The sequence below is a fragment of the Pagrus major genome, chromosome 6 (genome assembly GCF_040436345.1).
Source record: "Pagrus major chromosome 6, Pma_NU_1.0".
Classification (NCBI taxonomy): domain Eukaryota; kingdom Metazoa; phylum Chordata; class Actinopteri; order Spariformes; family Sparidae; genus Pagrus; species Pagrus major.
The window spans coordinates 32,545,400-32,833,757 of record NC_133220.1 but is presented as its reverse complement, the minus strand read 5'-3'; the positions used below and the strand labels follow the sequence as shown (position 1 = coordinate 32,833,757).

General features: G+C 41.2%; 6 protein-coding genes and 21 non-coding genes across 27 annotated transcripts; 4 read left to right on the top strand and 23 right to left on the bottom strand.

Moving 5' to 3' along the window:
• Nucleotides 1-22,792: 22,792 nt before the first annotated feature.
• On the top strand, nucleotides 22,793-39,840 carry nucks1a (nuclear casein kinase and cyclin-dependent kinase substrate 1a). Its single transcript, XM_073468457.1, has 8 exons — nucleotides 22,793-23,084; nucleotides 31,423-31,472; nucleotides 31,612-31,702; nucleotides 34,065-34,111; nucleotides 34,201-34,350; nucleotides 36,065-36,214; nucleotides 36,919-37,071; nucleotides 38,218-39,840. Exons 1-8 carry the CDS (start codon nucleotides 23,068-23,070, stop codon nucleotides 38,466-38,468), a joined length of 909 nt encoding a protein of 302 aa, XP_073324558.1. The 5' UTR covers nucleotides 22,793-23,067; the 3' UTR covers nucleotides 38,469-39,840.
• Nucleotides 39,841-55,465: 15,625 nt separating this feature from the next.
• Nucleotides 55,466-63,594, top strand: LOC140998836 (Krueppel-like factor 15). The gene is made up of 3 exons (XM_073469228.1): nucleotides 55,466-55,751; nucleotides 58,236-59,396; nucleotides 61,244-63,594. The coding sequence occupies exons 2-3, from the start codon at nucleotides 58,303-58,305 to the stop codon at nucleotides 61,410-61,412; spliced, it is 1,263 nt and encodes a 420-aa protein (XP_073325329.1). The 5' UTR covers nucleotides 55,466-55,751; nucleotides 58,236-58,302; the 3' UTR covers nucleotides 61,413-63,594.
• A 7,202-nt stretch (nucleotides 63,595-70,796) lies between these two features.
• elk4 (ETS transcription factor ELK4) lies at nucleotides 70,797-95,321 on the top strand. Its single transcript, XM_073468428.1, has 6 exons — nucleotides 70,797-70,950; nucleotides 79,039-79,253; nucleotides 83,104-83,874; nucleotides 87,824-88,063; nucleotides 91,502-91,621; nucleotides 91,707-95,321. Exons 2-6 carry the CDS (start codon nucleotides 79,047-79,049, stop codon nucleotides 91,803-91,805), a joined length of 1,437 nt encoding a protein of 478 aa, XP_073324529.1. The 5' UTR covers nucleotides 70,797-70,950; nucleotides 79,039-79,046; the 3' UTR covers nucleotides 91,806-95,321.
• Nucleotides 95,307-124,002, bottom strand: mfsd4aa (major facilitator superfamily domain containing 4Aa). Its single transcript, XM_073468427.1, has 10 exons — nucleotides 123,725-124,002; nucleotides 120,841-121,039; nucleotides 120,394-120,645; nucleotides 117,935-118,064; nucleotides 117,741-117,856; nucleotides 117,466-117,639; nucleotides 98,826-98,973; nucleotides 97,855-97,925; nucleotides 97,232-97,352; nucleotides 95,307-95,832 (listed from the first exon to the last, which is right to left on the bottom strand). The coding sequence occupies exons 1-10, from the start codon at nucleotides 123,955-123,957 to the stop codon at nucleotides 95,780-95,782; spliced, it is 1,497 nt and encodes a 498-aa protein (XP_073324528.1). The 5' UTR covers nucleotides 123,958-124,002; the 3' UTR covers nucleotides 95,307-95,779.
• trnaf-gaa (transfer RNA phenylalanine (anticodon GAA)) lies at nucleotides 101,221-101,293 on the bottom strand. Its single transcript has one exon. It is a non-coding gene; the product is annotated as a tRNA-Phe (tRNA).
• trnaf-gaa (transfer RNA phenylalanine (anticodon GAA)) lies at nucleotides 101,853-101,925 on the bottom strand. The gene has a single exon. It is a non-coding gene; the product is annotated as a tRNA-Phe (tRNA).
• trnaf-gaa (transfer RNA phenylalanine (anticodon GAA)) lies at nucleotides 102,485-102,557 on the bottom strand. Its single transcript has one exon. It is a non-coding gene; the product is annotated as a tRNA-Phe (tRNA).
• Nucleotides 103,117-103,189, bottom strand: trnaf-gaa (transfer RNA phenylalanine (anticodon GAA)). The gene has a single exon. It is a non-coding gene; the product is annotated as a tRNA-Phe (tRNA).
• Nucleotides 103,749-103,821, bottom strand: trnaf-gaa (transfer RNA phenylalanine (anticodon GAA)). The gene has a single exon. It is a non-coding gene; the product is annotated as a tRNA-Phe (tRNA).
• On the bottom strand, nucleotides 104,370-104,442 carry trnaf-gaa (transfer RNA phenylalanine (anticodon GAA)). Its single transcript has one exon. It is a non-coding gene; the product is annotated as a tRNA-Phe (tRNA).
• On the bottom strand, nucleotides 105,002-105,074 carry trnaf-gaa (transfer RNA phenylalanine (anticodon GAA)). Its single transcript has one exon. It is a non-coding gene; the product is annotated as a tRNA-Phe (tRNA).
• Nucleotides 105,634-105,706, bottom strand: trnaf-gaa (transfer RNA phenylalanine (anticodon GAA)). The gene has a single exon. It is a non-coding gene; the product is annotated as a tRNA-Phe (tRNA).
• trnaf-gaa (transfer RNA phenylalanine (anticodon GAA)) lies at nucleotides 106,266-106,338 on the bottom strand. Its single transcript has one exon. It is a non-coding gene; the product is annotated as a tRNA-Phe (tRNA).
• Nucleotides 106,887-106,959, bottom strand: trnaf-gaa (transfer RNA phenylalanine (anticodon GAA)). The gene has a single exon. It is a non-coding gene; the product is annotated as a tRNA-Phe (tRNA).
• trnaf-gaa (transfer RNA phenylalanine (anticodon GAA)) lies at nucleotides 107,519-107,591 on the bottom strand. The gene has a single exon. It is a non-coding gene; the product is annotated as a tRNA-Phe (tRNA).
• On the bottom strand, nucleotides 108,140-108,212 carry trnaf-gaa (transfer RNA phenylalanine (anticodon GAA)). Its single transcript has one exon. It is a non-coding gene; the product is annotated as a tRNA-Phe (tRNA).
• Nucleotides 108,772-108,844, bottom strand: trnaf-gaa (transfer RNA phenylalanine (anticodon GAA)). The gene has a single exon. It is a non-coding gene; the product is annotated as a tRNA-Phe (tRNA).
• On the bottom strand, nucleotides 109,393-109,465 carry trnaf-gaa (transfer RNA phenylalanine (anticodon GAA)). Its single transcript has one exon. It is a non-coding gene; the product is annotated as a tRNA-Phe (tRNA).
• Nucleotides 110,014-110,086, bottom strand: trnaf-gaa (transfer RNA phenylalanine (anticodon GAA)). The gene has a single exon. It is a non-coding gene; the product is annotated as a tRNA-Phe (tRNA).
• trnaf-gaa (transfer RNA phenylalanine (anticodon GAA)) lies at nucleotides 110,646-110,718 on the bottom strand. The gene has a single exon. It is a non-coding gene; the product is annotated as a tRNA-Phe (tRNA).
• On the bottom strand, nucleotides 111,704-111,776 carry trnaf-gaa (transfer RNA phenylalanine (anticodon GAA)). Its single transcript has one exon. It is a non-coding gene; the product is annotated as a tRNA-Phe (tRNA).
• On the bottom strand, nucleotides 112,325-112,397 carry trnaf-gaa (transfer RNA phenylalanine (anticodon GAA)). Its single transcript has one exon. It is a non-coding gene; the product is annotated as a tRNA-Phe (tRNA).
• Nucleotides 112,946-113,018, bottom strand: trnaf-gaa (transfer RNA phenylalanine (anticodon GAA)). Its single transcript has one exon. It is a non-coding gene; the product is annotated as a tRNA-Phe (tRNA).
• Nucleotides 113,578-113,650, bottom strand: trnaf-gaa (transfer RNA phenylalanine (anticodon GAA)). Its single transcript has one exon. It is a non-coding gene; the product is annotated as a tRNA-Phe (tRNA).
• On the bottom strand, nucleotides 114,636-114,708 carry trnaf-gaa (transfer RNA phenylalanine (anticodon GAA)). The gene has a single exon. It is a non-coding gene; the product is annotated as a tRNA-Phe (tRNA).
• Nucleotides 124,003-131,435: 7,433 nt separating the features above from the next.
• Nucleotides 131,436-182,525, bottom strand: cdk18 (cyclin dependent kinase 18). Its single transcript, XM_073468252.1, has 16 exons — nucleotides 182,343-182,525; nucleotides 159,020-159,155; nucleotides 148,977-149,113; nucleotides 145,063-145,194; nucleotides 144,466-144,522; nucleotides 143,145-143,259; nucleotides 142,090-142,184; nucleotides 141,915-141,977; nucleotides 139,692-139,815; nucleotides 139,097-139,217; nucleotides 136,569-136,666; nucleotides 136,137-136,242; nucleotides 134,276-134,318; nucleotides 134,079-134,169; nucleotides 132,701-132,778; nucleotides 131,436-132,058 (listed from the first exon to the last, which is right to left on the bottom strand). The coding sequence occupies exons 2-16, from the start codon at nucleotides 159,135-159,137 to the stop codon at nucleotides 132,024-132,026; spliced, it is 1,413 nt and encodes a 470-aa protein (XP_073324353.1). The 5' UTR covers nucleotides 159,138-159,155; nucleotides 182,343-182,525; the 3' UTR covers nucleotides 131,436-132,023.
• Nucleotides 182,526-279,121: 96,596 nt separating this feature from the next.
• On the top strand, nucleotides 279,122-286,723 carry LOC140998825 (uncharacterized). The gene is made up of 2 exons (XM_073469215.1): nucleotides 279,122-279,337; nucleotides 286,200-286,723. The coding sequence occupies exon 2, from the start codon at nucleotides 286,231-286,233 to the stop codon at nucleotides 286,363-286,365; it is 135 nt and encodes a 44-aa protein (XP_073325316.1). The 5' UTR covers nucleotides 279,122-279,337; nucleotides 286,200-286,230; the 3' UTR covers nucleotides 286,366-286,723.
• Nucleotides 286,724-288,358: the final 1,635 nt, after the last annotated feature.

Genomic DNA, 288,358 nt, shown 5'->3' with positions numbered 1-288,358 from the left:
AAGTACTGTAGATGGGGACTTGTTTTAAAATAACAACTGGAGAAAAAAAGCACAGAGAAAATGGCTTTATACAGATTTGAAAAGACATTATTTTACCTTTTTAAAGCTGAAATCTTCACTGTAGCTCCTAAATGCAAAGCATTAGCGTGCCACATGTCATTGGTGTAAATTATGTCTTATCCCTTCAGCCTCATTGAACCTGTCTCAAGTATTGTCTTTCTTGTGAAACAAGTAAGAAAAAGCCACATTGCTGCACTAGCATTATCAAAAAATAAACTTAATCTTAGAACAATTGTAACAAATTGATTCACATTGATAACAGGCTGGAATATTTTTGCTGCAGGAGTCAGCATGGAGACAGGCACATCATGAAATATGTGGATGATCCTGTCATTGTGAGTTTACCCCAGGAGAGGGAGTGGAGCCCTGTAGTAAATGTCGTTGTTACATGGGGACACTACTTGAAGCTGAATGTCACTCAAACAGAGAATATTAAATCCTTCCACAGGGAACAGCACCAGAGGACAAAAAGTGGTGGTTGTGCAAAGTTACCTGAGAACAATACAATACAATACAAATACAGAAAAAACAACTGTCTGTACACTGTATGGTTTTTACTATTTTACAAATCTTTTCCAGTTTGTTTTAACCTCAGGTCTCACAGTATAGTGTGATCATCTAGTAGTCAGCAACAGAAACCAATTGAAGGAGTTGATAAAGGTAACCAGCAGGTTTAACAGTGAGCAGCAGTCCTCAATCTCACGCATTTTTAATAGAAGAGTTTGACAAGAGGAAAATATAACCACCACTGATGCTTGCCACTATTTAAACAAAGAGTTGGCACTGCTTCCTTCAGGATGGAGATGTACATAGGCTCCAGAATCAGGAGCTATGTGTACAAACATTTATATTCGATATGTGCAATAAAATTACTTAATTTACACTAACTAACTAATTTGCAGGTAACTAATTTGTACCCTTAAGTAACCAAACTTATCTTATTGTGTTATTCTTTTATTGATCAGTTTTGTCTGTTGTAATTTGTACTTATTGTTTCCTTTTATTGGTGTGTTACTCTTTTTAATCTGTGTTTATTTTTTTATTGTATTATTATTTGAATGAGTATGGTGTGTTTTGCCTGCTGCCTCTCTTGACTGAAGACTAAACAGAACTGGGCTATTTCATATTTTGAAAAACTAAGGACTTATATATAGACATGAATGACTTGATAATGGGGAAGCACTTTTCAATGAACAAATGCATCATATTTTAGAAGGTGATCATATTTTTTATTCAAAAATCTCATCTGATAGGGAACAATAATTTAAAATCTCAACATAAATGGGAAGAATACTGGGGTCCCTTGTTGCAACACTTGGATCTATTTTGAGCTTAACCCCGTGTCCTTGATGATCTTTGCTTGGTTACTCGTATCCTTCCTCCTGTGTGTGTGTGTGTGTCTGTCTGTCTGCCTGCCTTTCTGTGCGTCTGTGTGCACGTGTGAGTACATGTGAGTGTATGTTTAAGTTGGGCTTTGGTTATTGATCCATGTGTGGTTTATATGTGAGTTTCAAAATATGTCAAAAAATAATACTAAAAAAAACTAAAAAGTAACTTCTGGTAAATCTCTCAAACAAAAGTAGTGTAGTAATAAGCACAATAATTCCCTCTTAAATGTACTGCCGTACTTCATATAAAGTTCTTGGCTCAAAAGACTCGTGGCTCTGCTCTGCAGCTGTTTGGACACAAACAAAAAATTTAATTCACTTTAAACTTTAGTAGATTTGATCTTTTACTGCTTCATCCATGCATTTTGCACAGAGCTACATGAATATTCCACTGCCTGTGACTATATTTAATCATGACATGTCTGTGCCTAAAATGGTGTTACACAAGCATATGATTAACCGTTCATAATGTAGCATGAGGTGATTTACTGGGTCACATATGTGAGACTGGGTGTCAGAGGCTGTAATATATCATATTATTTGTTCATCATTGTCATATATTTGTAACTCGTTTCTCATTCCTGTCTGAATACATGCAGCTGGGTTGCAGCAGCAGCTCAAACCTCAGCGCTTCTTATAGAAGCCTATTTCGGCGGGGGTTTGTATGTATGTCACAGAGCCACCCTGTCCTCTCTTTCACCCCGAAAAACAGAAATACTCCCTCTTCATCCTGCTCTAACTCCCTCTACCCCCCTATCTCCCTCCGCCTCCACCCGGCTTTGATCCGCCCCTGCAGCCGCGCTGGAAAGATGACAGAGCGAGGAAAGAGTGAGTGGAGAGAGGAGAGAAAGAGATGACAGCCCCTCAACAAGTGTGGAGCATCAGGAAAGAGAGCGGGTGGAAAAGAGGAGAGTGCTATTCTGATGAGGAGCTTCTCACCATGGGAGGAGGAGGAGGAGGAGGAGGAGGAGGAGGAGGGCAGGGGAGGGGAGGAGGAGATATATGCAGCATCAAGAGGCGCTGGAGCTGGGTAAAACATGCACATGCTCGCTGCTCTCTTTTTACACACATGCACTGGGTTAACCGCCTCTGTTTACCCTCAATCTGGATCGTCGACAGTCTCTGTTGCCATCTGGCCTGGTTGACACAGATGCCGACTTGTAACACATCCAGTAATAATCAGTCATAAAAAAGTTGGTGCTCAGAGGTTGTCTGTCAGCAGCTGTAGCCCTGACAATCACGCACGCCGATAGATCATAGATAGATAAGCAATCGACAGTCTAAAAGGTTGGCAGTTTTTTTCCCATGAAAAGACTAAATCCAACTCTGAAGAGAATATATTCTACTGACAGGTGTTGTGTGTGTGTGTGTATCAAAGCCTGATGTATCCTCTTTCTCTGTGCCAAAGAGCTCCATTTTTGTCCAAAAACTATTAAAAACACATCAATGAGCCACGCTGTTGGAGTGGGTGTTCCTTTATTACCATGAACACACACACAGTGGTTTATTTCAAGTCAATAACACATACTCTGTACAAAGACAGGCTTTCCACTGAGATGTGATCAAAAAGTAGGGTTTTCGATGTGTAATGTGTACAGTATTCCTTGATTTCCAGTTCGTGGGGATAGTTTCGTTGTGGTAAATGCAGAATAAGGAGTGAATTGCTGGTTTCTTGTTTAAGTTGATAAATGATATACCTCCTAGAAGGCAGAGTGAGGGGGGCAGCCCAGCAAAAGTAGACAGTGATTTCTTTTCATAAAGTGTTTTTGGGTTTGCAGTGCTAGTCTGAAACATCCAGCATGTCCAGTGAGATGAACTCACTGTGGATTATCTTATAATGTATAAGCTCCATATTGATTTCGCAGATGTGGTTACAGCATTGGGAGAGATGAATAAAGGGCCATCCACACCAAGAACGATAGCTATAACAGTAAGTATACTGTAAAGATATTGTTTTGAAAATCATTCTAACTCAAGCAGAGTCCTCGCCACAACTATAACCACAACACAGTGAATAAAGATATCATCAGGATCCCTGACAGAGTGATCTGATGAAAGATAGAAACATTGACAGACAATCAAAATCCATCTGAATTTACACAAAATCACTGAGCTTGATTTTAGGAGGCATTTTTCTACAAAATAATGTTGTAAGAGTGCTTATGATATAGCACTCTAATTAGCAGTAGCCTTCCTCTTTTATGTGAGCTAATTATGGCATTTAGGAAACGTGTTGATGGTCTACACTTATACATTAGTCTTGGTTAGTTAAACAACTTATTCTCTCTAGATTGTCTTTACTGATGTCCTCTTTGATGATTGCCAGGATAATTAATGTTGACTCACACAAAACTTTGAATAAAAATATGTCTACAAAAGATGACAACTCTTGTTACTCAGTGCTGGATTCTCCTCTCATTGTTGACTAATTTAATCAAACCATTTCCCTCTGGGGGTTTTTGTTTGTTTCTCTGTGTAACATACGGCCGTCATCAGTAAGCAGTTTCTGAACCGTGCATGGCACCACTGACTACAGAACTTCATTGGTGTGGATGCCCACGTCGTTATTATCATAGTTATCATTATAGTGATCGTTCTTGGTGTGGACGGCTCTTTAGCCTTGTTCCCGTTTTATTGAGGGTAAGGATATTGTTTTGTCTGATGGGATAAAGGTCTATATATTCTGGAAATTATTTTGTTTGAGGAAGGAGAATTTAAGATGATGGCCTTTGTGGTTTCTCCCAAAGCTCTTCCTCTGGAACAGTTGGTAGAATGCGACTGAGGTGTTATAATGGAAGATATGTTTAAACTGTGTGTTGCCCATTTTGATCCGTGAGTGAGAGTTATGTGTCTTTTGTCTTAATAGGAAAGTCTGAGTTGGGAGACCAAATGGTAGTGTCGTTTGATGGTGCAAGTGATTTTATAGAACTTCCACTGAGATGTCAGAGTCGTTGCTGTTGTTGATACTGTGAAGTGGTGTTTAATGGACTGGCTACGAAATGATAGTTTGAAATATGAATCTCTCGACAAATTGTTTTTGCCATGTCCTTCCATGCGTTGTCTGATTTGGTTGTGATGGATCCACTTAAGTCTTTATATTAAATGATGTGCTGAGAATTAATGGAGGAAGTGTGTGGCTTCAAAGCCCCCCTTGGTTTTTATATGGGTTCCCAATTTGAGCCTATAGCCAAAATGATTTTAGGGGGTACTGTCATTTCAAGGGGCTGCTTATTGATGGGTAATAGAGTTTGTCGTCTGGCAAAATCTCTCCCATGTGTACTAACTCCACACGCCATTTAGGTTTTTTCTCATGCTGTTGTACTAGTTCTTTGTGTTTGTAGTGTTCGTATTTAGACAGTAGATCTGGACAATATGGTTAAATGTGACATTGTGGATGGTATGTTGAGGTGGTTTTGAGTCATCTGAGTGTTTTCAAGAATGTCAGAAGAGACTAAAGGGCACTCGGAGGTCAAAAATAGTCGTTTTCATTAACTTGTTTTCAATCATGACAGAGCTTAACTTGGTTATGAGATTTTTGTACAGAATGTCACAGTGTTTTATTTTTTGCCTTGTGAGTGACTATTTGTTCCTGACTGAATTCCAGGCTGTCACGTAACGCCTGGAGTTCTCTTTGCAGTACTTTGATCAGAGAAATTCTGGCAGTGAGTCCGGAAAATTAGTTTTCAAAGGATATGAGGATGTTACACCCATCAATGCAGTTCTCCAGGTTGTCCACATTGCTTGGTTGAGTTGGCCAAATTCAATTAAAATTGCTTTTGCCGATGTGTTTTGCTCTAGCAAAAGGAGGTTGCCATCTTGGATATTGTACCCTTCTTATGAGAGTTAGCCAGTTAGTTCACAGTTAATTCAAAAGACGTATTTGTACCATAAAATCCTTCCACATATCTGTCTGGGAGGAGGTTAAATGAAGGTAAAAGATGCAACACAATTACTACGCTATGATAGCGTCCTCAATTTTGGGATCTGCTGCTCTGTCCCCGCAAAGATTAGCGCTCTCAGCATGGTTTGCTGTTGGTCAGTGCTGTAGGTCAAAGTTCACCAAAGTAGACCTCAACACAAAGGGTCCCATGGACATAGGCCCAATCCAAATACACCCCTTACCCCTAACATTTAGCCCTACCCCTCTGTTTTGCACGTTCAAGCCTCGGTGTCAGGTGTCTCCAAGGGTTATCAGAACTCTCTGGTGTTTTAGTTAATTACGGTCATTTTCTCATATTCTCTCGTGAATGACAGTGACAATGACCACGTAAGTCTCTCTCTCTCTGGGGTGTGCACTGTCATACCATTTCATATTCAAATTAAATAACATTGTTGTGTTCTATTTTACACAACTGTTGCAAAATGTGGGCTGCTGTGTATGTGTGTGAAAGACATGGGCATGGACCAAGTAATGATGGGAATTCACTAGTAACCGCAATATCCCAGACTCCCTTACAAATCACATGATTTTAAGAGTTGTTGCATCATGAGGAGAAACTTTACAAATTTTATGAAACAGCTAAGCCAAAGTTTAAATGATTCGTGCATTCTTGTAAAATTGGCACTAAATACAATACATTAAGATGTTTCTTTACTTGTAAAAATTGTCAGTTTGTCATAGGGCTGTCAAAATTGCTCCGAAATGACGTTTGAATATTCCCTCTAATAAAAACACATAGGTTCGAACCATTCGAATATCTAGATTTGCGCATTATGTTAATAACAGGAGGACAAACTAATACAATGAGACATAACTATTTGTATAGGTATATTTATTCTAGTTTTAACATGTCTTTGAAAACATACCTACACATTACAAAAGAAGTAAATGAACTAATGGCCTATACCATAAAACTTTTAAGACCGTAGACCTCTCTCTCGCTCGCCCCCCTCTCTCTCTATGCGCAAACTCCCCTCATGTTGCTAGTGGTGGAATGGTAAGCTAACTGTAGCTTACACAGCTTGCATACAACTTTATCTCAAGGCTCCGCATTTTTGCCGTCTACTGACCAAAATCCGAAGTATTTCCAAACGGGGCTTTTTAGGTTGCTTGGAGTCCAAACCGCTCTCTCTGCTGCCGAGTTGGGCTCTGAACTTTCTGCCGATTTGTTTTTCTCTCTGCCATCTGCATCTGCCACGGTTTTTGTCGCGTCTCACTTTCAGCAGTGAGTGACGCTGTGCAAGTGACCTGTCCCTGACCCGTCATGCAGTGCACCCACTCGCAAAACAGCCGCTGATGTGTTTTTTTCCCACAGTCGAATATTAATTTTCACAATCGAATCCACCGTTTTTTTTTTAATTTCGAATATATATTCGAATTTCAAATATTCGTTGACAGCCCTAGTTTGTCACAGCATCGCTGTAAAAGCCTGTTTTTGTTGTTTAAAGTGCATCCTGTCTTTTTCTGTGTCCAAAGTATGTCGTACCTTCCAGCAGCTGTTTGAACATACACTTTCAACTGATTTCGCCATTTACACCAAATTTATTAAAGAATATAACCTATTGATGGTAAACGTGCATTTTTCAAATCCAGCAAACAGTAACTGATATTGTTTACTTCTTTGGAGAACAAAGTGGAAAAAGTTACTACCTTAAAAAACACTCAATTTTGAGACTTGTGTTAGGAGAAACTGTATAAACTTTGAGAAACGCTGTATACAACAAATTCTTAAGTATTAAGGCATTCTTGCTCATTCAGCAAACATTATACGCGAAGATATTTCTTTCTTTGTGTATAATATTTGCCTATAGGCCCAGAGCCGGGAAGTGAGGTCCGGTCACTTGAGACACATTTATTGCCAGGTGTGATTTGACGGGCTCTCTCTCTCCCTCTCTCTCAGATCACACCTGTTCGGTTATTATCCCATTTGTTTATGTCCCCCCTGGCATTAGTTAGGGTTAGGGTTAGTTATTTGAGAGACCCCCACAAAGCTCAGATTATAACTCGAACCCTGCTCATACATGATTACATATGAGGGTCCTGTAGGGTTGTCCCATTTAACAGGGGGAGATTTCAACCATTACACCGAATATTTAACCTTTTTAAATGCTGATGTGATTGAGCTTTATCAAAATGTTCATTTTGGACTTTTCAAGAAATATGTTGACCAATAGCAGCTTTTTCCTTTAACTGCCACGTTTTTGTGCTACAGCTCATACATACAGCTCATACTCCCTTGCCAGTGTTCTCTATCCACAGCCCCAAGTCCTCCACACCCCCCAAGGAGTATAATCCCTGTATGTAAAATTGAATCTGCTCCAAGTTAAACTAATGCAGAACTGAGTGTATATTGGCCCCAAAAGTGCAATATGGACACGAATCTCATCACAATTTTGAATAAGATATATGGGTGCTAACTTTTTCGTTTGGTTAAAAATACATTTTTCATGAATTCCATAATGATTTAAAAAAGACTTCAAGCTATGTTTTATGATTTTTGCATTAGCATTTTTGCTTCAGTTCTTACTTTTGTCATTGTTCAGTTTTAACTATTGCAAAAAAAATAAAACTCAATCTTATATTGTATATTAATCCTTTTATTCTGAATGAGATATCCACCACCTAATGATACATTCAGTGACTCAAAAACTCATTATGCAAAGTTGCCCATAGGGAATCCTAATGCAGTATAATCTCATTACTATACATCAGAGCACAGAAAAGTAAACACAGATTTTATATGGGGTAATTATTTTGAAGGGCAAGTATATAGTTATACTTGTAGAGGCTGAACAGACTTTGTAACTTTTGGATATATTATACTAATGTTAACTAAAATTAAACAAGAAATATTGTTAAAATGTGTCTGTATGTGTGTTCCTATGCCATAATGTGTTAACAATGTGGATTCATTCACAATACATTTAAATTTATGTATTTTCTTTGTTTAGACAAAACTTTTATACTTACATATTTGAGATAGGTAACTTATATCTAAAAGGCAAGATTGATGTAGTTTATTTGCTGTCCTGTGAGAAACACACGTAGTGTTTTCATATTGGTGTGCCTGTACAGACTGATAGGCCTCGTGAATAAAGGATGAGGCAACATGCTGGAACCCTATTAACAGATAACAACAGTTGGAAACAGATACAGTACCAGGGTCCGATGGGTCTCTGCCAGCATGGGAAGTATTTTCTGGCACACAGTCAACATGACAAAAGACTATGGAAATAAGAATCATCGTATTCAACCATGCATTTCTTAGGGGATGGAAATATCTGATAACAGCTCTGACATTGCCCGAAGCCAAAATGTTGTCCGTGTGACTTGAATACTGTATTGCTCTATAATTACAAATCACATGTAATCTTAATAATACTGTGGGACCCACAGATGAAGTCGTTCATTGTGGATTTCAAAATGGACTCTGAACTGAACTCAGTTCCCCAGAATTACCTATTTTTCACACCTTGGTGCAAAGACTGCCAAGAGAACCAGCTTTGAGCTACTATTGGTCAGGGTGACAGACCCCCCACTGACCAAGTAGTCAAAACTCCAGCTCCCTCCTTTGTTCTGTCTTCTCCATCGCTTCCCCCACAGGGCTGCCTGCTCTCTTTGCTCTCCAGAGCTCTTCTCCAGCTCTACTCCCACTGGACCTTGCCCCCAGCTCTTCTCCTGAGAGCTGCCAGCTGCAGTTCCAGCAGGCCCAAATAACTTCTCCCCACAGCCGCAATGTAAGGTCCTGCTTGTACTCTAACTCAGTTAGCACCAGCAGCTGTGACGCTTGTGTGTAACTCCACAATCCGAGGAACACAAAGCAAGTTAGCACCGAGCTGCTGACTTAGCAAGGAACAACAGGAGCTACCAGTTTCCTCCATCCACCCTCTTTCATGGTACATTGTACAGCAGGAACAGCACTGTTCAACATTGGGATTACAACGTTCTCCAGCTTGGCTTGTCAGCGAAGGAACCACCAGCACCTTTTCTTCAAGGGCTGGTAATGTTGAACTGGGCCTAGATAGCACACAGCATAGCATAGCATGGCTAAGCAGAGGACTGTTTAACTCTGGTTGATGTAATGCATATGTGTTCAATCCATGTGCTTGTTCATTGTTCGGGTGTTATTGTGATCTCTGTGTAGTCAGGTTAATGGTAGTTTGCTTTGCTACACACAGCTAATTTGACGTTAGTTGAATTATGCTTCACACACACTCAGGGTCTTTGCATGCAACCAACCATCTTCTATAACGTGGCATCACATCACATGACACACACACACACACACACACACACACACACACACACACACACACACACACACACACACATTCCTTCACCCTGGACCATATCACACCTACATGCGATATCAGTGAGCACATGGTGTGAGCACCACCATTGTTTCTTAGTTTCTCTCCTATCAAAGAAACAAGTGGTGATCCACCATCTTGGACCTGAGGTCAACCCTCATCTGCCATCTTGTAGTCCCCTTTGATCAGCCATTTTGTTTGTAGACTGTCTATGTCCATGCCATGTTAATGGCACTTTGAACCCTAGCCACCATTTTGCTTTTGTTCTTCCAGACACACACCCACACCTGTATATAGTACATGTTAGTTAGATTGTGTGTTTTCATTTTGGGTTAAATCAAATATTTTTAAACCTTCATGCTGTCTATTTAATATTGTACAAGAGTGAATGTTGCCAACCTCTACTCTGTCAGGGACCATTACTAGCTGTTATGGTAATTTTGGTTGTAGTTATTAAGTTAATTATTAATCAGAGTTGCAAACTGACAGTTTAGTACTTTTTATGAGACTGAATCATTGCATTGGCTATTACTTCCTTCCTTTAAGGGTGGTGCTCCCGAGGCAATCTGATGTAAATTGGACCTTATTATTTATCATAATTAATAATTATCCCTGTTTCATTATTATTGATAGCCAGATTTAACCCCAATTCCCTATTAATGTTGCGTGAAAGCACTACAATACCCAGTTATCATCCTGACACGAATCAGAAACAAATCATCGTGCTTCTCTTCACATCTTAACTACATGCATGTCGTACAAGGACTGTCTCCATGTAATTTGACTGGATTACATTTAGTTCACTAAAATCATCTGTCACACACATTTAAATTGGATTTCTCTTTACCGTACAAAATAATAATTGCTTCATGTCACTTCTTCTCAAAATATTAAAGTCTTTCAAAATTGACAATCAGACAAAGGGACACACTAACTGTCTTCTGACTTCTTTTTGCTTTATATGGTCAAACTTCCATGTATTGCAGCACTTCATTGCTTTTTTTAAGGTTCAAGCAGAAATGTCTTAGAATTTACTGACTTTCATTATTGATTGCATCATCAGGGTTGGATCTCATGCTTGACAAAGCATATCCAGTGGTGTGACATTATGTTATGTTACTGACGTAACTTAGTCAACCAAGTCTGTTGGTTTCACACGGGACACAAACAGTAGCCTCCTGGGTGAAGTCTGGGTGTGTTTGACCCATCCATCCAACCCAACCTCCATATACAGACTTTGTTGCTCTTTATAATGCGTCACCTGACTTTCTATTTTGCTCTTGTCGCAATTAGGCTGAGGTCACCACTCAACAAGGTAAATATGGGTCGTAAAAAGCTGCTTGCACAGACCACCAAAACGGCTGTTTTTTTAATGAAAATAGGCTAGTTTTCACAGGCTGAGCAATAGTAGTGCTCTTCTTTTCATGGCTACTAAATTGATTTTTTATTTGTATTTTCAAGACACGTTAATACTGGAGAGTATGATAGTGACCACTCACTACATGACCACTAACCTCTGATTGACCAAACCTACCATGAACACAAAGGGAAACATTTGACTTTGGTATCCTTAATTTATTTCCTAACTGTGCAAATCAACTGGATATCACAATATTACTTCATAGCTAATAGATTTCCATTTTTTTTTTTTTTTATCCGATTGCATGCAAGCTTTTACCACCATACCCTCTAAACTCTTCTGTGGCACCAGAGGAGCTTTGACAGGTCGGATGAAATAGTCCTTATGATGTCATCAGGGTTATCTTGGCTAAAAACTACAACAACAACAGCAAAACTGCACTATATACTTGCAATAGCCGGATGTGGGCATTTAGACAGGGAAGGTCTGATGAAAACATGATGCCAAGTTGCAGTACAAGAAGTGTAGTCTACATTTAAAACTCTATTTTAATAAAACTGTCTTTTTTGCAACACTTTTAACATCTGTAGACAACAAACAAACGGATGAAATCACACATAGGCAGAGGTTGTGTTTTTTAAAGCTTGTATATATGTTCCATTTATTCAGTCTCAACTCCTGGAATTCAAATTCTGAGGTACTGAGTATTTCTATTTAACTCCACTACATTTATCTGACAGCTATAGTCACTTGTTACGTAATTGACTGACCCCCTGTAGTGTTACTGTGTCCATTCTTCTGTACATTTTGCTGATAAGATTTATGTAGATTTACTTAAGTAAAGTTTTGTAGTGGAGTATTTTCACTGTGTGGTATTTAGGTTAAGGATCTGAATGTCTTTTACACTTCCACTGATACCACTTCATCAAGATTTCCACACTTTACACACCAACTGACCAAATCAGTGACACTGGCCAAAAACTTTTTAACAGCCTTTGTGCATCATTGAAAACTGAACTAATATGTGGTTGCGCTGTTAAACACATCAACATGTACTGGAAACAAGTTGAAGCTTTATCAGGACAGAAACCTTTGCTGAGTTGTTGATGAATTGTTCGGTTCATGTGAAAGGTTTAATGGATTCATAGAGCTGCTACACATCACGTCTGGCCTTGAGTTTGAAAAAACCTCCTGCACCCCTCCTCCTCCTCCTCTTCCTCCTCGCTCTTCTTCACTCCCTGCCAACTGGCATAAAAGGTGCCAGATTAACACACTGGCACACATACATTGGAAATGTTGGTGCTTATGAAGTATCTGCTTGGGTGTGTGTGTGTGTGTGTGTGTGTGTGTGTGTGTGTGTGTGTGTCAGGATAATTGCCTGGATTTATGGGTGGCAGGAGCAGTTTACTGTGTCATTTGGATTTTCAGGGACAAGGGTTCACTTACCGGTGAATGTGACAGACAAAGAGCCCAGAAAGACACACACACATACAAAAACACACACACACACATACGAAAACACACACACACACACACACAAGTTGACTTGGGTGCGTAGGAGTTTCACGGCTTAGTGTTTGCATGTCGCAGTGATAGCTTGTTTATTGAATGTGTAGGATGGAGGAGCGCTACATGTAAGGAGACAGATGCCGGAGCTTGCAGTGTTACACACACACACAAACACACACACACACACACACACACACACACACACACACATGATGCCCAAAATCAGACAAATACTGCAATGAAGCTGATGTGCTCAGCGCTACTGACTGACCTACCAATGAACTCCTGCTACTGAGATTCACACTAAACCGAGGGGAGTCTGATCAAATACTCCAATTCCCTACTGTTACCCCCCCTGCCTTAACACACACACACATGCACAGGCGCAAAAACAGAGTATGGGATGACGTTTGAATACTAATGTTGGACCTATTTACATTTCAAGCTGTACGACTGTCAGCACATCTCTGTTAGGGGAGAGAGTGGGGAATTGTCAAGAACACACAGTTCTCGTTGGCTCTTAGTTGTATTCCAACCTTTAAACCCACAACACAATGTTGGGATACTCTGGTATCAAGGCTGATAATGAAACTTCAGTCAGACGGGGGGAGCCACTGTTTCATCTTTCATTTTGTTTACAAATCCCGTGTTTACAGCGCTTTTCCTCCGAGAAACCAGCACAAGGTTAGATGTGATGTGTCTCTCTTTTCATTCCATTTATGCTGCTTCTGCGTCGCTTCAGACTGACCCACTAAAAGTAGTCAGAAGCTGCCAGATGAATCGGTGCAGCTTTTCAAAGTCTAGACCTATTCAGATATTGTCATTTGCTGTCCTTCGGACTGGAAGAAAGGCTCCAGTGCTGCCGAGGTTTAACTGAAGACGGCACGAATGAAATCAAATCGGAAGGCAAATATTAGTGAATAGACGGCTGGCAGGAATCCATCCCAGCTCACAGGTGCCTATGAGACAACGCACCATGACCAGGCTCTCTATTAAAAGTCTGATCCAGTCAGTTGATGGGCTGGATTAAGTATTAAAGGGTTGGTTCACCCCAATAACCAAAACGTATTTTCTTTTCTTTTTTGTCACAACAATTTATTCAATAATTTGCTTTTTCTCCAAGTACAATGTAACCAGTAGAGGAAAAGATGATAGCATTTTTTTATGGACACAAAGTGAGACTGTAACTCACTTATTTTTTAGATTATTGCACAGGGCTTCTCACTCCAAACAAAACAAAAAAAAAAGTATTTTCATTGCATGTTAATTTTACATCTGTTATTACATAAGTTCAATGTAAAGGGCCACGTGTAATGTAAAGTCTTTATCATGTTGAGTTAATGTGAATGAATTATAAATTATATAGTCTGGTTAAATCAAATTAATGCAGACTTATAAATAAACCTTAAGTGTTAATTCAACCCTTACATATAAAGTTAAGTGTTTATTATTCAAGTATCATAATATATAATAATATATAATATGTGTAATGCATTTGAAACTGGTTATTTTGTCTTCTGTCATAAATCACACATTTAATCATTTATTTTTATACACATTGACTCAACATGATACAATGCATTAAACGTGACCCTTTACATTGAACTTATGTAATAAAATTAGATGAAAAATAACATAATTAAAATACTGAAACAATGTTTTGGTCAAATTATTATGGGTTGTTTTTTAGTGGAAGAGGGCCAGAATGTGCAGCAAAATGCTGGTCACAGTATGGAGAGAACTATTTAGATCCTTTAAAGCTGTAATACTCATCCTCTTATTATTATTGTTATTATTATTATTATTACTATTATTATTATTATTATTATTATTATCATGGGATAAACATTAAATGTGTGTGTGTGTGTGTGTGTGTGTGTGTGTGTGTGTGTGTGTGTGTGTGTGTATCAAACATGGTGTAATAGAAAAATAAAATAGCATTAAATGAAAATATTCAAGTGCTGTGTGAGTATCACACTTGAGTAAATCAAGTATATTTTCACCGGCTCATTTAGAAATGTTTCAGAGGTACTTGTACTTGAATATTTCAAGTTGAAAAAATATCTGGTAATGAATTTTCTTCTGATCGAGTCTGAGTCTGATCTAATTCTCTTATGACTTCAGGACTTTAGGAAAGGGAGGAAGAAGAGGACAGTCTTTCTAAGTTGCTTTTTCATCTGTGAAAAAAGTGGAGAAAATAAGTTTTGCCAGAATTTGTATTTTATTTTATTTATTTATGTATATATTTATGTATTTAATTTTTTATTCATTAATTTTTTGCTAGGATCATTTTCTCTAAATTATTGTTTCTTTGTTTTTTTCATCTATGAAAACAGGTGAAAATGAAGTTTTGGCAGTTTGGCAATTTTTCCCTTGTCAGGATCGTTGTTCAGTGTTCGTTGTTGAAATATTCATTTCAGCCACAAGAGGCTAAAGTGCATCAATCCCCTATGTTCTACAGAGGATTTATGTTTTCTTTCAGGTGAGTATTCATTTCTCCATGTGCTCTAAACACAAGGTACATATATTGTGTTCTAGCAAGTAACATTCTTGTCATGTCTTTCTTTTGGCTTGAATAGAAATATTCAAGCCAAAAATAATATTGATGCACTTCAGCCTCTGGTAGCCCAAATGAATATAACAACACTGTTGCTGTTTGTGTGTTTGTAAAAGACACAAACAAAAATGATCATGACAAAAAATAGAAATAATAATAATAATATTCTTCACATGCAAAAAACAATTTTTTTATCCAAAAATCATCATAAAAAATATTCGATCCTGCCCAAACATTTTTACCACCTGTTTTAACAGACAAAAAGATTTTTTTAAATGTATATATATATAAATCATGATGACGGTACCTTTTTCTTCTCACCTGGCAAAACTTGTTTTATCCCCAGCTTTCAAAACAAAAACAAAAAAGACAAAAAAAAAACAGGAAGAAATCATTCAAGGAGCTTACAAAGACTATCCTAACAAATACTTTTTCACCTGCTCTTAAGTCATAAACACAGGACAGAAAACAGCTTAGATCAGACTATGAAAATAGACCACTAAACTGTTTCTGTCATATACTGCAGCCACCGTATTGTGCAGCTCTGAACTTCTAACCCAGGGAGGGATTTCGTCTTCTGTTTTTATGTGTCTTTGTTTATGTGTCATGTTTCTTAGTTTATCTACAACAAATACTAATGAAAATACATTATAGGTGTATGTCATAAAACAGATAAATAATGTACTATATTACTATCCACACTAACTTAATCTATCTGCCTCTGATGGAGGTGAATAGAATTTTGTTGGTGTAGCTCCATCATTTAGTATCAAAAATGGAAAAAAGAAAAAAAAAGAACGTATGAAACACATGTCACAAATATATACTTCCCATGTGAACTAAAATTGAATACATATTTTTCACAATATTGGTGTTACTAATGCTGCAACCCACAACTATTTTCTTTCTTTTTTTTAAATTAAAAATGGCCAACACAATTTCCTGCAGCCCAAGATGTCTTCACATAGCTTGTTTTGTCAGTCCAAAACTCAAAGATATGTCAGGTCCTGTAAAATGACTGAAACAATTGATGTTCTAAAAGATCTTGGGGTGCAATGATCGCTGGAGCAACGCTACCACACATTTATGTTCCACCTGCACTTTTCCTGTGATGACAAGTCTGCTGGCCATAAAAAAAAGGTCTGCTCTGGATTAACCACAAACCTCACTCAGGTTTCTGAGGATAAGTTTCATTGTAATTACTGTACATCTACTGAGAAATAGGACCTGTGAAAACAGCAACAGCATGCTAGTGCATTATACATGTTTGTTTGTTTTGTTTGTTGTAATTTGAGTGAATTTGTACTTTATGTCATGACAGAGGCAAACTAATGTTTAGTTGGTAGACTATAGGCCAGGCTTTTGGTTTGTTTGTTTGTATGGAGCACTGCTCCACACATGCACTTATATACATAAATCACAGAGTTAAGAATTAAGTTAAGCAGCACAGCCCCGCTCTCCATCTATCTCTCTCACACTCCCTGTATTTCTTGCTCCACTTATCGGCAGCATTGCCTGCAGCTACTCATCTGAGAACAGAGCAGAGAAAATGAGGGAATCAACTCCAAAGTGGAGGAGGATGATGTGTAAGAACAATCATTGTGCCAGGAGGCATGATAAGCCTTTGAATAGGAGGTTCATTTATGGAAGTTCTTAACCCTGTTGCTTTTTTTCTGTTTCTATCTCGGAGCATCAGCGGGTTGTTTGCAGACTGTCAAACAATGAGTTCACCAGCGGAGGGTGTCACAGCCAGGTCAAGAGACATTTTAATCAAACGTTCACACACACGCAGACAGAGGTACTGAGTCAAACACTTGGCCAGCAGGCATCCACCACTAGTGGCTGACTAGAATTAGCAATGTGCTCTGTCCTGGCAAGCAGTAATCCAGTTCCACTCCGGGCTAAATGTGGTCCTGCATTGCCCTCTTCAGGAGGGACAGGAGAACTTGTTAACAGGCATGGCTGGGATACGTCGGTCCTAATCAGTATCATCTGTTGTCTCCGACATAATAGTTCATAACGATCTAGTGAGTGAGTTAACAGTAATCACATTAATAAGTCATTTTCATGTGAGCAGAAAAATTTTATATGAACTTTTTATACGTTTATATATAGGGATGTGATACAGAACCAGGGCAGGGCCGGATTAGCCTAGTGGACCTCAAGCAAAATGGTAGTTTTTACTCCACAACATTTATCTGACAGTAGTAGGTACGTGTTGTCTCACAAATTAAGATTTTACATAAAAATAGATAAGTAAATAAAAAGCCTTGTAAAGATTAAATCAGTGGCTCCTCACTTTTTGAGTGACCGGTTGGGGCTCCTGATTGTGTTACAATTGTCTGTGAGTTGTAAGGATTTTCAGCAAAGAGACATCTCCACTCTAAACTTTTCAGTTTGTTAAAAAAGTTTAAAAACTTTTGATGGTGTGTTTGAGACAGATATTTTGCTGGTGTTTATATGATTGTGGCATGTGACAGAGTTGTTTATTCATGTATTTATTAGACCATAAAAGCTAAAAGAGATTGTGGAACGTAGTAAATTTACCAAACTAGCGCTATCTCCAGGCTGGCCAGTGAGAGCTACAGGGTCTGTTGGTGTAGTCAGGCAGTGTGCGTTCATGTGTGTTGAGGAGCGGCTTTGGATGAAAACCTGAAGGGAGGGGGTTTGATTTTTTGTGGTCGGTGACTTTCATTCTAATAATGGCATAGAGAGTCTACTAACATACTGTCGGTCACAGGGGACATTTTCCTGCAGAACCAGTAACTTTACTTTGAAACTTAAAGTAAAAATTTTGCTGATAATACTTCTGTACTTGTAATGGAGTATTTTTATATTTTTGCGTTGATACTTTTGATCAAAGTAAAGGAACAGTATTTCCTCTACCACATGGTGTTGGGAAACTCTGTCTAGCACGTCTCTCTAAAAACCTTCCATAGGTGTTCAGCTGGTGATCGTGAAAGTCATAATATAAATACACAGACACACACACACACACACACAGACACACACACACACAGGTTTTTCCTTTGAATTGTCTCTTATCCATAGGTTACAGATAAATGGACAGACAACTAGATGCTCATTTTTCATTCAAAAAAGGTTGTGAAAGTCTGGTTTAATCTTAACCTTGTATTTTATTAGCTTTTATGATTTTTCATGTTACATTTGAATCCCGAAATGAAATGGTAATCACAGCTGTCAAATGAATTTACTGGAGTAAAAAGTACAATAGTGGAGTAGAAGTATTAGGTAGCATAAAATAGAAATACTCAAGCAAGTACCTCAAAATTCTAAAAAACAAAAACAAGCTGCTTGATCATCTACTGTATATTAAAAAAGAGGCTTGCATTGCAGGCATTTCTCCTGGCTGCATTGCAGTTTAACATATGAGCCAGAAGGTGGCAGTGCTACATAGGTAAGGAGATGGTGTGGCCTCTGCCAGCTGATCACGCATGGCTGCAGCTCAACATAACATGTTAATCAATGTGGGTTTGAATCTTGGGAAAATTGAGTGAATAAAAAGAATGATCATCTTTGAGTTTGATGCATCGACACCATAGAAGTTGGTGCTTTTCTCTACTGGCTGGACACTGATGGTGCACAAACTGATCAGGAGTTATCCAGACGTGTGAGATAAATGTGTGTCTAAGGTTCAAGCACTTTTCTCTTGCAGAATGCAGAGCTCGGACTGAAGAATGATCCAGAGGCAACTGTGAAGCCACGAAGAGAAAGACGAGAGTCACTTCCCTGGTTGCCATGGCAACATACCTGCTCCTCACTACAGCATCATCCCTGAACACAGACACATAAGTCTGTCTGATGTGAGAGAAACAAGAGCGAGACCAGCAGACAGAGAGAGGCAGAGAGAGACAAGGCATGTATTTCAACAGTTTCTCATCACATTACACACAACTCCCCTAAATACTGAGCAATATCTCACATTCTGATCAGGATTCAGCAGCCTCTTCCTCAAAATTCAACTATACATCATTTTAAACAGTTCAGCACTGACACACACACACACACACACAGAGAGAGAGAGAGAGAGAGCACAGCCTACAATTTGATAGAACATATTTGAACTCACCACATGTGTGGGTGGGCCTGAAATTCAATGAGACTAAAAAACAAAGGTTACTTCCACCCAGAGCCTCCAAAATTCAACAGAAATTTTCAACAGAAGATTGTTGCAGTACAAGTACATTTTTATAACAATTTTAATTGTATAACCCTGGGGTAACTTGTTATTGACCTTTAAATACTCTACTTGTTTGGAGACCCAGACAAGCCAAACAATTTATGGGACAGAAATTGCTTTTTTTTTTTAAAACTGTCTGCACACTGATCATTTGTGTGTGTGGATATGGTTTAATTTAATTTAAGTTTAACACTTTAATAAACTGAACAAACTGAATGAATTTTTCAAAATGGTTGTTTCAGTTTTTTGTTGTTCTAATGAGTGAGCGGGTCCTCTTCCAAGGAGTCCACCATGTTGTACAACCATGTTTCTACAATAGCCCAGAACAGTCAAACCAAATGCTGGCTCTAAAGAGGGCCTTACATGTTTTCTAAATTTTTAGCAGCCAACATAGGGGAGACTAAGGGTGCATAGTTGGTTGAAATCTGCATTCTCTTAAAGCCACATGGCTTTAAACAGGCGATAAATAAGAAATTAATTGGAATGAGCAACAGAAGTATGAGGGATCAATGCGTTGAAAACTATAGTTCATTGCACATTAGTTCATATTTTGTACAACAAACATACAAAGTCAACACAAAGATGTGAACAGATGTGAATTGGCGTGGCACGAATAAATGAAGCAGCGCAAATGATGCAAATAGCAAAACATTTGAAAAGTCATCTTTGAGCTCTTCTCCCACTGGTAAATAACTGGGAATCAGAGCAGAGTCTGATGTGATGGGTTATTCCTCCAGAAGGTCTGGCTCTGCACCCAACTCGTGAATTTGCACAATGTCATTTGCACCACAGCGTTAGCACCACCTGGCTTTCCATTGATTTTCTATAGTCTCTTTCACATATGAATGCAAAAAATATCCAGAGATTCAGATCCACATTTACATGTTCACACATGCAGCACAGAACAGCATTGTCTGTTGTCAGTTGTCATCTTTATTCACACATGTGGTTCACCCGGACATAGGACTAGAGAGGTGGCAGGGTAAAGTCCAGGGTAATAATGCAGACATTTGTGTTCACATATACAGCTCCTCCAGGTAAAAGGGTTTGCATAATCTAGACATGCAAAAAATGTGCTTTGCTTTCTGTGGGAATACGCCTTTACTCTAAATATGAATAGTCTTTGCAGTGACGTAAGTAGAGAAAGGAAGATTTTGGTTAGCAAAATATTTGTGTCATGTTGCCAAGCAAGTTGGTTAAGGTTTTTAAATTAGTTTCAAGCGAACACAGTATCACAAACATTTTTTATTGTCTTTTCCAAAGGAAACAAAGTTTGAGGGTCTGATGGTGGAGGCAGAAGACAGGCCAAGTCCTCTTAATTAAAAGCATTAACATGTATGGTTGCTGTATGGAGCAACTCATCAGGCTCAGCTCACTATTGTCAAACTTAGCTTAAATCAGGTCTCCACATATAATACATCAGTGTGGGTTAGGGTCAGGGTTAGGTGGCTTTGTAGCATACAACTTCTGCATTTGCCAAATTAGCGTTAGCGCATCTCGCCACCTAGATTAAGTCTTAACGCAGCCTATGTAACAAATGAACAAAGACTGAGTGGCTGTTAAGAATGGAAAATCAGGACTGACGTAGCCTTGTAAACTGTGCAAGCCTGCTCCTGCTGGCATGTAATATTTAGCATGTTTAATGCTAACAAAAGCAAGTTGAAAAACCTTGTCATAAGAATTCTGTTAACTTAGTTTCTGACCAAAAACCTGTTGCATTAAAGAAGTCAACATTATATTAGGGTGAGTCTTTAAAGCTAAAAGACTGCAAGCTGTAGTACATTAAATGTCCTTATACACATCAACACTGAATCTGCCCTAGACTTTGCAGCGTAGTGACTACTCTGTATCAGAAAAAAAACCTTTGACACAATATAAATTTCATCTGCTTAATAGCTGTATGTTGGAGTTTTCCACCAGCAGCTTAATGCCTTATAAACACATTCGTGGTGAATATCAGAAGTTTTGAAACTCCAAACACAAATGTAGACTAAACGAATCCACACATGTAAGGCCATTTGTGCGTGAGATTCATCTGTAATTAATGCAGTCAGCAAAAATAACAATTACATATTTTACATGTATTCATGCATATGAAAAAAAAATTAATGATAGAAATTAGTTTGTAATTGTAATTTGTAATTGTGTTTTTCCAGCAGTTTTATTAGATGGGACTCCTGACATCATAAACCCAAATTTGAAGCAGTCTATTTATAAGTAGGACAGGCTATCTGTATCAGTTGGAGAAATTCTTCCTCCTCTTTACACTTTCTCTTATCTTTGTAGCAGTGACTGTGAGGGCTTGTTTTGAAATAAGATTTTCTTTTTTCAATAAGTGGGAAAAAACATCATTTTGTGTAACTACATTTAAAAATGGTATATGGATTCGGGGCTATGTCATGTTTTGAGCAGTTTCTACACCCATGGCTCGGCCTACTGTATATTTCTTTGTTCAGATATATGATTTTAATAGACAGCTGTCGCAGAAGGAACACTTTCGTGAAGAATTTGTTATGTGGATGATGAAGTTTGTAGCCTAGTTATTAATCCTAAATCTCATTCTGCTCTTGGGCTAGTTATAGAAATACTTTCACACACAGTATAGTGAACAAACCTCATAGCAAATTCAGGTTGTCACCATTTTAAAAACCAGGATACTGTAATGTGCCATCTATTAATCCAACAGTAATCAGATTGACTTCTGTTTATCCATTCATACCAACGTGGAGCAACATCGTACCAGCATTAAACACAAGTCAAGAACAGGGACATAAAGTATAGTAGTATAGTATACATGTCAACTTATTTGGACCATCTGAAAACACAGGGGTTATCCTGGGTCAGTGTAGAGCACTGAAAGTTATATAAGGGTATGAGAGTGGCAAATTATTTTTTAAATTCGACATTGTGAAATTTAGTAATAGATTCTTATTATAGTCTGAAGATTTTAAAAAGAAAGACCCAATTCTATGAAATCTATCCCTGAAAGAAACTGTATAAACTATAGGCATTGCAGCTGTAAAGCTATGGATGCTTGCAACCTGCATCTCATGCTGCAGCAGTCTGCCAGGTGAAACAGGAGAAGGTTAGTCTTAGGATCAGCCATTTAACAGTCAATCTGATTCCTAAAATACATTATATTCTATAATAACAATATACATGATGTTTGTGCACGTTGTAACCTATAATTGCAATATTGCTTTATGGTCTTTTGGGACCCACACTGAATTCAATGTTTGCATCCGACCTGAGGGCCTCTTTTTGTTTTCTTAACAGTGCTAATTCAACCGAGCCTGCTTAAGAAGGCGGGGAACTATTTGCTAAAAGTGTTCTGACGAGCAGCTAATGTATCCAGTACAAAGGAAATTCGTCGTTCAAATCAGCCAATGGGAGCAGCAGAGTGACGCGCTGCTCCTCTCAGGGCTCCGCAGGGGCGGTGCTTGTCGTCGAGGACCCACCCCTCAAGGCCGCGAGGTTTGGTTGTACGCAGGCTGCAGTTTCAGTTTGTTTTATTCACCATTTTGAGTAGCTGAAGGTAAAAAAAATTAAGAATATTTGCGTGTGGAGGACAAGTCGCTGCCGTACTTTTATTTTCACGCGCTAGCTCAGACGGTGGAGTCGTGCGTCAACCTCGCTCCCCTCGGTGTTTTGCAGAGCGGGAATCTATATTTCTTTTTTTTCCCCTGTGCTTTTTCTTCTCCCCCCTTTCTTACATCCCTAACCTCTACAGTATTCCTGCAAAATGTCAAGACCAGTGAGGTAGGTGTGCTAAATCCGTCCTCTGCTCTCCGTACGTTAATAACGACACCGTGCTTGGCAGGGTATCGCAGATAACATGCACGTCTCGACCATGCTGTGTTTTATGAGCTGGAGATATGTTTATTTCATGAAAAAATAATGGGAGTGTGTGCGTGTGTTTCCCCTTCGCGTGTGTGCACCCTCTTTTTTCTAACATGGATCCCAGCGGTGTGGACTGTTCGCCATGTCTTGTTGGAGATACGCGCAGCCCGCCGCCGTGTCGTGTCTAGCATGCTTTTAAACGGATCCATGGTGTGCATTGTTGGCTGCTATGTAGGCCAGGCGGAAAATTAGGCGGTGTGATTTAACCAGCTACGCTTTACGGCTCACTTATGCCAGGTCTGATAATATTTTTCCCTCTCTGACTGAGAATGAGAATATGGCTACCCATTCATCCAGGGGAGGCTCTGAAACGCTAATACCCCCCCTCCCTCACCAAAGCTGAAAAAAGGAGGAGGTGGTGTTCGGCCTGGGGATTTGATCTTGTTACCGCGCAGACTAGGCATGTAGTACCTTTTATATCGTGTTTCGTGCTTGGGTCTTTATTTCTGTCGCTACTGAACATAGACATGTGTGTGTTGTTCAACAAAAATGTCGTCGTTGGAAAAAAATAGGGAGAGCGGCTCTACATTCAGCGCTGGCAGTAAATTAACACTGCTGGCTGATGTCAGAGGAAGGCGGAGAATTACAAAAAGTCACCACACCCCCACAATGCAAGATCCCCAATGTGATTAGAACGCATGAGGTGTCTCCGAGCCTTCCTCATACAAACTTAAACGTTCCTCATCTGAACTACAAGTCGTTTTATGCCATCAAAACTAGTAGAGTTGGTCTTCTCATGAAATCTCGTGCTTTTCCAGCATTTGAATGCATTATATAAGGCTTCTAAATGGAAATGTTTTACTTAGCTAACTGCTCTTTCTCGAGGAGAGAATTGAGTTTATATTATTTGGGACCTCTAAGTTTTTAGAGGCTGTATTCAAATTAATGAGGGTGGAATGAGATGTGAATAATATGTACATTTAAAAAACAAAAAAGTAAGAATCCCTATACTTTAAATTAATTCTAAATATTAGGAGGATTAGAAACATACATTAACCCTCCCCTCTGCTATAAAATAATATTTACATAGGCCAATGTTTATGCACAATATATAGTAATAATAAATATCACTGTTACAGTAATTATCATGGCAATGCAGGCCTGCCTAGATAACTGTTCTACACACATACACACAAAGAAACAGATTTTATTTTTTTATTATTACGTGTTATTCAGGTAATGAAATTATTGCCTTATTAATTGTATTAATTAATAGAGCCTAAAATACAAAGCAAAATTGTATTAATTTACTGAATAAGCACCACATCTACACACTCCAATACAGTAGGTGGCGGTATGCAACTTTTCCTCACAGAAGAAGAACAACAAGCATGGCTCGCTGTTGTCGTGCTCATCAAACTGCTTCATCTGGACAGAGCCATGCAGTGTAGGCTAGAGAGTCAAACATGTCGTCTTCTCTTTTTCCAGTTTCAGAGGAAGACATGTTTTTATTTTTTTATATATATATATATATATATATATATATATATATATATATATATATATATATATATATATATATATATATATATATATATATAGTAATAGTAATAGTGATGTCAGTTAGATGTGGTTTGATCTGAGCTATGAAATATCACATCATCTTAGCTCACTTATATCTTAGCCTTTCTTGCCTTCAGGTGTGCACAAACTACAGGTTAGGAACTTTTTAAAATACAAAAATGTAAAACTGTTGGTAAGCTTATCGGTGTCAGCCATGAGATACAGGTAATTACCGGGTGAAAAAAAATCCATGATGTATTCCTATTTTTTGTTATAGGTTACATATGGGTGCAGCTTGCATCATCAGCAAAACGCACAAAAACTGAACATTACACTTCTGGTCACGCACCAACAGTCGTAGAATGATGTTTTGTTTTTGTTTGTTTTTATATGTGTGATATCGATAGGTTTTTTATATAGTGAGTCCCTGGGACCCACAAGTGGTCATTTGAGTGGGTCCTCTGGAAATTCAGTGGAACTGACTAATTGTCGTGTTATAAACTTGTGTTAGATGTTACATGGTATTATTCATGTGTTGAAAATTTATCTAAAAATTAAACAAATGAAAACCCAATTCTGAAAACAAAACACTGGCACATCTAGAGCTTCCCCCTGAAAGTTGATGAGCCAGTCAGTAGGAGGCTGATTTTTATCAGAGTACATTGCAAAAACAGGATAAAACATAGAAGCTTACAAAATGGATCAGGGATAACATCTAGATGGGGAATTATATATAAAGGTATAGGGATGTCCCGATCCGATATTGATATCGGAAATCAGTCCGATATCAGCCAAAAAAGTGAATATCGGATTTTATCGGACTGAATCTAAAAACTCCGATATAAACGCTCCGATATAAGCTGTCCATTTACCGCTCCAGCACTTCTATAATAGGTGACTCTGGTTTGATCACACTCCAACACAGTAGGTGGCGGTAATGCCCCTTAATTAACGTTGGTGCCGGCCGCGGAAGAAGAGCGTCTCTGATCCAGCATGCACAGCCCACGTGATCACAACAACGACAACGTGTGTGCCTGCAGCAAGGTGTAGTGATGTCGGCTGTGTGGAGGTATTTTACCGTAAACTCGGACAAAGACGTTGCAGCTAAATGCAACATTTGTCAGGCGCAAGTGTCCCGTGGAGGGACAGAACCGGGAAGGTTCAATACAAGCAACCTCATCGCACATTTGAAAAAACACCACAAAAAAGAACATGAGGATTTTCGCGAGAGCAGCAAGGCGAAGCAACAAGCCTCTGGCTCGCTTCAGCAACCCACGCTGGCCGAAAGCTTTGCAAGACGTGACAAACTACCACGGGACAGCAAAAAGGCAATGGCCATAACAGAGAAGATAGCCCAGTTTATTGTGCTTGATGACCAGCCCCTGTCGGTGGTGAGTAATGTCGGGTTTAAACGCTTAATGGAGCACCTCGAACCTCGCTACATTATTCCTAGCCGCCACTACATTGTAGACAAAACTATACCCCAGATGCACGAAGAGGTTAAAGTGTATTGCCGCACACGTGGAGAAGGCAAATGCTGTTGTTGTTGTTTTTGTCCCTGCCCACAGTTGTTTCCAACATATGCTGACAGTAAAAAAATAACTGGAGTGAACTTGAATTGTTTGCACTTTAAAATTTAATTTATTCTATTCAATTGTATAATGATGTTGGTAACCAGTGGTTATTTTGCACTTTAAATATAACATTTTGTTTTTATTGGATTTGTTGAGGTAATACTCTTATGTTGAAGGTTAAAATTTATGTAACCAATTGGTTAATAATAAATGGGTCAGTTTTTCCTATACCTACTGTTGCTGACTATTGTTTTCTGTTATATCACTACAACATCAGTAACAGTAACAGTAACATCACTTTATCAAGCCTTTTCTAACATTCCACACAACAAAATAAGGAATAAATATATGTATGATTCGTGCCTATATCGTATCGTATTGATATCGGTATCGGCCAATACTCAAGGCTACAATATCGGTATCGTATCGGAAGTGAAAAAGTCGTATCGGGACATCCCTATAAAGGTAACCATAATTATACTTTTATATTAGCTGCCACATTAGTAAAAAAGAAAATCTAACTGCCAACATGTGATGGTGGTTAGCTGCTTAGAGAAGCTGCAATTTAGAGATGCCAAATCCTAATCTGGCCCAGGCCACCAAGATGTGTAGTGCCAGCCCTGCTAGCACGGTCAGGAGCCCGGCAGGAGAGACACTCAGTGGTGCACTGGGGTTTTATAACTGAACTATGAGCAGGACACACACTTATACTTTCTCTGACTATGTGGAGATTTGATATTTTCACATCACAGGTGACGAAAAAAGGTGTTAAAACGCAAGTCTGTGGCTGCACGTAAAACATAGTGATGAAGCCTGATAAAGAAGTTTAGTGTGGCGCTAAACTGAAAGAAAGACGGATGGTTCAACGTTTCTATTGACCAGCCAAATCCAATTCGACTGATAAAATCCTGAGTCGGGTACAGCCCTATCACATCATCCTGATACACTTGTCTACCTAATTAAGATAAACTTAAACATGGTTTATTTCTATGGTTTCAACACGGCACGTTTCCTGAACGGCAAAGCATCATCCGTCATCATCGCCATGAAAGAATACAGAATCGATCAGAGCTTTGATTATTCTTGACAGTGGCTCAGTTAGTTTATTCACCAATTCCAAGCTTGTAGCTTTGATTGTTGAAATCTGTGTGCCAAGGATCTGTCTTGTTGCCATAGAAAGTATCATATCACAATGATTGAGATACGCACTCCTGGACGTATGGACGGTGAATTCACTGCGACCTTTCGGATTTTAATGCGTCAGAAATGCAGGATGCACACCTGTCAACATCACTACATGCCTAGTCACAATATTACAGGCCGATAGGTGTTCCAAATGCAGTCTCGCGTTTGAAAAATGCTTTCCCACTGTTAAAAAAGCCATGAAGTAGAGTGAGCTGTTGTTGTTATTTTATTTTACCTTTAAAGCTTAACTGATCTTTGCAAAATAAAAGACACAGCTTCTCTTGTATTTACTTACATTGTGCAAACTTGAATTTACTACAGTTTGAGTGAGTTTGTGGTTATTGGATCAGTGGTAATGTGCACAAGAAGAAGAGGGTGACTGTTCTCCACAAACATAAAATAAGCTTTAAAAAGACACATAATCTGCTGCATGAAAGACCCGATTCTTCACAGGTCAGCAGTTCGCCAGTCCACAGAGTTGATTTTAAAGTGGTTCTATTGAACAATTAGTAGCAATTTACATGTCTCAGTCACTTTTGAATTGCTCATACGTGAGCGAATTGTAACATGACGTGAAAAATGAGACCTTTCCCTTCTCTCTCGGTTGCTTGTACAGGCCTGTGGACAATTTGTTTAAGTTGTGTAATGCTGCCCGACTGGATTTCTATGTGAGGGACATAGGTCAATTTTTTAGTGAGAGTCCAAAAGGTATGCATTTATGCACATTCTCGAGTGCCTCGCCTCAGTCTCTCTCTCCACCCTGCTAAGAGAGCAAACAGTAGCTAGCGTAAGTTTATAGTGGACTCCGCTAAGAAACTAGCACCTGGCCTCCAGCACAGCACAGTTCAACAGAACCCCTTTAAGGGCCCTGACAGATTTAGTCGCGGCCTTGGTGAGCATCTGTAGCCCTAGTTGTTACGATGTGACCTGCATCGTTATCACTAGTCGGCCCTCAGAATCAGTAGGAGAAAGCAATTTGATTGGCTGTTCATCTAAGTGAATCAGTGCACTAGAAGAGAAATAAAATAAGAAAGGGAAAGCCCCTTGAACCCGTCGCTGTAGTATCCATGATTTCACCCATTTAGTGTTGTTTGTCATTATTTTTCACCTGCACCTCTTCACCAGTGCCATTTGGAACTTTTTATTAGACATATTCCTGACTAGAAGTGATTATATACATAGGTGAGAGTGGTGTGAAAATGCTGCTTTGTTATTTTAACAGTGTGTATATCCGCAGTCCATCCTCCTCTGGTTTCTCTTTATGAATGACGTATACAGACAACCGCTCCATGCGGTTGCCAGATTACTTTCCCACCTGAAGAGTGCTCTTCTCCGATTGGGCAGCCATTTTTGACATGTGCTATTGTGTTTGGAACAGCTGTTTAAAGTTTTAAAATAGGTCATGTGAGTAGCTGAGAGGATAATGATTATTGCCACATGTGCTGCTTGATACTCCACTCTACACAACCCTTTTCTGTATATAACATTGCACAACTTATTTGGGCAAGCTGAACTAAAATAGAAATATGATGGAAAAACAGGCTCTCCCCTGTTCTGTCAAAATTCGGACTATTCTTCCCTCACCACGAGGAAATAATTATTCCCCCAATTATCCATATGATTTATAAACAATCACACACATTTAATGGCTTTAATTTTAGAAAGACCCTTGCAGATACAAGTCCCAAGACTGCTCATAGGTGTTTTAGATAATACCGTCAAAACTCTTTGTTAATCACTTTAAAGTCATATGAAAAGTTCAGGGTTCACAATAAACTGCTTTTATGATGAATTAAAAAAAAATAGATAGCTGATAGCAAAAAAGGCAAATATCCATTACAAGTTAGCAGAGCCTAAAATCAGTCATCAGTTGAGAGAGCATCTTTTAGAGTAATGTTTGAGAGAACAGGTGAGAGCGAGTCGCCACCCCTGCAACAAGCCACAGTGCACAGAGCAACACGCGCTGCAATATTTGTAATGCAAAATACAAAGCAGACCAGCATTAAGAAACACCTGGTCAAACCTCAAACATATCTAAAAGCTGTAGAGTGAACCGTGTTTGATAGTCTGATAGCCAGGTCCCCTGCAGCAGTCACAGCGGACGTTGGCCCGCCTGTAGCCAGCAATGTGCTCGTTCTTGGAGAGTTGAACCATCCTACATGACAGACAAGGCATTGATATCTTCATCAACATGACGATAAAATTAATTGGCTAGTTGGATATGTTATTGTTGAAGATAACTGGGCTTTTTCACTGTCTTGATTTATTTATTTCATTGTAACTTAATATGCTATAACTGATCAGTACTGATAAATATTAAGGTCGACCGATAAATCGGTGCAGATAGGACCTTTTTACAAACTATTGTTATCAGCTAAACTTCCGATAGTAGCCAATGGCTGCACAGCCTCCACCGACCACGAGGGTGAGTAAGTCACCATTTTGCATGGAGGATACGCTGAGAACGATTATTTTCATTATCAGTCAATTTGTCAGTTATTTTCTCTATTAATCATTTTATCATTTTATCAGTGCTGTCCAAACAACAGTTCAAATCCTGAAGTTTAGAGCACTTCAAATTGTTCTGTTTAAGATCACGTACGACAAAGAAAAGCAGCAAATCCTCACACTTGAGCAGATTGAACCAGAAAATGTTGGGGAATTTTTGTTCGAAAATTATTAAAGCCATTTTTAAATTATCGAAATAGTAGTCAATCGACTTATCTTTGCTGCATTAATGGATTTGAATGGCAACTTAAGTACAGCCTCATGAACACACATTTGGTGTTTTCCCATCTATTTAAAGTATCCGATTGAAAGCAATGGTTGGGAAGAGGGTGGTGCTCATTGAGAAATGAGAATGAATCATAGCCCTAAAAGAAAACTACACAAGGATCGCAGACTTCCTAGAAAGCTGCCATTACACACCATACTATGCAGATTGTTGACTACATCTGTCATATATCAATTCCCCCACATCATGAATGGTATCATCAGATTCTCACACCATTCCTTCCACAGTTTGGTGACTCACTATCATGGAGCTGGTAGGAAAAATAGTATTTTGCTCTCTGACATCCCTGAGATGTGAATGATAATGTGTGGAAAGCTCGGCTGCATGTTACTAGCTGCTGTTGCACATGTCTAAGGCTTTTACTGTGGTGAGGGGTCTGTGTAGTTGTAATCTAAGTACTTGTAAAAGTTTATGACGCTGTTACCCTTCCCCCTCCTACACACAGACTCACACTCAACCACACTACTCCAGCTTGGTATTTAACCTGGTTAGGATCTGCAGATGCGTAGGTTCCAGGCAATGCTTGCAGATGAGCTGTGGTGCCACCAGTTGTTCAGAGTGATCACTGCACCAAATGCCTGTGTGTCAAATGTTTGACTCAGTGCTGTGTGTTTAGACAGAGAGACATTTTTGGTTTCAAAATATATCTTTACTCCATTTGAATTTATTTGACCTTTGTTTTCTTTTAAATGTTTTAATGTGTGTTACGTTGTGTGTAAAATACCTTAAATTATGTTTGGAAGGTGCTGTACACATAAGTAGGGTGAGGGATTGCTTTTCTGTGGTTTTAACTGTAACACACCTTCTAGACTTGTGTGTTACCTGAACTATAGTTGGCTACTGTTACCTGAGGCTTCCCTCAAACACTTTGCCAAATTAGCCCTGGAAACTGTAGAAGGCAGAACAGTGTCCAGTTCAGTGCCCCCAGCTGGAGGCTGATTATGGCATCTCAAAACAACTAATACCATCCACACATTCACACACAGCTGACTTGTTGCTGCCTGTAGAATTGCTGGACACGCCATACAATAGCTGTGTTGCCCTCCAGCACCCATAGCTGTGTCTAATGTCAGCTGTGTAGCGTGATGTAATTTTGTCCTGTGTAAATGTAATCTGACGCAGTGTGTGTACTTCTTCACAGGAACAGGAAAGTGGTGAACTACTCGCAATTCAACGAGTCGGATGATGCAGGTAAGAGAACCCAGAAGATGTTTTTTGTAATATATGTGATAGTAACAGTGGATATCATAATACATCATATTTTGTATAATCATGATATGCATGTACAGTACATAGAGTGAATGACTAAAATCTTGTCCTTTCTCTGCAGATGAGGAGTATGGTGACAGTAAGCCTAAGAAGGTGCGCACAGCCCCTCGTGAGCCCAAGCACAAGCGCTCAAAGAACTCACAGGATGACAGGTGAGCCCTCAGGAGGGACTGGCAAAAGTTCCAGTGCCTTCTACAATATGTTTAGTACTGTGACTTTTTAAATAAATCTATCAATTATATGCTTCTCCTCTTGAATGCGTGACACATTTACATGTTCAATTTAACCAGTTCAACACATTGATACAGAGAGGAGCAGGATATTTGTCCTTAAGAGACACAGCAGCATCTGTTTGAACAGGGTGGAAATTAGGGATGCACCGATACCGCTTTTTTCCTCACACCGACCACAGGTTCTTAGATTTGGGTACTTGCTGATACAGAGTACTGATATGAGTTCTCAAGAATGCCATTGTAGTTCTAATAGTGACTTTGAAACCTGTTTTACAGGTTATCAGATCTTCCTCACTTAACTGTAAAAAAAAAATAGAAAAACTGTAACAAATATGATATACAATGTGATGGTGTTGGTGACATTTCAACAACAGCCTTGTTGATACATGTTAAGGAGAGGAGACAGCCAGGTGTGCTATAGCCATGTGTCAGGCAGAGCAGGGCTGGTGGGTGAGCTGGAAGAGTGTAGAGAGAAAGAAACTCAGGTGGAGGAAACTGTGGGGGAGGCCGGAGAGCTGCATTCGATTTATCACGGATGCAACTTGTGATGTACGACCGCTCCAAAATCTTCTAGGTTTTTCTATGGGTCTGGGTCGGCACGCTTTAGCTGTGTTCCTGCTTGGAGCAGCTGAGCTGTGCTGGCCTCCTCCTTTTTGCTGTCCCCTGTGTGTCTGTGCTGGAGACAAAAAGTCTTTGTGTTTATATAAGATGTCATTTATAGTCAAGTACAATATAGAAAATCATCATCATCATGCCAATTTCAATACAGATTTTCACGCCCTCTTGGTTTAACCAAGGCAACATATTCTTAAGGTCCTGCCAGAAAGCAGTTGTGACCGAGGAGATAGATGGACTGGTACCGCGGAACAATTCTCGTAACGTTAGGTCTCTCGCTGAGTTTAGAGAGCGATAACTATGGTAACAGAATGACAGGACGTGCTTCGTTGTAATCAGAGTATTTAGAGGTAGTCCAATGTCCAAAGTTCAATGTACCATTTGGGATTGTATCCATGATAAGTGCATTTTCTGTCATCCCCGGGTGAGAGGGCAACAAAGTTTGTTTTGAACCTTGCATCATGAAAGCTAACAGCGCTAACAGCTTTCCTAGCCAACAGCTGACAGAGCTAGTAGCCTACAACGAGCAAACATTAAGCACAAAGCAGGGCTGAGAGTTTCTGCCCAGAGAAACGTGAAGTGTTAAAACAGTGAATGGCAGGTAATGAGACAACGCATCAAGTTTACACTAAATAAATGTACTGAAGTACTTTAGCTGAGTACAGTTTGAAGGTTAAAGTACTTTAAGTTTGCAGTTACAGACACTTTGCATCTGTGTACATTTTATCAATCTTAACCAATCTGTAACAAGGTACAAGCAGTGACCAGGCAGTGGAGTACAAAGACTGAGACAACAGAGAATGACACATAATCTTTGCTAAATTCTGCATCCTGTTTACTTTATCTCTAAATTCTTTTTTTTTTTTTTTTTTTTTTTTTACAGTTTACAGATAACTATTCATTTTGTTTTAAACCTATTTATTTGAATCAACCTCAACATTTTAATGGTGATTTTACGATCCCACTAATGACTAACAACTGTAGATGACAAAAGTGAAGAAATCAGAAATCAGTGGTCTGTAACTATGCCTGTGACTGTGACTATGCCTTAAATCTGAATTTTATTTGGTTTAAGTAATTTGAAATGAGAAGTTTTAATGGATGCTTTGAAACAATTTGAAGGAGGCTTACCTTGGCAAAAGCGACATTAGACAGCAACATTCCCTCAGTTTGCAATGTATTTGCTCCATCTCTCAAAAATGTAAGACATTTGTGGCTTAGTGTGAGGGGAAACAGCCCTTTTTATATTGTGTTTGTCCTCTCCATAATAACAAGCACCTGTGTGATGATCATCTCATCAGCGTGTTGGTATGTTATACCTGCCAGATAGAGATAGATATCAGATGAAATAAACAGGCATGTAAACAAATGTATGTGTCAAATCTGAATTTACCATGTAGAGCGCATAGAAACAACATGTTTGTTTATTTAATTTCATGAAAAATGAGAGCGTGTTGCTTACATCTTTGCTCAGGAGCTCGACGGCGCAACTTTTTGGCCAGTTCTCAGTACCCGTTCTTTATTGCTTGTTTGGCAAGTTTGTTTGTTTGGTTTTATTTTTTATGTTGGTAAATGAAATGCAGATTAAAATCTGTTCCTTGTTCTTGCCCCTGGGTACCCTTATTCTAGTTACTAAGACTTTGTTTTGTCCTGATCTTTGTTCCAGTGAGGAGTCTGATGAAAAGCTCTCCAAATCCAAAAATGATTCAGCAGGTAAGTCGGTCTGTTGTCTGATTTAGATGAGAAGGTTGGCTCAGACAGATTGTTCCTCTCCATGACTTCCCTCTGTATTGCTGCTGCAGAAGATTTTGGCAGCGATGAAGACAATGACTTTGGAGAGGAGGAGGATGAAGATGGAGGAAGTGACTATGAAGAAAAAAGAGGGAAAAAGGCAAAGAAAGCCAAGCCTGAGAAGCCCACCAAGAGGGGGCCGAAGAGAAAACGGGCTGCAGGTAACGGTCCGGTTTCTTTCCTCATCACGTTTCAATTGTAGATAAATCTACGTCAAAGCTGTCGTTTTTTAAATAGTGGTACGATATTTATGGAAATTAACATTGATTCACAGTATGTGAGGTGTTGTCTTATGGGCATACAGATGTTTATAGGAATCCCTTAAGACCAAATAGATGAAGAAAACTTCACACTGGGGCTGAACGATTTGACTGAAATATCTTTTTTTGTGTGTAATGTGGTTGGGGCTGAAGACTGCCAGCTTAAAAATGAAGGGAAAAAAAACTGTAGGTGTTAAGTTTACTATTCTACACCTACACTAGTCTGCAGTAGTGCTGTAAAAAGTATTGAACTATCGATGCATACGATACTGAATAGTTGAAATGGTTTGAATACTAATTTTTTGCATCATCGATACTCCAGTTCTAGCTGTGTTTTTTTGCTCTGCTCAACTTGACATAGTTATCGACTATTGATATTTTTTTCAAGGTATTGTATCAAAGTTAAGAAATTCCAGTACTGTGACAACACTACACTGTAGCTCCTCAGCTGTTTTAGGCTAGAGGCTTCAGGCAACATCAGCAACTAGTAGCACAACACACCCAAATCTCCAAACAAACTGTTGGTTGCCAATATGTATTGAGGGGATTTTTTTGACAAGGAATCACAATGTATGGAATATAAAAATATGTCTAGTTCTGCTACATTGTGAATCAGGCAAGACAAATCAGTGCAGCAGTTATTTAAATGACGATATTGTGTGCTTGAAAGTTTAACTTGTTAATAATCATGATTGCAACACTTCACTGTTTTGAATATACACTCTTTCACATTGCGATAACGATTTAGAAATGACAAGCTGCATTCAGTCCTCCTTCACACCTATTCGAGGTGTTTGAGCTGAAAACATCACTTGTATAAGACACAACTAGTTAAGATTTACAGATCATAAACATGAAACAACTTGCCTGTCTTGTTTTGAGCTATTCATTGAGGAAAATTATGAAGACATACTGTACCTAAAAGTTAAAGTCAGTTTTCAGCTGACTTTATTCTGTGCTGCCAGACAATATATTCTAGCTGGGGGATCCAGGATGTTGTGGAAGTCCAGGCCGCTGTGGCCCTATCCTACTATCTAAAATAATGATGAGAGGAACTGATACTTTGATATTCATGTTTTGGCATGTGAATATCTAAAATGACTTCAGCTTTGGTGGTTGACAGGCAGCACTGCTCTCCCAGACAAGTTTATTCCTCCCACACTTCCAGCTGATGGTGACTAACTGAGTCAGTTTGCCTCTAACATTCCCCAACGCTCTGATGCTCTGCTTTGATGGATGACTGTGGGTCAGAAGTGTGATTGATGAGCCCGATTGATCGATCAATCACTGTCATCATTTATGATCAGCCAGCTGATGGTCTTAACAACATCCTCACTAAATATCTGTCTGCCCTTTTTCCTTGAAAGTTTATAGGTTTTAAAGCTGATATAAAAACTAGTAACGGTAACAAAAATCATAAAAAATCTATGACATTAAAACCTACACAATTAACATCCAGCTAGTTATGAATGAAAGTTTTTCTAATACCCTAAAGGTGGGACGAGCGGTTCCAGAGAAAGATAGTTGAGAAGTCTCATTCCCAGGTCTGTTGTCCTTTGTTTTTTTACCTGTCATATTGTGAATCATTGTGTACGTGTGTGTATTCTTTGCGTAGATGACAGTGATGATGACAGGGAAGTGAGTCGAAAGCGTACAGTGCGCCAGGCAGCCTCCAAGGCTGTGTCCAAACAGAGGGAGATCCTGCTGGGCGACGGAGGAAGCGAGGATGAAGAGCACGAAGACCAAGAGGAATCCTATATGGACCGTATGTACAATGGCACTGTAAAACATGTCTTTACCAAATGCTACATACAAACCATCAACAAGCGGATGCCCATCAGACTCGTCTAATCTGTTGTTTGTGTATGAACCATGACAACACTGTTTACTACATGTAGCTGATATTTGCAGATTTCTAAAGAAGATGAACTGAAGGCCTTGAATGCTTGTCACTTTAAAAGACGCTTTAGAGTAGTGGTTCACAATATTCAGTTGAGTTTTTTCTATGTTTCTTGTAAAATACTGCATACTTGACCTCTTTAGGGCTCTGAAAATCCTTCAAAGTAAACAATCTGAGAGAAAAGGTTATTATCATCACAGGTCTTGATTAAATGTTCTGGTGAGCTGTTAGAGGCTCCTAAAGCCACAGCTTTGTGACATTGCTATTTACACTCAATTGGAAATAGAGCTCTGTCTTGCCCAAAATCGGCGCCCTACGACCCTTCAAAAGATAAGTGGTTATGATGGATGGATGGAAAATTGGACTAAAGAATTCATGTTTTTATTTGAAACTGCTCTTCATTCTACGTGGTGCTGGAATTCCAGGCCTCCTGTCTGTAAACTGTGAAGGCTACTTGACACATAATTATAGGTATAACAGCAAGTTATACTCACAGTGCTGAAGTGCTTTAGTCTGCTGGGCAGCATCTGTATTGTAAAGATTCTTATGCGGCCCATTTCTGTGTGCAGCTGACGAGTCCGGCAGCGATGAAGACTTCATGGTGGAGGATGATGATGACAGTGACTATGGTCACTCCAAGAAAAGAGGCAAGAAGGTGATTCGACGGGGACGGCCAGACAAGAAGGAGAAGAAGAGCCCCAAACCTCGACTAAAGGCCACAGGTGAGAGATCCAGTCCTTCTGCAGCTGCAGGTCCAGCCTGTGAAAAATAAGCTTTTGAAAAGGGACAAGGGACAATAGGCCTGTCACGATAACAAATTTTGCTGGACGATAAATTGTCCTAGAAATTATTGCGATAAACGATAATATTGTCGCTTTGAGACCATTTTTCAACTAATATAATGATAATGGCATAATAATGCAAGTACACCCTTTCAAAGATCAATACACCTTTATTTCTAAAGAATATTTAACATTGGAATGTGAAAAAAACATTTTAAATATCCAAAATAAATAAAGATGGAGGCTGTGGCCAAAGCAATTGAGCCATGGCCAGCCACGGTTCCTTATTGCAGCAACAATTTTAGCACCATTGTCTGTAGTGATGCGGAGGCGTGACGGTACACGTGATGATGATGACGTATGTGTTTTTTTTCAAGGTGTTTCCCCGGTGTCCTCCTGTTAATCTAAACATGTACCAGCTGTCTGTTTATAATCATATGGATGCTGTTATAATGTGTTGTAATTGAGATCCTGACACACCATACATCGTGGAAAGTGACAAAGTTACGTTTTTCTATAATTTACATAATTACATAATCGCCGAAATTTCACCCGTCACCGCATCTGAAACGTTCACACAAAGGCGGATGCGGAGAATTGACGCAGTATCCCCGCATGCAAACGGCTGCGTGAATGGGGCTAGTGACTGACAAGAGAGTTCTAGTGAGAGACACGAGGAAAACAAACAAGCATGCAAATGGAAATTATCGAGGCCGGCAAAATTATCGAGCTCATTTTAATTTATCGTATGATTAATTGATTTATTGATTATCGTGACAGGCCTAAGGGACAATATGTTGTTGTCAGAAGCGATCTGGTTTCCATTTGTAGTCCAAGTTATATTGGCTTTGGTTAAATGCAGGTAAACAGTCCATTTAAAGAGTAAAATGGGCAGAATGCATTGACATGCAAACGTAAAAACCCACCGGCTATCATCTGATGATGATGTTTTAAACTGTCTGCATTCATAGGCGGATATCTGTTTTCTGGATATCTGCTGGCTACATTGGAAGCCCCAAAATATTGCCCATTGCCCCCAGAGATTATATCATCATCATCACCAACTGATGTGTCTTTTTCCTTCAGTGACCCCCAGCCCAATGAAAGGAAAAGGGAAGGGGCGCCCCAGCACCAAGGCCCTTGAGAAAAGTTCACCCAAAGAGGAGGAAGAGGAGGACCCCGAGAGTCCCCTGGAGGAAGAGGAGGAGGAGGCTGAAAAGAAAGAGTCCTCCCCTGCCCCCAAGACAACAAAGGAGGCCGCAGGAGGAGATGAGGAGGAGGAAGACGAAGAGGAGGAGGATGGCTCGGAAGAGGAGGCACCCTCTGGAGAAGACTAGAAGATGGTACCTGCTGAAGCCCATCCTCCATGTCTCTCTGTCTCTTCTCAACGTTTTTGTTTTCTTTGTTGCTCTGCGTTTAGAGTTGTTTTGTTTCCTGTTACTTTTTATTTTCCTCCTGGTGGCCTGGCTCAATGGTTTGGACTCTGTGTGCTTTTTCTTGTTTTGCTTCATCCCCCTCCAACCAAGACATTGTGCTCATGTGACCATTTGGTGTATATAAGGAGTTTTTCATTTTGAACACCAGAGTCACAACATTCAGCCTTACACACCCTCCCGTCTTTATCATTTACACTCTGCATTTTAGTCAAAATCCAAACAAGAGCGCAGTGCTAGTGAGCATCCGTCCTCAGTGTGAACAGACTAGTTCACTTGTGTTTCAGTGTTTTTATTTTTATTTCCTCCCCTGGGATTATCAGTGGTCATACATGACTGGTCACAGTTTTTTTTTTTCCGGTTTATTTGACTGATCTGTGACTACAGGGAAAATAGTTCAGAGCCTCTCAGTATCAGTAACTAAAGCGCTGTATTTACAAAGCGACGTTAAGTCAACACGCGCAGGGCTGAAGCCTTCACCCTCTCTTTGGTACTTTGTGCTTTTAAACCAGGAGCATGTTTTAACAGGGCGGCGTTCGTTAAAAACCTTTCAAATTGTTCTCTCAGTTGAAGCAGCTTCTTTTAATTTTATTTTTAAACATTACCCTGCTTGTTTCAGATTACATTAGTGCCCTGAGTTCTTGTTGTGGGGCTGTGTGGAGATAAAATAAAGCGCGTTATTTTGAAAAGTATTCCACTTGTAGCGGCTGCTTCATAGACCAGTTCAAACAGTTAAAGATGTGTTCTGTAGACGGCGGAGTGGTGAGCCACGGCTGAGTGTTTGCTACATGCCGGACCACCACTAACACACATTTCAAGCCAGCATGTGTGTGTGTGTTTATGTACTTGTTTAAATTTGTATGCTTGTGAGAGTACTTCCTGTACTACTTCCTGTAAGAGGGTCTGGCTTTTTTTCTCTCAGCCCATCAGCTGCCTATGTGAAACGGTTTTTGTTGTATGTTGGGCTTTCTAATGATGCACCATGCTACGTGAAGCGACCCCACCCCTTCCAACACACGATCCCCACCTCCCTGCATGGCTACAGCATCTTCTCAACATTCAACCCCTTGTGCCAGGCACCCCTAAATCTTTTTTGTTTTTTATTTTTAAGAAATGCAAGAAGAGATGTTTCGTTTTTTCTTTTGAGAGTTAAAAAAAAATGAATGTCGTTTTTTCTCCTGTTGGTTCATTGTTCTAATTCTCTATTCAGATTTTTTTTGTAATGTTTGTTTTTTAAGAAAAGAAATAAAATGTATCTTGATTTTAAAGAAAAAAAGTTGACCCTATCCAATCTGTTCTGCCTGATGGTTGGACCAGCCATCCCTCCCTGATTTACTCCTGTCCTCTCATTCACTCTCTTCTCTCCCTCTCCCAGTCCCATCAGCTTAATGGTTACTGTGGGTATCCATGTCCATTTGTGTCTCAGCTTTTTGTTCACCCATTAGTGTTTCACAAGCAAATACTTTGTTCAATTGAGAATTCTACATTACTGAGGCTCAGACGAGATCAGCAGCTCAGTTTATATCAGGCATTCATTTGTCTTTTAATGCCTTAATTTTCATTGAGTTCAGTTCAGTAGCGGCTCTGATAACGTTGGAGGCCTGAGAATGTAACCTGTCCTCATGTTTTAGGTCTTTGCTACAAGCGGCAAATTAGGCTGAGAACAAGTCAACAATTTGTATGATCAGCAGACCATCCAAAGCCATAAACGATCTCAAAACTAGTGACTCGGAGATCAGGTGCAGCACTTGTGAGATTGTCCTTTTTTGCGATAAATAGTGTTTTGATGTCAAAGCAAAAAAATAAAAATAAGAGAAAGTTGCTATTGTGATCTTGGGAACCTAAATTCATTATTAGGAGAAATTCTGATTGGTCCCAAGGCTGCAATAGAAATGAGTCCTGGATGTGTACAGGACAGACTCGAACCAAGTCGTCGGTTCAGAAGCACATTCAATAGTTTTACAACTGTCCTTATTAGCAGGTTAGTGTGTTTTTCTACGTTCAGGTCCTGAATTGGCACCCAATCCTTAATGTCATTTTAAGACGATTGGATACGAATAAGAAAATAAATAGGAAAAAAAAGTTTGTTTCTACCAATGTAAAGCTCAGAGAGCTGTTTGCAGTAGGATCAGATTCTGTCTAGATCACAGCGTTGAGGCCTTGAATGAGGGGTCCTCTTCATCATCCCACAGGGGGCACATGGCATAAGGCTGTGAATTTCTCCTCTCTCATCCATTCTACGATTTCTTCTGTTGTACTGTTTTTGATGTTTTTTTTCTATCTACCTTCAGTTGTACTGGCAATGTAAATGTAAGCCAAGTTGTGATTCCTACAGGAGATGAAGTGGAGAAGCTTTTGTCAGTGGTGTGGAAAAGGAACGCTGAACTCTTGAATCTTTTGCATGTTGTGGAAAAAGTGCGAAGAGATGATGATGATGATGCTGGTGATGGCAATATTGTGCTCTTACAAAAAAGTATTAACAACAACGATGTTGATAATGTTTTGGTTTCCCAGCTTCTAATAAAGGCAACCTACTTTTTATACGGATTTAACTACTTGTTTTGTGACGTTGAGCTCTGTGAAATGTGCGGGTGCTGGATTTAGTTTATGATGCACAGCAATACTCAAAGTCTGCCTCTCAGTGGCGCTGTGCTTTTATATGCAGTCATCTGATCTGGTGAGCAGACTCATTTTAGATCAGCTTAATAACAGCACAACTCAGACACTGCAGGACCTGATCACTCAGAGGGTTACATCCAAACTAATACTCCCACAGACCCCTCCTCAAGTCTGGACCCCACTATGCATCTGTTTGTGTCATGTAAAAGGGAAAGAATCATCTCATGTCTTGATCATCTTTGTGAAACTTATTTTACAACTAGTGGACTGACAAATCAGCATTTTGACATGAAGCTTTCATGACAGACTTAAAAAAAAAGAGATTTTAAAAAACACAATAAGATAAAGGAAAAAAAAGAAAATTAAAGCTAAATAGAAAGAGACTAAAGTAAATTAAACCTACATGATTTCAAATATCAAAATCTGTTTACAGGTGTTGGGGAGTAATACTGCCTATGTGGAAGAGTTGCTCAAGAGTCAGTGTCCCTTGGGATTTAAGAACACAAGTGTGAAGATAAAACAATCTGGGGGTTTGGAGCTGAGACACCAAACACCGCAAAGAATACAGCCAACGAGCAACTACTGTACGTACTGGTGTCATTGAGCGGCCATGTTGCATTGTGGGTAATGTAGGTGCCGTGTTTTGAAAAGGAATAAAAAGGTGACATCTCTGGTTCTGCTGTGTTGATTTTGATCATATCAGTCCAACAGTGTTGTGGGAGTGCAATGCTAGACCAGTGGACTGCTTTTTAAAACCTGGCAGCTGCATTACCCACAATGCAACTCACTGAGTGACATCACCAGAGGCCATTTATCAAATAACATGCGGCTTCCTCTGGAGCCACAAAAGGCTTTATACTACTCACATGTCCAGTTGTACATACTCCTCCAAGACCTGTAAACACACTTTAAAGTGTAAAATTGGTGGATTTGAGCTTTCACTGGATTTGCTGAGATGGGTTTAAATGTCTGACGTGGACAGCAGCTGCTGGTGACCACCATATTACTGAGACAGTCAAGATGGATACTGTGATAGAGCTGTAAAATATGCATCAACTTCCTGTCAGCATTCTAAACAATAGAGTCTTTGACGTGTTTTCTTACACACTGTGTCAGTTTTCATATCAAATCTCAATCTTGTCAATATGCCAAGTACCTTTACATACACAAGTCAGATAGTAACTTAGACGTCTTCAAATTATGCAAATTATTACAACTGTGGAAACATGATAACTCGCTTTTACTGTAAACAATGATGCCTCTTCTCTCCAACTAACACACCAGGATAGTAATAATAGTCTGATTGATATTTGTTATCCGGTGGTGCCGTGAAGGCGTGAATGTGTCTGCCCTCTGCACCTCTTTTTCTCCTGCTTCTGTCGGCTGCTCAGCACTTTTTACTGCTGCCGTGTTAACACTTCAGTCTGAGTGTTACACACACAAAGCTAAGTGATATGTTCGGTCACCCTAGGACAGATGAACTGTCCTGAAACCAGCTGGTTGCATCGTCATCACACTTTAAACAACAAAGAGAGGAAATCTGACTGTGTTCACCTTTTGCTGTTCAGTCCCAACACAATCAGTATTGTTTACAATACTGCTCGCTTAGTTACAGTGTTTCTCACAGTAGGTTTTATTTGCAGGACATGATTGTGAGGTTCATGACGCTGCTGAAAACAACATCTTGCATCATGGGTAAAGTGATTTGGTGGAATAATGGGAATCTACCGTACAAGATCTGAAGGAGGAAAGGACATTCTTTAATATGATCTTCAGGCTGTATTTGTACACAACAGCTTTTGTCCAATGAGGGGTTCATGTAGAAAAAAAACTGTTGTGTGAAATTATAGTGTGTGAGATTTAGATTTATAAGATTATAATCTCATGTGTTCAAGATTCAAGATTCATTCGACAAATCTCCCTCGGGGCATGAGTTCAGATCCAGTCACTGCCAGCTGTTCTCATAAAGATTTTTAAAAACATGTTTGATAGTTGTGACTGACACTTGGTTGTTGCCCGAGGGAGAAAAAAAAACTGTACCTGAAGTTATAAAAGCTTTATTCTAAAAAGTTTACCCACCTCCACTTGTACAGTCATACACACCTCTCCAGTCATACACACCTCTCCATCCAGGATCTCACTCTAATTCTGTGTTTTTTTCCTCTTTTTTTTGGCGCAAATGTCATAGACAGTGACGCTGCTGGTTGCTGCCCATGTTTTTTTCAGTACGAGATCAGGTGACAGTTTCTCAGGGATCAACTGCCAGATGTTCAGTTATCTCTGATCAAAACAATGTGTGTAAGACAGTGGAAACAATCTCTGTGTGGTTTGTCCCATCTTTGTTGTTTTTGATACTACTGTAATAGTTGATTCATTTGTTATTCGACATGTAAGCTGACAAACTGCCGTCACCAGCTGTTACTGTTATTGAGTTTTAAAATCTCATTATTGATATTGAGATTTTAATAACTGAATTACATTTTCACCCTTTTCCCCTCAACCTTTAAACAAAACAGAGACTGATGTTTTTATACCAAGTGTATAAAACCCAGAGACAGGATGATGCTAACATTTAAGCTGAGACTATCTATGGGACCTAAGTGTGCATTTGTAATTTATAGTAACCTGCAACATTTCATATGACCTGTTGGGGAAATGCCTAGTCTAGAGCACTGATTGATTCTCAACCAGGGGTCAAGAACACCAAGCTGATTTTTTTGAGGTTGTTGTGACTCGGAAACCACCGAACTAGAGAAACAGAACACAGCTGAATCCAAATGAATTACCTGAATGAAACCGTTAGGCTCTGTGCTGTAATAGGGAGAGAAATAAAATGACACAGCACATAACTTGTAACCATAGAAGCCTGACGTATCATTGTGAGACAGGAGGCCCGCCCACAGGCTGCACACAAAGTCTGATGAGAGACCCGGTCATTTACTCTCCAGCCTCTGATCCCGGTGAGCCAGAACCTCCTCACCCATTGGCAGGGCTGCGTGTCCTGTCATCATGGTTATCCGACTGGGATTGTCTGAAACAGACGCACATGCTGTCACACACCGCTGAGCTTTAGACTGAGTACACTGGATGAGCTGCTGCTGGCATTTCCAGCATTTTTTGTTCTTTGAGGAGACATCAGAGAGCTTTTATGAGGCGAGAGAAGCAACACAGTGGTTTATCACTTAATGCTTAATAGTGCATCTGTGAATGTATGTTTAACAGAGACAGGATGCTCCTGTTTAATGTGTAATTGAAGTAAACATCACAGAGGGTGTCAGATGAAAGATTAGCCACTTAATAAGAGAGTTGTGATAAACTCATTTTCAATAGGAGCTTTTATCTTTAGAACTCTGTGCAGGTTGGTATTGGTTGTATAAGTTTTACCACAAAGAAAAGTGATGAAGCAGTCCTGTTAATGTGCCAGCAGAACATGAACAACTGCTGTTCAGAGTGTGTAATGAATTGAGAGAGAGATCAGGTGACTTGTTGATAAGAAGAGAAACCCAGATCTCAATGCGTCATCTAAAATGCCTACAGGTGACTGTGTGACTCCATGTATAGCTGCCGTTGACAGGTGTTGATATAACAGGGAAGTGCATGTTGATTAAAGGCTGTGCAGGTAAAACAAGTTATAATTGGAATGTGGCCAGAAAAAGTCTAGAGGTTGCTGAGGTTGAGACTTCAGGAACTGGTCCCAGGCAAGACATGTTCTGGTACATGACCCCTCGTCAAACCACAATTAATTGTTTTACGCTTAGATTTTAGTTTAGATTAAACAAAGGAGATACGATGTGTTAAGGCATCCATGTTTAGATAGCATGTTACAGGGCCAGTTCACCCAAAGATCTACCTGTAGTGCTACTTATTTTCATTTATCCATCTAAATTGACTTGGTGTGAGTGGCAGAGTTTTGGAGATATCGGCTGTAGGGATGTCTGCCTCTTCTCATATATAATTGAGCTTGTGCTGCTCAAAGAGACAAAAAAAAGTGCTCCAAAGGATGAACTGTTCATCTCGTGGATGAGATCATGCTTGTGACAGAGCGGGTTGTAAGCGTCCTGTTAGGCTGAGTGTGTACAGTTAGCCAGCTGCACAGAAATCCAAAGCTTAACGGATCTGACACATCTAGTTACGGTTGTTAAGCGATGAGCGGACAGTCACTGTTTGAGGAACAGGTGTAGCAAATTGTCAATTGGTCTTACATGGTTACCTAGGTTGCCACATATTCAGGGAGCCTGCCCATGCATTCCTGGCTCCAGTCTCTGACAACCCTGTAAACTGTGAATAGGTGTAGAGTTTAGATGGACATGTAGTATACAGGAATTCTTTGTTTTGATCTTTGTACCCATGATTGGTTCAGCTAGAGATTCCCGGCGAGGCGGTTTTGGTCGTCAACAGTCATTTATCTGGATTCTGCAGAATGCTACCACCGGCCTGCCACCCGGCTGTGCTGGTGTCCCCACAGGACCCTCAGGCTGGAGCTGTGTGTCTGATAGACTTCTGTGGACAGGTGAGTTACTGTCTGGCCTAAAGACTTGGTTTGCATTTACAAACCAGGTAATGTAATTTATACTCGTTCTTAGCAGCACGGATGACAAAAAAAACCCAAAACAGAACAAGTGAGCTGAAAGAACAGGTACGATCACAGCTGAACAACAGAACTACACTTTCTGTTAATGAGACATTTGTAATCCATTGAACCAGGTGTTGTGTATTTAACAATATGATGCAATCCAGTATTGTTGCACCCAATAAATATACAAGGTACACTTATTTTATTCATGTGTTGGTTGTAATGAAGGGATGAAACCTTCATTTGGTATTCTGATTAGGATTACTATGTATTCTCAAAAGAGGAGAAACACTGCTTTAGAATCATTACATCTCTGAGATATACCAGTTATTCTCATAGACATGTTCACTGGACATTTTTACTGTCTTTAAATGATCTGTGTGTGATTCAGGGGGATCTAATGGCAGGAACGGAATATAATATTCATTATTGTTTAATGTATAATCATCTGAAACCAAGAATCGTGTTTTTCTTACCTTATAATGAGCCTCTTATATCTACAGAGGGAGAAGGTCCTTGTCCACAGACTCCGCCATGTTGCACCGCCATGTTTCTACAGTAGCCCATAACGGACAAACCAAACTCTGGCTCTAGAGAGGGTCTTTAGCGTTTTTAGCAGCCATCATAGGGGAGGGTGCAGTCTGCAACCTCACCACTAGATGCCACTAAATCCTACACAGTGGCCCTTTAATGTAACACTTAATGTTATAATCACAGTTGCTATCAGATAAGCCTCGGTCTGTCCAACCCTGCTGGTGTTCCCCGAGGAGGAGGAGAACAGCAGGCCAGTCTTGGTTAATCCCCTGGTGACCGGCCTGGGAGGATGCCCGGGGTGTTGCTTTTCTCTCCTGACTGGTTCTGTCTCTCGCTCGCTGTCTTTCACTTTTATGAATGCATGCTTTAATGCTAGACTTGTGTGAAGTATACGCCCTTTACTGTTTGTCTTTCCCGTCACTTGTCAGGTGATGAGCCTCAGGGATACTGAGGCTCTTACGTGGAACTTATTTGGCTTTTGGCTTTGTTTGTTTCTGTTTCCTGATTATCAGTCTGATGAGTTAAAAGATTGAAGACTTTTTCTGTGAACATAAGAAAAGCATTTATTTCTGTCAAATATTGACCACAACACTGTTCAAATCTGTGTCAAACGAGCACTTCTCCTTTGCAAAGATTTTCCTCCACCTGACAGGTGTGACATGTCAAGATGCTGATTAAACAGTGTGATTATTGGACAGGTGTGTCTTTGACTTGTCACGATTGGCTCCTGGAAATGTACAGTTTTAGCACACAACACAATGCCACAGATGTCGCGAGTTTTAAAGGAGTGTGCAGTTGGCATGCTGACTGCAGGCATGTCCACCAGAGTTGTTGCGAGTGCCAGCTGAGAGGATAAATACTCTGCGTCCCTCAGGTCTCCGTCTCTCAAATAGACGAGTAAGTTAATCAACAACATACTTCAGCATCATACAAAAGAAACAGTATTATGTTGTAGTTTACTAAGCCATATAATCAAAGAAATATATGAAGTAGGGTTTAATTTATGAAAGTCAAGTAAGACAATGTCCTGAAAACATGATGCATTTCTACCACAAGGAAAGCCCCTAATCAAACTTCAGAACCTTACATTTAGTTTACTGAGAACCGTACAATTTAATCAGATGCTATTTGTTTGAAAAAATGACCTCAGACTCTGTTGAAATTGGTGTATATGTTGCTTTAAGTCCATTCATGCAAGTGTCCCTCAGCAGCATGCTTTACACTCTGCCAGTGCCTTTTTTAAAAAAAGATATTTTATCTGTTTTGACGTAGCGATACTATACAGCACCTACCTGCTCTCACAGGTAATGTGGCTGAAACATCGGAAACATTCATCTTTTTTTCAAATGAGTGATTGTTCATCATTCATGGTAAAACACTGCACAATGTAAAGCTCATTCTAATATGTGAATAAACCTTCCTAAACCTAAACATTTCAAATCCATACAAATGTATCAGTCAGCTATAGCAGGAACATTATCGCACAAAATATATAAAATACTCACATTCCACTGGAGGGGAGATTTACATATATTGATCCATACTGCTGAGAATATGCATCCATGGGCTTGAAAGTTCAGGAGACATCTAACATGACGCTGGAAAAGCCCAGCAGCTCTCTCACTGTTTAGCAAGTCTAAAACAGTTTGTGCTGGGAAACATCTCTGTGCATCTTGCAAATCATCAAACTCAATCTCTCGGCTGCCAAAACAGCTTAAACAGCTATCATCTGTGAACTCTTGCTCTGTAACTGCGGAGCATCTGCAGAACAGCAGACAACAAGATGTCTGCCTGTATGCCCGAAGGTTTCTTTTCAGTATGTGAGAGAGTGTGTCAGTCACCTCTGCCCCACAGCTCTTAAAAACAGAGCGTGGGTGAAAGCGTACTGACACACAGCTGTGAGTATGTAGCTGAAGCTCTAAGTCTATCTGGAATTTAAGGAAGACAGAATAAATCCTGAGAACGTCTGGGCAAACTTCATGGCTATGACCTACACCTGCAACCGGCTGCAACATGGAATCTACTACATGAACAGCATCTTGCATATTATCAGCTTTGTTCACCCTCACTACCATATGCTATGTAACAAATAAGAAAAAAAATCATAAAGGTATTTTTATATACACAATTTGTGATTGCAACATTTTTTTAAAGTGTCAAAGTTTCAAGCAAAAAGCTGGCACATGCTTTTAAAATAGACACTCTAAAACTAGACCGCAACATCACTTTAATTTTTGCTAATAAAGGTAACATCAGCAATTTTTAGCCAAGCTAGAGGCAAAGCTTCAGGGACGGCAATGTTGGTCTGTCAGTCAGTCGTTCGCTCCACTAATTTGGTCCAGACTGAAATATCTGGATGGATTCGGTCTAACATGAAATTTCCAGACGTTCATGGTCATGGTTCATGACTAAATGCAAAACTAATAACATTCCCAGCCTCGGTGAGCATGCCGCTAAGCTGAGAAGGTAAACATGGTAATCATTGTACTTGCTAAACATCGACATGCTAGCATTATTAGCTGTGAAGCATGTCAGCACTCCGGTGTTAGCATGTAGCACAAAGCACAGCTGTGCCTACTACAGCCTCTCAGAGTTGCTAGCATGGCTGTAGCTCTGCAATGTTTAAACAGTGTGAATGAGATCCATGCACTAATACAAGTCATAAGTCAGCTTATATATTTCTTCTAATATTTAAAAAAATGTTAATTGTTCCTAGCAACAACTAGCACGGCCTCCAATCAACTGAAACTTACATCAGCAGTACAGATACATTGCTACACCTCCAACACCTCTTCAATGTCCGACTGGATTAATAAAACACAATTGCAATTCAGTCTGATTACTGAGTTAGTGAAGTGGGCCTATTCACTACTTGCACAATCTAGGCTAGTACGTATATCCGTTTTACCAACTGCATGTGTGTTCACTGTCCGTGTCAACGCTCAAGTAACGTTTCATCCAACTGTAGCATTCAGTGTTTTTTATGTCCTTAAGTATGTTGATTCACCTGTCAGTTAGCTTTGTACATACTGTTCTTCTGAGTTTTTATCACCTCACTAGCGAGGTTAGCCAGTCAGCTAGTCTGGATAGGGTTATACCCCGCCTTTCCGAAACCTCGCTGTTCCGAAAATAGACTTCCATTCTTCGTAATGGCGGGGTTTCCCGTTTTTTCTAAAGACCCTGCTATTCCGAAAAGGCTATTGGGGAAACCCTAACCCTAACCCTAACCCTATTGGGAAGTAATTAAAAGTTGAAAGTCGGAACAGCATCGTTTTTGGGGGAGGGTCGGAACAGCGGTGTTTTGGAGTGGGGGTGTTTCGGAATGGAGGGGTTTCCCAATGGAGGTTTTTTGGAATGGAAGGCTGTCCCCTCTGGATAGCAACTACAACTGAGAAAAGCACCATCAAGTTTATGAGCAATTAGCTACTGCTCGCTTTTGCAAGACAGTCAGTCACTTTAATTTTTGGCAGCTCCTCCGAGTAGCTTACTGAGTGTAAAAAAAGAGCCATAGCGACCTAAGGTTAGCTAAATTGAGTGACAAGCTGATGTCGCTAACGGTTATCTAGGACACTCGCGTAATGATCTAAAACACTATAAACAGAAACAAACGATAGCTGCTAGTAACAGTATGTACAAAGCTAACTTAAAAGCACCATGGATGACAAAGCTCTGTAAGGCTGGAGGTGAAGGTCACGTTACTGTAGATTAGAGTCTGCTCTAAGTAACCTGGAAGTTAACTTAGTTCATTCACTGTTCACAGTGAACCTGACTTGCAGTTTGTAAAACAAATATACCGTACGTCACACCACAGTGTTCCACTAGAGAGGTTCAATTGTGATTCAATTATTGAGATTAAATGGAACTATTTTCTATTTTATGCATTTATATTTTAACATTTTTTTTTAGCAAATAGCCCTTTAAATGCATATAAATGATCAACTTAAATGTAATTGTGTATCTCCTGCAGGTGCTGCCGGCAATGTGCCTCGGCTCAGTAGTGCAGCTGCACGACAGCCTGCTGGTTTTTCTCTGCACCAGGGTTGTCTAGAGGCACGCTGACCTTCAACGCTGACCACCTCTCCATCACGAACATCAGCAGAGGATGCAGTATAACCTCTGATGCCGAAGTGATTACAGTTACTGCGCTATTGAGAGTCTACACAGGTTCAGGGATCTGTTTGTGCATTGTGTCACATATAAAGAAGTTGTGCTGTGTTGTGATTACAAGTTCAAGGCACATGCTGCGTGTCAAACACAGCATCAGTGAAAGGCGGCACATTCTCAATGCCGGTAATGAGATGTGGATGAATGTGTCGCTTTCATCACAAACATCACAGAGCCGTGTATTGTGGGTAAAATCAAACTGTGCACAAACTATGTTCATGTATAAAATGAGTTTGTTTTTTATATCCAGGCAATGATAGGGAGCGATATCCTGCTGTGTACTGTTGCTAAGAAACCACACTGGAGTCTTGACACTCCTTGTGTGCTGCATTATGCTGCAGTCTTCTCGTCCATATGCTCTGTTTGGCTTTGTTTGGCTTTTATAGAGCATCGCACGTCATGACTGAATGCAGCTAATTACCCAATGAAAATCATCAACATTTAAATAAAGCTATACTGATTATTCATGAGCTAGTTCAATGAGTGAGATTTCAGTTCAGAATGATCTATCCACAGCTTGTCCTACTATTGTTTCGCCTCTGGCACCGATTATGTAAACATCTCAGGGACAATACTGGCTTTATTAAGTGTAAAATCTCAGATTTTCCCATCCAGAGTGAGTCTACAGGCACCTACAATAAGACCAAGGACATTCAGATATTCCACTGATGTCAGTCTTTCTCGATAAAGTGATTTGGAATTGTTGCAAGGGAAAGATATCTGTGATATTTTATTTACAATATTCTGTTCAAACATCTGTTGCTGCTGTACGTCTGCAGTGTGTGTATAAAGCAGACAATTCGAGACAAATGACATTAATCTGCCATTCTAGTTTTCAAAGGGTTAACCTGGATCAGCAGCTGTACAACTTTATCAATCCATAGGAAATTCAGCATGATTAATATTGTGTGACATATATCAACTTACAATGTACATATGATAATATCTGCTATCATGTAGTGAGTCATGAGTAACCGTAGTAACACATACAGTATGGCTTTTAATACACTTTCATATCCCTTTTGTGAATCATAACTATATACTTGTTTATCAAAGAAAGGTTACACACACCCAGCGCTTTAATGAGGTGCTGATAGCTGACAGTAGACTAGAAAGTGAAAACACACTGGCTCCATATGCACTTTTCTTTAATCAGACCAAATGATAAAAGTTAATGCAGTAGATCATTTTAACATGTTCTTGTGTGTGATATTTTTTTTAAAGTTATTTTTAATAAGTTTCTCATTTCCTATTGATCTAAAGATTTATTGTTTGGAGTCTGACTTTGTGTGTCTCTGCTGAACCACCAGATGGCGCCTTTGTACAACAGACTAGCAGCACTTCATCATCAAGTCAAGACTGATGCAGATGAGAATATGTCTGCACTTAATTAAGTTCATCGTGGTGCTGCTCATGTAAATAATAGAGCATGTCCAAAAGAATAAGACGTGTTAGGATATGATGTGCTCATGGCAGTTATATTAATGTCCCCACTGTTCCATGTGGAAATGATTTACCACTGCTGTTTCACAAAAGTGGACTAAATATAAAGATTTTCTGTCTGAATTTGTCTTTTAACCTCTGATCTCAGTCCACTCGGAGATATCCAGTCCCAGCTGTTTTCTTTTGTTCCATTTCTGAACTGGATATAGACCAAAGGGCACCTGTGATGAGTAAATAGTTACACAAGAATATTGCACTTTCACATGATAATTCTCTTGACTACATTTTGAAAATGGTGGACAGACAGTAATCCAGAGAACAAAGAAAAAATGCATCCATCTATTAACCAATCAATCAAATGTTTTATTTTCAACCCACCTAAAAGATTTTCATTCACTTACGTTGACAGTTTTAGTGTCTAATAACATGACCATCCTCTCCATGTCTTTAGACTGCAGTCTTTATTGTGTCCATATAGGCTACTGTATTTTGAGGATATTGTCAGACAGCCTATGATTCTTTTTTTTTTTGCTACTTTTAATGCATTATGATCTTCTATAGTTTTTCATGTGTAATACATGGGGTTCAAACTGTCAGCACAACCACTGATCATCTCAAATGTTCCTGTACTTCTTGCAGGTGTCCTGGATTGTTCCAGCAATAGAGACTCCTGCAGTACTGATGCTTGTCATATTGAAATGTAACACTCCTCACTTCCACTGGACTACATCTCTCTTTTCTAGTCTTTCCCAGACTAGATTACTGCAACTCCCTTCTCTCCGGTATCAATCAGAAATCACTCTCTCGCCTCCAACTGGTCCAGAATTCAGCAGCTAGGCTTCCAACTGGTTTTAACAGACGACATCACATTACCCCAGTCCTAGCTTCCCTTCATTGGCTCCCCGTCCGTTTTATAATTGATTTTAAGATTTTACTGATCACTTTTAAAGCACTCTTGGGTCTGGCTCCGACCTATATAGCAGACATTTTAATTCCTTACGAGCCAACTCACAGCCTTAGATCTTCAGGCGGGGCCCTTCTAACCGTTCCAAAGTCGAGGCTAAAAACTAAAGGTGATCGTGTCTTCGCCATCAGGGCCCCTCAGCTTTGGAACAGCCTGCCTGAGGAGATAAGGCTCGCAGGATCAATAACTTCCTTTAAATCACTTCTTTAAACCCATTTTTATAGACTCGCCTTTATGTGATGTCGTCCTTTTGCTTTTGCTCCTACTGTTTGACTTTATTATATTAATTTATTTGTTTTGTTTATTGTATCTATTTGATTCATTTCATTTCTTTATTTTGCTTATTTTATTCATTTTTTTCATTATTTCTGTTCTTCAGTTATTTGTTTCTAATTCTTTAGCTATAAATGCCATTTATTTCATTTGTCCTTTGCAATTTTACACTAATGTGTTTGTTCTACTTCCTTCTGCTTTGTTTTGTCAAAGCACTTTGTAAACTGTGTTTTTAAAAAGTGCTATATAAATAAAGTTTATTATTTAGTTATAATCCCTGTTTCTAGAAAAAAGTCATCAGGAAAGCCTGTAGGAGATGACTGCATTGCTTGTACCTCGGTGGTCGAGGCCACACAGTCCTATGAGCTTTTACCCTGACATCATTTGTCCCAACAAGAATTACCTTTTCACTCTTTTTCCTATTGACATTGAACTGTTCCATGTCCATGTCAGTGGACCAATGACACAGGAATGAGAGGGAATGTTATTTGGCAAACTCCCCATACCAAATAAATAGAAATAATAAATAAAACAATAAAGAATCTTGTAGAACAACACAGGACCTCGGCAAACGGCCTGTACAATGAAAATAAATGTTTGCCCATCTCCAACTTTTCTCCTCTGTAAATGATTTACTGTAGAAGAAAAGGGATTGTTGTGTGTGTTGCAGAAGCTGTTGGGAAACTAGAGTTATTAGTAATGTAATGTGAAACAGCTGCAGCTGCCTTACCGAGCTAAACTTTAACAGTGAAAGAATCAGCACAGTTTCAGTGAAGTTCACAGCGGACACACGAGCTGGGCCAGTGTTAGATTTCTTTAACTGCAGTGTGATTGATACCAGCACAGTCGAGGCTAAATAGCTAGCTCAAGGCTATGGCTAACAAAGGCACAAATGCGTGGGACCAATCATGTTTGGATGTCAATGTTGCTGTAGAACCAGGAGCAACACTTGTAAAGAGTCTCCAGGTTGTGGAAAAGCAAACCGGTTTGCATGTTGAACTAACTCTGAACCAGCACCAGCACCAGCCCAGAACTAGCTCTTGTGCATGATAGTGGAGAAGAGGTTTAAGTCTCTCAGTTCTCACTGGACTTTATAAATGATCTACATCAAGGCTGGATTAATAACCAGGTAGAGTGAGCGACCAAACGGACCCTCCTCAATCCTCGGCCCAAAGGCCCCAAATTAACTGTGTGGCTTCATGGGTGAATTTATGATTGTTGGCAAAAACTTTACATGAATAAGTTCTTGTGTTTCCAGCTGCATGTAACTCCATTATAGTGTGCTATAAGCCGTTTATTAAATGTTGGTATTCTACTCATTGTAGTTACCAGCACATTTTGCTCCTCCGCAGTTCAATGGCTTATTTCTCATTTTCACATTTTTTAAAATGTAGTTTTACTTGTTCCACTGATATTATGCTTGCATTAATTGCTCTTCATTATTTGTAATATAAAAGAATAAATAAAATAGAACTAATTCCTTTAAAAGTAGTGTTAATAAAATTATTATTACCGTAGTGGCGTGTTGATGCATGATCTAACTGTGATTATATTTTACTGAATGTGTTGGTTTGTTTGTGGGTCACAGAAACTTGAGGGCACCTTGTTATCTGTGTTGGAATTCCTGCTAACAGAAAAACAAGCTGACTCGTGTTTTTCTCTTATAATTGCATTATACTTGAAACTTAAAATGTGACTCTGGCACAAACAGAAATATTGATAATGTTGAATTGGTATGTTTATTTATTTGGTCAACGTAGAGAAATGAAGAATAAACACAAAAAGACACTCTCTGGACTCTCAGTCATGCATCATTCATACTTTCTGTTCATCCTTGGACAATTCTTGAGTGACTCAGTCAATAACTGGGTCAACAGGGCGTCACCGAGGTCTTGCCTTTCAGAGACCACGAGTATACCAGGAATAACTGAACAAAACAACAAGGTCAGATGAGTCATCTGCAGTTTTCCAAACATTTACGTTGGACTTCAGCCCCAAAACGGGAATCATTAAGTCTGATTATGTCTCAGCATAATTGTTTAATAGCAAACATCAGATATCAGGCTGCTCCTCCATTACTCAGAGAGTAGTTTCCTCAGCAGCAGGATGTTGTCAGAAACCCTTTAAGCACATGTCCTCCCTTGTCTTCTGAGAACAGCTGCATGTCTTCAGGATAAGCAGCCCAGTAGCTGTTCTGGTGGAGAAGCTTCATCTCAGGTTGTTGCAGTGATGGGTGTTTCCATTATTTCGTCCACCCCCTGTACACACCACCACAAGGCCACATTGTGTTTTCTTGAGTCGTGCTACAACCATCCCTCCATCAACACATGGCAGTCAGAATTTATCGAGCGGCGGCCAATGAGATCGCTCCTTTTAGGGCGAGCCTCCGCCGCGCTCGGCCAATGGGAGGCGCGGAACAGGACCCGTGCCTCCGAGTTGTGCAGCGATGCAGTCACGTGACGCTGGGAAAAAGGAATGCCAACATGGACCCGTGGCAAGGACGGGATGTGAGTGTGCTACGACAATAACACGACGAAGGAGAGGCGAAAACAGGAAAATAATCGAAGCCATCGACGGCGCTGGCTCTCCACACCGAGCCTCCTCCGACCCACACACGGTAGGTCGAGCCAAATGTCCGGGATTCCTCTGCTCGGATCAACCCGTACAGGCGGAGGAGTATAAATAGAACAATTTTTTGACCCAGCCGAACTTGAGACTCGTGGATTCCTGTACAGACGCAGTTGTATTCAGGTGGATTGCCGTGTTGCGGAGCGCTCCTCCTGCATAAATACAGTCTCAGGGTTTTTTTTTGCGCTTTGACGGGCCGATTGTTGGATCGGGGTTAGTTCGGTTATGGGCGCGTCAGTGCGGGCCGTGTTTACCAGCGCCTCGTTCGTGCCCTGTGTGGAGTGTGAGGCCCTGCTGCAACATGTGCCCGACGGTCTGACAGCGGCAACATCCTGTACAGAAGCAGTGGAGAGTTTGTTAGCTCTGTAAACAGAAGCTACCTGTTTTCACCCTGGGTGCATATTTGAGTTCTAGCTCTGACCCAGCAGGCCCCCTCCCCCCACAGATGTTTAAAATGTAACTTTTAATACACTTGGGATTGTTCATCAAAATAATTTTTCATTATATATATTTTCTCTCTATATATTTTTTCAATTATATACATATAGTTGTGATGCAAACACGTATAGTAGCAGAGGAGTGCTGGAAGTTGTTAAAGATTGTTGTGGCCCACAGTGAAGATGGAGCCCTTTAAAAGAATACATTATAATAGGCGGCTCAGGGGAATATTCCATCAAGGCGACCCTTTATTTGACAGCAGAGATGGGATATCAAATGTCAAAATTAAGTAGTTGGCTGCAACACCAGGTAAAGCTGGGTCAAGGCTGGATTACCAACAGGCAAAATGGGCAACTGCCCTGGGCCCCCAGCTTCTAAGGGCCATAAACGCCTGTGGGATTGATTTTGGTAAACTAATTAATTGCAAATATTTTTAAAGGTGCATGATGTATTTTTTTTTAATCAGAAGAGAAAGATCTTCATTGACTTACTTTTATTTTATGCCCAAACAAGCTGCATAAACAAACTCTTTGTTTTCATGACTGAATAAACAAACTGACGTAAAGGACAATGCAGTTTCATGCTGTTTAACTTTGTTTATATTTGGCGGACCCTGCAACCTTTTTAGCTTCAAACTGTTCTGGGACCTTGTTTTCCTCTGAGAACAGCTTGTTTATTCACTAATGGAAAAAATAAATATTTCTGAGTTTGTATTATTACCTCATTAATGTTGTAAATGTTAAAATTCTGAGTTTGAAAGTCTTCTCTAAAACTACATATTTTTCCTTTAAAGTGTCTAAAGTGCAATAACAACTAAAGGTAGGTAATACATCATTGCATTACATTTTTTTAGTATTGTCGAGAGGCTTTTGAAAAGTATTTCACTGTTGGAGAGGTCTTCTGACCATGAGCTGGTTGGCCAGTTGTAGGGTTGGTGGTTGAATCCCCGGCTCTTCCTGTCCACTGAATTCTGGCTTTCTCATGATGTGCGTGCAATACTTAATCAATACAATCATTTATCGACTTTTGGTAGAATTGTGTCAATATTGAATGGACATACTGTGTTATCATTCGTAGAGTTGTTCCGATGCCGAAACCAGCTCAGAAATGCTTCCTACCAGCCTAAAGTCCTGGAATTGGTATTAGCGAGTACTCAAGTCTGCACTGATCCAGAACCAGGTCATTTATCTGAGCTGAACTGAAACCTAATATATGGATTTTTAACGGATTGGTAATTTACTCAGTTTTAGACATACACAAAGCTCACAAAGTATTATTAACGGGAAGAAAAATTATCATCGGCCCATCTGTAATCATTTGACAAGATTTTGTTGTCCAGATTAAAAAATATAAGCAATATTTAAACACAAAAAATGTTTAAAAGTTTTTTATTTACATTCTTGTTTTACATGTGTGAAGAGCAGGTTATAACAACGGTACTCAATTAATTGCATTAAATCTACAATATGTAAGAATTTTAGTTTAAAACATTAACAAATGAACCATAGTTATCAACAGAATGTGAAGAAGTAACAGTTTTGATGTTATGCCAAAGACGTCTATGTATTGTGGTGCAGAGATATCTGCTGAAGTTAGCTTGCTAAGCAGCTAGCCCTGAGCCTGATAGCCTCATTCTCACAGTGGTCCAAAGCTCCTCTGCTGGCAGTGTAAATGCCAAGACTCCCTCAGTAGCCTGGCTAGCTGCATGGCTAACCAAGCTAACAGTTGCACAGTCTTGGATGTATAACCATAATACAGTAAGCAGCAGTTAGCAGTTACTCTGGTGATATACTGACCCTGTTTGTTGGCAGTATGAATTCAACAGGTGGCCAATTCTTACGTATTGCAGCTGGAAGTCATTTACGTATTGCAGCTGGTGGAATAAATTACTTCTAAAATTCTTTGTCACCAAATGTATCCTGTAGCATCTACCTTTTAAAGTTTATAATCCAGGCGCTGAGGTAAATATATGACTCTTCATGCACGTTCACCTTCCACTGGGTAATAAAATCCAATCTCACTGTTGCCCTTGCAGGTTTTTGTGATCACACCTCTGGATAGTGTTTCCTCAACATCCTCTCCTCTGTGCTTGGCCCGGATCAATGGTGTCTCTCAGCAGCAGAACGCTGAGTTTGGACAATGACCTGTTCAGGGACAGCAGCCTGTTCTCCCTCGACCTGGGAGACGGAGCCCGCAGCGAGGGGGGCAGCTCAGCCTCCTGCGACAGCCCCGAAGCCGAGGAGCTGGGGGCTCTGCACAGCTCCAGCCCTGGAGAGGAGGAAGATGAGGAGGAGGAGGAAGATGAAGACGAGGGGGCACGTCTGCATATTTTTCTTGGAGTAGAAGGAGAAGAGGAGCCTGCGAGTCAGGAGCCGAAGCTGCCAGAATTCCCTTTCCACCCGTCTTCCCCGTTCTCCCCGACCCTGGAGGACATAGAGGAGTTCTTGAGGGAAAAGATGGAACTGGTCAAAGAGGGGCTACTGACCCCCAAAGAGGAGGCCTCCCCTCTGCCTTGCAGTGAATCTCCATCTTCCGCTACCCCCCCAGCAGCTTCCTCAGACACTTGCAGTGACCCAGGGACTAGTGTCTTCCAGTGCACTTCAAGCCCAAGCACCCCTAAGAATGAGCAAATGAGCCCCAGCCCAGCTGACCCTTCCCCTTCTGCCCTACTTAACCCGTCACAATCCACCTTAACCCCGCCAGTGCTCCTGGGCGGTCCGCTGGTGCTTCAGCTCCAGACCTTACCTCTGGCCCAGCCTCAGACCCCAGCAGGCTCTCCTCCTGGGGCCCAGAGTGGCATCTGGCTCACTCATCTGTTCATGGGGCTCCAGGGTGGAGCAGGACAAAATGTTACTCTGCTGGCCCCACAGGTGTCCTCCACCCCCACAACCTTGTTATCACTTAACAGTGGAGATCCTAAGTCACCTGACCAGAAGTACGTGAAGATCGCCCCTCTGCCCATCACTATGAGGACACTAGAGATCACGGGGCTGACTGGGGTTGGGGGCCAGGCCAGTGGTCTGTTGAAGGCCGTGGCCCCCCGGCTGACCAGGGTGCCGCCTACAGAGAGGGTCCATAAGTGCTCACACCCAGGCTGTGGGAAGATGTACACCAAAAGCAGCCATCTGAAAGCTCACTTCCGCCGGCATACTGGAGAGAAACCCTACACGTGCAGCTGGCCTGAGTGTGGCTGGAGGTATGTGAAGTAATGTGTACTGATAATTAAAGAAATGCACTAAGTGTTTGGGAGATTTTCCTACTGGTTTGATGGGGCGTGTTGCTTCAAGTACTAATGAGATAATGAAACTCAGTCAGGAAGTGTAGTTGATGTAACCGTTCCAGTTTGAGTTTGAAGGGTTTGTCGGATGCCAAAACAATTTATCTATGAGGATGTCAATGATTGTAATCTACCTGGAATGTAGATGGTACATATTTGTGCGGCCAAGCTCCTTTCTGGATGATGTCGCAATGAGTTGCACCACAAGTTTCACTGCTAATGAAAGTCATTAGCAGTTTAGTAATAAGTAATAAGAACAGAAACCAAAAGCTTCTCATTATTAAAGCCCCTGTGCTCCATGCTAACATTATAATTAGTGTTAGTATATCTGTAACATTTTCCAAAGTAACTGACTTGTCATAAAAATTAGTTTTAAAAATGGGGCTGCAACCCTCAGTGTTTTCGGTTGACTTTATGATCGATCATTGAAATTATAAAATGTCATAAATAAAATGTCATTTTCTCTCTGTCAGCTTATTGATTTTCACAATATTAACATAAAAAGGAAGATATATTCCAATGTTTTGGAAGATTTTTGTAACGCTAACACACTGATCTGCTAACTTCATCCAATGTACGACGGCTGAGTGGTAATAAAACTTGACAGAAATGAAAACTAGTCCCTAAACATGATTCATACATTTCAAAACAATACTTTTTTTTTAACAAAATATAGCATATTCAAACATTTTTACATGAGCATTCACATGTTCATTTGCCAAAAAGTGATATTAGCTGGTCAGTCTCCTTCTCACCAAGTGTTAACAGGAAGTGATGCTCCTACAGGTTTAATTATGTTGTTTGCTGCATATCATATACTGCTGTATAGTATAAGTATATAAGTATATAACATGCACTAAAAGTCTTGTTCAGGGTGAATATGCATACAGTTCTCCTGAATTACAATCATTCAATATATGTTGCATTTGAAATCTCTCCATCATTCACTTATTCCCAAGTGCCAGCATGAGAAACACCCATTACTTTACAGTATAGTGAGTTCAGGCACATATAGATCATGATCACAGGTGAACTCACTGAATTTACTCATCCATCAAGGCATGCGTTACATTGTGGGACTGTACACTGCTATTTCTATTTCATTGTGGTAAATATAGTTATCAGTGTAGTCATTTGGGCATACTTTTGGACACAGCCGCAGTCTTGGTGAACGTTGGACCAGTAGAGTCATCACTTCTGGGGTAAGAATAGGGCTGCATCTAACAATTACTTTCATTGTTGATTAATCTGTCCATCATTTCCTCAATTAATCAATTAATTGTTTGGTCTATAAAATGTCAGAAAATTGTGGAAAAATGTCCATCATTGTTTGCAGAAGCCTCAAATGTCTTGTTTTGTCCACAACCCAAAGATATTCAGTTTACTGTCATAGAGGAGTAAAAAGAAACCAGAAAATATTCACATTTAAGAAGAGAACTTGAACTTTTTTCCAAACCGATGAATCAATTATCAAAATAGTTGGCGACAAATGTAGTAGTAGACAACTCTTCGACTAATCTTTGCACTTTTAATAAGAAATGATGATATTTGGGGGTCCACAGAAAGTCTATTAGGACGTTTTGAATTATGTAGTATTCCTTCTGTGGGCTTACAACTTCTAGCTATGCCTTTCAACACCATGGACAGATTTGACAGCCTGTGAACTCATCACTTAATAGCTGAATTAGTCAGTGGGCTAATGTAAAAAAGTGTTTGTCTCTCTTTGGTACTTTGTTCCTGACGCCTGCCTGCTCTTGTGTCTCCAGGTTCTCCCGATCAGACGAACTGTCCCGTCACCGCCGCTCTCACTCCGGCATCAAGCCGTACGAGTGCTCACTGTGCGAGAAGAAGTTCGCCCGCAGCGACCACTTATCCAAACACACGAAGGTCCACCGCAGCTCCAGGCCCAGCAGGATTATCAGAGCCACCGTGTGACACCATCAGCTGGCCTAAACCCTGCCCTGCACCCACCCACCCAGCCTGACCTGGCTTTGAACCAGTAGGCTGCGGGACTCCCTCAGGACTTTTGGTGCTTCGGTAGCAGAACTTTCATAAGAATCTCGAGAGCCGCCTGCTGTTGTACCCTCATAGTCTCCTTCCTCCCTCTCCTCCCTGCGGGTTATCTTCCACTGTTCCTTCTGAGCACAGCCACCTCAGGAACAAGTCAGCTGAAAGCTGATTTCCTGGCCTTCACACTCACACAAGACAAAACACATAACAGGAGACAGTGTTACAGAGGCTCTTCTTGCAACCACTGCGTGCACTGCTGTTCCTGTTCCCAAGCTACCAGGTGCTGTTGGAAGCAGGGTGGTAACCAGTAACAAGAGTGTCTTTTGTCATCTCCTTTCTGCTTTTGTGATCGCCCTTCTTCCTCAAAGCCAAAGGGTCCACATGAATTCAGCTTCCCAATGTTTTAGTGAAGATTTAGTCCGTGGAGCGTCACATGTATGCCATGTGTTCTTATCACAAGGCTTCATGGAGGGTGAAATCATGATTTAAGCAGCAGAATCTACTCTCCTAGATTTTCATGGTATTAGAAGTAAATTCTGAGATATTCTTTTAAACTGAACTCGTGGCTCTGCTCGCAAGTTAATCGAGCTGAGGAAAAACTTCCGATGTGTTTCACATCCAACCCTGGCCTTTATTGCATTCGTCCAATCCTAATCCACCCTGTTTTGACCTGTATGCCTTTTTCTCAGCCCCACTATGCCCTAATCTCTATCGATGCCTTTGTCTATATCACAAAACCTCACTTGATCCCACTGTTATCATGTGACTGCTCTTATTTAACTGTGAGTCTAAACTGGGGGTTGCCAAACCAGAAATCCCTGTTCTGGCCCTGCGAGAGCCAGAAAGCGTCATCCTCGCTGCGTGACAGTTGATAAGCTCTTTGTTCTCTGAAATTCTCTCGGAAATCATTTTGCAGCCGACTCATGTGGCCTAGAAAGCAGCTCGGCCTATATGCTATGTTTTGGCTCCATGGTGCAAAAGTGATGTGAAACACTGCTCTCTCCTTTTTTTTACAGTAGCAGATGCTGTAAAACATTTCTCTGTTGGTTATATAGCAGCAAGAAAAGCTAAAAGGTTAAACAGCTGGAAAGGCAGCTAACATCTATTCAATGATCTGTATTAGCATACTCAATATAATATGTACTGAACGTGTACAGCTTGTAGCCTTTATATAAATGTTTTTTATCAAAAGACGATTTTCAATCAGTGCATTAAGCTATTCAGTCGTGGTTCTGGAGAGGTTTGATTGTAAGCGTGATCAATCTGTGGAATGTCAGAGCAATTACGGTCTGGGATTTGGGAGTCCCACTCCACCCATTCACAAACCATTAAGCTGAGTCTGCTGGTCTCAAGTGCACTTGTGTGGTTTGTGGAAAGTAAGAAAAACAGTCATTGTGCTCTTATGGCAGTTCCATAAAATGTATTGGAACCATAAAATGCCAAAAAAACAAACATGTTCTCTGTGGATGGTTAAACTGCACCGAGCAGTGCAGTCACTATTGTCATTTACCCTTTGATCTCAACACTTTGGTGCTTGTTAACCTACCAGTGCTTCTTCACGTGAGAGACTGTATCACGCTTCACATAACTGGATTGTCTCTGTTGAACCAGCAGACACTTGCTACTACAAACCGTAGGGTACTGGCAATCTGAACTGAGCTCGAGCAACAGTGGTGCTTTTAAATGAACTCCAAAGTCGAGCACTCCTGCATGTAGCAATGCACAGTCATTTTACACAGCAATCATGCTCGTCTTTGTCTCTCTGCATCATGGACACATTATGTCCCGCTCTTAACAAACAACCACGCTTAATAATGTAAAAACCCGTTCGAAGCAGACAGACGGGCAGACGTATTTATCTGTCTGAACCAGCGCTGTCTTTGTGTCTGAGCCTCCCCAGGCTGCTTCTATTGACCTACATCCAGACCTGTATCCCCTAATCATCATCATCCAATTCTCTCTCCCTCTTCTCTGTTACTCTCTCAGTCCTGCCTGTGTATCTGGTCAAACACAGACTGTATTTTTTTTTTTTTTTTTTTTGAATACCAGAAATGCTATTTTCCTATTTGCAAAAAATAAAAGCAAATAAAAAAATGAAAACATTGAACCAGTTGCTCTGTTGTTTTCTGAGGGATGCTTTTAAAAACTAACTGTTATGATGACAGAACATGAGTTACAGTTTAGCTGGGTTCAATCAAGTGAGACAAATTTGACAATTTAAGATATTGAGTTAAAAAGTTATTTTGAATCCTCACGACCATTTGACATAATGTTATAATCTTGTATGATTTAGTCCTGTTTAGACGTATGCAAGCAAATGATTGGCCAAAGCTAATTATTCAGGAAAATAATTATATACATTTACTCAAGTACTGTACAGTAGTTAAAGCTGCGCACATCATTATTGTTATGTTAAAGGAACAGTTCAACCAGAAATGAAAATTATATTGCAAAGTCAAGTGAAGTTTTGTACTCCACAAAACATTTCTGGAGCTTTGAGGCAAAACACTGTTGCAGCATTCTCCTAAACAACTGAAGAGACTCGTTTTAAAACATAAAAATCTACCCTGAAAGATCCCAAATATGAAATTGCTCCATACAAATCATCCAGCGTAAATCACACACACTGCTGTTGTGTGTGTGTGAGAGAGCCCTGAGATCCCAAATTGATTTGAAAAGATGTTCTTTACCCCCTTTTTTAAGCTAATCTTCACTGTAGCAGCTAAGCTAACAGCGTATGGAACTACTTTGTCTTTTTTTATGTTTTATATTTGTTGGAGACGAGGTTGTTGAGCTCAGAGAGCCAACAGTGAAGTCGTTGGCCTTGCAACCAAAACAAGTTTAAAGAGTCTGATGGAAACTACAGAGTCGGGTGATAATTCTCTATCACCTCGTCTCTGTGAGCAACCCCTTTCACATTATACCTAGACATTTGATCTTTTGTTAAGTTATAAGTTCACCCAAAAATGAATGCCAATTGAAAGTTTTGAAGTCCACAAAACATTTCTGGAGCTTCGCAGCAAAACAGTGTTGCAGCATTCTCCCAAAGAACTGACATAGATGGGGACAACCCCAAAACAAACTCATCAACTCTGGCGTAATCCAATTCTTTGGAAGCCCAGAGATCCCAAATTGATTTTAAAAGGTGTCACTTACACCATTTTCAAAGCCAAAATCTTCATTGTAGCCACTAAGCTAAAAGCATTTGCATGCACTCCATCTGAAGTGGAGGCACAAGTTCAAGTGTGTCAAAGTCTTTTCATATCAATTCAGTTCTGGAGACTCGGATTAGGCTGGACGAGCTGTACGGAACAATTTTTATGTTTTGTTTTGTTTTGTTTTTTGTTTGTTTTGTTGTTGTTGTTGTCCCCATCTACTTCAGTTGTTTAGGAGAATGCTGCAACACTGTTTTGCTGTTCCAGAATTTCAGTTCCAGAATTTTTTGGTGGACTATGAAACTTTCCGTCTGCGTGGTGAATAGAGATGACAGAGTCTTCATTTTGGGGTGAACTGTTCTTTTAATGCATTTTAATTACTACATCCAGAAATAAATAAATAAATTAATTAATTAATATAGAAATATAGAAATAATAAAGAGAAAATGTTCTATTTTACCCACCAACATGCTTTAATAAAGCAGAAATGGACCTCCAATTTTTGTTCAGCTTTGCTGTCTTGGCAGACAAAGTTACCGGCCTGCTCTCCTTTCAGTGTGTCTATAATCACCTCCTCTCTGCTAATTTACCCAGTGATTGTCTCAGTGAAATGACACCAATCTGAATCTCCTGCAGCTCAGAATCACAGCAGGGATTACAGCACAGAGTGGGTGGCAGGATAACCACATCAAGGCCACTTCAGTGGGTCTGAGGAAAAAAAAAATGCTGCAGGCAGGTTTCAATCCTGTAATCACTTTCCAATACTGATCTGACTGCTGCAGTGTGGTGCAATATCTGTTTGTGCAATACCCGAGCAAGCAGAGAGGAAGCTGCAGCTCTGTCTGCACGCATATCAGGGTGGAATTTCTGGCTGCTGGTGCTTTCCAGTCGTGCTTGGCTAGGAAAGAGCACCCGGAGGAAACTGGGACCAGCTTCAAAGCAAAAATCTCTGTCTCCTCCTTCCCTGCTATGCTCTTTTACTCTGTGGGACGCTGCCGCTACTCTGGGATGATGTAGTCATGAAAACATCTGATTCCTGTCGTGCTGCTTTGATTCATAATCTGTAGCTGAAACAGGCGTCTGAAGAGAAAGTATGCTGGAGCAGGAGGACAGAGGGAGGAAGGAAGCTTCCTTTTAGAAATGGAATGTGCCCACAGGCTGTAATGTAATAAGATGAGCTGACAACAGTTGTGACCAGAGATTATTGTACAATTGAGTACTGTAGTGTCTTTAAAAAGCAACAGTTCTGCCTTTTAAGAGCTAAAGATTTCCTCTTATCACCCCCCTCCAAACGCTGTAGAACAGAGAGGAACATTGTTATTCTGTTTTAATGGGCAGTTTGAGGCTGTTCCTTTGTCAATTACAAAGAAACTTATTTTGAGAATTTATGGGAAATGTTTTTCCTCCCTTTATTCCTTCTTTCCCTCTTCCTTCCTCACTCTGGCACGACCCCCCATCCTCGGAAGAATATGTTAGACATTTCTTTACTTCCCCCCTGAATACAATAAAAACACAATTGTAATTGTCACCAGTCTTCACTTTTCTGCACTGAATTAGAGGTCACTAAATATGTTAATAGATTTGAAACATGGTGCCCTTTCATCAAAACTGAGAATTGCTTGCTAATGCTTGCCAAAACCTCCATGGATCAAAAATAGTCATCATTTACCTTGTTTGCAGTTTGAATATGCCTTTTTGGGCTGCAGTGCCATGAGTGCGCACTGGGCAAAATTGAAGCAAGGCTGAGCGGCGTCATAGTGTCCAGGTCTATAATACTTTCATGTTTATGTTAGCTAGTACCTAGCTGACATTTGCTAGCTAACATTAACCGGTGTTTGCAGTTGCAAATGCAGCAATGTAGTTTTCCTTAGCAGGCACGGTGAGTGTGTGGCTGAGTTATCACACCTCAGGTGTCCCTCAGGGATTGCTCTTGAATCGTAAAGATGTCGGCTCCAAGGTTGACGCGCTTGTCTTTTAGCTCATTGTTTTGTTTTTATAACCCACACCTTCACAGTTTTGGTTCACTGGCACTGCTCTCATCGACCTGGTTTCTAGCAGCAAGCAGCTGTGAAAAAAGTACTGATAAATTCACTGTATTCTGTGTTCCCAGCACCAAATGGCAGACAAACAAAGTTATCTGGTGAACCTAGTGAAGAATATAGCAGCTAAACACTCCATCCATCAACTTCTGAGAATCTGAAATCTTCTCAAGAGCAATTAACAGAGAAGTAGTGCTGTAACTCTGCTATGGAACACTCTGTCACCCTGTAAAACCACATTGCTACATTTGCGACTGCAAACGTCAGCTAACCACTGGCTAACACTAAAAGTGAGCTGTAATTCAGTGCAGTGAAAACGAAGACTGGTGACTGTTATAAGTGTGTTTATTTTATTTAGTGGGAGAAGTACATTTTTTAAAAAATGTCTAACATATCCATTTTTTAAACTACTTCAGCCTCCAATGGCAGACTCAGATTGCCACATGTACTGTACCTGCATCATGTGCCACTGCTGAGGGCTATAGGGACACAAGTGACCAAACAAACATAGCTAAAAGGTGAATATTCATTCATCAGGAGGCCAGAGGCACCACTCCAAATGAAACTTTAATGTTCTGTGTCTGCTGGATGTGTGGATAGGAAATGTTGTTCTAGCATTTGAGCATTAACAGCTATATAAGGTGTCAATGTCATGTTCACATCTTTCCTCAGTTACTAGTTACTGTTATGCCACCTCTTATGTCTAAAACTGTCTGAAAGATGGCACAAAAGCCTTACAACTGCATTCTACAGCCACACTTTAAAGCAACATTATATAGAAATTAGCATTTTGTACAATTTGGCGCCCTCCACAGTTTTTTAATGCAACACCACTGGCGTGAATACAAATCCCAGGTCTCTAAAAATGAATGACATAAAGTAGGTGCTAACTACAAACAAAATCATTACATCATAACAATGTTATGTGTTGAAAACTTGTATCTTGAAGTCAACATGTATGTAACGCTGTGATCCTACCCTCTCACTGATGTCTCAGCCACTCCACCCCCCTATCTCCTGCAGAAACAAGAGATGGGGGCGGAGTGGCTGAGACAGACACCCTACTTCAAGCAACATAATGCTTTAATTAACATGACAGAGACTGAAAGTTTTACACATATAGGTCACAATGGATTCAGTCATCTATGCACAAACCTTGAATTCCCTTTGATTAACAAGACCTTCCTGTATATCTTAAGTCTGCAGCTACAACAGCACTGGATTTCAACAAAAGCAAGATGTAGGAGAAAAAAATTGTTAATAGGGGGAATCCAAATACTGTAGATTTCTCCCACGGCTGTGATGAGTCACTCAGCCAGCAAGTCAATCCAGCACCCCCACTCTATAAATAATCACTCTCTGGTGCTTGAATGCATCACATGAAGGGCTCAATAGTCGCAGTGTTTTTGGCTGAATGTCAGAATCCTAGGACTGATAATATGCTCTGATTGGCTGCCATTAAATGCAGCCAATTGTGTTTTGCAGCAAGGGAGACATGATGGTGTTTATTCAGTGATAATGTAATATAGCATAAGGCAGCTTTTTGTCTCCACTGTGCCCATGACTCTAACTTGTTATTTAAAGGTGTGCTAATATTTTTGTCTTGTTTATCTTGTTTTTTAGCCAATGAACATAAAGTATACTTTAAAACATAACATCTGAATTGTATACATTCATTATTTTTTAATTCAATCCCTGTTATCAGAACATGGCTGACCTGAGATCAGCTATATGTTAACTCTGTGTTTACACCAGATAACAGCAAATTGTGTACAAAAGGTTCAACTAAAAGCTAAGGGGGGCTGATTGATAGTAATGTGACACTGCTGGGATGTGCTGCCACTTGGTGGTTAATTTGAAAACAGACTCACAGTTTCTACTGTTTCTAATGTAGGTTTCTGTGGAGTGACAGTCTGCCTTAATAAAAAATCACTACAATGAGGATTTTAATGTTATATGATTTTCATTTACAAGGACTGCTATGCAAAAGAAATGTTACATTCCAAAAAATGATCATTGGCTTGAACTCTAATTTGTATCAGGTTATTTTATTAATAATGCAAATTTCATTAAACAGTAAATGTGTTTTGCATTGAAATGCATGTTCAAGGACCCAGTCACTCAAAGACATTAACATCTGCCACATACACAGACGCACACTGTAGTCTGAGAAAAGTTTTCAGTCAGCGTTTGAATGTGAACACAGTTGTGACAGATCTTAGGTCAGCAGGCAGTTTGCTCCAGACAGTTGGGCCAAACTAGATGAAAGCAACGTCACCAGATTTGGCTTTTATTCTATAAAAAAAACTATTCAGCGAACGACTAATAGCAGAATGTTTAAGTCGTTTCTGTGTTGGTGGGAGCCAATTTCAATAGTAATATATTTGGCAATGTGTCAGTGAGTGGGTGCTCTGCTGCTACACCTTAATGAGCTGGAGCGTCTCTCGTGTTTGTCTGGGCAAACCAGCAAACAGAGTGTTACAATCGTCTAGTTTAGATGAAAAAAAAACCTTTTTCGCAGAATCAGCTTGTGATATAAATGCTCCATTTTTTTTATTTTCAGTGATAAAAGCCTGTCTGTTAATTACATGACTTTCAAAATTAAGATCAAAGTCCAAAATAACGTGTGAATACTTGCTGTATTACAGAGACATTGACTTATTTTATCGAAGCTAGCAGGTGGAACAAGTTTTAATAGCGAGGTTGTAGATTGAAACCAACTGAACTCCGCTTGTCTCACCCTCCTCTACGGTGGCTGCCAAAAGTGCAAAAAAAGAAAACAAAACACAAAAGGCCCTCAAGAGTTTGTGTTTGGTTTGTCCATTCTGGGTTACTGTAGAAATATGACTCTGCTACAGCGGTTCCTCCTTTAAATCCCACACACTGGACCTTTAAATATGGTACAAAGAAAAATGCCACTAGATGGGGAAATAAAAGACAGGTTATTCCTGGAGGTGGCTCAAATGTTACAACTGAGAACTGAAATTACAGAAACTATTATTCACTTTGCCTGAAGGAGGGGACATTAACGTATACTGTACATCAACAGGTATAACCCTCTGCAGCTATTACTCTCCTTTCCTCCAGATGGTGGCAATTGCAGAGATGTGTGTTCAGACTGCAGAATGGCGACCCATCTTCTGCTCAAATGCATGCTGGGATAGGCTGACAGTCATATGAGAATGAGGAAGATAGAAATGTAGTGTGGGAATACTCTGCACAGGCATTAGGAATGCTTCTCCCACCTCTTTGTTTTCATTCCTGTCATACTTGAATCATCAACAGGTGCCAACTACATTTCCCCACAGTGCCTTTCTCCTTTATTGGCACTAAATCAAATTATTTGAGAGTGCATCCATTCATCTTTGACTACCTCATATAACTGCAAAATATGTTTTGCTAAATCATTTTTAATGATTTTAAAGGCTGTGATCATCTTTTAAAGTCGCTTTGATTTTTTTGTTATTGGACGCACAGATTTTAGCAACACGTTGTAAACCACACGCCTACGGTAGAGAAATAAACAGTAGGTCATGTATGTTAGAGACATCATTCACTACTATTTATATGAGGGGACTTTGTCACTGTGTGTTAAAGCGACAACAAAATAATAAACCTAACCAGACACAGAGAGGAAGTGATCTCAGCGAGAGTTTAATGGCACATTTGCGTGCTGTTGGCGGCCTCGGAATTTTGACTGCCGTAAACAACAAGCTAACAGGTGGTAATTTTCTCTTACAGGAAGAGCTGAGATGTACCATTTAATGTAGAAGACCATGAGCCGCATCAACAAGTGAAACGGTACAGGTTATGTTATTCATGAATAAAACCTTGATTTAAATGTTCTGTTTTCTTTGAGTTGTCATCTTTTCCTAGATGTTGTGATTATAATAAAAAATACTACTAATAAAAATACCTTGGTATCGCAAATCAACGCCACTATTTATTGCATAATTTCTACATTACAGAACAACAGCTACCAACATATACAACCTATTTAGTCTCCAACCAAATCTACTTAGAGGCGCGACAGCTCTTCGTATTGAGGTGTACGAGGAACGTTGAACGCATCATTTTTTCAGTTCAGAGGATATATCGTCAGTACAAGCCAAAGGCAGTTTAATGTATTTTATCTCCAGTTATTTCCTTGACATTCTGTTTGAAACTTGTTTCCGGGACTATGGCACGATAGAAAGCTTTCCAGCAATGTTTTGGGAATATTTCGACGCGGCTCGACGACTCGGAAATTCAGCGGGCTTTACGAGCGAGGTAATGTTAGCAGACAAGCTAACGCGAAGCTAGCTAACAGCTAACTTACAGTTAGCAAACTAACATTAATGCTTTGATTTGTGTGTCTCCTCGACTGTTTGCACTCAAGACCACGGTGGCACTTGAGCTCGACACTGACACTTGTCGGGAAATAACTGGTAGTCTGTGTTGACGATAACGAAACTAAGGTTATTCATCAACAAGTGGTCTTTTATTTTGCACTGTGTGGGTGCCTGTCTGACTATCGGACAGTAGAAACCAGTCACTTCAGTCCGAGCGTTATTAGCGCATGAATAACCCATGTTACATGACTGATTTGACCTGTCTGACGTTATCTCACTGCTCGGTTGATAACATTTGCCGCTAATGTCAGACGTTACATAACGTTCATCGGTAATCTTTTTCCCTGGCAGCAGTTTTGACACTGTCCTATTTTTGCCCCGATATCACCGGTTTTAACATGACAGTTTGGGACAGATTGTGTGTGTGGGGGGTGTGTCTCCAACACAGCAGGTCTGGATGAGTCAGGGCAGATTTACCCGTCCCCATAAGAAGCTTACATACACACACACACACACACACACACACACACACACACACTTGTTGACAGATACTGACAGGCAGAGCCAAAGTCACATTCAGCCTGTAATATGTAGTGGACAAAATGGCAGAAATACCACATGAAAATCCAGCGACACATACCAGTCATTATTAGGATTACTGTCACATAGCAGCTTGTGTCAACTTAGTGCCAATAACTTCTTGCGTAGTTTGTCAAAGCAATAAGAGAAAGCTTCAATAGTTGAGGTGTGAATCACAGGAATATTGTACACCAAACCTGCTCGGGGAGATATCTTAAAAATGAAGACTGATAGAAGTGTGCCCTTCCTGAAACTTTCTCTGTGTCGTTGCATAAACTTGTGTGCAACTCCATGTCCACGTTTGCATCGCAATTTATTAAGAAGGTCCAGTCTTTACATGACCAAGACAAGTAAAGTTGCAGCCCTTCATAGCTGAGCATTGGTGACGTTGGAGGCTTGGCCATAAGTAATATTCAAGTTGCAGTCAGCATCACAGTGCAATTCTGGGGTGCAAGCACCATTGTGCCACACTCTTAACTACATAGGGTCATGACAGCTGACTCCCACAAAAGATGCTCCTAAATGGCCAAAAGGCGGAGTGAACGGTTGTGGAGAAAGATATTTGATTGGTCAAACATCGATGTTATTGTTGTTGTGGCTTGGACTGAGCCATCAACCCAAAGTGTTGATGACCTGGAAATGACACTCAATAATTCATAGGGGTGTTCACAAAAGCCACGATTTGATTTGACTTTCAATTTTAGGGTCATGATAAATTTTTCTTAAAAATCTGCGTGATGGCTATGCTATTGTTAGACTCATATCTGTATTTTTAAAGATCAACAGATCATTGGTTAGATGCCCTAACAACTGTCATTTACATTTTCAAGTTTTTTTCTTTTAAAAGACAGATTCATTTTACAACAGCTTGACTTATCCTGGTTGCTTTTTGCAGATCAGGTAAGTCAAGTTCAAGTAATATTCTCCAAAAAAAAGATTCCAAAGTTCAACAAAAAATACAACCCTTCAGTGATTCAACAATAAACAACAAAAGATGATTCAGTTTGTTAAAATCTGCACTGATTAAGCCATCTCCCCAAGCAAATCAACAAAGGATCTCTGGCAATGTTATCAGTTCAATTCAGTTCCTCCCCCATGGGGAAACCTCCATAAAAATCAGGATCAGTGAAACATCTCGGACACTGTTTGAGCTACCCCCTGGTACCGGTCAGTTGACTGTCTTCATGCACACAGGATAAGTGTCAACACAGACTGAGGGGTTTCTGTGGCTTTTTGAAGTATCAGGGTATTGCTAATGCTGCTTTTAATTTTGATGATTGAAATTGAATGTTAATTTTGATCGATTTACAGTTGGAATGGGGAAACCCCTAATAATCATCTTATCTTTCTTCAGAATCATTCAACCCACCTTCAAGGTTTCTTGGTCTGATGCATCAGCATACCTACCTTAATGGAAGAATGGTGCAAACATGAGATCTATTGTTTATAATTATAAATGTACATGTTGGTGTGGGAGGTGTAATTGTTTAGAGTGCATGCATCTGGTTTACACCAGGTGCAATAGTATGATGCCTTGATCCAGGTTTACCACCCCTGCTAACCAGTTTCTTGCAACAAAACATGTCTGCACTATGTCTCTGTTTTGGTTGTCAGCTGCTTTACTGATCTGCACTCTCCATCTTGGGTATATGTCTTACATTGTGAATGTGAAGTTATTTTGATAGTTCTGCCCAAGCTGAAATGAGTCACGCTATATTAGGTCTGAGGTAGGTTTTAAAGGCTGCGTGACAGTAAAGTGATGTCATTGTCTGAATTCAGACTGTTCTACTTGTATTAATACTTGCCTTGCCACTTAGTTATCATATCGACATTACTGATGATTTTTGATCAGTAATCTGATTTTGTTAATATTTTGTGAACATACCAATAGTCATTCTTACAATATTGTTGAAATTTTAGATCGTATTAGGGCCTATTTTGTCAAAAATACTGTGAGATTTGATTTTTTCACCCAGTCCTAACATTTATGAAGTGCTTTTGATAAGATTTCAATATGGAGGTATATATTGTATATACCTAAAAAATATCATGATATTATTTTAGGGCCATGCCACCCCTAGTCTGAGTTGTTGTGAGCTTTAAAACCAAACTGTTTAGTAAATACACAGAACAGCAGACACAGATAGAGACTAGCTGGTGAACTGAAGCATTTAGCAGCTAAAAAAGGCAGATCATTTCCTCAGGAGTTGGTGGCAACCAAAACAAAAAGGCAAAAATCAGTTATTGTACGTTTGAATATTTTCACAATCCTTTAAATTAAAAAACATAAATAAAACCCCTTACTGTTTATAGTGTTTTAGTATTACTACCAAAAGACAAGTATTGTATTTTCAGCGGACAGAAATAAAATTAGGAGCGCTAGGTTGAAGGCAACACATTTCATTAGTACTGCAAATACAGCTGGTAAATACAGCAGTAGCTGGTAAATGAAATACTAAAAGAGAGATATAGGCTAAGTACTGGCCAGCTAAGTTAACAAGACAGACGAACAGACTGGCAAGTGATTGAAAAAAGTGAAAAAACATTTTTGGATTGATATGAGACTATGGTGCAGCAACTTAGACTATGGCGGGCCGCCAGACTCTCGTTAATTAATAGGAAACACTGACTAACGTTTAATTTACTATAAATGTAACATTTATTTATGATGGCTTTATTAAGCGTTACCCAGCAGAGTGGTTGTTTCCTTACACACAGGAGACAGGTTTCATTAAAGCAGTATATTGTCAAACTCCTTGTTCTTGGTCTCCCCAACCAGCAGATCTAAACACCGCTGAACCTTCATGGGAAGTAGCTTTCCTCTTCTTTCATCTCTCAAACCAATGCAGGCTGTCGGGATGCAGAGAGCACTTAATCTGTGCACAAGACAATGTGTTATCCTACTATCTATGAGTCACTTAATAGTTATGTAGTGTTTGATGTTTCTATAATATCCACCCACACTATATACATTTATACCCTGTCTTAAATTTTGGGCTCCCACTTTTGTCACTCACAGAATGAGTCCTCCCATCTATCTTCTGTTTTTATCTGCAAAAAGCCCTTCCTCTGGTGAAAAGAGGAACCTGTCACTTTTCTCTGGACAGCTTGTAATTATGTGACACTTCAGAAGTGCGCCTACTAGGGGTGGGCGATATATATCGTTTGCGATAATATCGTCATTGTTGTTTTGACGATGTGCAAATTTCCATTATCGAGTATTTAAATTACTTCGCCAAAAATATTGAAACGCACGCGGAAACTCCTCACATCCACTTAATACACGGTGCAGCAACGCTCTCTACAGCATGGCAGGATTCGCCCCACCCCTCGACCTCTTGCCTTCAACCTCTGAACCCCGCGACGTCTCATAACAACAACAACAACAATGGCGGACTACATGCTTGTGTTCGTGTTTCTTGCAACTTACTCGCCTTGTAGTCGAGTGTGAGTCGCTCGCAGCAGCAGTTCGACCTCATTATCGGTCCACACAAACGATTCTGGTTTCCTTGCACTAGCCATTTTCATCTTCTTCTTGTTGTGTTCGGTTTCTCCGTCTACTGTCTGTTTGTTTACAGCGCGCAAGCTTTTTGTGCACGCTCGCTCCGTCTCTTCTTCTCCGTTTTTGGTGAATTTCAAGCGCCACCTATAGGCCTGGAATATGAACTACAGCGTTTTCAGTCGTTTTCAGTGGATCGGTCTGGACGCAAATATTCTTGAAACGATGCCGAGGAAGACGGAGGAAAAAAAGATTGTTTTCGTCCGTGTGGGGCCTCAGTCACACGACAAGTGGGCCTACGAGATAACATGACGTGATCACATGACCTCTTGCTAGCATCCTCCTTGAAACAGTTTAGCAATCACATTTTAAAGGATATCGACCGATTATCGTTATCGCCAAAATCCCCCAAAATATCGAGATATTATTTTTTGCCCATATCGCCCACCCCTAGCTCCTACCTTTAGATGAGCGGCAGAAAGGATTGTAATTAGTCCTGAGGTTTAGGTTGACTTGATTGAGACACTCAAGTGGGACGCACCAGTTACACTTGTCAGTGTCCAGCCTACTCCAGGTGCAGATGGGACTGGGCTGAATGATTTTTAAAGATGAAATCAGGAAAAATTGTTGATTTTAGTCTTTGTGAAATGTTTAGGTTTTCAGATGGGGAATGCACATTTTTCTCAGGTAGTCAGCACTGGTCAATAGAGCTAATGGATTAAGTTGGAGTATTGTATCAGCTAATGTGTAAATCAGATGTTTTATTCCATCTGAGTAGATCTCTTTTCAGAAGGAGGTGCAACAATACTTGCCGTCTGTTTAGGTCATGTACCTAAATGAATCAACTGGTGTCCCACTCTGACAGGAACGGAGGACCATGTCAATCAAGCCTGTTTTATAACACACCCATACAGTAATGAGAGGTGGTCTAATCAGCCAAAGTGAAAAACACCTGTGTGGTGTACCACTGGTGTTTATGGCCTTTGATCTCAGCATAGAAAGTCAAGTTGAAAAACATGCTTCAACAAACTCACTCAAAAATATCAGTGGGGGTTGCACCTTAGTTGAAGATAAAAATTAATTTAATACAGTAAATACATGAGCAAACGTCCACTTTTACAACTCATTTGTTTACCAGCCACAGTGTTCTGCAACCCAAATTTACTAGTAACGTTAGCTGTCAAAGTAATGTAATCACAGCCAGAACTCACCATTAATTAGTTAGTGTTCTAGTGTCCACACAGGCTTTCACACATTCATGTATTCAAATGGACTCAACCTTCCAAAAGTGTGTATTATTTTGAGGCAAAGTAAAGGAAAAAACAGAAAGAGACACTGTAAAAGGCTGTTGTTTGTGGTTCACATTTGATCCAAGTAATAAGAATTATGATAAAATGACTATTAAGATCAAGTTGTTGAAGATGTCCACTGCGTTGGCAGCAGTGGTCTGTGTGACTGTGGGGCAAGAGGGATCTATAAACTAGTAAGGCAGTTAGTCAGCCAATTGGCATGAGCACATACACACACCTTCACACTAATACACTTGACCTCCATGCCAAATTTCAGCCTCCTAGTGTGAAAACTTTGGCTGCCAAAGAGTGGAAAGTTGTTGTTAACCGGCCGACTGACAGAGCGACCTATACAGCTTCTGGTCAAAGCTAAAAAGCTATGCTTGTGTTGGTGGCTCAGTTCCATTGCTTACCAAAGCATTAGTATTTGAAGACTTGGGAATGACACTCAGTCCAGAAAGTAACATATTGTTGCTTAAATTCAATAGTAAAAATTGTAACATATTGGCAGGTCTGCAGTATCTACCCAGTAAAATGAATGGCTGCTGTAGTTGAACATAGTTATGTGCAATAAAAAAGGTCCTTACACAATACAGCATTGAAAAAAAAATCATTATTATTTTCCCTATACTGTCAATACCATTGGCCTTATGTCAGGATTACTGTCCTTGGAGGGTGCATTGTGAATGGTTTTCCTCTGCTCCTGTTGTTAGAATATCATTTATTACCTCCGTGGCCGTGAAAATGAAATGCCCCTCACAGTGAGGGGGCATTTCATTTTCACGGCCATGGTGTTTTGCTGCTCTTTGAAAGCCAGATTTGAACAAGATGTTTGGCCTTGATGAGAGCTAGTCAGTTGCCACTTCACAGTGCCACATTTTATATGGCACATTTATATGGTGTCCTTAAAAGGAAAAAAAAACCGGGGGCGAATGAATAGGTATTCATAATGTTACCTATTCATGTTTTTATTATTTCTGAGCAATTGGTTTAATGTGACATCACTAGATGCATGACATTATTTCAGTATTATCAACAGTGCCACGCTTTACTTTATGAGCAGCCTCAGTCCTTGGAGAGATCAGATAGAAAGCAGTCTTTAATGTCCACTTGAGCTCACCAAGAAATATAGAACGTGGAAGTCTACTTTGCGTTCTTGGCTCCAGAACATCACATTAAGGGAATGGCATGGAAGGTGTTAGACTTCATCCAGCTGTTAATGAAACCACTCTTGAGTATATTCAGCAGGGTGTATGGTGGCATTATCACCCTGGAATGTGAGAACCACATGAGGGAACAGCATTTGCAGCAGACGGTGCACCTGGTCCTACTAAACAGCCTCTTATCCTTGGATGTTAAATAACCTTTTACAGCAATTACACCACATTTCTGCCCATATGTTTGGGTATCCAACAGACTTTGTAGTTTGAGTGGTTTCTTTGGCTTTTTAAAGATACAGGTGAAGATGACTTGGATCAGTACTTTTCCCATTTTCCCATAGCTCCATCTGGGATCAGATTTTATGCTCACAAAGTTAAAATAAAGCACTGTCTTTTAATTTTTTTATATTGGGGTGTTAAGACTGACACATGTACTGCTGACATTAGGGGTGTAATGGTACACACAAGTCACGGTTCGGTACGTACCTCGGTATGGGGGTCACAGTTCGGTTCGGGTTCGGTACAACGGGGAAAAAAAAAAAAAATCACATGTAAAAGACTAGCTTTTTTTCATTTATTTTGAACAGACACAAAATGACGGCAAAATAAAAAAACATCTCCTGTTATAAAAGTAAAAAATAAATAGACTAAAACATAAAACAAATGTATTAGGAGGGTTCTCATGATGCGTTGATGTGTGCACGGGATGGGACACCATCTGTTCCTGTAAATACATAAAGCGGGGCTCCTCTACTATGTTTTTGGCCCTGTCAGTGTTAATGTCAAGAGGTGGCTTAAAAGCAGCGGGGATAAGTTGTTGCACCAAAGACATTTTTTTGCTCGCAACAGTGACAGATATGTCGGGTTGATGCCGTCTTATGTGGGTTAGCATGTTTGAGGTGTTGCCAGCGACATACCGCACCTCCGTGAAACATCACCAGCAGACAGTCTTTGTCCGGTCCTCCACTCGCGTGCCATCACCATTGTATTGTGCTGGGAAGCCAAAGTGCTCCCAAACAGCTGATTTAAATGAAGCTGGTGGCTCCTCCAACTCCACACGTTCACTTTCATCACTTTCCTTCCTTGTCCTTTTTTGTAACTACTTCTTATTCTTCTGTAATGACTTTTTCTGGCAGCTTTTAGGCTCATTACCGCCACCTGAAGTAAAGTGAGGACTCGACTTTTTTTTAAACTCACTCAGACGTATTTGTCGTATGACTGCATGCACCGAACCGTGACGCCCGTACCGTGACGGGTTGGAACGAATACAAATACCGTTACACCCCTAGCTGACATGTGAGACTTGCACTGTGTATATTAATGTAATTAATTGTCAGATTAAAATGAACCCATTGAACTTCGGTAGTGTGCCCAATTGATATTTTCCATAAGTTTTTGGAACCACATATTGTTTTGTTGTAAGCAGCAGTTCTGTGGTTCATGTGCCTGATGATTTTTCAAACTCTCACTTCTATTTCTTGTTGTTGATGTTTTTTCAGTGAGAGACATGGACAACTCTGTCACCCTGTGGCAGTTCCTTCTCCAGCTCCTATTGGATCCCAGCAATGAGCAGCTGATCTGCTGGACCAATGAGGAAGGGGAGTTTAAACTGCTGCAGGCAGAGGAGGTGGCCCGGCTGTGGGGAGCCCGCAAGAACAAACCAAACATGAACTATGACAAACTCAGCAGGGCTCTCAGATACTACTACGACAAGGTAAATGTGTCACGTCACTGCCTTGTGTTTTATGTCTTTGCTCAGTCTTTAAATGTTTAAGTTTTACATATTACAGTAACTGTGCTATCACCACAAGACCCATTTTAGGTCAACCATTAGCCGGCTGTTTGCCTGCGCCCCAAACATTGTGGTTATCCCACATGTCCCAGACTTGTCATTCCCATTGCGAAGCCTGATTTGATGCGCTCCTCAACTATGTCCCCAATACTCCCTAACCCTGACCTGAACCATAAGCATGTGTTGTCCTTCAACTTTGTCAAATGTCTGACCAGTTACAGCCTTTACAGATGTTTTTGAAGTCTGATGTTGGCCTCTGTGGACAGAGTGATGTCAGAATATGGTTGGCCAAAATGTGCCCCTGACTGGTAGATTGGCCACATTGTGGTTGGTAGGCTGCAGCCTTAATTTAAGTCTTATGTTTCTACTTCTTGTTATTTCCTCCATTGATTCCATTTGCCATCCAAAGCCATAGGCAGCCATCATAGACTGGCAGAGAAAGATTTAAATTTTAGGTCTTAGAGCATTTTTTTGATATTGTGACATTTTCATTCAGTCAAACTGAAAATTCTGAGAAATTATGTGGGTATGGTGTTATGCAGTTAGCTCACTATACTCCTTAATTTGTTTGCTGAGAAACATCTTCACAGATGTATTAATGTTGGTGTCTGCAAGATAGTCATCAGAATTGGTGCCAGAGTAAAATTAAAAGGTATTTTCCAAATCAGTGGGGGTGCACACCAGCAAGAGTTACATTGCCATCTTCATGGGATTGCAATGGCAATCAGTACTGATTGGTACTATGCATTTCAGTATAATCGGTAAATTTGTTTGGTAAGAGGTTGATTTACCAACTGGCTCCGCTGGCGGTAGCTGTCTCCTACTGTTGATCTGATTGGTTGAAGTTGGCCAGTGATAGATGGTGATAGACAGATGGTCAGATGGTTCATCCAATCACCTGCCAAGTATTTTTTTGAAGGTGCCTGCCTTTACCAAAAAGTTTCTAAGGGCCACTTCCCTTCTTCTGTGTAACAAACCATCTTGCACGTCTGATTGACTAAAAGAGACAACTCATAAAGAAGTTAAAAAGAATTGAAACCATAATATATTACAGTTTGCCTCAGAGCACACCATTGTGCCAAAGTACCTTACCCCATCGAAGCATAACATGTCCCATCACTACAACCTTCCTGTGCCTTATTGTACCCCATTTTTAGATTTCATAAGCTGTATCATCATTTATTTTGAGTCAGCCAAACCAAAAATTAACTTTTGGCAGCAAACAGCAAATACAAACCAGTGTCTGTACAGTCGGCCAAAGATGGTTAGAGAGAGAAAACCCCACTCTGTACCAATTTGATTTTTAAGCGGTGTCAAGGATTCTGTCTTTTTAGTGTTCATAATATCTGTCAACAATAAATAGTAAACAATCTTGTGTTAGCTGATTGCACAAGTCATAATACATACCAGGCATTGGCGTATTAAGTGAGCTTAAAATTCATACACGAGCCGTTTGCTTTGTAGTTGGATAGCAGTCGAGTACTGACCACGAGCTGATGTGAGCAAATAGTAAATGGTAGTCTGAATCTCTAAGTTATACTTAGAAGATCAAATTAATATCTTAATCACTTTCATCAGGATGATTAGGACAGAGCAGCAGCTTGTCCTGTCAGTCTGTGAAACTGTAACTTTAGCTTACGTTAGCTCAGCAGCAACAGTACAGACTGAGAGCTGTCAACAGGGTCAGGTTAAAATGATATCTAATACCTTCAGATTTAATTGTCAGATGTACTTTACCAGATGTTTGTTATTATTACCCATAGTACATTTCTGTAAACACAAACATAATGCCCCTTTTAAATGAAATTATTACAGTACTGAAGAGTAGGGCTGCACGATGTGGTAAATAGAAAAAATCATATTGCAATTATTTCATTACAATTTTGATATGATTCACAATTAGTGTCAATGATAAATTACATCACAGTTTTCATTTTTGCTAATGATTAAATGATTAAGATCTTGTTGATGTGACATTTGTTCTGGTCTGGTTGTTTTGGTCTGTACCAAACAAACATGCTTTCTTAAATCAGAAAAACAAGATCTGTAGGTCAGGGCATCTCTGCAGTACAACAGTACTTCATTCTAATGCTGTTAGTTACACATTTGACCTTTCAGCAAAATATTGCAGGTGCAGCGATTTTTATGTTACACTTGACCATAGTGCAATTTTGTTAATATTTAGAGTAATTGTTTGGCCATGCTGAAAAGGTCATTTTAATTGTCAATGTAATGAAGTTACTATCACTAAATGGGAGCCACAGTAAATTTGTCTGGTTTTCTAGATCCAGATGGGTTATTAGGTTCTCTGAAGTTGACTTTAAGCAAGATACGGATTCAAATATTTGTGGCACAGTTAACCCTTAGTGAAACAAAGACATTACTTGATCATGCTATATTTTTTTCATATGATTTAATAATATTCTAAAATGTATCTTTTATTTAGAGCTATTGAAGATGAATTAAAGTTTTGTGTGAATAATAATATGTCTAATATCAATACTATCACTTTCATTCTGTTGCACTTAAAGCTGCTGCAAGCATTGTCATTGTTTTAGCTAATTTCCTGTCCTCCTCTTCACGTCACACTGTACAACTCCTTTCTATTTTTGAGGCAGCTCTCTTTGCCTGTTTCTTCTTCATCGGGAGTGCTGGAATTGGTAGCTTTCCCTGTTCCGCCATTGCCAGTGTAGGTACCAGGACAGAAGGATCCTGCTCTCTACACCTTCCTGAGCAGACAGGATCATCTCTTTATGGAGTTCTCTGTCCTGATTTAATAAAGTGAGCAGGGATATCATAAAATGTCTTTTCTCTGTTACTGCATGAGCAGGGAGGGGAGGAGAGACATGGGTTACTGACCAAACACTATAACTATTACTGTTATTGTTAATATAGAGTTATTGAACAGTCATTTTAATAAGAAAATAACACCGCTTTAAGCTTTCACAGTATTGTGAATTAATGGAAGACTCATTTTTAAAATGTGCACATTAGAAGAAGTGAACTCTTTCTCTCTTCCTGCTCTCTTTTCAACCATTAGTGATGATCTAGAATTCCTATTGAAACTGAATGAATAAACTTGGCACAGATGTACAGCTCTAAGGGTGCTAAGTGGCCTGAGCACCCTAATATTTTTGCTCACTCCCCAGTTCCAAAAAGTCAAAATGAATATGACTTTGATGAGAATGTGTAGTATGCATATGAGATCAGATGCTTGTCAGTCATAATTACACCAATTACATGATGGCCAAGTTGCATAACAGCACTTGTTTTGAAGCAGCAGCTGGAGACTCAGAGGAGACTGTTTCCTCCAGTCACCAGCAGCTGCACCAAGCAGTGCACCAGCAAATGGCAAAACACAAGTTAATTGCTCCTCAGAATTGTTTAAAGTCCATTGCTCAGTGACATGCGGAAGAGGGGGAGAGTGCTGTCTGTCTCCCACTCTGCTTGTGGTTTGGCAGGAGCACAGTCTGACCCTGTGGGCGTTCTGGGCAGGGCTGCTATGGTATGTTTGGCTGCAGCGTTAGTGGCTGCTAGTTTGGTACAGACAGGAAGGACAGAGCTGTCCCACGCACAAGGCTTTACTGTGGTCTCACTCTTCTATTTTTTACTGCTCGTGCCTCTTTGGTAGACAAATACAAAATTTTTCTGCTCTCACTGTGTACTTTCTGCCTAGACGATAATGATGTACTATTTTTTTTACCTTTTATTATATCCACCAAGTGTGTAAACTAACACATATTGTGTTCCCATTGGTTTTTGTGTCTTACAGAACATCATAAAGAAGGTGAATGGTCAGAAGTTTGTCTATCGCTTTGTCTCCTATCCTGACATCCTGAAAGGAGATGTTGCTACCCGAACAGAGGGCGGGGATATGGGTGCAGGGGGCATCCTTCCCCTGTCAAAGAGGGGAGACAGCACCCTTCAGGAGGGTGAGTCTGGTGACCGCAGCAAGGTAGGAGGTAGTACAGCAGCTCTGGGCCCTAGCACCAAGCAATCAAACCGCAATGACTACATCCACTCCGGCCTGTACACCTCTTTCACCCTCAACTCGCTGCAAAATGGACGCCAGCTCTTCAAGTCCATCAAAATAGAGAACCCTGCAGAGAAGATGGCTGATAAGAGAGCTCTCTCTACCACAGCCCAGAGCCAGGAGCATTTGACTCAGCCACAGCAGCCAACTGGTTTGCCATCCGTCATCAAGTTTGGAAACACCCCTCCAAAGCCAGCACCACCTCCTCAGGTTGACATGGAGACAACCCTGATCTCCAACCACCTGGATCCTCTACAAGCTCCACCACAGAGGGCCGAAGACATCAGCACACACTCCTTCCTGCCGTCCCAGTCCGTCTACTCATTTGAACACATCCGCCCTTCGGAACCGACGTTCAGCCTACAAGACATGCCCTCTGCAAGCCCGTCCCCAAGCATAGTGCCTGATTCCTCCCAGGAATTGGTGATTGACAGTGACATGGAGTCTCGATCATCTCAACCTGCAGACACTCAAGCATCAGAGCTCCCAGATGCTCAGGCGCAGGAGAAGGCAAGTATACTGTACATACAAACACATCTCACACTGTGCTAGTTATTAAATAATTGAAGAAATAACAGGAAAATACATGTTTCAAGTCTCAGCTTTTAGCTTCTTACTAAAGATGCACCAATTGCAATTTTCTTGGCAGTTTCCGATTTTCTTTTGGGAAATTCTTTTTAAGAATTAGGTCTGGTGCGACGCGTCAATTACGTAAATACGTCAATTTACGTAAGATGCGTCGACGCAGAGGATGTAATCAGTACTACCGCCATGCTCAAGCACTTGAGGCAGAAGCATCCCGGGACAGCTGGATTCACATTGGATCCAGTGGTGCGGCAAAACGCCGCAGGTTAGTGCAGCAGTGTGGGAGTCACTCCATGGTCCGTGTGTGTGACGTGTTGGGACCCCCGCTGATCAGTTTGCTGAAGGACTAAGCTGCTATGTTGTTATGCTACTGGCATGCTGGTCCTACTAGTGATTGTTTGTCCTCATTGACAGATTAAAATAACAGTGAACAACCAGGATGAGGCAGATCATTGCTGTGTTTTAAACTGGGGGACAAGACCGAACCGAAGTGGAAGTGAAACTTAAAGCTACACAGAGAAATGTCTGTTGTGTTCCCTCTGTAGTATTTATCCATGCTAAATAACATGCTTCTACTCTGTTTATGATTTCCAGTCATGCCTCTGCCACGGTAGGCTAAGCATGCTGGTTACTAGTTACTAGTTACTACTACTACTAGTTACTTTTTGTCCCCACCCAAAAATAATATATATTGGGATTACACAGATTACCAGTTAAGACTGGGCTATTTTTTTCTGGGGAATAATATCCTGCAGTGCATAGTTTGTTATATTTCTTTGCTGGTGATTGAAAATGATTGCAAAAAATATTGAAATATGAAATATCTTATAATACATATAATATAAATTTTGGGTAAATTAGTTGTTATATTGATCGAGTATTAAAAAAATTGGTTAGATTAATCCAAAAAATAATCGATAGATAAATCGATTAATCCCAAAAAACATTGATAGATTAATCGCTAAAAAAAAATAATCGTTAGGTGCAGCCCTACTAAGAACTATAATTGACAGCATACACAAACATTTGTATGCTCATAATAAATTGTTAAACACATTCAATTATGAAAAAACTCAGGTTACAGGAACTTCTCTCACTCAAACAAATCTCAAAATAAAGCGCACCGTTACTGGACATCTTTTTTTGTAAAAATAAAAAATCCAACTGAAAATTAATTGCAGAATATCCCACTACAATAGTTACGTCACAATGTTGCTCCCACGCATTGACCTGTGGGTAGACATTAGGCTATCATTATTTATGTAGGAGGTATGTCGGAGGGAGGCAGAGATCATCTGCGAGTGATTTAAAAAAAACTAGTATAAACAAGTATTTTTTTAAACGGACATTTTGTGGCGCATGTCGGATTTTATGAACTTGCAGTGAAGCACGAACTGGACGAGACCCAAGCTTTCAGCAAGCCCAGCTAATTAGCCAAAATCCGAGGCACTGTCAACTTTGCCGTCCAACTCTGGGAGAAGTGTGTGAAGCAGCGTCAATAAATGCCTTATCTTAAAGCTGCCACGTGAAAACAATATTATTACAAAAAATGTGTAAGGCACTGCAGATGGATAAATGTTTTGTTTTTATAATGATTATTTTGTAGACTGCTGTAGTCTGATTATTGGAAGGACTTTCTGAATAAAAGTGAAATTTAAATGATAATAAAGTAGCCATGTGCAGTGATTTAGATAATTGAGGATGCCATACACTGAGATGCATCGAGAATCGCTTTGCAATCAAATCGTTGACAGCTGAATCATAGTCAAATTGAATCGTGAGGCCAGTGAAGATTCACACCTCTAGTGTACACTGGTATCCAGGACTCTTATTGTGAAAGGAGTGAGCAAAATTAAAAGTTGGATGGCAGCATATGTGTAAATGGGACCAGCACTATGGAAGAATTATCCTATCTTTATTCAAGAGCGTAGATTTTCAGTTTGAGAGCATGATTTCATTCCTTTTCAGTGACACAGCTCCTTCTCGTGCTCAGATTTATTCTCCTCATGCTCACATTTTGTGCTGGCACTGAGATGTTTGCTGCTTTCTTTCAAAATGTGTGCTTAAATTCAAAAGTCACATGCTTGTGCTCACACATCTTCTTCTTGCACACAAAAATTTCGCTCGCATTCAAATATGTCCTGTGCTCGCTCAGATCTAAAGTCTGCGCGCTCAAATCTAACGTGCATGCACTCAGAACAAGCACCTCCTCTCCGGTTGAGGAGTCTGCTCAGACTCAAGGCTGTCCCTCCCTGCGCTTAAAATATTGTGTTTCACCAGCCAATAGGGAGACAGCTACAGTGTGGACCAATCAAATGACGGATGCCGCCTTGGGTGCGTTCCTTCGCACTTTTTTTGAGTGCTCCGTAGGGGCGGGCATATGGTCTGTTTGTAACACTGCTTCTCTCAAAATACACCAATTTACCATATTAGCCAGCTATTTGAATCGTCACCTATTTAAGACGCCAGCATATTTATGTATAATTAATCTCAAGTAATCCTAAAAAGAGTTATCATAGTTTAGATTATTTTTAATTTAATATTAGCAGATATATGTTATATAGTAGGCTATAAATACTCACAACAGCGTAGGAATGTTACGATAGTCGAGTGAGCACAAGCATGTGATTTTTGAGTTCAAGCACACATTTTGAAAGAAAGCAGCAAACATCTCAGTGCCAGCAAAAAATGTGAGCGTGAGGAGAATAAATCTGAGCACGAGAAGGAGCTGTGTCACTGAAAAGGAATGAAATCATGCTCTCAAACTGAAAATCTGCGCTCTTGAATAAAGATAGGATAATTCTTCCACACAGCACGGTATCAGATTTTTGACACTTATGTGACACCGATCGTCTGATCACCAGTCATGGCTGATCATGCCTAAAACTGGCCGATTCTCTGGCCAATCAATCAATGCATTTCTACTTATCGCTACAACCTGTGGTGTCCAACATGAACAAATAATGCTCAACCAAACTTAAAACTGTTTTGTGTTTTTATTTTACATGACAAATTATGTTTTTGTCTGTGCTCTTCTCACTGGTTTGAAGTGGGTGGGGCTCATTTTGAATGAATCCCACATACTTCATTGGACCAATCAGAGGTTAGCAACAGATTAAGTTGAATCAAAATCTGATGACCGTTGTTTGCTTACGTCCAGCAGACACGGAGCAACATTATCTTTCATTTAAGTCAAATATATAATCTGTTATTGCTCTGTTTGTGTTCTCCACCAACTACTGAGAGAATGCTGCACTATGTTCACCAGTTAGTCTGTCTGTCTCCTGTTTGTTGCTGAGTGAATAGTGAACAGTGGGTTTTTAGAGCATTTCTTCCTAGAGAAAGAAAATGGCTGCCTGCTGCAACCAAAAAACAAAACTCTGTCAACCAAAAACGTTACAGTTGTGGGCCTGAAAATGTGAGCAATCAGCTGAAAGATGCTTTAAGACTCCTTAGAGATGAGAGGAAACTACAGAGTCGGTGATAATTCTCTGTGAGTTCACCACCACCAGTGATGCATTGCACCTAGAAGTAGTCACATGATTAATTTTATGATAAATCCTCATTGTTATATATATATATATGTATGATTGGTAAAATATGTGTTAATATAGGTGTTATTTTTCCGGTAGTCATGCAGTACAACATCCTAAAAACTACCATCACACATGACATTGCATGTGGTTAATTGATATGTCTGTACAATGATCCAGATTCATATCAAAATCACTGTGGAGTTCCTCAAGCACACACATACCTGTAGTATTGACTCAGATTTTGTAGAGTATAACAAGTGTTCAACAAAAGTAATGAAATCAGAAAATGGTATTAATAAAATACATGTAAAAATCACTGTCTGTCTCTTGTTGACCAGGTGGACAGTGGCATTGGTTGTTCAGGAGATGAGACTTGCTTTGGGGAAGCTGAAACCAGTTCGTCCTCAGTGAGCAGCAGCACCACAATCTGCACTCAGAGCTCAGGAAAGACACGCAAGCCACCGAAAGTCCTGCAGATCAGCCCGCCAACACTGCTGGTCACCGCCTCTGACTTCTCCCCCATGAACCTGTGCAGTCCCTCCCTACCTACTGCCTCTCTCACACCAGCAATGCTACAGGTGAGAGTGTGGATTCATCCTCATTTCGTACTGAAGTCAGTTTTATTGAGGTAAAGACATATTTAAACAAAGCATTTTTTTAACAAATAAACAACAATACAAATCAGAAGTTTCAAACAGACTTTGACTTCTAAATAATAAGTGAATGATATGTCATTTTCGTATATAAACAATAGTAACCACTTAAATATGCCAGCTGTATTCTTTCAGCCTTAGCATCACCTTCACATATTTGGAAGGAGATTAAATAAGGACATTTGTGGAAAAAGGAAGTGTAATTAGCAGTGGGACATCATCACTCATTCCAGTATCATTTTGGGAGCATTTACTCATCACACACGTCGTGAAAATGAGCTGCAAATTTAGCCTGACACTATTAATGTAATGTACTGTTGCATTGACTTGTATTTCTCTTTATTAACTTCCTCCAGGCTAGATAAAACCAAGGAGGTCCCTTGAAACTGATGTGTTTGACATTCAGTGTGCCAAAGATTGATTCATGCCCCATAAATTGTTGCAGAACAAGATGAATATAACTCACATCTATAATGAATTTATAATGAGGTTAATCTCCCACTCTATTCTCGAAACCAATCTAGAAAATTTCCAGGTAGGCATGTCGTTTGATTACAATTTAAACACTTAAAGTAGTTTACCAAATATAGGTTTGTTAAGGTTTTTCATCATAGAACTTTGGTGTTGCCTGTTGAAGTGATACATAAATGTATTTGCATCTTCATTTATTCACACATTTTGTGTCAGATCAGGCTTTTGGGTCCAAATGTCACCAACATACTGTATCTGCATGGGTTGCCATGGTGACAATGTAGGTGTCAGTAACTCCATATGCTGGTGACGGGGAGATCAATCATCTCAATCTCCAAACAATCACACTGTCAAGTCGCGATCAGACAGTCTACTTCAGCATGACTACACAGACTGTGGTTCTCTGTGTTGTCTTCCAAACCCCTCTGCTAGAAGTATCCGGGATTACGCTCAACCCCTTGATGCACTTTTGTCTCTCTGGATTTGAAGTCGCAGTTGTGTTTGTCGCGCTGTGAGTGACACAAAAGGCATTTTGAAATTCAATATGAGTGACCAGAGCGTCCGAACCACTGTCCATACTTCACCATCTGTCTTAGGGGTCAACCAATAACCAATATTTAGAACTGATATACGGTTCTGGTGTCAAAATTTAGAATAACCAGTGATGGCATGGAACTAACTACAATCTACTCAAGTACTGTACGTACAATTTTGAGGTACTTTATATCTGTATCTCCATTTTCTGCGACTTTATACTTTAACTCCACCTCATTTATTTGATAACTTTAATTACTTTGCAGAAAATGATTATATTAAAATTATTCAGTGTTGACAGGCTATCATTTGTGGCGTGTAACCAATCAGATAGTGTTGTGGGCGGGGCATTGAGTGAGACAAATGCTGAATATCGGCCAGGCAAGTAATCAGTCTCTCTCTCTCTCTCTCTCTCTCTCTCTCTCTCTCTCTCTCTCTCTCTCCCTCTCTCTCTCTCTCTCTCTCTCTCTCTCTCTCTCTCTGTGTCTAAATTAGGCACTGCAAACTATAAACCTAGATTCTGTTACAACACTACCTATTTAAATCTAAAATGCTTTCAGAGACATTTTTTAGTTACTGTTTAGCTGCAATAGAGAAAGATTGTGAACCGGAAGTGGCCGCCATGTTGTTCCTGTGATGTGAAAACGAAAACTCTGATCAAACTGTAAAACAAGACAGTGCTAATCAAATATGAACCTTGATCCTGTTCATTGCCTATTTCTCTCCTCAAATTTTTTCAGAAACATACTTTAGTCTTCTGTTTAGATGTAATACAATATTGTTTGCGACCAGCTGGCTGCTTTACTGTTTCCTGTTTCAAAATGGCCTCTGAGCTAAAACCAAGCACGCCTAACTCGCAGTACATCACCCATCAGCGGAAGTGTTTATTTGTCCAGTGCGGCGCAGTGCGTTCTGGTTGTTGTAGGTTTTCTACCCTTTGAGCAGAAAAGAATACCACAACCCTTTTTCTCTGTTTTCTGTGGTCATGTAGCACAGATTTAAAAAATATTTGTTTCTTTCTACTGCATAGACAGCTGAAGGGCCATCTTCCTAGTGGAGTGTTGCCTCTTTAAGTAGAAAAGGTCACAATAGACTGGCATCAGTGTCTAACTGGACAGCACTAAGAATTGCAAAGACATTGCAAAGAGAAGCTCCAGTACATGCTGGAGGTTCTCTTTGCACTGTCAATCCTTGGTGCTGTCCAGCAGGTGGCAGCAGTGCAGCAGTAATCTGTAACCCCTTTCCTGTTTGGCCTTGTTTGTGTTGGTGTTAAATTGCTCTCAGTGATGCTGTTTGCAGACCACATGACTGTGTGTGCCACTGATCAGAATTCAGGAGTCTATTAGATTTTCTTGTAAAGACAGTGCTGTTTTTATTCTGTTCCTCCTCAGCAAATCAGGTCAGGTTTGATCATGAGATCCAGTGTCCAGCTCCCGGTCAGCTCACATATGAATAAGTTCCTCTTGCTGGTTCCTCTCTCTTCTTTCAGTCATTGATTTGGACATTGCCTCGTCATTGTATATGAGGATTCAGTTTAGTTCTTGATGGTCAATACAGATGCATGTGGATTAGTTTGTAAACTGCTCTTGTGTTCAGTATATTCAAATTTGACCACACATTCATTCACTAAATATTGTCAATATTGATTAATAAGTCAATAAACTACGGGGTGTTTTCTTATGTGGTCAGACGTGAGTCAGTGTTGTCATCCATCCCTGGGTTGGAAAGGGACACTTCGGTAAAGAAACACTTCAACGTGTCACCACTTATATTATGCATTTTTAATTCATTTTATTGACATCAATTGAATCGGTCTTATATCTGAAAGTTGTAAATCCTGATAACATTGACCTCCATCTCTGTTATAAAGGAAAATACAAATACAACAACTTAATTCAAGATATTTATTGAAATAAGGCAAAGGAATGAGTAAGGACCAATAAACGTTTATTCATTTTTACAAGAATAAATTACTGAATGACAGCATGACTGAAGGGTTGAATTAGTCAACAGTCAACTATTGCTGGCAGAGCCGAACCCAATATGGAATTTTGAGGCTGATACTAATGTCAGTATTTGAGAATTAAAAAAAATGAATAACAATATACATAACAATAATATATATAATTTTTTAACAATCATATCTGTTATCAGTCAACAGTTGAAGTGGACAAACTACTTACGTAAATGAGACTCTGTTTCTAAATGATGTCAAACATACAGTATCTTTGGCATTTCTCAGTGCTTACTGTCTTACATATTCAGTCCATATGCTGGTACATTACATCTTTAAAAAAGTAAAATCAGCCATTATTGGTCAGGCTCTAATGAATAACTGTTGTTTGTCTTCCTCCTCAGACTCCTACTCTGTTGCTGACTCCCAGCCCTCTGCTATCCAACATCCACTTCTGGAGCACGCTCAGTCCAGTCGCTCCCCTCAGCCCAGCCACACGACGCCAGGGAGCCCACCTCTTTCAGGTCAGTACATTAGAGTACACTGTATTTACTCTATGTGTCTATGATGCTCTAAAGCGTCCTAACACTCCATTCTGCTCTCTTCCAGTTTCCATCTGTCCTCACCCCTCAGTTTCAGATCCCTGTACACAGTATGGACGGGACCAACACACCTGGCCCCATTTCCCCAGACCCACAGAAAACATAGGATTAACCCGTACTGCATCACTGCATTTGGATACAGACAGCTCCCCCACCCCCCTGGCTCCATCTTCACCTCCCACATCCAGGACAATTATGTGGGAGCTCAGTTGTTGCCATTCCTCATCACTCCGGTGCTTTAAAGTCTACTGCCACACAATTCACACTACAATCAGATGTGTGGAGCGAGGGTCTGAGAGATGTTGGCAATCCACATTTGATGGATGAGGGTGACACATTCAGTTTTACTTTGAGCACTTACACCCTGTGGATGCTCTCCTGTACTCATACACACTGATGCCATTGTTGCTTATGCACTTGTGGATTCATTGTGTCTGGCTTTTTGGGATCCTCAGTCACAACAATTCGAGGAGGGAAGAGTTTCCATGGCAACAGTCAGCAATGACAATCTGCTTCATATTTGGACACAGACTAGTGCGATTGCAGTTAACAGAATCTTTCCTTTTTTATAGATTTCCCTTCTTTTCTTGTGAGACATGTTACTGCCAAAAAAACATCTGTTAGTTTAACCTGTCTACTTCTCTGCTGACAAGGATTTTGTTCCTTTTCATGCTGTCCTTAACTTTTACTCTTGTTGAAGAGTAGTGCTTTAACCTGATAACCTGCATGTTTACCTGCAACTCTTTTATCTTTTACCCAGCTGTCAACCTCACCTCACCTGTCTTGAGTGTGCACTGTTAGCTGCTCAAAAATGCTGGCTCACTATAGCCATATCCAACAGGACTTTTACCTTGACTGTCTTATTGTGACATGTGGCCATAATCCGAGCTGAACCTTGAGTCATGCCTCTACTTAACTGTTCTAATGCATATATATAGTAGAATAACCCGGAAAGCCAGTGTGGCCTGGTCTGCTCCAGCTGGTAGGCTTTCAGGTGGAAATGAAATACAGTGAAGCCATAGCCCTCTCTGTGCATCAACTGTGCAAGCAACAGCACATAAATGCTGTATTTGTAAACGCTCTGATGTTGCCTTTTTAAAGGAACTCTTATGTTGTTCAAGGCAGCCAGCATGTTAAGAATGCTTAGTTTTTAGTGTTTCAGATAGAAGTTGTAGAAATATTTCTTTTAATGAACAGTTCCAACAAAAAGTTTCAACATTTTAGGAATTCTAAGTTTTGGGAAATGCACTTATTTGCATTCTTGCCAAGAATCCCATAAGAAGACTGATAGCACTCTCATGTCTGTGAAGTAAATAATATGTAGCTAAAGACAGCAGCTGGTTAACTCAGCTTAGTATGCAGATTAAAAACAATGAGACACAGCTAGCCTGGCTCTGACCAAAGTCAAAAACAAATCAATCTACAAGCACCATCTATTTTGTAGACTACAAAACTTCACCCGACTTCCCAGCAGCATGGTGATGAGTAGATGATGGCTGAATTTTCATTTTTGCATGAACGTTTCCTTTAAGTTAACCGACTGCTGGCCTCAGCTACACATTTAGCACACAGACATGAAGCTGGTATCAATCTTCTATATGACTTTTAGCAAGTTAGCATGTAAATAAGTAAGCGTATTTCCCAAAATGTCAAATTATTTCCTGAAGTTCAATTTAAAAGTTAATTTAAAGTTAGACAAAACTGTTCCTCATGAAGCTAAATCACACCAGGCCTTAACTCTGTGTTGATAGTTCACAGGTCAGCTCTGTTTTCTTTGTTCTCATTGACTGAGCTTTGATTATTCTTGCTTGCAGCGTCATTGCAGCTATTTTATCTCCAACTCTTAGCGGCTAGACTTCTCACAGTCCAGCCTTAACCTTTGCCTAGCCTTTAACCATCTGAAATAATCCAGAGGACTGTAGAAACCCTCTGGAGCACCTTCCTTGCCCTTAAAACTCCTTCTCTAGATGATCAGCCATGAAAGGTTTAACCCTGTTTTGTAAATGACTTAGAAGCCATAAGTCTGAAATACAGACTCAATAGGTAGATCCCACATCTATATGCTATTAAATGTGGAAATTGTACATCACACTTGTTTACATGATACTTGGATAGAACACGCTGAAGTGTTTCTTTACCGAAGTGTCCCTTTATAACCCAGGGATGGATGACAAGCGAATCTCGCTGGGGGGAACTCATGCTCATTTTCGCTCAACTAACAGACATTTGCCCCCGCAGCCTGCAGTCCGTCACATTGATATATGGTGCCTTACCACAGCCAAGCCCAAGTTTATCACCCAAAAGTGGATGGAGTTCTATCATTGAAACGTTAGTGTAAGACTAAAAGTATACGACAGCGTTTGTCTGTTTTTCTGCCATATCTTTGTGTAGACCAAACCAGAGCCCCAGAAGTTTGGAGTAAAACTTCACTGGGATGTTTTGTGTGCGAGTACCCTTCAGTTCATGTGGTCTGCCACAGGATCTGAAATGTGCTGCAGTGTTCTCCGGGATGCATAACTGTACATACAGCCAGCAACATGGGTTAATATGCAGAGCGTGTAAATCTAATCAAGCCATGTTTTACAGTTTGCGGCCATGTCTCTTTCTAACCTGCTTATAAATGTTTGTGATAACAAATTAACTCAAAGTATATAATTATATATATATATATATACATAAATCCTGTTTATTATTTTTTGTGTATTCTCCTTTCATTTTCCTGTAACACCGATTTTAAGATTAATTTCTATTTTTGTAACGGCCAGATGGTTAGATTTTTGGTTCTCTGATTTAATGTTCTCCTTGTGCATGTGTTTCTTTGTTGTTTTTCCTCTTGCGTATTTGGGAGGCGACTGCCCCATGGAGGCATTGGCTATTTTTTGGGAATCAAAGCCTTATGGGGAGAAATCTAAATCTATGTTTTATATGTAAAGTGTTTTGATATAGTGTTGATATTGTACAAGCAGATGTTGTGATGGAACGTTTGCACTTAAACTTTTGGGGTTCCTGTAGTATTGGATTCTGTCGCTTTTCTATGACTCAGATTTCCTCTTTGATGAAATGTTGTTGACGTTTGCTTACTAAGAAATGTATATTTTCCCAAAGGGAGGATAAAATTATGCACTTCGTATTTTATACGATAAATCTAATATTTTACAATATATATCAAATAATTTACAATGATTTGTGATTAGGCACAACCACACAATATTTATTTATTTGAATTTATAACAGAGCCCAATAGAATTGGAAGCTTATATTGCATTTTTGCAGTAACTTTGATAAAAACATAAAAAAGCTGGATAATAACCCCACACCCATTTAAAAAGGGTTAGGCTTTCCTCCGTTAAGTCTTTAGGACTTATCATTTGCATATGTCTTCATTTGTATCTCCTGATGATGTTTTTCCTTCAACTTACCTTAAAATGTAAAATCTCATTTTAAAAAGAAATGACACACAGTTCTTGCTTTGTTCTGTCAAGTTTTCTATTTGTTTGATGCTTTTTCAAATGTTTACAAGCTACTTGTCTTAAGTGGCGTATTGATGTGTGAGAGGTGTAGAGGATGTGTTTATAATGGAAGAGATAGGTGAGACCAATAATTAAAGATCTCTAACTAACAACGTCTGTATTCTGTCATTACATCATGTGTTATTACAGTAATGCCCATGCAACCACCAGAAAACCACAGATGTTTACATAGATTGATATGAGACATTTTACCAGCAGCAACCAAACATGTTGCAGGTGTCGCAGTGTATTCAGTTTCACATAAAAAGGCAATATTTAATCATTGGAATGTCTTTTGAATCTGGCTATAATGTGCTGCGAGAGATGATTGTGCCAAACAGTAAATCAAGTCGTGCACCGGTCATCCTTTGAGCTGCATGTTGATCATCAGGCTTGAGAGTAGACTTCTCTTTATGTCCAGAAAAATGTTCAGTTGGAGGAGGCCAGAAAAAATCTCCAATCCTGACATTGGGGTACAATGCTGTAACCTCAGAAATGGGTCTTGACATTGACCGCAGCAGAGCCACATGGTCATTTGTGTCCTCGGGTCAGCCTGTCAGAAAACCTCAGATCAGGAGCCTCCTGAGTGCGGCTTCTCTTGCATTTCTGTGTTTTTAGATGAATCTGAAAATTAAACAGTATTCATTAGTTTGAGTTACAATGCAGAGATAAACCCAATGTGTTCCAACTAGTCTTCTTCTAACTAATCTCAAATAAATCTCACAAGGCATGGATATATTCAATTAACATTAAGCGTGGTGGGATTGTTTAAAACAGAAATTTGTGCTCTCCTCAACTCTCTGGGTTTTCCTCCATAAGCTCTGCGCTCTGACTGTCTCCTCCAGAGCTCGCCAGCTCCAGCTGCTGTCTGCTGGTTAACGCTAACAGAGTTGCTCATTAATCCAAAACACTGGCCTCTGTCCCTCCTCACCGGTCTTTTAGTCCAATTAACCGCACAGAAAGACATCTGTGTCCGATATCTGAATTAAAATCCTCCAAAAGGCACCAACAACACAAATATGGCAGAAAGTTCACCGGTTGCAATTAGCTGAGGTGAAGCCCAGCAGAGAGCTCGTGGCTACCTGTCACTCAAACCTGACCAAGTTTTTTATTGCCTAAACCTAAACCAGTCTGTGAAAGAAAATGGATAATAATAAGTGAACTTAAATAATAAGTAGTAAGTACAGTATAACAACATGTCCCAGCAGGATATGAACCCTAGCCTCTTGGGTGAAAGTCCTGTGCTTAAAGGTGCTATTTGTAAGAAGTTGATTTTTGAGTCTTAGTCCCAACTTTGGGATGGCGGCCGACCCATCCTACAATCCCAAAGAGTCATTATTTGACGAGTCGGGAGTGAAACTCAAAAATCAACTTGTCTTAAAAATGGAAAGGTTTAAGGCAAGCCTTTTAGCCACAACAACGTACTTGTATAGACATGTGTGTCACTTTTTCATAAATTGAAATTATTGTCCTGGAGTAACATTAATTATGATGTTCTGGGAACAACACCAGGACCACAATATCAGATTAACTTCATGTTTTACTCTGTACTGCCATACACAGGCAGAGAGCAGAGCCTGGTGAGATACTAGGGGTTTGGTGGTCGTACAGAAAAATAAGTTTCTTAATTGCATGCCCTCTCTAGATGATTCTGACACTGAGTCCTTCATGCTTTATATATGTACTGTCCATATATATCAATTGTGGCATGGCAGTTAACTCATGCCTCAACACATCTCACTACACTTGTCACTAATCTCTGTACATCAGTTCTCACAGTTGTATTCAGTCTATAACACGGATATCTTTCTTGTGTTGCTGCTGCTGCTGTCAGCTTCCACCTGCTTAGGTTTCCGCTCTTCTAAGTCGGATTAAGTCACATTGCATATGTTGCCATCTCCTGTTGTTGTGTGACGTAGTGTTTCTCGCAGAACTACTCGTGCAAATTTTGATTCCCAAAGTCCAGAGTGTTATTGGAACTTCATCCACTCTCTCCATATGTGTGTACCTGACGTGTGTTTACCTGTGTGGCAGTTCTTGTGGATGTGCTGGACATAGAGGAACAGCAGGAACAGGCAGAGGCCGATGAATGATGCTATTGTACAGCACAACAGGAAAGAGTAACTGCCCTCACTGTGGATCACCTACAAGAAGAGATGCACGCACACACACACACACACACACACACAGTGGGTTTCTAATCTCATACAAAACTGCAATGTCTCGCAAAGCTGGAAAGCGATGTAGCCTCAGAACAGGTTTATAACGACAGGGTTTTCGGCTCCATTCATTCAGACACAGTGGGCTGCAGCCGTCACACTAATCCTTGTGGACAATAATGCCCCGCTGCAGGCAAGTTCCCAACAATCCTGAAACACTTAAACTGAGGCCGAAGTCAACGTCCACAGCAGGGATTCCATATATTTTTGTTTTATTGTTATTATAAACACCTGTTCCACAATAATGAATAAACTGGATATAGAGTTCAGTGTAGCAAATATCTATGTAACAAAAGCAACTTGCAATATGCAGAAAAAAAACAGAAGAATAACCTAAAAACTCTGAATTTGGTTTGCATTTTATTTGGTTTAAATTGAATCATCATAGCAAAAAAAAAAAAAAAAAGACATTCAAGAAAGAGCTTACAGATCCAACGAGCAGCTGCAGCATCATCTCTCCTGTGCTGGCACTGGTCACCAGGACAGTTGTGGCACAACCTGTAACACAAAAGAGATAAACAGAAACTATCTACAGTTACGGAGGAAAAACTGTAGCTAATATATCAATAAATAAGTACTTTATAAACACCACAATCACAAGACAAACTATTACACAGAGGAACTGATATATAAAGTGCAAATTAATACAGAAATAAAAACATATTATAAATAATTCAGAATGATCAAGTAACCACTGTAACGACTGCATAAAAATATAATCAAATAAATAAAGAATTATTTGACCAATAAATTGTAAGACTGAATTGTATTTTTTTTTAAATGTATTCATTTATTTTATTCAAAATAAATAAGCATAATAAATAAGCATTTGTAATGTATCTTTACTTTTCTATACATCTACATGTGTTGTTTTTCTTTATTTCTACATTTAGTCATATAGGTGTCTGTGTGTTCATGAGGAAGTTGGTTATAACTTCACTGTAAAGCCCGATAACAGGAATAATTCTGCTCAGTTAATGTGCTAGTGGTGTACAAACATAAAATAACTGGTACACGTGCTACTGATGTTAGCTAGCTGACACAGACACTGAAATACATAAATAAATAGAAGTTGAAATGTAGAAATTTAGAATTGAATACGTATAGATTTGTAGAAATTAACATTTACAGTATTTGATTTATTTCAAGAATTAATTTCCAACATGTTTTTATCTATTAATTCAATTATTTATTCATATTTTCCTTTCAGCTTTTATTTATCATCTTATTTATTCATATTTGAGAAAATATTTTTATGTGTGTTTTATAAGCATTTATTTTTAAACATGTTTATTTATTGATGAACAAGTCATTTTAAGTCCTCAATGTATGTGACTTCCAAGATGAGTTGATGTTGAGAAGGTTTGTGTGTGTGTGTGTGTGTGTGTGTTAGTTTACCTTTGTATTCCAGTATGTCCTCTGTAAAGGCCAGCATAGAGGGGAACACACTGCTGATGCACAGTCCCAACACGCAGGTACCAATGAAGAGAAACACACAGCTGGTGTAGAAGATCAGCAACAGACACTGCACCAGTATGACCCCCACCTGACAGACATGTGGACAGACAGTGAGAGTGAGGTGACTTTACAGAAGTCTGTGTCCTGCTGCATCCAACAGACTTTAGACTTGCTGTGCAGAACTTCATATTGCATATAGTCAGTAACAATCAAAACTAAAGAATGAACCAGCGAACGTGACAAACATCTGTTATCCACTGCATAATTCTCAGGCCATCTGGTTCAAACAAAACCAAAGCCAGCCAGATCTCAAAGCAATTACTCATAGCCTTTCACAAAACCTTCCTGTGTTAATTGTATCAACCCAAAAAACGTAGCAAAGGAAGCTGAACTTCTCCACTATCCCTTTGTTATGGCATGGGTGGAAACCTATGTGAAAGCAGGGAAAGCAGGCCAAGTCCACACAGGCACAATGCACTCCGTCTTGACATTGACAGCAGCACTGACACACAAGACAAATGTGCAGCAGAAATGTAAGCTATTTTGGCACACCACCTTTGTCTATAATGGCCACCAGTTGCCAAAAGAAAGCAATGTACCACCTGCTAACAACTGATGTTCTTACCGCTAAAAGTGAGCCTATCAATTGCTGAAACCCAGGATTGAAACAGGAAGTTTTAGATCATTAGTCTAATGCTTGTCTTAGGTGTAAAACGCAGCGTTTAAAAAAAAAGAATCTAGACATAGACTGTATAAAAAAATGCAGCATGAGTGAGCTTCACAGTTTATGTGCAGTTAAGTATTAATTTTTAGTCCAGTCATTAGTTACTGAGCATTAATCCAGGATTTAAATGACTACTACTGACATGGCTCAGTGACACCATTAACAAGAATAGAAAAAACACATCCCACGTCAAGCACTCCCAGCAAACCTACCTGCCTTTACTGTGTGATCCAGAGAAGAATAAATGTGCACTGTGTGAGCACAGGGACAACAAGCACACATTTTACAGATCTTTACTGGCTGCGCTATTTCAACACTATTCTACATATTTACGGTGGCCATCAAGTGCAGAACGCAACAACATCTTAAAAACACAGACAATGCAAAGACTACCAGGGATGGGGCGATAAAAGATGTCAGAATAAGTTGATTGTGGTGAAATGTCATTTTTGGGATTACTGTCTTGCTCGTGATGTACAGTCGTATATTGGTTTCCTGATTCATTTTGAATTAACTAAGCCTGTGCATGGCTCACACATCATATCCACCACAGAAACAAGTTCAGCCGGATGCTTAAATATACTAAAGTAAACTACAGGGAGATGGATACTACTATTTATTTATCCTGTATTTCTGCAGGAGGACCATATTATTTATGGTAGTTATTTAGGATTCTTTGTTTGTTTTTCCAAAAAATCTGTGTCCCATCCGTGATGCAATAAAAATATTTGATTTCTCACAAAATTTAAGGTGCTTTAGGAATACTACCAATATGATTATCGGGATAATATCATGAATCACAATTATGATGAACAGGGTAATGATGAACGACATTCAGAAAACACAAAATTCTTTCATGAACCAAAAGAAGTAGAGCTTGATGTCCTCTGAAAAGACAGTCAGCAGACATAACCTTTTTCTGTATTGTGAACTGTATTTTTTGTAAGGCATTGTTTTTATTTGAAATGTTGTTGTGTGTTGCACCTCATGACCATCACAGTTTTTAAACTTCAACGCATCCATTTATCTATCTCGCTCAACAAGTGTGCAAAGCATATAAAAAATTTAAGGAACAGACACTCCCACTTACCATGCTTGCAATTAATTTTGTAATTTTTTAAATCCAAACATGCATCTGTTGAAAATGGAGGAACACTTTTAAACCAAAAACTCCCAGCAGAACTGCGTGTGTTTATTTCACAATTGAAGAGTACAAAGGTGCACCTTTAGATTTTCATCTAACGTTCTCCCAACTGAGCAGTTTTTCGGCACAAAATGTCAGCATATGAGGACATTTTGCTGGGATTGGACCAGAGACCTTTAGATATTCAGTTTTACACTCACCCAACTGAGCTGTTTTGACACACAGGTCAAGCTGACAGTGGCAATAAAGGAAAGTGAGTTGAATTGAATATGACAATGACTACAAAAGACATGCTGAAACATGTAGGACATTGAATACACAAAGCCCACAGTCTGTTATAGGTCAACAGCTCTAAGCATCCCATGTGACCACATTTTAGAGGAAATGGACAAAATCCCCATTAATCAGACTCCTGTGGCTCAGCAGTTCTACCCAGGCAATGTGTACCTAAAACACGGGCCACCAGCTGCCGAAACCCGGGATCGAACCAGGGACCTTTAGATCTTCAGTCTAACGCTCTCCCAACTGAGCTATTTCGGCACAAAATGGCTGCATATGGGGACATTTTGGTGAAAATCAGAACATGTTCTTATCAATGTCTAAGTAATAATCCAAGAGTACAAATGTCCAATGGCAGAAGTTGCATCCTCAACGTGGATGTGCTACAGGAAACCAGTGTGACCAGGAAGAAATGGACAAAAGCCCCAACAAACAGGACTGTTTGAGTCAGTGGCTGTAACATCAGAGTGGTGTGTTCCCGAAAACAAAGCTCACTAACATCCAAAAGCAGGTATTGAAGCGGGGACCTTTAGATATTCAGTTTTACACTCACCCAACTGAGCTGTTTTGACACACAAGTCAAGCTGACAGTGGCAATAAAGTAAAGTGAGTTGAATTGAATATGACAATGACTACAAAAGACATGCAGACACATGTAGGACATTGAATACACAAAGCCCACATTCTGTTATAGGTCATCAGCTCTAAGCATTCTATGCGACCACATTTGAGGGGAAATGAACAAAATCCCCATTAATCAGACTCCTGTGGCTCAGCAGTTCTACCCAGGCAATGTGTACCTAAAACACGGGCCACCAGCTGCCGAAACCCGGGATCAAACCAGGGACCTTTAGATCTTCAGTCTAACGCTCTCCCAACTGAGCTATTTCGGCACAAAATGGTTACATGTGGGGACATTTTGGTGAAAATCAGAACATTTTCTCATCGATGTCTAAGTAATAATCCAAGAGTACAAATGTCCAATGGCGGGAGTTGCATCCTCAACGTGGATGTGCTACAGGAAACCAGTGTGACCAGGAAGAAATGGACAAAAGCCCCAACAAACAGGACTGTTTGAGTCAGTGGCTGTAACATCAGAGTGGTGTGTTCCCGAAAACAAAGCTCACTGACATCCAAAAGAAGGTATTGAAGCGGGGACCTTTAGATATTCAGTTTTACACTCACCCAACTGAGCTGTTTTGACACACAAGTCAAGCTGACAGTGGCAATAAAGTAAAGTGAGTTGAATTGAATATGACAATGACTACAAAAGACATGCAGACACATGTAGGACATTGAATACACAAAGCCCACAGTCTGTTATAGGTCAACAGCTCTAAGCATTCTATGCGACCACATTTGAGAGGAAATGAACAAAATCCCCATTAATCAGACTCCTGTGGCTCAGCAGTTCTACCCAGGCAATGTGTACCTAAAACAAGGGCCACCAGCTGCCGAAACCCGGGATCGAACCAGGGACCTTTAGATCTTCAGTCTAACGCTCTCCCAACTGAGCTATTTTGGCACAAAATGGCTGCATATGGGGACATTTTGGTGAAAATCAGAACATTTTCTCATCGATGTCTAAGTAATAATCCAAGAGTACAAATGTCCAATGGCGGGAGTTGCATCCTCAACGTGGATGTGCTACAGGAAACCAGTGTGACCAGGAAAAAATGGACAAAAGCCCCAACAAACAGGACTGTTTGAGTCAGTGGCTGTAACATCAAGGTGCTGTGTTCCCGAAAACAAAGCTCACTAACATCCAAAAGCAGGTATTGAAGCGGGGACCTTTGGATATTCAGTTTAACAGTCGGCCAACTGGCTTATTTTGGCACACAAGTCAAGCTGAAGGTGGCAATGAAAGAAATTGAGTTGAATTGAATTTGATTATAACTACAAAAGACATGCAGACACATCTAGGACATTGAATACACAAAGCCCACAGTCTGTTATAGGTCAACAGCTCTAAGCATTCTATGCGACCACATTTGAGGGGAAATGAACAAAATCCCCATTAATCAGACTCCTGTGGCTCAGCAGTTCTACCCAGGCAATGTGTACCTAAAACAAGGGCCACCAGCTGCCGAAACCCGGGATCAAACCAGGGACCTTTAGATCTTCAGTCTAACGCTCTCCCAACTGAGCTATTTCGGCACAAAATGGTTACATGTGGGGACATTTTGGTGAAAATCAGAACATTTTCTCATCGATGTCTAAGTAATAATCCAAGAGTACAAATGTCCAATGGCGGGAGTTGCATCCTCAACGTGGATGTGCTACAGGAAACCAGTGTGACCAGGAAGAAATGGACAAAAGCCCCAACAAACAGGACTGTTTGAGTCAGTGGCTGTAACATCAGAGTGGTGTGTTCCCGAAAACAAAGCTCACTGACATCCAAAAGAAGGTATTGAAGCGGGGACCTTTAGATATTCAGTTTTACACTCACCCAACTGAGCTGTTTTGACACACAAGTCAAGCTGACAGTGGCAATAAAGTAAAGTGAGTTGAATTGAATATGACAATGACTACAAAAGACATGCAGACACATGTAGGACATTGAATACACAAAGCCCACAGTCTGTTATAGGTCAACAGCTCTAAGCATTCTATGCGACCACATTTGAGAGGAAATGAACAAAATCCCCATTAATCAGACTCCTGTGGCTCAGCAGTTCTACCCAGGCAATGTGTACCTAAAACAAGGGCCACCAGCTGCCGAAACCCGGGATCGAACCAGGGACCTTTAGATCTTCAGTCTAACGCTCTCCCAACTGAGCTATTTCGGCACAAAATGGCTGCATATGGGGACATTTTGGTGAAAATCAGAACATTTTCTCATCGATGTCTAAGTAATAATCCAAGAGTACAAATGTCCAATGGCGGGAGTTGCATCCTCAACGTGGATGTGCTACAGGAAACCAGTGTGACCAGGAAAAAATGGACAAAAGCCCCAACAAACAGGACTGTTTGAGTCAGTGGCTGTAACATCAAGGTGCTGTGTTCCCGAAAACAAAGCTCACTAACATCCAAAAGCAGGTATTGAAGCGGGGACCTTTGGATATTCAGTTTAACAGTCGGCCAACTGGCTTATTTTGGCACACAAGTCAAGCTGAAGGTGGCAATGAAAGAAATTGAGTTGAATTGAATATGACAATGACTACAAAAGACATGCAGGACATTGAATACACAAAGCCCACAGTCTGTAATAGGTCAACAGCTCTAAGCATCCTATGTGACCACATTTGGAGGAAATGAACAAAATCCCCATTAATCAGACTCCTGTGGCTCAGCAGTTCTACCCAGGCAATGTGTACCTAAAACACGGGCCACCAGCTGCCGAAACCCGGGATCGAACCAGGGACCTTTAGATCTTCAGTCTAACGCTCTCCCAACTGAGCTATTTCGGCACAAAATGGCTGCATGTGGGGACATTTTGGTGAAAATCAGAACATGTTCTTATCGATGTCTAAGTAATAATCCAAGAGTACAAATGTCCAATGGCGGAAGTTGCATCCTCAACGTGGATGTGCTACAGGAAACCAGTGTGACCAGGAAGAAATGGACAAAAGCCCCAACAAACAGGACTGTTTGAGTCAGTGGCTGTAACATCAGAGTGGTGTGTTCCCGAAAACAAAGCTCACTAACATCCAAAAGCAGGTATTGAAGCGGGGACCTTTGGATATTCAGTTTAACAGTCGGCCAACTGGCTTATTTTGGCACACAAGTCAAGCTGAAGGTGGCAATGAAAGAAATTGAGTTGAATTGAATTTGATTACAACTACAAAAGACATGCAGACACATCTAGGACATTGAATACACAAAGCCCACAGTCTGTTATAGGTCAACAGCTCTAAGCATTCTATGCGACCACATTTGAGGGGAAATGAACAAAATCCCCATTAATCAGACTCCTGTGGCTCAGCAGTTCTACCCAGGCAATGTGTACCTAAAACAAGGGCCACCAGCTGCCGAAACCCGGGATCGAACCAGGGACCTTTAGATCTTCAGTCTAACGCTCTCCCAACTGAGCTATTTCGGCACAAAATGGCTGCATGTGGGGACATTTTGGTGAAAATCAGAACATTTTCTCATCGATGTCTAAGTAATAATCCAAGAGTACAAATGTCCAATGGCGGGAGTTGCATCCTCAACGTGGATGTGCTACAGGAAACCTGTGTGACCAGGAAGAAATGGACAAAAGCCCCAACAAACAGGACTGTTTGAGTCAGTGGCTGTAACATCAGAGTGGTGTGTTCCCGAAAACAAAGCTCACTGACATCCAAAAGAAGGTATTGAAGCGGGGACCTTTAGATATTCAGTTTTACACTCACCCAACTGAGCTGTTTTGACACACAAGTCAAGCTGACAGTGGCAATAAAGTAAAGTGAGTTGAATTGAATATGACAATGACTACAAAAGACATGCAGACACATGTAGGACATTGAATACACAAAGCCCACATTCTGTTATAGGTCATCAGCTCTAAGCATTCTATGCGACCACATTTGAGGGGAAATGAACAAAATCCCCATTAATCAGACTCCTGTGGCTCAGCAGTTCTACCCAGGCAATGTGTACCTAAAACAAGGGCCACCAGCTGCCGAAACCCGGGATCAAACCAGGGACCTTTAGATCTTCAGTCTAACGCTCTCCCAACTGAGCTATTTCGGCACAAAATGGTTACATGTGGGGACATTTTGGTGAAAATCAGAACATTTTCTCATCGATGTCTAAGTAATAATCCAAGAGTACAAATGTCCAATGGCGGGAGTTGCATCCTCAACGTGGATGTGCTACAGGAAACCAGTGTGACCAGGAAGAAATGGACAAAAGCCCCAACAAACAGGACTGTTTGAGTCAGTGGCTGTAACATCAGAGTGGTGTGTTCCCGAAAACAAAGCTCACTGACATCCAAAAGAAGGTATTGAAGCGGGGACCTTTAGATATTCAGTTTTACACTCACCCAACTGAGCTGTTTTGACACACAAGTCAAGCTGACAGTGGCAATAAAGTAAAGTGAGTTGAATTGAATATGACAATGACTACAAAAGACATGCAGACACATGTAGGACATTGAATACACAAAGCCCACAGTCTGTTATAGGTCAACAGCTCTAAGCATTCTATGCGACCACATTTGAGAGGAAATGAACAAAATCCCCATTAATCAGACTCCTGTGGCTCAGCAGTTCTACCCAGGCAATGTGTACCTAAAACAAGGGCCACCAGCTGCCGAAACCCGGGATCGAACCAGGGACCTTTAGATCTTCAGTCTAACGCTCTCCCAACTGAGCTATTTCGGCACAAAATGGCTGCATATGGGGACATTTTGGTGAAAATCAGAACATTTTCTCATCGATGTCTAAGTAATAATCCAAGAGTACAAATGTCCAATGGCGGGAGTTGCATCCTCAACGTGGATGTGCTACAGGAAACCAGTGTGACCAGGAAAAAATGGACAAAAGCCCCAACAAACAGGACTGTTTGAGTCAGTGGCTGTAACATCAAGGTGCTGTGTTCCCGAAAACAAAGCTCACTAACATCCAAAAGCAGGTATTGAAGCGGGGACCTTTGGATATTCAGTTTAACAGTCGGCCAACTGGCTTATTTTGGCACACAAGTCAAGCTGAAGGTGGCAATGAAAGAAATTGAGTTGAATTGAATATGACAATGACTACAAAAGACATGCAGGACATTGAATACACAAAGCCCACAGTCTGTAATAGGTCAACAGCTCTAAGCATCCTATGTGACCACATTTGGAGGAAATGAACAAAATCCCCATTAATCAGACTCCTGTGGCTCAGCAGTTCTACCCAGGCAATGTGTACCTAAAACACGGGCCACCAGCTGCCGAAACCCGGGATCGAACCAGGGACCTTTAGATCTTCAGTCTAACGCTCTCCCAACTGAGCTATTTCGGCACAAAATGGCTGCATGTGGGGACATTTTGGTGAAAATCAGAACATGTTCTTATCGATGTCTAAGTAATAATCCAAGAGTACAAATGTCCAATGGCGGAAGTTGCATCCTCAACGTGGATGTGCTACAGGAAACCAGTGTGACCAGGAAGAAATGGACAAAAGCCCCAACAAACAGGACTGTTTGAGTCAGTGGCTGTAACATCAGAGTGGTGTGTTCCCGAAAACAAAGCTCACTAACATCCAAAAGCAGGTATTGAAGCGGGGACCTTTGGATATTCAGTTTAACAGTCGGCCAACTGGCTTATTTTGGCACACAAGTCAAGCTGAAGGTGGCAATGAAAGAAATTGAGTTGAATTGAATTTGATTACAACTACAAAAGACATGCAGACACATCTAGGACATTGAATACACAAAGCCCACAGTCTGTTATAGGTCAACAGCTCTAAGCATTCTATGCGACCACATTTGAGGGGAAATGAACAAAATCCCCATTAATCAGACTCCTGTGGCTCAGCAGTTCTACCCAGGCAATGTGTACCTAAAACAAGGGCCACCAGCTGCCGAAACCCGGGATCGAACCAGGGACCTTTAGATCTTCAGTCTAACGCTCTCCCAACTGAGCTATTTCGGCACAAAATGGCTGCATGTGGGGACATTTTGGTGAAAATCAGAACATTTTCTCATCGATGTCTAAGTAATAATCCAAGAGTACAAATGTCCAATGGCGGGAGTTGCATCCTCAACGTGGATGTGCTACAGGAAACCTGTGTGACCAGGAAGAAATGGACAAAAGCCCCAACAAACAGGACTGTTTGAGTCAGTGGCTGTAACATCAAGGTGCTGTGTTCCCGAAAACAAAGCTCACTAACATCCAAAAGCAGGTATTGAAGCGGGGACCTTTGGATATTCAGTTTAACAGTCGGCCAACTGGCTTATTTTGGCACACAAGTCAAGCTGAAGGTGGCAATGAAAGAAATTGAGTTGAATTGAATATGACAATGACTACAAAAGACATGCAGGACATTGAATACACAAAGCCCACAGTCTGTAATAGGTCAACAGCTCTAAGCATCCTATGTGACCACATTTGGAGGAAATGAACAAAATCCCCATTAATCAGACTCCTGTGGCTCAGCAGTTCTACCCAGGCAATGTGTACCTAAAACACGGGCCACCAGCTGCCGAAACCCGGGATCGAACCAGGGACCTTTAGATCTTCAGTCTAACACTCTCCCAACTGAGCTATTTCGGCACAAAATGGCTGCATGTGGGGACATTTTGGTGAAAATCAGAACATGTTCTTATCGATGTCTAAGTAATAATCCAAGAGTACAAATGTCCAATGGCGGAAGTTGCATCCTCAACGTGGATGTGCTACAGGAAACCAGTGTGACCAGGAAGAAATGGACAAAAGCCCCAACAAACAGGACTGTTTGAGTCAGTGGCTGTAACATCAGAGTGGTGTGTTCCCGAAAACAAAGCTCACTAACATCCAAAAGCAGGTATTGAAGCGGGGACCTTTGGATATTCAGTTTAACAGTCGGCCAACTGGCTTATTTTGGCACACAAGTCAAGCTGAAGGTGGCAATGAAAGAAATTGAGTTGAATTGAATTTGATTACAACTACAAAAGACATGCAGACACATCTAGGACATTGAATACACAAAGCCCACAGTCTGTTATAGGTCAACAGCTCTAAGCATTCTATGCGACCACATTTGAGGGGAAATGAACAAAATCCCCATTAATCAGACTCCTGTGGCTCAGCAGTTCTACCCAGGCAATGTGTACCTAAAACAAGGGCCACCAGCTGCCGAAACCCGGGATCGAACCAGGGACCTTTAGATCTTCAGTCTAACGCTCTCCCAACTGAGCTATTTCGGCACAAAATGGCTGCATGTGGGGACATTTTGGTGAAAATCAGAACATTTTCTCATCGATGTCTAAGTAATAATCCAAGAGTACAAATGTCCAATGGCGGGAGTTGCATCCTCAACGTGGATGTGCTACAGGAAACCTGTGTGACCAGGAAGAAATGGACAAAAGCCCCAACAAACAGGACTGTTTGAGTCAGTGGCTGTAACATCAAGGTGCTGTGTTCCCGAAAACAAAGCTCACTAACATCCAAAAGCAGGTATTGAAGCGGGGACCTTTGGATATTCAGTTTAACAGTCGGCCAACTGGCTTATTTTGGCACACAAGTCAAGCTGAAGGTGGCAATGAAAGAAATTGAGTTGAATTGAATATGACAATGACTACAAAAGACATGCAGGACATTGAATACACAAAGCCCACAGTCTGTAATAGGTCAACAGCTCTAAGCATCCTATGTGACCACATTTGGAGGAAATGAACAAAATCCCCATTAATCAGACTCCTGTGGCTCAGCAGTTCTACCCAGGCAATGTGTACCTAAAACACGGGCCACCAGCTGCCGAAACCCGGGATCGAACCAGGGACCTTTAGATCTTCAGTCTAACGCTCTCCCAACTGAGCTATTTCGGCACAAAATGGCTGCATGTGGGGACATTTTGGTGAAAATCAGAACATTTTCTCATCGATGTCTAAGTAATAATCCAAGAGTACAAATGTCCAATGGCGGGAGTTGCATCCTCAACGTGGATGTGCTACAGGAAACCAGTGTGACCAGGAAGAAATGGACAAAAGCCCCAACAAACAGGACTGTTTGAGTCAGTGGCTGTAACATCAAGGTGCTGTGTTCCCGAAAACAAAGCTCACTAACATCCAAAAGCAGGTATTGAAGCGGGGACCTTTGGATATTCAGTTTAACAGTCGGCCAACTGGCTTATTTTGGCACACAAGTCAAGCTGAAGGTGGCAATGAAAGAAATTGAGTTGAATTGAATATGACAATGACTACAAAAGACATGCAGGACATTGAATACACAAAGCCCACAGTCTGTAATAGGTCAACAGCTCTAAGCATCCTATGTGACCACATTTGGAGGAAATGAACAAAATCCCCATTAATCAGACTCCTGTGGCTCAGCAGTTCTACCCAGGCAATGTGTACCTAAAACACGGGCCACCAGCTGCCGAAACCCGGGATCGAACCAGGGACCTTTAGATCTTCAGTCTAACGCTCTCCCAACTGAGCTATTTCGGCACAAAATGGCTGCATGTGGGGACATTTTGGTGAAAATCAGAACATGTTCTTATCGATGTCTAAGTAATAATCCAAGAGTACAAATGTCCAATGGCGGAAGTTGCATCCTCAACGTGGATGTGCTACAGGAAACCAGTGTGACCAGGAAGAAATGGACAAAAGCCCCAACAAACAGGACTGTTTGAGTCAGTGGCTGTAACATCAGAGTGGTGTGTTCCCGAAAACAAAGCTCACTAACATCCAAAAGCAGGTATTGAAGCGGGGACCTTTAGATATTCAGTTTAACAGTCGGCCAACTGGCTTATTTTGGCACACAAGTCAAGCTGAAGGTGGCAATGAAAGAAATTGAGTTGAATTGAATTTGATTACAACTACAAAAGACATGCAGACACATCTAGGACATTGAATACACAAAGCCCACAGTCTGTTATAGGTCAACAGCTCTAAGCATTCTATGCGACCACATTTGAGGGGAAATGAACAAAATCCCCATTAATCAGACTCCTGTGGCTCAGCAGTTCTACCCAGGCAATGTGTACCTAAAACAAGGGCCACCAGCTGCCGAAACCCGGGATCGAACCAGGGACCTTTAGATCTTCAGTCTAACGCTCTCCCAACTGAGCTATTTCGGCACAAAATGGCTGCATATGGGGACATTTTGGTGAAAATCAGAACATTTTCTCATCGATGTCTAAGTAATAATCCAAGAGTACAAATGTCCAATGGCGGGAGTTGCATCCTCAACGTGGATGTGCTACAGGAAACCTGTGTGACCAGGAAGAAATGGACAAAAGCCCCAACAAACAGGACTGTTTGAGTCAGTGGCTGTAACATCAGAGTGGTGTGTTCCCGAAAACAAAGCTCACTGACATCCAAAAGAAGGTATTGAAGCGGGGACCTTTAGACCTTCAGTCGTAAGCTCTGCAAAATGAGGTATTTTGGAAGAAACGTTGAGCACACGGTGGCACACAAGATAATTTAATAGAAAATCACCTATGACAATAACTATGAAACACATGCCAACACATGTAGGCCAACCAATATAAAAAGGAACCCAATCAGCCAGTTAAAAGTCAATGACTCTTACCATCATTGAACACGTCCCCGAAGGAAAGTTTGACAGCTGCCAAAGCCCACAGTGAGACCAGAAACCTTAAGATTTCATTACCCAACATGGATGTCTTACAGGAAACCTGTGTGACCAGGATGAAATGAACAAAAGCTCCAACAATAAGGCCCACATGGGTCAGAAGCTCTAAAATCAAGGAAATGGGGCCTCAAAAACAGCTCACCAACTGCTAACACCTGGGATTGGACCAGGGACCTTTAGATATTCAGTTTTACACTTGCCCAACTGGCTTGTTTTGGCACACAAGTCAAGCTGACAGTGGCAATGAAGGAAAGTGAGTTGAATTGAATTTGATTATGACTACAAAAGGGATGCAGACACATGTAGGACATTGAATACACAAAGCCCACAGTCTGTTATAGGTCAACAGCTCTAAGCATTCTATGCGACCACATTTGAGGGGAAATGAACAAAATCCCCATTAATCAGACTCCTGTGGCTCAGCAGTTCTACCCAGGCAATGTGTACCTAAAACAAGGGCCACCAGCTGCCGAAACCCGGGATCGAACCAGGGACCTTTAGATCTTCAGTCTAACGCTCTCCCAACTGAGCTATTTCGGCACAAAATGGCTGCATGTGGGGACATTTTGGTGAAAATCAGAACATTTTCTCATCGATGTCTAAGTAATAATCCAAGAGTACAAATGTCCAATGGCGGGAGTTGCATCCTCAACGTGGATGTGCTACAGGAAACCTGTGTGACCAGGAAGAAATGGACAAAAGCCCCAACAAACAGGACTGTTTGAGTCAGTGGCTGTAACATCAAGGTGCTGTGTTCCCGAAAACAAAGCTCACTAACATCCAAAAGCAGGTATTGAAGCGGGGACCTTTGGATATTCAGTTTAACAGTCGGCCAACTGGCTTATTTTGGCACACAAGTCAAGCTGAAGGTGGCAATGAAAGAAATTGAGTTGAATTGAATATGACAATGACTACAAAAGACATGCAGGACATTGAATACACAAAGCCCACAGTCTGTAATAGGTCAACAGCTCTAAGCATCCTATGTGACCACATTTGGAGGAAATGAACAAAATCCCCATTAATCAGACTCCTGTGGCTCAGCAGTTCTACCCAGGCAATGTGTACCTAAAACACGGGCCACCAGCTGCCGAAACCCGGGATCGAACCAGGGACCTTTAGATCTTCAGTCTAACGCTCTCCCAACTGAGCTATTTCGGCACAAAATGGCTGCATGTGGGGACATTTTGGTGAAAATCAGAACATTTTCTCATCGATGTCTAAGTAATAATCCAAGAGTACAAATGTCCAATGGCGGGAGTTGCATCCTCAACGTGGATGTGCTACAGGAAACCAGTGTGACCAGGAAGAAATGGACAAAAGCCCCAACAAACAGGACTGTTTGAGTCAGTGGCTGTAACATCAAGGTGCTGTGTTCCCGAAAACAAAGCTCACTAACATCCAAAAGCAGGTATTGAAGCGGGGACCTTTGGATATTCAGTTTAACAGTCGGCCAACTGGCTTATTTTGGCACACAAGTCAAGCTGAAGGTGGCAATGAAAGAAATTGAGTTGAATTGAATATGACAATGACTACAAAAGACATGCAGGACATTGAATACACAAAGCCCACAGTCTGTAATAGGTCAACAGCTCTAAGCATCCTATGTGACCACATTTGGAGGAAATGAACAAAATCCCCATTAATCAGACTCCTGTGGCTCAGCAGTTCTACCCAGGCAATGTGTACCTAAAACACGGGCCACCAGCTGCCGAAACCCGGGATCGAACCAGGGACCTTTAGATCTTCAGTCTAACGCTCTCCCAACTGAGCTATTTCGGCACAAAATGGCTGCATGTGGGGACATTTTGGTGAAAATCAGAACATGTTCTTATCGATGTCTAAGTAATAATCCAAGAGTACAAATGTCCAATGGCGGAAGTTGCATCCTCAACGTGGATGTGCTACAGGAAACCAGTGTGACCAGGAAGAAATGGACAAAAGCCCCAACAAACAGGACTGTTTGAGTCAGTGGCTGTAACATCAGAGTGGTGTGTTCCCGAAAACAAAGCTCACTAACATCCAAAAGCAGGTATTGAAGCGGGGACCTTTAGATATTCAGTTTAACAGTCGGCCAACTGGCTTATTTTGGCACACAAGTCAAGCTGAAGGTGGCAATGAAAGAAATTGAGTTGAATTGAATTTGATTACAACTACAAAAGACATGCAGACACATGTAGGACATTGAATACACAAAGCCCACAGTCTGTTATAGGTCAACAGCTCTAAGCATTCTATGCGACCACATTTGAGGGGAAATGAACAAAATCCCCATTAATCAGACTCCTGTGGCTCAGCAGTTCTACCCAGGCAATGTGTACCTAAAACAAGGGCCACCAGCTGCCGAAACCCGGGATCGAACCAGGGACCTTTAGATCTTCAGTCTAACGCTCTCCCAACTGAGCTATTTCGGCACAAAATGGCTGCATATGGGGACATTTTGGTGAAAATCAGAACATTTTCTCATCGATGTCTAAGTAATAATCCAAGAGTACAAATGTCCAATGGCGGGAGTTGCATCCTCAACGTGGATGTGCTACAGGAAACCTGTGTGACCAGGAAGAAATGGACAAAAGCCCCAACAAACAGGACTGTTTGAGTCAGTGGCTGTAACATCAGAGTGGTGTGTTCCCGAAAACAAAGCTCACTGACATCCAAAAGAAGGTATTGAAGCGGGGACCTTTAGACCTTCAGTCGTAAGCTCTGCAAAATGAGGTATTTTGGAAGAAACGTTGAGCACACGGTGGCACACAAGATAATTTAATAGAAAATCACCTATGACAATAACTATGAAACACATGCCAACACATGTAGGCCAACCAATATAAAAAGGAACCCAATCAGCCAGTTAAAAGTCAATGACTCTTACCATCATTGAACACGTCCCCGAAGGAAAGTTTGACAGCTGCCAAAGCCCACAGTGAGACCAGAAACCTTAAGATTTCATTACCCAACATGGATGTCTTACAGGAAACCTGTGTGACCAGGATGAAATGAACAAAAGCTCCAACAATAAGGCCCACATGGGTCAGAAGCTCTAAAATCAAGGAAATGGGGCCTCAAAAACAGCTCACCAACTGCTAACACCTGGGATTGGACCAGGGACCTTTAGATATTCAGTTTTACACTTGCCCAACTGGCTTGTTTTGGCACACAAGTCAAGCTGACAGTGGCAATGAAGGAAAGTGAGTTGAATTGAATTTGATTATGACTACAAAAGGGATGCAGACACATGTAGGACATTGAATACACAAAGCCCACAGTCTGTTATAGGTCAACAGCTCTAAGCATCCTATGCGACCACATTTGAGAGGAAATGGACAAAATCCCCATTAATCAGACTCCTGTGGCTCAGCAGTTCTACCCAGGCAATGTGTACCTAAAACAAGGGCCACCAGCTGCCGAAACCCGGGATCGAACCAGGGACCTTTAGATCTTCAGTCTAACGCTCTCCCAACTGAGCTATTTCGGCACAAAATGGCTACATGTGGGGACATTTTGGTGAAAATCAGAACATTTTCTCATCGATGTCTAAGTAATAATCCAAGAGTACAAATGTCCAATGGCGAAGTTGCATCCTCAACGTGGATGTGCTACAGGAAACCTGTGTGACCAGGAAGAAATGGACAAAAGCCCCAACAAACAGGACTGTTTGAGTCAGTGGCTGTAACATCAGAGTGGTGTGTTCCCAAAAACAAAGCTCACTGACATCCAAAAGCAGGTATTGAAGCAGGGACTTTGACATCTTCAATCTAATGTTGAAGATGTCTGTGCCATTTTGGCACACAGTATTAGCATATGGGGAAGATAATGGACAAAAGCCTCAACAACCACGCCTATATGAGTCAGTGGTTCACCAAATTCTAAAATCCAGGTTTGAACCAGGTATCTTTAGATCTTCAGTCTAAAGCTCTGCAAAATTAGGAATCTGCACCTACTTTGCTGTGTGATTTTTTACAGTTTGTGCGAGTTCAGTTCCTATATCATTCTTGCAAGTTTAATCACTCATTAAAGCTCCAAAAGAACTCTAAACCTGTTTGAGCACACAAAAGAAAAACGTATGAACAATTTCAAAGCAAACTCTCCCACTACAACTGCATGTGTTAATTTCATAATTCAAGAGTACAAAGGTGCAATAGAAGGAGTCAGACGCTCGGCATGGATGTGTAGCCGTAAACAACATTTAGAAAGAAATGGACAAAAGCCCCTGTAGTAAGACTCCTAGAGTCAGTAGCTCTACCCATCCAGGCGATGTGTTCTTAAAAAACAACTTGGAAGTTGATCATAACTAGGTTTGAACCAGGGGACCTTTGGTTGTTTAACAGCGCACTCTCCCAACTGAGCTATTTAACTTAAATGTTCCCCATACAGTGGTAATTACTCTAACATCAGAACAGTGTCAAGAAAAATGAGACAACAAATTAGATCACAAAACACTTTTCCACACACCATTAGGGGGTTGTTTCTCTGTCAACATCAGAATTTATATTGAGAGTGTCAGAAACATTTTTATGAAGGGAAGAGCTTAAACAACACGCTCATGACAAATGTAAACATAGTTACAATAAAGTAAACATACAACGGTGAAACGCTAAAGGTGCTGCAAAAATATTCCAAATCTTGCATGTTTACATAGTATATATTGAAGGAACACATACACTTTGATCAATCAATAACTGTTCCTTAAAATGGCAAACAATCAAGTACAGAAACAAAAATTCTCTAAGTCTAAATCCATAGTGCACACAAAGCCGTAACCCCTAAATGAAGAGAACTGTATTGATCTCTAGGGGTCTAGGTCATACCCTTCAGTGCTGTTCACCCCTCAGACCACTAGAGGGCAAAGCTCTCCAACAGTTGGTGCTCTTATTAAGTTGAAAAGGCACTTAAATGCATTTTTTTATTTTACCACTACATTTATTTGTAAATGTTTCCATTAGCTTATAGAATGTAGTGTTTTGTATTACTATTGCAATCAAAGTATTATTTCTACTAATACAATATAAAAAACAATCAGCCTCCAACCCAGAGGCATGGTCATGGCAGGCTGTCATTAGATGACTGCTGAATATGTTGGGTTTTGGTTCAAAATCCTGTTGCTGCTAACTCCTGGTTACCTATAACAACAAAACTGTCATCCACTCTCAGGTAGTGGTCACACAGAGGATTTAATTAACTACTAGATGCTGAAATACCATTGTTCAAGGTGACAGGATCTGAGATGTCTGATCTGAGGAGATCCTCTTCAGAGACCTTGTTCAGAACAGTGAGGCGTTGACGCTGTCACAGCAGGTGTGTAGTCTGGCTAGTGAGACAATGCTGGCCCCTGTAGACTTTCTCTCACTTAGACATTTTTGCATGTCATAGCATCACTTTTTAATCCAAAGTACATGCCAGTGCATACAAGCACAATGCATGTTGTTCTGCAGGAAGACCTGATTATCTCTCCTGCTATCTTTTCCAAAAGTCAAACCAGTTAACTGTCCAACTATCAAAATAAGTTTGCCTGATGACCGGTCGATTTGTATTTTTTTATTTTTTTTTTGGCCGGGGGGGGGGGGGGGGGGGGAATTAAACATAATAGGGCTATGTTTAATTCTTGGGAAAGTAGGGCCTTATTCATGTTGGGTCATGTTCAGCAAGATAATCTTCACAGATGAACACAACCTTCATGATTTTTGAAGCGTAAATGTGATCGCCAGAAGTAAAAAGCAAATGTTAAAAATATCAGCATTTTCTCCCCTCACATCACCCAGTAACCAGGTTTCTTCAGTGGAATTTGTTCTGTGCAATCCCTTTTGCCTGGTGTTCCTGATATTAAATTACTGCCATAATTACTAAATTACTAGGCCAGTGCATGTAAACACACTCGAGGCAACAATTCTGTGACTGAAATAAGACAGAGGCGGAAAGAAACAGTAGATTGCAGTATTTTGTTTGTCTTCCAGTGGCTAAATCATGCGTTGATCTTTTATGTAGTGTTGTGTTTACTTATTTCTCCTCTGATTGATACCACATTATCCTGTCGCCACCCAGTTCAAATATTTGTTTAAACTATCATATGGCAGCTTGCATGAGCTCAGTTGTCTTCACTGTAAATGATCGCTCAGTGTGACATAAATCAATAAAAGCTCACCCCTGGTGGTCACCTTATGAGCTCTATTTTCACTGCACTACAACAATTATAATCACTTTTGGGTGGATTTGTCCTTTAAGTGTGTTTTCATACCAGACTGATGGAGAGTAGCCTGGGCGCTGTGTATCTGTAGGACAGGTAGATGAAAGCCAGTCTTCCAAATGTGATGGAGGCCCAGAATATACTGTCCAGACAGCCGGCAGTCTTATGACCCATCAGCAGGGGAGGGGACACCGCGTAGGTGTAGACAAAGCCGGCGTAGGAACCCTGCAGGGCAAGAGACAGAGCAGGAGCTTAGCACAGAGCAGGAAGTTAGTGTCAAATGTCTGTGTGTATTTGTGGTATGTGGTATTAGCATGAGGTCTCACTATAATCCCATCAGTGATGAAGAGGATAGCCCCACCCAAAGCATGGAGGATGAAGAAAGTAGCGGGGCGAGCCCAGAGTTTGTCAGGGTTACAGCAGACAAACCAACTCCCATGACCTGGAGAGAGAGTGATGCTGAGATGTCTGTCTTTTCATATAAACCGAGTGATCACAAACACACACATACATGCAGTACCTTGACAACCATCCCCCGTGGAGCTCGTGTTGGACGGAGAGTTTCCATCGAGCAGACGTGGACTGTTGTTGGAGCATGGCAACAGTCTCTCATGGAACATCAATGTGAGCACTGCTGCTGGCACAGGGAGCTGCCAGGTCACACACAAACAGCCTATTGTAACCAAGTTAATAGTCAACACATCCTGTCAGCCGATTCAAATTGGGATCCTGACCTCATAAAATTAGAACCCAGACCGTTATCTCGTCCTCTGCTTGAAACAGATCCAGTTCAAACACAAAAAGGCAGTGGTATTTCTGCTGAGGTGGGAGCTTATCTCTCTATCTGAGAGGCAATATTGAGGCATCAGAAGAAATGCAAATAATTCAGAAAAGAACAAAACTGAAAACAAGGATACAATTCTGAGTGGCTCTGAAAAGCAGTAACACTGTTTATATTATCATTTAATTCCCTTTAGGCCATTTTCATGTGAAATTATACAGCATTGCATGGGATTCCAGCACAGGCGTTAATCTTTCAGACTCCTATCCTGGAAAGAATATGATTTGTCGCCCCCATTATATCACTGTAAACACAACTATGCAATTTCAGTAATAATAACGCGCAGATTCGGCTAGCGAGAGCCAAACTTCTGGCCCACGTCGACCCAGTGACAATATGCACGTGGCATTACGTGAGATAAAGTGCGTGCGGCTCTGCTATATTTTTTTGCGTGTGGCTCTTCAACACTTTGTATGCTGCCAGTTTTAATGCCAACTACCCTATCAGCGTAAACACAAAATAACAAACATGCTAACATCATACAGGCAGTCCGCTTCTATTATGAATAAATTAACATAAGAGAGCGCATCATTAGACGTGTCATGGACCATTGCTAAAGCTAACAAGCCATTACCTGATGCTGAGTTGATGCAAAAGTGTGCAATAGATATGGCTGGCGAAGTTTTAAGTCATGATGGAAAAAGAAGAAAACGGTCCTGGAGCTATTAAAGCAGGTGCACTGTCAGCCAATTGCAACCAGAAGTGTAGAAGTTTATGAAAGCTTTTAAGAGCCAGGACAGAAACAGCAGTGCACTTTTTGAACAGTGCCTCAGGACTGCCAAAACAGAACACAGGCACAACATCGGAAAGATTGCCTCATCCCGTCACTCTCACTTTTCTCACTGATTGGTGAGTGAACTTTCATTTATTTTAGCTCATTTGTATCATACTGTGGTGAAATAATGATCACAACAACAATAATAATTTCATTTTTGCAGTACTTTTCCTTCTTAAAATGTTACACAGCTCAATTAAAAGGGACAAAGGAATGAAATTGGAGAACAGAAACCGTGGATAAGGCTGTACTTCTAATAGGAGCAAACTAGTGAGTAAAAATTGTATACAAAAATAAAATAGCTAATAATATCCCCAGATGTTTTGGCCCTTGACTTGGTATGCTTGATTTAATTTGGCCCTTGGGGGAATCAATCATCATTAGGAAAAATCTGATAAATAATAATAATAAAAAAAAAAAAAACGCCTAAAAAGTTTGGTGACTTTGCGTTACAGCTTTGCTATTTTTCTTTTTTTTAACCTTTGTTTATTCAGGGTTGGTCCACTGAGAGCGATGCTCTCTTTTCCAGGAACGCCCTGATCATAATCACATAGTTACACATACACACCTGGAAGCTGTCCAGTACAACCACAGTCTGATCTGTTGGCCACTGAGCAGCTCCACTGGAGCCATTGGGGTTAAGAGCCTTGCTCAAGGGCACCTCTGTGGTGGTAATAGGGAGGGAGAAGCGTGTCTTTCATGTTTCCCACCCAGATTTCCTGCCAGTCCGAATTTGAACCAGCTTTAAGCTGTTTGTCTCCTCTCTTATAACGTCTCTGATATGTCAGACATTTCATTACTTCTTCCACTCAATACAATAAAACACATTTATAATCGTCACCAGGTCACTCTTTATGTTAGTTAGTAGTTAGCTGACATTTGCTAGTGTAGCACAGTAATATTTATCAGTGTTAGCAATAGCAAATGTAGCTATATAGCGTTTCTTAGCTGGCAGGGTGACTATTACTACTACTTTGGTGTCCCCTTCAGGAACTGCTCTTGAAAAAAGTTAAGGCTTTGAGAGTGTCTGGTCATATCAGAGGATGGAAGACATTAAAGACTGATGATGGAAATCCTGCTTTAGGAATAACTGCGTCAGTCGGTATTAGTCCTAACTGATATGTTCAAACAACAGTAGAAGAGACTTAAGGCTTTATGTCCTGATACTGAATATCTTAAATCTTTACTCGTATTCAAATCCCACAGATACACCTGGTTGCTCATCTAGCCTGTCAGCTGGGAGATACGAGAGTCACTTACCCATTCACTAGATATTTTATAGATAGATCACTCTACCAGCATCCAATGTACACATTTCTGTGTCATCAATTGTATGACACGTGTAATATTGGCATGAACTCACATTGATTAAAGCCATGATCCAGAAAGCGTACGACACCCTGGTGATGACTACACCCTCGGTGTACAGAGGATACTGGGAGATGTTGTGTAACGCTGCACCATGCCCAGCCATGCTGCTGCGGAGGTGCTGCAGGTCCGAGGAGGATGAGTTGGTGGTCCAGTTGGCACCAAGGACACAGTTGTCCTCTGACAGGAAAGGATCAGCTACCAGGGGACTGACCAGTGCTCCCAGGCCTATGAAAAAATGCAAGGCCTAGAGCGAGACATGAACAGAGATTCCCTGAGGGTTATATTGGGGCATACAGTAGCCTAGTGGTCAATAAGCATACCATACATGTACAGCGTCCCTGGTTTGATTCCGGCCAGGCATTGCATGTCATGTCATCAACATCGGACACACACACACACACACACACTGCTGTCATTTCCCCTCCGTCTACTCTCTGACCTGCAGGAAGATGGGGGAGTCCTTCTGGTACAGTTTCACCAGCTGCAAGTTGGCGATGGTGTCGATCACCCCCATGGATTTGCCAGCAATCGCCATGGCAATGGACAACAGTACAAGGTGGTGACATAGCGGTATGATGGCAAACACGAGTGAGATGATGAGAGTGCAGGAGAGCAGGGCTATCAGGGAGGACCGGAGTCTGTAACGGACACAGAATGAGAAGACAACATCATGCCGTTCGTTTAGGTGGTTTATGACTTAATAAAGTCAGTCACATTGAGAGGTGAAAATTATATTTAATTTGAATGATTGCATGTTAAACCACCTGACACTGCAGCTCAGGCCAAATAAAACCGGGGATTTCCAGCTTGTTGTTGCTGCAGTAAAGTCACCTTGATGGTCTGCTGCACCACAAACTTTTATTTACTCTGTAGTTTTATCACAGCCCTCCAGCAGCAGTACACCTGCACATTATCTTCACCTTGTATTCTCCGTTATTCCTGCCAACTTTCCACTCTCCTTTTAACCTTGTCCTAGAAAGCACTGAGTTTGTTAAGAGGAAATTGCACCCTGTGTTGGTGATATATCCATTCAGAACATTAGGGAAAGTAGCCACAATCAGTAGTGACAGTGGCAGAGTGTAAAGCTAGTGGATGAGCTGTACTGAACTCCAACACACTGTAACTTGCACCCATTAAGTACTTACAGTACTAAAAGTTGAGCTGGGAGTTTATGTCATGAATAACATATCAACTCTATTTTGAAATAAACAGTATGAGATATTCCATCAATATCACATGACTCAGAGAGCAGCACTCCAATCAGCCAGCAAAACTCCTGGGAAATGACTGAATGAGCAGAGAGACTATGTGTGCGTGCGCCACAAGATGTTCAGCTACTACAATCTTCAGTTCCAAAAATGTGTGGGCTGTTGGGTGATTTTTATCACTCTGTGTTGGTCTGTCAGTTGGACAGCCCACCACTGCGGTCTAGACTGAAATATCTCAACAACTAGATATTGCCATGACATTTCGTACAGACATTCATTTAACCAGAGGTGAATCCTACTGACTTTGGTGATCTTCTGACTCTTTCCACCACTACCAGAAGGTTAGTTTTTGGTTTTGAATGAAATGTCTCAACAAATATCAGACAGACTGCCATGAAACGTGCAACACACAATCAAGCCCCCCTCGAGATGAGCGCCATCGTCAGGTGAAATGTATCCAATGTTTTGGTTTCTGACCACATTCCCACAAAACTAAATACATTCCCACCTGCCTCATCTGCTGAACTAAGATGTTGAACATGGTAGCTACTGAGGGCTATTCTAGAGGCATTTTTGTTATATTTGTAGAAAATATTTTAATATCCCGACAGCAATAAATCAAATACAAATAAAAGAACAAAAACAGCAGGCTATCTGGCTAGATGGGTGCACAGGCCCTAAAAAAGCTGGTTAAACGTAGCGAACTAGCACATTAACACACATCTCCCACCTAGCGAGAGATACAGGGCAGCTGATGACATTGAAGTCACTGGTGAAGTCAAGCCGTACACGCTCATGTGTTTTGGATGAGTGGCTCTGAAGGGAGGAGGTGGCATTTTTTCATCTGAGTACTTTAAAAACTTAGCTTCCTCTCGCTGGTTTCTACAATACCACCCCCAGCTTAAACATCAGCATGTTAGCATTGTCATTATTAGCCTGGTAGCAGGCACAGATTAGCATTTAGCTCAAAGCACAGGCTCACATTAGCATGGCGATAGACTCTTGCCTTTTATTTTTATTGAAGCCCAGAATAATGTGATGATAAGTCTTATTCTGTCTCACAGAGCTTGTAGATAGATGGATCAATGTTGGTGTGTCTATATGTAACACAGGAGGGATATTTCCACTCCTAAAACACTGTATTATGTGTGAAGGACGTCCCACATGTCTCTCATGACTTCACACACTCACATTCACATTATAACTTCAGCTGACAGTTCACTGTCTGTACAATGTGGGAGTTAAAGCACAGACCTGAATCAACCATCTGTCATTTGAATGTTGTAGATTTGCCAGTCAAATTAGGAACACATTCTTAACTGTCAGAGATAAAAGTCTCGATATGATCACCAAAATACGACTAAATCTTATTATTTATTCAGCCTCAGGGGCAGGGCTGTAGTCGATTTTAGAAATACTGAGGTCTGAGTCCAAGTTACCCAGAGACCCTAAGGAATGTTTGACCTGCTACCAACCAAACTCAACCCAAACTCAAACTCTCTTGAAATGTTATCTCTCTATGAAAACATTTTCTTCACAGCCAGGTGTGTACTCCTGGTGGAGAATACTATCTATTATTTATTTTATTTTATTGCTTGTGGTAGTCAGGTTTTCAAGCTCCCAAAAATAGTTAAGGCCCCAGTCTCTCTGGAGGCTGAAGACAAGTGAGCACCATGCTCTGATATACTTAACAAGTATTAATCGCAATAACTATTTAAATGAGAAATATAAACAATGTTATGACCATATTTATGAATGTAATATCAATTGATACTGCTCTCCAACTTTTTGTTTTGTTGGCTTTATTCCTTATTGTGTGATGTCACACAGACCCTGCTACTGCTGACTTTATTAAAACTCAGTATGAAGAAAAGTATGGAGGTGGCAATGACTGCGAACTGTGCTTGCACATTTGAAGGTTACAAAACAGAAATGACCATAAAGTGTTGTTATTACACCGAATCAGGTCATAATTCATGTTTTATATGTCATGTGAGCTGCGCATGAATCATATGATGAGCAAACACAAGTATTATTATGTCCGGGGTCAGTTAGGGCCCACAGAGGCTGAGCTCCCTGTTAACTCAACAAACTGTGCAGGATAACTACACTCACGTCCTCTTGAAGAGTCCTCCCATGCTGCTGCCCACCAGCAGGAAGAACTGCTGGGAGAAGAAGACCCAGGTGATCTGCTGCAGGGTGGACTGGGTCTGACACCTCAGGTCCAGGATGGTGGGTCCCAGGAAGGCGATGCAGAGACCGAAGCTGAAGAACACGCTCCAGTAGGTCAGAGTCTGCTGCCAGTGGCGCTTGAACAGCGACCAGATCCGCTCGTCCAGCAGCTTCATGTCGGACCTTTGGAGGAGCTGTGCGCGCTGCTGATGGACCGACAGCTAACAGCTCATTTACACTGGACACACTCAGTGTTACCGGACAAAGTGAACAGCTTCAGCGGTCACTCAGCACAGGCACTGTGACAGGAGCTGCTTATCCTACTGACGGACGGCTGATTGGCTGATGTCCTGAGGCACAACCCACTTTCTCACTTGTCTCAGATCAGTTTTTTATTGTGCATGGACACTTGGGTCATGTAGTCAGTGGTGGAAGAAGTACTCACATCAGTAGCAGTATAGCACTGTACAAATACTCTGAAGTACAGATGTGTTATCAGCCTCTGGAGTCAGTCTGAGCGTGTTTAGTTAAAGGAACATAACTTTACTGATGACCAGCTGAGGAAACCAGTGCTGATGTGGGGCTTTCACACAGCATCTCATCTGCAGCAACACTGTAGCAGTGTTGTGAAAAGTATAGCCTACCCAAAATTAAAGATATTGTGTTGAAACAATATTTTGGTAAATGACAGTTAAATTAGTTTGACAAATAAGCATAATAAAATGAAAAGCATGCTACAAAGTATATTCCATTAACAAGCACTGACATGCTCGAAAAGGAGTAGGAAGAAGTATACACTTATTTAATCCCACCCCTTCTCCACAACTCAGTAATTAATCCTAATCAATTTCCTTCCATTCCTGAACCTGTGTACCTTCCTACTCTCCCATCTAACTATAATAAAATAAAATAAATACATTTAAAAGTGCACTGCTTTGGCTCTGAGGCAGCGTGCAAACTGCAAAGTAACGGGTAACTAAAGTTATCAAATAAATGTAGTGGAGTAAAAAGTATGATATTTGCCTCCAAACTGTAGTGGAGTGGAAGTATAAAGTAGCAGAAAATGGAAATACTTAAGTAAAGTACCACCTAAAAATTGTATTACAGTACATAAGTAAATGTAGTTAGTTACATTCTATCTTTTTGGGGGGGTATTTTGGGGGCTGATGCCTATGAGTGAGTACAAAAGGGGGCTATTGGGCTATGGCAGAGGTATGCGCTCTACTGAGTGTCATTCTAGTTTTTGAAAGAAATTAAAGAATTGAAAACTGTGAATTATGAATGTTTTCAATGATTTAACTTACCATACATAGACTTTTATGAAAAAGGAACACAGACGAGTTGGGATATAATCACTTTACATGTGAACAGACTGTATTATGGTTGGATCCTTATACATTTTTCAGCTGTATTTGTGTGTACGGCTATTCAAACAACATCAAGTTGAACTGTTTGAGACCCATATTTTGAGTGATTATCAAAAAGGAGATGTAATTCTTTAAAAGGGGCCTGTGACTTTTTAATTGTATTTTGGGTTTCTGGCATCTTTATATATTGTTAAATTGACAAAATGAGAAGTCAGGCTTACAGCTGAGTTTGTTCAAAACAAAGAATACCATGCATGTGAGATAGTTTAATGATGAAAGACAAAAATGAATTTATAGAAAGTCTGCAAATATTAACCAGAAACTCACTGGACTTAGCTCAGTTGGTAGAGCAGATGTCCCATGTACAGAGGCTTTGTCCTCGCTCCCCCAGGTTTGAGACCTGGCCTGTGGCCCTTTACTGCGTGTGATTTGATTATCATTAACAATGCACAAGCAAATAAGCACTATCAGTCTACTTTAACATTGTAGCTGGTGGAGTTCAATCTGTAACGATGTGTCATATTTTTTTAATAAACTCTAAAGTACTCACCAAAGTAAAGAGGTCTATACAGAGCAGCACCTTACACTACCAGCACAGTAAATTAGAGGAGGAGAAATGAAATCAACATCTATGATAATGGACAAGACATGTCATGGCTACAGTTTCCTGAAAACTATAATGAAATATGAAGTATCAAAACAAACAAAACACATTATCCGCCTATTCTGATATTAAATGATACAGTCAGATGATCATCCGCACTAATGCAGACACACTGTTTGCACTTCAGTATACCAGTGCTTGAATAACAGTCTAAGTGTAAATGTCAATAATAATCTATAATAACTTGTTGAAAGACAAACAGTGTGATGGTAGTGTGGCTGATGATTGTCAGTCAGTGACATTTGTTGTCACTGCAATATGTTATTCCCACTCAGATCATTACCGTAGGCCTTTAAGTAAAGCTTAAGTGAATGCAATTGAAAACTTATAGGAAATTAACAAGATTGCGTTTCTTGCTTTTGCTCTTCTGAAAACAGAATGTAAAAGTTTGGCATATTAAAATTGAAAACTCAGCTCTGTCACCGTCTATAAAAGATTAAGAATCACTGGATCATCATATTATAACTGCTGGTGCTGCTAAACATTTTGTATTGCTGCCTCTGTCACCAGATGTGCATCAGTTTAAGAACTGACACGCAATAGAACAATAGCACCATCTTCTGTTCACATATGTTATGGCAGCTCTTCCTTTGTACTTTATAAACAACACCATACATACACCGTATCAAATTATTATGGTATCTGTAAGTATCCAAAAAAGACATTGAACAGGTGGGTGTGTTTCAGAATTCCAATAGTTTATTTATTCATGAATTAATCAATTATTCAATCAATTGTACGCCTGTTGGCAGTCACAGTACATTCAATTTCTCATTTTATAACAGTGTAGACAAATCACACAAAATATCACATCTCATACAAAATCTAAACTTATCTTTTATAAAACATTTAGACATCATCTGCAGGTTTTTTTTCTTCATTTTGTTTGAAATACAGTTCTCTATATCTTTTAACAGCATAAAACTCACTGAGATAGATGAAAACATCTGTTAAAATACATATATATTATTTCTTTTTCATTACAGTATTTAAAATAGCTTCATTTACCACGACTAAAACACACGGTAATACTTCTGCCACCGAGGGGAGGAGGAGGGGGAGGCTGGAAGTGTAACATCAACAGAGATACATCCCTCTAAAAGTCCCAGCAGGTTCGCCCTGAATTTCTGTCCTCGATGCCTTCACCTTTGTTTGCACGAGCTGGCAGGTGAACAGAGGGCTGGATGGTCGCAACATCAGAAATTCTATCGGCTTCGTTCACTTTTAGAGGTAGAAAAACTTTCATTTAACTTTCACTGGCATTTATCTCAATCATACACAAACTTAAACCCCCTCTGACCTGCACGTAGACAACTCTTTCAAACAGTCTGGAGCTGGAGTGCTTTAGGGCTTCAGTGCCTGGCTAATGGGAACTTGAACACAATGTGCTTTCTAGGGTCGAACCGACAAATCTTGGTTAGTTACTGGTCAGATCTTTACCTCGGTCTTTCCTGAAGAGTCTCAAGGCTTCAGTCATTGGCTTTTACTGGATGACCTGTTCAATTCTGTGGATCCAGTCATCTATAAGTGTTAAATCAAAGGCTACTGCTGTAGACTTGTGTTCACACACTGACAGCCACTAAATTCACATGTGGAGCATTTAAGACAATGGCAGTCATGAGAGTCATTTAGCCCCCAGCATGGTCTGTGCGCCAACCGTGATCTGCTCAGTGGTTGCTGTCACGCTGTCCACAGCAATTAATGAGTGCATACTTGTGAGGGCCGCGCTGCCATTGTTCTCTGACACTGTGGAGGGAGCTGTGAACTTATCCGCAGCAGGACACTGGAAGGCTGCTGTAGTGAGTAGACCGAACTCAATGGTTCTTAAGCCTCACTCAGACCATTCAAGCGTTGCTATTAAAGTTGAAAAAGAATCAGCTTTTTGATAAATGCAACCAGGCGTCATGCTGCTGTGGCCAATTATGTAAGCCGGCTATCAAACCAGCTGGTCAACAGTGTTGTTGTTCAAGCTGTTAACACAGAATGTATAATATTACGCCACGCAACACTATTAATACATATAATAGACATTATTGTGTTTTTTTAAAAGCACTGGTTGACATGTTTAGTGTCAGGGTGTAATAGATATTGCCATTTAGACCAAAAAAAGCAGCCCATCCTCATCAAAAAAGGTCATACCTCATATCTAAACGACCTATTCAGTTGTTTCATTCAAAGACTTTGCAAACTTGCAGATGGGGAAAGCCTCTCTGTAAGATAGCACCCATAGCACCAAGAAACTGGGTCTTAACGATGATTCTCTCACATTTTTGTCCTTCTGCACTGCCACACAACCCTGCCAATCACTTCAACGCCTGATTTGGTCTGAATACAGCTTTAGTTAACTTATATGGTCGCTGTTTATCACCCTTGTACAGCAGCTGTGACGTTTTCTATTTGCTTTTTTGTTTTCTGGTCTTTATTATCTGATTGCGAGTTTTACAAGATGGTAGGAAATTAAGTGTTTGGATTGAGGCTACCAACGACTAATGTGCCAGTCATCACATGTGTGATGTCTCAAATTCGTTGCGCCTAGCTCAAGAAGCATGGTCCTTAGAGTCATGTGTCAAGGTGTGAAAAATGAAATGAAGTAAAAAGTGTCTAATTACATCTAAAGGCTTTCGAAGGTGGGGCAAAAATCTCCCATAACAGAGACGGGAGGGCGTGATATGGTTATTGTACAATTGGAGTTACCCGTGGTCACTTTTGGACTGGCATTCGGACATAGCATACATGCATGAAGTGGGGGTTTGTAGGACCCCATCGATTCTGAAATTGTGCAGTGTGGGGGAAGGGTTTTCAAGTGCACTTTTTCTGAAGTGACTGACCACTTTAGAGTCACACGAGTCAAGATGTGATTCGGTCAAGGATTCACAGTAAGTGCATCCTTCACTACTACTTTCAAACCATCTCTCCACATCTGTTCAGATTTGCAAATCACTGTCCTCAAAGCTTTTAGACTTAAGTAGACTGCAGAGTGTTGGTCCTGTAGGGAGGCGGCCCTCAACGTGACCTTAGCGACTTTTCAAGTTGTGAATGGCAACATCCTGAGAAGAATGCATGACTTATGCAGTGACTGACCAGGTGTGCAAACACGAAAGAGCATGTAAGATTTGACCTTCTCTTCCAAGCTCTCTTTTTTCATTCTTCACACAACTACTTGGGCATTCTTTGTGTCCACAGACAAGTGGAACACTGTGAATGCCTTCAAGGAAAGACTGTCCTTGATTATTCCTTTTTGAGGGATGATCACGTCTCACCCCTCTCTACGACTGCAGGCTCATCGCCCTACTTATGAGAGTGGCTGCTCAGAGCAGCTTTTGCCTTCAGATGTGTCACAACGTATGAACAAGTTTGTTTCAACCATACCTCTGGAAGAATGACGGCAGAAGGTAGCCACTATTGTATTCCACGCAGATTTTAAGTATCTTTTTCTTATTGCACTGTGAGTTTACCAGACAACCTTGATCAAACATTAATGTGGCACCGACACCCTGTCTCAGCAGCGCTGGACAAAGATGGAGAAGATGGAGAGGGAGTCAGGGAGTCAGAGAACGAAGGGCTAAGTCACTTTTTGTGTCTGCGGATCATTTCATCTTCGAGGCCATGAGCATAACCTCTGGGCTCAGTCCCAGTCACAAGAGAACTGTAAAGGACATTAGATAAAGAAGATTTATAAGTTTCACTTCTGCAGACACATATCCTTTCTAAAGTTTTCACTGTATTTACTTGTATACACTTCTTATTATGGTCCTACAGCCAAAAGCTACTCCCTGGCAATAGCTGCAAAAGAGCTGTGCAAAACATAAGGGATAGTGGTGAGTCCTACTGATAATAATTTGCTACTAGAAAGTACTTGTAGATCATACTTTCCCAGTTTACTGGTCTATGGTTAAGAGGTTTTGGTATGATATGGGGGTCACATTTGGGAATCGAGTAAAGTAAGACACAAAGGGAAGGGAGCAGGCTTCAGAGGACACTTCTGGTTTGTGCAAATAGGAGACTAAAATACATATACATACTCATAGTGAGTTATTTACACACACAAAGCAAATGCCTCCTAACACATTGGCTACACAAGATCAAATATAGATTCTTCACAAGCCGAAATATCATGCACAGTTTACTAAGGCAACTTCAAAAACTGGAGTGAGAGTCAGCTGTAACACTGTATGGAACAAAACCCCACACTGAGCTGAAACACAGGGCTGCTGTAGCAAGGCAAGTCTGCCAACATGAATCCATTTTACACTGGAGTTTTTTATTCATGATGGAGTCAGATTGTATGGTAGGGTCATTATTTTTTTCATTTGAGAAGAGGTACTGTAAATGAACAGTGTGTTGCTACTATTTCAGTGTGTGGACTGACTGTCAGGTGGCCTGTCACACCCATAGCTGCCATATGGGGGAGTCCTTTGACAGGGATGGAATCATTTCATCAACTAGCTTATTAGTTAGCTGACCATCATTAGTCACCATAACTGTAACAGAGACTTTTGGGGCATTTTATAAGTTGATTCTGGTATCTAGAGTGTTGGTATATAGATTTGACTACTTGTAGGGCACAATTTTAATAAATAACTGAAATCCTCTGTATTTTCCCTTGAATTTAACTGAGACTGCTTTAATTACCATTAGGACTTTAATGCTTTTAATGCTTTTAAATAAAATGTATAATTTTTGTGGTGAGGGGTGCGTTTCTGGAATTTATGACCTTAGTATTTCTAAAATCCTTTCTATGGCCCTGAAAACACCACAAATCTTGGAATGTCACTGTTGAGCTCAGAGGACATTTTAATGATTCAGAGGAATCACTGGATGCTATACCAAAATCAGAGTGATTCTTGAAAGGGATAGTTCACCACGAAATAAAAAATACATATTTTTCTTCTTACCTGTAGCCCTACTTATCCATCTAGATTGTTTTGGTGCTGAGCTGCTGTGTTTTGGAGATATTTAGAGATGTCTGCCTTCTCTCCAATATAATGGAACTAGATGGTACTCAGTCTGTATTGCTCAGAGCGGCAAAAAAAAAAAAATACATCTAAAAATCTCAACATCTCTATTTTCTTTCTCAACTACACACACCAACCATGAGTAAATGCACACCGAGAGGGAAGCGCGCATCTACTCATGGATGAGAGGCTTGTGCTCATGACAATTTGGGATGTAAACATTAATGGCATCCTCCTCAGCTGAGCTAGCTTAGTCAGCTCAGTTTCATCCATGAGTAGATACAGGCTTCCTTCTGTGTGATGATACGGAAAGAGACTGCTCACAAACAGACCTGTGGATTATCTTGACCCGGGTCATGAATTCAGGGAAGAGACATTGCAGTTGAGGTTTTCAAATGTGTTTTTTGGCGCTTTGAGCACCACGAGCGGAGTGCCATCTAGTTCCATTATACTGGAGTGAAGACCAACATCTCTATGGCTGATATTTCAAAAACTCAGTAACTCTCACTAAAACAATCTAGATAGATAAATGACACTACAGGTAAGAGACGGGGGGAAAAATCATTTTGATTTTGTGGTGAACTATCCCTTTAAGCTATCTCAGTGTGGATAAAAGCCTAAACATAAAAGGCAAACATTTAGCAAAATTTGGAAACAAATTGACCTTATTAAACTTTACTGGAAACTTAGTCCACCTCCATTCACACTACACACTTCTATACATGTGCAGCTGTATGATGGTTCCAGATGTGGAAGCCACCTTGGATGGTCAGAGCGGTGGGTGTGCTCTCAGTGGCAGCTACACAAGCTTGCATACATGTGTACACTACAAAGGAGCAGAGCGGGGAAGTTTTACTTAAAGCCGATATTTTCTTGGGTTGAAGTGTGTGTGTGTGTGTGTGTCAGCAGGATACTCATAAATCTCTGGTGCGTCCAACTAAGTAATGGCAGCATGTTGCTGATTGTGCAAATGTGTGCAAATGTGTGCAAATATGTGCTGTACTGTATGTGTGTGGAGGGAGAGTGTATCTCAGCTCAGTCATTTCACGTGCAGTACAAGTTTATTTCCAGAAACCCTGTGTGTGTCCACGGTCAGCTGCCATGGAAATGAGTGAATGCACATGATTTTGTTTGTACATGCAGGCGTGTGCACGTAGGTAAGCATGCTTGTGAATGTACTGAGCTGTGTTGGCCTTTGTTCTGCTGTCTGAAAAGGCAGCTCCTCTTTTGTGTTTGTCTCCGGTCCTCTGTGACCTCTAGAAGATGCTTTGTCTTCGGTTCTTTCCTCGACCTGAACAGAGACACAGTGAGATCGAGCCGTTGTTTTAAATGGATGATTATTCATTGTTAACAAGCACCAATTAAGAACAGATGGTAGAAAAACAGACGATAGAGAAGCTAACTTCAAGACCAGACTTTTTTATTTTCATTGCAGTTCCTCTGAGACTCTTCTCTGTGGTATTTTTATTTGTGTCAGAGTAAACAAAATCAGCATGCTGGCTTCCCACAGAGCTCTGCTTATTAGCAAAGTACATCTGCAGACACATTTCAGAGGTTGTGGTCAGAAACAAAACGTAGCTGGATTAAATTCTGTTTCATTCAGACAGTAAGGAAACTTACAGTGTTAGAGTAACTATCCCTAGTTAACGACTTCCTTCAAAACTTTTAATTAGTTGGTCTTATTATGTGTACCATAGATCTATGAAGAATATAACGAAGAACAAATGCGAATGCACAGCAGACATACAGGATGTACTGTACTGTTCTCATGCTGTACCCACATTATGTGCAGAACATGCACAGAAGTATTGTAGCGGTCCACCTTTTGAAGAACTGAATGGCTCCCAATAACTAGACTATCTTGACTAGACCGAAGCTTACAGTAAAGTCATACCCCGCTGGGAGATTGTGAGGCAGGACGCTGGAACCTTACCTAAAGGCTGAAACACTGAGCTGCGGTGGCCTGGGTCCTTCTGGAGCTGGATCTCTCGGAGGGAAAACATTGACGCAGCTAAAATAAAAAGGGGCGAGAGAATGACTTAGGGGAGCATAAAAGGTGCAATATGTATTAACTGTCAAATTCATGTTCCAATACCGAAAAAATGCCACAAGTGCTGAAGCTGTACGATACCCGTAATGGAGAATCCTGTAAGGGAAATCCCCAAATGTGAGGACCATTTTGTATACTGTAGCTTAAAATCAATATCTGTTATTATGCACACATCTAACTAACCACACTTTGTAGACACATCTGCCATCTGTACATCACTTTTTGCAGCTCTGCTTTATGTAGGCAGATTTCTTTTTTTAATATTTAATATTAATATTTAAAATTACATAGGGTTAAATGTTTCTATGGCCTCGGCCTAGAGTACACAGCCAGCTTTAGAATTAAGACAATTACATTGTAAATTATACAAGAAAGGCAACCAAATATGTGTGAGACTTTGGCACACATTCAGTGTTGATTGCTTCAGAATCACTGACTCCTGAATGGCACAGATCTGCTTTCAATAATAAGTAAATAGAATGGTTACATGTTAGTCCATCATTATAGCACATTGTTTAAGTTTCACTTTGTGTTACAAAGTTATCCTATACAGCGGTGGTTCTCAAAGTGGGGTCCAGGGACCGCCCCCCAGGGGTCCCAGAGAGGGTTTCAGGTGGTCCCCACCAAAAAGGGGATTATAATAAATATTAAATTTAATCCAGAAGTAACACTATAACAGAATGTATGACTATTTTGGCCGTGGATTTTATTTTTTGTTATATTATTATATTCTATTCATAAAAGTAAGAGAGAAAGATTTAAAAAGGTATACTGTAGCCTGTTCAGCCTGAACTGAGTGAGTGCTGAAGATATGAGCTAGTTGTTGATGTCTGTCATAAAAGGGAAAGTGTACCTTCCGCTGTCTCCTTCAAGATTTAGTGTCAGTATTTAAAGATTGATACTCCTCAGAGAGTTATTGTTTTCAATGGGTGATAACGAAGAGCTAACAGGCTATATGCTGATAGTGGGAGCATTCCAAAATAAAAATGAAATAGGGCAAATAATGATAATAATTTATTTTTTTACCAACAAAGTGTTCTGACAGACCTTTCCTGACTCTTTGTGTGCTAGCAAATGTGCACTTTTTGTTAATTTTTTTGTCAAAATGTGCAAAGTGACAAAAAACCTGATTAAACTATGAGATTTAGAAAGGTCATTGTTGAGATGTCACAGTAGTGCAGCTTACTGTTAAAGAGCTGCAGACCTCAAATACACCCAAGATGCTTTAAAGGTGTGTTCACATTGGACGTGTGTGTCTTACTGTCTGCCACATTGTGTATGTTATCCCCCAGACTCAGGAAGTAGGGGTGTCGTAGAGCGGCTTCAGAGGTGATTCTGCTCCGTGTGTTGTACTGCAATCAGAATGCAAAAACCAGCTGATTAGACGTCTCTGAAATTACAGCTCAGTCGTGCCTCAGAGCTGAACTGAGTGAAGGTCATTGTGCTTTCGTCTCGTACCTGCAGCAGAGCAGACAGCAGGTCGATCCCCTCTGTGTCCAACCTGATGGAGGCAAGGACAAAAAAATACAATCTGTTTGTATTATTACTATTCACAGAAGAATTATATGATGATGACTAAGTAAATACAGAGGGGGTGAATTTTCTTCTTGTGTTTTTTCATTTATTTTTTAATAAATATGCCTTAAGCTCATGGAAACATAAATATATCATGAAAGAGCATGAAATTTATATATACAATGAATATGGTTACAAAATGCCACTTAAATATACAACACAGTTTTAACACTACAGTACTATGCTACTAAACAAAGCAAATGATTAAATAAAATGCCTTGATGAAATTTTTGTGTAATAGTTTAGTTTAAAATACTGATCGAACAGCATTAACGGTAAATAATGATGGTAAAAGTAGAAAAATTTGTGGATGCTAATATACAGAACCTCAATCAGGAAATAAAGAAGGAGAACTGTCTGTCAGGGTGATCATTTATTTGATATCTTGCTCTGACAGTGAACAATTCATCTGGAGTTTCTGAAATATGTTAACTATGACAACAACACTGGCAGGCAGTCAAGGTTACCAAACCATTATGTCAAGTTCAATGTCAAAATACTGTTAATCACAATTTTGTAAACTCTTTATAAGCCTGACTAACTTGAATGCCGTTGAGTATTCTTAGAAGATAAAGCCTCTCTATTGATAATGTAGTTGGTATGTTAAGAGAAGCTGCCCAGAACTGTACCAAAACAACTTTCAACAGTTTCAACAAATTGGCTGTTAAGTACAACAGGCTGTTATAAAATCCCTCTGGGCACAAATAATCATTTCTTAAGTCCCAATTAACATTAATCTCCAAACGTTTGCACCGAGCCTGAGCTTGTGTTTGGGCCAAATACTCAACTTTACTTAAAGACTTTACTTTTCTAAAGAAGGCCAACTAAGGGCCATTTCATTAGTGTACTTACATCAGTGTACAAAAACCTGCTCTTAAAGCAGAAATTCATCCTGGGTTCTATGAAGTATCTGTAGATTCACACAGATAAACTAAGGGATGATTTTTGGAATTGTTAACAGCACATTGGTCTGTCGGTCAACCATTTTGGGCCAGCCTTAAATAACTAGACAACTATTAGATAAATTGTCATTAAATTTGGTACAGAAGGATGAATCCTAAGTTTACTGACATTCTTGGTGGATATGATGTATCCTACTGACTTTGGTGATCTTATTTTGCACTAGCACTACCATGAGTTTCACATTTGATGTTTTAAGTGAAATATCTCGACAAATATTGAAACTATTGACTGCCATGAAATTTATTCATGTGTCCCTCGGGTAGAATTGTAATAACTTCGAATCATCAATCAAAATTTAACTTGTCCCTCAGAATTAGCTTTACTTTGTATTTAGTCTGAATTAGCAATTGTTAGCATGCTAACAAGCTGAACTAAGATGGTGATCATGGTCAAATTAACCCTCCTAAACATCTGCATGTTAGCATTGACATTGTGAGCATGTGAGGGTTGGGATATTCAGTTCAACCTCACAGAGCCTCCAGACACCACTCAGCTGAACAGACAGTGAAATTAGGTGGGGACGGCCTTCCATTCCGAAACACCTCCATTGCGAAACACCCCCACTCCGAAACACTGCTGTTCCGAATCCGACTTTCAAGTTCCAATTACTTCCCAATAGGGTTAGGGTTAGGGTTAGGGTCAGGGGTTCCACAATAGCCTTTTCGGAATAGCGGGGTCTTTAGAAAAAATGGGAAACCCCGCCATTACGAAGAATGGAAGTCTATTTTCGGAACAGCGGGGTTTCGGAAAGGCGGGGTGTAACCAAATTAGGTAGTATTACCTTGGAACATGGTTGATGAGAGCTTGTGGTCTGTACTGAGGAAAGAGGTAAGACCTAAACTCCTCATTACTGCTGATTCCAGGCCAAGTCTCTTCTGTCGGAGTGCCTGGAAGAAAGAGAAACAAAAACACGAATGTTTCAGAATCAGAATCAGAATCAGAATTCCTTTATTGTCCCACAATGGGGAAATTTGTTTGCCACAGCAGCCAAAGGACAGAATATTTACAAAAAAACAATAATAAAAAATTAACAATATAAATTAAGAAGGTAAGAAATAGAATAGACTTGTATATACATATAAACATGATATTGTACAAAATTAACAGCAGTAGTTGTCTGCTGTCACAGGACACCATCACTTATATCACCTGTTCTTATGTCATATATCACTTGATTTAGCCTGCACTAAATAATAATATGCTGCTAACTTACCCATGAGCCTAAAAATTAAATGTAGCTCCTCCTTCACTGTGGCACCGGGAAACATAGGACGACCTGTTGCCATCTCATACAGGATGCAGCCCACGCCCCTGCAGGAGGAGGGAGGAGCAGCAAACAACAAAGAGTCCTCCAACATTATACAACTGTGGGTGAAGCCTTGCTCAACCAACACACACGGATACTTCAAAGAGTGCTAATCATAAGTGCAAACATGTATGGTGTGAGTGGGCACAGTGCAGCCTTTTGTTCCCTCCAGGATGGTGTGTTGGAGAGGCGCCCCGTGGTGTGATGAGAGGATATGTAGCTAGGTGAGCTCATCAAAGACCCCTGTGTTGCTACAGAAGCCACATTTAGTCCTCTATGGTTTAACAGTGCTGCAAGGGGTTTCTCACCTTGACAAACTGCTAATGAGCAAAGAAAGCATGGGAAAAGTCAATTACAGATGAGCTGCCGAGCGTGTATGAATAGTGACTCATATCTCTGCTAATAACCTGGGAGATTTTAATAGATATGCATGATTCATGGAAATCCTGGACGATCCTCAAGCTGTTAGACAGTCATCTCATTTACCAAGGAGCCAACATTGCTCATTATCAGGGCTGATGCGAGTGTTTGGGGGGCCCTGAGTGCCTTGTGTTTTCAGAGTTCATCTTGTGAGATCTGTTCTGATCCAATTTAGAAAGAAAAACGAGACAATCCTGGTGAAAACAGGTATAGTCTATGTGCTGCCTGCAACCCATTTGTTCTCACTTTCCCAGAGTCAGATAAGAGGATTACTTCTAGAGTCATGAGTAGAGTCATGAAGGTCAGAAATGTCAAACAGAGACTAAGACATGGATATGGATGTTTGGTTCTCAACTTTCAAACCAATATGCTTGTTGAAAAACACCAATATGACACAGCATATCCAACAATATAAAAATCTTATATATGACAACAATTAGCCCAGACCCAGGCCTGTCATAGTCCTGAGCAACCGTCTTATGTTACTTCGACATTTCAGTCACTGAGCAGCTCATGAACTGTGTTACAGGAAGAGTGTTGAAAAATAAACTCCTCTTAGCCTCTTATTAGACTAATTAAAGTATACTCGCCAACCAAGCAAGGTCCTTTTTCATTAAAGCCATTATACACCTTGTAGTGTCAAAGATGATGAGTTTCTTCCTCATCCCCGGCTGCTGCTCGACAGTGCGGTCATGTATAAAGCCGTTTTATTCAGTAGTGTATTATGTCTTCCACCAGTCGCAGTGTTGAGTGCTCTGCTGAAGAGCCAGTGAGAAAGAAGGTGTGTGCTGTATTACTTTGTACCTGCCTAGAGTTGTTTTTCCTACCTTCAGAGTTGCTGCAAAAACTTGCCTAATTTCTTTTTTTTCTCTCAAAACAAATACGATGAGGCACTCAGTGTTACAGACATGGCAACGCAGGTCTGTGATACTCACAATACGATCTGATACACAGTACGTTGCCCACGATAATGATAGTATCACGATACGGCGATTCTGCGACAATGCAAGACAATCATCTAACAATACATCACGATGTCTGTCTAACTGAAGAATACAAAATGCCCCAAAAAAGGCAGAGTGCAGGAACTGTGTATGTATTCACTGCATTGTGGTGTCAGTTTCACAGAATGTGACATGAACTGAGATGAAATGATGTATAGTGCACAGAGTCTTACTAACTGCAACTTGTCCATGTCCATGTGTGCCATCATTCCAAAGTAAAACAGCCATAAAGTGGCAAAAAGGCTGAACTGCCAGAAAGGCAGGTAAAATGTTTAAAGAAAGCAAGGACACATCTATGGATCACTGAATTGTTTTCAATTTGTGTAAATTAAGTTCACACATCATGTTTTAATAGAAATATTGATATCTGGTGCCAGTGTACCGATAATCATATTGCAAGTCTAAGCAAATTCGATATATTGCTATACCAATATTTAATCCCCTCGCTATGATAAACAGTATTACAGTCCTGTGGCCTCATTTATGAAACAGACTTTCGATCAGTTTTGGTCTTAAGTTTAACTTCAGCAGAAAACCACCTTTAAGTAGTTATTTATAAAACCTTACTTTGATTTGGAAATGATCTCATCTCTAAGCAAAGTCTATACTTGACTTAAGTGATATTCCTGCTGGTTATTTGGGGGACTTGAGAGCTTTATGAAAAATATGCAGCGTTGACACAGTCCTAAAGAGTGTTGTCCTATCTAGTCCTCTGAAAAACGTGTTTTCCTGGCTTCAGTCTCCTCCACTACCGCTGTGATCTCGTCTTCCAAAAAATTTGATTCACTCTTTGGGTCCTTCTCTTTTTTGGAAACCCTCATTAGAGTCACAAAGCAGGTGCAAGTAAACTAACTGCATGTTATTTACTATTTCCATTAAGGTTTTAAGCCTCTACATAAGATAATGACGGTGGTTGCAATCACACAAAATAGTGTTTGCTCCACCTTGTATAACAGTTGGGACACATTCACTAGAGGACTGATGATCAAATATTCATAATGTAATACTAACCACATGTCGATAGGTGTGGAGTATTCTGTAGAGCCCAGCAGCACGTCAGGGGGCCGATACCACAGAGTTACCACCTCATTGGAGTAGGTCTTAGTGGGGACGGACTTGGCCCTCGCCAGACCTGGAAACACAACATGGTCAGGGTTTACTGATGTCAGACTTCGTGAGGCTGTCACAGCAAGCCTGCTTTTTGTGCACATGTTCAACCTCTTTTCTCTTTGCTACTACCTTTGAAATAAAATTCCCTTGAAGTGACAAGTCTCTTGTGTTTCCACACATGTAGAATGAAACAGTATGAGGCAATAAATCTCAAATAGTGGGAAAGTCCCCAATCAGCTCAGATGCTGTTTTTTGGTAAAACATTCAAGGTTTACTGGTGGGTTTATCTACCCACTGCCAGCACAAAACTGAGAAAACTCGGAGAGAGGGCACAGTTGCTAGGAAACAGGAAGTAAGGTCTCCGAGTGGCAGTAAAATATAATTGGAAAGCGATTGTGGCAGGAACCTTCCTATTCTACCCAAGTGTATGTGCCTTTACGACCACATTTGCATTCGTTGATGTCCGTACATGCAAGTGTTTCTCTGCTTTTCCTACCAAAGTCAGCCAGCTTGAGCTCGCCCTTGTCGTTGATGAGCAGGTTCTGAGGCTTTAGGTCTCTGTGGAGGATTTTCCTCTTGTGACAGTAGGACAGACCACGCAGCAGCTGGAACATGAAGATCTGTAGGAGAGAAATGAAAATGATGAGACATTTTCTAATAATATATGGATTATAAACCTACTGTAGGTAGATTAGTTGGGCATAAACCTCAAACCTATGACTTGTACAACTTAAATTTTATAGTCTACTTTACTTGGTAATTCTGAGGTAATCTTTTTTTCTGACTGTTTAATGCTTAATGGAGACAATCCGGCACACCTCCTTTGTAATGAGGTGGTGGCAGTGCTGAAGGAATATAATTTACGGTGGCATTTTGACGCCAAACACGGAGCCAAGTATGCCAACGTTAGCCACCAAGAAATGAAAGGCAGCCTGCGTTCTCAAAAGTTTGTAAAAGTTACCCAATAAAATAAACAGTGAAAGCCATTTTTATTGTGGCTGAAGAATTTGCCCAATAAAAGTGTTTTTCAGTAGGTGCATTTCCAAGCAGCGGTGTGTCCTGACCAGAAACAGGCTTTTAACATTGACAGCTTGTCAAAAAAATTGAATACAGAGGGAATTATATAATATGATAACAGGCAGATACATTTACATAGTCTTACATTTACAACCGGCCCTGTAAGGGCAGCTATAATGTTTATGTGGCCTGGAATTAAATTGTAAAAAACTCCCCCTGTCCCCTGAAGGCCTGGAGCTGAAACAATGAGATACATTCACATTCTCAAAACAGGGACATCACTAATCCAACACATTTATAGAATGAAAAGATTCATGTATTGCTCAGTCCCATTTTGGGGACATTCTTGTTGCATCTCAGATATGGAGCTAAGCATTCAATTTAGCTAAAAATGTGTGCATGGCTAAAACACAATGTCACTAAAGACGTTCTGCTGTTTTGAAGGTATTTCCAGAATACTCAAAAACTTTTCTAACCATGTGGATGAATAAAAGTCAGTCTGCTACATAATTAAAAAAATATTTTCAACCCACTTCCCGAGCAGCGTATCATTTTCCTAACTCAAACAAAGATAGCAATGTCTGAAATGACATACAGTAGCTCTGAGACCACGAGTCAAAATGCTTCTATTGTGCATTTTGACTTCCTCCACAGTAGATGCCGACTGATAGTGGATTTTTAAAGGCCGATATACTAACGATAGTTGAGCCCATATATTCTAACCCTATTGCCAGAGTAATATGTGGAAGGTATTTCATTGAGTGGAGAATTACTTCATGAAAAAAAAAGGCTACATTGAAAACGTGACATTAATTAAAGTCGGTTGTGCATGTATGGCTGCTGCATATCTAACGTTAACGTAGAGCAGGTATCTGTCTGTGTCAGTTAGTTTACTTTAGATTAAGAGTTTAGATATTTTCAGCAGAAGTGACCCTCAAATGATGATGATTGACTCAGAGTGTCCTCCAACTATCGGAGCCAAGTTCAGCTGATAACAATAGTTTGTCCTATCGGTGCCGATTAATCGGCCAACCTTTACTCCACAATCACCTGACCTTCAACCCATGAACGTACTTTCACTAGTGGTCTCAGACTTTTTGACCCCAGTGTATGTCCTTTTTCCAATTTGTATGACTTGAACCTTTCTTTCCAGTACTGCAAATGTATATACAAAGTAAGAAACGATTTATGATAACATAATATGTTCCTTGTGTTTCACATAAAAAGGAAACATGTCATCTCCACAGAGTTAATACCCGTGCACCTTGAGAAACCGATTAGAAATATTTTTTATCGTGCAGCATTTTTTCATCCTGACGTGTAGAACAGTGTTTTGTATGATATGATGATGCATGAGAGGCACAGACTGGGACCTTTTCATTCTATGATTCTATCAGATTTGTGCTCTGATTCTCCAGGTTATGCCTGTGCTTTGAGAATGTGAATTGATTCCATTGTTCCATTTCCAGGCCTCCATGGCTACCATGCAAAACTAATTCTGCTTAATAATTTGCTTTTTGGCTTGACACAAGCAGCTGAAGGAAAAACTCCCTTAAATGACTGAATAAAGCTGAATTTAATGAAACCCAGCATGCTGAATTATACGTGTTAATCTAATATCTTTGCACAGGTGTCTCTGTTTCTTTCCCTGGTATACAGTCAGTAGTGACAACGCTGAGTCACTTTCATGCTGGAGGCTCACCTTAACATTATGCATGCTCATGAGATTCCCGCAGTTGTCCAAGTACTGTTTGAGGTCGCTGTCCTGGAAGAGACAACAGCCACAGTGTTCACACTTTAATATATCCATACTGCATGTGTGTAATTGAGGTCAACACCTTCCAAACGCCTGCGAGCTGAACGGTCAGTGTACTCACAAGATACTCAAACACCAGCGTGAGGCAGCGTTCAGTGTGGATGATGTCGTGCAGTGTGACGATATTGGCGTGTTTGAGGTTCTTCAGTAGAGACACTGGGTACACAGAGGAAGAAGGACGGATGAATAGAGACAATAGACAAAATGACCTTCTAACACCTTGGAGCTATGCTTTTAGGCTTACAATGGGTTTAAACTTGTGATGTCTGATTAACTGAAATGGACTGCAGACGTGTGCTATGTCCCAGTTACATAATCCAGTACATACTAATCATATACAGCAGATACTAATCATTTTTCATGAGAGATAGTAATTCCTTAGTTACTTTTAATTTTTCATTTCAGTAGTTCCTCCATGTCTTTTGTCCATTGCATTGGGTGACAAAACTATCCATCGACAGCACACATTTTTTTTGCAAACTGACTGTTTTACATATAATTGTATTTCAGCACTTTATCAGTGTACCCTCCATACTTGAAACCTGCTTAGAAGTAGTATGTAGGATGGATCTGGAACTTCATGTAGCAGAGGTTTATGGTAAGCTAATAAAGGTCAGAATGAGGGCAGATTAATACAACTCATATAACTGAATTGTTTTTTCCAAAAGGTCAAATCTTTCACTATGATCGCACACTGTAAATACTACCACATAGTCCATACAGTAAAAATGTATATTATCTGCTTATTTGTTGTGCTAAACAAATTACAGCTATATTATGATTGATAAAACAGAAGCTGTGTAATTTTTGTGTGCCATTTATTTACTGTGTGAACATACAGAGCTACTATGCGGTGTCTTTGAATCGACTAACCGGGGTGGACTTTACCAGACAATTACAAAAAGCTCTGCGTTCAGTTAATACATTAAGGGACACAGCAAAGCCCCCTCAGCAAATGCACTGCAGTCATTTCCCATAATTCCCATCATTATGACATGCCCTAAAAAAACAATTATTATCCACCTGGGGGCAGTAGCCCTTGACTGGAAAATATTTATTTGTGTGTGTGTGTGTGTGTGTGTGTGTGTGTGTGTGTGTGTGTTGATGTGTGTTTACCTTCTCTGATAGCAGTGCAAGGTGCTCCCTCCTCGTGCTCCAGCCGGATCTCCTTCAATGCCACCAGGTTCTCTGTTAGTTTGCTTCGCCCTTTGAACACCGTGGCATACGTCCCCTTCGACCACACACACAAACACACACATAAGACATTCTGAAAACACTTCTGCTGCTGATGACTGCGCTTGTGTCTTTTTTACAGCAACAATAGAATAGTTAAGTGAATTTAATTGAAATCTGTTTACTTCCACTGTCTGTTTACTTTCTCGTCAACATCATCGTTAGCACATAAACAGAAATCAGGATGGATAATTAACTCCAACTGAACTGATTAAGGTTAGAAATTTTAACCGCAGCATCAAAACATTACATCAATGTTGTGTAAGTGTCTGGAGCAGGCGTGCTTATTTACTTTTTTGTGATCTGATTTTATTGGGATTTCTCATGACTATCACTATCACAGCTCCCTGATAATTTTACTTCATAAATCCTGGCTTTTGCAATGCTGGCAATTCTTCCATTCTTATATAGCTGGCTGTAAGCAATGTAATAGCTGTCGATCAGATCAGCTACTGCAGGCTGAAAATGGAGCAAATCCTGTCAGATACTGAGAACGGGAACAGTAGTAAATGGCTACATGTTCAAATCACTTTTTTCTGCTGCATATGATCTAAACCATGCCTTTGTGAACAGCAGGTTATGATAATTGACAACAAAAGCCGCTCTTTTCCATCCCTCACCAACTCTGTTATTTGCTGCTGAGCCTTGTGACTGAGACTAATGCAGACAGCTTCTGTCACTTATCATTCCTTGCTCCTTAAGGCAACAACTGTTCTCAGATAAATGTTGAGGGATTTTGGCAGAGTTCTGCAGTATTAAAGCCCTCTTCATCTTCAGCACGCCCATGCTTTGTGAACCCACAGAGTGGGATGTATTCACACATGTTGGAGCACATGGTGTGAATGCAGATTTAAAACTTGTAGTTGTTATTCTTGTTAAGCTGTGCCAGCCAAGCCCAACTAAGGCAAGCCACATGGGTACACTGTACACTTTGTCTTGTAAACAAGTAAGTGTTGTACCCAGGCTTGACTCACAGTGAACCTGATAAGTATAATGAAGACTCGCAGACAACCTGTCGTCAGCATGGTCCATTTTTTTTGAGAATGTTGCATCAAGCTTCAAGTTATCGCTCACTGGCTGCACTGGGAGTAACAGTAGGAGTAGTAGAAGTTGTAGACTCATCTCTCAACTGTACGCGTCACTTTCCATCAATCTTCTGAAAAATGTTAAAAAGTGAATGTTTGAATAATTGGTATTGACGTACTTCACCCAGTTTGCCGAGCTTCACGTATGTCTCCAGTTTCCCAAAGCCTATGTCAGACTAGAGACAGAAGGAAAAAGACAGATTAATTTAACTTACAGTGTTTACTGTTATCATTTTCTCCTCTGATTATACCTTAGAACAGCCAAAAGACCACATTTGCATGGATTAGTTAAAGGAAGACATGCTCAGTTTCAGGTTCATAAGTTTCATTTGGGTTACTACTAGAATAGGTTGACATGCTTTATTGCTCAAAAAACATCTCAGTTTTCTCATTCTGCCCAGTCCTGCAGCATTGTTTTCCCCCTCTGTCTGAAACGCTCTGGTTTAGCTCCTGTCTCTTTAACAAATCCATGTTTACGTCGTCAACCTGGCAGGATACAAATGCCTTTTAATGGAGAACTGTGGGAAATATTAAAGAAAATAATGCTCATTATAATAATAGACAGCAGAGAAGATACTCCCACATCAAACCTACTTAAGAAAAGAGGATCCTGCACACTACTGGTGCTCAGCATCACAATTCATTCATACTAATGCATCCATCACAGATAGATAGATACATGGACTTGTTGTTGTTATATACAGTAGAGTACTTACCAGTGAAGCACGACGAGACATGCGGCTGAGAGGTTTGCAGAGTGGTGAGTTGTCACTCTCCAGCTGCAGTTTCTTGAGAAACTCTGGAGGCAGACGGATGTCCATGGGCAGAGACATGCGCTTACTGACGTCCTGCAGGGAGTCAAACGACATTAAAGTTACAAAATACACCTCTTCCTTATTTTTTCTGTTGTGGATTGGAACGTTTAGCTTGCCATTTAGACTATAAATCATTCATGCTTCAGCTTGACTGATAATCAAACCTCCATATGGCCACTATGGCATGAGACTCCAACAGCCTCCAGTCTGCTCATTTTGTTAAACTGCTATGTTCTTATATCATGTTGGTTACTAACACTGACCAGTATTATTGATGTTGCTAAACATGATACCACATTATAATGAGCCATTCTTTATGAAAGGTTATTAGTGGCTTAATAATCACTAATGAATAATTTTGGAATAAGAAAAAAATTGCTCTTCAAACATGTCACTTATAAAGCAAAGAAGAAAAGAGGTCAGCCACTGAATACAGTCATCCATCTCAAATGCATCTGACAGAACAGCTACGCTTGTATTTAAATCAATTATGCTGTCTGCATAGGCCACGTAACAGCTCCTGCTATACCTGTGTAATGTTAGTTTCCTTTTTTTCTATGTGTGTTACTACAGAGAATGTGTTTTGGGTTCTGAGCATTACCAAAATGCAGCTGACCTACACTGAAAACTGTGCCTGAATGCATCCTGTGTCGACTGGTGTGGACACACATGCAGCATAGAAGCTGCTCCTGCTCTGCTAATGTGTGCTACGGGGCCTGTGCAGACATTTGTATTAAATGCCAGCTAAAATTACATTGAGTCCTATTCATACAAAATACTACTATTATTGCTAACAGTTTTTTTTAATTATTGAAAGAAAGAAAAAAATATTTCAAAAAACATCAGAAATGTTCATCTCAGCAGTCTGGAGGGGCAGATTACTGTCTGTGTTTGATTGACAGCAGCTGCCAGGCTGTCAGAGTGCTGGTGTTACACCGTAGGGAAGGACACACAACTCTAAAACAAACTTGTGCTGTAGCCCACATGTAATGGGCACCACCACCAAACCAGACCCAAGTGAAATTCAGAGGTGTGTTTACATGCTGTTTAATGAGCAGCTAACTGATATAGTAGTTAATTTATTCCTGGTAAATGTTTGTTCAACAAGCTGACTGTAAGGTGCAGGATGAGACGTTTGCTACCGTATACCATAATATATTCCATTCAACTATTGCAAAACTAGAGGCATCATCGAAACTACAAAATATCAGATTTGACTAGTTTTGTCTCTTGCTGTTTGTGATTTATTTTTTTTCCCAAGGAGAACAAAGGAGACATTCACACAGCGATCTGTATGCTGTAGCAGACAAATAAGCAATTTAATATAAATTGCACTTTAAGGGCACAAAGAACACAAAAGGCTTTGACTGGCAGCTACCTGGATTGGATAATCCAGGGAAGCTGCCAGTCAGACATTACTTACTAGGCCATAATCATTTATGAGTGCTTTATAAATGAATTGTTATGAAAATTGTTGTTCTCCCATGTTTATGAAAAATAAATTTGACTTGTGTATCCCCTTGCATAACTTAAAATAGCTGTCTTTTTAGTAAGTCAGAAAGACATCTCACAAGAAGCTTCTGGAAAAGAGCTGCAGAGCCAGACCAACATCCATTTATTCAAACAAGTTCACTTGCTGTCTTACAAGGAGTTGATGCTAAATGTGAAGTCGTGCTAGCTTGGCATAAAGACGGAAGAAAGGGGGAAGCTAGCTGGAGGAAAAAAAATACTTTTAACATACTCTTATAAAGCCAACATACTTTATCTTCTTAGTTGGAGAAAAAGAAAGGAAACGAGTCAGGATAGCCTGCCATGTGGAGCTGATTGCAACCTGTTAAGCTTAATGTTAACTTAACAGGTGAGTTAGTTAATCTCCTTCAGAAGAAGAAAATGCATGGCTTCCAACAGCTATGTTCTTACATGTTGTATGATATCTACCTGTCCATCAAAGACAGATGAGAAGCCAGCAACTTCAGTATGAGGGGTGTGGGCAGGCACTGGGCACAGCTGTTGATGACTATTAATCAGCTCTGATGTGTAACATTAAGCTAGCTCAATAAATCACAATGTGTCATGTTGTGCTTCTGCACATTGATTACAAAAGATTTATGCCCCCACTGATAGTTAATAAAGTGAGTAAAGCCAGTGATATGTTTTACGATTTAAATTAATATTAAAGAGTCATTGATAAAATCCACTAAAGTCCAAGAGTAATTTGCTCCAGTTACGACATATTAAACTGCAAACATGATGGCTTATGAGAAAGTGAGTGGATCATTAGTGTCAAGACTTTCTCCCTTGATGAGCAATTATTAGGACCTTTACTTTGGTTGAAGGTCGGTGGACCTATAATGAGAACGATTCATCTTCATATATCTGTTCAGCACAGTCCTGAGGTGAGGCTGTGTAGGTGGAGGCTAACCAGGCTGCGCAGGGCCTTCAAATGTTAGAAAGTCATGAATTCAAAATCTGCTGCGATAATAAGTCAAATCTCAACTCGTAAATGTTAATGCCCACAAGTTCTGTAAATCTAGCCAGAAAAACCCAACATTACAAACAAGCCAAAGAGATTATTCACTTCCTGTCAATCATAGAATTGTTCCTTTTAATTGCTTACTGATGGATCAGGGTTGGCCCGATGGACGATTAATGGATGACTAATGAGAACTGTACCATGTGATTTAAAAGCCACCCCACCAGAGAGCCCAATAAAGTAGTGTATTCCATCAGAGTTGATGTAAAGGAGGACTTGTTGGCATTTTTGAAATGTGAAAGAGTCAAGCGAAAAGAGTTTGTTGCTGCTCAGTGCACTAATGCTACGTCTACATGCCATTGGTGGCAGCGGTGTTTCTTTTCTGTTGGCTGCTGTGACTGCTGTTTCTCTCAGTTGTGCTGTTGATATCGATTGTTCTTAGCTCTGTATAGCTAACCGCTAAGTTACGAACATGTGGTGAGGAGACAAACCCTTTTAAACCCAGTATGGGGATGTATGTCGTGATGATGGGAGGCAGTTTTTCTGGGGGAGACTGTGGAGGTTGCCGTCAGAGCGACAGTGGGAAACAGCGGTGACCACAGTGGTGTGCTAATAACCAACTCCTGCATAAAAGCAACTCTGAAGGGACACCCTGCCTCAAATTCAGAGACATATAGCGACATTGTTGAACACTGCATATCCAAGTTGTTAGACATTGCCCAACTATTAATTATTTAACCACACAGCCATTAGTTACATTTTGTTGAATAAAGCTATCCTGATTGCCTCAGCTCCCAGCCCTCTCTCTGTCACACCATTATTTCTATCCTGACAGCACCAAGTCCCTCCTGTGCAGTCACTTCCCTCTGGCATATAGCTTCACCTGACTGTCTGGTACGTGTAATGTGGAGTATAAGAAAGACTCGAAGTGAATCATACTCACTCCTCAGGGACTTTTTCTGAAAAGGTGGAACTGTGAACTCTCATATATTTCCAATAAAAATGTCTGGTGCTCTTGGGATAGTTAAAAGCATCTGAGGTGACTCATTTCACTGAGCTGGCAGAGGTGGAAATGGAGAAATGAGTCAGGAGAACAAACATCTGAGCCCACTGCTGATATCTATGTCAGAGTGACTTTTTAATGCTTTTAATGGCAACCTGAGCCTAGACAGTTTCCTATCATTGCTTTATCAGCAACACTTAAATTACCGTGGGAGGAAAGCATGGCAGCGTGTGACTACAGCCTGACTGGAAACCAAAGTTAACACTTTGCCAGTAACCCCTTATCTGTCTTATTAACCCGCGCCCGCCTACAGCCACTCTTTTAGCCTCTGCTACTTACCTCCATGGAGAAACGTCTGTGCTGGGCCTTGCTGTGATAGTGGAGTTGGGATGGAGACTGAGCACCCGGGGTTGTTGGTTCAGGTGTCACCGGACTGGCATCTTGAGATGGAGGACCCAGCCTGTCTGGAGTCAGGCCTGACAGAGGAGAAACATGATCACTCTACATTTGTAGATGCACAGATCACGACCAGTTTGAAGAAAAGCTTTGATGATCAGTGGCATAGATTCTGACGAAGCTCAACATGTCATTCCAAAACCTGTGTGCAATAGTCATATGATTCATATTGTTTTTATAATCGTCTAACATTCAGTGACACCTTATGCCCCTTTTGGAGAAATCTGATTCCATTTTGTTTCTCCACTCATCTATTTAGATTTTAGTTGCTAGTTGCTTTTTTAATCACAACTTTCTTATCTTTTATCTTTTTAGCAACTCAAATCTATCATTTTATGGAGGTTTGAGTCATTTTCACACTTCAGTTGCTGGTGAATACCTTTGCACAACTATTTCCCCCTGTTTCCAGCCCTGAAGCTAAGCTAACTGGCTGCTGGCTCTGGTTATATTTGCTCCAGACATGATCATGTCATCTCACAAATCCAGCTGCCTCAGTGGATAAGACCAAAACAGAGTGAAATGGAGGATGAATTTTGGGACATGGAAGTCAAATGAATGCTACTGTTGCTCCGAGTCATCTGGATTGTAAATAGACAAGTGTTCCCTAACACATTTATAATATGTCAGATGTGTGTGTGATTAGCTTGTTGTGGATTAATGCTACATCAAAGAATTGTAATATCATGATATCAGAGAGACAATTTACAGTTGAAATATCAACTTGTCATTGTTCTCTGGTGGGCAAACTGTGTAATGGTGTCACTACTTCTTAGTTACCTCAGACTTAAGCAGGATTTATAGTTCTGAGTTAAGGAGCTAAAGGGTAGTAACTCAGTCACAGTCCTTGGAACAGATCCATTTCAAGACTGATTTGCTTTGGCTGCTTGTGTTTCTCCCACAAGTTTCTGATCTTTTGTTTGAAATGAATGGTAGTGAAGACACCATTAACAAAACTGAAGAGAGAATATCAAATATACTGAAACAAGGAAAGGCTTAAATGTCTGCACACAACCTCAAAATGGACTCTCATCATCATGTTTTCCGAGATGAGGCTCACAGAACAAGAGAGGATATCAGAGTCAAGGCAGCTGAATCGAATGTGTCAGACAGTTCCACTGTAAGCACACCAGCATTGTAGCGTGACAGCTATCCAGCTAGTGTGGTGGGAAGAATGGACTTTGATCTGCATACAGCATTGTATGTGATGTGTGTTTGATGGCTGGTCGGTGTATTTGAATGCTACCTGCTGTGCAGTTTCAGCGACAGTTTGATCTCCCATTTCAATGGCGAGTGAAGCTTCCTCACCGGTATGGCAAGTGTGGTGTGTAGACATTTGTCTCCATTTTATAGGCAACCCCCAGGCGTGTGTGTTATATAGCTGTTCCCTCCTGTGGTGAAGCACAAAGCACTTTAACTCCTCGTTTCTATGGGGCCAATGGCTAACAAGGGAAGCAGGTCTTGGTGTTAGGAAGGAAGTCTTGTTTATCTCTTTTAAAGCCTACCCCTTACCTCTCTCTCTCTCTCTCTCTCTCTCTCTCTCTCTCTCTCTCTCTCTCACACACACACACACACTAATTAATAGTAACTGCATAACCTATGGCCTCTCACGTACTACAGGAAATTACCAACAGTATCAATTCAGCACACATGCACCTCATTAAACAAGGTGCTGCTGTGAAATATGTAAGATATATAAGATAAATAAGGCAGACAGTTAAGGCTAAGGGATTGCTCAGATTTTAAAATGGATGAGTTTAACTGGGCATGTTGAACAGCACTATATAGAGGCCTCTAACTGGCCACTTTGTGTCTGATTGATTGACAGTCTACTGTAAATGGGCTGGGGGGATGAAATTGACAACCTGTTTGCTAGTCATTTGAACATCACAGCAACAGTGCTCCTTTGATCTCCCGATGCTAATTATGGTCAGTGAAGGCGATACTGATATCGTGCACGCGCATGCACACACACACACGCAAACACACACACACACACACACACACACACACACACACACACACACACACAGAGTGAAAGAGAGAGAGCTTGATTGCTGTGAGATATGGATGGATGCCTGCTAGACATCTTCTTAGAAAAAGGACAATCCAATATGGTGCACCACATGATGTTTTCATAGCGTTTCCATCTGAAACTATGGTTACAGTGAGAAGGAGAAAGAGGCAGAGAAGAGTCAGGAGAGAAATAACGATGTTAAGTTGGGGCATAAGCTTCACAAGTATTGGCAGAATGAACCCTACGCTATGTCTGAGTACATTTCACACAACATGAGCAACACACATTTAAGCATGAAATCTGCTCAAGCAGCTTAAGGTTAAGTACCTCCCTTAACAACAGATGCTCATTTTCCACTTTAAAACTCAAAATTTGCAAAGTCTAGAAGAGTCACACGATTAAATCATTTTATCCCCATTCATGTTAGCCGGGCGCTAAACCGTAAGTTAGCCGACTAGGTTGGTGAAAGTCTCTAGTACGCACCCTCTATGGGCCCCACAATACAGAAGCTATGTGGAAGACAGGCGAGTCATTTGGCTTCATGCTGCTGCTTTAATAGAAATGAATGGGACTTTGCCTCCATGGCTGTGTCCAGATATAATTAATACAATCCTTGGATCTGAGCAGCCTCCCAATAGTAGCACATGTGCAAGCACGTCTGTCACCTTGTACAGCTAGGTATGGCAACACCACTAGGACAAACCACATGCAGAACAGCAGTTTGTTATGTTTAGATACGGTTATGATTACATTTGCTCATGATTATTTTGTTATATGGTTGTTGGTATGGTAGTAGGCTTCATTCGCTGGGGACCATGAATGTTTGTACCAAATTTCATTGCAACCCATCCAGTAATTGGTGAGATATTTCAGTCTGGACCAAAGTGCTAAACTGACCGTCCAACAGCTGTACTGATATTGCCAACCACTTAGCCACATATTAGCCGCTAGCATGGCTGTTTTTGTGTCCAACTATTTGCAATCAGAAGTGTGGTTCTCAGTCTTGGTTAAAACTGAAAAAGAAAACGTAGATATTTCAAGATACAGTAGGAGTTTTTGATTGACATTCCTGCTGATGGTTTCATGTTTTTTACTCTTATCAACAGTTGATGACACTAATGCACCAAGAAACATAGCAATATGCCAGCAAAGGCAAGAGTGCCAGGGTTACACCCCGCCTTTCCGAAACCCCGCCTTTTCGAAACCCCGCTGTTCCGAAAATAGACTTCCATTCTTCGTAATGGCGTGGTTTCCCATTTGTTCTAAAGACCCCGCTATTCTGAAAAGGCTATTGGGGAACCCCTAACCCTAACCCTATTGGGAAGTAATTGGAACTTGAAAGTCGGATTCGGAACAGCGGTGTGTCGGAGTGGGGGTGTTTCGGAATGGAGGGGTTTCGGAACGTCTAGCTGCTCCCGAGTGCCAGCTAGCAAACAATGTCAAAAGATCAATGTAAACACTTACATGTGCATGGTCACACCTCATGTTAAGTACAAGCGTAACAGAGTGTTGTGTATGTGGTAAAAAGGTTTGTGTATATTAATTATATACTATTATATATACTATTATTTGTGTATATACTTATTTTTCTTTAGGCAGAATGTTTTATATTGTTTATTGACATTCTGGTTTCGACATTTGTTATTTAATTTGATATGTGTTTTTAGTGTGTTGGTATGAATGTGACATGAACCTAAATTAGAAAGCTTCAAGTAGCTGATGTGACAGAGTTTTTAGTAGATGTGTCAGAAATAAACAAGCACTGGCTGAGCGAGACGCTAACTTTGGTCCTCTCTCTATCAATCCACAGACCGTGTTTTATTGGCTACGCAGTGCCTCCTAGCCTGTGTATCCTTTCCTGCTGGTCCAGATTTCCCCTAGATCTTGCGCCGGTAACACTTGCCCAGCACCAAATGTCAGACAAAGTTAGTGAATAGAGAGGCGCCCATTAGCTGACCATAACAGCTTAATAAGGTGATAGCAGGTCAATGTTAGGCTGAAGTTGCACTTATCCATTAATGCAGATTTCCTTTTGTTCACCTACAAGAAAACTTTAACTTAACACAGCTTAACTATCATGTGGTCCAGCAGGTCAGAGGAGGTCAATCTGATGTAAATAGTAGCTCATGGTGCTTTTCCTGTGATAGAAAATGGCAGTGTGCTTTGGACAACAGCTAGTCAACATAATTATGATAAGAAAATCTCACCTGCTTGGTAATACACTGTTTGCGACTCTGCATGTGTGTGCCAGAGGGTTTCATAATTTGAAGTCTCAACCAACTCACCGCCACACAGAACCAATTTAATTCAAGCAACTTGAATAATTTGTTTGTTATTCCTTCCATCAGGATTAATTTCTTGCAGCAGGTTCTCTGCTGAGACAATTGGTTTTCAACTGTGATCAAGAAGAAACTCTCATCAGATCGCTCATGTGTCACGGTGGCTTATGTGATTACTCGCATCTTCACATTGGCACGTTCATATGGGAGCTCAGCAAAACAGCTTTAAATGGACTAATATATGGAAAGTGAACAAGGGGATTCTGTCTAATGTGAAGTATTAGTCATTAGTCAGGCAAAAAAGTCCTGGCAACACCTAAGGACACTGACTCAAACACACACACACACACACCATTGTTTGTATCAATCTATAATCAAATCTATAAAAACTGTCTTGACATGCAGTAATGGAATTGTGTGTGTGTGTGTATGTTCTTGTTGTTACTGGATCTTATGTGTGTATTTGTATGGATATGCAGCCTTAGGGGATGCTAATGAGTTCTGGGTGCTCAGTGATCTGAGACTGATTGACTTTCTTTGTGTTTGTCAGTTTGATCCAGCTGCTCTTGTTTTTAAATGCTAGAAACGATATCAGAGAATCTAATAATCTGATAAGACTGAAGAAGTTAAACTAATGAGCTGTATATTTAATAAGTTTTGTATGCAGTTATGCATATGTACAGTCTCCTCAATGTGTCATGATATCTCAAGGTGCTTGATAATCATAAGATGGTCATGGTATATATATATATATGGTAAATGGTTTTGCATTTCTATAGCGCTTTTCCAGTTTATAGCTCAAAGTGCTTTACAATACTTGCCACATTCACCCATTCATACACTGATGGCGGAGGCTGCCATGCAAGGCGCCAGCTGCTCATCAGGAGCAATTTGGGGTTCAGTATCTTGCTCAAGGACACTTTGACATGAGAGGAGCTGGGATTTGAACCAGTGACCTTCTGATTACCAGACGACCCGCTCTACCTCCTGAGCTACAGCTGCCCCACATATATATACACATATATATGTATATATATATATATTAGTCTCACTGTATTTATCGTCCCATTGCCCAACCCTAGCAATCATCCGATGAGGTATCTTAACACCAGCAAAACTGAGTTCCTTTATGCCACATAACAAACAAACAAACAAACAAAATAATCTATTTTATACCATGGAGTGCAGAGGATGAATCACAATCTGACAATCTGACTAAAGAAGCTGCTCCCTTGTCTGGTGGGATGGAAGCAGATACATCTGTATCTGTTGTCAGATGGCAGCAGGGTGAACAGGCTGTGGCTGGGTGGGTGTTATCTTTTAGTATCTTTAGTCACTGATGCTCTATAGATGGTACCAATGATGTTCTGGATGGTTTTAATCACCCGCTGTAGAGCCTTCCTGTCCTCGACCATGCACAAGCCATGCCAGTTTGTCATGTTTCCAGTCAGGATGCTTTCTATTGCTCTTCTGTAATAGTTTCCACCAAGAATTTGGTTCCAGAATTTAGCTTTCATAAGTTTCCTTAGGTAGTAGAGCCTTTTCTATTCTATTCTATTCCTTTTTTTTTTTTTTTTTTTACCAGGGTGGTGATGTGTTAAGACCAAGATAGACTGTCTGTGATGTTGATTCCCTAAAACTGTTCACCTGCTCCACCTCAGCTCCACTGATGTAAACAGTGGTGTCTCCTTTTTTTCTAAAATCATCAATCAGCTCCTTGGTTTTGCTGATGTTGTGTGTCAACTGTGAAGCAGTAGATTGTTCTCTGTGCACCACTCTGGATCAAGATTGTTGATTTCCTCCCAAATATGAACTCTCATCGTTGTTTTTAATGCAGCCGATGATGGTGGTGGTTGATGCCTGGGAGTAGTCATGGTGTACAGTGTGAACAGGAGGGAGCTGAGCATACAGCCCTGGGGGGCTCTGGTGTTAAGCACTAACATGGAGGTGGTGTGACTTCCAAGCCTGTCCTGGGGTCTGTTTTTGAGTCCAATACCCAGTTGCAGTGTGGTGGAGTACCATACCAAATGATACCAATAATTTGTAGTATTATCTTGCAATATTTTAAGACAGTGGTTTTCAACCTTTTCAAATCTTGCCCCCAGAAAAACAAGCTTGAGTTCATGACCAACTCTCTGCAATCAAGCTAAATAGCACATATCCAAAATGTCAAATCATTCCTTTAACATGCACCACATTAACCTTAATATTCACTGGATCCATTAATGAAACATATGGACAGTTTGTCAAATATCTTCTAGCTACAGAAATGCTCTGGGCATGTGATGATTACATCCTTGCAAAAATGTCAGATGATGTTTTCAGTCTAAACAGCAGCATATGCTGTGGATTACACTGTGGGAGCATGATATAATCCCTCACATAGGAGAGAGGAAAGCAAGATGGAAAAGACATGAATGGCAAAAGATTAAAGAGGACTGTAAACATCAGTCAGCTGCTGGGTTTGGGTCAAACACTCTGTCTCTCTTTGTGTCTCCTTTCTTCTAGGCTCAGTTGTTTATCTCCATTTATCTGTCCTCATCCTCTCTCTCTGTCTGGTTACCTCTTTCCTGACCTTCGGGAGCAGACAGTGATGCAGACAGATGTCCTCTGGGGGGTTAAACTACATATCCAGCTGCCTCTCTCTATCAGGCAGCCGAATAACATCCTCACTTTACTGAGCTCTGTGGAGGGAGAAGCTTCAGTTGTCTGATTATGTTTACTTGACTCAAATGTTATACAAGGAGGTCTGATGAATCCGCGTGACCGCAGTACATTGTGTTTACATTGTACTGTAATGCTTGTGCACTTGACTTGACAGATCATTTTAGTACACCCAGGGTGACCTTGATTCCCACATGATCCACTTCACCCCCTATTTACTTTGCACATTTCAATGGCCTTTTTGCATTAAATGTCAATATGAAGCATCAAATCTAAGCTTTTTTTCCTGTAAAGCAAATGGTCATAAACATCATTGCACGGTGATGACATTGCGTAGGATGAAAGTGTTAACCATCCTGGTAGCTCTGCGATCTCTGTGTATTCACCCAATTCATTGTTATTCCACCTCTTTGTGCTATCTTCACAGTCAAACTCTACATAATAAAGCAGAGACACTTGAAAACCTATTCTGAATGCATTCAGTTCCTTTGCATTATCTACCCCTACTTATCCTAACCATAACCCTCATTTCCCTTTGAAGCCTGCTGATCCTCAGTGGCTCAGCGCCGGTGGTGGTACCAGTCGTAGCCGGAAAAACCCCAGTTAATCTGTGAGGGTCCGCTACAGACACGGAAGGAAGGAAGGCTTTTGCATTTGGCATTAAAACCCAGAACGAGATTGCAGTTTGTGTTCTATTATTAGACATGAGCTGTTCATTCACACAGGGACCAAAAGACACAAGGAAGTATGGAGCTCAGGGTTCAGGACTTTGAACATGCTTAATTAACCAATGGGTAGGAGTGGAGTGACAAAAAATATCTGTGGTCAGCACCCTACAATAAAAATACCTGGGAAAGGTGGCAGTAGAGAGATACGGCTTACATATCAATTTAGGCAAATGATTATTTAAAGTTACAGTCCTTTCCTACAACACATCCTCATACATAAACAACTGAATAGGTCTATTGCCAGTGACTCCCAAAACAACATACTGTATATCACCGTCCTAAAAACAACATGACCGCTGCAGCGTACCAGTGATTGTTGTATCGGACATCAGTCGTATGCTCGCAGTTTGGTTATGTTTGGGCAGCAAAACTACTTGGTTAGGTTTAGGAAAGGATTGTGGTTTGGGTTAAAATAAGTACGTTACTTCTGTAACTTATGTACATATGCAAGCGTGTTTGTGCTGTGAGGTAAATATGCTACTAAGTTAAAATAACTTGCAGTCAACTTTTGGTTTCACCACCTTTCACCTTTTGGTTTGAACATGAACACAGATATCCTGGCTGAATGTTTAACCCAATTATCCATCCCGTTTTTCCCCTATGCAGACTTTATCTGCCTTTTACTACGTCATCTAACGTCCTCCATTGCTGTTGTAATAATTACTATGGCCACTAGAGGCTGCCACCTAACAGGAGACGTAGTAAAAATGGGTAGTAATAGGCCACTTGAGCAGTCAACTTATATGCTAGAATTTCTGATGAGGACGGGCTGCTGATTTTATTGTAGCAGCCCATAGTTCCGGTATCAATAGGAATTATGTATTATGACAATACGGCAGTGCAAAACTTAAATTCAATATCAGGTGTAGTGACACACAGAAACAAAATGAGACAGTTTTTAACATTACCATGATCTTTTCCTTGCATTCACCAGGATAACACAGAAAAAGAGTAACATTCGCATTTTTTGGCCACCTGATGAATGCATGTCCAATAGGCTATTCTCCTTCCTTTTAGCTCTGTTTTGGTCTCCCTCAACTCCTGAGAAAAATACCAGCTTTTAGCTGCTACTAGTTTGCCAGAAAGTTGCACACTTTGTCTATTTGCCATTTGGTGCTGGGCAGGAAGTGTACAGTGGGGTTACCAGAGCTTTTTCTCTGAAAACTACTGCCTGGAAACACAGTTTGAGAGGACAAGGAGAGTAAGCTAAAACAGTAAAGTTATGGGCCATAAAACCAAAACAATGAGCTGAAAGATGCTAAAACGCGTCAAGCTTAGGTGGACTTAGTAGTTGAATAAGTGTTTCACCACTGGAAAGACAGCCCTTGCCTAACACTGGGCTGTCTATGCAGTTGAAAGACACAGACATTTTTAAAATTGGCCCCACCTGACCTGAGAGAACAGAGAAAAAGAGCTGTGTTATTCCCTTCTGCTCAAAAGGTAAAGAACCTACAACAACCAGCATGCACGGTGCTGCACTGGACCAATAAACACTCCCACTGATGGGTGACATACTATGAGTTAGGCAATGCTTGGTTTTGAAACAGGGAACTGTAAAGAAGCCAGCTGGTAACAAACGATATTGTATTACATCTAAACAGTCCACAAAAATATGTTTCTGAAAACATTTTAGGACAGAAACAGGCAGTGTAGTAACATAATCTGCCTGGTTTAGGCAGTTTGATCAGTTTGTTGAGATGCACCTCACTGAGAGAGAGAGAGAGAGAGCAGCCGCTAACTCTATCTCAATTTGAGTATTCTCTTTGTGTCCATGGATGTTTGCTTACAATATGCTGAAGTACAATCTATACAACAGCCCTAAAATCCACCATCAGCTCAATTATGCGTTTTGTTTCATTTCCCTGATTTTTGCTTGAAATAGAGCGCAGGTCTGGGTGCAGGCAAAAACAGAGTGAAGTTTACCTGTCTTGTTTCACTGATAATTCTCTGTGGGTTCGTCACTATCAGTGATATTCCAGATATATTCATTAGTGCAGTTTTCACTTTAACCAGACCTGGTAGCTTACTAGTCATGCAAGGATTTTGTAGGAATATTCATATTTTGAAAATACTGTGATTGTATGTTGTCATTGTATTAATGCAATTAGCTTTGGTTTGGAAACTCAGCATGAATTAATTTATTTTAAAAATTAAAATTTCGGACCCAAAAAAAATTAGCGAGTGGAGCTTTACGGTAATGAATCGGCTTCTCGTGGCTGAATGGGAAATGAGGGTTCTTACCCTGTGTGTGCCGTATGTTGAGCTGGTTGATCTGTTCGGTGAACTCATTCTCCTCAATGGTCTCAGTGCGAGGAACAGACAGAGAGAAACGCCTTTTGAAGTTCTTCATCTTGTTCATCGTGTTGAGGAGCAGACTCTGGGAGAAGAAAGAGACGCAGAGAGAGTGATGTACAACATTAAACATACAGATAATATTCCAACCCGTACATGCATCATCATATTCTGATGCTTTTCCTGAAGAAAAAAAAAATAAAGCTGCAATAATTGTGAAGTTTAGCCATGTAATGCAAACTACAGACAGAAATGATGGTTTTCTTAGTGCATAGCACTGTTTGTACTGTATGTACTGAACATATCGGCTGCTACAACATAAATCAAAGAGAGCGAAGTGTAAATATTTCCCAGTGCACTGCCTACGTGACACAAGCTGCGGAGCCCGTGTGCAGTTTGACCAAAGACTTCTTCTGTCATCTAATAATGAGGCGGAAAGCAGCAGGAAATCATCTGATCAGTATACCCTCTCCCTCAGTAGGTTACATAACCACAGCCAGCCCTGCTAGTTAGTTTTCACAACTTTTTGTTCTCCACTGTTTCTCTGGTCTGCGTGCTGCAGAAACGGGTGTCATGGGGTCTCCGCGATTCTTTTACTGGCACTGATTTGTCCGTGCGTGTGTGTTTCTGCTCATTATTGTGAAAGGCTAAGAGTTGTGTATGGTGAGTTAAATTGCAGCAAGACTCCACATTCCCTCCTGTTATTTTTAAACCTCAATAACCCATCAGGATATTACTGTCTCTGAGCGATCAGTATATTGTCAGATTACCCTGACTGTTGCAGTACCTGCACAGCGCAGGTCAGAACGCTGCCTGAAACCAATCAGGAACATGCCATATACACATATATATATATACACTCCGGGTGAAGAACAAACCAGACTGAAGGAGAGCTTATGGGATCAACGTGAGTTATTTTTGTGACTTAAACCGAATGAATTGAAAAAGTACTGAGTGGAAAATGTTTAATTATTTTCTAAATAGTCTAATATCTCAATGCATCTGTTGCACAAAGCTGTCTAGTCCTTGATTATTTTAAAGAGCACTAATTTGCAATGAAGTCTGGGTAAATTCTTTTTCAAACTAAAAAAACATGGTCGACCGGGGAAACCACATGAAACCTCTCAGCTCGCTTCGCTCCAACAGTGGTGAAGTTCAGCTGATAGGCACCTTCTTCTTCCCGTCACAAAAACTGAGTATATGTGAGATTTCCGTGGCCCTGGTAGTCCGCTGGACAACAACAGGGAGGGAGATCAGTGGGGCTTGTGACCACAGCTGAGTGCCTTTCTTACAAATGTTGTCACAATATTGCACTGATCAAGACGTGGTAGAAGACTTCAAGCATACATGGAGGTAAACTATGCTGGATTTTTAAATACTCTGCAAATGTTTTATGAGGAAGGAAATTCACTTGACACCCAGACCCCAAGGAATGTAGGAATTTAGAAATAATTATAAAGGCATTGTCAAACCAGAGAAGTGTGGGTGACCAGTGAAGCCAGTGAAGAAGAAGCAGCTCAAAAGGCAACCGTGGAAGCAAATTATCCACAAATCAGTGCAGAAAAAGGAGGATTTCTAATTTGGAAAAGGGAGAAGAGGCCATTAGAAATCAATCAAATTGAGCTCATGTGACTCTTCCACGGAGAGGGAAACACCATCTTGTCAGCAGAAAAGAGCAACGAGATTGCCACAGCACTGCTCAGAGCAGGAATGCCAACCTTTTTTTCTGGAGTTCATAACACACAATCACATCCATTGAGAAGCTGAAGCAGCAACAAAGACCTTAGCTTTAGAGCTGGAAAAATGCTTTTGCTCTGTCGCACACAATTTCACCCATGACAACTGTAAAGGTGCAGTTAACATCTATACAGATGTGTCACTAGTATTCATTTTCTGCAGCCTGGCAGGAGCTCTCTTCCAGCTCACTACAGATATTCTGATAGTCACGTTACATGGTTAAATTAGCTAGAATGAAAGGAAAAACCTGAAAATCAATAGGCAGAATACACAATCTGTCAGACAGAATACACAATATCAGAGAGAAAAACTTGATTAATAAAAAGCAATCAGATATAAAGCCGATTAAAGGGTTAAGAATGGAAAAGGAAAGAGGCTTACTCTGCAGAGAGACATCAATACCACTAGGCTGGCTTAAGTCCTGGTGTGTTTGTGGTTGTGGCTGATGTTTTTCTCTTTTAGAATGTGTAAGGTAGCCTCTGTGAAGGCAGACTTCCCCAATGCCTCAGCAAGGTTACTTTATAGTAACGGAGGACCTCCATACGTACAGGAGTTCAAGTGACACAAAGTACACTGCAGTTGACACTGAGCTGTAAAACAGACGTGTAAAAGTGTTGAAAAACAGCAGTACAAAGAGCTCTTTATGTCAGTAAGAGTTACAGCGCTGGGTCCTTTTACTCGCTTGGTTTGTTGTGATGTTTGTGTGGAGGACGACAGTGTTTATTGTCATGATGTGGATGAAAAATGACCTTTACTCTTCTGTTCCAGCAGCTTTTCTCTGATGCCATACTGTATTGTCTACTCAGTGCTCTCAGTCAGATAAGTGTTATTGTATACACTTATTGTCGACACTTGTGGCTGTCATTGCAAATCCATGCGATCCATATTGTGTATGACTTGATTATTCTCATCCTGGAAGAATAATTTACACAAGAAAATAAATATATATAGGAGGAGGAGGATTATCTTTCATTTCACTCAGGTCCTTCACTGTTTCCACTAACTCAGAGTTTAACAGTTAATTCTATTTAACGTCCTCCTTTACTTTTTCTCTGTGGATGAAGTTTATGAAGCCCTCGATGAGGAAGTCCAGAGGATACAGGGGTTTGGTTAACCTTGAATTGGAAGTTAGTTGCCTTCGGTTTGACTGGTATATGAAGCATTAACAATGTGTTCTTGATTTGTAATGGTTTAGTATTTGTTACGTAAGTAGCTAGTAGGTATCTCAGTCAATTGCTTATGATCAAAATTTGGGGGGGCAGTAGGAACTCTGGTAGCCTCTGCAGTTGGCCCTTACGACATTAGGGAATAATGTCTTTTATTGGAGTAATCAATAGGAGAACCTGGTAGTAATGAGTAAAGAAAGCCAACCGTGGCTCAACTGAAAGGAGCACTAGAAACCTAAAAGGACAACTGTTTGCAGATGTTGGTGAGTATTACTGTACATGTGAAAAAAGATGTATAAAACCTGCTCTAGGCTACATTAGCAGCTGCTAACAAAACACATCTGAATGTCTTTGTGGCCAAAACTGTCCGTGGTCCAGTTGTATTGTGGATAATGTAAAGACCAGGTTTTGACAAAAAAGAAGAATGTTTGAAATGACATAGATGTCCTTGCCACTTTTTTTTTTAAACAATTACAATGGAGTTTAATATTTGTATTTAATGTAATGGCAATCCAGTCAATATTTGCTTCAGTCTGAACCAAAGTGATGCTCGGATCAAGCAACTGTCTGACTAACCAACATTGCCATCTCCAGAGCCATCCAAGTAGTGTGGATAAAAAACCGTACTAAAGATACACCCTCTTTTATGTGCTCCATATCTTAACAAACACCCATTTCCCAGATACTTAGCTCATGACAACTGGCATCTTATAAAACTAATAGAGACTGTCCCAGAACTCTCGCTGGGAGATAATGTGTGTGAGAGGCTAGTTATACTACGTGAAATGCTCTGTTAAATGCCACAATAATACAAGCAAAAGCAAAATAGCTGCCTTGAACTTAACCAGCCTGAAAAGGTTATCCAGCCTGGCAGTTACTGCTCACTATGTGTGTATGTGCTATATGCTAACGTCACTTGGTTAGCGGCTGAACGACAGTCTGTCACTGCCACTGCGGTTCTCTTGTTTTTCGACTGAGGGGCTGTGTGCTTTATGCTACTGGGTTAGCTGCTGAATGACAGGCGCAGTGCATCGTCGTCCTCGCTAACCATATCCAACCACCTGATGTCTCAACTCAATTTTGGTTACGCTTTCTCTGCCATTCTTGTGAGACTAGCTAGCTAATCGCTTTAGCAATATATCAGTACTGAGCTTTGTGGATGATTCTGGCCATGTGCAATGAGCGCCTCGGGCAGAGTGCACAGAGGCAGGCGGCTACGTGGGTTGACAAGCATGTAGGCCGTCCAGTCATTTAATTTGATCCAAATGAAAATAGGCAATATTATAGACCTAAGACAGCCACAGGCACAGGATTTCCTACTTTTCTTATCAACCCTGGCTTTAATATGGGAGGATAACCAATAAAGCTTTCAGCCTTGGATGAGTGCAGTAAAACCCCAGGGTAAAATAACATGTAAAATAACTAGCAACTTTTGGTAGGCTACTAGTAATCTCCCCGTTTACAGCTCAGACCAGGGTCATAGCCAGGAGTATAGAGGGTAGTCAACACCGAATCCTACTGAAACCTACTTTCACTACTATAGATCATTCCATCTGTACTCTGAAACCTGTAAATCATGACTAAAAATCACTAACGTGCACAGATTTGCCAATACACCATAGTGTTTGTGTTCAGTCACAAATGGGGATGTAACTTTTTTGGCACCCTCACCCAGGAGAGACTGCACTGCAAATCTCTTTTTACATCGAGCTCTGTATCTCTTGTTCTCGCTTGCCTTCTCTTCTCTGCTCCCCTCTCATCAGGTGTTTGAAATAGAATCCAAAGTGTTTCTTTTCTGAACAGGACACAGAGAAATGCAGCAGCCCCCACTCTGATTGGGAGCCTCTCTTTATTCACTCCGCTCCCTCATTTGCCCTCCTGAACAACTTAATTGCATGGGTTGTGAGTGAGAAAATTCCTGATTGAGATGAACAGTGTGTGTGTGTATGTGTGTGCAAATCTGGCGGTGAGCTTCATTTATCTCGTGGACAACAGTCTCCTCTGTTTGAAGAAGGGTACAATTGAAGGGTCTGGATGCTTGCAGCCAGTCAGGAGTATGTGGCATCGCTCTCACAGCTACTTTTTTCAGAGGGACATACACGCCCCATGTCACGAGTGCATCTGCTCCAAACAACGTGCTAACATACCTCAGTCTGCCCGTAGCTGTGATCCACCCTGGACACAAACATGTTACATGTTAGTGCGTTAGCCTCTCTCTTCTTTTTTTAAACCCAGTTCCTCTTTGATCTGTGTTTGTCTCTCTCAGCTGCTCTCCCCTGTCATGCATCTCCATGACGGTTTACATCTTTTCTGTTTGTAGTTTCCCAAATTGCGATACAACTTTAATTTCTAGTCTCATAAATTTCAGATGGCAAACCTTCCAAAATACAGTCGGTCGACATTAGGCCAGTCAGTGTCTATAATACTAAGATGGGAGCAAAAAGTAATTGACATGTTTACTAAAATGAAAAACAGACTCTGAGCACTGAATGATTTAATTGTGGACAAGGTTACTTATTGTAACCTGTCTGTAGTCAAGATGACCAGATTGTCAAGAAAAGCTCTTAAATAAAAGGAAGTAGAAATATGCCATTTTAACAGTGACACCTTTTTGACCTGCCTGCTAGCTAGCTAACCCTATCCCTTATTTTCTGCAGTATTGATACAGATAGGCCTGCATCGATACACTCACTCAAAGTGCTTGTGTCTTCTTTGTCAATCATCTCTGGTTTTGATTGACCAAGAAAACAGCAGGAGTGCTTATTATTTGAGACCAGGCAAAGGCAAAGGAAAAGGATACATGCATCCAGGTATTTTATCAAACTTAGAAATTCCAGTATTGTGACAACACTAATATGGATGATTTACAGGGCTAGCTGCTGAACTACTGTAGCCGGAGAGCTAACCACTATCAGCAGGCCAGAAAAATGGCAGCACTAGTCAGTCACGATAGCTGTCCAAACTTCTATTTCCTCTGTACTGCATTGTTTACAATATCTTGTACTCAGGATAGTATGCCATTCTTACTCACTATGATACTAAAGAGAGAACAATAAGCTCTCTGATGTAACGAGCTTAATCATCATAAATTCAAAAGGCACATTTGTACCTTTAACTCCTGTCTGATAACTGTCTAAAACCACTTTTGAGGAGCAGTTTATGCTCTGGCAGGGGCTAAATAAAAGTGGATTGTGCAAACCTAGCAATCTAATAAGCAGGCTTCCACCATTTTGGACTCTCCTTCTTTCAAAGGTCAGCCCTGTCACGACAGTTTTCCTATTGGTCGAAGGTGTGAATAGGCCCATATGTGTTGAAATTCACCAAAGTGGAACTTGACATAAAAGTTACAAAACAATTGCTTGCCTCTGTCGTGCAAATGTGTTCCACTTACACTTATCAAGGCTTTTGGTTTGTTTGACTTTTAGTTAGACTGAATCTAATTATTTTGTCACAACAATATTTTCCTGCCTGAGGTCATGCAGATGAAAATGTATAATGCTATAAAATGTTGTTGTAAACCTGGTGAGCACGTCCAAGAAATTGACTTTCTCAGGGAGAAATCCAGCTGAGGAAATGAGGTGCCTCTTATCCCCTACACGGATATAGCCATGTTTCTTATTTGCGACACCTATAATCACATTATTGCAGAAAGCTGACAGTAATCCATTCAGGCCTACTTCAATATATGTAGCCCACTGATTTACTTGTAGAGTTGTTGCAGTGGGGGGCATGGGTAAAAACATAAGCTGCCCAGTGCAAACAAAATATTGCCCTTTTGGCCAGTGACCAAACATACTGGAGCAGTTCAGTGGTTGTTGCCTCTGGGGGGGGTCGAGGACAATTGTGTTTGATTCAGAAAAATGCCATATGTCAGTTGTCCAGTGACCCATGTCGGCTCCAGATAAATGAACATACACAGCTCCCCTCATGTGTACTCATTTAGAATGGTGCCAGCTGATGGAATAGATGTGGGGCATGTTTAAATGGGCTTCATGGTTTTATACAGGTCAGTGGGCATAGTCATCAGAAAATATGACACACATTCAACAGTCTATCAAAATGGAAATACACAACTGTGACTCATGCTGGTGATGAGTTCACACATACACAGACTCTAAATCAAACCTTCAGGCAAAAGCTTTTCTCTCAGTCTTTTTTTTTTTTGCGTCTATCCAGTTTGTTGGAATTGAATGAGAGGCCCTTAAAAAAAAGAAACTCTGGCACAGTGTCAGGGCAGACCATTAGCCCACTAACAGTGAGACCACAGCTTCAGCCGATCGCTGTGTTTGTCCACAGAAACCTTGCACGGCCACTTCCTGTTCCTGACAGCCAAACGGGCTGCCAACACAAGCTGTGATCTCTGGGAGGGTCAAGATGCAGGGGGCAACAACAGAGATGCAGAAAACTGAATGAAATAGAAAGAATGTGTTAAGGTTGGGGTTTTTTGGTGGCCTGCTGGAGGCAGGCAAACAGTTCAAAAGCTATTTATTATCAAAAAACAAAGTGTGACATTGAGAGAGAGGGGGGCAGGCTATGGATAAAAGGTTGAGTGGTCTGGAAGTGATGACGTTCTGGGGTTCTGCACATGAGGGAGGAAAAAACGTGAGTTTCCAGTAGAAAAATCCAATAGATGAAAAACACTGGAGCAAAAGCACACAAAACGGGCTGGCAGAAGCGACACACGAAAAGAGGGATGCACCTTGAGTGCCGGAGGGGGCTTGAGCTGGACCACAGCAGGGTTAACAATCTTGTCATTTTCAAAAGGTCCAATGTATCTGAGTGCCAACTTACAGGAGTCGGTCTGGAGGGGGAGATCCCGAGCGGACAGCTACACCTTTTGTCCTGGTTGGTAGTTGGGAGCTTGGGTGCCTGTCCGCCATGGTGACATACCTGTGGTGGAGCTGACCAGGCAGTTAGGAGCGTACTAAATCCGTCTGCCCGAGGAGAGGCTCACCGATGCACCCACTGCCTGACAAAATGCCTTCCACACTTGGGAGATGAATTGTGGATCTCCTTGGGGATCTCGGGAGTTCAGCCGCTTGGCAGAACGCGGATAGGGGAGGTTTTTATGGTCAGTCCACACATGGAAAGGATGGGCAGCTCCCTCCAGCCAATGTCTCCATTCTTTGAGGGCGAGGACAATGGCCAGTTACTCACAGTTGCCAACATCGTAGTTCTTTTCAGCTGGAGAGAGGCGGCGGGAGAAGAAAGCGCAGGGATGAAGTTTCTGGTCTGCAGGTGATTGCTGAGACAGGACAGCTTCCACTCCGGTGTCAGAAGTGTCTACCTCCACCACCAACTGTAGACTGGAGCAGAGGGGCACAGCTTCTTCAGCAGGATGAAGGCTTCTTCAGCTTCAGAGGACCAGTGAAAGGGGAGCTTGGTGGAGGTGAGCTGAGTCAGGGGCGCTGCCACAGGGCTGTAGTTGCAGATGAACCATCAATAGAAACAAAACCAAGGAAACGCTGGAGTTGCTTACGGTACTCAGGAGCCAGCCAATCAGTCACTGCCTGCACTTTGGTCGGATCCGTCTTAACCCCCCCTTCCTCAATGACAAAGCCCAGAAAATCCACGGATGGAGAGTGGAAGCAACATTTCTCAGCCTTCACGTAACGCTTGTTTTCCAGGAGCCTCTGGAGTACCAAACGGACATGTTCAACGTGCTCCTCCTGACTCCGGGAGAAGATTAGAATATCATCTAAATAGACGAACACAAACCGGTTCAGCATGTCACGGAGAACATTGTTGACTAAGGCCTGGAAGACTGCAGGGGCGTTGGTGAGACCAAAAGGCATCACTTGGTACTCGAACTCCATTCGTCTCCTTCTCGTATACGCACCAGATGATATGCATTGGCCAGGTCGAGCTTTAAGGCGGCGGCCTGGTGGAGGGGTCCAAATGCTGACTCGATGAGAGGGAGAGGGTTCTTAACTGTTATGTCATTAAGACCTCTGTAGTCAATACACGGCCTTAAAGATCCATCCTTTTTAGCCACAAAGAAAAATCTTGCCCATACTGGTGAGGAAGAGGGGGCAAAAAAGTCCGGTAGTAAGCGAGTCGTTGATGTTGGACTCCATGGCGTCTCATTCAACAAAAACAAACTGGGACATTGAGAGAGAGGAGGGCAGGCAGGCAGGTTGAGTGTTCTGGAAGCGATGAGGTGAAAACACAGGTGAGCTGGTGGAGCTGCAGGCTGAGCGGAGAGACACTGAGGGTTTTGCACACAAGGGAGGACAAAACACGAGCATGAAACAAAAATCCAATGGGGGAAAAACACTGGAGCAAAAGAACCCAAAAACATAGCAACACTAGAAAAACATTGATAGTGAGAAAACTCGAGAGTAGAGCATGAGTATAGTCGCCATACGGGATGGAACAATCTGGCACTGGAGTAGTGAAGGGACCGGGTTGACACATTAATAACCTTTAGCCACTGTTGGTGATAAAAAAGAATTTCAGCAACACTTGAGAACATTTCATTTGTCTCCAGCAGGAAAGGTATTAGCATTCATTCCTGAGTCAAATGACTCAGTCTTGGGTATTTATCAGCTCCAGCTCCAACCAGAAGTGATGGAAACATGACACCCAGCCTGGTAGACATTCGATCCACATCCCTCATAGATACCAGCCACCTAAATACACCAGATTTTTTTCCATTAAGATCCATGCATTACTCCCTGAGAAACTATGTCAAAAATGTCAAAAAACAAACCTATCTCGCCCTATGTCCCTTTATCCGAATCCTCACGAAAAGTTAAAGAGGTCTAACCTGGGCCGAGTCTTATCAGTAGTTCTTGTGTAATCCTGCTGACAAACCAACCAACAAACCAAGAAACTAACAAACAAATGGACATGGGTGACAACATAGCCTCCTAACCACTATAGCCACTGTAACATTTGAACAGGCTTCCATGTGACTGTTCTACTGTTCCCTTTTTTCTAGCATGTTCCTGACATCAAATGTCACACACGAGAAAAAAAAATAGAAAGGCAAACTTGTCCACTGGCAATGGGAAAGGAGTCAATTATCTATTTTTAGCAGGTTTACTAGAATTTAAAAAAACTGCATATATGTGCTAATTTTGTTGTAAATATGGTATAAGTAAGGAGGTAATGCATCTAAATGGTTACTGAAATAATCATACTGTGTATTATGCGCATATTGTCGAGAAAACAAGGCTTTCATAGCAGCACTTCATGTGCGAAAAGAGGAGCTTTTCAATCTAAAAACACTCAAACAAACGCTCAAACAAATACATAGCGCTATTATGATATGTGAGGAAATCATCCTTATTGCACTTCTTTGTTTATTCTTTATTTATTTCCTACAATGTTTGACAGAGTGTGTGTTTGTACGTGTGGTTGAGAAATAGAGGGAGCAAAGGAAAGACAGAGAGATAGGGAGAACATCTGTGTATGTGTGTGTTGGGTCATATGCACTAAAACTGACCTTGGGCCTGAGGTTACATTACTGTGTGCTCCAGTAGTTCATATGGACTGAAAATACAGCTTTGCTTACACGACTGTGTGCTCACACACACAGACACACACACACACACAAACACACACACACACACACACACACACACACACACACACACACACACACACGCACGCGCGCACACACACACACGTGTGCACACACATTTTCCCTAAAGGAGATGAATGGTGGTGACAGTGCTGCTTCACAGATCCAGAGTGGTTGGGGAGAATCACTGTTTAACAGCTGGTGTTTTTATTCTGTAATGCAGCTAATCCAATTTTAGCTGCCATTATCCTTCCACGTTCCGACAACAATTCACACATAATGGAGATAATACACGTCTTTGTATCAGTGAACTGTTTGGTTTTATCCATTGCAAAACGGAAACTTAGGTTAATGTGACCTCAGTTCATACAGTATGTTCATGTTATGCCAGTAGGTGAATTGTTTAGTGAGAGGTGCTGCGTCAATATGTACTGAAATAAAGGATGACTGTCGGTTCGCCCTGGTTTTTACAATAATTCTACCTTTGTAACAGAAACATAGTACATTAAGGTCTTAAAGATTAATTTAAAATCTGTTCTTGATTTGTGAAACCTGATCTATTTATGTACACGTAAAAAAATGAATTTTTTTTTTTATCTTTTCAGAAACAAAATATAAAACTTATTATACTTATACTTATTATACTAAGAATACTATTATACTTACTATTTTGCAATTGATTAGATTAAATATACTGTTAGACTGACCAGATATATAGGCATATGACTGATATTTTTTATTAAAACGTTTTTTTATCTAGAGTTAATGGGCATAGAAAAATGTGCAATTGCCCTTTTCCTTTTTTCACATGTAAAGGTTTCAGAACTTTGAGACAGGGTTTAAGTGAATACTTACACTGCTTGGGAAATATGCTTATTGACTTTCTTGTTGAGAGTTAGATTAGAAGATTGACACAACACTCTCAAGCTAAATATGAAGCTAGCTAAGCTAGAAAACATATTATGAAGACAACAAGCAGGAGCAAACAGTTAGGCTGGCTCTGTCAGTTCTTGTTCGTATAAGGGCCCAGACACACCTGACCAACATCAAAGAACAAGCAACAACAAAGGTTGACCATTGTGTTTAACTGCACTTGAACACTCCTAAAAGACCACAGGCAATGGCAACTAGCTCATATGTTTTGTGTGTGTGTGAGAGGTAATAACTCATCATACCACCAGGTAGCGGTAGTCTGTATTTGTCATTCATAAAAGGAAACCAGAAGACTCTTGACTGCAGTTGTACAAACCATTGTTATGATAAAGATTTGTTTTTTGAACCACTCTTACTAATATAGTCACTTTTAATGTAGAATATGCGCAATAAAAGGTTGCAAATGGCCCTGTTGAAGAGGTGGAGGTGAAAAATAAGGGGAAACCAAACAGAAATCATGGGTGCTACAGCAATGGGCTCAAGAGCCTTTCTCTATCTTTTTTTTAATTGTTTTTTTTCTTGGGCACTGATGCTTAGCTGAAAAGCCAATCACAGTGTTTTCTCTCACCAACAGGCTCCACTGCCATTCAGTGTGCTCAATTGGCCAAAAAGCTGCAGACAAAGGCTGACCAGTGCCAACGGTGCAACACCGCAACCACTAGGGCCACGCTCACCAACGGCCCCGACACTGGCCATCAGCCGACCTTCAGCTTGGTGTGTTAGGGGCCTAAAACAAGGAAAGGAAACAAGGTTGATGAGAGCAGAGCTTACTAGCTAAAAAGAAGGGTCTGAAAGTCTGAGCTTGTCAGTAAAGCAACAACTTTCACTTCACACATAATCATTTGTACCTCATCTGCCCCAGTCACCTGGAAGTGATAATGTTCTTCATTAGACAGAATTTTGCAAACCAAAGAACTATAAAAGTTAGGATCAGCTGAGTTTCTGGATGATTACATCTGTATTAAGTCCATGAATTAACAGAGCTTTATGCAGCCCGGTCAGATCACACATAAGATTCTCAGGAACTCCAAACAAAGCTTGAAGAGAGACTCTCCTCTAAACAGTCTGATTGTGGCTTTAAACAACATTGCCTAATTAAAACGGAAAGTTGGGATAGACTGAAGCCAGTTTTGAGGTGCCCCCCTTCACGACCTACAGGCTGATGTGAGCACCAGCTTCACCCTGAACACTATTCTTTAAGAGACTTGGCTCATGCCCTGAGTGTGATTGGTTTACGAGATAGAAGAAAGGGATTTATCCACCTTGTCCCACAGTGATAATCAATTCTGCCAGAATTTTAGTCAGAAATCAATGTCACATTGTCCTCTTCTTCTTCTTGTGTCTAGGCTGAAGCCATAATAAAAATGACCCTTTTCTTTTGTCCCATCTTTCTTGGAGTTAGGCCTCACTAGACAACAATCCCTACCTTGTTTGCTGGTTATATGGCGATACATCACAGTCCTTGTTCCTCTGCCTGACATATTTATTGTTTTTTTATGTTTATTCTCACTTGTTTATCTCTCACTGTCCTTGGCTCCTCATCCAACTCACTTCTCCTCAGAACTTTGCTCAGAATAGTTTAAGAGTAGTGCAAATAACAAAGAGATCACTTGCAGAAAAATTGACAACAGTGTTGACAGCAACAATAAATCCTTCTGTCTGTCTGTGTCTGTCTACATGTCACCCCCTGCCCCCATGTGAACAGTAGGCCTACTGTGTCCAGTGGCTGAGTGAATAACAACAGTGTTGGGGGTCAACATCAGACTGGCCTATTGTATCGGAGGCCACCATGGTTTGTGCAACAGGCAACACACATCGAGATGGTTGTTTTGTTTGGAGATTCACAGGCATACATACTGTACATATATTTTGCAAGGAATCGTCCCTTTTACTTGATACATAAGAATAAATTCTAATCCCTTTCCTGCTACTAATCCTGTTTGGATGGTGGCAGCAGACTAAGTTGGCATTCAGACTTGGTGTTGTATCAGTGGGATAATGAAAACGTTTGAGCAATAGATGTACTGTATGCAGACCCAGTTTGTGTCCTTCACCCGTGACTAGAAAACTGAACTATGATTTGGCTTTAGGGGCAGGGGTTAGGCCTGACACACCTCAGTCAAATAAAGCATCATTGAGTCAGGCAGAATACACTAACATGTTTAACTAAACCACCCTATGCCCTGCACTCACCCTACTACTGTAAAATGGACAGGGGTGATAACAAGTTAACAAGTGGGATGCATTTTGGTCCTTTTGCTAACAAGGGGAATGACACCCCCCCCCCCCCTCATAACTCCTATTGAATGTATGAGTTTAAAGGTTTATCAGAGGCCAAACACCACTTATAATATTATGATGAAGAATTTCAATGCTCTGAAAGTTCATCATGGTGGTAATCATGTTGTCTTTTGTCACAATGATCTTGAGATAAACTGTTGAAATATGGCTTTCACATAGCAAAGTAATCTACCAGAAATGCGGGCCACACCTATGTGATTGGTCAGTGCAGTGCAATGTTGGATGATGTCTCATTGGTTCCAGCAAAAGTTGAGCCAGGTCAAACTTTTTTGCCAGATGACCCTGAAATTTCTTGTCTACAACCCACTGCATTGGCACCACAATGCGTTAAGGCAGGCCCAGATAGCAAAATTATTGTGGCCCAGATCTGGCCCACAGCAGATACATTGATCTGGCCCACATACTGCGTGGAATTATGGCACTTGGGTTGTCTGCTCCTGTTTGCCAGATCTGTATTGGCATTTTTTTCTTGTCCCTACCTGAAGCTCATGACCATAGGTGACCCTAACCCTAACAAACTGAAAAATCATTTGCTTTGCCTTCATGCTCAGATCCCTGTTAACCCTAACTGACCTCCCGCTTTATCTTGCCCTCAGAAGTGAACAGTGCCCTAGGAAACTCCTTCACTTGCAGCCCTGTCTCACTCCCAACACCAAGGCAGCTGCTGCCAACAGTCCCCTTAAATTTAATCAAAGCCTAATCTGATATCAAGCTTGATGGCCCCGTATGCCTCTAAATTTTAGACCACTGATAACTGCTTAACCATAATTTAAGTTCACCAGATCTAGAATGAAAATGTCTCGAAATGCAGTTTCTCGCAATGTTAAAGAAAGTGAGAAAGAATTCCTGGATCCATCCCTTTATCCGTGTCGGCACCAAAGGTTATTGGGGTCTATTTTTGGCTGAGACCCATCTTCCTTCCAAGTGTCATGGAAAATCTTTAAGTAGTTTTTGTGAAATACTGCCGACAAACCAACCAACCAACCAACCAACCAACCAACAGACACTGTTGAAAACATAACCCTTCAAGGTGAAGGTAATAAACAGAAAGGTTAACATCTAGATATAAATTACTGTGGATCAACATTTTGTTAGTGTTGGCCCACACATTTTCACCTGTGTGTTTGTTGCATCCACACACACGTTCATGTGTGCATATGTACATATAGTAGGATTTTGATGTGCTAGGGTATGTGCTGTCTTCCGTGTTCATACCATATATGCATTAAAGGCTAAGACAGCTGATCAGATTTGAGTGAACCTGTCTCAGCCTTAGCCTCTGGGTCTCTGGTGACATTTGAAGCAGTCTTGAAGACAGAAGAGCTTCTGAATAGGTTAAACAGGGCTACATGTGTAAGCAGTCACATGTTAAGAGGGTAGGTTGTCTAACCCGATTTACAAATAACATGCAGTGTCTGTGATGAGGCTCTGGTTTACTCATTCCGACAATGTCCGTTCTCTTTTAACTCCTGAACGCAACATACCAAAATGTGCACATGCACACTGATCGTTGATGTCAGAGTGACATCAGAGGTGAGTCATGATGCAGAAAGTGAGAAATGTTACCACCTGATGTGAGGCACGACTCAAATTTAATGTGTTTATGATTTACCCCACCATCTGCACCAATCACCCACCCCCAAAAAACAAACAAACAAAAAAACAAAAAAACAAAACAAAACAAGAGCAAAGGAAAGAGACCAATAGAGGGTGAATGAATGAAAGGAGAATGAAAGGACAGAAAAAGAGGAAGAGTCAGGTGATAAAAACAGAGCGAGTGGGAGGGATTTCTTTTCTAGAGAAGATAGCAGCGACACAGACAGATATCATCCTCAGGCAGGCTCAGTCTAATGTACGTCTGTTTGTTGTGACTAAAAGCATGAAATTACTCAAACAAGGCTAATAGGGCATGCTGTTAAATTAGATTGAGGAACTTCCTGCTGACACGAAGAAACAAAGTTAAGCCAGAGCTGTCTGAATTGCAATTTACAAGAATCTGCGAGTGCCCATTAAATTATTCAAGCCTTGTTATCACTTTCCCTTTGAATGCTAGAAGCGTCTGTGTCTTTGGACTTAGGACTAAGCAGTCAAGCAATGTGTGTACAAATCTCAACGCTATCACTTCCTGCTAACTCACTGCTCCCCTGATATGTATTGCACTAGACACCTTAGTTCTTTGGTAGCATTCAGGTGTATTCAGGGTGTACCTTTCCCTCTTTGGTTCATGTCTACACACACAAATTTGGTATTTTCAACAGAGCTAGTTGCATATAAATAAAACAGCTCAAGGCTTCAGTTATGGCTTCAATTAGTTGGAGTTTAGGCTTAAAAGTAGCGTTAGCATCTACTGTTAGCATTACTTTCCATGGATTGATAGTCTAACTTTACTTTACTTGCAACAGATAACTTTTTTGCTTTAACTTATAATTCTGAAGTAAATACTGTTTGGTTCAATAATGAATTTATTGTAAGTCCTCTGAAAATGTGACCAAATCTGCTTGGTCAAAAATATACATACAGTAATTCTAATATTGGGTTAAATGTCTCTTGGCCATTTTCACCTCAATTAGGTGCTTCTGACAACTATCCACAAGCTTCTGGTAGTCCTCTGGCTGGATTTTTAACCACTCCACTTGACGGAATCGGTGAAGTTCAACTAAATTTGTTGGCTTCCTGGCACAGACTTGTTTCTCCAGCACAGTCCACATGTTCTCAATGGGGTTAAAGTCAGGACTTTTGGAAGTCCATTCCAAACCTCAGTTCTAGCCTGATTCAGCCATTCCTTTACCACTTTTGATGTGTGTTTGGGATCATTTTCGGAACACCCAACTGCACCCAAGAGCCAATCTTCTGGCTGATGATTTTAGGTTGTCCTGAAGGATTTGGAGATAATCCTCCTTCTTCATTATTCCATTTACTTTCTTAACAGCACCAGATCCACTGGCAGCAAAACAGCCCCCCATGCTTGACAGTAGGTGCGGTGTTTTGGGGGTTAAAGGCCTCACCTTCTCACCTCCAAACATATTGCTGCTCACTGTGGCCAAACAACTACATTTTTGTTTCATCTGAACACAGAGTTTTCCTCCAGCAGGCTTTTCCTCGTGGCAGTGACACAACTGTACCATGAACTTTATACTTACAAACAGTTGTTTCTACAGTTGATCTTGGGACCTATAACTGCTTTGAAATGACTCCAAGTGACTTTCCTGACTTATTCAAATCAATCAATAATCAGATCAATGCTGAGATCTTTAGACCTTCCCATTGTAGTGTTTGTCTAGTGTCTAGTGGGTGTATCATCTCATTCCATCACAGAAAAAAGAGAGCTGTAGAAATCATTGGAACTGAAGACTGCCATGACATGTTCTTTAAGAGTGTATAAAATTTCGACCGCGACTGAATGGCTGCAAATGAACACACAATGTTAAGTTTGTGAATTAAGATGGATCTTTTCATCTGTTGGGATGCTAACCTCCGTTAGCATGTTAATGGGAATTGCCATTATGTGTTCTCATCAAGCTAAGGGACTAAGCGCTAGTTATATAAAATCGATTCAGAAATCAAAGAATCAATTCAGGTATCAATCAATTTAGGAATCTTGAATAAAAGAATGAAGACAGCCTCCTTAAGTGAATTGGTTTTTTTTCACCCCTTGTAGAGTGGGTCATTTCTTTCAGTTTGGAAATGTTGTTAGTAGGTGGATGGCCTGAATCAGGTATGTGATTGAGGACCTACCTTTTTGACAAATTTCACACAGAACTTTGTTTGTATCTGTGGTTGAGTATTTATGTAGACACATTGATGCATATTTACACCTTCAATGTGAATCAAACAGATAAGCCTACAGCACACCTGGACAAGGTTTAATTACATGAAGCTAATCCCTGCATTATTCACTTTAAATAATAAAGGTACAGAATTAGCCTACTTATTAATTGACAAAACAAACTATGACTATTAAATTAATTACATAAGTCTTAAGATTGCAGATAAAAGTCAGTTTCACTTTAATGTCAGGAACATGCATGAGTGTTTCAGACCTTTACGTCTGTCAGGCTTCTTCATGTCACATTATGTGTGTGATTATTCTGATATGCTAGTTGTTAGAACTTTCCCCTGGGGTTTTGGCGTATGCTCCTGCTTCTGACAGGAGCAGCGCTGTGACTCATAGTTTACCTCAGACAACTTGCACACATCACATTATACATTTCCCAAGGTGGCTTTTGCTTGTGTATGTGTGTGGGAGCCAACCTCTAATAAGCCATCACCACTGCAGCACTGGACAAGTAACTTGGGAGAAAAAAGGCCTGCAATTATGCAAAGCCCCTAAATACACTGCGCATCACGACAAGTAAAAGTGAACACACTGGCTGCCCTCCTGCCCAGAGAAGCAAATCCCACACTTCAGGGTGCTAACCAATCATAACAGTGCCTGTCATAACATTTGTGTTTCTCCAGTGTTTGTCGAGAACAACATAATTCTATATAAAGCATTGGCAGCCTCACATAGGGCGGATTTTAAATGAGCTAGATAGCTCGGCTTTGAATGCACTGCCCGCCCACCTGTGAAGAGCTTTGGAAGCAGACTGGGCGTGAGTGAGGGAAACAAGCCAAACAACACTTCAGGTCCTTTAGGTCTTTTTTTAGTCATTTAATGCGACCCTGGCAGCAGCAGTGGCACATGTGGCTGCTGCTCACGCACACAAAAACTGTGTCAGACGACATCCTGGTGCTGATGCTGAAACTTCACTATGCCAAACAAGATATTAAGTGTACCAATGATGATTCCTTATTATATCTGAAAACTGTGAAAGTTATAAGTGGACCTTGCGCTAAGATAAGTCCCAACATAGACGGGAAAGAAGAATGCAAGCTAGTAAATATGCATGTTAACAGTGCACCATTCAAATATCGGCTTTGCCAATGTTTTATGAGACAGGAAGTGCATTCACACACTGAGTTTTGGTGATCAACACTGAATATAAATGTAACTTTTTTATTTAAATAAAGTATTAAAATTCCACATTGTATGATGTAAGACAAAAGAGTGCGTGCCACCATGCTGGTTGTGTGCATCTTCACTGGCAGCTGCAGTTACATAATGATAAAGTAATAATAAATAAGCGGTGTGTGTGGTTCTACTTTCTGCTTGAATTTTTTTTCCCAGTTTATTCAACTGTGCGCTAACCAATTGAGAAGTGCCGTCCAATGGGAAAAGAGCAATAATGTGATGTTGCTAGTGTGCATTTTTTCAAATAAACAGTAGAGAGTGAAACAAGAACAGACAGGGGACACAATGTTCCTTGGTACAACTGGCAATTTTGCAAGTTGGCATTTCAAAATGGCAACAATCAGAGGACTAATGTTTCACTGAGAAATTCTGTAACATTAGTAACATGCAAATAACACACTCACGTGTGCCAAAACAGCCAGTCTATAATGTATTCACACAAAAAACAAAAAAAAGAAGTGACTGAGCCAACAGATCTAATGTTGGTCATCCAGTGGCTCTACCATAAAAGCCATATGTGTAACTTAGACACATAGTGAGGACCCATGGAGTCTCAGGTGGAGGAAATGATGGACTTATTTTCACAAAAGATGCTTGCTTGCTGAAGCATTTAACCTTTCACTACAGCAGCCAGTGGGCTCAGTGTTATGTGAAAGGTAAACTGCCTTCCATTTGGTGTGTTTGACCAAATGTTTGCATGTGTTTGTTCATCTGTGGTGTTTAGTGCTGGTGCCAGGGCTATTGTTTAGTATGCAGGGGTCTATCTTCACATTATCATGGCTGAGTGGGCCTGGGGGCTGTGTGATGAATCAGGGACTCAATAATAAACTCCTTATGTAAACATTGTTATTGTGCCTCAGCTGCAGCATGCTAAGGCAAATGATTGATACTATGGATTCAAAATTACAGTAGCAACCTACCTCAGAACCAAAAGGCCAACTGTTTAAACATGTGACCAAAATACAGAAAAAAGACCAACCGAATAGGCCTGCTAAAAGGAAGAGCAGGAATAAAATGTTTGGTACATAATGTCAGGCATATTACAATAGCTTTGTATTAATCCTAAAGATGGGGGATGAAATAAACCCAAAACTTCCACTTGTCTAATTTCATTAGCCTGGTTATCTCCAAATTTTGCTTCAGCACATTTAACCATATCAACATCCGGCCCATCGGCCATGTTCCCCTCATTGGGCCCTATTTAGACGGTCTATGGTGCTCGGTCTAAAGCGCAAAGCGCTAGTGTATTTAGGGCGTGTCCAAGTCCATTTTGCTAGTTAAATGGCGGATAATCTGGTCGCAAAGTGCGGCACATGGCACAAAGAGCTGGTATTATTACTCTGGATTAGTCATGGGTGTGTTTTGGCAGGAGTGTCGTCTCCCAGTCTCTTAAAGAGCCAGGTGCACCAGGGCCTGGCACATATTAAATAGTAGCACTCATCTTCAGTGAGGGACATGTGTGTGGTCCTTGGCTGCTGGACCCTCTGCCCCGCCATTTCACACTCATCTGTCCCATCAACAACTCTGTTTGACTGCATATGAAAAAAATGCATTGATATTAAACTTAGGAGGAGGAGAGGAGCACTGCTGTGACCGATTGTGACCGACTGTGTGTGCACGATTCTCAGTCCGTGGATCAGATGGGACAGGTCATAGAAAGTATCATCCTGATCAATAACGGTGGGATGAGAGGGTGAAATACGTCCTTAATGAGGAAAATATAAATGACATTACCTGCAGCAGTCCTCCAGCAGCAGAAACCATATGGTTATCTATACATTAACATGTGCATTTTCGCACGAGGAACAGCTGATAAACTTCATTGATTGACTCGGCGACAGGATCGGTTAGAATTTCTTCTACACATCTGAGGGTCAGACACAGTCCAGATTCATACAGTAAAAATAGTTTGGAGTGAAGCAGCTGTCCTGATAAATCCTGAGGTCCTGTCTACACATATTTAATTTAGAAGCTAAAAGTTTAATTCTGTTTTCCTGTTTCCTCTCCAGATTTTAGTTTTGTTGATTAAATGTGCCATGATTTTTGTTACAGTGATGTGGTGTGCCGCCTGTGTAGGCACATCTAATGCGTCCTTTAAATAGCAGGAAACAGACTGCGCTTTTGACTTTAGACCAGCTTTTTGTTGGTCTATAGTGCTGTCACTTTCTGCTGCCTCAAGATAGCAATCTGCCATCAGTGCACCTGTCCACACCTCACTTTAAGACCCACACACCCAGGGGCGCACATGTGGGCGCAAGTACATTTACTATTTACACAACGTTGGCGCTGGGGGGCATGAAAATGACAAAACTGACAAATGAGCGCTTTGCGGCGAGCGTTAGATAGAGCCCATTGTCACTAAACCTGTTAAGCATGTTGGCATTGCACATTTACAAATTACAATGATTATGATGGCAGATTAAGGCTAAAACTTTATCACTTACTTTAAATTTTTTTTTTTTAATCAAATCTGCCAGCTGTCAACTGTTGCTGGCAGATTTGATCAGTTCTAACTAGCAAGCTAATGAACTCTAACTGTGAGTTGGTAGTAGGCTATACTTTGTCTCATTCTAACTTGTTTTAAAAGGAGAAAAATACAAAAGGGTCTGAAATTGTTGATAAAACTGAAATTGTTGTTGATTTTAGCAGGATATCATGAATAGGCCTACATGATATAATGCTAAAAGGCTAAAGCTGCATGTCCCAGGCTAAAAGTTAGCATCCTCAGCAGTTGATGATCTGTGTGCTACGATAAGAATGATAAGAAAATTTGGAGCCTATGTTTCAGTTTTGTAAACAACAAGTTTGTGCAAACAAAATGCTATCTGAGGTAGTGAGTTTGGCTGAGGCTGTTACTGTATGAGCAAATTAGCAAAACTTTCCAAAATCCAACAAACAGCAGGACAGAGCTGCAAACATAACATCTGATGCAGCCAGGTCTGGCTCCCATGTAAGTGTTGTTTTTGAATGGGAATCTCTGATGTCACCTGTTGTCACACAAAATAATAGTGAGGTAATGATATGGTACTCTGTGGCTTTGGACGTAACACTAGGTTACTACAGTAGACAGTAAGCTGGCTAGCAAGGCATGCTGACGTTAATATGTCAGGTCTGATAAAACACAGTTTTATTCTGTTCCACATAACTTTGCTCCTGTGTTTTAATCATTGAACGGTGAAAACATTGTGCATATCACTGTGAACACATTGGATGCTTATAAGATGTCACTCCTATAAAGCCTCATTGACACTCTGTCAGCATGTTGAGAAAGCTAAAGATTGACACACATAGCCTACCATGTCTGATAATTACAGTTTCTATGCCACGATTGGACAATTGCTGTTTAGTCAACTTAGAAATCTGCTGATGGATTTATCAAACGTCAGAGCTGCATGAAAAATGAACTTAAACTTAATTTAAAAAAACCTGTATGCTGTAAGGTGAAAAATAAAAATAAAACAAGCATTGGATGCCTTTGAAGACTGAAAAACATAATTATGAAAAAACACACAATTTCAGATTCCTTGGTGTTAATGTGTGTGTGTGTGTGTGTGTGTGGGTGGGTGTGGGTGTGGGTGTGTGAAGCCTGTACACCTGTAACAAAGGGTGGATAAATGCACCCAAGACATAATTATAATAACTTAAAACATAATTTCAGACATCTTGATGTGTTCAACACAAGTGTGACTCCTCACTAACATGTTATACTTAGTTACTGCAGTAATGTCACTACAGCAAAGCTGCAGTTACTGCATGACTCAACAATGACAATGATATGGAACAGGGTCACAAGTTCTGTGCATGTACATATACAAACACACCCCAGGCAGCCAATTACTCCTCCCGCAGGCCTCTGTACTGTAGGTAAACAGTGCTGTTTGTTCAGTGGTTATGGATAGACTTCAGTATATTGGAGTGGCCCTTTTCCTTTGTTACTACTGTGTCAGTGTCAGTTGGCATGCGGTTACTTAATGCATGAGGCTCATCAGACAGGAGAGAGGTGGTTGAGTGAGTGAGTGGGTTGCTGCGTGGTTGAGGGGGTGTCAGATGTCCTAAGATGTTCTTAGTGCAGTAGTGTTTACAAACAGAAGAAACAGTTAATCATTTCAGACTTTTACAAATCAATTATTGCAGCCTCATCTATCAATATGACACTGTTAAAGATAGAGTGTTAACCACAACATGACCTTGTGATCACCACTGCGCACAGAATTATCAGTATGACCAACTGTGTTATAGAACAGAATGTGCAGTTACAGTGTAACATCAGTTTGATATTTTGTACAGCGATGTAACCTCTGAATTTCATTACATACAGAGAAACATTAAGTCCAACCTCAAGATAGAGCTTCAGACCAGAAAGAGAGAAAAGTAACCACTAATGTAGCCAATTAGTAGACCCATTTGGAGCACCCCCTGAGATGATGAGGGATCCTGATAAAAAATAATGAAGAAATGTCTCTCAAAGCACACGTTCAGCCCCAAACAGCAACATGTACCTCGGTCTCTGCCATCCTCTGACCCCTGACCTCGCTGTAAGGTCGACATGTCTTAATGAAGAGTGTGAGTGGATGTGGCTGCAGCAGAGCTACTTACAGGGGAGCACAGGTCATCCACACGCACTGGAGGGACAGAGCAGCCTCTCTGCTCAGGTCTCCCTCGCCTTCCCAGGTGTCCCTCACACAGAGATAAATCCACAAGATGCAAGCAGCCCTGTCACAGTGATGGACATACAGCTCGGCAGGAAGGCTGGGTAAATGCGACCTGTCCACGAGTTCCTCTGACAGCTCACCCTTCCACCCTCCCTCCGTCCTCCACACAAAGCACTGTGAGCTGACTAACTGGCCAGATAACAGTAAAGGCTAAATAAAGAGACAGAGATACAGTGGAGAGAGAAACTGCTGCTCAGAGTGTTTTATAATCAGCCTGCAGCTCCTCCTCCACCAATCTCTGACTTTGGCCCTCCCTCGTTGGCATGGCAACGGCCAATCCCCACTTGGCATAGCACAAGCCTCCTCCTATCCGTCCTTTTTCTCCTCCTCCTCCTCTTTGGCTGGCTTCTGGTGGTGACATGATTGTCGCACACTAGTGAGAGCATGTATGTATGTTTGTGTGTATGAAAGAATGTAGATAAATGTGTTTAGGATTGTGTGTGTGTAAGTCTGCATGTGTATTGGTGTGGTGGTATTGATGTATGCAAGTGTGTGTGTACAGTATAATTGCATGCATGCTTATACAGTGTGTGTGCATTGGTGTGTGAAGTCTGTACACGTGCAACAACGAGTGGACAAATGCACAGATATTTGCATCTGTATGCTTACATGTGGGTAAAAATGCGCATGCACCTTTACTGTACTGTACCAGTGTATGTGTGAGTGTTTATATTTGTGTTTCCTTTCTTCGCCTTTCAGCAGCAGCTGTATATTTATACCTGATGTGATATGAGTGTTCCTGTTAGTCATTCCAATTGCACGAATTAAGTTCAAGAGTGTGACAGTTACAAAACAAACAAAGCAGCTGCTGATAGCATGAGATAAGTTGGAGCAGCAGTGTTAGACATGCAGCCAATTTATGGCCGACTGAACATTCACAGGCACTTACTGGTGTTTTGTCACACATATTTTGAAGCGCGAGTATATCATACTGCACCTTTCTTTGCAACTCCCACTTCTGCCGGAGCTCAACATTACATTTCCAAAAAGAGACTCTTTGCGATCTCCATCTCTGCTCTCAGCAGCGCAGAAGCTGAAGAACTGAACTGGGAATACAAGTCAAACTTTATGTTTTCTTTGTTAGTGTGGCAATTTGAGCCACTTTGCTCTGTTGCTATGAGATGACAGCAAATGCTGACACGTTTGAGTGCCATGACTGACATGTTTTAACTGAAAGCAAATGCATGGATAATTACCATAAACACTAATGAAGATGTGTTTTATAAAACAAGGCTGTCAGCTATGCAAATCTTACTTAAGTTAATCAGGATTATTTCCAGGAAGCTCTGTTTCATAAAGCAGGTTTGGTTTTATTCACTGACACAACATACTTGAAAAAGTATGATACTATTTTCTAATGAGAGTTAACAAGTTGTAACTAATGGCTTAAATTATTATAATAATAATCATTGTTGTTATTATTATTTTTGATTCATTTTTAAATCTTTTAATGATGCTTCATAGCTCAGTCATAACTTTATCAACATGTGTAACTGCATTTGCGGCTTATTAACATTCATCACTGCAAACCTAATGGTCTATTATGAAGCCTCCTCACCATTTACTGAAAATATCTTCCACACATGTATGAAGGCAAACAAAAAAATTCTGTAATGTGTGTCAAATGTGTCTCCAGTACAGCCTCACAGAGCATGGCTGCAGACCTAAGCGGCAACCATCAGGGCTGAACAAATGAAGCCAACATGGAAGTTTGAAGATGGCTCCAAAAGAGAATCAATCCCCATAACCCTGCACGTTATAGCTCATTTCCCTGCACATGACAACTGTATGGAGGTGAATTTTTATATAACTCACTTGTATATTTAAGTAATACATAATTAGGGGTAAGGCCACTTTGAGTGACAGCTAGCTGTGAGCAGTCTGCTAAGCTACACCTCATCTTATTGACTCATGTTCACCTCTCTGCCTTGTTTGTGGTGTTGATGCCTTTTGGAGAATTTTTAATGCAAATATTGGCCATATATAATATGGCTTGCTTTACAGTTAATTGGACTAACAGATTGGAGTCAGGGACAGACGCCAGTGTTTTGGATTAATAGGCGACCATGTAAGGGTTAACCAGCAGACAGCTGCTGGAGCCAGTGAGCTGTGGAGGAGACAGCCGTGGGCAGAGCTCGGAGCTTCTGGAGGAACACCCCAGGGAGTTGAGGAGAGTACAGTTGTTTTTAATCTACTGGGATTAAAAATTGAATTAATCTTCACTCTTGCTTCTCAAGCTGTATGCGGCAACGAGTTGCAGAGATGCCGAAATCCACCGTAATGTACTGTAATTCTTTCTTATCTGACTGCTGAATGGATGGGGACGTGCTTTACTTTATAAAGGTACAGAGAAGAGGTGGGGAAAAGAAAATACACTGCAGGATAACAGAATGAAGTATCTGGTGACTTTTGGCTTTGGTCAGAGACAAAACTGAACACAGACACACACACTCTCATGAACACGGAAAGCTTGTTAGCCTTAGCTAGCTTGGTAGGTGGGCCTGTTTTGGCCCTTCAGAAACCTATGGGTGACAACACGATGTCTATGTCCACTAATTTCACAGTCAATGCTGCAGACTTTAAGTCTCATTTCTCACAGAGTGTTGAAAAGGTGCTGCTTTGATACATTTTGATCCTGAGCTGGTCTTTTCTTTCTATAATAATAAGGTCAATTAGTCCAGCCCCAGTAAGCCATTTCTAAAATAGGGCAATTTCTATTGTATGTAGCTGCAGTGATTTATTTTATAACATCTGATTCACATGCCAACTCTTTCTCACCTCCCATACTGAGCTCAGTGGGAATCTAACAACCAACCGTGTTATTGTCCAGCTCTCTTTTTCAAACCTTTGTCACCAAGACACACATACAGAATTCATTCAATCCAGGTAACGGTGGAAATTCATTCTGGCACTGTGCACTGTGGACAGCTATCACAGTCCATTTGCAGGCTTTTCACATAGATTGCATTATATAAAGAGGAGTAGTGGCAGGTCACTCAGTGTGTGTTTGGTAAAGTGATGATTAATGGCAGCAGTACCATGCAGAGCATGACCCATTACACAGGGATAGCGATTTAGCCCCCCCATGTAGCTTTATACAGAACACAAACACTGACATGTACGTGTGATTTTACCTGGCCACAGTTGATCTGCATAAGGGCTGTGAGTGGGTTCATACATGCTTTGTGAGACCTGAGGCAAACAACCATTCTCTGACATTGTTTATTGCAATACAGACTCATTAAGTAATCAAGATGCTATCCTGAACCTCCTGGACTGTAACTACATGACTGAGTGTTCCCTTTATATTGTGGGATGTGGCATTGGTCCATGCTATATGCCGCCAACCCAATACAAAAATAAACATGACATGAATACAACGCTTTGAACAAGTTGAGAAAATCAACCTTGTACTTTACGTCGACTTATACTTTATGCTACTAGATCATGGTGGCAGGTGCCAGAGGTTATACTTCCTTCAATGAGGAAAAAAAAAAAACACTGACACCCTGAATTCTTCTCACAAGATTAACTGGTTTGCTCCAGAATTAAGAGAAATCCCTACGGAGAACTTTGCTGTAGCTACACTTTTTCTTCTCTCTTCTTTTCATCTTATCACCGTGACATTATGGTAATCCAGATTTCATGGTCATCCAGATTGCTCAGGGGTGTATGTCTATCTGCTGTAAATTCACATAGGTGCTATGTTCCCTATCAAGAACAAACAGCAAAACAAGAGGAAGAAGATGAATCAATAGAACCTTCTGATCGTTTCTCATTTGTCTTTAAAGGTTTTGATCTGTCAGATCCATACAACAACTGTGTAGTTGGAAAAAAAACAGAAAATATGGTAATGTAAAAAATCCTCTTAACTCATCAGGGTTTGCTGTAAAGCGGATTGAAGGAATGAATAAAAACTGTTTGATAATTTTCCGTGTCTGTCGACTGATTCAGAAATGCATTGGGATAACATGTATACCTGTTGTACGATACAAATTAGATGAGACTGTCCTGTTCATGTTGAACAAAGCTACTGTTAACATCTGTCAGTCTTTCAATGTAGGGATGTACAAGCATATTTTTATATTATTTTACCTTTTATAGTGTGTTGTCTTAAACTCTTATGTAACTTTCTTACCTTAAGCTTACAGCTTCAAAATCATTTTGATGGTACAGTGTCTTGTAACAGGGTGAATGTTGTCTCTGTCTCAGCCACTCTTCACCCTGAACACTTGTTTCTGCACTATATAACTTCAGTGAGAAGGTATGGTTACAGCGTTACATACATGTGGGGGCGCCAAATCACTTAAAAATGCCAATTTCTACACGTTGCTTTAAACTGATGCAGTCTAGTCCAACAGTCTTGCGAGAATTTCCTACCTTTATGAAGGTTATGATGTTCTGCTTTTGTCCTTGAGCCAGACCAAGCACCAACACAACATTCTTGGATCCGAGGGTAAGTAACAGGTAGTTTAAGGCTAAACTGCCAACCAGGCAAAGCAGGTAAACAGTCATTTATTTAACTGTAAATTTGTACCACCAGAGCGCAACATATGGTAGGGCTTTGAACATTTGAGATTTAGGACATTAGCATAGCAACAAACAACAATTTGCTTTGTTAAGAAAATGAAGTAATGATGTCCTGAGCTGAGAATGACCTCACACTCCCTGTGTTTATGTTGTTCTCATAAGAGCTTCTCAAAAACCACTTTACAGCTAAACAGTATACTTAAATATGCCTCTAGAACATTTGAAGCAAGAAATAGGCTACGCAGTAACAGAATCCTGAATTATATTTTATCAACACTGCCTACTTTTTACAATTTGATCTGAGATTGGTAAGCAGTGCTCAAATGCTGCTTTCTTTTTTCCTTTGGAATTGAAGGTCGGGTCTGCTGCCAAAACATCAGTATGTGTCACTGAAGTTTATTCTAGATTGTGCTCACATGGTTAACATTCCTTAATAAGACACAGACAACCTGGGATAGGTAGTGCTCCAGCATAGTATTGATGCTGGTTCTCTGTGTTCAATACTCTCAGGCAAAATAGGATAGGTAAAGCAAAGATTATTTGGTCAGTAAAGGACAGTAATAGGTAACAGAAGAGAACTGGCATAAGCAAGTAGGCGAGGAAGGCAGGCAGTGTGTCAGAAACACTGCAGGCAGGGCAAGTAGGTGAGGAGCTGATGAGCAGCAGGGTGCTGAGAAGGTGGGAATACCGTGAGGACCGCTGCAGGACAGTGAGAGAATTCTAGGTACCAAATTGTCTGGAGAGATATGTGACAGGCAGACCGACAACAGAGCTAACAAAGGGGAAAAGCTTGTCATCATAACACAGGAAGCACAAAGGGTGAGCAGTAAGATGTTTGGTGATAGGGGGGGTAGATAGGGGCCAAACAACCAACTTTTGCCCCAGGACACCCCAACAGGTGGCCATTGTTTACACTGATTTATTTCAAACCATTCATTAGTCATAAACAAGATTAATTGGACTGTGGTGGTGATCAAATAGACTCCATCTGTGATCAAACAATATGACAACTCTGCTCTATGCTGCATTGACAAACTGCTCCACAGTTAACCTCAGTGAACCTTTTCAGGAGGTCTTGGTAGAGTGAGATCACCAACTGATAAGCTTGTAAGTTTCACATAGGGTATGACTGTATGATTTATCATTATAGTGAAATATTTCACTATGCAGTATATAGAGTATATATATATACATATAGTATTGGTACAATACTATATGTACAATACAGTAGTATTGGAAATACTGTAATGTTATGCATTATATTTTATGAATAAGAGATTGTTCTTAATGTCTCGTCAGGCGAAATAAAGATTAAACTCAATTAAAATGCACAAGAAAGGGAGAAATTACAAATAAAATCTTTTCTTTCAGCTTATGTGAACTCTGGTGAGGAGAATCACAAGCACACACATCACTTCAAACACAACAATGAACAGGGTACGGCCAACAGCCTGGCCTAGGACATTCTTCACTGTGATTAGATTGCCCTTGTCCTTCAGTACAGGACAAGTTTCTCTCTCTCTCTCTCTCTCTCCCTCTCTCTCTCTCTTGCTCACACACACACACACACACACACATACACACATGCGCACAGTGACACAGGACATAGTGTACAGGCACACAGCATTACAGAAAATTAAAATCTATCCTGGAGAGCTGCTGGCACCAAGGAGGCTGTTTCATATTTGGTCAGCAAACACTGCTCTCTCTCTCTCTCTCCCCCTTTCCTTCTCTAATTCCTTTCTTCTCTATCAAACGCTGGTTGAACCCTCACAGTTCGGCATGGAGGTAGTAAACATCACCTCATCTATGCTGTTTTTACCAAAGACGTTTGACAATGTCTTCAAAATGCAATGCTTTGACTGTATGATCACCCCAAACAGCTTCACTGAAATAACCAACCTTCAGCGTCCCGTGGAAACTGAAAACCTCTGAAATCATGTCTTAAAAGGGTCCATAATTGTGCTCTGTTTAAAAATGTTCTTCTCTACAACAGATCTAACGAGTTAGTGTTGGCAGTAGTGATGGCAAAATAAAACATATGAGCTGAGTACATTTTCAAAGAGACACAGCAGGTAACTAACATCCTAATGTTGGAGAACTGTATAAACTGTGTAAGGGACATACGTTAATGATTCTTTTGTGCATGCAGAAAAGTGTGTTCCTCATTCACTGTATGAGGAAAAAAAGTCTAAACACAAAAAGTAAATAGTTATAAATCTGATAACACCTGAGTGCTTTCTGCAGGGACAATCTGTGGGTGCAGAAGCAAACCTTCACAACACATTTATATTTCCTCATACACAATTAAGAGCTAGATTTACATGTGTATCATTTTACAAATCACAGGCATCTTCTTATCCATAAATAACTAGATTATAGAGCGGCTATGGTCAGTATTCTTGTTATGTGAAAAGGGTCACTCGTATTGACAAATCCACAAAATTGTCATCACCTTAATCTTTTCCTCAGTTCTAGTGAGGGATATCAACGATTAACCGGTAATCGGTTATTTCTCTTTTGACCAGATACGTATGTTGGTCTATAGGTTAATTTTACTAACAGCACTCTTTTCCTTCATAAAGGCAACAAAGTCAAATGTAAGTTCAAATGTGTGATGCTACTCTAGTGTTTAGTAGTACTACTAGCCATATGTACTACATTAAGAACAAGCACCTGGGATGGCTCACAGCCAAAGCTAGCTAGTGCTCTCACAAACGAAAGCTACCCTCACAACTACCTGTGACCTCATCAGTGTTGACTGAAAGATGCAGTCCAGTGTGCTCTTTTCTCTGGCTCTGACACAGTGACAAAACAAGGTGTGGAAATCTGCCCAGCCATGTGAAACAAGTGTGCTCAGAGGAGCTGACGCTGTGTGCCAGAGCTCACTGAGTGAATGCTGCACCAGACTAAAAGCAAAGTTCCTCTTATATTTCATGTCATTATGCTTTCTTTCTTTTTTTTCCCATAAAGGATCGAGGTGTCGAGCTATAAAAAGCAAAATTCAACAAACTGACATCGCTACTTCTAGAAATAATAGCATCTTTCAGCTCATTGTTATGCCTTTTTGGCATGCAACTTTGCTGTTTGGTTCAGTCTTACTGCTCCTATCGGTGTAATATTTGACAGCAGGAGGCAATTATTTTTAGTGAAGGGGCTCTGAAAAGCTCCATCTTTCAAGTTTAATGGCCCCTTCTCAAATTAAAACCTTTACTAATGGCAGGGTTTCCTCCAGTGAACAGGTTGGATGTTGAAGGTCACCAATAAAGCTTTTGCACATTTGGTATGTGGGATTGAGTCAAAATAAATTTAAGTGTGTAATCATGGTAATGAAGGTGCATGTCACAATTGAGGTCTGTGAACCAACAAATCTATTTCAGGTTTTAGCTACACAGGGAATACTTTAGAATCATTTTTTCCTTTTAGTCTTTTCATGGGATTATCATCAGCCTTATCCTTTAATGGCATACTATGAAGGATTTGTTTTTACTGTTGGTAAAAACAACATTGAAATTTGGCCCATCCTCCAGGGCTAAACGGCCCTGCCAGAATGAGAAAAAGCAGAGGATCTGGCGAGCTAGAGAGTGAATGAAGATAGGATGTGGTGTTAGTGAGAACAAAGCAGTGCATCAGAGAAATAAAATGTTATTTTGTGATTTCTAATGTGGTTACGTTCTACCACAAATGAACACAACACATCCCTGCACAACACGGACTGTGTGTGTGCTTCATCCTGTCTGCTGTTTGTCTCTCTGCTCTGTGTGTGTGTAGCTCTCCCCACCCTCAGTCAGACAGACACACAGACCTGTAGTTCTTTATGACAGAGGAGAGAGACTGAGGTAGCGCTGTGACCTGTTGGATACCTCATGCCTACCTCATGTGTGCACTGTTTTTGGCTGGGGGCTACACACCACTGCCCAAAGGGTGACACCCAGAAACATCCAGAACACATCAAAAAGCTGAGAAGCTGAGCAGAGTCTTTGCAGGTAAAGACACATCCATACACTTTTAGTGGGTCGTAAGTGATGATTGAAAGGGAATATTTTTGTATGAGTCTATATATCGCTCTTTCGGTAAATCCCATGTTGTCTGTTAGCATGGCCCTTTAAAGACTGGTCCATGCTAACAACACACACAGACACACACACACACAAAGTAATAACTTTAGCAGAAAATAGTCATGAGGTCTATCAATAATTTACAGCATAGAACAAGGTATTCACACTGCCTTGCTACTGCATAGACACAGTATGCGTCTTTTATGTACATTTTGTCGTTTTAAGTGCAGCCTATTACACAACCGTCGCTACGAGACTACAGAGAGCGCACTCACACAGGCAGACATGCACATTCTACCAACCATCACATGAACCTCACAGTCTGCCAGGATCACTGAGGTCATCTCATTCAGCCAAACGAGATTCTCCCTGCAGGGAAACAGATGGGGGAGTTTCCCCTTAGGATTGAACAGCACAGTGAGAGATGAAGCACAGCAGAATAGCTCAGCTCTCAGCAGGAGGATAAATACACCTTCTCCTGCCTCCCAGCCCTGCTGAGACATCTATTCTCTCTCAACAGCTGCACCACCCCAGATAGAGACAGCATGGATATTTTCAGTAACAGTGGCTCTCCTCTGCATCTCTAGTATTTACTTTGGCTGGGGATGAAATTAAAGTGGCTAAGGTGTAGGTTACTCTTTGAACAGCTGTGTATTCATCTTCTGTATTTACTGCTGCCATTCAAAAGCCTATTGTCTAACTATCATCAATGAGCAGTCAGACTATAAAATCATCTGTCTGATGGATTTTTGAGCTCTTGTTGTTTATATCAATGACTGTGATCAGATAGTAACATCCATCCACCCATTAGCTATATCCACTTATCCTTTAGAGGGTCTGGAGGGGGGTCAGAGCCAATCCCAGTCTGACAGGTTGCCAGACAATCACAGGGTAGAGACAATGAGGTGGACAACCATTCACGCTCAATTCATACCTACAGGCAATTTAGAAATGCTAATTCACCAAACCTGCACTACTTTGGACTATGGGAGGACGCAGGAGAAAACACAGGGCCGCAGGGAGAACACTGTGAACATACAAACTCCACAGAGAGAGGTCCCAGTCAGCTGGCAGGTCCAAACTCCAGTCATTTGGAGTCATGTTTCTGTCCACCTGATGAATGTAAATAATGTAAGGGAAAATAACGGTGGCAGACTTAACACTTGAACCCTTGAACCAGCGAGTCCTTGACATCAGATATGGGTCTTTTTGACAGCGCAGTCTGGTCTAGTGACATTGACATTTTACCTCTGCATCCTCACCTTACTTAAACCTAGCACCAGTATAGGGTATAGGGTACAAGCATCAAAATAAAGCCCAGTCACCAGATTATAATGTTAGCCGTTAACATTTCAGCAAACCAATGATGCGTTGGCATTTGTACCTGTCATACGTATGCTACCTTGTTGACATCTGTGCAATAAGTGTCATTCACATTACAAGTTTACGACCTGACTTTTATATCATGAGGCGGAGGGGATGGTGGTGGAGATACAGCTAGGCGAGAAGGCTGCCAAGAGAGTGAGGGCAGTCTGAGATGGCATTTTGACATTTGTAAGTGTCAATCCGGTGTGGAACGTCAGAATCCATCACTGAGCACTCCCGGGATGTAGCGGACTAATCAACAAAACATCTAAGATGGAGGGTGCCCACTTAAGAACCCTCACCTGTCAACTGTCTACCACACAAGGTGAATCTCATGCACGTCTGCGGCCTTGTCAAAACCAAGTAACGTTTTCTGCATCCCAGCTCGGATCAAGTGCATGTAATGTGAACGTGAATATATTGTGAATATGTCAAAATGGCATGTATGACACACACATTTGAATGTTTCCAGAAAAGTAAACAGCCAACATTTTATTCTGGCAACTGGGCTGCACTGTGATTCTTATTGTTGAAAGGTCTTGTAATCTGTGACAGTTTGGCGAAAACATCTTTCTGTATCAGGCTGCTGGTCACAATGTCTCCCATCCTCGCATTTCCAATTTTGCTCTTGTTCCTTCAACTAAAAAGGAACCGCAATCACATTGTAATTATGTGTGTGTGTGTGTGTGTTTGTGTGAAAGCCCACATCATTGATACCAAGTCAATTTTCATAATGAATAATGCAATCCCTGCTTTTGAGACACAGAGATGAAAGAAGAATGAGTGGTGAGTGTGGAGGCTCAGACAGATGGCTGCAAAGAGGGACAGAACAAAGAGCGCTTAATAAAAAGCTAAAGATGGCCAGTGGCTCGGATTCACTGTTGAATGAGAAGTTAACACTTCCTCTACATTGGGTTCGTGAGCAGACGATACTGAACAAGCTGCTTGATTGCAGGGCTGTCCGGCCCAGTGCATTCCAGACAGACAGACTGACAGATAAGCAAAAAGAGAAAGGCAGTTAGAAAGCCGACACGGAACACAAAAATGAGTCTTCTAACGGAGTACCACGCTCTCATGTTTTGTAATCGTTTAATTACAAAGAGTTGAATGAGTTTAGGATATTGCAGTCACCACACCAGACAGCGTGAAGCTAAAACGCCGCTGTAGGGAATAATAAAATGCAATAGAAAATCACATTTGAGGAATTTTAATCGGATAGGAGTGAGGTCGTCATTCAGCTCCATGAGGTGGAAAAAACAGACAGACATCTTCATGGGAAGCCAGCTGGAAAGTCTGACAGACGGACAGCCAGACAGACAAGCAGGAGGGTCCTGGCACAGTAGTTAATCAGAGAGACAGTGAGGTGAGACGGGGTGAGTTTTCTCTTGCAGTTCCACTTTTTTAATTATAGTTGTGAGTGAACTGAGTTTATTACTGAGCTTCTCCCTTCTCACTGGCAGACAGCACACGGAGTAGCAGGGCATCATTTATAAAACAGTGCACAGGATCTGAACCTGTAGCCACAGGTTGTAAGTAGTCCCCTGATGTGCTTCTGTTCCTTCTCCTTCCCCTCTGTCTTTGTGGGCACGGTCTCAGCCCGATACGTTGTCAAAACCTCTAAAAGATCTGCAACAAAACTGTGAAATGGAATCTTTCCCAGCGATGTACGCATTTATTTGCATGTAGAACAGGGAAGTGAGATCTGTTCACAGGTCATTTGAGACGTATGTTGAGACACATTCAGGCGTGATCACACAAAACACGTGTTAACGCCACGTATAAACAGCATGTCTAAAGAAACATGTTAAACCAGGCCTGCAGAATAATACACTTCTCCTGCAGTCCATGTGCTCTGAAAGTTCAAAAGAAATGTCGCTATATCAATATTAATATGCCCCTTCCATTTGAGCTCTGGAGATAATGTGACCTGGAGGTTGTGTACTTTGTTGGTTGTGAAAGAGACAAACCTGTGGGGGCTGCGTATTTCCTTTAAAGATTACCACTCACTGCAAACATAAGCTGGTGATGTTGCTGTTATGTAACTATTTTTAACAAGTTCACAAGACTGGTGTTGATAATGATTTGCACCACTTTCTTTAGTTACAGCAGGATGTTTATTAACCGCAGCTTGCTACAGAAGGCTCAAAGTGTTTGTGTGCTGGCAGATCCAGCAGTAACAGGCTGTGTGGTTTCCTCCAGGCTGTACCTCGTCCAAAAGATTTGACATTAATTAGACTAGCTGACACTAATTACTAACATCCACTGTCAGGGTAGGGGAGTTCTTTGGACGTCTGGCGGCTGCTTTGGACTCGCACATTTCAAGGACAGGTGCCTGCTGTGGTTGTGGGTGGGAGGGAGCGCTGACGGACACTGGGGAGAAGGCACGATTGCTTAAAAGTGAAGCAGTTGTAGAGAGGGATGAAGGAGGGAAGTTGTGTGGGAGGTAGAGAAAGATGGAGTTGGTTGGGAGGAAATGACAGGGTTGTTGTCTTGAGAAGAATGCTCTAGAAATGGTGAGAAATGGCCGATACGAATGACAAAAATCTTTTGAACTCACCGCCCCACCAGAGACTACAAAAAAGAAATCTAGTTTTCTCAACTCAGCTCTGGGGGGTATCAATATAAATGATTAATTCATACTGCTGCCCTTTAAATCTAAAGAGCATGACTCCCAAGAATTGCCTCAAGCTTTGGATCTTTTGGCTGAAATAATTACTGCACGCACTGAAACTACTGATTCTTCCATCACCTTGCAGTAAACATCTAAAATCTGCTTAGTTTTCTACCTCAGCAGTGACAGAGCGTGTTCTGCATGTACTCACAAACACAAGTCTTCTTCCACATCCAAGGTCAAGAATGATCTTTTATGCTCAATCACAAACAAATAAAGGTCGGGAGATAAAAGCAGAGTAGACAAAAGGTATGCATGGAGAGAGTTTTGAGCTACACAAGCAAAAACCTGTCTCTCTATTCTCTAAAATGTGGGTCTTCTTTTCAGTTTTTCATCTATCTATCTATCTATCTATCTATCTATCTATCTATCTATCTATCTATCTATCTATCTATCTATCTATCTATCTTAATTAATTAATCTTAATGTTGTTAACACTAGCCAACGTTAATGTTGCTAATACTCGAATTGCACTTGGGCAGTGCCTTCTGTGGATTTTGAATGTTGCATTGGTGTCCTCCGGGTTCTCCAATGTCCCCTACCATCAAAACATGCACACTGCTCCCTTAGGATGGGTTAAATGCAGAGTACCAGTTTCACTATGTTATATATTGTGGGATATGTGATAAAAAAAAATTCTTCTTCTTCGTCCAAACTTTGCTAATACTTGCTAATGTGACAGGTTGAAAAGATAAAACTATCATTCTGTTATGGGTTCAAAAAGCAGTGCTCTGAATTCATGATCTGTGATAATGTTAAAAAATGGATGAGGTTAAAAAGACTGTACATGACATGATGCATGACCAAAGCCATAAAAGGGTTAAAAACAATTAAAGGGCATTACATAATTTAAAAATTATATTTCATTTTCATATTGTTTACTCTGTTACTTGTTGTTAAAGCTAAGTAATAGAAGCAGTATTACTCGGTAGTCTCCCCAGTAGTCTTGATCTGAGAGTCTGAGATGATTGCTTTTGTCTCCTCCCACATACCTGGGGAATTCGCGGTGCTTTCTTCATTAGACTCAAGCTGTCCTTGAGGTAACATCACCATATCACTCTTGTGATTCTCCCCCATCTTCAGGTATGTTGTGGATATAACGTGTTTGTAGTAACTTGCTAACATGTCTAAGAATGACAATGTCTTCATAATGTTTTGACTAAGTTAGAGTAAGTTTTACCAAATGCAGTAAAATGTGTGTGCGTAGGCGAGTTTCCGCTTGTTAACTGAGTAAGCCTTAGATGCGCCGAGCATAGCCGCCATTTTGTGTCAAGTGTAAAAAGTTTTTGCCAAATGTGAATTCAAAGTTGCATATATTTTGCTATATTTTGTACAGTTAACTGTCATATTGTGTTATACTTATGTTGAAATTAAATTAGATTCGAGCTGTTGCTGAGGAAACATCACCATATCACTCTTGTGATTATTTCTCCCCCAATTTTCAGGGGCCTAACATTAACGCTAGCTAGTGTTAACATTGCTAAAGCTGTCTAAAAGTTGCAGTATGCTGGGCGCATACTGAACCCAGCCATTTCTTTCACCACAACTGGCAACTATGATCTTGATGCTGACGAAACACAGACACCAACGCTGTTATTGTATTGGCTCACAAACCCTGTTAGAAGCCTGAACCAACGGTTACTCAGAGATTAACAAAACAATCATTTTGGACCCGATTTTTAAACTATTCTCAATCATAATAATGTTTTTAAGGTAAAGAGACTTTTGTTCTGCACCTTTCTACAAGCTCTGTAGATGGATTATTTATTTATTTGAGATTATCATTAAATCCATTTTACAATCATTTTTAGGATTAGAGGTGTTTCTCCAAAGCATCATAACTGAAAACATTCGGAGAAGTTCTGCTCCATGTATGAAGCCAAGAGCATCTTAAAAAGTGTGACAGTAACTGCCAGCCACATCCTTCATTTCCACTATTGCGTTTTTTCCTGAATTTCATTTGTTCAAATTCACTCCAATATACTGTACATGAGCAATATTTTTGTGAGATCAAACAATTATGGGTGAGTAATAACCTTCATGGAGATGTGTACAAAGCACTCAAGAAATGATTATGCCTAAAACGCTGTCTCTAAGTATTTCAATTACATGTACATTTTACATCTAAGTTAACTACATGAGTTCAAGTCCAGACACATCTAGTTATTTAATTTATACAGAATATGGCACATGTGTAAATCTGCCTAGAGCAGGCCGTCATCAAAAGCTGAGTGATCGTGCCTTTTTTTTCTTGTCAAAAAAGCCAAATGATATTGACCATATTTCCACTTATAATAAAAGCAATAAAAGGAGAAAACACAAGGTGTTGAATATTTATTTATAGGCACTGTATGTTAATAGAATAAAAGGGAAAATGAACATGTAGTCGATTGATTTATTTTGTTTAATCAGTATTCAAACAGCATTTTATGGTTTTCAGGGAGTTACGTGCTCTTACTACTTCTTGGTGAACAACAGCTGGGGGCAGTGACTTCCTGGAGTCTTGTTATCTCCACGAGGTTACCAGGCAACGTGTGAAGATACTGCATTAAGTGCTGGGCTAGTTACAACACATTCACTTGATTATACATTTCAGTTTGTGTGCAGTTTAAACAAATCAGACACATTGTGTCAGTTGGTGTGATGGAATGTAGATGCAGCTCTTTGTCACAGTCTCACAGGCCCAGTTATATATTACTATATATGCACGGAGAGGTACTGATTTTCTTATTTAACCCCAAACAAGAAAGTGAGTGTATTTCCCAAAATGTCAGACTTCAACATTTATTTATAATGATGAAAGAAACATTCCAGCCTAAGATCTGCTTTCTCTGAAAGTCGACTCACAACATGTACAGCTGCACTGATCGTATCTGTGCCATATTGTGACACTTTGTAACTTTCTGTTTTATTTCTCTCTGGCACGATAAAACCTGTTCTTCTGCCGGCATACAGAACTCTGATTGGTTGATTGTTTTTTTCAACAGGCAGATAGAGGCGTTAATGAAGTTGCCTGTGTTCGTAAGATAGTAGACCGCTGAGTCTCATTAAATACTGACGTTTTGGGTTGATGTGCAGCCCGACCTACCAACCCAGAGTGCCAGTACTGAAGTTGGGAATGAGACTCAACTGTCTTACAAATTGGACCTTTAAGATTTTTATCTAACTATTACAAGCTTACTTTTTCAGATACGCACACATTTCACATGCATTTGGGTATCTGGAGTGACTACCTACCCAGAAACTGTGAAATAAGACGACCCAGTCAGTTTCTTAAGGGCTGCCTCAGTCAGAAAACATGAGATTCAACAAGCTAATTAGATTTTGGATTGTGTAGCCATGGCTAAGGGGGCAGAGTGGTCATCCACCAACTGGAGGGCCGGTAATTTGATACCCGGCCCCTGCAGTCTACATTTTGAAGTGTCTTTGGGCAAGGGTTAGATGAGTGGATTTTACCACCGACTCCATTATCAATGAGTCCCACTAACTGGCCAAAGTGAAGAATAGATCATTTCCAGCAGTCCCTGACTGTGAGTTTTGCCATGTTTGATGTTGCTTTGGGTGTACTTTGTAGACCAGTCTGTTGAATCAGATGTTAGCATGTTGCTCAGCTGTTGTGCTTACTCCCAGTCTGGGGCAATGTTGAACTAATGCTGTAATATTGAGTAACAGTCAGAAGAATCTGTATGAACATACAGCTTCATTTGAAGAAAACTAAATAACGAGTAGTAGGTTTGCTGGTACCAGCATTTTTATGCTGCTTTTTGTGTGTTCATAGGCTAATGCAGCATTAGCCCAGCTAGCATAGCTGTATTGTTTTACGAAGCCCAGTTTGGTCAGGGTTCCTTGCTGGTATATGTTTGTGTGTTGCTGTTGTATGAAGGGATGCACCATATTGGATTTTTTGCCGATATCCGATATGCCAATGTTTTACAACTCATTTGGCCGATAACCGATATCGATACCGATGTATATAAATATAAACTCTTTATTCCCCACACCTAATTGCAGGGATCATCAAGTCTCTTCTTTAGTGGAATTAACATATTATTATGCATACTCTTATCGTGTTGGCCCACCGGTAAATGCAGACATAAAATACAAAGCTTAAAATTATGAAAAATTCATTCCTTATTCAAAATAAGAAAAATACTTACGTTATATAAAACATGCCATATTTATGTATGACAATTGATTTTAAACAAAACAAGTAAGATACATCCTACTTAAAACAGGCTTAGATGATGCTCACAGCTTCAGTCCCTACTAGTCAGAACATAACTATTAAGTGGGCTTAGTCTACACTGCACTATTGTATGAGCTACAAACAACCCTGTAACAGAGAGGTAATGTGCAAACAAAAACAAAAGTGCACAACATATAAGCAGCAGCTTCAGTCCTCAGTGAGAACACAGCCTCTCTTTTAAAGTCCAATGAAAGTGACAGTGGCAATATGCTTCCCAATGTCGTTGTAAATGGCCGCTTGCAACTAGGGCTGTCAGTTTTTCAAAAAATCAAGTTCGAACGAATTTGAAATGACACGCAATTTATTTCGAATGAATTCGAATAAATCTCCGCCCCCCCCCTCACAGGCCGTCTAACATCACATCACCGTCTAGTAGCACTCGAATGTTAAATGTTTTTTTAACAGCTGTATTAACGTATCTGAATAACAAATGTTCTCTGAAAAATCTAAAAACATCATTTTCTACATCTGTCAGTTCTACCGTGCTCTCAATAAAAAAGAAGTTTAAAAAACAGTTGGACCGCACTTTACATTCATAGTGAAACTGAAAGTCTCCAGGTGCTACAGTATTAACAACATAACACACAACATAAAGAAAATAGTAATAAGAGTTAAGATGAAAAAGCCTTCCTGAATAGAAAATGTAACATCACAGACAACAGGAGAGAATTGCTCCTAGCTTTGAACTAAAAATGTAGCAAACAAGGTAAAACAGAACTGATAGGCAAGCTGAACGGCCCGTCGGCCCGGCTTAATTTCTAATATTATTAGCCAAAAACACAAGTCTATCAACGTGATCGGGATCAAGTGCGGCTCTCTTTTTATTTACAATATTACCTGCCGACGAGAACACCCGTTCAGAGCGTACAGAGGTTCCTGGCACACACAGCTGGTGTCCTCCATTTTCGATCCATTTTTAGAGCGCCCTCTGCTGGATCACAAGGCGAACTACTTCAAACGGTCTGTTGCGCTTATAGACTGTACATTTTGACTTCGAACAGGTCATTACATTCGAATAAGAACTTTCCCCCCCACCTTCGAACGAATATTCAAATTTCGAATAAAAAGTGACAGCCCTACTTGCAACTCAGGTAAGGCTACATCAGAAAAATACCTCCGACTGGGGACCATGTTGCGAGGCTCAACGTAGTTCAGAAACCTGCGGAATCCATCGTCTTCAACGAATGAAAACGTCTGGTTGTCCAGAGGGATACACTCCATCAGTTTCTGAGTGATGCCTTTTGCCCTCGGGTGGTCGCGGTTGTAATTCTTGGCTTCGTCCAAGGACTGTAGAAGAGGCAGCTGGTGAGTTTTTCTCCTGCTGGTTACCTGTTGTTTCCCTGTGTCCTTGTTTGTTGTCACAAACTCGTGGTAACTTTCTGGATGACGGTTCTTCAAATGGACAATTAAGTTTGTGGTGTTAAAAGAATGCATCTTGGCTCCTCCTCGCATCACCGACGCTAAACAATCATTGCAAATACAAACTTTGCTATCCGTTTATGACACCTTAAAAGACTTCCACACCACCGACATTTTAAACTGCTCTCTCGCTCTGCTGCAGGTTGACGTAGGTGACGTGTCACGTCGTGCTGCGCACGTAATCCTCGCGCCGTCAGGCATTTAATCTGATTTAATCAAGGAAGCAGCATATCGGTTATATCGGTGTGTTATCCGAAATCATGCATCCCTAGTTGTATGTAAATATACCTCCTGAAGATAACTATATAGCTACATGTGAAGAAAAAACATAGCCTAGCCAACCTGCGTGGCCACTAAGTGGAACTTTGATTAGCACCCAGTAGTTAGCTTGCTAACACCATACACAATGTTAGGTGGTGAAGTTTTTGGTTTAGAAGCGGTTCCTGTGGTGATATTTAAGGTTATAGTGTCTAACTCAGGGGTCAGCATCCTTTACTATCAAAGGAGCCATTTTGCCCCATCCCTCTCCAAGAAAATCTGTCTGGAGCTGCAAAACATATTTGTGTCTTGAAGGTAGCGCAGCCTAGAAAGTCTAAATTAGCCTATCAAGATTATTAATAGGCTTAAATGAGCATTAATTTTTATTTTTTTATATGATGTGGCAACCCTGCAGTGGGCTACTCATGCTTACAGTATAAGGTACTTGAACTTTGCATTTCCATTTCAATGATGCCATGTTTTGGTGCATTTATGAAATAAAAGAACTAGCCTACAATAAATAGAAATAGAGCAGCAATACAGAACTATATATGCAAACCTACTTAAGTCCTCCCTGTGTTTGTGAAAATGTACAAAATAAAAAGTAGCCTCATTTGATAGTAAATAAAACACATAGCAGCAGCCTAGATTTAAAAACAGTAAAAGTGAAAAAAGGCTAAAAACACAGGACAGTTTCAAAGTCCAGTCCGTTTCAGTGTGAGTTAATCCTTTTTAATCCTCAGCCACATACAGCAATCAACCCTCGGGCTTGAGCATAAAACACAATGATATTAACTCAAGATCATTAAATTAATCACAACTTGATAGAACAGATACAATTCTGTGTGTAGGCTGCACATTTTTACTGTCGGAGAATGTAAGTCTCACTGTAGACCTAAAACAGTGATGATGATAACCCCCCCCCCCCCCCCCCCCAAAAAAAAAAAAAAAACCAATATTATTCATTTCCATGTAAAATGTCTGAGCCACAGGGAGCCACTGCAGAGGGGCAAAAGAGCTGCACGTAGCTCCAGAGTCAAAGGTTGCAGACCCCTGCTCTAACAGGAAGCTAAATAAGCCGACAGAGCTTCTGGAGATACGGTTAGCTGTGCCTACTCAGGCTTGTGTGACTGACCAATCAGAGCTGACTGGGATCAAATAAAGACTGGGTGAATAAAATGCTGCAGCACTGGACAGTATGAGAAAACTGGTGCGTTATTTGAACATAAGAGAACGTTAACTTTTTTTGGTAGTAACCCACAATCTAAGTATGAACCTGAAAACTAGCATGTCTCCTTCAAACTAAAAAAAAAGATTTATTAAGGGGTACATTCTTAATAATTTCTCTGTCAGGTTGCAGGTTAATACAAGTTGTCAGACCCTGAGGGACAACAAGGCTTTGGTCTATAAAAAAAGAGACATTAATGAGGTTTATGGAATCAATTTTTCCTCTTCTGTATTCTCACTTCCTGTACCTGTATCGATCCTTCAGTTCATATCTCTGCTAGATTCATCAATACACTGATGTACCACCTGTCTGACAGTTGTGATAATGGCAATCTCTCGGTGTAATCAAGCTTTATGAAATATTGTAATAAATGGCGATTAGAATTCAAGAGATCTAATATAGTTCAGGACATGGAGACAAATTAAAGATTTGTTACTCTTAATTTGTGAGCAGTTTTCCCAATTATATGTTCCATCATGTGTTTGTACTCACTGCAGTGCATGTATTTGTCAGCGCATGATGTGTCTGTCACTGCGAAAAGCCAATTTTGCATTGGCTTCAAACTCCTACATCCCTCCATCTATAGTAACCTCCACCCACAGCACCTTTTTAATGTCCTTTTTTTCACTCCTCTTTGCACTTCCACCTCCCGCCAGCCCTCCACTCATCTGCACTTGTCTGCACTTGTCCTTTTGAAAGGTGAATGGGTGGAGGGATCACAAACAGATGGTGGTGAAAAACTAAGAGTGATGCCAATGAGTTCACCGAAAACAAATCTCAAGTTTCTACTGCACTGCGAGAAAGTTCTTTTCAGTCCACTTTGGTTTAATATCCATTTTGATAAGTTATTGTAGGTTTTTAATGATGTTGCTCACACAACGAGACATTGTACTTCTTATTCATTACATACATACAACGAACTAATGGCCTGCTGCACACATGGTTATCTCATTAATTATCCATGTCTTCTTCTGACAGCCAGTGTTGGTTTTTAAAGAGGCATGACCACAATTGTTCCCTCGTCATATCCATGTGTTTATTATTGTAACCATGACTGTAACCCTAACCTTAACAAAGTAGTCATTTTAGATGCAAGATGTGTTATTTTTGCTGCTTGGTGCTTCCCTATTAAAACAAAATGAAGAAGTTTGCTGAGCATTGTGTTGGGATCAAACTGATCGATTGCTGCAGAGGTGAGTGCTAACACACAGACACAGATGTTCATGGACGAACACGTTTAACGTTTTAAAGTTTTATACGTGTCATGATTATAATCTGTTTTGCCGACTTCTTTCCTCACTCTAGGACTCCTGGAACCTTCTAGCGACAAGCAACCAAATGAAATGCCTCGTTAACGGGAGATCTGGGATTGTACATCGTTGGAAACATTTAGGATTATCTAAGTACACAACTCAACAAAATATATAACACTGAACTTGAAGATTTGAATGCAGAAATTTTGCTTTATCTTCGACCCAAACTACACTGTTTTGCAAACCTTAACAAAGCACCTATATTTCAAACCAAGCCATGACCTTTCCCTCGACCTTGCAGAGTAGTTTCCATGCCTAAACCACAGCAAACCTTAACCACAGTCTTATCACAGCGTGACGTTGTCATGTTTCTCCAGCTCCTTCTTTTGCAAAAAGCAGTTCAGAGGTTTTCACATGGTTGGAGGATTGGTAGGATGTGGTGTACATGCCACAGGTGTCCAGCAGAGGTCAGTGTTTACATGAGACTTTCATCCCAGCAACAGTGAATTCAGTGACATGGTGAAACACAATGTAGGTAAATTCCTCCAACAGCTGCACACATAATGCACTTTCAAAATGCTGTTATTCTGAGTTTACATGTTGCCCAGCTGGACTGTATAATTTATGTCTTGCCTTTTAAGTTTATTTTTAAATTTGTTTTCCCCCTTCCATTTTTTCTCTTTCAAGTTTTCAAATTGCTTTGTGGAAACTGACAAAAACTTTAATGCTTTACTTCAATAACACTGCAGTAACAAACAAACCATAGACTATACAAGGCTGCTGTGTAGCTCAACCAGAAAGCCCACATAAAGTGTGCGTGTTATATAGCTGCAGCAGGAGCTCTGGAACCTGGAAGATGCCGTCAAACAACAACGAACTAAAGTTTATTAAAACTGCAGCTCTGCTCCCACTTAGATTTTAGCCAACAGCATTTATGGTCGCTTCTCTTGCTACATCATTAAAGAAAATGACTTCCCTATACAGAGAATAATTCTGCTGCATGAAGCTGTATGTGTTTGCAAAAACAACAGCCCAACAGTCGCCTTTATCAAAATCAAAATGCTTTCATACATAGATACCAGCCACGTTAATGTGCCTTCATTTTTTCAATCAAGATCCATACATTATTCCCTGAGAAATTAGCGCCTAAAAAACCCACCCTATCTTGCAATATTAAAGAATGTGAGAAAAAACTCCTGGATTTGTCCCTTTATCTGGATCTGCACCAGAAGTTAATGGTGTCTGTTCTGGGCCAAGACCCATTCTCCACCCAAGTTTGGTGGAAATCCCTTCGATAGTTTTCATGTAATTCTATTGACAAACCAACCAAACAACAAATGGGCATGGGTGAAAATGTAGCCTCCCCTGGTGGCGGGAATGAGTAACACACACAAATTCTACCACCAATGAAGTGAGAAAACAAGTTTGAAAGAATGCATTCTGTAGTAATAACAGAAGGCACTAGCATGGTGTGGTGTGACACTAATAACATAGTGATTTACATCTTCTTCAATAGGAACGATAAAAATACTGAGAATCAGTTGGTGCATTCATAAAATACTTATTAGTGAAGGAAATGTATGAAGTAACTGAAGAATAAAGCCAATATTAGAGCTCTGCTGGTCTCCTCTAGATGAATGTCAAATCTGTATGGAAATTTAGACGTTAGTAATTAATATTTGCATTTCAGTTCAAGTCGACCTTTTACTGTAATGCCAGGTGCATATGAGATGGTGATGACTCACATGCAGCGTGGACACCATCCAGCTATAATACACACTAATGAAATATGAAAAGAGCAGCAGTAATATCTTAAAGCTTATGCTTATAATTTGATATAACCTATTGACATTGCATTGCTGCTACTGTGGGATTGCTTGATTTGACTTTCTATTATTGGCCACATAATGTCACATTATATATTATTTTATATTATGAAAACGCTGCTCTGGTAATCTACAGATCAAAGTGGTCCGTCGCTGTATGTCAGTGATCTGCCCACATGCAGTGCTGCAGTTGGTGCAGCCGTTATTACAGATTCAGGATATTGTGATCTAAAAATGTTGATAATGAAAGCACACTGTTGAGCGAAAAAGAGACAAAGAGTTTGGGAACCATCTCTAAATTATGATGTGAGCTCAGTGTTAGATGATACAGTCATGTAATTTTTCTCTGTAGAGCAGTACCTCCACAGAGAAAACAACCACTGAAGAAAGTAAAGAGACTTTTGGGACTCTTGTGAAAATGGAGCAGACTTTGTTACTATTCAAACGTCTTCCTATTGCAGGTGACAGAACAGCCAAGAGGGGGCTGCATACAGGTTTAAAGGCAAATAGGACAGATCCAGATGCACCTCTTTAGCAGATGACATGATGCATCACATGATTATTTGAACAGAAACATAACTGAACACCAATCAGCCACCTTAAATACATATCCGTTTGAGTGTACACTATAATTTAAACAATTTTGACTGAATGGCCGGTAACGTGTACATCACTTACTTGTAGAGGAGATGACAACAGGATGCACTATGGGAAAAGGGCAAGCTGACAGAGGAACATTTTTGCCGCTTTCAATGCTGTTGGCACTACATTCCATCAACTGTGCAACATCTGTATTCCTACGCACAGACGCAATGTAGTACCAAAGGAAAAGGCTTTTTAATGGCAATGTAAAGCGCCCAAAATGTGCCTCTGTCAGCTTGCCTTCCTCCCATAGTGCATCCTGGTGCCATCCCATCCACAGGTAAGTGACGCATGCGCTACCGGCCATCCACATGATTTAAAATAAATGATTCATCAGACCAGGCCACCTTCTTCCACCACACTGCAATGTGCCTCTCTCACATGCCCATCTTAGCCACTTTCAGGAGTGGACAGGTGTTATGGCTGATCTGTGTGAGATCTGTTTTTCCATTGGTGGTATGATTGATGGCTACCTATGGCCTTTAACCTCTAACTCATTAGTTTAACAGGCTGCACAACTAAGTGGTGATGTGCCTGCAGTGATCCAGTCTGGCGTTCTTTGCAACTACAACTCAAGGCAGCATGTCAGTGCTGTCACATCCTTTGTGGAGGCCATCAATTCTTGCTTTGGATGGAAGGTGTAGCCATGAAGTCAAGAGACTGATAAACGCTGGTGCAGGTAATTGCTCTGTCTGTGGCCAATCAACTAGAATCCAGATTAAATGTATCTTGCTGCTTTCTTTGTCTTTGTTCTATTATCTGTTATTATTTTAAATTGAATCCTTCATCAGTGTTCAGTGTGAGAAACTGTCCAGATGGACACATCAGAGTGTTCTCCACTCAGTAGCATGCAGCAGAGCAGCTTTGCTCTAAATGTAATTCAGCTCCAGTGCATTCAGCTGCCCAGGGACTAAGAGGACAAGACCCAGAGAGGCCTGCTCACCTCCAGATACTTTTAATGGGGCTGCAGAATAAACTGGAGAAGCCATTGTTCAAGGCTGGTGTTTCTCATCTTTCAGGCATTTGTACTGACAATTATGAAACAACCCAACCCAGGTTGAATGGCTGTTTGTTCCTCAAGATAATGCTACTGTTGTCCTTTAACAATGCATCTACCATATGTTTGTAGATGACTGGTTTGGATCTTAACTGAATGTGCACACAAAAATGTCAGATTTTTATATAAACATATAAATACATACAAACAACTAGATTCCACATGAGTTCTGCATCACAAGCTGAAATTGACCTTTAACAGCTTTGGGGTACATTTAAAACTCTGTACTGCTCATTAATGTGTAGCTCCCAGCCGTGTCCACAAACCAGTTTGGAAAACTTGTTAATCTGAGTTAAAGTCTAAATCTAAACAAAGCCAGTAACGGTTGGCGGAGTTGTGACAGGCGGTGCCACGGGGCCGCTTTAATAGAACAGGGCTGTTTATCTGTGGATGCAGGGTCAGCTGTGATGTGCTCCACTGCTCCAGTGTTGGGCAGCTCTTTGATGGAGGTCAACTGGTAGCCTGTGAGTCTTTTAGCAGCACAAATTACACACTTCATGCTTTCATAGGAACATGAGTAGACGAAGCTAATCCAAACTGGGACTGGGAATAACTAAAGGGATGGATCGGTGGATTTACTGTTAGCTGCTGCACATGTTGGGCATGTCTTGTTTATTGTGGATTTCCCACCACGTTTATACATATTATATATATATACATTATATATATCTAAAGCTGAATAAGACACATTAAAATGAAAATATAGGGCCGTACAAACCTATTGCATATGAATACCGAAAAAATTAAAGTATATATATCAATCGATTAGATACATTCTAAAACGAAATTAGTCAACCTATAATAATCATGTTAGGCCATTTTGTTGTTAATTCAATCAGCGGATTGAATGCGGTGTTTGAATTATTCCTTTAAGTCTGGACTAGTGCAAAGTGGAATGGCATTTACATCAATGGGGCCAAATAAAGCAATTTCAGACTTGTCTTAATAAGTCCTTAGTCCTGATTGTGAATAACATACTGTAATATGCACTGTGTTGTAGAAACTGTGAACCTAATTTACCCTTAACATATATTGTTCCTGTCAACATGCCATGAAATCCAGTCAGTGTTGTATCAGTTTAACTGCCCAAGAGTTGTGTGAGACTATGTGAGATGGAAAATAGTTTTATGTCCTCACAGCTTTTACAACCAAAGACAGCTAAAAATAAATGTGATGTTCTATTGGAGCCACTGGGTGGCAGCCAGGATCCACATATCCCATGTGGCGTTTGCTCCTGCTGAGACCATTACATTACATTTATTCAGATTTTAAGCAGATATATCAACTTCATCAAATATGCTGAACTGCTGTGGTTTGGAAGTGTTTATAAACAATAAAAAATAGAGAGTTGTTCTCCTTAACTGATTTTATATGGAGCTCCAACACATCTGCAGGCATTTCTGGAGTTCCTGTGAAACAGTTTGAAGACAGAAGCGTGAGAAGAAAACAGATTGTGAAAACCTCATGTTGGCACCTCGCTGTCTGTTTGTTGAGAAGAGGAGGTCTGAGGATTTCTTGGCATTCTGTGTCTCTCCAAAGCCAGTCAGTCTTTTGGAAGCAGACATTACAGCCAGAATAAGAAAATGGGAGAGAAGCTGTTCAGTGGCACCAGCAGAGGACTGTGGGTAGACTGGACAGCCCTACTGTACATGCACATGTAGGATTGTAAGTAATGGAACTGCTGAAACAGAGCAATAAGTGCAATAGATTTCAATCCACTTGGATGAGGAAAAGGTTAGACTGTAATTAGAACTGTCATCGTTCATTACATTGAGACAACTCGGGAAGGAGGGCTCCTTTACAGTAACACAAGGAAACATCATCTTGCAGGGTGCTGCGTTAGTTGATTAGTTTGTTATTTGAACAGGGTATTTCTACCATTTACCATGAAGTTGTCGAGGCAGCACATTAAAAGACTGTCGCTCTCATACCTTTGTAGACTTCTGAAACATGTACTTACTATACATTGTATAGGGTTTTGGTATCTGATAAGCCTTCAGACTCATGAATCTGAATCGGCTTCCTGGATTGTATGTCATGGTTCCACCTGTACCTGAAGCAATTTGGCCCCTGATGTTGTCTTAATGCAGTGTTTCCAAAGCAGTGATCATCACTTGGCGGCCCCCTGGCCACATCTGTCCCGCAAAAAGCTTCCCACCTGGCCCCCAGAATATTATTATTAATTTTGCTTTATTTCACCTTTATTTTACCTCAATTGAGATCAAGATCTCTTTTCTAAGACCTGGCCAAGATAACAGCCGTACAAAATCATAACATATTAAAATGCAACATATACAACATCATATACAAAAATGCACAATAAAACAGCCAGTCAAACACCCACATGCCTCCTGCAAGCACTTTTGGAGGAACATCGCAGCTAACTCGCAGAGCTTAGACAGAGAAGGGTACAGAGGTAATTGGGGAGTTTAAGCAGTATTGCTTTATAGATAAGATATGTCAAACACACCAAATCATAAAGAATGCAATGGTGAGTGTGAGACTTTACATTTGTAATGAAACGTAAAGGTACATGGCACACTGAGTCAAAGCTCCACAAAATGGAGGTAGCTGCATGTTTCTACAATATGTCACTGTGGTCAATCACAGGCAGACATTTAATGACTTCAGGAAATGTGTTCATCTATCATTACTCAATGGTGGGCCAGTCCATCCTGAGAGAGGTCATCGAGCAGCCAATAAGTCTGTAGTTCATAGTTCACCTGTGCTATAGAATTGGAAAAATGTCTCCAAATCCATCGACTCTACTCCATGGGCTTGAACATGTCTTTTTAAATGTGCATTGTATGCTCAAACAGCAGCCCAAGCCTCCTGTTTAAAAATTGAACAACCAAATCACAAGAATTTATGGATGTTGTCAATGTATGTTTCTGCAAACCACGGATACATTGCAACTTTACTTTTCTTTAGGTTCAATTTTATATTTTATGTTGTATCAATGCTGTGCTTCTGGTCTGGTTAGGATTAGGCAACAAAAACAAAAAAACAACACGCTCTTGATTAGGGTTAGAAAAATATCTTATAGTGTCTTAAAAGACCTGTTTTTGTTGCCACAAACATGGCAGGAAATGTCCCGTGGTCTCCTTTAGGTATATAGTAGTGTCATGCTTATCACCAATGTTGAAACACTGTTCGACCACCATCCCCTCCACCGAACAATATGACAGTCAGGTCATAAACATGTAATGTGAATGTGATACAAGACATTTTGTAGAAGTGTCAATATGGTATGTAGCCTGCGGTTTGCAGAAGCATTATCTGCCAACATTTAATCCTGGTTACAGGGCTGAAATTGAAATGTAAAACAGCTTGGTACATGCCTTGGTTTTGTGAGTTCAACATGAAAGGGAAAAAGCAACAAACAATCTCAAATTAATAAGACAAGGTTTCCTTTTCATTTATTTTCAATAGATAGTAGAGCAGGTTTGTTTAACTTAAAGTTCCACCTGAGGTACTTTGTAGAGCCTTTAGTGAATTAAGTAGTAAAGAGTGAACATACACTCTCAGTTAGGTCATATTTTTAAGCAAGTCTGATAAAAAAACACAAATGTTATGTGATGTAAATGAGAGTTACTTCAGTAATGTCTTTGTCCCTGTCTGCTTTGACAATTAGGGGCTGCTTAGGAACAGCTGGAATAAGATGTTGGACAACTTTTTTGCCTTTCCCTGGTGAATGACACATCTGGGTGATGGCGTCTAATATGCCTCAGCATGTGCGACGTGTTTCCACTCACAACTATTGACCAACGCAGTCACACCGTCCTCGTCCAATCCCCCACTCGCTCTTTCCACGCAGCTGATTTGAAAGAAGCAGGTGAGTCATTCAGCTCATGTGTCTCGTTTGAACTCACCTTCCAGTGTCTTCTTCCTTGTCTTTCTTCTTCTTCTTTTGCTTTTGGTGTTTAATGATGATTGGAAAATTACTGCCACTTACTGGATTGAAGTATGGACCAGAACAGTTGTACTCTCCACCACGGACCAATGTTGAACTGCATCCACCGAACGGGGCCATCCACACCATGACAGGCCGGGGGCGAATCCATGTAGAGTCACACCCCTAATGGTTAAAGTTTTGCACTAAAACACCTTGCTGTGGAAAGATGATTACAGTTCAGAACAAGTGTCATTTCTATGACAGTACATGAACTCCCTCACCAGCATCAAAGTCAGACTCACTACACACCGGACCTCCACGCCTTTGCTTTCTACCTCATTACATTAAGGACACACTACTTCCTGCATTGGCCCTGGAAGTTGGCACTGGACATAAATTGTAAGGTTTGACATGTTTCATCTGGAGGCCCGTGGTGGCTGCAGGGCCCTGAGCAGCCTCTCAGTTCACCGAAGCCCCGGGCCAGCTCTGAGACAGAGTTAGGATGGATCAAAGGATGATGGGACCAGTGGAAGTCAAATGTCAGCAGAGCCTTTTGACTCAATCATACATTCCAGTGAGTCTGTATTTTTTCAATGCAGGACAGTATTAGATGATGTCATGATGTGATAGGAGGAAACAGGGAGGACCTTTTCATGAATTTTTAAGGGATCCTTGAGCACAAAAGCACTTGGCACTTCACAGAGAGGTAAAGCTTTTAAATGAAGGGGTTCATCTGATACTTCTGATGATCATTTGCTTCTTCTTTTTTCCTACTGCTACAAAAGATATAGTGTAACATTATGTCAGTAAAATGCTTGATTTCTAAGTGAGCAGATAAAAGGTAATGCAGCTCAGGTTGTTGTCTCAGTTGTGAGGAGATCAGGAATTCTTATCAGCCCTTCTTCCTCATTCAGGCAGACGCCTCCAGTCCAAGCGCTCTGTGGTTTTGTGAAGAATAAAGCAACTGTTGAGCTGGTAAATGCCTTATAAAATATTCCATCAAGAACATCAAATACTGACTCTTGTATGCCGTGCACATGAGGGAATCCATTTCTTCAAAATCCCCTACGTCCTTCTCTAACCTCCGAGTCTCGCCCTCACATCTTCCTCTTAAGCTTTATCTAAGACAAACAACAAAGAGAAGAACTGTATCGCTTGGTTAACTCTGCTCTCTGCTCCTGTTGTAGCCTCTACATCATTCACAATCACTCTGGGTCTAACAGTGAAATAGACAAAGTCTGGTTCTTCAATCTGTGGTGAATACTTTGATCTCTTCTACCATCACAGTCAGAGATCACTCTGGATTGGGTCAGCTAAATGCTGGACATGTAAGTTAAAGGGTAGAGTGGTGGGTTGACCACATCGATGACAAGGGGGAATGACATGGCTGGCTAGTTAGTCTTGTTGTTGAACAACATCAAATTATATTTACTGTTTACCAATCATACACAGTGTTGCTGACTTTGACTCTTTCTGACATAATGTTAACTTTCTGGCTAATAACTGAGCCAAAGGGTTTTATGAGCTGAGTGAACTGCAAGTGTCTATTTTTCTTTACTAGAGTAGTGAGCTAAGTTCCCATCAGTGGTGAAAGAGTACTCAAAATCTGTACTCAGGTAGGAATATGGTTACATCACTGAAATATGACAAATTACAGGTAAAACTACTGGTTTGTAATTTGATAGGCGGACAACACAATTTCATACTGTTTTATGTTGTTTATGTTTGGCGGACCCTGCCACCTTTCTAGCATCAAACTTATTTTCCTCTGAGAACAGCTTGCTTTAATCCGGTATAGAAAAAAAAAAAAAAATTCTGAGTTTGTATCATTACCTCATTAATGTTGTGAATATTAAGTTCTGAGTTTGAATCGCTTCTTCAAAACTACATAGTGCTCCTTTAATTCCACCCCTGGTTTCCATTACATAAGAACCTTATGGGATTGTAATGATCGTTTATGCTTTCAGTCAAACTTTCAGAGTTATTGCTTGTGAAAAACATAATTTTACTTGTAAAGCGCTTGAAAATATAAATGATGGGGTTTTATTCTTTCTTTGGCAAGTGACCGTGGTATAAGCTGGGTGATGCCCTTTTAGGTGTCCATTATCAGGATATAATGGAGTCTGGCCTACATGTTGTCCATTAAATCACGATAATGGACACTTCATTGGCCATGATCCCTTACAAATGCAGCAAATATGCTTTTAGTTACCTTAAACTGTGAACTGAGATGGAAAATCTGACTTTCCTGGTCATAATTACGACTTGAATGTTGACTTGAGAATATATACAGTAATATAAATATCCAAACATTAAATCCAGCATATGTGGAGCTCTAATAAAGCAACATAACTGTGGAGGAGCATGGATGTGTAGGACCTTTGGGAGTATACAGTGCATCATCAGCCTAACTTTCCAACATGTTCATGCTGAAAGCAACTTTAAACCTCATGAGGAGAGTATCACTATGAGATCTTGAGTTGTCACTCTCTTGTCAGGTACAGGGTATGCTGTTCTTGTACTCTCCTAAGCTCCTAAAGGTTGCAGAATTGCAGGGCTTGTGATTCGAAGAAAGATTCATTTTCTAATAAAAGACTCTGTGGTATTTATTAAAGATATTTTGTCTTGCAGGCTTACCTTTGAGTTACAGCATGTGTTTGAAGAAAGAAGTAATGTTCAACAGCAAAGTTAACAACATTTTGGTCATCAAATCAATCCTTGTTGCACAGCTATGGAGGAAAACACAACATGTAGACTTATTTCCATGAAAATGGAGCAGATTGTTACTTTCTTACTTCTTTTTACTGTTCTGAGGCCTTGGGAACTAAAAACTTTGATTTTATAACCCGCCCCCTCACCTCACAGTCTCTGACAAACAGGCACACACACTAATACACGCATACACAGAGCCCAGAGGGAAACAACAGGATGCTGGAGAACACTGCATTTGCAACTGGAGCAGACACAGTTCACCCGACAGGATTTTCTCCAAATCCTTCAATTGAATGTCTGCCTCCCGCGAGGGGAAGATGCTGCTCCCTTTCCAGCCCAATATCCCAGGGCAAACACTTGCATCAGCTGTTTGTGTTTGCCAATACATTATGACTATGAATATTTTAAAGGTAAAATGGAGTTTGCTTTCTGTAAAACTTGTCACTTTGAGGTGGAGCCGGTGTTCAGAATTAATTCAAAGCACTTTATTTTGCATCACATGATCATACTGTTTGTTGAGGTGAGGATATTTGGCTCGATTGTCAAATTATTCACTATTAAATAAGCAGGTGAGTTATTGATCCTTAAATCTCTCTCTCTTTCTTTTCCTTTTTGTCCTCTTCAAGGAGGTTTTGAAATGTCAATATGAACAAGCCACAGATGGAAGAAACAATAGTTTATTAAAGGTATACTGTGCAGGTTTTTCCCTAAAATAATGTAGGCCAAGGCTACAAATAATCACTCTAGATCATTAATTATGACCCCTGCTTGTAATTATAAAAAAATGTAAAAATCATTCTTTTTTTGCTTTGTTTAGGATGTTTCTGGGTATCAGCAATTCTGGCAACCCAGTTGACAATGTATGTTTCAGCAAACTATGGACATGTTTAAACTTTACATTGCTGTATGTTAATTTTCAGTGTTATTTTATCACAATGCTATGCTTATGGTCTAGTTAATGGACGTATAATGAGCACTGGATACAACATCAGCTTTATTCATACCTATGAAAGCCGCTCAATGACACATGAAGCCAAAAGAAGTTTGACTTCCTGGGTGCAAATTTTCTCAAATATTCTACATCGTGGGGCCCATAGAACATGCACACTAGAGACTGTGTCTGGCTGAGCTGGATAATGTCTTGTTTAGCCCCTGGCTAACTCCAATGGGGATAAAATTATGTAACTGTGCGGCTGTTTCCAAACTCAACTTGACCAAATGGATCAAATTCTGATAGTGAAAAGAGTGTGAATATATCCACCAAGTATTCTCTTCATCACAGGAAGTTGTAGTTACATGGTTTGGCCAATATGTCAAATGCAGCTCTTCCTGAGTGCTTTGTCTGGTTAGGTTTAGGTACAAAAGCTTAGGGTTAGGAAAAATCACGTTTTGTCTTAAAATACCTGGTTTTGACGTTACAAACACTGCTGGAGATGCCCAGACGTGTCATTAAAGACAAACCTTTTTTTAAATGCCACAAACATGGCTGGATACTGTCCTGGGGTCGCCTTAAAAATATCCACACATAAGAGAATTTAGATAATTGTTGAGTCTCTGTCTCAGGTCATTTTGGGTTGGTTGCGACCAACCCATGGCCCAGGAATGAGACTCACCAATCAACTATCCTACACTTTTGAAACCACGTATTCACAAATAGCAACTGAATAATCCTGCATGGTGCATAGTGCCTTTAATGGAATAATATTTATCCATCTTCATGGCAGTGACTTATTGAAGATTTATACTTATACGAACTGCATGAACGTCTGGGTAAAAATAATTTCACAGTAAGTCTGAATTCTAGAGAGTCAGAAGGTTTTTTTTCCTCTTTACTGTGTATCACATGACAGTCCTCCTCGCTAGTGGGTTGAAATGATAGAGTCACTGCAGCGGGGTTCACTTACAGGACAGTCTCTGCTGCAAGTGGAAGTGATAGTAAACATAATGGTCTGTTTTGAATTGCCTCAGCGCTGCTAGGGAGAATGAAGCATACTGTTATCTACGATTCAACAGTAATGCTTATTTTCTGTGCCCTTTCATTGTACTTGATGTCTATCAGCTGTGTTAGCGTCGCAGCTGTTTAGACTGCCGTGAGGCGGCACGTCCCCTCCATTCCATTCAGCCGCGTTGACTTGACCTGATATAAATTGAGTGAATGCAATTGATTTTGGGCATCTTCCTTTCAGCGGAGGGGGAAGTTAGTGAAAAGAGGAAGAGACAGCAGCACCTCTGTGCAGCAAAGAGGAGGAGAAAGAAAATGTGTGTGAGAGCGATACAGACAGACAGATGGTGTTGCTGCACAGGAGCCTGCCCTAATGTAGTTTAGTTCAGCCCTTATCACCGCTGGCAGCATTTTGGCACAATTTAAACAGATAGAGGGAATAGTAAACACAGCTAAGCTTTTAAAGATTTATTAAACATTTCACAACACATTAGCTGCATCAACATTGCCAAACAAATAGTACCAAATTGCATATTTTTTCGAGATTTTATCAGTTTTTTTAGCAATGGCAAATTAATCTGGATAGGACTGCAGTGCAATATTCAATTTAAATTCTGAGTTTTTTAGCCATGCTAGTTGTGTGGCTTTAGGGATGGCAATTTGGGCTGGACTGCTGGTCCACCACTTTGTTCTAGACGGAAATATTTCTGTAATTATTGGATGAGTGGCCATGGAATTTTATGTTTATGCTCCCTACAGGACGAATTCCTACAACCTTGTGTGTGTGTGTGTCAAGACACCACTGTTTGACTGGTTGGGGATGTCTGCCATCTGCCTGGGCAAGACACAATCACATCTGCTATTACTTAAAATGTTCCTGAGTGAGCTACATTAACATTACCTTGTACAAAGTGAACTACATTTGACTTTGTTTGGCCCAGGAGCAGCATCAACCAACTGTTGTTTTTCGGTGTGCTTTCTTTATACAATTCCATACCTGCAGCATGTTGACGCCTGAAAACTCTCCAGAAAAGCAGCAATATTATCAGTTTTGCTCCCCAAATGGGCACATCTCATTGACTGTACCTGTAAATGGTGATTGCACGATACAACAGCTATAGAATAATGCCAGCATCAGCATTTGGATTGGTGTTCTATAAACCTTGCTTTCACTAGGCTAACATTTTTTGTCTGCCAAAGGCTGGCAGCCTGACACCATTTCTGTCCGCTTTCACATCTCCATTATAGACCAAATGAATGAATTCACTCACGTTTTGTCCTGTGTTTGTTGCAGTCTTTACTCTGAGGATAAACAGAAACAATCTGGTTGTCTTTGCTACAGCCGTGCCAACAATAATACCACTTGGGAACGCCAGTGGGGGCAGAAGTTTCCTGTGTCCACTTTAAATGTTGTGACACTTGATGTGGTGAGATAAAAGTTTTGCTGTGCTCGGGACACTTTACATACTGAAAATGACTGTATTTGACACAGTCTATTAATATGATGAGAGGTTAACACAGAAATGGCCAAAAGAGGGACACTTTCATACTTTGAGTACATTTCAGAGCCTGTACTTTCTTACTTTTACTTGAGTAAGCTAGTCTCTAGCCATGTCTGTCTGCTGCTTGGAGCAGGTAGTGTACAGTGGTTCTTTATAAACAATGCTATGAAAGCTGTGAGAGTAAGCCAGAATAGCCTATAAATGGTAAATCGACATGGATTTATATAACGCTTTTCTGTTTTTCACCGCTTAAAGTGCTTTACAACGCTGCAAGATGCCGACCTGCTCATCAGGAGCAATACAACACTTCCTCACCAAAGTTCGCTGTGATATTTCTATGCTCAGCCACTGACACATCCACTCAACACAGATGGAACGACCATCAGGAGCTCAATATCTTGCCCAAGGATACTCTGACCTGCTCTCTCTCCTGAGCCACAGTCGCCCCTAGCTCGCCCGTGTCCACATAGTGTAAGTTTGTGTGGTCAGCCCTCTGTTACCATAGTGTCAGCAGCTGTCAATCAAAACCAACGAGCAGCGTTTTTTTCTCTCAGCGCACAAGTGCTTCATCCCAGCGCTCCCGAGCGCACCACAGTGCTTTTCTGCTCAAAAAAAATATAATAAAACGCTATGTGGACACGGGCCCTACAGCTGGGCTAAACTGCAGATTCAAGGGATTTTTCTGTGACGCCTTTAACATTGTTGTCTCATTGTCATTTGATACATCATTATTATCATAGAAATGATTGATTTTAATTACTTAAACAGCTTTAATATATTTAGCACCGTGCAGATTCATGTGTAATGTGCCACGCAAACAAACAACGTGAAGTAGTTACATAAGTCAGCAGGTCAGTCCAATGGCAAGAAATACAGTTTGTAAGATATAGCTACCTAATGGTTACTAGTACTGGCCTACTAATGCTGTTTCAGAAGAGCAGAAAGTAGCACATGAAAACATGTCATTACCTCGTCCCTCTTCCTTTCCTGGCTGTATTTCCCCTCAGTGTGATTTATACACACTCAGCACGTCAATTCAGCCGACGATACAAAATGTCAAAACATATTGAACAAAATTCTGATGAAGCGAGGTCATCTCTTATCACCCACATTAAAAGAGATCATTTCCTGCAGGAAAAATGAGTGCTGCTGTAACGCCTGTACAGATTGCTCCTGTATGTTTCTTGAAGCGTAGTTTGCTATCAACAGCAGACATTTATAGCTGTCCACCGACTCAATTTCCTTGCCTTCGATTACAGAAGGCGGTAATCTTGTAGAAAACTTATTGCCATGTCCTTAGTTTGTAAAATGTTCAAGTCAAAGAAAAATCCATCTCAGCATGACACAAAGTCATCAGTAACATGACCGCATCCATCCATCCCTTTCACTGCAAACAGCCATAAGGAGGATCCCTGCAGTCCACAAAATGACTTCAACAAATTTGCAGTTGGTTTCTTTACACTAAATAGGCTCCAAGTCGTCAAATATTCACATGACGTGCTGTTCCTCTAAATGGCGACACACTTTTCTAATCATTATGGGCTTTATTGACTGTAAATTGCTCCATGTACCAGTGTCACCTTACAGGGCTCTAGGAATAATACCATCTGATTCAATTTCTAACACAGCATATGAGAACAGTATAACTGCAGCACTAATTATCAGATCACAGCTTCACAGTTTAGTCATAATAAGTTAGGTACAATGTGGTTGCTAACTTTGTGTAAATGTTCCTGTCATGTTAAAGCCATTAAGTTGTGTAAGGTTGTATTAAAAAAACAAACAAACAGAAAAACCTACCTGAAAGAAACCACAGGAAATCTACATTATATTGTCAGTTAAAGGTCCCATATTATACTGTTTTTCATCCATTTCACACAGCTGTCAGAGGTCCAACAACACTGTATTTGAAATGTATTGCCCCAAACCCATCCGTGGTCCTGAATTTCAGCTGTCTGAAAGTCGCTCAAGTGAGCTCTACTGAGAGCAGGCTGTTTCTGTGCCTTCACCTTTAATGCTAATGAGCTCCGTCCTGCTACACGCCCCTCTCAGGGAGAGGATGCTGCTGACGCTAGCGGTAGCATGCGCTAATGTTTACGTGGATGTACCACTATGGCTCGCCTAGATGCTGTCGTTCAACCACACCAGTTTGACCCAGAATCGGACCCAGAAGGAGAGGCTCAGAAAAATACAGACTCTGCGGCTGCAGCAGGGCGTTTCAGAATGGTTAGTGTGTCTGAATATGTTACTTCATTTGTTTGCATGTGTTGTTACAGTTACTACCATGTAGCTAATGCTAGCTCCTGCTAACGGTAGAGGTAACTTATAGTTCTGACTTCACCATACTCGTAGGCAACTGTAAATACTATCACAACGTGGCGACACTTACCTGTGGCTCGGGTGCAGCTGCTGGGTCCCGTATGGTTGGGACTGATCCTTTTACGAGGGTCAGTGTCGAGGCAAAGCCTGCTTTGTACTGACCCTGGTTACTGAAGCAGTCCGATGTGAAGTGGTTAGCACACACAACCGTACGTAACGACAGGAGCTGAATCTGAACAGCCTGTAGGAGCCCGTTTTACCAGTGGGTGGGCTGCAGAGACCATGCAGGACTCGTTTGCTTTCCTCATTCTGGGAGTTGGTAGACTCAGGGAGGACCAGTTTATATATGTAGAGACCAGAGAAAACGTGTTTTTCATAATATGGGACCTTTAAATCAATATGAGTATTGGGCTTGAAGAAGAGAGCGGACTGTGTAAGCATATAGAGCAACATATCAATCCCAACACATCCTCATACCCGAACAACTGAATAGGTCGAGGTTTGTTGCCAGTGACTCCCCAAACAACATACTGGGGAGAGCAGCGCTGAGGCAAGTTGCATGAGCAACTCGCACTTTGATTAGGTTTAAGTAAGAAAACTACTTGGTGAGGTTTAGGAAAACATTGTAGTTTGGGTTTCAAAAAGTACTAGCGTGTCCCTGCGTCATCACTGTTAGCGGTGCTGTCGCAAAGACAACATTAGTAACATGGCTACTGCTAGCAGCTGTCCAAAGCAAAAAAAAACTGTGAGAATCCCAATTTGACCAAGAAACCCCGATCTCAGTGCTCTGGGGTAAGGGGAAACACATGTCAGCGGGGGAACAGACTTGGACACAGCACTCTCCATCAAGTGAATGCTCGGCCGTTCACTGTCGTTTTAGCTCGGTTTCTATCACTCTCCTTCACCTTCTTTGCCTCCTCCATCAGCGGGGTTCTTTTTCTTTTGCAGTTTATAGTTTCCACAGTTATTCACTGTTACCTTTTGCCGTTAGCGACCAGTAAATACAATGCGTCTTCCTTTTTTGGTTTTGCAATGGCAGACGCGCTTCCTGCCATAATTCGACCTTTGTTTATGCAGAAAAAAATCCAGCCTGAAGGTCTGAATGTGGACTGAATAGCAGTGAAAGTGTATAGAAAACCAATTTATATGAGGATGGTCTACAGCAATTACACTGTGTACTGTATAGTATTTACTTCAGAATGATAAGTTAAAGCAAGTTTGCAAGTTTAGCACAGGATAAGGAAGCTGCTTAGAGCCAGCTAGACTAAACACCTGGAGTCACTTCGGATTCTGCTCTGATCTGGAACCGTTTACCGATGGGAGGGAAGCTCGGCGATTAGTTTAGAACTTTTGGGATTAAAAAGTGGATTTATCTTCACTCCTGACTGCAACAGTGATCTGTGGAGCTGAACTCCGGGTGTTTATCTTCTGTAATGTTGACTGCTGGCTTGAGCTGGAGGGGAAATGTAGAGACTGCGGGCAATAGTAACATCTGGGGTCCGTTTCACAAAGCAGGTTTAGTGAAAACTCTGAGTTTGTTAACCCTGAGATGAGGGAAACTCTGAGTTTTCCGTTTCACAAAGGGAGGTAACTCAAACCAGAGAAAGAGGAGTAACTCTAGCCTGTTTCACAAAGGGAGGTAACTTAAACTCTGGGTCTGTTACTGCGGTAACTTACTCTGTGAACCTAACCTGCTCGCTGGCAGGTTTTATCAAAGAAACTCAGAGTTTCTCTCTGTCCCCGCCCTCTTTCAGCCACACACGGTATTTGATTTCCTCATTCATTCAGTCAGCAGGCGACTTTTGCCGTAGCGTTTTGCCGTCTGTTAGTTCAAAAAATCATTAGGCATTATATATATATTAAGTTAAGTTATTACTGGCATGGCGTGTCCTTTTGTTAATGATCCCGTGGATGAAAGTGCAGCATTGCTGCGCAGAGAATTAAATATTCGTCAGGAGATAATTATCAGACCGCGCATTGATGCTCTTGCATTTCCAGACAGTTATCTTTTTGAGCGGTATCGTTTCACTTCTCAGTCCATCATCTACATACACAACTTAATCCGTCCTTACATTTGCAATAATACCAACCGGAGTCATGCCCTCACATCCCAACAGATATTATGTGTTGCACTGCGTTTTTTTGCAAATGGGAGTTTTTTGTACAACGTTGGAGATGCAGAGCACCTGAGTAAGGCAACCGTTTGCAGAGCGGTCAGAAAAGTGTGCCTCGCCCTGAAACGGCTATTGCCCATATTTGTTGTTTTCCCTGGCCATAAACCTGTCAGAGCCATCAAGGAGGAGTTCCACAGGATTGCAGGTAAATGATGTAGAGATCCATTAAATGATTTTTAAATTATATTCTGTTAATGGCATTGTGCTGCAACCTCACTGGGATTATTAATTTAAATTTCTTTTAGGATTTCCCAGTGTGATTGGCTGCATAGATGGCACACACATCCCCATCACAGCGCCATCACACAATGAGGCAGATTATGTGAACAGGAAGTCCATTCACAGCATAAATGTGCAGGTACATGTGGATTGACTGTTTCAAAATGTTAAAGACTGCATCATAGTTCAACATATGTCATTCTCTGCACTGTCAAGATCGTATGTGATGCTGGGAACATAATTTCCAATGTGGAGGCCAAGTGGCCTGGGTCTGTTCATGACTCAAGGATTTATCGCGAGTCTAACCTGAGCAACAGACTGCAACGTGGTAAGCAGCCTAAAGATTTGCACAATATGATTCACTTGTCTCCCTCCTTTAATGTACTCTAATGTATCCACTAAACATTACAGGAGAGTTTGATGGCCATCTGCTGGGTGACAGGGGTTACCCATGCCAACCTAGGCTGCTGACCCCTTACCCTGACCCTGACCCAGGCCCCCAACAGAACTTCAATCGGGCTCACTGCAGGACGAGAGCCCGGGTGGAGATGACCATAGGCCTGCTGAAAGCCCGTTTCCAGTGCCTACGTCACCTCAGGGTGACCCCTGAGAGGGCCTGTGATATTATTGCGGCATGTGTTGTTCTTCATAATATTGCCACTATTAGAGGAGAGCAACACCCTGCCCTACAAACCGAAGACCCTGATGATGACCCCATCCACCTGCCAGCTATGCAGGACGGCAGAGCAGTCAGAGACACCATATGCCATAACCACTTCAGGGACTAAGTCACCATCATCATCATCACCACCACCACCACCACCACCACCACAATAAAGACATAAAACAAATTTCATTTGGTCTTCTTTATTTCCTACAAATACAAGAACTAGTTTAGTTAGTGTTCCAATAGTTAACATCAACATATTTCACCTGTGACCATGCACCTACCTCTAACTTGTGCTCCAGTATTTCAATTTCTAAATCTGCCTTCCTGATCTGGCGGTCCAAGTATTCCATCTCTTTGTCGGTTTTTTGGATTTTTCTCAGCAGATGAACTTTGTAAATCTCTTTTACGGATAACTGGGAATACATACATGGAGGTCATTATACAGTTGCACATGAATTCCACAGAGTGAACCTCTGGTGTTTACTGAACATCCATCTCACTGTGTCAATCTGTGCAGTGGAAGTTGAGGGACCCTCCTGCTGCTGCCCAGACATGCCCTGTTAAAAAGGATGAGAATGTGTTAATACTTAAGCGTATAGCTAAATGTCACACTATATTCCACCAGAATGTTGAGAAATGTAAATGAGAAGAGAACTATCAGTAACATATCAAGATGTTACCTCTATAGGCCTTTCTGGATCCCCCTCTGTAAAGGCAGCAGACAGAGTTTCCTCATGCTCCTCATCCTAGATGAGTGATATGTTTCAGTATACTTAAACTACCATTTGGTAAAATCTTTGGAGTATTGCCTACTTACAGTTACAGGGTCTGTTGTGGCGTGAGGGGGCTCCACCAGGTAAATGGCACCATCAGAATCTGTTGGGACAAAAAGACATGAAAGGGAAATAAATATATTTATGAATAGGCTTTAAAAAAGATAGGTCTAGGCATTCATTTTATAGGTCTTACATTTTATAAAGGCACTTGTGTCTTGGGGGGTGAGCTCAGAGGATGAGCTCCCTCCAGGGATTCCCTCAGCCACTGGCCTTCCAAAATTCTGGCTTAGGGCCAGCTCCTCTGCTCCGTTAGAGGTGGCGGTGCTGGGCCACCACCCGTTTTGCGTGCATCTGCCTTTTTTCTGTTGGCTGAGTAGAAGTCTGTGTTAGTTTAAATAGGCCTAATTACTTAACAGAAAATGATACAGATCAGAAGACATTTAAAACAGTGTGAAAACAGCATTTGTTGGGGATAAAACAACTGCACAGTCAAACAGCCACTTAATATTTACTTTCAATATAAAACATGATCAAAATGAGGTACCTCCATAAGATTATGCCGAGGTCTTACCTGTTTGAACAATGTTTTTATATTTCATCTTCAGCTGCTGCCAAGTGCGCTTCTCCCCCGCGGGATTGCACCTAAATTAAATAAATTAATAGGTTACCATTCAAGCAGTGTTCCCCTGTAATATTATCGTGATTGCAAAGGACTACATTTAAACTTACGCATTGACCCGAGCAGCAATGTTCTCCCACGCCGTCTCCCTCTGTTTTGCAGCTGCAGCGGTGTTGCACTTCTTCCTAAAAATGTGTTCAAACTCGCCATATGAGCGCGTTAAGATGTCCAGTTCAAGTGGCGTGAAAAACGCGGCCCTCCGCTTCTCTGTTGCCATGGTGACTCGTCGAAACGGGGCTCCATTAATGCTGTCTTTTTATAGTTGTGGTGCACGCGCTTAACTCCGGGTAAAACAACTCTGAGTTGATCAACTCAACTCAAATCAGCTGTTGTGGAACCGAAAACTCAGAGTTTCCTAATTCAGAGTAGATCAACTCAGAGTTTAGGGTTAGACTCAGAGTTTGTTGAACCTGCTTTGTGAAACGGACCCCTGGAACTGCACAAAGCAGAAACAACACAGAGCCATGAAAGCATTATGAATGTGGTCTGTGATGATGACTAATGTTTCTCACTTATCAACGTATTTCTACCAAGACTTTAAACTTTGGACTTATAATGGAATCAATTTTTAATGGATATTAAATTGCTTTAACTACATCTATGTATTTGGGAGTTTATTGTGGTCCTTGGTGTTTACAGTTTATGTAGGTGTTACACGTGTGGTTACAATTGCCCCCATATGCTGTTACAATCGCCCCTGCATATGGGGGCAGATTTGACTTCTGGTGCTTCAATCAATATTGTGAGTCTAACATTGATTGTAACAACATTTGATGTCAAATAACAAGTAGAACACAGATAGAAGTTTCCTACATAGAAAATTTCACCAACTAGTTGATGAGGTTTCTGAGTAATGACATCAAAACCAAACGTTGTTACAACGGCCCCCGGTCTCCCCTACTTTACTGCATGAACGACATTACAGAGAGAAGATGGGGAAGGAAAAGACAGAAGCAGAGTCTCTGGTGAGTGAGCTACTGAATTCACCGAGAGTTGTCTGAATTTAACCACACAGACACGCCGTCAGTGTGCCGTTGCTTGCGAACATCAGCTCACGGTTAGTCTACGGCAAAGTAAGCTGGCTGTTTGGGGCAGATAAACGGCATGAGTAAAGCAAATACACCGAAATTATCCTGCTGTCAAACTCATTTCAAATGTTCACAGATATGGTAATGTTTTAAAGTTTTATTTACTTTAGATTTAGTCTCATTAGCCAGCCTCCCTACACCGGAATTAGCAGCAGCAACCAAATGAAACGCACCGTTAGCTCGAGTAAACTTGTGGATTTCTCTGATTTTGGACATTGTTGGGAATGTTTGGGATAATGTAACTCAACAAAATGTAAAACAAAGGTCATTTAATGCAGAATTAACACATATCATGCGTTTAAGATACATTATGTATGTGACATAACCTAACTACATTAGTTCAAAAGTACTCACCGTTGACTTTTGGTTTCACACTGGACATGAACAGCTCTCCTGGGTGAAAGTCCTGTGCTTGTTTTATCCTCTTATACAAGCCGTCCTTCCAATCTGTACTATATCCCTCTTTACACTAATTCACCTTCATTCATACTTCCTCCTTTGCTGCCTTAATAATCATTACAGCCACAAAAGATCCCTTGATGAAAATATGGGTCTTGATAAGGTGATCGCACGGTTGACTTATATGGTAATTTTTCTGGTAAAGGATAGGGCGATCAATGCAGAGGTAAGCATTCATTGTGACTTGTGGTGGTTGACATAATCATTATCGTGTACACAATCTGCCAATTCTAGCACAGCAAAAGGTACAAAGTGATTATTACCACAGTTATGTATTTGATAGAAGCTAGTGTCGATCACTTAAAAAGCCCTTTTACAATTTCTGTTCTAAACTCCCAACTGCGATAATAAGCCACCTGGAAAGCCTCCCAGTTACCATGAGAGCGGTGAGTACAGGATACTGAACCAAAACAGCAGTCGGTAAGGGGGCTGTAACCCGCAAAACCAAAACAATGAGTTGAAGGACACTAAAAATGCCCTGTAGAGCTGAGGGGAATTGCAGAGTTGGTTGATAATAATCGGTGGGTTTTTCACTCAGTGACAACTTTGACATTACATTTAATTTGAGCCAATGTTACTAAAAAAAACACTGATTAGTGTATTTTTGACATTGCTCATATGCTTATTTCTCCTGCCACTGAAAAGGGCACAAATGTGTGAAAAGTTGGAGTTTCAGCTTTAAAAACCAAGGTAGTAAATAAGAATGTCAGTTTAGGTGCATGGTTAGATTCCATCGACAGCTCATAACCGCAACAACAACAACATGTTTGTTTCTTTGCAGCTCCTCTGACAGCTCGGCAGATTCCCCAGCTCCTGCTGTCTCACTGAGGGGTGCAAGGGACAGAAATGATTATTTCTCATGGCTCTGAGTAATTGGTTATATTGACTGTAAGTGTGTATTTTATTTTTGATTATGCAATGCAATACTGTGTGACACCTGACACAGTTTGATTATTTATTAGATTTACATGTCTTGTTTGACGGGAGTTGATTTTGTGACTACATGTCAGTGCACCCAGACAGCACAATTTGGCTGCAGGGAATAAATCTTGATGATAAATCTATAACATCAATAAGTAATTATGTCATAAAAAGAGTTTCAACTCGTGAGATGAGACTGTTCTTCCAAGAAAAGACACCATCAATTGTTTAGCAAAATGCCTGTAATGAGATGTGTTTATGTTCAAGTGACAAAGCATTCTTGTCTGTTGTTCGTTGGGAGAAAAGGAAACACTGGCACTGGTATAGAGCCACAGCCTGCAGATGGATGGATGGGTCAACAAAACATCAATCCTAGACATGAGAAACCGATGTTCGCTTCCACTCTCCAGCTTGTAACCATCTTGCCTAACCATAACCAAGTGGTTATTATTTTAACACTGACAATAAAGGTACCCTGACCAGTAGGGCTGTCAGAAATAATACTATTTTTTGGGGCTTGTTCTCTCATCACCAGACCAAGGGGACCTTTCAGTGTCTTGGCTGTGTGTTGTGGTGTCTTCTGTAATGATATGGGTTTCAGCTTGTAGGAACATATCTCCATTGCCTCTGCATTACATTGAGGCCCTGTTGTTCTTGTTAACCCTTTTCATCTGGATGAAGATTATTTACATGAAGGAGGCGCCTTTCAGGCTGACGTCTTATCTCCTGGCAGAGAGGATAGTGTTTGCCTGGACCATAAAGACTTCAAATGAGGACAGTTTAATTAATTTACAACTAAACTCCCATTTCTGAACTCTCTTTCCCCTCAAAACAGATAAATCCTTCCCTCACAGGTCAGTCTGAGGAAACATGGAGTTACCTATTCTCTCCACATCAGGAGGGACCGGAGCCATCTGGTTATCAGAGACTGTGTTAATACAATGTCTTTACATTTGCAGATTAAGTAACACGCCTGATCTCTCTCTTTTTCTCTCTCTGTCTCTATGACTTCTGATCCACAGACACTCTCCAGAGTGGACACCAGACACCTTCTGAAGTATTAAGCTGAAAGATGTATAATTAATGTCTAATCACGTCATAATCATTTTCATGATAGACAAAGTACATCTATGAAGCCATGGTGAAATTCTGTGAAAGGTGAAGCACGGTTTAGTTTAGTGAGTTTCTGTGAATCTTCACACCTCCACTAAATCTTGGAGACAAAAGCCGGTAAGCCCGCCTAGACACGCCTCGATTTGCAAATAATAAAACGGAGAGATCACGTCTCTCAAGTCGGTTCAGTTTGTCAGTTTTTCAGTTTTTAGTTGTTTTAGTTTTTGTTTAAGTTTTTCTTTTGTAACTTATTTTTGAAGCTCTTTACTTTACTTTGAAACACGCTCCAAGACAGCGATCTCATCAGAAGTGCTCACGCGTTGATTTTTCTCACTTTGATATTTTTCGCAGTATTGATTAGCTTCTTTTATTAAGTTTGTACCAGAACAAAGTTCTGTTTTAATTTGTTTTATACAGTTAAGTATCGTAACCTGCTTTTGAAGAAGTGAACTTAATTTAGATTACCTTGTATTAACTAACAACGGACGATCCGCCTGATCAACGTATCATCCTCAGTTATTTTATTCAAGAAGTTAAATTTAGTTTATAAAGTCAGAGCCTGAAAACCACTCGAAGAAACGAAGAAGAACATCTTTATCACAATCATCATCACGACACTACAGCAACTTGCTGTGTCCGAGACCGTGCAAGCGGTTTCCAACGAAAGACTCTGTGACAAGCCCCCAGCGCTCGCTAGTGGTACCATCCCGCTGGGCATTGAGCCAAGATCTGCACCGGATCGGTACGGGACCAGCTGCCCTCTTCCTAAGACAAAGGACCGAGGTCCCCAACCGACTGATACCGGACGAGCTGACCCTCGGCCATTGGACCGGGACTGCCAGCTAGAGCCGCAAATCACCCGAGGGAATCCGCTGCCGCGGACTCCGCAACTCTGCTGAGAAAGTAGGCTCTCCATCACTCACAACAGCTGGATTCACACATGATACATGAGATGGTGTATATGGTCTGATTCATATCTTTTAGCTTAAGAGAAATTCGTTTAGGGTCTCGTTAGTATTAAAATTACTCCCGTAATCTTTAAATGCTTCAACCTAAATCGTAATCTCACCATCAGCCCATATTCCACTAATAACCCATTACTTAGTTATTTCACATTTCCTGTTACCTGTTGTTATTCATTTAAATTGCCATTTCATTTATTTAACCTGAATTATTTAGTCAATAAACATATTTAACCGTATGTCGTTGTCTGTGCAGGTTTGTTTTTAATGTGGAGAACCGATGGATATGTGTAGAATTCACTACTTCATTTATGAGATTGAATAAATTGATCTGAAATTGATTAGAATTGATACAAGTTAACCTTGTCTAGTCGAATTTGATTGATTACCTCCGGATTATTCAAATAGACAAAACAACGGAGGTGGTGCCCCATTAACGAGTGTTTTATTAATCGCCAGTGATTAATAAATTGCATTTATTATTAGTGTATCTCCTACAAGCTGATGTTAGTCTTTCTTTTAGCGTTGCCAGGTCCGCTGTGTGTCTGTACAGGGTGTTTTATATTATACTGAAAATTGACCAGTTGCTCTATGTCCTTCCATTGTCTGACTTCCTGTCTGGATCGATCTGTTCTGTGCAGCCTGACGTGGCTACTGTCCGCTTCTGTCAAAAATAAACCCCGCGCAGAGCAGAGAGCCACTTCAGGGACGCTGCAGCCGGTGGAACCACAAGCGTTGTCTAGAATCAGCTCCAGCAACTATTGTGGCCGTGACATAACGCAGACAGGCCCAGTGGAATCTGGAGGTCAGTCTTCAGTGATGCCATGGCCTCCAGGTAAGCTTCTTGGGTTTTCTCAAGATTCTGCAACACAAGAGAAACATGTCAACCACAAAGCTACAATCTAGGGTTTCTCATGCTTTTGTTTTGTTTTGTTTGTTAAATTCCTCATCATCTAGCTTTCATCTAGCTTTCACACCGCTGGGTAAAGCCTCGTATTTAACAGATATGAAAGTGTTATCGACCTTCTCATCAAACCATAAAAATAGTACAGTATTCCTTTAATCCAAACTATGATGATTTACTAACCCTAACAAAATCAGTTTGTGCCTAATCCTAACCAAACTTCCACTATGATGCTGTCAGAAAACGTTTTCATTTTTGTAATAGTGATTTATAATGGTTTTGGAAGGCACTGACATCTTGTCAATAAGTGCATCAGATCAAAGAACAATGAAGGGCAACTCCAATGATTTTTTTTTTCATTTGCAGGACAAATTTACAATATATGTTTGGATAAGTCCATTTTTTTCTATAGGAGATAGAGATAAAAGAAAAAGATAAACTGAGTATCTGAGGGTGACCACATTATTACCTCAGCAGAATGTAAAAATGGGTGCACATCAGCTATTATTAGCTATTATTCTGCTTCTCCAATCATTTGCATCCAAGCCGATTACTTCGAACCAACGTCTCATCTCCTGGGTACAATAGTTTGAGTTGCCTCATAAGGCTGATGAGTTGGCTGGATGCACTGGTCTCCAACAGAATCCATTAGGGTAACTGTGCCATCTCGTAAAGCACCTAAAATAACAACATGATGCTCACACTGCAGTGGCCTTGAGATGATATGTTTTGTAATACCAGGCGGACAGATGAGATGCTAAATGGTTGGGAATTGTTGTAAATGAACTACAAAACCAAATTTACATGTGTATTAGACTAGCTGGAGGCAATTAACATGTGGGTGATTCACACAAATGGGCGCCATTCAGGCCTTATCATTTTAGAGGAGAAAACAAGTTGGTAATTTCATTTCAAAGCAGTGCATCTGATAGAGCATGTGTTTACTGTGGGAAGTAAACACACTTCAAACACACATCTCCTCTCACCTGAGGCAAAAAACTGCCATCATTATCACTGCTCTCTGACAAGGACACTGTTTGAGTTCAACCCTGTCACGGACAACATGGAGCCTGTCTGATTATGATTAGGAAAGTAATCAGAGGTAATTGCTGTTCTGTCAAACTATTCCTGCTGCACATCTCTCTTGGTCATGACTCTCAGGTAGAAAATTAATCTGAAAACCAAAACCATTTATCCTCCTGAGCCCGTCATGACATTCTGACTGATTTGTCTTATCATTGCAAGAGGCATTAATGACAGAATCATGACAGGAATTCATATTTTCTGTCTGTTATCCAAGTGATTTGTCAACCTAAATATTTTTGAAGTTTTTGTTAGGTATATCACAGAGATCTTTGATTGACATTTTGGCAGGCAGGTGTTCACAGACCTGCTCTGTTGTATCAGACATCAGGGATTGCAAAACAGTTCCTGTAGAAGTTATCTCAGTATTACTGAATGATTGAGGTGGCTGCATGTAAACCCATTTGCACACAGCTGAATAAAAGTAATTTTACAGAAATAACATTATTAGATAAAACATGAACTCAGATATCCACTAAGTTATCACATTGTATAAATCTATGGACTAAAAATACAAAAGGAATAAAATGTCTCCAAATGTCATCTTTCTCTGTTCTCTACTGTATATATCCCACTTATTTAAACACTGGACCTGGTTACCAGCTGCCACAGCATCGGCTGGTGTTTTCACCTTGTGAGTCTCTGTGTGTGCGTGAGTGTGTGTGTTTCATCATGACACGATGTGTTCCTGAGACACCTTTTGAAGGTGGAGCTACACAGAAGCAGGTTTGAGTATTTTGCCAGGTACTTCTATGTCTGACTGTTTGTCTGTGGACAGATTTTGTCAATGCGATAGCATCACAACTGTGCAAGACACAGTCACAAAACAGTATGGATGTGTAGTTGAGATCAAAATGAAGGCCTTGTTTGAAGATGGGTGTGGGCTGACCAATGAGTTCTGATTACTCACGTAATACAGTAGTAATTACCGCTGAGTAGTCACGTGTCGAGAACGTGAACATCTTGACAGACATTGCGACTGGTGTGATTCCACTGCAAGATTGTCTCTGGTGCTGATCTTGTCCTAATTGTTTTCTTGAAGCTGCACAAATCAATATTTGTATATTAACAATGAATCAAATGTAAGACTGCCATTTCCCCCAGCATTGCTAACCATTTTAGTGTCCTTTAGCTGATTGTTTTGGCTCATTTAAACCCATTACTTTACTGTTGATGAAATGAAAACTGAATTTATAGATTTGTTGGGTGGGTGAAACACAGCTGTGAATGAATGATTATGTTGCTCCATATCTGCTGGATGTGAAAGGTGATAATATCTCTTTGTTATTATAACTGATTCACGTCACGTCTGTTTAGCATGCTATTTTTGGTTCCTACCTGTAATATAATAGTCTTGTAGGCAGAACTAATAACCGCTGCTCTAGTTTTCCGCACATAATTAATTAAATAAACGCCTCGCAAGAGACACAGCAAAGAAAGCATGGAATAAGATGAGCTCCAGCTAAAATTAAAAATTAAGCATGTAAACAGAAAAACCTAGAGGAAAGAAGACAAGGAGAAGTATGAAATAAGATTTATTTAGCCCCTTTTTAGGTGATAAGCAGCCTGCAAGGTATGTTTTTGGTTCATGTTCATTTCATCCCATAAAAAAGTTGACAATTGTTTAAGTTTACCATTATGGTTGTGATTTACTGTGATGTTGCATAATTGCACATGCTATGTGAGTGGATGTGTTTAAGTACAGATAATGTTTAATTAAAAGAATAACTTACAGCCAAGCTAATTGATGATATGATGTGTATGTTAACTTACACTGTGTGATATGCTGCCTGTTATTTGGCTATTCGACGTTCATACATGCATTTCATTCATTGTATTCTTTATGATTGATTATTCTCTCTGTAAACCAGTTCTCACGTGTCGGTGTGGAATAGGAATAAACCCCGTTATTTTTTTTATCATGAACTCGTGCCCCTCTATGACTGGAGAGTGCTACAGTTGTTTTTTAAGCCTTTTGCATTGGCCCCAAGTTGCCAAAAAATCCATTAGTGCTGCTTTAATTGCATGTATAAGCACCTAATTTATAGAAAGGTTGTGTAAACTGTTATTGCCATTACGATGTACTTAAGTTTTAAAAATGTACTCTTATGTTGGAAAAGGCGCACGTGGCTCTGTGATAGACTGGTAACTGATTCCAGGTGTACCCTGCCTCTCATCCAGTATAAGCTTGGACAGGCTCCAGCCCCCCAGAGGTTAAGCAGATATACATGGACAAGGTCCAGGTTAGTTTGGCTACCTCATTCCAGTTGGGTTAATTCAACTACTGCAATGCATATTGTTGCTATCAAGTAAAAACCTGCAGTTTAAGGGATTTCAATGTTTAGTTAAAAGATTACATGCTCCTTTACAGGCTAAAGAAATTTTACCGTCATTCTTTATTTAAAATGTTGATAAATACTTAATTATCAACATTCATATTGATTAAGCTTGCAGAAGTGTTGACATTTTGGACAATAGATTGAAATCAACCTTTATATTCATGCACTTATACTGACTGTGAAACTGGAAAGGGACCACAGTCGCTAATGCGAGCCTGCAGTTTAAAATAGGATATCTCAGCCTCCTGATGGCACTGATGTATATTTTCATCTCATTTTATTCCCAACAGAAAATGAGCTGACACATCTTTAGAATTCCATATGTTGTAGCAGATGGAGAGTTCAAGTCATTTGACCTTTTCTGGGCACATGGATTAATCACTGTCTATTTAGAGGTGTTTTTATTGGTAACATAGTGACAATGTCAAGTGTTTACCATAGAAGGGATATTTGTCTCTAAACGGGAAAATATAAACATATTTCCTCTATTCTACAGATTGTGAGCTTGACATGACAGTACAGAGATCTGACGTCCAGCTAGTGAAGAGCCTTCTCTGACAGAAACCAAAGTGGTTTATTTCCGGTTTGTCCCGTGAATTTAAAGGAAAGATAATTAATCCATAATGAACAATAACAATACAATAAAAATGTACTTATTTACAAAATTACCAATCTGTGTGGATAGCCACTGTCACTGATACCCACATATGGTTGGTGCCACACACTCTGTTAGCAGCTCTATGAGGCTGAATTTAGCAACAGCTGTGCTTTGAGCTAAATGCTAACATCAGCATGGTAACATGTTCACAATGGCAATGCTGACATAGTGGTAAGCAGGTATGATGAAGTTTATAGATTTACAGTATATTTTAATTTTATTTAGCGCTTACCATGTTGTCTGTCTTGGTATAACATGTTAGCACGCTTGACTTTGCAAAATCACAATAAACACAAAGTAGAGCTGAGGTTAATGGGAATGTCATTAAATTCCTGCAAGGCAGCAGTGAGGAGAAGTAGTATAAAAAGTACGCAAAAAGTACATATAGGGAGGAGGTGGGGATGGATGGTTGGGTTAAACAAGCACAGGACTTTCATTCAGGAGAACACTGTTCGTGCCCAGTGTGGAACCAGAACCAAATGGTGAGTTCTTTTAATGTAGTTACGTTATGTCATGTATAATATAACGTAAGTTTCATATGTAACATAGGTACTTTTGTAACTGAAGTTACAGAAATACTGTTTTTATTTTAACCAAAACCACAATGTATTTGAAAACTTAACCATGTTCTTTTCTGGCCTAAACCTAACCAAACTGGAACCATACCACGAAGGTCTGGTTTAACTTTTCGCTCAAGAGTCATGGTGTTTTGGGAACAGTGATATACGTATGTTTGGGAGTCGCTGATAATTGCCCTATTCAGTCGTTTTGATGTAAGGATGTGTTGTCATTAGTGTTGCAGGTATTTTAACGTATAACATAAAGTATTGGACACAATTTTGACCTGATGATGGCGCTAGAGGAAAAATTAGGCCAATTCAGGCAATTCATCCTAAGAAGAACAGGAATGCTTAGACCATTTTGAGAGATTTCATGCAAAACCACAAATGTCAAACTCATGATGGCACTAGAGGATATATCAATGGATCACCAAAGTAATTAGTTTTGGTTCTCTGGGGACCATGTATGACTATGACTTAATTTCACGGCAATCCATCCAATAGATTTTTCAGTCAGGACCAAAGTAGTGAACATACTTTGCAGAAGAGAGCAATGCAGCAAGAGAAGAGACATTTCTTAGAATCATTCAATTTATTTTCATCCCTTTTCCTGGTCTCTGTAGTTTTTCCATCTTTGAAAGTCAATGTTTGAGTATCGTTGTCATCTCCTCAGTAAACATTATTTTTAGGTCTTCTGTTCCTCCGTGGTGCCTGAGAATGGCACCGGTATCAATATTTCAAACTTGCTGAATCCATCACTGTTATTCAAAATGATTGCCCCGCTGAGTTAAATGTCCTTGTCAAATAAAGTTGTATGATTTAATGCTTCTCTATTATGTTTTCATATAGAACGTGGTCCTAGCACTGTAGTAAGCCTCTGAGTTCTCTTGGTCAAACGACTGACAAACTACACAACTTTCAGCTTGATGCAAAAATCTCATGTGTCCACTCGGTACATGCCAAACACATGTATTTTCATTGTTAAGCCAGTCAGTCTTTTTAATTGGCCAGGAGTCTGGCTCACTTAGGCCTGCTAACACTCAGTGGATACCTTTAATGTTATTCATTCATCCTGTTCTCTATTATTGATGTTGAAAGCCTGTGAACAACCACTGACACCCAAAGGGGACTGAAGGTCATCAGGGATTATGTTAAACACCTAAACACATCACAACTGCCTCTCTACAAAGTGACTGTGGCTCTCGCACACATGCCTCATTAAGGCCCTCAAGAGGCTTCACTGAAACACTGAATTGACTTCATGTATTGATTCAAGAGAAACCCGTTTTTTCACGTGACAGAGAATTGTGAGGGTACATGAAAGACTAAAACAGGACCACAGGATTGGCGCCAGAGTGGCCAGACATAACTTTTACACATTTCTTTCACCTTGACCGTATGCTTTTATTAAGTGCATTATTATTTACATGAACCCATGTACGCTACTACACTCCAGACTGTATATAGAGATGAAGGACTTGACAGTTCACCAAAAGGGAAGCCAAAACTTCTCGATGGTGGCTGCAGTATAGTCATAAACCCTGCCCACTCCATGTTATTGTTAAATGTACATTAAATAGGAATACAATAGCCTTTTCCCAACTACAAACTCAATTTGCACTGCCCCCAAAAGATCTGTTCTGTTATCTACAAATGAGGCACTACATCCAAACCCATACAGAGTGGGATAAGATTAAAAGAGACCCAACAGGCATCAAACAATATTTTATTATGATAATGGAAAAACATTTGCCAACCAAAAATAATGTCTCACATATCTATAGGATGTTGATGGCTGACATGGCAGAAAATACCTACAATGTAAAAGAAAAATGGGTGCTAGAACTAAATGTGATAATTGAAGACAGGACCTGGAAGGACATGTGTATGAATAGTCACAAAGGCATCAACAGTAATCTATGTAAGGAATTTGACTGGAAGACAAAAATGAGATTATTCAGGACCCCACTGGTAATTTCAACATTGTATAAAGATTTAGTATCTCCACTTTGTTGGAGAAATTGTGGGATGACGGGTGACCATGCACATGTCTTCTGGGACTGTCCAGTAATACAGGGATACTGGCAGGATATAAAAGGAGAGATTGAAAAGATAATGAACACCACTATTTCAGTGGATCCTATGTTGTTTTTACTGGGAGTACCTCCAGAAAATCTCACAGGAAAAGATCAGAAGTATATACTGCGTATACTCTTACTGATCACAAGAAAAATCATCATTCATCATCATGAACTGGAGGAAATCACCTTCGCCGACAAGGACCCAATGGACCCAGAGACTGAAACAAGTTTATATAATGGAACACATGACAGCAAAGCTGCAAATGAAAATGGACATTTTTCTACAAAGATGGACTCTTGAAAAAGGTAAATAGAATGAGAGGTCCTTTGTCAAGGAATGTGTAACAATGTTCGATGTTCAGTGCTATCAATATTGAAATTTAAATAAAGTTAAAAAAATAAATTAACATTAAACAAATTGTTCACAATAATTTCTGATTCTGCCAATTTGAGGACTTCCTTATCATGCTGATGTATCTTCAAATGTTCATTTTTCTGTTTGATTTGGTTTAAATTAGTTTTCTGATGCAATAAAAAGAGGGTGAGATGTCATGATTGATAGCTGAGCTGGCAGGTGTGGGCAGGAACTCAATACTCCACCACCCAATCACTACCCCACACACTCTGACTCCAAATGACGTCAATAGTGCGACATGGCAGCGTACAAATCTGGGATATTTGGGCTTCATCTTCGTCGGCCAGCTTTGAATATGTCCATGCACTACACCCACACAGCCATATACATGAATGATGCATAGGAGGAACTCACTACTATACCACCCTCAGTGTGTACAGAACAGGAGAGACATTTTTTACCTTGTGAGGCAGCTTTATTTGTGAAATCACAGCTATGTGTTCTTGCAAATCCATCTAGTCAGGCTTCAAGATTTACGTTTGTGGCCATTACGTTTGTGACCAATCGGCGTCTGTTAAGGAAATACAGGCGGCAGCCACAGACGTGGGTTAAATCTGATGACAGCGAGAAGCGACTGCTAGCTCTTAAACAATAGCGACCCCCTAAGAAGTTGGCATGGATGCTGCCACAGCAGCAGTTTTATCAGAGTTGGACAACATTTCTTCATTGAAAGAGGAGCAAAGAAGGGCACTGAAGTTGGAAAAGATGCTGGTTAAGCTCTCCTACTGTTGAAGTTAGCCTGTGATAGACAGTTACAGGTGGATGGTTCGTCCAGTCACCTTCCAAATTTTCTTTTAAAGCACCTGCCTATTTTTTTTTGCAAGCGATCTAGCTAAAAGTTCTCAAAAGCTAGCTGCACAAGCTGACTCTTCCACTGCTGCACTGCATGTCTGCGGTCAGTTAAAATCTTCCTCAACGTAGGGTCCTTCTCAAGTACCGTAAACGATGTCAATGCATAAAAACCGTGCATGTACTTTTTCCACACATAAACTGGTATTTCTAAAGGAAGAACTTGTGGCGAGAACATGAGTCCCTAACACATACTGTAGACCATGTACCCACTTTTTTCTAGAGACTCCTGTGGGTGAAATGATGAGTTAGACATCAAATATAAGGTGAGAAATGTAAAACATTATTTGTTTAGGTTGTTTGCCCATTTCACTGATTGTGTGTATGAACAATAATAACAGTAATAACAATAATAACAATCTACACAGCCTTCCGTTAATGTCACAGGTAATTTTTAATTATTAATGAGTAATGAATCATCATCATTTTATCATTCTTTTATTTACTCTGGAGCCGTTGCTTCTTTGTTAATGATCTTTTCATTGCATCCTGAATTGCGAAGCACTTTGTAAAGTCTAAAATTTTGATATGAGCAGGTATATGTGCGGGCACAGTGCTATAAATAGCCACACCGCACGTAATGACAGCTGTTGAATCGCTGATGAAACAGTTGGTTAAACCGCATTGCACTTCTCATTTTCTCTTCTTCCTTGTCTACCGAGTGACAGAGCAGGCACAAGTATCGATACACAAACAGGTGTTTAAAGGTGTTTTTACATCCATTTATGGATAATTGTGGATGTGGAAATGAAGCTCGTGCACATGCACCTGTTTCAGCAATGACTCTGATTTATATATATCTGATGAAAAGACTGTTTATGCATATTTCTCTGTGTCTCTGTGCATATACACAGCTTTAGTTGGCAATCTACAGAGAATCGTGTGCATTGATAACTGAGCTAATGTCAGAGTTATTTTCAATAGCTCGGGCTCAGCTGTCAGTGACACACCTAATATGATGCTTTTCCAAACCACTTCCTTATATCCAGACTTATTTAACCAGGGTTATGTTATGCATGTCACTTTCACAGTCTGAGTTAACCTCGTTCACTGCCAAGGTAATGTCCACCTCCGAGATCAAGCTTGTAATATAATTAATTGGTTGGTTGATTTCTTTTGGCAGTGCATGAATTCAACAGAGAAGTCAGAGTGACCCATTTGGACAGGCCTTGTCCATAATGCCAACGCTACAGGACCAGCTCAGGGCAAGAGTTATGACAGATCTCCGTTGTAATGTCTTGTACTACATATATATGGGAGAGTTTGCCCCATGGTTGTCTCCAGTTAATACATTAGAATATCACTGTGTATGGATTTGTCTCTTTGGTCTTCAAACAGCATGAAATATGACAGAAAGTAGCCAAAGCCTAAGATGAGCCTGTCTAATAATAATTCTCGAAAGACTTTGTATTTTTATTTGCTTCAGTGTTGGTGATAAAAAAGATTTCCAGCATTTAAAAGATTCACTCAGTTGGAAGGAACACAGGAACAAACAGAACAGATGCAAAGGCCCAACAGAGCATCAGTTGGCTCAAAAAATCAACAACTTCCTCCTCAGCAGATTCATTTTAGTACGTTACATCATTCAGGGAAATGTTTCAGTCATTCTGAAGAACAGCAGGGCCTTTAATTAAATACTGTAAGTGAGCAAACAAAACAAAATGTCTCATGGAGAACAATAGGGAGAAAAACATAGAATCTGAATGGCTTATTTGTGTAAAATCACAGAAAATGTATCAGTCAGGAATCAGTAAGGCTATGTAGGCCTACATGATGCAGAAAAAGATGAAGATGGAATGAAAGGGAGGAGGTGTATTTGTTTGTGTGTGGGTGCACTTGTTTAAAGGCTCCCGGTCGGCCAGTGACGTACTGGCTGGGTAGAGTCGGCCTCATAGCAGCATCTTGCCAACATGCCTCAGTGGCAAGAAAAACAGCAGCAATGGAAACAAAAAGCCCCTCGTGGATGATAAACAGTCTGGCGAGTAAGCACTCTGCAGTTGAACAGTCAAATCAGCCAGATCTGAAGAATGTTCAGAGTTAACAGTTTTACTTTATTTTGTGAAACTCAAAAAAGACGTTCCTTAGTGATGATTTTGCCCCTCCAGGAGTTTTTTTTATTTATTTTTTTTAAGTAGGGGTACATCGCTGCATCCTGGGCTTTGCGCCACCCAAGACAACTGTGATTGGTTTAAAGAAACTGACAAAAGCCAGAGCATTTTTCACCTTATAGTAGAATGATAATGTGTGGCCTCTTTCCACACTGCGGAGATAACTCTGGGTATTTGAGACTAGAACCTGTCCAATACCATTCCCATCAGCCTCACTAGGTTGAGTTCAGTGCTAACATGTGAAACTGGAATAGAAACATTGGTAAATATTACCTTCTTAAAATCAACATGTTAACAGTGATATTGTGTGTGTAGCCATTCCAACATTAGCATTTAGCTTAAAGCACTGCTGAGCCTAAATGCAGCCTCACAGTCTGTACAGTTTGACATTTACGTCAAAATAAACACCTGTGTAAAAATGTTACAAAGAAATTACGGTAGCTTGTGTGTTAAAGAAAGTCAACAGCAGCAACAACACATTACTGTTGTTAGATTTTACTTGAAAATCTCTCTCTCTCTCTCTCTCTCTCTCTCTCTCTCTCTCTCTCTCTCTCTCTCTCTCTCTCTTTCTGTCTGCTGCTCCCCCTGAAAAGAGAATCCCCATTTCAATCCTCTGTTGGCACTCCCAGACGTTTTGGGGCTTTGCTCCAGAACAGACATACTGTACACTTGTTTAGTTGTTGCAAACAACCCAGTGACACATTATGCTAGGAGTAGGAATCTCTCGGAACCTTGTGATTAGATTCACTTTCAGAGGGCGAGGATGAGATTATAAAAATTATTAGCAATGCATCAAATTTATATTCATTATTATTTTTATTTTTTTTGGCTGAGTGAGTACTTGCTATGTTTTAAACATAACATGGCCTATTTGTAATGATCTACACATTCTGACTGCACATTCATCAAAATACGGCAGCTTGGCCTTCAGCTTCCACTCTACCTACCTCTCTGTTTTGGGCGTCTGAAAGGACTTTCAAAATTAAGCTTTCTGAACATTTCACATATTGTGATATATGATGACTTTTGGCATGTTATGAACCTTGTGCAAAAGTTTGGTTAGGTTCTGGGATGCAAATCCAGGACACACTCAACAACAAGGAGCGGACTGCGATTAAAAATTCCAGCCAGGAATCTAACATCAGTCCAGGCCAATCTCCACATTTGCTCCGTTCACAACCACTTATACTGCGTTTTTGCAATTAACTTTAAGAGTGTTTATGCTATGAACATAGCTTTAACTTTTTTTTTCAAAAAAACATCTAAAATAGTTGAAAAAAGGCAAGTGTCTTGAGTTTCTAAAGTTACTACTATGTTTCTTTTTTTAAACACCAACCATGTCCCTTGCTCGTGAAGACATCTCTAATTTTACAGCTTGTGGCGACACTGTCCTTCCAGGTTTTTCTCCTTTTGATGCACTCTATCGCAGCGCTATTTTGTCTCTTCCTCTGGTTCTCTGTCTCTTGTGCTATCATTATTCTTGCTACACTGCGGCCATGCACACTCCACACACTGACTGAAGGTTGTGTTGATGTGTACATGCGAGCGACCAATCTGGGGTCATGACATAAAGCAGGGGTCTCAAGCTGCTGGCCCCCGGGCCACTTACGGCCCTCCATCTGGCCCGCGACTTAAAAAATATAACATAATCCGGTCAGCAATCCAAGTTGACTTTTATTTTCAAGTAGACTAATCACAGGAAATTCAATGTCTTTAACTAGCAATGCTGATGTTCATCAAAAATGCATCTACAGAGCAAAACCTTGGTTATTTTTCAGCATTTGTAGACAGCATATCCTTTTTAAATATGTCTGGGATTGGTTTTATTCATTCAATGGTAGCATTGAACAAGAAAGACCTTTTTAATGAAGAGCTGCAGGTGACAGGCTGTACACCTCCAACTTCTCAGAGTGGTAACAACTTTTTTTCCCCACATTAACGTTATCAGGTTACCTGATATAAGTCGAAATCCTACATATTACGAAACAGGCGTGTTTGACGACAAATCCTCGCTAAAAGTTAAAAGTGACTCCTGTTGTGCTGCAGCTCTGTTGCTGTCCCCGCTGCTGCACAGAGAAGACACCTCCGGTCGTAGCCGCACTATTGATTTATTAAAAAGCAAAACATACTTACCGCTGTTTGCATTTTTCTGTATTATTATGTTAATAATGGAAATAAAAACTACATTTAAAAAGAAGTATTGTGCACACACTGTAGTGGCCCTCCTACGAGATGAGTCAGCTAATTTGAGTTTAAGAGATCATACGGTCAGGTAAAAGCTACTCAGCTAAATACTTCTGCACCTAGAGAGGTGCTTGAGGAAATTACGCTATTGAGGGAACTACAGCTTAAAACTTACAAGCTTGTGTATTTGACACGTTGGGAGTGAAGGTGGGCCGTAATGATCCATACTTATGTAGCAGCGTAGATGTGCCATCCATGTTATTTAGTGTTACTGCTTGTTTTTAGCGCCACTAGTGGCCGTCATGATGTGGGCTGGCATAAAAGCAGCCATCCTCCACCGCCTCTTCCTTTTTTGTGCTCCTGTCACTGGTGCATCACTTCTGGGCCAAAGGTTGTCTGGTCCGACAGGGTGACTGCTTGTGCGCTGCTCCGGGCTCCCCGTATGTGCTGTGGTGTATTTCTGGCTTGGTAAACGCCGACAGTGGCTGGAGCCCTCTCTCCCTCCCTCCTCCTGTGCGAGTGGGTGTGTGTGTCCATGTTTGGCCATAAACAGGACTAACTGCAATCAGCTTATTTGGGTCGCTGCTGCTTTGTCTGCCGATGCTTTGTCTCCACACTGCTTTGCCTCGCTGCTGTTTGTTCCACGCTGCTTTGCCTCGCTGCTGTTTGCTTCATGTGCTTTGCTCTGGCTGGCATATTGTGTCCACCGCCGCCTGTCTCTCGCGGCGCACACCGTGTCCCGAGTAGCTCTACCAGGGGCGCTCATCCAGCGTGTGTTTTAACCCCCCCCCCCCCCCGGTGAATGAGTGTTTGTTAAAGTGTGTTTTGATTATTTATAATTTAATTTTGTAATGGTTTTGGTTTGACTACTTATTTAGTTCTATTTAGCTTATGTAATTATTTAGGTTGAATTTTGTTTGCTTTCTTTTGTTTGTTCTTTTCATATTCTTTTGTTTATTACTACATGAGTTAATAGTGGGCAGTTGTTGATATTGGTTGTGTTAAGTTTATTTGCCTAACAGTTATAATTTTGTTAACTTCTGAAATTATTTTGTTTAATTTTGTTTTGTTATTTGTCCACTGATTTGTTTATTTCTCTTTTCAGTTGTTGGAGACTGGTGGTGGTGTGCTGGTGTCCTGGTGGTGGTGTCCCCCCTTGTTTCGTCTGCTGTGTCCTGGGAGCAGGTTTACTTCAGTGTGTGTGTGCCACGTATGCTGGGTGATTTTGGTTGACCTCTTTATTTTTGGTGGAACCCCTCCCTGCACTAGTCATCGTCCACTCACTCGGCTCCAGCCCCTTTAATTCAGGGTGAATGATAAAAAGACTCTTTTAAAAAAAAAGAATTATTTAATAAAATTGTATTTTTTCCATAACATTCAAACCACGTCTCATGCCTTTTTATGAGTGAACTTACCTGTGTGCCTTGCACTTTAAATTAATTCCTTGGGTGAAATTCCCAGGGTGGCGTTGTTGGTTCCCTTTTTTGGTCAGATCATTTAGTTTAATTTCTTCCCACCTATCTCGCACCACAAACTTGGCGTTGTTGGCAGGGTCACTCTTTTCCAAACGGCTGAGACTTGTGTTCCCTTGTGTATATTTATTTTCTTGTGTTGTTCACTTTATTTTGTGTGACCTAATTTTGTTTTGTGCGTGCAGATTGGAGCGATCGGAGACAAAGCAGCAGTGGCTCCTTGTGGATCTTTGTGAGGTGCCTACTACAGGTTTGACTTTTGTGGTGCTTTTGCATCATAGTAATTACTGGTAGTGTAGTGAGTTTGTAGTAATCATGGAGGACGAAATTCAGGAACTTAGAGAGCTGATTGCACAGATAAAAGCAGATAATGAGCGGTTGCGACAGGGACAGGCTGGCCCAAGTGTTCTACCGTCTACCTCTTTGGCAGCACCTGTTGCCCCTTCCACTTCTGGTCCCTCTGTAGCAGAGAGACTAATTTTTGTGCCTAGAGATAGGAAGTGCACCATCTTTAGGGGAAGGACAGGCGTAGGATTGAGTGAGTGGGTGGAGGAGGTGCAGGCGAGTATGAGGGCTCGGCATCTATCCCAGTCTGACCAGGCGTTCTTCCTGTTCGACCACCTAGAGGGAGAGGCCAAGGATGAGATAAAGTATCGCTCTGCCGCTGAGAGGGAGGACCCCGCTAGACTACTTGCCATTTTAGAGGAGCTGTATGGGTGCTCAGAGTCGTATGTTGCAGTGCAGCAAGCTTTCTTTTCCAGGGGTCAGCAAGAAGGAGAAACGCTTCAGGAGTTCTCCCTCGCTTTGATGGGCCTCATGGAGAAAGTGAAGCAGTGCGCCCCTGCTGACATGCCAAATGCCGAGGCCCTTCTGAGGGACCAGTTTGTCGAGCACATCTTGAATAGTTGCCAACCTGGTTGCACCTTGCTTGAGGTGAGGGCCGAGGTGATTCGATGGGAGCGTGAAGGTTTGCCTGGTGGGGGGGTCACAGCCAATCGGTTCCCTCAGTGTATGGTGTCCAGTATGGTGTTCATGGTGCCCCCCAGGCTACTGTTCCATCCCCCTCAGTGTCTGAGATGAGGGAGATGTTGAAGCGTCAGCAAGAGCAGCTTGATCAGCTCATGGGAAGCATTGCTCAGCTACAAAACTCCAACCAGTACCGTCGTCCACCAAGGCCTGAACCTTTAATATGCAGGCGTTGTAACCAGCTGGAACACTTTGCACATGAGTGTGATGGAGAGCGCGTTGCATCTTGTTCACAGTTTCCCTCACGACCCCCCTTGAATGCTGGTTGACAATCTCGGTCTCATTCCATGTCGGAAAACTAGTGCCCACCGAACTGCAGAGCCACAGTTTGGGTGGGGCCACCACTGGCTCGCAAGCTGTTTCACGCAACTTGGATGCTCCTGGATTGATTTCGTCTTGCCCCCATTTGGATGTTGACATGGGTGGCGTGAAGGTCCCTTGTCTGGTAGACACCGGCTCCATGGTGTCTACCATTTCTGAAAGCTTCTTTCGCCAACATCTTGAGCCTTGGGGCCAGGAGCGCCTCCATTCTTGTCATTGGTTGGAGCTCAGAGCTGCCAACGGTCTGACTATTCCTTACCTTGCCTACTTGGAACTTGACGTGCAACTTTGTGGCAAATTGATGCCGCAATGTAATGTTTTGGTGGTGAGGGACTCGCCTGGTGGTGTGCCTTCCAGAGTGCCTGGTGTTCTGGGGATGAACGTGATTCGTAAGTGCTACCAGGACCTTTTTGGCCAACATGGTGTAGCTTTGTTTTCTCAGGTTTGTATCTCTGAGGCCCCCAAGCCAGTTGTGCAGGCACTGCAACAGTGCCATCATGCTAGTGATCTAGCTTCTTCAGACACTCCAGGGACAGTGAAGGTCAGGGGTAAGAGGGGCTGGCAGATTCCTGGTGGTGTGATGAGAATTGTGGCCGCCACATGTTCTGAGCAGTACTCGGGTTCTACGGTACTGTTTGAGCCTTTAGATGTTGGTTTGCCTGCGGGGTTGCTTGCTTCCCCTTCTTTAGTTCGTGTCATAAGGGGCACAGCCTACATACCTGTTATTAATGTTGGCTGCAACGATGTTATGTTGTACCCCCGCACTGTTGTTGGCACACTGGATTTTGTGAATGTGGTCAGCCTTCCTTCGGGAGTCACTGAGGTGCCATCAGGTGTGGCCACCAGGTCTTCCCAGACAGCTTCCCCTAGTGTGCAGCAGCAGGCGGAGGATGTGGATTTGTCGCCATTGTCTGTGGAGGAACAGGGTCAGGTGAGGTCACTACTTGAACATTACGCTTCGGTTTTCTCCACCAGTGACACCGATCTGGGTTGTACTAACCTCATCTCACACGATATTCCTTTGATTGATGATACTCCAGTGACGCAGTGCTATAGGTGCATCCCACCCTCAGAGTATGAGGTTGTGAAGGAACACATCAACCAGCTGCTCTCATCTCAAGTAATTCGTGAGAGTAGCAGCCCCTATGCGTCCCCGATTGTGTTGGTACAGAAAAAGGATGGCAACCTGCGCATGTGTGTCGACTACCGGCAGCTCAATCGTAAGACCCGAAGAGACGCCTTCCCTCTACCACGCATAGAAGAGTCTTTGGACGCATTGTCTGGTGCTTGCTGGTGCCGCTTTTTTTTTTTACACCTTTCGGTTTATGTGGAACAGAATGCCTTTTGGGCTCTGTAATGTGCCCAGCACCTTCCAAAGGCTTATGCAACGCATCTTCGGTGACCAGCAGTGTCGGTCTTTATTGTTATATCTTGATGATATTGTTGTGTTTTCCTCCACTGTTGAACAGCATCTGGAGAGACTCAAGGTGGTGCTGGAGCGGCTTCAACATGAGGGCCTCAAAGCCAAGCTCAGCAAGTGCTCATTCTTTCGCAAAGAGGTACACTACTTGGGCCATGTGATATCGGCCGATGGCGTCTCCACAGATCCGGGCAAAATTGAAGTGGTTGCCAATTGGCCGATTCCCACTACTGCCTCGGAGCTTCGTTCTTTTCTTGGTTTCGCCAGTTATTATCAGCGGTTTGTGGAGGATGTTGCGGCGATGCTTCCAGGTACAGCCATGCCGAAGTCTTTGCAGCAAGCTTTGGGTTTGGGAAGGGTAGAGGCCACTCAAGCTACCATTGCAGCCATGCCACAGCACACTCCGTCTGAACTTCGTCTCTCTCAGCAGACTGACACTGTGATACATAAACTGTTGGTGTTTTGGAGGAGGAAGCAGCGTCCTAGTTGTGAGGAGCGGGCACGGCTCTCCCAGGCCACGCTGGTGTTGCTGCAGCAGTGGGACCGCCCGCTTGAGAGGGATGGTGTCCTGTACCGAAAGGTGTTTTGACCTGATCGTGCTGAAGCCATGTACCAGCTGTTGTTGCCAAATGCATTGAGAGATGAGGTCTTGACCCAAGTGCACCAGGAGCATGGTCACCAGGGGGTGGAGCAAACACTGGCGCTCCCCCGGTCTCGATGCTACTGGCCTGGTATTTCCTCTGATGTAGCTCGTTGGTGTCAGAAATGTGAAAGGTGTCAAGTGGCCAAAGATGTTCACCCAAAGGCGCACGGATTCATGGGACATCTCTTGGCTTCCCGCCCCAACGAAATCCTTGCCATCGACTACACTACTCTAGAGCTGGCCCAGAAAGGTGTAGAGAACGTCTTGGTACTTACTGATGTTTTAGTAAGTACACCATGGCTGTCCCTACTCGGGACCAGCGTGCGGCCACTGTAGCCAGGGTTTTGGTGTCAGAGTGGTTTTATTCAACAGTTGTGTAACTTGTTTTAACACTTAAAACAAAGAAATTAGTTTTATCTTTGCTCACACTCAGCCACCCTCACCAAAACTCAACAAGTAGCCCAACTTAAAACACGACGCACATGCTTTACGTCTGTTACATCTCTCCTTCATAAATAACAGTTTTATGACGTTTTTGTGACACACACTTATTCACTTGATTCGGACAAAACGTTTTAGCTCTATTATTGACACCAACATGAATGTGTGCTCATAACATCAGTCATCATCGGTACAGTCATTAAGACGGATGCTTCAGACCATATATGTGTTAAAGAGCTGAAGCATCTTTATGTCAGCATAGTGTACATGTGTCTGTGGGATGATGATTGATGATCAGCACGATGATAAAAGTAGTAATCACCCCCTGCCAGGGAACTGAAGGCACTGTGGTTGCTGTTTTTAAAAAATGGCACGTTTTTGTGTGTGGGGGTTCGCAAACAGATGACATTTGTGTGTGCTTCTCATCAACACCCCCTCGCCCAACTGTCTATCCGTCAAGATGTTCTGTGGCAAAAGTGTGGTTCTATGTGTGTGTGGCCTTTAGGCCGCGGCGTGTTGCCTGTTACTACAGCGGAGTGAGTGTGTGAGAGGATGGCGTACATGAGCTACCAAGCATGTGTGACATCTTAAATTAGACAACATTCCTGGCCGCAAAACCACTGAACCCTGCCAAACACAACGCAGACAGCGCTATTCATGTGTGGCAGACTGTGATGACAACACACACTCACACACACACACACACACACTCACGCAGACATGGTGACTCATACATCTTAATTAGAAGCTAAGCAGCAGCGTGTTAGCATTAGCGAGGAGAGGCAAGCCTGTCACTGCAGGCAAATGAGAGAGGGCAAGGATAGGTGCGCGGGCACACACATTCATGCATATAAAGCAAATGCATGGCCTGAAGTCCAATTAACTCAATACCTGAAGAAAGTTCAGACGTGTGTGTGTTTGTGTGTGTGTGTGTGTGTGAGAGTGTGCATGTACTGTATGTGTGGCCAGGACAGTGCACGTGCTGTACTAAACTCTCACCAGTTTAAACTTTTGGAAAAGGCAAAACAGGAGTACAAAAGAAGAGTGCTGAGAGAATCTGGGCACTGTTAGTAGGTGTGTGTGTGTGTGTGTGTGTGCGCATGTGTGTGGCCTCAGTGCTGTAAAGCCAACACTCCTAACACGATCTGAAAACCCTACCAAGACCCTGTTGTTTGGTTTCATGGTGTCACTGGTCAGTGGCATTTGTCGAAGTTCAGGAAACACACACATACACATGCACACACACACACAGATGGTGGCATTTGGTCAGAGTCGTGCGGGGGTTTTGGGGAGGGATGTTCACTGACGTTCCTGTTGCTACGGGGACAAGGTGACCTTAAACAGTCCGTAGTGAGGGAGGTATGAGGGAGTTTCCGGTGACTGATCAGCTCACCTTAACGTCAAATGCCCACACACACACACACACACACACACACGCATGTGTGCACCCACCCACACACACACACACACACACACACCATTCATAAGTGGGGTATTTCTCCTTCCCACACTCTTCAGGCCTCAGATCCCCTTAGTCTTCGCTCGCTTCTTCATCAATACTCCTCCATACCTCCTTCAGTCTTATCTACCCTTGCCTTCATCTTCTTCCTAAATCCTTTTCTGTCTTTTTTTATTTTCCTTTTCTTTATTCAACTACCTCCATCCATCTGTTCCTCAGTCTCCATCCATAGCTTGCTCCAACCCTCCGCCTGCCCTCCATCTATCTTCATGTCTCCTCTATCCTGTCAACCTCCTTAGCTCCCTTCAGGTTCCTTTCCTCTGTCCATACATCTCTATATTTTCCTCCAGCATCCTTTTCCATCTCTCTATCCACCCTTACCTTTCCTCCGATATCTCTTTCCATCCATTGCCTCTCTGGCAAATCTAATCCCATTTACAGTATATTCTGCCACTGATCTTTATTTCAAAACTATGACATTCATTTCCATACTCTGTAATGTCACCAGATTTAGGGCCAACAGATGTGTATTGTCAAACATAATCCGACTCCTCAGCTGTCTGTCTGATCTTCAGACCTGAACAACAATTTTCTGCAACAGAACAAATCCAAATCTAAAGTTCTCTCTCCTTGACTGTTTCTCTGTGATACCAATATAAAAGGCTCTTTTGCAAAGAGCTTTTGTGGCTTTCATTGTTGGTCTCAAAGCAGCTAGGGATGTAACAGAATCTCAGATGTCCATCAAGTACAAAGCCCCATAAACAGAAAACAAACTGATTGATTAATTTAATTGACTTATCGGCAGCATCATTTGTGATGCCACATTGCCAGATGAGCTACACACATTCTATGCTTGCTTTAGAATATTATTTAAAAAATAGTCAGCTGTAAAGTCTTCTCCAACTCCAGAGGACTCGGCACTGTCTGTATCCACAGTGGCTGTGAGAAAAATCCGGCTGATAGTAGATGCAAGTAAAGGTGCTGGGCCCGATAACATCCCTGCCCGTGTACTAAAAACATGCCAATCAGTTAGCTGATGTTATTACTGACATTTCTAACATATCACTCTCACAGGAGACTGTTCCCACCAGCTTCAAGACGGCTGCCATTGTTCCTGTACCTAAAAAGTCTGCAGTCTCTAGTGCCAGATCCACAGAAGATGTCATATCCACCTCCACTCAGTCTTCACAAACCTTGGAAGTAAAAACACCCAAATCAGAATGCTTTTTGTTGATTTCAGCTCAGCACTCAACACAATCTCACTCACTCAATTGGCTATTGGACTTCCTCACAAACAGACCCCAGACAGTTTGGATTGGCAGTCACACCTCTTCTATGTTAGGGTTCAACACCGGAGCCCCCTAGGGCTGTGTGCTCAGCCCCCTCCTCTTCAACCTGTACACCCATGAGTGCCATCCAGACATCAAGAGAAAATCTATTATGAAGTATACCCGGCCGCATTACAAACAACAGTGAGAGTTTATATTTGGGGGAAATCAACAAACTTGCAGAGTGGTGCAGAGAACAATACTGCTCGATGTCAGCAAAACAAGGAGCTAAAAAGGAGGCAAACACCCTTGTCTACATAAGTGGAGCTGAGGTGGAACAAGTCAAGTTTTTCAGGTTCCTGGGAATCAATATCACAGAGAACCTGTCACGGTCTTCACACATCACCACCCTAGTTAAAAAAAATAAAACTAAAAAAGCACAGAAAAACTCTACTCCTTAAGGAAACCTAATAAGGCTAAATTCCGCTGCCAAGTTTTTCCCAACTTTTACAGAGGAGCAATAGAAAGCATCAGGACTAAAATATTATCTCAAACTGGAATGGTTTGTGCACGGCCCAGGACAGAAAGGCTCGACAGCTATTATAGACTGTCCTTTGTAAATAGCAGACCAACTTTACTTGGCCTCTTTCCATGAGATATGACATTTTTTTTAAGTCATGCAGTACAACCCAATGATCTCCTTGGAATCATTTTCCCACTCAAGTCTCCTGTTCTACTTCCAGTATGGCACAAATACATCATAAAGCTTTTTCTAAAATAAACATATACTGATACCAATAAAGATAGCATTGTGTTACACACCCCTCTAGTTACATTGTTGATATGTTAATCCTTTATGAGACATAGAACAGCCTTAAATACATAGGAAGTATTCTCCTGCTTGTTTTAAAAACCTTTACCTGGAAGCCTTTTGCTAGTTTGTACAAGGTTATCTTTCAGTCTTCACGCATCCATCTCCTCTCACCACCCCACCACCACCCTCCTGCTTTAACCCCCTATCTATAAACCATTCCTTTATCATTCCTCCTCCATCTTTTCCCTTCACTCTGCTCTTCACCCTCATCTTCTATCTCTTCCTCCTTATTCCATCTGTACTGTTACTTCTTCATATGGTGTTGATTCCTCTTTCCATCCCTCACCATTCCCCCATTCATGTAGCTCCGTGATCCCTTACTAGTCCATCTCACCTCCATTCCTTTCCTGCCCTTCATCCATCCTTCCTCATCCTTCTTTATCCATCTTGTCTCTTTTTTCCTTCGCTCCCTCCTTCTTCATGAACTTTAACATTCTCTTCTTTCCCTCTCTACATTGGCTATTCTTCCAACACCCTTGTTATTTCTCCATCCCCCATTCCTCCTCCATCTCGCCATCTCTCCATCCCCTTTACCCCACTAATGAGCTGAGATGCAGCGCCACTCATCAGATTGCCTGTCTCTCCTCCCTGCTTTCTTTAACACTTGTAGAAATGACCTGACACATCCAATCCCAGGTTATTACACAGATGTGCCAACTCTCTCTCGTTCGCTAACACACACACACACCCACACATTTAGACCAAGAAAACGCACATTCCCAGTGACCGCCACACACACACACACACACACCCTATTACAGGAGGCCAAATGAAAATGAATTATGCATTCTGTCACGGCACTCGTAACAAGTATATGATACATCCCCTGTTTCCACACAATTGGGCACACAGAAACACATGCAAAATGGGAAAAGTGGTTGTGCATGAAGACACAGGCACACACAGACACACACATGCTCATGTACACAACTAAAACACACACAAAAAGTGTTGAAAAACAAAGGCATGAATGTATTATTGATGCTAATCTCAAACAAGCCCAAGCTCATCATTCACAAACATATTGCATCATTTTGGGCAGATGAAACTCTTCAGCACCGAGTATCTGATGACGGCGATACTGATTTCTCTCAAATGAACACACACACACACACACACACACTCATAAACCACACAAGGCCATCATTGTTTTCAGCGTTCATGTTTACCGCAATTTTGAATGATGTGCCACCCACAACCAACTCCTCCTCCTCCTCCTCCTCCCTCTGAGTCCATACCAAGGTCGTTGGCCTCCCTCCTGGCTTTAGCATTCCCCTCGTATCCCCCATAATCCTCACTGTTTAAGCCTGAGGTACAAATACATTCTATTCAACCAGCACCAAGGGGTCGGCTAATACCCAGCAGAGTGTGTGTTTGTGTACATGTGTGCGTGCCGTTGTGCCACTGAGTAATGTGTGCTTATATACACCTCTGTGTGTGTATGCGTGTGTGTGTTTGTGTGTGTGCACACCGGCGTCTGTTGAGGGCTTTGTGTTTAACACCCATCGGTGCTTAGTATTCTCTCCGCCACGCGTCCTTGCATCCCCATGCTTATTCTTTTGCGCTCTGTTCTCCTCTTTCAGACGAGAATACCAACGGCTGATGGAGAGAGGAGAGAAAGAGGGTTAGAAAAAAAGGGGGGGAGACAGAAGGAGGCGAGGGAGCGAGCAACAAAATGCAGGTGGATAAAGTTTATACAGCATGACTGATGTAACCTTGGTGCTGTAGTGTGCATTCTTTAATAGACACTAAAGTGGATGCAGCTGTTTGAGCGCTAAATGGGATATTGTTAAGTTGTCCAATGGATGTGGATACACAATAAAGGCTGTATTATTCTTGCATATCTTGACATAGAAATGAGACGGAGGGAGGTAGTAGAGGGTGAACCCACTCATTCTCACTTTATCCACCGTTTATATGACAAAACTGAGTTTAACACCAATTAATGTTCATACGAAGTCTGGTTCATGTCCCTGAAAACTGACACAGTAAGTTATACAATGCATAGTTGTGTCACATGCTTGTGCCTTTAGCCTACAGTATGCTTTGTAATCACAGGTGATTAGTGTTATCCCAACAGTGAGAAAATGGCAGCTTGTAGCGGCGCAAACAGCAGTTCACTCAAAAATAAATCTAATTTGGTGTGTTCTCAGGCTGTTGCTGAAATGTGTCCCTGCCAGATGGCGAGGCTTGCAAGTCATGGTGGGAGCAGACATGCCTTACAACGTCCTCGAAGCATAAAGTACAGACGAGTTTGAACAAACTCAGTCAGAGTAAATCCCAAATATACAACCTACAATCGATCTTATGGCATTGTCGACAGTTGCTGGTGAAGCTGTTATGGCGGGCGGTGAACAAGGCTGTGTTCCGTAAGCTGAGATCTATTAGAAGTGTTTCCCTCCCAAGTAGGACTGCTAGCTGTACGGCTAACCAAGCCAATGAGCTAACGGTAGCTCCATTTAGCAGCAGTTAGTTCTTACTTTGGCAATAAAGCTACCTTTATCTCTTCATCAGGAAACTCCATAAATCATCTTGTTACTTTAAATGGCCTTCATCCCCCTTGGAGGAGTACAGATCTGCGTACAGGTCCATTGAGAGACTGCTGGTTAGCAGTAGTCAGTAGTTACTTTAGCATCAAATAAAGCTATCTCAGTTGAGGCAGAAGGAAAACCCAGAAAATATTTTATCTGTAAAGTATGATCCAGTTTGACCTAAAACAGAAGTAATGTTGCTGTGTTATAAAAAAGTTGTTTTTGTACAGTAATCTGTTGATGGCCAGTCTCTAGAAACCTTCCACTCTGGTGGTGTCCTTCTCTTTATAGCAGTCTTACAAAAATTATGAAAGTGGACGCAAAAGTGGCATATGCCCACAAATGGAAGATGAGTCATTAGCATTTTTTATTGTTTTCCAGGTTTCACGTTTTTTTTGCCCTTGTTGAGCCAGATACTGGCATATACTGCAGGTGAGATATAGAGAAAGACATATGTGATAAAAACATTTGAACATCGATTTTAACATTGATCATGGTGGTGAAGTAGATCCAGCAGGAAGAAGACAGAACCTCTCATAGGGCTTAATGGTGGTCATGGGGCTGGTTGTGCCATGCAGTGAATGCCTGCAAGTTTTTGAGTTGCCCTGGCATGATGTGAGTGTTTTTTCCAAGTGCAAACCTACTGTGACATCGCGTATTTTGTTTTTTTGGAGCCAGAAGCGACCATTTTGATGAGAGAGTGGAGCTTGGGAGCATCTGCATTGCAACACTTCTATCCTGATTGACAATCACCATGGTAGTGATTATAAATCAAAAGGTAGCCATGGCCTGACGCATCTTTCATCAATTTTACTCTAAATGGGACCATCATTTACAAAATGAACATTTAACATTTAAAGAGACTGAGACCATGAACTCATTAAGAAACTGTTTACTGAGGTGTGAAATAGGATCATTTTCTCTTAAGCTTACATACAATTCATTTTCGAAACCAGTGGGGTTGCTTCCTGCTGGCCATTAGAAAGTGTGCAACTTTAAGACACTTCCATGTTTCTACTGTTCGAAATGGAAAGTTCTGTCCACATTTGATGAAGTCAGATTTTTTCAACTGCACCATACCAGAAGGTTCATGTTGGTAACATGTTGGAAGTGTGCTGTTACTCTTTGTACATATCAAATATAAATATAAATAACGCCTGTATATTAGTACCCTTTTAACTGATGAAAAACACATTGGAATTTCCATACACAATTTCCTCTACAGTGCCTGGTCGAGGTGGTCAGAACATGGACTAATGAATGTTCAATAAAGAATGTTGAATTGACTGCACGTATCACCATAGTCAATGACTGAATCAGAATACATAATAGGCTTCAGAGCTATTAACCATATGTGCATGTAGAGGCTGAACATGACAGCTTGGAACAGACTGACCGTACTACTGAACTGAAGACGCAATCAACGCTGTACGTCAAGGCCATATGAACAGTGGTGCATTCTATGATTCATAAACTAAGTGGCCAATTAGCTTCAAAATTGTAAGTGACCACCTCAAAGAAAAAGAACAAACAACATCGTCGGTGACTATCATTATTTAAACTGTACTGAACTAAGAATCTACGATTTCCACTTTGAACCACTTGTTCATAGGTTAAAAGATTTTAGATGAAAGATGTGAAGCAGCATTGAATGATTGGTTTCCTTCAGCAGTCACTTGAAAGTGATCAGTACACAGTAAAATGAAGCTGATGATATCTGAGAGTACAAACAGGAGCACAGAAGAGAAACTGAATTCCAAACCACAGTGGTTCAGGTAGAAGCAACACAAGTACTGAGAGCTGAACACAGGGCCAATGCAAAAACCCTGTCAATCTCTTGAAATACCTGAAGGTCATAGTTGTGGTGATGATCATGTGGGTTTTACAATAGTATGTCATGAACTGGTTGGCTCAATGAACGCAGGCAGAAGAAATATTGAATCATGAATTTAATAAAATGGTGTGGGAAAGAAGAAGTGACAGAAAAGATTACAGCTTTAAACTTTTGATAAAGCTTTATTATAAAGTTCAGAGTTGAAATGGGACAAGTATTCACGATTGCAAATTTTTGTGTGAACTCACCAAATTACATCTTGTCAGGGGCATGGACAGATTATAGCACAGGTGAAGTGGACAAGTGCCGAGGTCCCTGCAATCAAGAGGGAACTGGCCTTCAGGATTGTTAAAGTGGATAGAGAAAAAAAAAATAAGGAAAATGACTCAATTTTCTCAACATGTAAAAGAAATCAAATGTAATTATGTGCTTGTATGAGTGTTTTGTAATTACATCTCTTGCTGTGCAGAAATGAAGTAATGCTAATGTCAAGTGTCAGTGGCAATTTCAGTAAGGAAAAACATACTTCTTGTGGGTAAGCACATTGTTAAGTTTAAAAGAAATAAAAGAAAGATGTAAGACAGAATCGGGCAGTGTTGTAACTGACAGAGAAAACAATCTGACTATCCTTTTTACTTCCTGGACAAACATCTCTATTACAAACCAATACATCTAAGATCTTTACATCTGAGTGCTAAAACCAACGCTGGATTGTGGATTACAACCAACATGTCCTAGTATAAGACTATCTGTAGCTTGTCAGCAGTTGGGATGTTACTTTTTTCAAGTGACAGGTTAAAAAAGGCCACAAACATGAACAAGCTTTCACTTATGATGTGAACTGATCCAGCGGCTGGAGTGTGCGGATCTGATCAATGACTTCACTGAAGGTCAGAAGCGGCCGGTGGTCTTGGTCGAACATTTGTCACTGCTGTTTGTGCTGTGTTGAGCTGTGATGTCGTAGCTGTGGCTCTGCACTACATTTTAATGGTCAATCATGTATTCTTCTGCAATTGGTGGTGTAAAATATTACTTATTATTCACATATGGTTTAAAGAAATGTAATGTATTATGTCCAATTTGTGCAGAGCAAAACAGAACCCAGAAATGGTTAAGAAAAGCCAAAATCATCAACATAAAGGAAAACATAATACATGGTGTGTGTAGGTTGCGTGCTGCATTTGCATATACAGTATGTGTGTGTGAGGGCCCTTAGTGAATTCGTGCCCAGAGTCCATGTCATAGTAATCCAACTGTGATTAAAAGCACACTGCTAACCGAAAGCTGGATGGTGAGCTCAGTTTTAATGACACACATGTCGGTAAGAGATCAGTAGAGCAGACAAGAAAAAGTTTCATAATAAGGGAAGTTTCAACAGTGGGAACATCTAATTACCATTTGAGTGTAAATTTGTGTTTGTTTTTTTAGAACTATTGAATCTAAAAGTGGCAGAAGAAAATCCAAAAACAACTTTGCCAGCAGCCTCAAAACATTCTGAGTGGTAGGTACTGGATGCACTGATAGCACTATACTATTGTTAAATCTCAACAAGTCTCCTTCTGAAGATTTAAAAAAAAACACACATTGTGCAGCATGACCTGCTGTCAGTCACTTAATTTGAGTTTTCCACATGGGTTAATCTACAGTTATGTTGCAGGAGTATATCAAAAACTGTACTTTTATACTCTTGGCATAAAATAAACTGAATGAGGTGTCAAGGCACCCTTGACACCTCATTCAGTTGATGTGTGATTGACCTCTTAGGGGGTTCTGACCCCCGGGTTGATTAACCACTCATCCAGATGGTCCACAGTGGATAAAGGTGATAACACCACACAGCCTCCAAATAACCCACAATTACGATACTCCTCCACAACTGCACGCTGACACAACCTCAGAAACACAACCAAGTAAGCTTTGACTAAAAAATTGCCTATACTGCCCATTCACCTATACACCAGCCACAACTATCTACAGAAATGACACGTAGTAATCATCTGATTACATACAGAAAGGCCACTGAATGGGTTTGAAACACTCTGAACAGTTCAAGAAGCTAAAAGTAGAACAGCGGCCCTGCAACATACCTGGGGTTAAAGACACAGTTTCAAGGTACAGAGTGAGCTGTGGTAACAGGGTCCAGAAGGAAGTCTGGTGACCAATGTACCAAACTCCTGAAAAGTCTATGAAGGCATTTCATGCATTTGTTTATACATATTGCATTGGTGGTTTGTAATGATCCCCACTGCTGTATTTACCACAATATCAGATCAGAATATTGGTGTAGTGTATGTGTGTGTGTGTGGGTGTGTGTATGTCAAGGTGGTTACAGCCTTTATGAAGCATGTTATGAGCCAAGTAAGTGGTTGGACGGTTGGCTCGGAGCTGATTGATGCTGGCTGGAGCGTCTCTAATGCTGTCTGGCTTGTAGCATACAGAATGTGACATTGGTTTGGTCTGAAGAATATTGATCTAGAATGGTTCTTGCCGAGCGTAGATATGGAGGGCTGTATTGATGTTCACCATGGTTCTCATTTCAAGCTCATCTCACCCCGCCTCTGTGTTTGTGTGTGTGCATGTGGGAGTGTGTGTGTGTGTGTGTAGGGCGGCAGCAGTGCCGGAGGCTACTCAAGTGTGAAATCGTGTGACGGTTTCTCCATTGCGCTTCATTTAGCCACACATCGCCCATCTCTCATTCCTGACAAGTTGCTTAACTGCTCCAAAATGCGAGCGCCTCGGGGTGGGGTGGCGATGTAGCCCTGTCAGTGTACAATGAGGTGTGTGCGCGTGTGTGTGTGTGTGTGTGTGTGTGTGTGTGTGTTTGTGGGGGCTAAAGTGAGAGTCTAATAAAGCCAGCAGCTGCCATGGAAACCAGGGCAGAGGCTAACTCATCCTCTGTGTCTAGGGACCCATCAGGGCCTCGGCCATGGTTCAGACGCATGCATACACACACACACGCACACACACACACACACACACACACACACTATCGTGTACCGAAAGCATGGCAAATGACTCTTAGAGGGAGGCCTCTCATACACACTCACACACAAACAGCAGACGAAGGGCCGTGAAATAATCTGTGGCACCACAAGAAATAGGGAAGCAAGCTGCCTGTTCAATAGCAACTGTGACACTGTTTCCTTACTCACTCACTCACACACACACACACACACACACACACACTGTGCTGTACTCCAACAGCATGACATGGGAGTCAGGATGACTTAAGATGCTCAATATCCAGCTGTAATCCTCTCCCCTCCCTTATAAGATGTGTGTGTGTGTGTGTACATTTGAGCATGTGTGTGTCTCTGTGTGTAAAATAGGTAGATAAGAATGACAGCGTGCTCAGGTTGACACCATGACAGCAGCATTCACCATGTGACAGGTTTATTGCATTTCTAATCTCTGTTTACAGAAACCCTCAACTTCCACACACACACACACACATACACCCACACACACATACACACACATCTATATATATCTATATATGCATACACACAAACATCCACTAACACACACACACACACACACACCTCATCATTCCTTCTCTCCCTGTCGCTCAGACAATGAAAAGGGCAGAGGAAGCCAATCAAAATGATCTCTATTAAGAATATTACCCATCAGGCTGTGGGGTGGGGGCGGCTGGGTTAGACGGCTTGCCAAGCTTCGTCTGACATTTATAAAATGAATTGCAGGCCGTACACTGAGGAAATAGCGTGTGTCTACGCATTATGTGATTCAGGTTCTCCCCCGGTCTCGCACTTGACAAATCTCATACCGCCGCTCTGGACCAACATGCCAGCAGAAAATTAGAAGATTGCAATTGAAAGCGTGATTGAAAGGAAGATGGTGGCGAAGGTGACGCTGATCGCCACACTGGGTGTCACAAGATGAGGAAAGATGACAACAGTGAAGGTGGGTGACTGACTTGTTTCCTCGGCTGGACCGCAGATTCAGTTAGGCCAGACGAGATGAGACTGAAATGACCTCCTATGGGGTTATCGACTCGACACCGCAGCTGAGAGCACAGAAGATAAGAATGAGACAAATGGTGAGAAGAGAAGATGATGAAAAATGCAGCTTAAAGATTACAGTGCTTAACGAAACATGCTGCTACTTGTTCTCTCATTTAAGATTTTTGCAAAACACACAACAAAATAAACACATTCATGTTTTTTTAAAGTACCTTTAACTCCACCATTGTCGGTAGCCAGAAACTGAAGGCTTTAGTCATGTTTGCACTGGAAGAAGTGAAGCATATTCATATAGCTCTTACTAACTGGAGGAATCTCAGGGGGCTTTGTAACGCCTACATGATGAAACAGTAAATGAAAATGGCACCCCGCAGCCTTAAACCCACAATGAGAACAAGAGAAACCACCCACCAAAGCCCTATTAAGAAGAGAAGAAGAAGAAACTTCAGGGCAAGATTTTACTGGGAGTCTGCTATCAGAACAGTACAAAGAGTAAAAGTGCAGAGAGTGGGCAAACATAGATTAGTAGAAATATGAAACTATCACAGACTATTTCAGCTTCATCTTGGTCATCTATTATTTTCTTTCTCAGCAATATAAAATGAACTATGGCTTCAAGAAAAAGAGACTTCTCTCACAGTCTGAAAAGTATATAATAATTTTCCCATTGCAGTGTTTTCTTAGTGTTATTGCCTGATCGCCAAATGACTTCTGACTTAAAGTCCAACAAGTTCTTCTTTTGTACGATTGAGTGACATTTTTGTTTATGAAAGCTGCCCACGAATGGTGTAGAGCATGCAGCCTTATATTAGCAATTTGGCAGCACTGATAATGCTAATAAAACAAATCTTATTAACACCTTCTCATGAACAGGTAGCATTCATGAGGTTGAATCCAAATCGTCATATGAGCTGACCTAATAGAATGGGGTTTTTTTGGGGCACCAATTGAGGGCTTTTAGAGTCCCATATTATGGAAAGTTTGATTTCTGTGTCTTTTATGAATATACAGTTCAGGTCTAGGTTCTTTAAAAAGAGTGTTTGAGTATGAAAATGCTCAATCTATAGAGAAATGCACAAGTCCATATTCAGAAACTGTGCCCTCGAACGAGCTGTCAGGACTTCCGTAAGGTTGTGATGTCACAACTATACAGTCACCACCCTCAGCCACACCCCCGGCATGGCTGTGGTTGCAGAAACACCAACAGAAAACCAGTGGACGGTGTCTGCTCATGCCTGTAAGAGCTGACCAATCATAGCAGACTGGCCTTTCTGGAGGAGGGGGGCCTCAAAGACACAGGCATTAAAACAGAGTGTGGATAGAGGTGCTGCAACAATGGACAAAGAAAAATAGGGTGTTTTTTGAACATTACAGGATGTAAACATTTTCTAGTAGACATCCAAAGATAAATAAATGGAAAGAAAGAATGATGGTGTTTGGTGTTGTGTTGTTATTTGTTGTGTTCTGTCCGAGTGTTTGGACATATGCTTTGGCAACATTGTTGTTAAACTTTCATGCCAATAAAGCCCCCTTTGAATTGAATTGAATTGAACTGAATTAAAAGAAAAAAAGAAAGAAAGAAAGAAAGAAAGAAAGAAAGAAAGAAAGAAAGACTCCCCTACAAGCCATTAGTTCAGAAATGGAAAATGATGGAAACCTCAGGAGATCCCACCTCAGACTGCTAAGGCTACTTGAAAATCCATACAGTATGTTAGAAAAAAAATGTAAAAGAAAATGTAGGTCCAAAACTGTAATAAGTAATCAAATATAAAGAATCAAGTCAAAGGTATAGCACAGGTTATATACAGGAAGTTCTTGTAAATGAACCCATGTTGCATCTTACCCCTCCCTGTCAGGTCGGTGAGGTAGGGGTTAGGGGCAAGAATGTGGATGTGTGTTGCGGATAGCTCAGAATGGGCAGCTCAGTGGAACAGGAAGCAGAGTGGATAGAAAAATGTAAGGGCCTGGCTTTTCTAAACGAAGGCTATCAGCTCCGGGGATCACAGGGCATAGAGGAACCAACCCATGTGAGCAGGATGAGCCATGAGGGCACATGACTGACAACAGACAATTGACTTTTAGAGCCCTGACACATGTGACAGGAGAGGTGATCTCTTAGCACTCATCGCTGTGCTGGTTTTATCCGGCACCTCTCTGAGATTACTTGGCAAACATACAGTGTAGACAGGACTGTGATGTTGTTTTTCTTGGGTTGTCTGTTGATGACCTCTGAGTTTCTGTAAATATTGGGTACTGTAGCTCACTACACAACCCTTTAATTCATTGTAGGCACAGCTGCCGCTCCTATATGTCAGGGTGCTTTTTTGAGATTTTACACTCGAGCTACTGCCATCAATGTTGGTTGACAGCCCAATGCTTTGCACTGGCACCTGCATGGTTATTTGTGTGGCTCCAAACAATCCTGCTTGCACTGTGTTGCTTGGAGTGGCACAGCTGTGGTTGTACTTACGCATATCAGATGATGCATTGCATTTTTGGTACTTGTTTGATGATATTTTACCTCTTATCACAAATACAAGTGCAAAAAGCACTTTTTGTATTTTCAGTTGGCTGCGGGCACTGACAAAGACCTCACACAAACCCTCTGGTGTACGTAAAGTTTTTCTACATCATCTGATTAGTCAATAAAAGGACTACACCTGAACTATAAAAACTATTATCATGTAACATATTATATCTATATCTATGTATATTAGATTGTGTACACTGGTATCGAGTTATACATGCAGATGATAATTTGTTGTGTTCACTTGAAAAATAAAGCAACAGTTAAAACTATAACGACTCAGCCTCAAGAATTTAAAAACTGAAATTTGACCATAATGGCTCATTACTGAGGACTTGGAGACTTGAAGTACTTTAAAATGAACCCATTTTCATTTCATTCATTACATTTGTTTATACTTGATAAGACCTCAATGATTCCTGTGGGCAAAAAGGATTATTAAGCAGCAGGGAATATGGTGTCTAAGTATGAGCAACAGAATAACTAAACCCTAACTATCAAAGCAAATATCTACAAAGATTATAGCCTGAGTTTATCAAGAAACTATGAATACAAACACAATGAAACAAAGGTAAAACTAGTTGAATGACCTTTCAGTGGTTTGCCAGTTGTTGCATTATTTACTGCTGTGGAGCTGTGATGGACCACGCAGAATGTCACCAGTTTGTTAAAGCTGGATTTGTTGTTCTACTTATATAAACCGGAGTGTTATTTTAAGTGAAATTTACAAGTGGTAGTTCTAACTATGTTGTCACAGTAACACCAAAGGCGTGCGTACGCCTGCTGGACAAAGCAAGCCACTGGGAGTCCATTACAAAAAGGACAGCTTTACGTTCAGTGTGGACAATCAGTAAGCTTTGTCAAGAAAAGGTGAACAGCTGAAGGTAATCATAACCATTAACAGCTTAGCCTTTCCTACAGCCATTAATAGGTGCTTAACACATGCTTAGAGAGCACATTTTGCCACCAGAATTGATTAATCCCACCTAATTGGTGCTTGCCTGCCAGCTATGTAATCTCATTAAAGTGAACTCGTACAGAAAAATGACTTGATTGTTCGCAGCATTGTGACAGTAGTGTGAGACATAAATGGAGTCAAAACATTGTTGTATCAATGACAGTTTTGTCTTGTGAGAACGTCGTGCAAGAACAATACCCTGTGTCCCGTTGAGTGCTACAACAGTTACGTGGCATGAAAGTTTCCCTGTGACTTGTTCTTTTGAAGTTGACGAACACATTCATTATGAAACCAGTTGGTGTGTCCAGGTTTTATCCTTGTCACAATAAGTTATATAGAAATGCCGGTTGTGTTTTGTAGCATAAAGACTATAAATGATGGCTCTGGTTTGTAAACAGAATCATCTGAAAAGGTGCTGTAGCGCTTCCAAATGAGACTTGGTGATTGGCTGAAAGCATCTGTCTATCACCGTCCGTTACAGGCTAACCTCAACCAATCAGATCAACAGTAGGAGAGTGCTTACCAGCCAGTTGGTAAATCAAACTCTTAAGCTTAGTTTATGCTTCTGCGTCAGGTCGGCGTACCTACGCCGTAGCTACGCCGTTGACGCAGACCCCTACGCCGAACATCTGCGTCACTTGACGCGCACCTCCCAAAAATCCTAACTACGCGTCGAAACGGCGCAGACAGCAGGGACATGCGACGCGGACCTCGAGGGCTGTGATTGGTCCGCGTTACATCATTTCCGGGTCGCAGCGTTCAAAGGACGTACAAACCACCTCCTCACACGTCTTCTCCTTCGTTTGGTATTTAACATTTGCACTAGAAGCATTTGTTCTTCAATATCGATCAGCTCCAGCTCCAAAAGTATCCTCTCTCGCTCAGTCGCCATTGTTCAATGTACTGTTTACCAGAGACCAGGCGTGTTCACTCTCTGGCGTAACCGGAAAGTAAACACTCCAGGTACGAATTCATGCGGTATCGTTACTCAGCGCCCCCTAGCGTTGTGGCGGTGAATTACCACGCGATGCATAGACACCGCCGCACTACTATAAATGAAAAATCACGGCGATCATGTTCGCCGACGCCTAGGCGCACAATCGCCGCGCAAGCATAATCCCCGCTTTACCGAAGCCAGTGGAAAGAAGAGCGAAAACATCTTTTGAATATTTTGGACTTCTTTACCATTGCCAGCAGTATGGTGTGTCACATTTGATGCCACAAAGACCTGAAAAGAGGAAATAGTAGAAAGCAGGATGGAGGCACTTGAGCATTGTTCAGTTGGCATTGCATTTGAAGGTGAGTCTAAAGACAAATTTACTAAATAGTAAACACCGCAACACTGTCACTACATTCCAGCATGTTCCCTGATGTCCAGACCAGAAAAACAAACAGAAAGGCAAACTCATCTACGAGCAATGGGAAAGGAGTCAATCGCTTATTTTAGTGGGTATACCAGCTATACACCGATCAATATTAAAACCACCTACTCAATATTGTGCAGGTTCCCCTTCTGCAGCCAAATCAGCTCTGACCATTCAAGGCATGGTCATAAGACTTCTGGGTGTGTCCTGTGGTGTCTGGTGTGTCTTGCCGTTTTCCCATTACATCTGCCAGCCTGGCTCTACTCGGTTTGACTCGGCATGGCAGCCCGGCAGGACCGGGATTTGCATTTCCACTCCATCTTGGCTACCTGCGAAAAGGTCTTAAACCAATCCTGCGTTTGTCTCGATCCCTGCAGTATTATCGAAGAATCACCGCTAACAAAGTGGCTCCGCTAATACAGTTACAAACATGTTTAATTTACTAAAACTTCTTCGCAATAAAAGCCCACCATTATTTAGTAATTTAAAAGCTTTTATTATGAAGCAGCATGACAGGAAACGTGTTTTCACCAGCAGTAATTAAACATGACTCCTGAAATAGCTGTAAGTGAACACGACAAAACAGTTCAAAAACAGCAGATGTTTGAAAGTACAAACAGAAGGAAACTAAAGAGATTCAGTTAGAAGCTACAAAAGTACTGAGAGCTGAACACACTGACTTGAAAACTTCTTTCTCTCAGGTTTCATACATGAGTATCGATTGTAGGGGGAGACAGGTGCTTGTTACGGGTTGGTCACTGTTGTGAGTTGTCACCGCGGCCTGCTTGGAGGCGGGGCGGGCCTGGCTTGGCTCTATTCTGGAGCAGGTCCGTCGCCGGCGCAGCTCGGTTTGACTGGGGAATTTGGAGGCCAGGTTGACACCTTGAGCTCTTTGTAACATTGCTTGAGCTGTTCCTGAACAGTTTTTGTGTTGTGGCAGAGTGCATTGTCCTGCTAGGGGGGCCACTGCCATTGAGGAGTGCCGTCGCCATGGGGGGGTGTACTTGGTCCACAATGGTGTTTGGATGGGTGGTGCATGTCAAGTGGTGTCTACATGAATGCCAGGACCCAAGGTTTCCCAACAGAACATTTCATTGTAACAAGAAGGTCAATGCACAGCACTTGTAAGTGGTTTTAATGTTGTGGCTGATCGGTGTATGTGTTCATATGCACTAACTTTGGTGTATAAATGGTATTGCTGGTAATGTATTTGACCACATGCCAATTGTACCCTTTCCTGCTGAAGACAAAAGCCAGATGTAAGTGGGTTTTTTGTGCCTGGGTAAGAAATGGGGATTTTTCAAACAGAGGGCAGGCTAGCTGTATCCCCTTACATTCAACCTTTATGCCAAGCTAGGCTAATCAGCAAACAGACAAGAAGGATTCAATTTTCTCATTAAACTCAAATGGTGTATTTCCCCAAATATTGAATTATTTGACAGCACATTTACCCAGAACACCTAGGAAATAGACTCTGACGTGAGACTGTTTTGTCGACTGTTTCAAAAATAGTGCTCGTTCAGCACATTTAACCATCCTCATTGATTAATTCCAGCTAACTGGTGATTGTTGGCAAGGTATGTAACCTCTGTGAACCTCTGACCTTTTATACTGTGATTTTGTATGGTGCGTGTCAAAGCCATGAATGTAGGAGAGCTGGATACCATGTTCCTCCTCACATTTCTGTGTTTCACTCATAGAGTGTGCTCACTAGAGTCCTTTTCCAGTCAAGCCAGTTAAGAACATGCAGGTCTGAGACCTCCGCTGGCCGAGCTTTCTTTTGGCACCACATACTGTACACAGGGATCGCATAACAAGATTTTATCATCCAGTCCATCTTCTAGATGTTACTTGGCCAAATGGATCAAATTCTGTTAATACAGAGAGTCATATGGGGGTGTTTGTCGTGATCATACACATTTGAACTATTAAGCAGCTGCTCCTTTTTCAGTGACTGTGTAAAAGAAACAGGACAGATTTGCGCAGCCTGTCACACGACTCAAATGTCGATCTAAATTCTGTTCCAGACAACTTCTCAACTTCCAAAGAGAGGAATTCTCAGGGAAACACTGAATCCCTGTGGTACTTTCTCTTTTTTGAGCTGAAGAATTTGGGCTAACGGAAGTTTGAATCTCAAAATAGAAGTGGAGCTCGTAGCTGAAACATTTGTGCGTCGTTTCAGCTACTTTACCACAAGCAAAAGCTCACGTGCTTGTACTCGTGCGTACGTACACTCACTGGAAGGACCCCAACACACACACATGCACATAGACACACATTGATAGGGAACAATAGACGTAGAGGGGACACCTGCTCGCCTGATACACCCTCCTCCTCCTCCTCCTCCTCCTCTTCATCCTCTCTCCCTCTCCTCCATTAGGATTCAGTTCAGGGCTCGGCTCCGTCTCCGTGAGTAGGTTAGCCATGCGTGTCATGGCGAAATCCAGTGAATGATAATGAACTAAGCAAATTTGTGTGTGTGTGTGTGTGTGTGTGTGTGTGTAAGGGAGGAGGAGAGGAGGTGGCATGCTTGCTGAATCACTCCCTCTATCCATCCCTCCATCCACCTATCTATCTATCCAGCCATCTATTCCTCCTCCACCTCTTCCTCGTTGGTGGTGTGTCGACTCGAAGGACAGCCCCCGTGCTCTGACACACTCACACACACGCAGACATACACCTCCGCGATGTGTCACTACCAGTTCCACCTGCCTCTTCCCGTCATTCCCCGCTTGCCGGTCCATCTACCTACACTTGCTCTTCACCCCCCCCTTTTTTTGCTCTCTCTCAGTCTTTCTCTCCACCCCTCCTTGTCCTCAACCACCCCTACGCTGTGTGTCACCGCTGCCGGGAAGAAAAGAAAAATGCTCCGTCCGACGAAAGTGAGAAGAGAAAGAACACAGAAAAGAGTCAAAGAGGAGAAGATAGTTAGAGCTGGAGTGTGTTTGGAGCGCAGCGATGCCTCCATCCACCATGAGCCCGACTCTTCTTTGATGGAATATCCCGGACGGCGGAGGGCAAAAGGAGGGAGAAGAGCAAGAAGAAGAAGAAAAAGTAGAGGAGAAAGAGGACTGAAGGAAGACTACAAGGACTGAGAAGGCAGGACAGCCAGCGCTCGCCTCAGGAGGGTATGGAAACAGAACCATAAGAACAAAAAAACATACATAACATGCTCTTGACAATCATTTCTCTAACAACCCCAGCTCTTCTGTCCCTTTTGGCATTTTTCATTTGGGTTTTGATCTCTCTCTCTCTCTCTCTCTCTCTCTCTCTCTCATACACTCCCTATCTTGCTCGCTCGCTCTCTCTGCTGAGTTGTGTGTCCACAGGCTCTGTTTGGGATTTTGACTAATTGTGAAACTATTCTCTGGACTCGAGCGGAGAAGAGACTTTCTCTTCCCTCCATTTTCTTTTTCATTCTAATTAACTCCCCCCTGTGCAGACCCTCAAAGAGCCTCTCTCTCCAACTCTAAGTCTGTCTCTCTCTACCTCGCTCTGTTTTTTTTTTCCCTCTCTCCATCTGTCTGCCTTTGAGAAGCAAATAATTGGATGTGGAGATTGGCTTTTCTGTGGCTGAGCCGGAGGATTGAGGCTGCACTCCACACACACACACACACACACAGTTACACACACACACCTGGAGCTCAGGGTGTGTGTGTGTATTGAGTTCTGGTGTAAGCTGGACACAAACTAATAATTTTAGTAATAATCACATCATTTTTTAGGTAGTTTTCAAAGGAAAAGACCAAAACCAACGTGTTTGAACGTCTTTCATCACTTTCGAACTCCTACACCCCCTGTGTGACTCTTCAAGACAAAGATGTAAAACTTTGCAAAAAAAAAAAAAAAAAAATCCATTGTTGACAGAGGCTTAATAATTTCCTTAAATAGCTAGGCACTGCAGTTTTTAGTAAATGTTACTCGAACTGGAGTAAATAGTGCATTTATTGGGGACTATTTTCAGCTGCGAATGAATACACACTTGATGCTCTAGTGTGTTTTTTACAGAATTTTTTTAGGTGGGTGTAGGGTTGACTCAAAATTAACAAAGAAGGAACATCCAACTGGTGTTTTTAATTGTTTGAACTGGAGCCTTATGGCACAGAGGAGTAAGATATATCACATTTAAATACTCTGTATCATTATTATTATCAGTTAATATAAATGTATTTTTGGTCTTGGTCCTTTTCTAAAACCAAGTTTCAGTTTTGATTCTTGTGCAGTGCCCTGCTTTGTCTTCTTCTTTCCTGCTTCAAGTTACGGACACCAACTTGTAGAAATTCTCGAAGCAAGCTCATTCGCACGAGACGTTTTACAGTGCAAAGCTGAGTGAGAAGAAAACCCAAAGAAAGAGAGAGGGAGAGAATTTGGTAGCTCGAGTGGCCGAGAGACCTTTGAAGAGATTAGAGGCAGAGGTATTTCCCTGGAGAGAGAGAGAGAGAGAGAGAGGGAGAGATGAAGAGGATGAAGAGGAGGCTTGAGGAGCTTCTGAGACAAGAAGATATGAGATGTGTTGTAATGCTGGCAAGCTACAGGATGGCTGATTGAGTGGGACACACACACACACACATACACACACACACATCAACACTTAGAAGAGATGTAAAGCTGCTCTCGCTACACTTTCTGCTCTGAGGCAGAGCGCCAAGTCTCTCGAGCCTTTACACAGACACACACTCACACACCTTAACACATTCAAGACACACACAAAACGACAAATGGAACAAGAGGGACTTCGCTTCAGTGGGACCCTTTTCACATTTCTTTTTTTTTTCTGCTGTATTTCATTATTCACCCAGTCTCCCTCTCTTTCTCTCTCTCTCTCCTCTTCCCCTTCCCGCCCAACCACACATCTCCCTCCTCCCTCTCTCCTCCTCCCTCTCTCCTCCTCCTCCTCCTACTACTGCTGCTGCTTAGCTCCATCCAGTCCGGTCTCATTGTCCTCACACACACACCTCGCCGCGGCCGAGTGTGTGAGCGTGCGTGCGTGCGTGTGCATGTGTCTCTGCGAGGACGGGGGTGCAGCCGGTCATTTCTACACCACAGCACAGCCGAGCGCCAGGTTCCACTCTGAGGTGAGTGTGTGTCACCTCCTTATCCGATAAACACACTTTTTCACAGTTTCAGCCTGTAATTTAGTTTTACCGCTCTTTAAAGTGTGTGTGTGTGTGTGTGTGTGTGTGTGTGTGTGCCCTCTCAGTTCATGCGTAGAGACAGTGAGGATGGTGGAGAGTGTGTGTGTATTTTTTCTGTGTGTTGTTTGCTGTAACAGGGGTCAAAGGTGCTGGCGGTGACATTTGAATGGCTTGGATTGGATATGGAGCTGAGATTGTGGCTCAGGCTCGCCCAGACTGCTGGTGTGATTGTGATTGTGAGTGGTTGTGTGTGTGTGTGTGTGTTTGTGTGTGTTGATCCCGTGCATGTGTGTAGCCAGAGGGTGAGCTTGGCTAAGTCTGTACGTGCTCTGCTTATGAATTACTGACCACGGCTTGAGTCTTACTCCCCGCTAGTTCACATTGAGCATGCGAACACTCTCCTATTTTAGTTTTTTCCTCTTTTTTCCACTCCAATCTGTCTAATTCTTTCCCTATCTTCCTTTTTTCTCATTCTGTCTGATTTGACTTCAGTGACTTATTTGGCATGCCAGCCTATAGGAAACCCCTCTGCCAAAGCCGTGTACCAAATGCAAATTCTCAAACAAGCAGCCAACAGTTTATATGATTGAATTTTCCCGACTTCTTTCACTGTATGTCTTCCTTTCTTTCTTTCTTTCTCTCTCTCTTTCTCAGTTGCTCTCTCTTTCTCCATCTCACACACATATACACACATTCCATGGCAGATTTAAATATTTCCCGGCGGGGTTGGAGGGTGAACAGAAATAGATCTAATTCTAAATCAGGACGGAGAGCTCGGCTCAGGCAGCCTCCCTCCCTCCCTCCCGTTACAGCCAGCAGCTACAACACTTGCGCTCCAAAAAAAAGAAAAAAAAGAAAAAAAGTTCAAAGATTAGCTGCAAATGTATCATTTTGCAGCTAATAATATGGAGGGAATATGCTGCGACAGTATGAAATGGCAACGCTAAATCGTTTGCCAGATCCCACACACACTCTGGCCTCGATACTGGACACAGGAGGCGTGAGGACAAAAGGGCGTCTCAGTTTCGAAGATTTTCGAAACAATGCAGCTTTCTGGAATTAGGTGTTTTTTGTCATTTTGCGTTGCAACCACCCACAAAATAATAAGCAAAGCAAACACAGGAGATCAGAGATGTAGTCAAAGTGCCCAATTTGCTTCATAGAAACTTGACTTTTGAAAGATTTCGGGGAGTTTAAGCTGTATGGATTTGTCTGTTCCGGCTCTTGGCTGCTACAGTAGCTGGTTGCGCTGGAGAAAGCAGCTGGATTAAGCCTCTAAGACTGGAGTTAAGATACAGATCTGGAGTTGATGAGTTCCTAGCTGCCTGTCTATCTGCCAACCTGTCTGTCTGCCTGCCATGTCTATGTGTCAGGGCCGACTCCAGAGCAGCGATAGGATGGGTCACGGCCCGCCGGCTGCCTCCAGCGGTGAAGAGAAAGGGACGGAAAGATGGAGATGTGGAAGGGGTAGAGGGAGGAGGAGGCGGAAGACGGAGGAGCAGGTTGAAGGAATGTGTGTGTTCATATGTCAAAGTGTGAGTTTGTGGCAGCGGTGTGAGAGATAAAGCAGGATGGGGGTGGGGGGTGGGGGGTAAGGATAAGATGTGCTGAAGGCTTGATAAGCAGCACCTGGCTTGAGAGAGAAAATAAAAGATAAGAATGCACAAAGGGGGATGTGAAGGTGGGGGTTGTGGAAGTGGGTGAAGCCTCCAATATCTACCTACAGTCCAGACGGACATCACACGAAGACCCACTCATCCTTTACCTCTCTCTCCCCCTCTCTCCCTCGCTAACCGCCCTCTTCCTCTCTCCTCCTTTTTTTTGACAATGAGCCGACAGCAAAGAACAAAAGAAGACATAATACATGCAAACCCTCCTCTCTCTGCAGTCAGGAAGGAGAGGAGGAGGAGGAGGAGGAGGAGATGGGAGAGAGGGATGAGTAAGGCATAACATGTAAGGCGATTGCAGTAATCAAATCATATATATATGTATATATATGTATATACATATATGTATGTATGTATATATATATATATATATATCTATATATATATATATATATATATATATATATATATATATATATATATATAATAATAAAGTTGAAATTAAAAAAAATATGCTTGATGGCTACATTCTACATTTTACACCCAGATGAAGCTCGTAATGAGCTGATACATGTCAAAAGGTACGAGTCTGTCCTCACTTGAACTCTTAAAAGAACCAAAGTTCACATTTTGCTGGCAAGCAACCTTGTGTGTTCGCTCAAATAATGACTTTCCTCTCTAAAAAGCTAAGCCGTGAGTAGCGAGACATTGTAGTGCCAAGAAAATGTTGAAGTGAAGAGCTTCCACATGCAAAGTGTTGGAAATCGCAAGACTGTGAGATTGCTTTTTTTTAAAGCATGACCAAGATCCAAACTCAACCAAACCTTACCGGAAACAGACAACTTTTCGACTTACCCCTCTCCTGGTGTTTCTGTGGTATTACTGTTGGCGCTGCTATCACAATGACAATGTTAGCAACTTGGCTACCAGTAACGGCCTGGCTACTGTCAGAAAAGCAAAAAAACAACCGTAAGAATCCCAATTTCACCCAGAAATCCAGATCTAGGTGTTATGAAAAGGCAGAGTAAGGTTGTATTAATAAGTAGACAGGTTTTGTTACCTAGTCCCGGTGGTAAGGGGAAACTCACCGGAGCTCTCCATCGAGTGAATGCTGTCCGGTCACTCTTGTTTTACCTCAGTTTCTATCACTTTTTCTTTTGCCGTGTAGAGTTTCCACAGGATAGTGACCAGGGAAAGTGCACTCCCTTTGTGTCGTTATTTGTCCATAATTTAGTGGGAAAAATCCAATCCAGTGGCAGACTGAATAGCATAGTGACAACGAGGTCTATAGGGAGTCAGTTCTCTCCAGCCATTACACTGTGCAATCAGTATTTCATCCACAGCGATAAGTCGAAGCAAAAAAGTTTTCTAATGCCACTTTAAAGAAGACTACAATTTTTTTGAGCTTGGGTTTTATTTTGTAGTTCTATTCATTATAAGTCTATTGTTCTAACGTTCATGTCATATTGTTTAGACTACAACTAGGTTGGCACTCAGCAGAGCATCCACTTTGGGACTCACTCATAGATACCAGTTATTGTCTGGGAAATTAACAAAAATGTTGGAAAACGGTGTACATTTTTTTTTTTTTTTACAAAAAAAAAAAATCCAGATCCATCTTTTCATCCGGTTCTGCACCAAAGGTTTATGGGGTCTATTCTGGGCTGAGGCGCATCCGCCATCCAAGTTTAGTAGAAATCCATCTTGTACTTTCTGTGTAATCCTGCAGTCAAAGCAACCAACAAACCAACAAATGGACACAGGTGAAAACATAATGTCCTTGTCAGAGGTAAGTATGAGCAATGAAATCTAAAAACCATACACATCAGACTCTGTGGTCTTCAGGTCGAAGGACTTGTTGAAAGTAAAATGTCACTCACTATTCCGTTTGTTCAAAGTAACAATTAGTTGGTATGTCAGCAACATGACTATGTAAATGTTAATACAAGAAACTTTAAAGTTCATACGAACGATATAAAGTGGGATGACTCAAGAAACGGAGAGTAATTTCAAGTGTGTTGGTAAATGGGATCTGACGCTCTACACTAAAATTAGAGCGTAAAATGTCACTCACTATTCCGTTTGTTCAAAGTAACAATTAGTTGGTATGTCAGCAACATGACTATGTAAATGTTAATACAAGAAACTTTAAAGTTCATACGAACGATATAAAGTGGGATGACTCAAGAAACGGAGAGTAATTTCAAGTGTGTTGGTAAATGGGATCTGACGCTCTACACTAAAATTAGAGCGTGGCTGCTCAAAGAAGTAGAGCACGCTCTTTCCAAGTGAATTAACAAACAGGTCATTTGTAGCGCAAGGTTAATGTTTAACAGGTAACATCAATGATGTAACACTAGATTTACTTATAAGTTTCACAGTTTTATCTGCAACATTTAGCTGCCATTCAATTCAAACAAAGTCTGCTTTTCTGATGTAACATGAGCTAAACAACGTTAATATTTCAATGCATCACATCTAGAGTCACCTGGCTACAATCAGTATATTCCAATAATGCTTGAAAATTACCAATGGTCAACTCTGTGCCACAGTGTGCTCTGGTCCTCAGATCGACTATGAACACACCCTATGTTTGCAGACAATTTAAAATGAGTGATCCATGGATGCTAAGCCTATACAACATCTGTATATTGCTTGACTTGTCCCTTTGGCTTGTGTCACTTATTCATCCTATTGATAATTAATGGTTGCTGTGCGTTACACATCTCAGAGCCCCTTACACACACACACTCACGCAGTGATCACACTCTGGGAGTGATTGGAGCTGCTGTAATTAAAGAAGTGTTAGCGGTGAGTGAATAAAACATGCATCAATCCCTCTTCCCTTCGTTTGAGCTCCCCTCCTCCATCCTCTCCTCTCGTTGTTTTTTCTCCCTGTTTCATTCTCTTTTATCTCCTTTTCCCCGCTTCCCACTTTTATTCTTTTAATCATCCTCATCTTCTCTTTCTCTCTGTTTATCTTTCCTTTTTCTCATGTTGTTCTGCTTTTTCTTTTCTTCTTCCGCCTCTTATTATTCTGCTTCTTTCCTCCTCTCATTACCTGTTCCTGTTCCTTCTTTCTTCCTTTTCTTCCAGCTTTTTTAGCTCCTTTATCATTGTCTCCCTACTTTTACTCTTCACCTCCTCCACCCCTCTCACTCCATCCTCTCCTCCTCCTCTCTCCTCTCCATCATTCCCCAGAGGTGAACCAATGTGTGCAAGCTGTTGCAGCAAGGGCAGCGCTGGCGTAGATAGAGCTAGTCTAGCAGGAATGAGATATACAGTGTGTGTGTGTGTGCATGCATATATAGACACTTTGAAACACACGTTCTTTCTAGCGCACGCACTCTCTCTAGCTCGTAGACACTGCAGGTGCTGCATCAAGATAAATGAGCCGTCATTAGCCAATCAGGTCAGCCGGTGGGAGGGCGATGGAATACCAAGGAGCGAGATCAGCTAGTGGAGGTCAAGCCTCTGACAGGAGAGATGTGTGTATTTATGTGTTTCACTGCGCAGAGAGATTGAGAAGGATTTCCTGATTAGATGTGAGCTCTCGCAAACTTTTACTTCCCCTCCTCTTCCTCGCTGCACGAGCTTCCCCTTCCCTTCCGTCCTCCATTGCTTTTGCGTTTCTTCTTGTTTTTTCCCACCAGTGCTCCTCTGGGAAGCAGAGGAGTGCCGAAGACTGTTGTGCTGCCATTTGACGGCCTAATTGGTATCTTCGGCCCGTTGTTTATCTCTTCATCGGCGGCTCATCGGCGGCTCATCGGAGTGACGGAGACAGAGGTTGAGGAGGAATTAAAAGCGTTTCAGAAGTCTAGTTTCCAGCTCGAATTTCCTGCAGGAGGAAAAAGGTAGATGTCATATTGTGTTTTTTTTTTTTTTCCCAAAGCACTTCTCCAGGGAGAAAGCTATGAAACCAATTAGAGAGAAAGTTAGACTGGCATATATTCTCATTACCGCGCTATAATCAATCAATGTGTGTGTGTGCGCGCGTGTGAGTGTTTGCCCTCTTCACATTTACACTACAGCTAATGCAAATGGAATTATGCATAAAGTGCTCGTTCTCACAGCCAAGGTGCTGCTGGGAAGGAGGAAGGTAAATGATTAACCCCATGGAAAAACTCTAATCTCCCTTATTCTCCCCCTCTCTCTATGAATGTGTGTGTGTTTGTGTGTGTGTGTCGGGGGCTTTCAGGATGGCCGCTGGCTTTCTTTGATCACTAATCCTTTCTCTGGCCTGACTTTCTGTCCCTCGTTCTTTTTTTCCTCTGCCCATCTCTCCGCTCTCCTCTCATCTCCTCTCCCGCGCTCGCCTCACGCGGCCCGTTGCCATGTCTGCATTGTGAGCAGCTTACAGGCGAATAACTAGGGCAGGCTGCCCTCTCTCTCTCTCTCTCTCTCTCTCTCTCTCTCTCTCTCTCTCTCTCTCTCTCTCTCTCTCTCTTTCTTCTCTCTCCCCCTCTTTCCAACTCTCTGTCCTCCCTTTGCCTCTCGTAACCGTTTTACTATTCTGTTTTCTCGAGCGCTTAAAGTACAAGTTTGAACTTTTACAAGTCTATTTTAATACAATACTCGCAAGTTAATGGCCGCTGTAATCATTCCTTCTCTCTCTTCAAACGTGGCAGTGCTGTAAAGAAAAGTCAATGAAGAAATTGAGTGGGTGCTAATAGATGCAAAGTAGTTCAGGGCGATGCAAATCTCAGAGATGACACTTCCATGTGAGTTTAAAAGTTTTAGAACCTGTGAGAAAAATTCACACTCATCCAGAGGCTTTATGACAGCTCCATACACGCTCCAACGTAGACACTGCCACACTCCACAAACACACATATGGTGCATTCCATTTTGGTTTCCCATTCAAAAAGTCAGACACACCTGACAACCCCAGGCTTTAAAATCCAAGATGGCTGCTTGGCACATCAGCAGCTGTGAAAACTGAACATTTATCAGCACTTCTGTCTCATTTGCGTCTCATTAAATCAGTCTTACACGCAGTACTGTCCACCTCCTATCCGTGGACATTTTGCTCCAGTTGTTTGGATGCACGATGGCTAGCCTGACTAGAACTAGTTTTTCCAACTTGATGTGCTGGAACGCCGTCAACTCGGGTATGAAGTCATTGCCAGCTGTGACTACCAAGGTAAATGGAACACACCAATAATTTGTGCATACCTTGCTATCTACAGCTGCACTGTTAACTGGCTGTCTGAGCTGAATAAACACAGACAGCAAAATAAAAAACTCCGCCAGGTAAAATTGAACATCAGGCTTCATTTTCAATCCTAATACACCTTAAGAAAAAGTGGAAAAAATCCATAGTCCTAGTTCTGTGCAAAAATGTAGCCCATTGTAAAGTTAGCCAAATCAAGTGAGTGTTTTTGGAGGTCTTAGTCCAGGATTATGGCTCCACACTTCTGATTGGTGTCACTTGACAGAAATTTAAGAGCCGCTCGATGTTTTCAATTTGTGCTGCAGCAAAAGGTTTCAGTCGTCTCCATGGTAACCAGAAGCTGTTTGGTTACATTATATCATTGAAGGATAAATATCCTTCTGACAGCTTGTTTGTTACCCAATCACAGACATGACGGTGTCCACAACATAACGAAATTCTCCAGGATGAAAGTGACGAGCGCCACTTTTTTCTACCAAAAATGCCTCATTTCTGTCAAGGAACATTCATCTAAAGCGTCGAGCGCCCTACCACCACCATCTTTTTGTAGAAAGTCCTGCTTGCTCAGCCAATAATTAGTCTGTGGAGGTTTTATGGGCAACACATTCCTCTACATGTGACTAATAGGGCGAAGATACCTCACTGAGACTGTGGATTTCTTCATCATGCTAAGAAGAGATCACATCCTCCCTCATACAACAGTCTTCCCTACTTCCTCTCTTCTGGTATTCTTCTCTTCTCCATCTCCATCCATCTTTTTCTCCCCATCTCTCAACAGCTCTGAGATCACTGTGACCTTTCTGTCCTCTTTTCCCTCGCTTTCGCTCTCACTCGCTATCTGTTTTCTTCTCTCTCTCTCAGTTTCTGGTAATTTGTCCAACCAGCCGAGACAAAAAAATCTCTCGGCTGCAGGACACAACACACAAAAACACTCTCTCTCTCACACACACAATACACAGTCCCTCTAAGGCTCCTGCCAATGCCTCACAGCATTATTATTCAGCATGTCCATAACTTCATAGAGGAGCTCAATGCCCGGCCAGACAGTTGTAGTGCTAGTGAGACCTCGTAATCCCCCTGCTCTCTGCCCGGGCCTCGTTAAGCCTTATTCCCCACTGGGAACCCGGAGGTTATAATTAATGTATTTCCTGTAGACCTCGGGAGCACCTCGTTGGTTTTCTGTAGTCCTGGTCTTACTCCACAAGGGGGCACGAGAAATTTATGGAAGCCAACAGACAACACAAAGTGTGTTTGTCAGCAGCCTTGGGGAAGTTTGGAGCAAACTTTTCTGGTGTAACACAGATGTTGAGGCTGCACCCAAACTTCCCCATTACTGCACCTTTGTTGCTCCACAAAGAATACAAGCAGAGCCCGACCGATATATCAGTTGGCCGATATCAGCCAATATTGGCCTATCACAGATAAATCGGTATCAGCGTCTGATATGTGCCCGATATGATATTTCATTTTAGAGGATGCAGTTTACTGTTTCAGTGCACTGATGTACTGTTATTTTAGAGAATATGGTTTATTGTTAAACTGTAATATATCCTGCCTCTGTTACATATCTTTGTATTATGCTTGTTAACTTTGAGGGATCATTCCAAAAAATGTGTGTATATTGGCCAATTTTGGGAAATTCTTGCTCCCTGATACCCATAACGGCATCGGGACCCAAAATTCGATTAGGACTATTGGTCGGGCTCTAAATACTAGTGCAACTGACCAAACCTGAACAGAATTTGAAACAGATTTAAAAGCTTGTATAGGCTTGAAACCGACCCCCGCTCAAGCAAAAGTGTTTATATCTGTTCCAAAGGGCGAGGTGAAAAAATGCTGTTGTTGTAATCAGTCCTACAAATGAGGAGAGTGGTGCTCGTCTTGTACTAAAAATGTTGCACCCGGTGGTACAAATGAAAAGTAGTTTTATGAATCTTGACAATAGAGCACGACAGAGAAGTTCAAATACTTCGACCTCCTCGTCTTGGCACACTTGTCCAATAACTGTGTGGAGGGGATGAGATAGCCATCACAATTCAGGCATCTGAAAGGTGTGTGGGAGGGCACTTTTCAGACTCTCTTCGACTATGATTCAAACATGCTGAACCCATTATTACACTCAGTCCGTAGGAGACAATACAGCAAGCTTTTACCTCCATACCAGTTAGTCTTTAATGCTGAAACAATTCCAGGTTTGATCAATTTGTTAAGTGACAAGAAAGTAATCAACAATCAGTTGATTACAGTGATCACTTATCAAGCAAAAACATTTCTTCTGTTTTATACAAGAAGAAACTGAATCTCTGGGCTCTGAACTGTTGGTCAGACAAAATAAGCATCCTCGGAGGATGACACCCTGGGCCTTGAGAACTTGTCATTGGCATTGGTCACAAATTTATGACACATAAATGATAGATCAACAGGTTCATCAAACATTAGGAAAATAGTTGCAGTCGTATCTTATTTAATCTAATTAGGAGCCAAGTTATACTTTGTCAAAGTCATACTTCTCTCAAGCAAAGTAAATCACAGATGCTTTTACTTACTCATGCATTTTCTCTTTCAATAAGATGAGTCACTTCACCAAGTGTCAAGTAAATGCCACTTTATTCATAGACATTAGCCAGAATACCCTGATTTGCAGTGGAAAGAAGGGAGTTATACGTGACTTTAAAAAATAGGTATTTTGCGCATCTCGTTTGACAAAATGGATGTTTCAATGTAGAGTATCAAGCCGCACTGAAAAGAGGGCGGATATATCCAGGCACAGGTGGAGTGGTTGTATGAGTGTATTTGTGTGTGTGTGTGTGTTCGGGGAATTTGGAAATGTGTGTGTGTTGGGGGAAAAGCACAAAGCACTGGCCTGTGGAGAAGAGAGAAAGCTCCTGTGTGTTACTGAGTCAATAGGCTCTTTGTTCACTGGGACTGGGAGACAGTTAGCCATGAGGACAAACTGAGACTCCAACGTACCACAGTGTACCTGAACCTGTATACACACACGTGCAACAGCACACACACCAAGCAAATACCTCAGCCTGACAGGACGTCATTCAATCTCTGTCCACTGTTCCTGCTTTACCTTCTTTATCACCTTATCAGTTCTTCCCTGACTTTCTCCTCCTCGCTCCTCACTTCTTTTCACTCTCTTTCTATACATCTACCATCTTTCCCTCCCTTTTCATCCCACCCACCGTTGGCGTCTTTGTGTTGGAACAACAGAAATGGTTTCCCCGCTTTTTCAGCCCTCTCGGTTATCTATACTGGGGGGTTGGTGGGTGGGAGTTTTTACCTGAGAGCAGGACAGAGGGCATTTTGTGCTGGAGCGAGGGGCAGCGAGAAGGAGGGGAGAAAGAGAGAGTTGGGTGGGTGGGTACAATCGGGGGGGAGACAAGAATGCAACAGATACAGGTAAAAGCTTTGTGCAGGTACCAGAATCAAGTGCAGGATTCCAGGACACACACTGGTTTTAATATCCATGTGATGGCCAAGAAAGAGTGTAACTGGGGCTTAGAGCCAGAAAAAGAAGTACATGGAGACAGGAAACAGACGAAGAGACCAACTATGTGTTTGACTCGATCAGATAAGTAGCAGGGAAAAGTGCGTATGTGGCGACACAATGACAGAGTGAGGGGAATTCGGAAAAGTGCGGGATTGCAGCTGTTCCGTCAATTACAAGATGTAAGTAAAATTAAATCTGCAGGCATTTCTCTCGTATTTATCAGCTTTTTCTGCTTTTGAAAAGTAATCTATGAATTCTGTGTGCTGTGATGTGCCTCCAAAGTGTACCCCCTGCATATAATGACCTAAAAAAGCAGTACATGAAAGCGAGCGCTTTGGGAGTCGGAATATTCGAGGCCACTGCTGAGTGAAACTTCTGGTTTATACACCAGTCAAGAGCTTGCTGTTGCACGCTTGATGCGAAATGTTCTGGACGGGAGGTTTCTCAGTGGCTACTTATATTCCATGAGTAGAAGTCAGGCACATGTCAGCACGAATCACGCTCACATACAGTGTTTCTGCTTTGTATGTGTGTGCGTGTCTGAAGGCAGGCACGGTATAAATAATGGATAAAGGTCTAATAAGCTTTCCGTGGAACGTCTCTGGGCTGTTGACCATCGGGATCAGCATTAGGATTCTGTCACTCAAACTCAAAGGCACAACACTCAGCTTATCTATTGCTCTATGCACACACATACACATAAGTTTGAGTACACACACACACAAAAACGTGCATGCTCATACGTTTCCACACACTCATGCAAACAGTGATCACCTTATCTCTTCGTCCAAACAAGAAGATAACAAATAAACCACATTGTCTGTTTCCACAGAGGATCTCGATAAGACACAAATCAGCTTACACACACACACTATAGAGAAAACACACACATAAACATGCACATACAAGGAAGCAGAGTGCGTTTTCACCACTGTGAGGTCAAAAAAGACAGACAAAAACAAAGACGGATGACTTTGACATTAATCCTACCTGCTGCAAAACTCTCTCTCAGAGCCCCTCTTGCTTTATTCTCAAGCTTTGCGTCTTTATCTCTCATTTCTTCTTATCTCTGCATGTCTTTCAAGCCCTCTGACTTTCCCATTCCCATGCCTGTTGCTAGAGCGGTCTCTCGAAAAAGTAGTGATTCCACTCCAACCTGTGAAGAGGCTCTTTGTTCATCAGATAGAGAAGACATATACAGACATTTGGTTATTAGCAATCTTGCAGTTGTGTTTATGTACACTTTTTCATTTGATCTGAAATAGTTGGAAATTTCTCGGAAATTATTCACTTTGGTGTCGAGAGTAGGGTGAAAACATCAATACTTCTCAGGTCCATATGGAAAATATGAAGCTACAGCCAGCAGCTGGTTAGCTCAGCTTAGCAAGGACTAAAACCCAGGGAAACAGCGAGTCTGGCTGTGTTCAAAGGAGAAAAAATCTGCCTGCCAGGACCTTTATATCTCTTGAATAAACATCAACACAACTCATTATATCTTGTTTGTTTGATCCTCTTACTCTGTGCCAGAAAGTCAATAAGCGCATTTCCCCAAAACGGCAGACTATTTCTGTAGGTGATATGCTTTTCTAAAATCTGTTGGCCTCACAAAGAATTTTGTTTTATGGCAGAAGCACACTTTACAATATCAGTCTAATATGGCCCACCCTGGCAGACGTGGGGCATCAAAAAGAAAAATGATTGTGCCATCATGGAAGACAACCAACCTTACTCCCTACCGGTCAGTTATGGACTGTATATATTGCAAGTTGTTGAGGAGGCAAGCCAAAATGGTTAGGGTCCAACCTGTAGTCTGCCATGTCCCTTAGCTAAATTAAAGCCTGCTTGTGACTATGTGATTACCTAATCTGACACACTGACCATCTTGAAAGACAACATTAGGATGTTAATGGATGATACGGTATTATGTGAAATTTGAAATCGAACCATTTGCATGCCTATAATGCCCAAAATGTTTGCGAATCGGATTCTTTCAGGGTAGAAATATCTTTGAGACCACATTTAGAACAAAATGAGACTAGATCCGAACTGATGCGACTCTGATCCAAATCGTCCGATCTTAATACAGTCTGCACTGACATTCACACATGTTGGGCTGGTTTGGTCTTTGCCTAAAAAAATCCAAGTTTGATTGAGCTATACAGCTGATGTATGCTGTGTATGTGTTGGTAGGTGTGAGATAATACAAATGCAAAATGATCAAAAGGTCAGTTAATTTTCATTATATTGAAAGGAGGTTTTTTTAATCTATATATTCAAGCCTTATTTATGTATTTAAAATTGTATTTGTCATTTATCATTACATATTATATTAATTTCAAGTGAAGCTTATAGTTAAAACATTTAATTACATATTGTCATTTTTCAAATGTAATGTACATATTTTGGTCACAGCTCTTAATTATTATCAAAATGTTCTGCTAATTTTACAAATGGTGAGTGAATACATTGTCATGGGATTATCTTAAACTCTCACATATCTATATCGGTATCAGCCTTTAAGGGATGGTTTGTGTCTTTTGATGTGGGGTTGTATGAGGTACATGTCCCTATTACCTGCAGTAGATGGCCGTCAGCTCTCCCCCTGTGTGGGGTACCAGCAGGTAGCACCGACAGGGAAGCAGAGCATTGTACTGCTGAAAGGCACCGACAGCAAGACGTATTTTAGCCACCTAAAAGAAGGCACACCTAAAACAACATATATCTGTTTAAGTGTACAGAAATGTTCTGTGTTTTACATTTCCCGTCAGACAGCCCTTTCCTTTGCCACTATATTCCCTCAACCGTACAAGGTCTGTATTCCTATGCACAAGCGCAGCTGTGTCTGCCGTGCACTGTATTGGGTTGGACTTTCAACGGCTGTCGGTGCTACGTGCTGCTTCTCTACTCAGGGGGAGAGCTGACCATCTTCTACTGCAGGTAATACACTGACTAAGAATAAGTACCTCATACAACCCCACAGCAAAAGACCCAAACTATCACAGAGCCAATATTGGTTGGACATGCAATACTGAAAATCTCCAGCTCATCATATCGCCTTAACTGCAAGGGTTACAGCTTTATAGAGCAGAATGAGCCTACCAACCATTCGGTGGTAGGGATACTTGGGCGTATCACAGCCTTGAGAATAATAATTTCATAAGAATTAGTTAAACTTTTATTAAAAGTATTGAATAATTCAAATTCATTGCAGATTTCATTTTTTTCCTTGGCCAGTATCACCAAACCAGAAATACCGGTCTCACCCGAGTTTGGATCCCACTGTGGTTGGTTCATGCATGGTGCCACGCTGTACTCAGGCCTGTGGCTGTTCATTTATGTGTGTATTTGTGGATGCACGTGGGCTGCTTTGCCTCCCTCTCCCTCTCTCTGTTAACGTTGACTCATCCATTTTCAGCCAGTTAATAATTCAGAGGGTCTGCAGGCTGTGTTTTCATCTGTCTCATCTCTGCGCTCGCCTGTGAAAGAACCCCTAGTAATTACACACCACCAAAACAAGACAACGACTCCTGATGGCTGGCAGCATGGCTGGGGATGGGGAGCGAGCGGGTGGGGGGGTGTGGGTGTGGGAGGGAGGAAAGCGGGTGAGAGTGAGAGAGGGAGAGATCGAAGGACAGGAGGGGAGGGATTGCAGGATACACAGGAGACAAGAAGGATACACAGTGGAGAGAGGTGTCTCAACACTGTTGTAAATCCTCTGCAGGGCCTTGTAAGCTGTCAGACAAGCTGAGGGTGTTAAAGGCATGAAGCGAGAGAGCTACACACACTCACGGACACACACACGTATCGCTGTGCGCAGAGAAAAGTTTACTCCTGCTACCGGCGTGAGTGGCTCGCTGCTGTGTTTTATGGCTTTCTATTCCTATGTGATTTTCTCTGGCATGTCACATAGGGTCTAAAGCCATTGGGTACAGAGTGGGAGATCTGCAGACAAGGATTAGATGGATATATGGAATGACAGAGGAGGGATAAAAGAAGAGCACATGGAGGTTTAATAGCATGTATGTACACACTCACACACACACACACTTACACACACACGTATACACTGCATGGCCTGGGGCATTTTTGTTTCTGCTCGCAGGCAGCCCAGTCTAGCTCAGCTAATTGCCCCCATATGAGACAGGCTGAACTGCGCATCAATCCCTAAAGCCACACACACACACACACACACACACACACACACACACACACACACACACACACACAGACACACCCACACACACACGCACACACACACACACACACACACACACATGCATGCATGAATGCAGACACTTAATGTTTGGTCTGTGCCTGTGTTTTTGTCACCCACTCTCTCCCACTTGCATTGCATTATACACACACACACGCAGTATACACTCCCCAGCCAGGCCTGCTGGTGCTGCTGACTCAGGTTGGTATTTAATGAAGCTCTCAGTTTCACCTCGCGTCTCCCTAATCTCAGCGCTCCTTTCTGATTGGCTGCAAGCACGCTAGCGAAAAATGTTAACGTTGGGGGTTTAGTGAGCCTTAAGACCACTTCTGGCTTCTGGCTATGTGTGTGTGTGTGTGTGTGAGAGAGAGAGAGAGAGAGAGAGAGAGAGAGAGAGAGAGAGAGGGAGACATCCTGGGAGAGGGAGTACAAAGAGTACAAATACAGATGTAGAGAAAAATGTGAGAAGAAGCATAATGGTAAAGGAGTTTTTCTCCTTGTTGAGTGACAGTGCTCAATACACTGCCATGCCAATCTTTACTGCAGTATATGTCTGTGTGTGTGTGTGTGTGTGTGTGTGTGTGTGTGTGTGTGTGTGTGCAGTGTGTGACTGACCTATTGACTGAACCTCAGCAACTCTCTCTGCATTGACTTTCTTGCTGAGAACGCTGCAAAACTGTGAAACACACATAGACACATTGCCTTGAGTATTATATCGACAGCTGTCTGCTATATACATTTAGTGGATTACAGCAGTTTCCCTGCTGCAGTTGATATAAATGATGGTAAATCTCGGATGATTAAGATTTAAAGCCATGTGGCTGTTCTTATGATGATACATTCCTGACCATTCGGGAACGTATCATGACACTAACACACCACTTTGGTTCCCTCCGGCAACTACAGAACATGTCCCAATAGAGGCTCCTTTGAATTTCAATCACAATGTGGAGTGGACATTCCAGCCAGGGACAAAATTCATATCTCACATATAGAGTTCTGTTGTAGGAAGAGCCATTTCATGTGTCCAGGGATCCAGAAGTAAAAATCACATTAGATGACTGACACTCAGAACACTTTAAGGTTTTGTTGGACACAAAACTCAGAACTCTAAAAGTCAAAGGTCCAAGCTCACGCAGATAAAAATGTTTGAAGAGAAGTAAAATATGACAGCTGAGGATCAAGGAGCACCCATTCACCGAACTTAAAACTGTACTGCACTGGTGGTGAGCAGAGGGTAAAGATTATGATCTGCGAACTTGCAGTCTGTTGTTCCCCAACCCTATCGCCCTTTTTTTTCAACACCCAATTCCCTTATTCTGAGGGCAGCTGTGGCTCAGGGGTAGAGCCAGTGTCTCGTTGTCGGAAGGTTGCTGCTTGCATGCATGTCGAAGTGTCCTTGGGCAAAATACTGAATCCCAAACTACTCCTGATGTGCTGGTCGGCACCTTGCATGGCAGCCATCAGTATATGTATGAATTACTGAAAGTAGCTTTGGACAAATGTGTCTGCTAAATGCCCTAAATGTTATTCTACTATAACTACAGCATGGTTAACACTGCGGAAAGATCTGGGTTATTACGTTACCATGGTTAAGCTATGGTTAGGTTTGGGCAACTTAACTTGATTTTTCAGAGAGTTGAACGGATGCCTTTTCAAACCTGCAGTCCAGAACTTTTATCTCATTACACAAGTCATTACACAAACAATGTCAACGTGCTAATGATACAATACGCTCCGGCATACGCCTGATTTAAAACTCTGGCACGCTGAAATACAAAGAGATTTACCTGGTGGTTACGGCTGTAATCAGGGTTGTGTGAGGGCTCCTGTTTAGCAACTCTATAGCCTTTTCAATCACAGATGAAATACACAAGAATGCACATAATTAATGCAACATCATGGAAATCATTATTTTGTTCGATTAAGCTCTCGCCAACAGCTACAAGCCAGTCACATTAATCACTCCCTCTTCATTTTCTTCTTAGCTTCCTCTATCAAAGTCCTCTTGTGTCTCTTCACCTCTGTCATGATGTCCATATAGAGACTGCAGGAAGGAAAACAGGAAGTTTTCGTAAATCACCAAGAATTAAGGCCTGTCATTGCTGGCTGCTTAGATAGCTAATCAGCACTTGCTAGCAAGAAAACTAGCTTCACAAACTAAGTTGATAAGTCCAAGCTGAGTTCACAAAATTAATCAGTTTTGGGCACAAAGCAATTAATGTTTGTTCAGATTCATGTTTTATTAGGTATCACTGCCTACAAATTTCAGCCAGAGGTCTTCCTCAGAGCAGTCTTTTTACAATCGGATTAAATAACTGAAGTATTTTTGCAAAGTCCTCTTTTGATAGGTCATAAATTACAGTTCATGAGGTACAATGTCTCAATTTGTGTGTTCAAAGAAGCCACTACAAGAATAAGCTTAACACCGATGGCTGTACTGTGCTGGGAGGCACTTTTGCTGCGAGCATCCGCGAAACAGGATGAAATGAAAACTACTTGCTCACTTGATCATGATTTTCCTTCAGGCGAGTCCTTTAGGCAAACTTTAAGTGAATCAAATTAAGCCCAATGAGGAGAAATCTCTTCATCATAGAGTTTAGTTAAAAGTTCTAATCAGAAAACTCACTTTGCTTCAATTTTCATGAAAGAATGAAAACCCCTTTCTTCTTCTTTGATGCCAGATATCCATGTGTGTTCAAAAGACTTCATGGGAGAACGCTTCTCACGAGCAGTGTGATGCCTTGGCAGATTGCCGGATGAAGGAGAATCGTTCTAACGTCTCCCCTCTTCTCCTCCCTCCCCATCCCCCCTCCCTCTCTCTGCAGGTTGACGTGGATGCGGTGCATCAGGTAGGCCATGCCCTTCACCTGTGCCTGCTTCTGTGGCCTGAACGGCTTCTGTCGCAGACGGAAGAAGAAGAAAAAGGAGCAAGAGGAGGAAGAGGAGGGTGAGGAGGTAGAACAATGCAGGGATCAGGAGACAGTGGTGTGATAGCCGCACTGTCAGCTGCAATCTCCTCACCTTCTTGGGGGTTTTATCCTTTAATAGCCTGGAATGTACAGCCCTGATTACTGGTGCTCGGTACAAACTGTCTGATATATTATAACAGGGGCTTCAGCAAACACAGGCTTTTAGTGAAAAATCTGATTTAATTGTGCATTTTTGAACCACATATCCTTTCCAGTGGTTTATGTTCTACTTATTTTCCACTTTTCAAACTGCCTAAACTCGACAATCACAACCCTGTCTTGAGCCATATTCCCTGGTATGAATCAGGATTGATGAAAATAAAAGCCTGTGAACTCTGAGCTCATCCCCATTACCCATCTCTGCAGCACTCTAATTTTCCCCTGGCAGCTGACTGAGAACTTTGCTTCTGCTGATGTGATTCCAAAAAAACATTTCTTATCTGTTTGATTCATGTCTCGCCATAGCTGCTGTACTGTATAAGGTGTGAAGAGATGTCAAACCCTAGGAATCCATTATTTCTCTCAGTCACACTCTCAGCGACGGCCCATCTAATCGCAGCTCCACGGAGGCTGAATTGGGACCAAAGCTTGGCGCAGCTCTGCACCTCCTCACCTGCCTGCTTATGTCAGATCAACTTAGTGAAAACTTCAGCCAAGTGAGAAAGTGTACAGTAATTTCCAAAGTCACCCACGGAGGGCTGGAGCCCATCTCGGTTTTCACGCTGAGCTGGGCCCAATCTAAAGCCGAGCAGCTGTCCAATCAGCAGCTTAGCTGGAGTGTGAAGATAGGAGTCAAGGGTCAGAATGAGCAACAGGGTTTGTGAGAAGTCCCTCCTCTGATGCCGTAGCATCTCCGTCTCATTAATCGGCAGCCAAGTAATTACAAACACACGCACACACCGATGCAGACCCATCAATTAATGTCCCCCGGTGGGAGTGGAGTGTCTGTCCGCAAATGCCACTGTGGTGCGCTTCCAGCTGTCACCTGTGTGAGTGTATGACTCTGAAAATGTGCGTCTGTGTGCTTCTGTTTCTTCTCGACTGCAACAATAGACTTTCAAACCTGAAACAAGTGGTTAAGATATCTATTGAGCTGCTATAGAACTGCCTGTTCAGAATGCACATCGAGACACAAAGACAAAGACGCACACACACACGCACAGGTCTCATTAGCTTGTGTGATTATGCATGGCACGTCCAGTCAGGCAGTGGAGATGTAATTAACCTTTTCCAGCAGGAAACAGATGCCTGGATGTCACACACAAACACACACAATGACATACACACACAGACACACACACGTCTGCTGTCAGGGAAACAAAGCCAACGTCACGGTGTCACGGAAACAAAGCCCCAAAAGCGCCGCCTGGCACTCTGTGATAATCCCCTCACGCATATTTACATTCAGGGCTTAGAATGCGTCTCGGTGCCGGCGTCTCCACCCCCCGCCGCACTCCACTCCCACCCCTCGCCTCCGCCCATCCATCCTCCGGGTCTTCTCCATCTACCTTTCGGCCCTCCACCTGATTCACCCTTCTCCTTCGGCTATCTCCTCTCCTCCTTCATCTTTTACATCTCAGCCAAAACCCTCTTCTTGGTCGGGTTCATCTGTTTATTATCAGTGGATAGTACATGGCCTTGCATGGCAGCTCCCATAGATTAGCCCCCACTTGCTCTTTCTCTGACTCTGAATATCAGGGATTTCTTCAGGCGGGCAAAAAGCTGCTTTACGACAGATTAATGGACGGCCCTGATTGTGTCTGTCGGTGTGTGTCTGTGCCTGCGTGGAAAAGATTGTCTGTTTACTCATTCTCCCGCTACAGGCGGCGAAATGAGACAAAGCTAAAACCATTTCACAGTGTAGAGCACCTATTATGATTCACTGTGTTACGACGCAGCCCTAATGAGAAAAAGAGAGAATGAGAAGAGGGGCTGGTGGAGGATAGGAGGGAAAGAGAGAAAAAGATGGTAATGAGAGCGAGAGTCGGATATGGAAGAGGGGGGCTAATGCTAGA

What these genes read in the sequence shown, in the direction of transcription:
- nucks1a (XM_073468457.1), top strand. An exon ending in CAACGAGTCGGATGATGCAG is followed by an intron (nt 31,473 to 31,611) that starts GTAAGAGAACCC and finishes CTTTCTCTGCAG; the next exon opens with ATGAGGAGTATGGTGACAGT. An exon ending in ACCTCGACTAAAGGCCACAG is followed by an intron (nt 37,072 to 38,217) that starts GTGAGAGATCCA and finishes TTTTTCCTTCAG; the next exon opens with TGACCCCCAGCCCAATGAAA.
- LOC140998836 (XM_073469228.1), top strand. Translation starts at nt 58,303, where the DNA reads ATGGTGTCTCTCAGCAGCAGAACGCTGAGTTTGGACAATGACCTGTTC. An exon ending in TGGCCTGAGTGTGGCTGGAG is followed by an intron (nt 59,397 to 61,243) that starts GTATGTGAAGTA and finishes TTGTGTCTCCAG; the next exon opens with GTTCTCCCGATCAGACGAAC.
- elk4 (XM_073468428.1), top strand. Translation starts at nt 79,047, where the DNA reads ATGGACAACTCTGTCACCCTGTGGCAGTTCCTTCTCCAGCTCCTATTG. An exon ending in TCAGATACTACTACGACAAG is followed by an intron (nt 79,254 to 83,103) that starts GTAAATGTGTCA and finishes TGTGTCTTACAG; the next exon opens with AACATCATAAAGAAGGTGAA. An exon ending in ATGCTCAGGCGCAGGAGAAG is followed by an intron (nt 83,875 to 87,823) that starts GCAAGTATACTG and finishes CTTGTTGACCAG; the next exon opens with GTGGACAGTGGCATTGGTTG.
- mfsd4aa (XM_073468427.1), bottom strand. Translation starts at nt 123,957, where the DNA reads ATGAAGCTGCTGGACGAGCGGATCTGGTCGCTGTTCAAGCGCCACTGG. An exon ending in GGATCATGGCTTTAATCAAT is followed by an intron (nt 118,065 to 120,393) that starts GTGAGTTCATGC and finishes GTGACCTGGCAG; the next exon opens with CTCCCTGTGCCAGCAGCAGT. An exon ending in GGACATACTGGAATACAAAG is followed by an intron (nt 97,926 to 98,825) that starts GTAAACTAACAC and finishes TTTGTGTTACAG; the next exon opens with GTTGTGCCACAACTGTCCTG.
- cdk18 (XM_073468252.1), bottom strand. Translation starts at nt 159,137, where the DNA reads ATGAACAAGATGAAGAACTTCAAAAGGCGTTTCTCTCTGTCTGTTCCT. An exon ending in CTCATCAACCATGTTCCAAG is followed by an intron (nt 134,319 to 136,136) that starts GTAATACTACCT and finishes TGCCTCCATCAG; the next exon opens with GTTGGACACAGAGGGGATCG. An exon ending in CATACACAATGTGGCAGACA is followed by an intron (nt 132,779 to 134,078) that starts GTAAGACACACA and finishes TTTTTATTTTAG; the next exon opens with CTGCGTCAATGTTTTCCCTC.
- LOC140998825 (XM_073469215.1), top strand. Translation starts at nt 286,231, where the DNA reads ATGCCCTTCACCTGTGCCTGCTTCTGTGGCCTGAACGGCTTCTGTCGC.